Source organism: Saccopteryx bilineata, chromosome 9, assembly GCF_036850765.1.
Source record: "Saccopteryx bilineata isolate mSacBil1 chromosome 9, mSacBil1_pri_phased_curated, whole genome shotgun sequence".
Classification (NCBI taxonomy): domain Eukaryota; kingdom Metazoa; phylum Chordata; class Mammalia; order Chiroptera; family Emballonuridae; genus Saccopteryx; species Saccopteryx bilineata.
In genome coordinates this window covers 30,313,376-30,525,276 of record NC_089498.1, presented here as the reverse complement: position 1 = coordinate 30,525,276, position 211,901 = coordinate 30,313,376, and the positions used below count along the sequence as shown (strand labels likewise).

General features: G+C 44.1%; 4 protein-coding genes, 1 long non-coding RNA gene and 1 pseudogene across 6 annotated transcripts; 4 read left to right on the top strand and 2 right to left on the bottom strand.

The window, feature by feature from the left end:
* The first annotated feature begins 4,707 nt into the window (after positions 1 to 4,707).
* LOC136313593 (polycystin-1-like protein 2) lies at positions 4,708 to 120,689 on the top strand. Its single transcript, XM_066244119.1, is given in 59 exon segments — positions 4,708 to 4,822; positions 4,825 to 4,990; positions 7,317 to 7,492; positions 7,601 to 7,765; positions 10,448 to 10,606; positions 10,609 to 10,632; positions 12,918 to 13,028; positions 17,179 to 17,229; positions 17,232 to 17,325; positions 30,160 to 30,338; positions 30,341 to 30,388; positions 31,731 to 31,902; positions 31,904 to 32,133; positions 34,488 to 34,563; positions 37,396 to 37,447; positions 39,985 to 40,008; positions 40,010 to 40,106; positions 42,002 to 42,070; positions 42,073 to 42,181; positions 44,109 to 44,229; positions 44,910 to 45,054; positions 46,255 to 46,431; positions 48,997 to 49,026; positions 49,029 to 49,141; positions 49,891 to 50,085; positions 52,045 to 52,176; positions 53,082 to 53,264; positions 53,563 to 53,711; positions 54,102 to 54,224; positions 54,810 to 55,029; positions 55,698 to 55,829; positions 60,035 to 60,197; positions 60,200 to 60,256; positions 60,824 to 61,017; positions 66,046 to 66,276; positions 68,400 to 68,501; positions 78,083 to 78,272; positions 80,356 to 80,482; positions 82,697 to 82,896; positions 83,602 to 83,819; positions 84,429 to 84,572; positions 84,671 to 84,728; positions 85,327 to 85,420; positions 97,710 to 97,895; positions 98,424 to 98,442; positions 100,784 to 100,886; positions 104,007 to 104,144; positions 105,539 to 105,724; positions 106,641 to 106,962; positions 107,648 to 107,781; positions 109,201 to 109,328; positions 112,083 to 112,221; positions 112,224 to 112,236; positions 116,357 to 116,567; positions 117,955 to 118,062; positions 118,588 to 118,719; positions 120,531 to 120,574; positions 120,576 to 120,616; positions 120,619 to 120,689. Coding segments are annotated over 59 exon segments (7,590 nt in total).
* A 743-nt stretch (positions 120,690 to 121,432) lies between these two features.
* Positions 121,433 to 129,349, bottom strand: LOC136313387 (uncharacterized). The gene is made up of 2 exons (XR_010727136.1): positions 129,228 to 129,349; positions 121,433 to 124,039 (listed from the first exon to the last, which is right to left on the bottom strand). It is a non-coding gene; the product is annotated as an uncharacterized lncRNA (long non-coding RNA).
* A 92-nt stretch (positions 129,350 to 129,441) lies between these two features.
* GCSH (glycine cleavage system protein H) lies at positions 129,442 to 146,786 on the top strand. Its single transcript, XM_066243017.1, has 5 exons — positions 129,442 to 129,712; positions 133,522 to 133,601; positions 134,773 to 134,836; positions 144,106 to 144,237; positions 146,648 to 146,786. Exons 1-5 carry the CDS (start codon positions 129,565 to 129,567, stop codon positions 146,743 to 146,745), a joined length of 522 nt encoding a protein of 173 aa, XP_066099114.1. The 5' UTR covers positions 129,442 to 129,564; the 3' UTR covers positions 146,746 to 146,786.
* Positions 146,787 to 153,054: 6,268 nt separating this feature from the next.
* Positions 153,055 to 175,088, top strand: C9H16orf46 (chromosome 9 C16orf46 homolog). Of its 2 annotated transcripts, none has more exons than XM_066243663.1 (5): positions 153,055 to 153,243; positions 162,340 to 162,433; positions 164,754 to 164,823; positions 166,545 to 166,802; positions 173,866 to 175,088. In XM_066243663.1, the coding sequence occupies exons 4-5, from the start codon at positions 166,593 to 166,595 to the stop codon at positions 174,835 to 174,837; spliced, it is 1,182 nt and encodes a 393-aa protein (XP_066099760.1). In that variant the 5' UTR covers positions 153,055 to 153,243; positions 162,340 to 162,433; positions 164,754 to 164,823; positions 166,545 to 166,592; the 3' UTR covers positions 174,838 to 175,088. The 2 variants fall into 2 exon arrangements, with proteins under 2 accessions (XP_066099760.1, XP_066099759.1); XM_066243662.1 differs by lacking the exon at positions 153,055 to 153,243 and adding an exon at positions 153,349 to 153,476.
* LOC136313372 (protein FAM177A1-like) lies at positions 153,384 to 155,802 on the top strand (annotated as a pseudogene).
* A 13,766-nt stretch (positions 175,089 to 188,854) lies between the features above and the next one.
* ATMIN (ATM interactor) lies at positions 188,855 to 207,153 on the bottom strand. Its single transcript, XM_066242968.1, has 4 exons — positions 206,792 to 207,153; positions 194,491 to 194,616; positions 193,528 to 193,727; positions 188,855 to 192,581 (listed from the first exon to the last, which is right to left on the bottom strand). The coding sequence occupies exons 1-4, from the start codon at positions 207,116 to 207,118 to the stop codon at positions 190,769 to 190,771; spliced, it is 2,466 nt and encodes an 821-aa protein (XP_066099065.1). The 5' UTR covers positions 207,119 to 207,153; the 3' UTR covers positions 188,855 to 190,768.
* Positions 207,154 to 211,901: the final 4,748 nt, after the last annotated feature.

Here is a 211,901-nt window from a genome sequence, read left to right as displayed (position 1 = left end):
GGCCTTCCACATAGTTTTCTAATGGAAGTCATTAAAAGCTTGGCCCCCACAGATAAGAGACTGGTCCTGTTCAGCCTGTGAGTCAGCAATGACATTGAAGCATGCCCTGGGCTCTGTCTGTCAGGACTATTCCAGAGGGCTTGGAAGGGCTCCTGGGGAAATGAAGGGGGGCAAGAGTCAACCCCAAGAACCTGGGCAATGGGGCCAGGCTGGCAAACTGAGTCCTACTATGTACCAGCCATGGGATAGGCAGATTTTATTTTAAGTGAGAGGAGGGGAGACAGACTCCTGCATGTGTCCTGACTGGGATCCACCTGGCAACCCCTGTCTGGGGCCGATGCTAGAATCAATCAAGCCACTGGTTGTGAAAGAGGAGGAGGGGGAGAAAGGGGAGAGGGAGGAGGAGAGAAGCAGATGGTCATTTCTCATGTGTGCCTTGACTGGAGATCGAACTCGGGACATCCGCATGCTGGGCTGACTCTATCCACTGAACCACCTGACCAGGACCGGGATAGACAGAATTTGAGACATTATTTCTTTCCTTCAAGAAACTCACAAAATAAAAACCCAAATGACCATCAGTTGATGAATGGATAAATGAAATGTAATTTAGCCATGGAATGGAATATTATGCAGCCATTGAAAGGAATGAAGCAGTGATAGGTGCTCCGACACATGTGAACCTTGCAAATATGGTGCCAAGTGAAAGAAACTAGACACATAATTGTATGATTCCATTTATGTGAAATATCCAGAACAGGTATAGCCATAGAGATGAGAGCTGTGATTGCCAGGGGCTGAGGGGAGAGCGGAGTAGGGAGCAAAACAAACAAAAAAAAAAGACTTATGTTGAGAGCAAGGTAATGACTTAAGATAGACTATTAGACACCTGTATTCTATGAAGTCTGTGGTCACCCTGCCATGAGAAACTGTTTACCTGACACCTTTTTTGAAGGTTCCAGGGTCCCACTACATTGTAAAGCTCCTTTCTGTGACCTTGAGCTATAAACCTACGTCGACCTTCCATCCAGAGCTGTTCTTGTTTTAATAGCATAAACTATGGCTTGGTGTCTCCTCTATCCCAACCCAAATGACCTATGTAGGTATTTTCCTAAAGAAAGGTATCCAGAAGAACTCTGGTACTAGTACTTAGAACAATTTTTCCCACCACTAAGATAACAGTAATTTTGGCAACTTAGTTTTGACAGCTACCTTGAACAACAAACATTGTTCAGGAAGGCAAACAAAGGTGGGGAATTATTAGTTCTGGGAAACTCTTCATTAAATTATTACTTTATAAACCTTCATTGAGTGCCCAAAGAAAAGGAAAAGAAATTCAGATGAGAGAAGCGTATCATATGAGACAAGTTGTACAAAGTTCACAAAAGAAGTGAGATTTGAGCTGAATCTCAAAGGTAATTAGGGAAGGACTAGGGAGAACGCAGTTCCTGGCCGAGGGGACAACGCAGGAGCACACGGAGGTGTGAGGACAGGTCACCGCCATTAATTAAGATAGGAAGAGGTGTGACTTTGAGCTTGTGGGAGGGAGGGGGATGATAGGCCCATGAGATAAAAAAAATAGTAACTTATTATTTTTGAACAGGTAACACATTTACATGGCACAAAATAGAGAAGTTCTGACCCTGGCTGGCTGTCTCAGCGGATAGAGCATCAGCCCAGCATGTGGTCATCCTGGGTTCGATTCCCAGTCAGGGCACACAGGAGAAGCAACCATCTGCTTCTCCCCCATCCCTCTCCCTCTCCTCTCCCTCTTCCTCTCCAGCAGCCAGTGGCTTGATTGGTTCGAGCATAGGCCCTGGGTGTTGAGGATAGCTAGGTTGATTTAATCATTAGCCCTAGATGGCGGTTGCCGGCTGGATCCCAGTCAGGGCACATGCAGGAGTCTATCTCTCTAGCTCCCCTCCTCTGAAAAAGAAGAAGAAGAAGAAAAAGAAGAAGAAGAGGAGGAGGAGGAGGAAGAAGAGGGAGGAGGAGGAGGAGGGAGGAGGAAGAGGAGGAGGAAGGAGAGAAAGGAGAAGAAGAAGAAGAAGAAAAGGAGGAGTTTTTAAAAGTTGCCAAGGAAATTAAAGTTTGTTGCCTTCTCAGTCTCCCACTCACATAGTTCCCCCACCCAGGCAATCATTATTGCCAGTCTCTGTATGTCCTTTATGAGATCTATTATACATATGCAAATAAACATTCACACGTCTTTATGTAAATATCATTAGAATATCAATAATGTCTCACACTTTGTCTTTTTTCTTTCTTTCTTTTCCTTTCCTTTCCTTTCCTTTTTTCTTTCTTTCTTTCTTTTTTTTTTTTTTTTTTTTTTTTTAGAGAGGGAGGGCGAGAGCGAGAGAGCAAGAGAGAGAGTGAGAGAGAGAGAGAGAGAGGAACATCGAGCTGCTCCTGTATGTGCCCTGAGCCCTGACCAGGGAATGGAACCGCCAATCTCTGCATTCCAGACAATGTTCCAACCAAATGAGCTATCTGACCAGGGCTTAATTTTTATTGATTTTCAGAGAGACAGAGAGAAGAAGGAGAGAGGGGAGAGGGAAGGGAAGCATCATTTGATGTTCCACTCAGTAGTGCATTCTTTGGTTGTTTCCTGTGTGTGCCCTGACCAGGGATCTAACCACAACCTTGTTTCAGGACAACACTCTTATTCTACTGAGATAATCTGCCAGGGTTACTTTGCTTTTTTATATTAGCAGAAATCTTAGAGATCCTTCCATATTTGTATACAAAGAATTTGTTCCGTTTTTAGTGGGTTTATAGGATGTACCACATTTTGTTAGCCGATTTCCTATCAATAGACATTGATAGGTTGGATGAGGGGACAACACAGATGCACACAGAAGTATGTTGTTATGTTGTTCCCAATTTTTTTTCTTAAAAAATCCAGCAGTTAATATGACATGTCACACATGTATGAATTTATCTGTAGGGGAAATTTCAACAAGGAGAATTGCTACATTACAGAGCTTGTGCTTTTCAAATTTCTTTTTCAGAGTTCAGTTATTTATTTATTTATTTTAAGAGGGAGGGAGAGAGAGAGAGACAGGAAGGGAGAAAGAGGGAGGAGAGAGATGAGAAGCATCAACTCATAGTTGCGTCACTTTAGTTGTTCGTTGATTGCTTTCTCATATGTGTTTTGACCAGGGGACTTCAGCCAAGCCAGTGACCTCTTGCTCAAGCCAGTGACCTCTGTGTTCAAGCCAGCAAGGCTGGGATCATGTTGATGATTCCAGTCAAACTGGTGACCCCGCGCTCAAGCGGGGTTTTGAGCCAGGGACCTCAGCGCTCCAGGTCAACACTCTATCCACTGTGCTACCACTGGTCAGGTCAAAGTTCAGCTTGTTACTGAACATGTTACAAAAGAGGTTTAGTTATAAAGACCAAAGCCTGTGTCATCATCGGACTCCTCAGAATCTTTTTTCTTTGCTTCCACTCTCTTCTCCTCAGCTGGGGCAGCAGTGGTGGAGGGGGCAGGACCTCCTGCTGGTGCAGCACCAGCTGCTGGGGGCAGGTCAGCCAGCCCCTGCACTGTAGATGAGCCTCCTGATATTGACCCTGGGCCAGAGCCTTTGCAAAGAAGCTGGGCCATAAAGGTTCAACATTTACACCAGCTGCTTTAATGAGAGCATTGATCTTATCCTCTGTGACTATCACCCATCAGTGTGTAGGGTGAGGTCTGAGGAGATGTAGGCAAGCTCTGAGACAGCGGCCATGGTATGGGTGAGCGCCGGGTGAGCTTGTCACCCAATGAAGTGAGGGCCTCACCCCAACGCACCCTTAGCATCCTAGGAAGGACCCAGCACCTTCCTAGAAGCTGGGGAGAGGGACTGAAATTTTGATAGATATTGTCACACTGCCCATAATAAAGGCTGTACCAATTTATTCTTCCATCGGCAATGGGTAAGAGAGCCTGGCTGCCCATATTTTGGGGGATGTGTTTGGAATATTGTCAGGGCCGGAGTCTTTATATATATAAACAGAGAAGTTTAAACTTGACCTACAGACCATGGACACCCACAGGACTGTTTAGACACTGGATGAGGATGGGCAGGTTTGAAGTTTTTAAAGCTTATTTTCATGATAACATCAAGTATATGTTGTAGGAAATTTTTGTTCTCTAACAGGCAAGAGTGGTAATGTGATGAATCACAAATAAGCTCCATTAGGCTTTAAGTCATGCCAGAGACAATGCAATTACCTTTAGGCACAGTAGCCATTCAAGACAATAAGATTGGGTATGAATGTAACCTGTTTTTTTTTACAATCCCATAACTCTAACTTTCCTGCCATTTTTCTTTTATCACATTCTTCCCACAGGCTGATGACTTCTAATGAAGCATTTGGCCTTCAAGGGTCACAGTATAAAACCAACAGCGAGGAATTTTTATCGCAAGCTAACAGCTGACCGAATGACAAGAAGACAGGTGATATAGCAGCTTTATCGTCCTCTAGAAAACCATTGTGTAAATTAAATATATTTGGAGCTGGCATTAAACAAAGCCAGGGGAAGCGAAACCGCAGACACATTCACCCTCAGTCTTTGTTTCTCAAACAAGAGGTAGTCGCTATTATTTGATACAAAGAGAGAAGGAAAGATGGATGGCAGCTGGTTGTGAAGGCAACTGCGTATGAAGGACTGAGAGACGGCCCCCCACCCAGGCTCTCCGGGGGTGGTTCGGTGGTTGGAGGATGAGTGCAGCAGGCTTGGTACTCCTGGGGCTTGCTCTGAGGTTCATGGACACTACTGCTAAGTCAGAGGAGGGCAGCTTTTGCCCTGAGAGCCAAGTGACTTTCAGAGACTCTTGCCTTTTGGCTACTCTTTCTATGGTGCCCAGAACTGGTGTGAGAGGCTAGGAGGCCATTTGGTCTTTATTCATGATGAAGGCACCCAGTAGTTTCTACAGAGGCACATCTCTCACGACAGGGAATGGTGGATTGGACTCACAGGGAACTCGGCTCAAAATGGAGTGCTGTGATCACTATGTTTTACAGGAACTTGTTGCTGCAACTTTAGCATTACTCCCTACCCAAAGCTTCATAGAACAAATGAATATGTCCAGTTCTCATAGTAAGGAAACCCTCTTCTTTGGTTGTTTTGTAGATCAAATAAAATAATTCATGCACAGGCCTGACCTGTGGTGGTGCAGTGGATAAAGCGTCAACCTGGAAACGCTGAGGTTGCCGGTTCAAAACCCTGGGCTTGCCTGGTCAAGGCACATATGGGAGTTGATGCTTCCTGCACCTCCCCCCCCCCCATAGTGAATAAATAAAATCTTCAAAAAAAAAATAATTCATGCACAGTATTTAGCACAGAATCTGACACATAGCTGACACTCTAACTTGCATTTCTTTGCAGATGCCTAATAATAATATTATCTAGGAATAATATTATTCATAGATATGCTTTGGTTCTTTCTAGAGTAGTGTCCAGCTCTATCCTGAGTGCTTTATGTTTGTTATCATGGTGAATCCTCACAATAACTGATAATATAATTGTTATTGCTGACTATTTTACAGGTGATAATTGCTGTCTCAGGAATAATTGCTAAGCTATTTTCAAAGCACTTGTATTTCTCTTCCACACCCCATCCAGGCCGCCTTGCTATGACACAGAAGCAGGCCTAATGCTTAGCATGACTCAGTTCACATTGGATAGTCTCATTTTAATGATCCTTTACTTTGGGAGGGGAGGACACCTTCTCCCAACCCCAGCACAACCATGAGTCCTTCTCCATGTACCTATAGGACCTTGTCCACACTTCTGTGAGAATCCTTTTTTCTTTTTTTGTATTTTTCTGAAGTGAGAAGCAGGGAGGCAGAGAGACTCCTGCATGTGCCCGACCGGGATCCACCCAGCATGCCCACCAGGGGGCGATGCTCTGCCCATCTCGGCTGTTGCTCTATTGCAACTGGAGCCATTCTAGTGCCTGAGATGGAGGCCAGGAAGCCATCGTCAGTGCCTGGGCCATCTTTGCTCCAATGGAGCCTTGGCTGTGGAGGGGAAGAGAGAGACAGAGAGGAAGGAGGGGGGGAAGGGTGGGGAAGCAGATGGGCGCTTCTCCTGTGTGCCCTGGTTGGGAATCAAATCCAGGACTTCCACATGCAGGCTGACGCTCTACCACTGAGCCAATCAGCCAGGCCAGAGCCGTAAGAACCCTTTTAAATGACTTTAGTTATTTAGGTGTCTTCTCCCTAGACAATGAGCTTGTCAAGGAAAGGAACCATAATCCGGCCAATTTTCCCTCCCAGTGCCCGCACGTATCAAAGAATGGACAAATAAACTTTTGTATGTAATCCTTACACCTGCCCATCAGGTAGGCATTGCTACTCTTATTTTATGGGTGAGGAAAATGAAGTCCAGAGAGAGGAACTGCCTTGCTCAAGAAGACACATCCAGGGAAGGGCACTGAGGTCTGGAGCCAGTGTCCCGCCATCTCATACTGCACTGTGGAAGCTGTTGGGTTTTAGAAATGAGAAACTTGGTCTGGGCTAAGTAACCAGAGAAATATGCCTGAGAGGGTGGAAAGACTTTAATCAAGGAGGCAGATGGGCAAGCTCATTTTTGGGAAAGTCATGGCCAATGGATGCAAATCCTGCAATCTGTCTTCAGGCAATATCTTTTGAATGGTTTCTTGCTTTATAGATGCAGCAATTTGTGGCTTTCTGTATATTGAATGTCCATCTATATGCACTTAAAGGGGGTGGGTCTATTTAAAATCTCTAGGAGATACTGCATGGCTTTATAGAAAATGAAATGGATCTGAGAAGGCTGATATGTTACAGCCTTCAATACAGAATGTTGTCTAAGGGGCAAGGAACAGGGCGCTGGGTGCAACGTGATGGCATTTGTGAAAATAGATCTCAGGCACACACGGATGCCAACACATGGATAAAATTCAGCCCAGAACAACTTGCAGGAAACATAACAATAGTAGGAGTAATCCAAGGTTGGGAAAGGGAAGATGCAGTCACTGAAAACCCATTTCACTCTTTAAAATTATCCTGTTTGTATGAATTTCTTTTCTTTAAAAAATTAATAAGTACATTTTTGAGTCTTCACAGTAAATATTTTGTATCTAGTGTTTTCTAGATCTCTAGTGCCCTCAGAATGCCCCCCCCCCACACACACACACCACTTCTTGCAGTAACATCATTAGGTTCAAGGATCTGAAGAATCCAGAAGTAAAGAAAACTGCTTCCATTTTACTCAGCAGTGCCCAAGTATATCTGACAAAGGTGCCCTTCCTATGTGAAATACTTTTTAAGATCCTGAGGCAGACTTCTGTGCTCTTTTTTAGATTACGGTTAAGTAGAGCTGAAAGCATCCATTTATTTAGTCAAACCACCTTGTACAAGCTCTCCAACTTGGGATCCCAGCGTGCAGGTCGACTCCTTATGTTTGAGTGTTGGAAGATAACTGCTAGGAAATGGCGGCCCTTTGCCGACATGGGGAGGAGGGGCCTTCAGCTTGTCGGTGCTGAGTGAGCCCCCCCACACACACACACACAAAGAACTGAGCTGGGGCCAGCCTTGTACATTAAAAGGATCAGAGGAAGTCCTGGTGGCTGTGTTCCCATGGCAGGGCCGGCGATCTGGCTGGATACCTCCCACGTGAACTACAGCCACTGGCACGGAGGGCAGGCCTCGCCCGCTCCCCACACCTGCGGCTACATTGGGAGAGGCCCGTGGGCCGGGTGGGCTGCCTCAGAGAACTGCACACGGTCGGCCGCCTTCATCTGCGAGTTTGGTGAGCGGGCCTCTGTTGTGGCGTCTACTTCCTTCGCCTTGTCTCTTTCTGTCTCTCCGTCTCTGTTTCTCAGTCTCTCTGCTTCTATCTCTGTTTCTCTCTAAATGTCCACCTGTGTCTAAGCGATGCTCTGCGTCTGTCTCTCTGTCTCTCTCTGTCTCTAAGTGCCCACCGGTCCCTGTCCTTGTGATGCTCAATCTTTCCATCTCACTCATCCCTCTAGCTCACATCCTCGCTCCCCCTGTTCACTTACCTGCCTCATGGTCTTGCTTGTCTCTCTGTGTCTTTCTTCCTCATACACCTGCGTCTAGGGGGAAATGGTCACTCAGCCTTGACTCCTGCTTCTTGGCCAGCCTTGGTCTGAGCCCCCTCCCCCACTCCCACATCCCACCTGCTCCCAACTGCTCTTCCCTTGTGCCCTTCCTCACTGCCGCCCATGCCTGCCCCCGCTGAGGCCTCGGGGACTGTGTATGAGACCCTGCAGGAGTGGGCTGTGGCCACACACTAGGCCCTGTCTACCAGCTGCGGGCTGACAGTGAGGCCTGGTCTTGGAGCTGAGTGTCCTCCTGGTCCCCTGACCCATAAACCAGGATTGCTAGAAGCTTCTGGGCTTCCTGAGTCCAGCCCCTTCCCTGGCTCTAAGCTCCTGGCTCCCAGGCATCGTCCTGGGTTTGGACACTCACAGGAACCCCTGCTCTATTCCTCCCCTCTCCCAGCTTTAAATAGGTACACACAGGCTTAACTCCCCCCGTGTGACTAGTTCTGAAAATGTGGATGCTCCTGGGAAGCCCTCCTTGGTCTGTGCATTGTGCAACCTCCCTCTCTTTTTATCACAGCTCCCTTAAGTCCCTGCTCCCTTTGCCAACTTCAAGCATATCTCTCAGACTCTACCAGTCCCCAGGGTCTTGGCGCCCTGGCATGAGGTCACACTAGGAAGAACTAACGAGCATCAGACAGAAGCTCCAGCGCTGAGCTAGGCACTCCATGTTCATTTATTCATCATAATAGAAGTCCCTGCCCCATTCTATTTTAGGCCCATTATAAAGCTAAGAAAAGTGAGGCTCACAAAGGGTAAGTTCCACCTGACCGGTGGTGGCGCAGTGGATAAAGCATCGACCTGGAATGCTGAGTTTCCCAGTTTGAAACACCAGGCTTGCCTGGTCAAGGCACATATGGGAGTTGATGCTTCCTGCTCCTCCCCCTGCCCCTCTCTCTTCTCTCTAAAATGAATAAATATAATTTAAAAAAAGAAAGAAAGGGTAAGTTCCTTGTCCAAGACCATCCAGCTGGGAAATGACAGAGATGAGCCCTGAACCAGGCTTGCCTATGTGAGAGAGAGAGACTGGAAGATGCTACAATGTTTGCTTTGAGAACGAAGAAAGGGGCCACAATCCAAGGGATGCAGGAGGCCTTGTCCTAGAAGCTGGACAAGGCAGGAAACCGGTTCTCCCCCAGCAACTCCAGAAGGAACCAGCTCTTCCACATCTTGAGATTTGCCAAGTAAGGCCTATTTTTGGACTTCTGACCTTAATAACTATAATATGATAAATTGGTGTTGTTTTAAGCCACTGAATTTGTGGTAATTTGTCATAGCAGTCATACAAATTAACACAGATATTGGTCTCAACCCCGTTCCCTGGCATTCCTACCAGACAGACAGGCCTGAGTTTGAATTCAGCATTTCCCATATGCTGGCTGTTCACACCTGAGCCAGGTCATTCTTTTTCAACAAATATTTACTGAGCGTGGACAGTTGCCAGGAGCAGAGCTGGTGTAGGATGTTGGCACAGTGACCTCACTGAGCCCCACATTGCTAACGGGGAGAAAAATAGCTCAGCTCATAGGGTTAGTAAGAAGATTCCCTGAGGCCCTGGCTGGCTGGCTCAGTGGTAGAATGTTGGCCCAGCATGTAGATGTCCCTTGTTCAATTCCCATTCAGGGCACACAGGAGAAGCAACCATCTGCTTCTCTATGCCTCCCCCTCCCCTTCTCTCTCTCTCTCTCTCTCTCTCTTCCTCTCTTGCAGCCATGGATTGATTGGTTCCAGAGAGTTGGCCTTGGGTGCTCAGATGGCTCTGTGGCCTTCATCTCAGGCACTAAAAAAGATGGCTCAGTTGCTGAGCAACAGCACAACGGCCCCAGATGGGCAGAGCATCACACCCTAGTGGGCTTGCTGGGTGGATCCTGGTCTGGAAGCATGCAAGAGTCCATCTCTCTGCCTCCCTTCCTCTCGCTAAAATACAAATAAATAAAATAAAAAGACTCCTTGAAATAACTCATTCGTTCGGCAAATGCTTGTTTAGCATCTATCATGTACCAGGTATTGTTTCAGATAAGGCTCAAGGACGGTACTTGAAACAGGCAGAATAATAATTGCCGCACGGATAGCCCATATTCTGAATGTACTAACTCATTTCATCTTCACAATGACTCTAGGGAATATGCTATAGACTCTCCCCTATACAAAGGAGGCACAGAGCAGATAAGTACTTTGCAGATCCCAGGACTGGATTTGCCCCTGAGCAGTCTTGCTCCCGAGCCATACTCACCCTGCTGAGCCAGCTTCTGCTGTGTCCTTGTAACTCACAGTCCTGACCCCTGAGACTCTTCCACTTCCCACCAACCAGGCTCTCACCCATCCAAGACCTTAGGCCTCCTAAATGTCACCTTACCTTTGTACAGGTGTCGGCCAGAGTCTAGCCTGTGAGGGCCTCAGTGCCACCATGCACTGTGGCTCGGATGAGGTCGTCCAGATCCAGGATGCCTTCTACAGGCGCCAGACTCCCCACTATTGCACCCCGGATGCTGGGCGACCCTTGGGCCTGGAGGAGGAATGCAGCTGGTCAGCATCAAGGATAAAGTGGCAGGTAGGACCCAAGGGCTCCATAGCTCTGGCTGTGGGCTCAGGGCAGTACCCAGTGTTCTGTGCCCAGCACAGGGTTCTGAAAGGCTTGGACAATCCTAATATATGTCCTTTGGCTCCAATCTCTGCCCACAGCACTGAGTTGGGAAGTCAAGGAGCTATATAGCTCACCCCTTCACTGGACCCCTGTGGGTCGGGTGGGCATTTTGCTCCCCACCCAACTTGGGTGCAAGAAACATCACTTTCTTTTTATTTTAATTTAATTTAAAAAATTTAAAAAATACTCAAAATATATAGACAAGAATAAAAAAAAAATTTCGGCAAACTCATAGACCCACTACCCAACTTTGTCAAATCTTTTTTTTTTTTTTTTTTTTTTTTTGTATTTTTCTGAAGCTGGAAACGAGGAGAGACAGACAGACTCCCGCATGCGCCTGACCGGGATCCACCCGGCACGCCCACTAGGGGGCATGCTCTGCCCACCAGGGGGCATGCTCTGCCCCTCCGGGACTTCGCTCTGCCACGACCAGAGCCACTCTAGCGCCTGGGGCAGAGGCCAAGGAGCCATCCCCAGTGCCCGGGCCATCTTTGCTCCAATGGAGCCTTGGCTGCGGGAGGGGAAGAGAGAGACAGAGAGGAAGGAGTGGGGGGATGGAGAAGCAAATGGGCGCTTCTCCTATGTGCCCTGGCCGGGAATCGAACCCGGGTCCCCCCGCACGCCAGGCCGACGCTCTACCGCTGAGCCAACCAGCCAGGGCCCAACTTTGTCAAATCTTAATATTATCCCATGTTTGCTTAAGATTCCCTCATTAGAGCAGAATAGAGACAGAGGAGCGATCAAAGGATCCAGAAGGAAAGCGGACAGAGGGAAAGGGGATGAGAGGCTGATAGGATGGGATGAGAGCAGAAAAGCAAATCCTGGAGGGAAGGAGGAAGGGCGCTGTGGGGAGGGGTTCGGGGGAGGGAATGTTCTGGAGAAAATGGGGGAGGGGAGAATGTATTTGGGGGGACACTAGAATCTATGTAAACACAATAAATTAATAAAAAAAAAAAGATTTCCTCATTAATGAAACAAATACAACATTGGATATACACCTGACGCTCCTGGGAAGCCCTCCCTGGTCTGCTCCCATCATGAATTCAGTGTTTATTAATAAAGTGTGGTTTTTTATTGCTGCCTTCTATGTATGCAACCCTAAGTGTTATATCGTATTGCTTTGCAGGTTTCTAATGTTTATTAAAATGGTATCATATTGTCTGTCATTCTGCAATGTGCTTTTTTCTCTTTTCCTTCATTTTATTTTACCTTATTTTATTTTCTTGCTGGTTTATGGATTTCATCTATTGTATGACAATGTGTCTTTTCCTCTGGGGAGAGCTGTACAGGTTGAGTCCTAACCCTTGCCCTTGTGAATAATGCTGAACAAATGTTCCTGGAGGCTCCTCTGGTTCAAGTGGGAGTTTCCTGAGGACCTGTTTTTCTAAATGAGATGAAATCTGCCTCTAAGCTGCATTTGCTGCAAGGCAATGACTTGCTTTCAGGGAATATGGGGGCTCTCTGAATCCTCCTCAGGAGTGCAAAGCCCTCAGAAACCTCTATCATCTAGGACACGGGGGAGCCCTCTCTTCTCTGCTGCAGTGACACTGCTGGGCCTGCAGAGCCCTGAGAAAGCAGGTGGTCTGCTGTAAGCCAAGAAGGAAACCAGGGCATGCACCTGCCTGTCCCTTATCCTGGGGTTCCCTGTATGTGTTCATTCAGCGGCATAAGCAGGAGAGCGAGCTATCGGTATCAGGATGACCCTGAAGTTCTGGCCGAGGCTCTCCACAGTCCTTCCTCCTCTGGGCACCTGGTGCCCTGGTAACCACACGTTTCTTAATCTTGTCCTCTCTTTGCTAGTTCTCAGGCTGTAGGTTTCAACTTTAGCCCCTTTGACTAGATGCTGCTGGCCCAGTGGTTCTCAAAGTGTTAACATCACCTGGGAGCTTGTGAGAAAAGCAGATTCTCAAGCTGCCCTCCACATCTCCTGAATCACAGGCTCTCCAGGGAATTCTGGTGCGATCTAAAGTTTGAGAACCACTGGGCTGGACCTGAACTACTTGAAGATAAGACTCCTACTTCTTTCTCCCCCAGTACCTACCACACTGCCTAGTCTTCAGTAGATACCAACTGATGCTGTTGGGCGGATGCTGGGTGCATGAATGAACGTGAGGTCATTCATCTCTGTCTGAACCTATCCCTTTATGTCCTCTCCACCATTCCTGCTTCTGCTGGGATGCACTGCTTCTCAGGACAATGCCAGGGGCTGCAGGAATGCCAGGTGGCAGCAAATGGGACCTTCTTTGGAGACCTGTGCCCTACCCGGGGCAGCTACCTGTGGGTGCAATACCAGTGTCGGGAAGGTGAGTCCCCAGCTTGCCTGGGCATGGGAATTCTCTTCTTATTTCTGTGCCAGGAACAGCCTCCCTTGCAGCAGAGGGAGCAGCCACCCATAGGGCTGATCCGTGTACTAAGAGAGACTTCCTAACTCAAAATGTTGTCTGCTGGCCTGGCTTAGCGCAGGGATAAAGTATGTATATTTGAAGGGTCCTGTTGTAGAAATGAGCTGTCAAGCCAGAAGTTTTTTAAAAAAGATTTTTTTTTAGCCCCAGGACCCTTCAATTTAAATTTCATGGGGGGGGGCTAATAAACATAACAGAGAAATCGAAGGTTATTTGATTGAGAGGAGTTAAAAGGTCTCTCCCACATAACCTACCATTCAAACACTGCCCTCCCATAGGCTGCCTTTTTAGTACACACAGAGGCTTTTTAAAAATACAAATCTTGAAAGCCATAAAAATAACCTGCATTATCACAATCTACAAAAGTTTTAGCCCTGGCTGCTTGGCTCAGTGGAAAGAGCATTGGCCTGGCATATGGATGTCCCGGGCTTGATTCCCGGTCAGGGCACACAAGAAAAGCGACCATCTGTTTCTCTCCTCATCCCTCTCCCCCTCCAGCAGCCAGTGGCTTGATAGGTTGAAGTGTGGCCCCAGGTGCTGAGGATAGCTTGGTTGATTTGAGCATTGGCCCCAGTCGGGGTGCACATGGGAGTCTGTCTCACTATTTCCCTTCTTCTCAGTTAAAAAATAATGTTTTATAAATCAGGAAGGAAGATAGTTCTACAATCCTATTCCCCTAACCAAACCATTTCTTTCCTGCTTTTTTTTTTTAATTTTTATTTATTTATTTATTTTTTACAGAGACAGAGAGTGAGTCAGAGAGAGGGATAGACAGGGACAAACAGGAACGGAGAGAGATGAGAAGCATCAATCATTAGTTTTTCATTGCGCTTTGCAACACCTTAGTTGTTCATTGATTGCTCTCTCACATGTGCCTTGACCGCGGGCCTTCAGCAGACCGAGTAACCCCTTGCTGGAGCCAGCGACCCTGGGTTCAAGCTGGTGGGTTTTTTCCTCAAACCAGATGAGCCCGCACTCAAGCTGGTGACCTAGGGGTCCCGAACCCGGGTCCTCTGCATCGCAGTCCAATGCTCTATCCACTGCGCCACCGCCTGGTCAGGCTCTTTCCTGCTTTTAAAATAAATTCTTTCCTGCTTTTGAAAATGTTTTCATAGACATGGCTGTGTATGAATTCATATATGTATATTTTTATAAAAATATAATCATATAAACTATATTAGTCTACAACTCACTTTTTTCAATTAATAATATATCCTGTACATCTCTATAACTGCATAGTATCCCATCATAAGATTATGTCAAAATTTAACTAGTTCTGCTATTGATAAACATTCAGGTTGCTTCTGATCTTTTTTTTTTTTTATTGTTTTTTTTTTTTTTTTTTTTTTTTTGCATTTTTCTGAAGCTGGAAACAGGGAGAGACAGTCAGACAGACTCCCGCATGTGCCTGACCGGGATCCACCCGGCACGCCCACCAGGGGGCGACGCTCTGCCCATCCTGGGTGTCGCCATGTTGCGACCAGAGCCACTCTAGCGCCTGGGGCAGAGGCCAAGGAGCCATCCCCAGTGCCCGGGCCAGAGGAAGGCGCGGCGGAGGGGTGGAGAAGCAAATGGGCGCTTCTCCTGTGTGCCCTGGCCGGGAATCAAACCCAGGTCCTCCGCACGCTAGGCTGACGCTCTACCGCTGAGCCAACCCGCCAGGGCTGCTTCTGATCTTTGTTTGTTACGTATCACTCTCTTGTACTTTTTTTTTTTTGCACAAGAGAAAGAGAGAGAGAGAGAGAGAGAGAGATAGGAAGGGAAAGAGATGAGAAGCATTGACTTGTAGTTGTGTCACTTTAGTTGCTCATCATTTCTTATACATGCATTGATGGGGGGCTCCAGCTGAACCAGTGACCACTGACTCAAGCTGGCGACCTGGGGGTCATGTTGATGATGATCCTATGCTCAAGCTGGCGAGCCTGCACTCAAGATGGATGAGCTTGTGCTCAAGCAGGCAACCCTGGGGTTTTGAACCTGGGACCTCAGCATCCCAAGCTCTATCCACTGCACCACCACCAGTCAGGCTCTTGTACATTCCTGTCCACAGACCTTGACATGTGCCCAGGATTTTTTTTGAAGGAGAGATCCCTAGTAGAGGAAATACTGGGTCACAGAGTATGTGCATTTTAAATGTTAATAGCTGTTGCCCAATTGCCCTCCAAAATCACTGTATTGATTTAAATTGCTATTAACAGTGTATGAGAGCACCAGTTTCCCCTACAGCTGTGAGACCACATTATGCCATTTTCCAACACATTAATCGGTCAGAATGGCAACTTGTATTGAGGGCGTGTGTAATGGTGCAAGGAGCTCTGAAGGGAAAGGATGAGTCTGGGAATGCTGGGGTCCCCAGGCGCCATCCAGGGGAGTAGGGTCTGTAGGTATTGAAGGGAGAACCGCACAGAGGAATGGATGCAGGAAAGAGAGGGTGTCATGGAAGACAAGTTTTACCAGAGACATTAGTTTGCTGGACCTGCTTGGGTGGAATACGAGTGAGCGAGGTGTCTCAATTCTCTTTTCTGGGAAGAGGAGGCCATGTGTTTTTGGCAGCGCTTTCTCTTTGGTGGTTTGGCTAATGGACCGAGAGTGCCCTTTGGAGACCTGCCAGTCCCGGTGTTGTTGTCATTGGACAGACGCAGAGCTTAGGGCAGGGGGTGAGCTGGGTCTGGCAACCACACGGTCTAGATTTTCTACCCCAACTTTGTTTCAAATATCTCGCACCCTTGGAAACCAGTGTGTTCTGATCACATGCAGGTTCTGATTTGCAGAGGGAGGGACTTTCTCCAGAAGTCCCCACCCATAACTGTGCCCAGAAGGGCCTAGCTGCATGTGACTTCCATCAGTGGCTATGAATCAGGACCTTGATGAAAGTCCTTTTAATGGCATTCAGCTTCTTTGGCCTTTTCCCATTTGTACTCAGAAATGAAAGATTATGCTGCACAAATTAGTCCAGAGCTGTGTGAAGACCCAGCAAATTCTACCCTTCACCTCATCCTCCATGCCAGCTTTTGAAGCTCAAGGTTTTATAAAATTTAATGTGCACTAAATGGCTTACAATAAATCATCAGCCACTTTAGCCAAGTAGATTTTCTTAAAGGTGCTTTGCCTTTTGTCTTTGTAAATGTTACAAAATACATTTGGACAATCAATAGAATGCTGGTTAAATAAATTATGGTACATTGTGCGGCTATTAAAAAGAACTGGGTGGCTCTAACTGAATTTATATAGAACATTCTTCAAGATATACTAAGTGAAAAAAAAACACACAACAGGAGGTGTCAAATAATGAATACAGTATGCACCATTTGTATAAATAGAAAAGTACGTACGTGCTTGGGAATGTGTGGATATCTCTGGAAGGTGACCCGGGATATGATAACGGTGGTTGGCTCTGGAGAGCAGAGCTGGGGGGCTGAGGTATGGCAGTGGAGGTGGGGGGGTTGTCTATTTCAAATTCTGTATCTTCGTTATGTATTACTTATGAATCAAAAATAAAATTCAAAAGATCTTTAAAAAGTAAAACTAAAATATTTAAAACTTTTAAATCCCCACCTAAAGATGCAGGACAAGTGGATAGAAGAGAGTCTGTTTTAAACTGCATTTTTTTGTGTGTGTGTGTGACAGAGACAGAGAGAGACAGAGAGAGGGACACATAGGGACAGACAGACAGGAAGGGAGAGAGATGAGAAGCATCAATTCTTCGTTGTGCCACCTTAGTTGTTCACTGATTGCTTTCTCATATGTGCCTTGACCAGGGGTCTACAGCAGAGCAAGTGACCCCTTGCTCAAGCCAGTGACCTTGGGCTTCAAACCAGCGATCTTTGGGCTCAAGCCAGCGACCATGAGGTCATGTCTATGATTCTATGCTCAAACTAGTGAATCTGTGCTCAAGACTGATGAGCCTGCACTCAAGCTAGCCACCTCAGGGTTTCAAACCTGGGTCCTCCACATCCTAGTTCGATGCTCTGTCCACTGCGCCACCGCCTGGTCAGGCTTAAACTGCATTTTAAACTGTAGCATATATGGCATTTTGTGTTTCCATCTGCAGGCCTACAGCTGACGGTGTCCAATGAGAGTTTCATCTTTGACAATGTCACCATCTCCTGACGTGGCTCCTCTCTCCCTACGTTGGAAACCTGTCCTGTATAATTAGTATGGGGGGTGGCCACACTTTTGATCCCTACTATCCCCCCAAGTAAGAGAAATCTCTGAGCCTTGAGTCAGGATGTATCCATTGATTTTTAAATTTTTTAAATTTATTACTCATTAATTTTAGAAAGAGAGGAAGGGAGAGTAGGTGGGGGGAAACATTGATTTGTTATTCCACTTATTCATTGATTGATTCTTCCATGTGCCCTGACCAGGGATCGGACTTGCAACCTTCGATTACCAGAAAGATACTCTAAACAACTGAGTTACCTAGCCAGGGCTGTTTCAGTCCATTTTTGCTGCGTAACAAAACATCCCAAAACTTACAATAATAATTATTATTCATCATGGCTCTTTAAATCAGCTAGGTAGATTTTCTTATCTGGACGCTCAGCTGGGTCAGGATGGCCTAGAAAAGCCTTACTACATGTCCCACGGTCAGCTGAACGTCAGTCAGCTAGGGGCACGTATTGCTCATCACCCAACATGCTAGCCTGGGCTTGCTTGAAGAGTTTCTAGCAGTGAGTGAAAGCAAGGCCCAATGTGCATGCCTACTTCAAATCTCTACTTCTGTCACATTTTTAATGACCCATTGGCCAAAGCAAGTTTTGTGGCCAAGCCCAGATTTGACAGGTGGAGAAACAGACTACACTTGTTGATGGAAGAAATGGCAGAGCCACAGGACAAAGGGACATCCATATGGGAATGGGAGAAATTGGTGCTTACCAGTTTCTCATTATGGGACCTGCATGAACAGCCACGAAGAGCTGGGCCCTTCCAGCTTGGCTCTGTATAGACTCTCCTGGGGCACTGTCGGAGGAGTTGGTGATGGGGTAAAGAAGATGCTCACCTGGGTATAAAAATAATAGTAGCAATATTAGTAACAGTCCAGTCAAGCAGCTTTCACACATAATCTCACTAGACCTGTGCTGTCTAACGTAACAACCACTGGCTGCATGAGCTACTGAGCACTTGAAATGTGGTTGTGCTCAATTTAAGATACACTATAAAATGTAAAATACAGGTGGGATTTTGAGACTTAGCACCCCCCTCCTCAAAAGAATGTAAAATAGTTCACTAGTAATTTTTATGTTGATTACACGTTAAAATGATAGTACTTGGGATATACTGGGTTCAAGAAAATAAATTACTAAAATTAATTTCACCCATTTCTAACTTTTTTTTTTAGCAGTAATGAGAAACTTGAACTTGACACGTGTGTCTCATACTCATTTGCACTGGATGGTGCTGAGCTAGATAATTATCCTCTTGTTTTCACAAAGGTCCAGTGGTATTGCCCAAGCCATGCAGTTAGCCAGTGGTCTTCCTGTGATGCAAGCAGGACTGTCTGGCCTTGAACAGAGCTCAGGCTCTGTGGCCCCTGGTGGGTCATGCAGCGCACAGCACCGGGGCCCAGGGCACTGCCCTGACACAGTAACCTCCACCTCCTGATAATAGCTAAACCCAATTCATAACATTTTAAAGTCCTCCCTGGGCCTGAGTAAGCTCCACTCTGCCCTGCTGGATGCCCCAGCTGGAAGGGTGCCCCAGACTGCTTTAGACAATCCAGGTCCTCTTTGGATTCTGGGGTTCCTTACAGGGACCCCCCAGTTCAATATGGAGCCCCTGAAGAATCCTGGAGGCCTGAAAGCCTGTCTTCTAACCCCAAAGTACTTCCAGTTCTATCCTGTGGGAGCTGGAGTTACCAGCCCGGTGGGTGTCGGCATTCCCGGAAGCACTGGGTAGGGTGAGGCCAAGAGGGGCCAGTCCTGTCCGCAGCCCAGATCTGCTCCAGTGAGCGTAGTCTCAAACTCAGCAGTGCTCCCAGGTCTTAGGCATCGTGCCAAACGCAATGGTGTCCAGAGACTGGGGTTCTAATCCCAGGCATAGCGAACATATTAGACGTGGAAATGATCCCTGCTCTTGGGTTTCTGTTTCCTTCACTGTCACATTTATTTTGATGGCTGCCTTGATTGGAGTAAAATGAGAAATTACATGTGAAGATGCTTCAGGAAATAAACCGTTATGCAAAGTAATGCAAATACCCATGGCATTGTTCTATAGGTTTCTTTCTATTTGCTACCATTTCATCAGTAAAACAACAAATACTAAGTTACACAATCCTTAACCTCCAAATTTTATAGAATTTGGCATAAGTCAAAATTCACTGGCCTGACCAGGTGGTGGCGCAGTGGATAGAGCATCAGACTGGGATGCAGAAGGACCCAGGTTCGAGATCCCAAGGTCGCCAGCTTGAGTGCGGGCTCATCTGGTTTGAGCAAAAAGCTCGCCAGCTTGGACCTAAGGTTGCTGGCTTGAGCAAGAGGTTACTCAGTCTGCTGAAGGCCTGCGGTCAGGGCACATATGAGAAAGCAATCAATGAACAACTAAGGTGTTGCAATGAGAAACTGATGATTGATGCTTCTCATCTCTCTCTGTTCCTGTCTGTCTGTCCCTGTCTGTCCCTCTCTCTGACTCCCTCTCTGTCCCTGTAAAAAAAAAAAAAAAGTTCACCGTCTGTAACCCTGCTTACACTTTCAGCTACACAAGGACTTTCTGGTAATAAACAAACAGTAATTAAAAACAGGAGCAAATGGAACAAAATGCAAGTATTTGTCAACTCTGAATGGTGCATCTAAGGGTGTTTGTCATATTATTCTCTGGAAATCTCTGTGTGATTAATTTTATTTTCAAGTGCTAAGACAAATAACAATAAGAAAAGCCTAACATTTGCAGTCCCTCGGGGCATTAGCTCTAAGTGAAGGTTACTGGCATATTTTTTTTCTTTCAAAAGAAAGAGATGGTGATATCCCCCACCATCACCCCATCTGAATAATCCAATTTCCTTCCCTTTAAAGATTTGTTAGACTTTGAAACCACCCACCCACCTTCTTCTATCATTTTAATTAACATTGGGAAATATATTTCTAATGCTTTCTAATCAGTATTAGCAGTGTATGGCCAGGAGCTGCCATCATGGTCATTCACATTCAGGTTCTCATTGAATTTGGGCAGACAGTAAAGAAATGGGAGAGTCAGAGGATGGTGGGCCATTCTGTTTATTGGTGTCTCACCAAGTCAGGCAAGCCACCAGAAAAGCCAAGGGAAAAGCAGAAAATCTGCTTTTCTCATGGAGGGCAAGGGATCAGGGAGGAGAGAAAAAGAGATCCTCCTGCACCTCTCAGTAGTGGGGGCAGAATCTCCCTTCCAGTAAGCATTAGCATAACAATGGCCCTTCCCAAGCAGGAAGGTAAGTAGCCCTTTCACCCAAGGAGCGGCCATTTTAAACAATAAAAATGAGCAAAACCAGAAAATACAGATTTTACAAATTTATTTGCCCAAGAAGCAACCTCAGCACACAACTTACACTATGGAAAATTGCACGAGTTTTAAGTATATAGAAGTCACATATGTTGTGTGAATGTGTTGGGCAGATAAAATGTATTATGCTCACTTTGTTAAAGTGGTGCTGCCCACGTGGAGGCCGTTGCCCAGGTGATATTAATGTGTGTCTCTCTGGGCAGGCAGAATCCTTGTAGCCTGGGGCTTGGTTTTGGGATTAAGCCTTTCCCACCCTTTTTGATGTGGGGGCGGTACAATCCAATCATGCCTCAGAGAAGTGACTTTGTATTAGAGACTACCCTATTTTGTATATTGGATTAAAGGTTGTGAAGCTACACTATAAAATAGGGGCAGAACGGGAGCTTGTGCTCTTGGTTCCTGGGATGATTAGCATGAGAGAGCAGAGGGAGCAGAGCAGAGAGCAGAAAGAGGCCATGTGGCCAGGAGAAGCAGCCAAGATGGCGGAGTGCTGAGTGAGATGCCAGTTTGTGCAGAGTTTGTATCTGGGTTAAGGAAGGAGATGGGGAACTGAGGAGAATAAGGCTGGTGAGCTAGAAACCTTTGATTCTAGGAAACTCAGATAAATCAGTGGCTTTGTGAGCACTGAATGTGAATGGGTTTTGGAGCCCAGTGTGTGTTTTTACTTGCCCGCCGGGTGCAAGCTAGAATTAAAAATGATGGCCCACCAACTTTTGGCTCCGTTGTTTCTTTACCGACTGTCCAAATCCAGTGCAAACCTGCATGGGCTGGGCTGCTCTGATGGTGGCCCTGGCCGTGCCTCCTGGCTTTGCAGAATGTCACTGAGCTTCTCTCATATGTGTTTGTGCAGACTTCTACTTCTGATTAACTCCTTATTAGGCTAAGGCCTAACTCGGATGCTCTATCTCCATTGTAGATAAATAACAGGAACTGGTGGGGAGACTCCAACCTCCAATAGGAATGGCATAATAAAAGTCAAATGATTATTACTTTAGAAGCCCCTTCTCGCCTTGCACGCCTTGCACTCCTATGTCTTATGTACGTTTACATAGCAGGCTGTTCTGTTTCTCTATTGTGGAAAACTTCCTACATTTCTGAAATTGTATCATGTACCTTACAGAACAATTAGCATTAAGGTGAAATGTGTCTAAATCTAGCTTTAGGTAACTCAGCACCATCTATTGACAGAGCCAGGGATTGCTGTTATTCTTCAGTGTATTCAGTCACCTCCACACATACCAGTTCTGGAGGAGGACTTCTTTGGAAATCAATGATTCACAAGCCAATGTAAGCTTTAGAGTAACTTTGATGTACACAGGGTGTCGGGAAGCACAGAAGAGAGAACTCCGTGGATGATGGTCAGAAAAGACTGCAGAACTGAAGTCCTTGCTAGGGTACCAGAAATAGGAGGCAGGAGCAAAGGATATAGAGAAAGGAAAGTCATGGATGTGGAGGAGCATGGTACCCCCAAGTAACTGAGCACCTCACTATATTAGGAGTTCAGGGATATGTGGGAGAAATGAAAGGTAGTGCTGAAAAACTCAAAAGGGGTCTAGTGATGAACAGTCTTGCCAACTGCCAGTTTAAAGAGATTGTTTTTAAGAGAACGCAGGACCTGGCTGGTTGACTCAGCAGTAGAGTGCGGGCCCAGCGTGTAGAAGTCTGGGTTCAATTCCTGGTCAGGGCACACAGGAGAAGCAACCAGCTGCTTCTCCACCTTTCTCCTTCCTCCTCCTCCTCCTCCTCCTCCTCCTCCTCCTCCTCCTCCTCCTTCTTCTTCTTTTCTCTCTCTCTCTCTCTCTCTCTCTCTCTCTCTCTCTCTCTCTCTCTCTCTCTCCTTCTCCTGTAGCCATGGCCCTGGGTGCTGAGGATGGATCCATGGCCTTGTCTCAGGTGCTAGAATAGCTCAGTTGCTGAGCAATGGAGCAGCAGCCCCAGATGAACAGAATATCAGCCCCTTCAGAAAGGGGTTGCTGGGTGGATCCTGGTTGGGGTGCATGCGGGAATCTGTCTCTCTGCCTCCCTGCCTCTCACTTGATAAAAAAGAGAATGAGAGAATGCATTATTTATTTTTTTATTTTTTATTTTATTTTATTTTTTAGGTGAGAGGAGGAGAGATAGTGAGGCAGACACCCTCATACACCCTGACTGGGATCCACCTGGCAGCCACATCTTAGGCCAATGCTCAAGTACTGAGCTATTTTTAATGCCTGAGGCTGATGCACTCAGACCAACAAGCTGTCCTCAGTGCCTGGGGTAACACTCAAACCAACTGAGCCACTGGTTGCAGGAGGGGAAGAGGCAGAGAAGGGGGAAAAGGAGGTGGAGAGAAGCAGATGGTTACTTCTCCTGTGTGCCCTGACCAGGGATCCAACCTGGGATGTCCATATGCCAGGCCGACACTCTATCCCCTGAGCCACTGGCCAGGGCCAAGAGTATGCAGTTTAAGTACCAGGAAACAGTCTCTGATTTGTGGTGCAGGAAATTCTCTGGAGGGTACAAAAATGGGGCAGGGGGAGAAGTTGGACTGAGATGCAGTAGCAGCAACACAGGCCCACCAACACTGAGCAGTATTGGATGCATGATATGTCCCTGGGGAAGGGGTGTCACTTTGGGAGCTATGGCTCCCTTTGGCTAAAGAGAATTCCTGAAGATAGTTCATCTGTGAGCCCTCAGCTGCTATCACACCAGGATGCTGGGAAAGGGGTGCAGGCCTTGGTCTTGAAGGATGAAATCTGGGTGACACACCACCACATCTGCACGAAAGGATATACAAGAATCTTTAGGCCACGGAATTACATAATCTGTGATTATTAGTATTGCCAGTGTTAATTAATACTCACTGGGTAATTTTAAGGAATAAATGGTGCTACAAAAAGTAACTGGTACAGAGATAAGTCCAAAAATTGGGTAATTATTACTATTATATTAATATTACATAAAAGTACATACTACTTTTATTTTAATAGGTTAAGTGCATAAATGTCATCCTATTATACAAAAAGCTACAACATTTGAATCTATTAGATGCCAGATACTTATTCAACCATGGTCTCATTTAAACCTTGCAACCCAGCCAGGAATAGCTCTTACCTCATTTTATGGACAAGGGCACTGAGGCTCAGGGAGGTTGAGTCATTAAGTTATGCACGTAACCCTAGGAGTCCTAGGAGGCCTCATTTCCCGTTTCCTACACTTTCCATTCCATCACACTGTCTGATTTGGTCAGATGGCTTTGTCCACCAAGCTGGCTGGTGATTCGTGAACTGCATAAAAAATGACACAGACAATGGTGTTCTTAACAACTGGACATTATAAGCAAAGACCAAAAATGTTAACTTTCTTCTCTTTCTTTTTAAGTTGCATCCTATTAACATCAAATATCAAAGCAGTGTATACAAATCAGTGAGTGACAAAGTCTTGAACAATTTTTTATTTAAGCATAATACACATACAGGGAAGTGCACAAAATTATACAGGTCAATTAATTTTTACACAGTGAACACACCAATGTAGACAGCACAGAGATCAAGAAACAAAACATGACCAGTCTTTCAGAAATCCCCCTAAGTTCCCTAATGATTCTAATATCATTGAATAGTGTGACCTTTATTTAAAACTTACATAAATGGAATCTTATTAAAAAATATATTTTTTTAATTTATTGATTGTAGACAGAGAGGAAGGGAGGGAGAGAAAGAGAGAAGCATTCATTTGTTCCACTTAGTTGTGCATTCATTGAATGCTTCCCATGTGTGCCCTGACCAGGGATGGAACCCTCAACCTCGTTGTTGCAGGACAATGCTCCAACTGACTGAACTAACCGGCCAAACTAAAGTATATTCTCTTTTGTTTGACTTCAGTTCAATAGCGCATTTTTGAGATTTACCTATACTGTTGTATATAATTGTGATTTTTTTTTCTTATTTCTGTATAACACCTCATTGTGTGACTATACCTCAATTTACCTATCCATTCTAGCATTGATAGGCATTTTGAGTGTTTTCCCATTTGAGGAGTTATAAGTTGTGCAGCCATGATCACTGTAAGTAAACGTCTTTTGGTGCACATACGTACACATTTTTGTTGGGTTTATACGTAAGAGTAGAATTACACAAATGCGTAGGATCACAGCACAGGTTTTTAAGTAGCTGCCTCCTTCTCTTTGTGTTCTGAGCATATCTTCCCTTTGCTGGCAGCAGTTTCTAAAACCCCTTTGCAGTCTTCTCCCTTGGGTCAGATCCCTGGGAGAGAAATCATAAAAGATCCATTTCTCTGCTTTTTAGTTCTGGACAATTTCAGTTAGCACTGGAATTTAAAGGACATAACAAAGTGCTTTTTCCAGACAGATCACTGAAAAACAGGCTGGAGTTTGCTATTCAAAACCATCCACAACATATTCATAAAGAGTTAGCATTTTCTTGTTCTAAAATCTATATTAACTGATATTAACAATGACCACTCCAGCATTCTTCTGACTCATGTTGGCTGGTAGATCTTTCTTCAATTCTTTTACTTTTAATTTCTTTATATCATTATATTTAAAGTGGATTTATAGACAGTACATAGTTGAGTCTTAATTTTTTAATATTCCATATGGCACAATAATTGGTATATTTTGAGCATTTACAATTAATGTAATATACGTAGATTTAGATCTTTTACTTTGGTATTTGTTTTGTTTGTTCCCCGTTTATCCCCTGCTCCGAGTTCCTCTTGACTTTTTTTTAATTTTTATTATTTATTTATTTATCTATTTTATAGAGACAGAGAGAGAGTCAGAGAGAGGGATAGATAGGGACAGACAGACAGGAATGGAGAGAGATGAGAAGCCTCAATTATTAGTTTTTCGTTGCAACACCTTAGTTGTTCATTGATTGCTTTCTCATATGTGCCTTGACCGTGGGTCTTCAGCAGACTGAGTAACCCCTTGCTCGAGCCAGAAACCTTGGGTCCAAGCTGGTGAGCTTTGCTCAAACCAGATGAGCCGGAGCTCAAGCTGGCGACCTCGGGGTCTCGAACCTGGGTCCTTCGCAACCTAGTTTGACGCTCTATCCACTGCGCTACCTCCTGGTTAGGCTTGACTTCTTTTTAATTACTGAATATTTTTAGTATTCCATTTTATCTACTGGCTTTTTGTTGTTGTCATTGTTATATCTCTTTGTATTGCTTCTTTAGTAGTTGCTTTGGGGATTTCAATATACATGTCTAACCTTTCATATTCTACTTAGAGTTACTATTATACCACTTCAAGTAAAATGTTGACACCTTACCAGCAATATAGGTCCTACCTTTGCCTGCCTACCTTTATATCATAATTGTCACATATAGGACATTTACATACATCAAAACTCGTTTCAACAGCCCTGGCCGGTTGGCTCAGCAGTAGAGCGTCAGCCTAGCGTGCGGAGGACCCGGGTTCGATTCCCGGCCAGGGCACACAGGAGAAGCGCCCATTTGCTTCTCCACCCCTCCACCGCGCTTTCCTCTCTGTCTCTCTCTTCCCCTCCCGCAGCCAAGGCTCCATTGGAACAAAGATGGCCCGGGCGCTGGGGATGGCTCTGTGGCCTTTGCCTCAGGCGCTAGAGTGGCTCTGGTCGCAACATGGTGACGCCCAGGATGGGCAGAGCATCACCCCCTGGTGGGCAGAGCATCGCCCCATGGTGGGCGTGCCGGGTGGATCCCAGTTGGGCACATGCGGGAGTCTGTCTGTCTCTCCCTGTTTCCAGCTTCAGAAAAATGAAAAAAAACAACAAAAAAAAACTCCTTTCAACAATCATGCATATTTTAAAGAACTTAAGAGTAGAAATAGTCTATATAATAACCAAGATATTTACCATTCCTTGTGCTCCCCTTTATTCCTGAAGTGCCAAGTTTCCCTGTTATCATTTCCCTTCAACTGGCAAAACTTCCTTCAGCATTTCTTTTAGAGTCAGTTTTCTGGCAACAAATTCTCCTAGAGAATTTCCTTTATTCCTGAGAGTGTCATTAGTTTGCTTTAATTTCTGAAAGATAGTTTTGCTGGGTATAGACTTATATGTTAATAAGTATTTTCTTTCCACATTTTAAAGGTGTTATTCACTCTCTACTGTTCTCCATGGTTTCTGAGGAGAAATCTATAGTCATTCACATCACCATTTTCTCAATATGTAATGTGTAATTTTTTTATCAGGATGATTTCAAGATTTTTTTTTATCTTTGATTTTCAGCACTTTGATTATTTGTGTGTGCATATGCCTTTCTTTAAGTTTCTTCCCTTTTGAGGGTTCACAGAGCTTCTTGAATCTCTGTGTTTTGCCACATTTGGGAAGTTTCAATTATTTTTTCAAATATATATTTCTACACCAATGTCTTTCTTCTTGTTGGTGCTCTAATGACACAAATATTTTCCATTATGGTATTATTACAGATTTTTGATGCTCTGCTCATTTTTAAAAATTTAATACTTTTTCTATCTGTTCTTCAGACTGGATCATTTCTCTTGCTTTATCTTCAAGTTCACGAACTTCTCCCTCTGTCATCTCTATTCTGCTATTGTACTCATCAAGTGAATTTTTAAATTTCAGATATTGTGTTTTTCACTTCTAAAATTTCCATTTGGTTATTTTTTATAGTTTGTTTCTCTGCTGAGAATGTCTATCTTTTCATTCATTTGAACAGCATGGTCATTATAGAGTATGCTTAGAATAGCTGATTAAAAGCCTTTGTCTGATAATTCCTACATCTGAGTCATCTCAGAATTGATATCTATTAATTGTGTTTTCTCTTGAAATCTGATTTCATTTTCCTGATTCATTGTATATCAAGTACTTTCTGGGAAGTATGCTAAACATTTGAATAGTAGGCTTTGAGATTCTGGGTACTTTTAAAATTCTCTGGAAAATATTTATTTTGTTTTGTTTTAGTAGGCAACAAACCTGGTTAGGTTCAGATCACACATTCTGAGTTACCTTCTGAATGATGGTTCTCATGTTAGTTCAGTGTTCAAAGTTGTTTGGGTCTGTCTCACTCATATACCATTCAGGGTGCTGGTTTATGCTCTTGTTTAGTTCACAAAGCCTTTGCTATGTTTCTTTGAGTCTGTCCTCATGTGTAGTTTGTGGGTAAGCTCATGATTTATGCTGGGTCATACACAGAATTAAGGAATCCTCATCTCTGAATCTCTCCTTTTCAGAATTTCCCTCATAGTCTCCAGCTCCCACAGGTCCCTTTTCATGGTTCTTCTGGATAGATGATTTTTTTTTATTGGGTATTTAGATGTCTTCATCACCACGTAGTCAGTGTAGAGAAAAGCTTGATGCAGGGCCAGGAGATAAAAAAGAGAAAGAACATAAAACAAAAACAGGCCTGAACAGGTGGTGGCACAGTGGATAAAGCGTTGGACTGGATACGGAGGACCCAGGTTTGAAATCCCAAGGTTGCCAGCTTGAGCATGGGCTCATCTGGTTTGAGCAAGGCTCACCAGCTTGAGCCCAAGGTCATTGGCTTGAGCAAGAGGTCACTCTCTCTGCTGTTGCTCCCCCCCCCCCGTCAGTGCACATATGAGAGAGCAGTTGATGAACAACTAAGGTGCCACAACAAAGAATTGATGCTTCTCATCTCTCTCCCTTTCTGTCTGTCTTTCCCTATCTGTCCCTCTCTCTCTCTTCTGTCTCTGTCACACACACACAAAAAAACCAAAACCAAAACCAACAAACAAAAAAACCCCATGGTATTTCCTCTGTACACTCAAGCTCACTGACTAGATTCCTTTTCCTGGTTCTCTGGCTAAAGAGGAAGTTTTTCTTGGGGTTTTTTGTTTGTTTGTTTGTTTTTTTACACAGGGACAGAGAGAGAGTCAGAGAGAGGGACAGACAGACAAGAACGGAGAGAGATGAGAAGCATCAATCATCAGTTTTTTGTTGCGACACCTTAGTTGTTCATTGATTGCTTTCTCATATGTGCCTTGACCGTGGGCCTTCAGCAGACCCAGTAACCCCTTGCTCGAGCCAGTGACCTTGGGTCCAAGTTGGTGAGCTTTTTTTGCTCAAGCCAGATGAGCCCATGCTCAAGCTGGCAACCTTGGGGTCTTGAACCTTGGTCCTCCACATCGCAGTCTGACGCTCTATCCACTGCGCCACCGCCTGGTCAGGCTTTCTTGGGGTTTTTGTTTTATTCACTCACTGTGCAGTTCCATGACTCAGGCTACTCTGGGGACAAAGGCAGAGATAAAAAAAGATTTTATTTTTTTAAAAAGACAGCAGGAAACCCCCATCTTTATGGGTGATTCTTAAAGTTTTGACTTTTCTCCCCAATCTGCCTGCTGTCATTTTTTGTTTGTTTGTTTTTAACTTTACAGTCCTCGGGTAGTTAGTTTCTTTTTCAATTCTGTCCAGGTTTTTAGTTGTAATCAATGGAAGAAACAGGCTATAGTGGGTTTATTCCATCTTGGCTGGCACCAAGAATAAGGATACTGTTTTCTTTTTTAAATTTTTATTTATTGATTTAAAGAGAAAGGAAGGGAGAGAAACTGATTTGTTGTTTTACTTATTTATGCATTAGCTGGTTAATTCTTGTATGTGCCTTGACCAGGGATTGAACACACAATCTTGGCATATTGGGACGATGCTCTAACCAACTGAGCTAACTGGCCAGGGCCAGGGTACTGTTTTCTAAGCTATTTTACAAATATGTTCATGTGTCAATTATTTCTCAAACACTAATAACATGCTAGGCTCTGTGCTAGGTGCCAAGCATATAACAGAGAACTTAGAAGACACTGTGTTGACAGCCTAGGAGGGAAGAATAACAGTGAAGAGGCAAGGACACAAAAAATGAGTGTCACCTAGGAGAAGCTGCAAAACCACGGCTGTAAAGGAAACCTAAGGAAGGCTTGCTTCCCTGAGGAAGTTCTGTTTAAGCTGAGAACCAGAGGTGGAGCATGATTGTGAGCAAAGAGATAGGCAAGAGCCTTCCCAGCAAAGATCAGTGCATTCACAGACCTTGAGCTGAGCAAGGGGTGGCGTGCTCTAGGAACTGAAAAAAAGGTCTCAGTGAACATATAGTTGAAGAAGAGGAGAATAACAGGAGACGGGGAGGAGAGGTTATGTGCATCTTTGCAGATGACATTACAGGGATTTTTAATTAGACTCCTTGGGAAAATGAGAAGCAAAATAAACCCGTAATTCTGGTATTTTTGGAATCTGTTCCCGTTTCACAGATGGGGAAAATAAGGTTCAGAACGGTAGACTGGGGCATAGTATTTTACAGATAAAGCAAGAAGACCCAGAGAAGGAATTTGTGTGAGCCAGTGGGAATAAATGGTAGAAAATGGACTTGCAGCCAAATATCATCAGCTCCCTGGTTGGTCAGTGCTATTTCTTCCATTCTCACCTGCTCCAGGATGTCTCACTGTCACCTTTGTGAAGACCAAGAGCTTGGTTGTGTAGCATCTTTTTCTTCATCCGTTTATCTTTGCAGAGCAAAAAAGGTGTGAGGGCGGTGACTGCACTTGTGCATCCATGTGTGAGTGCATGTGTTGGCATGTTCCCAATGCTGGTAATGTTTCTCTTTCTGGCAGCTTGTCTAGTAACGTGATCCACCAGTTCACAACCCTTGGGGAATTCACTGTGTTTGCCGAGTGCACAACTAGTGAGTGGCATGTCATGGCTCAGAAGCAAGTGATAATTGGAGAAAAGATGGAGAGGCTCAGTGTGATTGGGTGCTCTGGCTTGTCCAAGTCAGGAGCCAGCCCTCTCTGCGGGTTGTCTTTGGAGACCCTATGTGGATTCAGGTGGAGCTTGATGGAGGTGAGTCTGCAGAAATGGTCAAGGTCAAGGCAACCTGATCTCTCTGAAATTTATTCATCCAACTCCCAGGTTTTAAAAGTACTAAGAGCAATCATTTATCAAGTTAACATTTTAACTATTCATTTATTTAGCACCTCATGTGTGCCAGGAACTGATCTAAGTGTTTTATATACACTAGTCCAGCCAGTATGTATTATTATTATCTCCATTTACAGATAAAGGAATGGAGGAAAGGTTCAGAGCCAGAGGTTCAAAGGTATAGGCTACTAAGCTAGTGAGAGCCCCCAGCCTTCTTTGCACACTCACAGTCCCATCTCAAGAACTGCACTTATAAGACACTCCTTATTGGGGGGATTCAAATAGGACTGGGCGTGTAACCAGTGGGGCCTGAGCCCGTCTCAGTGCATCCAGCGTTGACCAGCTTGGCATAATTATGTTGTCCCAAGTCAGGGCTGATATTCAGCTGCACATACTGCTACAGCCATATCAGTTGTTATGGCTGGTGTTCCTTCTCATTGGTCACAGTTTCTTTTCTGATTGGTCATAGAGACCGTTCTAATTGGTCATCATGTCCATTTTGATTACTCAAAATGTCCATTCTGACTGGCCATAGCAACATTTCTCATTGGTCACAGTGTCCATTCTGATTGGTCACAGCATCCATTCTGATTGGTCACAGTGTCCATTCTGATTTACCAGAACATCCATTCTAATTGGTTGGTACCCATGAAGTTTCAGCTGTTAAATATTTTAAATACAATCCCTTCCCCCAATTAAGACCCATTGTTGTCTTTGTCATCATCGTCATCATCATCACTCAAACAAGAAATACACTAGCTTAATTTCTATTGGAATTATTAGAAATAGAATGCTAATATTGGAAAGAATCCTAATTTGTTGGTGTGTATCATATTTTAAGATTCAACCACAATATTTATCATTCAGTTAGGACAACTAGAGACCTGTAAGGGCGCACCCTCATGATGTCAACAGGTTGAATTCTGTTGAGCAGAGTCTCAGGCAGTCAGCGGTGGAAGCTCCTGCTTGAAACAAGACTTGAGGCTAATTCTCATGCATGAACACCAGCCATACCCTTAAGAGATGTTCCCTTTTTATCCTTCCTCCCCACAAAAATATCTCTGTCAACTTATGACCCAATACTCAGAGATAGTTACTGTTAATATTTGGAGGCAGGGTATACTCTTGCTTATGTCTTTATAGTTATATCCATATTCATGTCTATATGCAGAATTTCACTTCAGGGCTTGAGTCTGAACTAGCTCTGTAAAATCAACTACATGGTTGTTACCAAACATGCTTAAATGTTTCTTACCCCACCTAGAAACAGAGGTGACTTACACTGTGTTGTCAGATAACACAACCCTGGCTGAGTCCATCACACAGAAGGGCCTGTTCCCCTGCAATCTGACCCTGGACAGAGCAGCCCAGCAATGGATGGGACCAGGGATGCACCACCTGGAGATCTGAGCCACCAGCAACACCCCCCTGTGTACCCTCCATAAATGTCACAGTCCACTTCATGGAGCCTCTGTCAGGGCTGCGGGCCTCCTGGGCTTCTCACCACTTGGAGCTTAGGCAGGACCTACTGGTCAACATCTCAGTGGCTCACGGCATCCTGGAAGAGCTGACCTTTGAGGTAGCAGGACTCACTACATCCTTCTTCCATGAGGAAGAGAGCCTTGGGTGGCCATCTGGGATTTATCATGTGGCAGTTCCTCTTGAAGGTACTTGGGGCTACCTTTCCAAACTTCCTCCTCTTCCCTTCCCAATTTAGAGACCAGGGTCCTTCCAGCCCGTTTTTAGTGTGTCCTAGACATAAACATGGTTAAGAGCATCTGACCTAAGTCACAAGATAAGGCAGAGACAGATATTATCTGCCCTCAACGGAGCTTATTGTCACAGGGGTTCTCCATTTTGGCGCTTCTGGCATTTTGTAGTGGATCACTCTTTGTTGTTGAAGCTCTCCTGAGCATTATAAGATATTTAGTAGCATGTCTGGCTTCCGGCCCTTAGATGCTAGTAATATCCATTTCTTAAGTCATGACAACCAAAAATGTCTCCAGACAGTGCCAACTGTCCCCTGGGGAGCAATCACCCTCATTGAAAACTACTGGAGGAGAGCAGGGATACTCGATTTCCTCCAGCATTTCTAGACAAGAGTGTGTTTGGGAAGCTGTAGCCCCTACCCTTGGGGGAAAGGTAAAAGCTGAAGAGTGGGAAGAGAAGAGAGAGGGACAAGATAGGAAGTGTCATGATTCTGCTGGAATAGAGATAGGACCGTGGACTGGCTGGGGGACAGACTGGCTGGCGCCAGCCAGGGCAGGAGACCACAGCATACATTTGCATTTAATCTGATGCGAACAGTCCTTGCGGCCAGTGTGGAGAGGTCAGCAAGCAGGGCTGTGATGAGGCTCTGGAGTCTCCAGCCCACCTAGGACCCAGCCCACACAATCCCCTGCCCTGGATCTCCGAGGTGGGTAAGAAAGAGGGTAATATTCCGTAGGTGTGGGGTTACCATGTCCTCAGCAAGGGATTTGGCGCAAGAGATAGCAGAAAGGACAATAGACTCAAGAAGAAAAACAATGGAACTTTGCCCGATACCAAAGGTCCAATTTGGAACAGGAAGAAGCCAGAATGAAATGAAATGACGATGGAAAAATATACATAATACAGAGGCTCTAATGCAGATACAGGTTAATTTTTGTCTTCTATAAAAGTGAATCAATAGGGGGTAACAGATAAAACTTTCAGCATACCCCATGACGTTATGGCTTACTCTTAGGCGATAAGCAGTCTCCTCCCCACAAGGGAAACAAATTTGGATGACTCCAGCAATGGAGGGGGTGAGGAGGAAGGCAAGGGAACCAGGTGGGACAGCAAGGCTCTCACTTGGTGGTGCTGGCCCCAGGCTGGCTGGCCTTGCTCTCAGAGCCCAGCAGACGTTTGCAACTGCCGCTGTAGGAGCTTCTCTGGGTTCTCAAGGCCCCCTGCTGGGTCCCTCTGCTACAGGGCTGGGGTGATGCCTCTCCTTCAGCTGGCCACATCCTCCCAGCTGCTGCTGCTTCTGGACCACCCACAGGGTCATTCTCTCTGTTCTCTGCATGCTCACTACCCTCTTCAGCACCCTCTCTCCCCAAGGGAAACATGTGGTCCATGGGAAATTCTGACCTATTCCTTGGCCTCCTGCCAGCCAATGTGTTACTTCCCAAAGGCAGGAATGCAGCCCTGAACACCCCCCTCCGCTCTCTCTAGCTCCACTCATCATAGATCAATCCTGCAGGAGCACGAGTAACGGACCTACCTGTCTGTGGTGGCTCCCAACATCAGGGGACACAGGTTCAGCTTTCCACAGGGTCCTCCGATAACCTTCTCTCTGGGCATGAGAAAAGAAGCTAGCATCTTCTCCATGAGGAAGGAGGAGTGGGGCATACAGGTATTAGTGCTCTCTCCAAATAAATCTTTAACCAGAAGAAAACAGCAGAAGTTTATTAACATATGCATCATGCATATGCATAGGAGCACTCAGAGATGAGTAACTCAGAGGGGTGGTTTGAACTTGGACTTATATTGCATCTTAACAAAAGAAACCAAATAAATCTTTAAAATCCTCTCTCCCCTCTCCACCCTCTCAATCCTTTCTAAAACTGTCATGTCTTCCCCTCTGCTAGAACTTTCTCTCTCATCTACCTAATGAGCACCACTCTTCCTTTGAACTTCTGCTCTAGCCCCCACCCTATCCAAGAAACCATTTCTCTGTCTGCTGAGGTTAAAGGGACCACCCACACCATGCCCACAATACCCCCATGCCGATTCCTACAGTGGTGGTTTGGCACAGTCCTGCATATTTATTAAACCATAAAGCCCTGAGTAAAAAGAACCATGTTTCATTCATTTCTGTGTCCCTAGTACCTTTGCACCATGCCTGAAATATATGACAGGGGTTCATTAAATGCTCAGAGGATGTAGGTTTTGGATGCTGCCAGCTGGGGACTGGAGAAGCCCAAGCAGGGAGAGTTGTCTCAGCATGAGTTAATCAGTGTATTATAACTCCCATAATTTTTCACCTTTTGCATTGCAGGCACCTTTCTGGTCACTGTGCTGGTGAGGAATGTCTTCTCAAACTTGAGTTTGGAAATCGGAAGCATCACTGTTTCAGGCAAGGGCTTTCTGCAAGGGGGTATAAAACCTGTGCCCAGGGCTCTAGGGTCTTGTACTTGCTTGGTATCTAGAGAGTAGCTCTTCAAAACGGGCTTTTGAATACTTATCCTGCTCTACAGACATGAAGAGTTCTCTGGTTACTCTAAAGAGGCAATGAGGTATGCAGTAAAACATTCAACCATTAATACAGAATTCCAAAACATCTGAGTTTGTATTAGTTATGATGCTTTAGGCTGCAAGTAGCAGAGAGCCCAACCAAAGTGGCTCCAAGTTCAAGGCTTTCTTGCAGGGTTGGTTCAGTAGCTCAGCATCAGCAGCGGGGACCCGGGATCAGTTTGTTGTTCTGCTCTACCATCCTCAGGAGTTTGCTCCATCCTTAGGCTTGCGCTTCTCATGTAATCATGACAGCTGCTATAGTTCCAGACATCATAATGTCAACCTAGCAGCAGCAGAAGCCCATCTCCTCCTCGGCCCTTCTTTTTATTAGTGAAAAATCTTTCCCGCTAGCCCCCAGCAATCTTCTCCTCAGATACCATTGGCCAGGGTGGGGTCACGTGCCCCAGCTGTGAGCGATGCTGGGAAGCAAGTATTTGTGGTTTCCGGCTCTGTGGGAGAAGGTGGATTCTGGCAACCATGAGGCAGGGATGGGTAATGTCTATGGGGTAGGCAGCCCACAGTAGCTGTCACAGAGCTTAAAGATCACCTTGAATGTGTTTGCCTGGACTCTCTGAGTAGCAAGGGTCAGAAAGGCAGTTCAAACTAGCTACGTTAAAAGGAAATTTTTATGAACTCAGAAAGTGAAAAGTCCAGGGTTTAGGCACAGCTGGATCCAGCCACTCAGTGTCTTCAGAAATCTGCCTCTATGTCTTGCTGCTATGTTGCCTCTTTCAGATTCCCTCTTCCCAAGCAGCACCAGGATGGCCTCAGGCTTTAGTCCTTAATCCCAAAGGACAAAGAGCACTGCTTGGCTGATGATAGTTCCAGCAGAAATCCTGAGACTGCCTTTCACTGGTCCAAGCTCAATTCCTATTCCCTTGTGGACCTGCAGATGAGGCCCAGGAGGTAGTGGTCCTCAGTTTGGGCAGACAAGGATCACATGGCTTCACCCAAACCAAGGACTGAGTGGCAGAGGGTTGGTTCCCCAAAGAAAATGTCACCTGTAGATGCTATTACCAAAAGAAGGGGGTATGGATGCCTGGACAGGGGAAAAGCCATCAGTTATCCATTCTACTGTCCACAGCCCTCCTTTTCCACATATGGAACTTGAGGCACAGAGAGGTTAATCAATTTTGCAACAGTCACTCAGCTAATTCATGGCAAAATCAGAGATAACAGCTATTTTTCTTGATCTCTTCATTCAAGTTTATTGGACCATCTTTCTATTTAAGGTTAAGAAAGTCCTCTGTGTCTGCCATCTTAATTTGCTTTGCATTATTTTACAGATCTTTTAAGCTATAGTTGTGTGAATGAGATTTGATTGGGAAGGAATTTTTCAAAGATCAGCAGTACCTAGATCTTAAAATATCCAAGTCACTAGAGTCAAGTGAATCACATTGAATGACTCTCAGTTCCTAACTTAATCATCACACTTTAATTAGGCATTAATTATATTCACATTTCAGTATCTTTAGAGCAAATTAATTGAGTGTACCTTTTGCATTTTTTAAACCTAACATACTAACATTCTTTCTTTTCTTTCTTCCTTTTCCAAGTGAGAGGAGGGGAGATAGACAGACTCCCACATGTGCCCTGTCCCAGATCTACTCGGCAACCCCTGTGTGGAGCAGATGCTCTGCCCATTTAGGGCCATGCTTGCAACCAAGCCATTTTCACACCTGAGAGAGAGGCTCTATGGAGCCATCCTTAGCACCCGGGGCCAATGCATTCCAATCAATCAAGCCATGGATGCAGAAGGGGAAGAGAGAGAGGGAGAAGAGGGAAGGGGAGAGGTGGAGAAGCAGATGGTCACTTCTCCTGTGTGCCCTGACTGGGAATCAAACCCAGGACATCCACACACCAGGCTGCTGCTCTATGACTGAACCAACTGGCCAGGATCTTAACACACCAACATTGTTTACAGATATATAGATCACAAAGCAAACATATAGCTAGCACAGCATTCAGGCCTCCCAGAGCCTTGAGAAATAGCGAATTGCTTTCAGCCTTCTTATGGAGAGGAAGCTAAGACTCAGAAAGAATACGTAACCTGCCCAGGTTCACACAGCCAGTGAGAGGCCAATGAAAGGATCTGGAAACACCCCGTGAGGTGCTGGGGCTGGCTCCTACTAGCTTGCCAGAGCTGGCTATGCCCATCTCTTCTCACTTACATTCCGTAAAGTCAGCTTGGTAGCTTTTGTGGAAGTACAGGGATGGGTAGAATAGGTTTACAGTTGTTCGTATGGAAAAAGTCATGCAGGTTATGATTATTACAACAGTTTCATTAACTCTGTTTTACATACTCATAACTGTAAACCTACTTTTGCCCACCCCTTACACCAAGGAAATTAGCAAACACTACGAGTCAGGGCTTCCCACCCCAACCTCCTCAAGTGGCACATGGCTGTATGTTTGACTCTAATCTTGTGCTTCATTTGTATCAGTAGCTGCATGCCTCTTTCTTTGCCACCAAAGAGGTGTCTTTAGCGCAGTGGAGAACATACTGGTTTTGCCTGTGACCATTTCCCTGTGACCTGAATGTTTGCTATGTTCCTCAAACTGTTTTTGGAAGGTGGGCAGATCCCCTGGGGCTCTTCAACATACCTCTGGCTCTATTCTTTGGCAACTTTATAAACACCACCGAAGTTTGACACCCACTCCCACTGTCTTCACGCTCCTTCCAGTCTCCAAGAACCATCTGGAACAAATGCTGAGGAAAAGAATGTGAATATTTTTAAAAAACAGTGAACCTCGCAAAAAGAAGATGTCCAAGCATTCTGTTTTGCTTTCTGGTTCTGGTTTTTCAGTGCTCCAGGAATCACTGGTATTTCTTCTGCTTGAGGAGAGACCCAGATGGACTGAAATTAAACCAAGCATGCTTTCCATTTATGTTATAAATCAACAGTAAGATGTCTAGAATATGTATATATCTTTTAGCTATCTCAGTAATTAAATAGCATACTTGTAAAAAAAAAATCAGCTGGTAAGAGAAAGCAATCACAAGGAAAATTTAAAAAATATTTCTAAACCTGACCAGGTGGTGGCACAGTGGATAGAGTGTCGGACTGAGATGTGGAAGGACCCAGGTTCGAGACCCCAGCTCTCCAGCTTGAGCGTGGGCTCATCTGGTTTGTGCAAAGCTCATCAGCTTGGACCCTAGGTCGCTGGCTCGAGCAAGGGGTTACTTGGTCTGCAGTAGCCCCACAGTCAAGACACATATGAGAAAGCAATCAATGAACAACTAAGGTGTCGCAACAAAAAACTGATGATTGGTGCTTCTCATCTCTCTGAGTTCCTGTCTATCTGTCCCTATCTATCCCTCTCTCTGACTCTCTCTCTGTCTCGGGGGGGGGGGGAATATATATATATATATAATATTTCTAAGTGATAATGACAATACAACCTACCCAAATCTGTGGGATGCAGCTAAGGCAGTGCTCAGAGGGAAATTTACTTCTCTTAATACTTATTTCAGAAAATAGGCCCAGGTTCTTTAGTTTTCATAGCAAGACTAAGTCTTCGATTCCTTGCTGTTGGCATTGCTTATGCATGCATTTATTCAATAACAAAGACTTTGTCCATCTACAATGTTCAAGGCTTGGTACTAGGGGCTGGGGATACAATGGGAGTAAAAAGATATATGGGTAATCCCTGCCTTCATGAACCTTACTGGGTGAGACTAACAAACAAATCAGCGTATAATTAGGAATTCTGATATGTCTAACTAGAAGTGATAGGGTATAATGACAGCAACTAACAGAGGATGGCCTAGCAAATGTGGTCAGACAAGGGCTCTTAAGAGGTGACATTTCATTGGGGACCTGAAGATAAGACAGGCTGCTGGAAAGTAGAACAGGAGCTTTCTGGGTGCAGAGATTAGGAGGCTCTGAGGCTAGTGTGGAGGAGAGGGGAGATGTAAGAGATTACAGAGAAATGGACAGAAGTCAGATAACATAGGGTCTAGGTTGCTAAGGCAAGAGGGTTTGGGTTTTATGATCAGGCCGTGGGCGACCACCTGCAGTTGAATTCTGCTGTAGCCTCGTGTTGTTCCAGGTCAAGCCCTCTGGGCATGGGCTGTTAAACAGGTATTACTGGAACTGGCTCCAGGAACACACTGTATGCTGATTGATCCCTCTTCCTAGAATCCACACCTCTCCATTTTCCCAGCTCACCACTCTTCCTCCTTCATAATTGCTCTCCTAGCCTCCGGGGAACTTGCTCTGATGCCAGCTGTCTGCTCTGTAGAAGTAACAGCTTGGCACCCTCCTCTGTGCCAGACACAAGGGGAAGCGCATCACTAGTTTTTCTCATTTGATCCACAGCAATCCCAGGAGTCAAGAGGCTAGCAAACCCTTGGAGGACCAGGAGCTCTGAGATGCTTAGATACTGGCCAGAGGTCCCAGAGCCAATGGTCCAGTCTGACATCTGGCTGGCCCCAAGACCCACATTCTTTTTTTTTTTTTTTTTTTTTTTTGTATTTTTCTGAAGCTGGAAACAGGGAGAGACAGTCAGACAGACTCCCGCATGCGCCCGACCGGGATCCACCCGGCACGCCCACCAGGGGCAATGCTCTGCCCATGAGGGGGTGATGTTCTGCCCCTCCGGGGCGTCGCTCTGCCGCGACCAGAGCCACTCTAGCGCCTGCGGCAGAGGCCAAGGAGCCATCCCCAGCGCCCGGGCCATCTTTGCTCCAATGGAGCCTTGGCTGCGGGAGGGGAAGAGAGAGACAGAGAGGAAGGAGGGGGGGTGTGGAGAAGCAAATGGGCACTTCTCCTATGTGCCCTGGCCGGGAATCGAACCCGGGTCCCCCGCACGCCAGGCCAACGCTCTACCGCTGAGCCAACCGGCCAGGGCCAAGACCCACATTCTTAACGTACTGCCCCCTCTCTCCTAATTCTCAGTCTCCTGGGCCCCCTCTCTGTAGCAGTTAGCACTGTTTTAATTGTTGGTTTTCTTGTCTGTCCTCCCTACTAAATATAAGGACAGAGGCCAGGTCTCTATTACTGTTTTTCTAGGCATCTAGCATGGGCTTGGCCTGGAGCAGGCTTTGATAATGCAGTTGAACACATGGTGGAGGACCCTTAGCGCTGAGTTAACGTTCCAACTAAAATTGCTTACCCAGTGATCCGTCCAAACGGGAACCAGGCAGATCAGACATGGTCTGTCTCCATCCCACACCTCGGCCCAGATTGCTTTGAGGTGAAGGATGGGGTGCCGATTGTGGAGAGGTATTTTATAAACCAGCTGCTTTTTTTCTGCAGAGAGATAAAGGAGATGTGGAGGTAGGTATACGTGGAACCTGGTTGGTACGTGGATCCCTTCACGACAGTGACTCTGGGCTGGCCGGATAGTGACAAGGACTTACGCTTCCAGTGGTCATGTGGTAGGTGGCCTTAGAGCTCCGGAACTGTTCGCTCTTACCACAAAGTGACGCATAGGGATAGTGGTTCCCTTTGCTATTCCTGACCTTCATACCGGCATACTCATGCCTGACATTTTGTGCCCTTCGTTTACACCAGAGATTGCAAATTCTGATGGATATGGGCAGTGGCCATGGCAACCACAGTGGGGGTGGCCTGGAGGCAGGCAACAAGGCGATGTATCATCTGTAGAGAACTTAGAAACTATAACTACCCTGAAAGTTGTCTGCTTTTGTAGTATCACTGCGAGCAATGTCGGTGATAAACACACTCCTTCCCCCTTCAGAGGATGCCCTCTTTCCCCTCCGTGCCCTTGTTATGCACTGGGAAGAGCCTAGAAGGAGAAAGGGATAAGGCATTTTCTGACAAATCAAAATTGTAGCAATGGTGCTCATTGTTAAGAAATGGTCGTCCTCCTTTTCATAAGGGAATAAATAGCCTGGCTATATAGAAAGAAAATGAATGTCATTCATACTGTGTGCATTGCTTCTCCTATCCCCTTATTTTATTGAACAATATATCCTGTATATTTTTTTGTATTTTTCTGAAGCTGGAAACGGGGAGAGACAGTCAGACAGACTCCCGCATGTGCCCGACCGGGATCCACCCGGCACGCCCACCAGGGGCGATGCTCTGCCCACCAGGGGGTGATGCTCTGCCCCTCCGGGGCGTTGCTCTGCCGCGACCAGAGCCACACTAGTACCTGGGACAGAGGCCAAGGAGCCATTTCCAGCGCCCGGGCCATCTTTGCTCCAATGGAGCCTTGGCTGTGGGAGGGGAAGAGAGAGACAGAGAGGAAGGGGGGGGTGAAGAAGCAAATGGGTGCCTCTCCTATGTGCCCTGGCCGGGAATCAAACCCGGGTCCCCCGCACGCCAGGCCGATGCTCTACCACTGAGCCAACTGGCCAGGGCCTATCCTGTATATTTTAATGTCATGGTATCTTTTCCTCCATCTTCATATTCATAGTAACTACACAATACACTGTCAAGTGGATGCATGGTCACTTATTTACCCTTGCCCTCTTTTTTGGATATTTTGGTCATTTCAAATTATTTTGCTTTATGTTCTGTGATGAACATCTTTATAGTTCAATCTTTATTTGCAGCTGTGGTTACTTTCATAAATAAATTTCTAGAAATGGAATAACTGGGTCAAAGTCACATAAAATTTAAAGGCTTCTGATATCAATTGCTAAGGGGTCAGAACATTCTTCGGAATATTAGTTATTGCTATCTGAATTAATAAAGGATACAAATACAGAGTTTAGGTGACTGAGCTTATGACCTGACCCCTGGACATGTCCTGGGACTGACTATTATACTGGGGGCAGTGGATAAATCTCAATCAGCAGAGTTGGACGGCAAAGGGTATAGAGACTTAATGAGCTGGTTTCATAAAGCAGATGACATCGCAGCCTCCCAGATGGAGAGACAGCTCTCCGGGTACCCAATGCACCCTGCAGGAACATGCACCTGTGGACAATCACTTGAATGTGGAGTGAGAATGACACCAGTGACAAGAAGCAGCCCTGACATTCTCCCGGGCAGGCACTTCTCCTGTGGTATTGTCTGCCTGCTCACTGGTGCAAGGCACTGGTGCAAAACAAGCCGACACATCCTGCAGCTTTGCTCAGGGTCTGGGTGAAACGCGGGTCATTCTCCCATAGGTCCTTCTGCAGTACCATTCCTGCAACCTGCAAGAGAAATTGGTGGGGGTTTTTTTTTAATCAAAATCTCTATTTGAAGCCGATTTTCTTACCCATAGCCCTTTTCTTTTAAAAACCCCAAGCCAGAAGGTAGTCACATGTATAAAGTTCAGAGTTCCTAGATGGGTCGTATTGGCCTGTCTCTTTCTCAGGCCCTTGCTGGGCTCAGTGGAATGACTGTGTTGAGAGGCATCTGCTCCTCACAGACCAGAGGGGGCTGGTGGTTCTGCCGTCACCCTGTGCCTGGCCATCTGGAGAGGCTAGGAGCTGGAGAACCAGGAGGAACAGTGCCTCTATGTGTCTGCTCTCCCAGAACTCAGGCCTCGAGTCGGGTAGGACCGACAGAAAAACTTCTGCAATGTTGCCATTCATTCATCATTCACGCTACATTTACTGAGAACCAGCTCAGTCTGGCACTGACTTAGAGGTAGGGCTTACAGTGGGGGATCAAAACCAGACCTACTCCAGTTCTCATAGGAGTTATTGCCTAGTGGTCAGCAGTGATTCGCAAATCAAAGCAGAGAGCACACTCCTATGACGACTTCCCCACTCAGGGTCAGGGAAGGCTTCCCTCGGCAGAGATGTAAAGAGGGAAGAGAAATTAAGTTGGCCAGGGGAAAAGGGATGGGAAGGAAACAGAGTGGCAAAGGAGGAAGCACAGAATCACCTGGAAGTGACAGGGGTTGGTGTCGCTGGAGCCTGTCAGAAAAGAGAGGGGCCAGAAGAAATTGAATACAGAGCCTTGCAGGTCATGCCAAAGACATGATTTTGGTCTTTATCCTAAAAGTTCAGGAAAGCCATCCAAGAGTGTGAGCAGGCTTGGGGTATGAGGTTTAAGCATCTTGGTAGCAGGGTGGAGCACAGGCTGGAGGTTAAGAAAGGACTCAGGGAGATTGCGTAGGCTCCCGCAGGAATCAAGGTGAGAGCTCAAGGTAGTTTGGTCTCTCAGTCAGGTCCATGCAGGAAGCCAATGGCTCACTCAGACTAAGAATTGATGAGAGCTGGATAAAGGGTCTATCTGCGGATGTGGGCAAAGATAGGGAACAACCCAGGGTTGACAATGTAGAACCATGGGAAAGCCATCATCCCTCTTAGGAATGCAGAGGTAAGGGGGTGGGGGATGGCATTAATAGAAAGCTCTAGGATCTGCAGCTTGGGAGAGGTACCCCTCCAACAGGAGCCATGGTCTTGGCTAGAGGAACACAGCCTCTGCCAAATGCAGCCCGTTAGGAAAGGAGCAGAGGAAGCTGGAAATAAATACCTCAGCCCACTCCTCTCACCCCTAATCCCCAGCCAATGCGTCACATTGGCTCGGCCCAATCACAGGCCAGAGGGTACAGGAGATTGGGTGATGCAGTCTGTAGAAATCAGTCCCTAGTGCACAGAGCCACGAAGCACTGATGGAGAGTGGGCTACAGGGTAAATGGAGAACGTCTGGCACATCTGTGCTAGGGTAAACATGAATGAAGGCAGGAGTAGGGAGATTCAAGAGCTGTTATCAAGTTAAAACCCAAAGGAGCTGAGAATGGGTCAAACGTAAAGCAAGTAAGTGCCAAAGAGATCTCCCATGGATTGGTTCAAGGGAGGGGGTATTACAGAGAAGGCACAGGATTCAGATCAAGACATGTTGTTGCATGTTCCACCCCCCTACTTAGGACTGTGGCACTGAAACAAATCATATAAGCTGCCTGAGCCTGGTTTGCTTGTCTGTGATATGAGGATTCTAATATGTCACTCATAGACTTGTGGTAAGCATTGGCTTAGCTAATAACTATGGGAATCATGTATAAACTGTGGTCATGCATGCTATAAAATCACCGCATTTATTATAGTTAAGAACTAGGAAGAATCACAGAAATTGCCTGCTCTACTCCCCTCACAACATCACTGAGGCTCAAGAGAGTTTAAATGACTCATGCAAGTGGCCATTCATAAGTGGCAGGGGGCCATTCATAAGTGGCAGGTACAGAATTTGAGCCCATGGTCTGTCTCAGCCTTATGCACTTTCCATATCATTACCCTGTGCAATGAATGAAATGGGAATTTAGTCAGGCACGAATCACTCCATCTTTGTGGCCAAAGCTATTTTCCAGTCTTGACTGGGGTGGGGTTGCTTTTTTTTTTTTCAACCTTTCACTTGAAAAAGGCCCTGTCTCACCTTCTCAAAGGATTTAAGAAGAACTGGACAAAAGGCCAGGCAGGTAGGTGGCCACAGCACCTGAGTGAGCTTCCTCGCTCTGTTCTCCATCTCCCTTTCAGCTGTGAGAAGAACTGTGGGCCAGTGAACTCCAGTGCAGATATTACACTCAGGGTCACCATGGGGGACGACTCCCCAGAGGCCATGTTCAGTTGGTATTTAGATGATACCCCACTAGAGAAGGTGAGGACACTGGCAACCCTCAAAAATGAAAAAGTCTTCCCACTTTGGCTTCTCATGTGCCTAGGACTGGGCTGGGGGTGGGTCAGCTCCACACAGAGCCTGTGGAGAGGGAGTCAGGGGGTGGGAGTACATCCCCCAGAGGTAAACCAGGGCATTGGGCAGAGAAAGAATGAATGTCTGAGAGCAAGAACAATGGAGAAATGCCACAGCAGATGCTGTTGGTGCCCCAGCCCAGCCTGCTGTGAAGAGGCCCCTGGCCCAAAACTATGAGGTCTAACAATCCGGCCCCTCTGCCTCTGAGTGAGGTATTTTCTGTGGTGCAGCTTATGTGCTCCAGGGCTCCCCCTGGGATCAGGCTGAGGCTGGACACCTCCTGAGACCATTTCTTTGCCTAGTTTCATTTTCCACCCTATTCTGCTTCCCTCCCTCCCCTACTGGCTTTCCCTAAGAGCCCTCCCTCAATAAATGACCTGCACATGATTCCTCATCTCAGGCTCTGCTGTTAGGAAACCTGACCTAGGATAGTACCTTAACCAGGCTGGAGACAGGATATGTGGACTGTTTCTGCCACTCTTCCATCACAGACAAACTGAAAGGCCCCCAGGGGTCAGAAACCACTGCCCTGCTGAGGCCCAGGGGCTTGAGCATATACTGGGGCTCTGGGATGTGCTCTCTTTCAGACCTGGTCCCTCCCAGCAGCCTGCAGGCTCCGAGGATTTTGGCCAAGTTCTTTAATCCTTCTTCAGAGCAACACTTCAACACTGCTGCTGAACAGCTCCCCCCTGCAGACCTGGGGCCAGGCCACCTTCCGAATCAGAGTCACAGGTGTGAAGGCCTCAGTTCAGCCTCATGTCATGGATTCGGTGTGTTGCAATAAATGAGTCAAGACAAACCTAGAAGCCCCAAAATATGGAACATCAGTGTAGGGTGGGGGCCACACACAGGCTCTGGTGTGAATCCCACCAGTACTGCTTTCTAGCTAGGAGACTTTAAGCAAGGGAATTAACCTCTCTGTTCCTCGGTTTCCACATGTACACTGTGAGTACTAAAAACACCTACCTACCTGCCTCAAACAGTATTATGCAGGGCTGGGGGGGGGGGGGTGTGAGCCAATAAAAGTAGTGCAAGCAGATCACTCAGGGGCCGTGCAGCCTGAATGTCCTGCCTCGATGATTCTGCACTTTTGACTCAAAACAGGCCCAGAGCGCAGGGAAATGTAGATTCTCAAAAAGATAAATAATGAGGGTGAGAATTCTTTTTCAGATGCATTCCTTTGACCTAGTATTTCTCAAAGTGGCTCATAAACCAGCCACACTGGGATAACCTAGGGTACTAATTTCAAATGCACACTCCTGGGATTGCCCCAAACCTTCTGAATTAAGTCTAGGCCAAGGAATGAGTTGTAATCGATTAAGAGTCTCTTTCTGCCCAGCTCTTCCAGGTACATACTGTCTTTGAAAACCCAGGTGATTATACCGGATGGTGTGGGAGGTTGGTGCAGGTCACCTGGGGTGGGGGAGGGCTATTCGCAGTGCTGTGGGGGCCTGGAAGGAGCACCGTTTCAGGTAGGATCAGTCTGTTTCCAGATCCTGGCTGTGGCCCCACCTGGCTCAGTGAGTTTGAGCAAGTCATTTTTCCCAATATACTTCCTCCTCACCAAAGTTCTGAGAGGAAGCTATTCCCATTGGCCCCACTTTATACATGAAGAACTGATGCTAAAAAGCTTAGGTCTAAGGTCAAATGGCCGGTAAATGGCAGAACTGGGATTCAAGGTCAAGTTTGTCTGAATCTGTTCTTCCATTTCTGCCCAATTCTCAAGGTGAGATTCGGGAGGCCCTGCATCAGGGTAGTGAGGCCTGCAGATTTCTGGGCCCACCCCGGAATCTCCAGAGAGGTCTGCGGCTCAGGGTCCAGAGAAAGGCCTGGGAATCTGCATGCTCAGCAAGTTCCCCATGTGATCCCAAAGCCTGGTGAAATCTGTGTGACCCACACAGCCCCTCAGCACCCTCTGTCTTCACTCCCCAGCAGTGACTGGGCAGGCCTATGGGGAGGACACCTATGTGATCACCTCTCTGCCTCTCCTGGAGGTGCCCACCTGCACCGCTGCCCCAGAGGAGGGCACCGTCCTAACAAGCTTTGCCATCTTCTGCAATGCCTCTGCTGCTCTGGACCCCCTGGAGTACTGCTTCTGTCTGGAATCAGGTACCGGCCCAGGGCTAGGCGCTCCCTGTAGGTCCAGGGCTCCTCCTTTCCCAGAACAGGGCCTGTCTCTCTCTGGAAGCTGCAGAGAATCTGTTCCATGTTGGAGAAAGGTTTGCAAGATGAAGATTTCCCTAAATGTTAACCCCCCACCCACAGGCACACTGACCCAGCCACATATCTCAGAGAGATCACAGCAGGTCCCATCAGCATCTCCTCCACAACAAGTGAAGCCTCAATGACCTCTGTCCTGGTGAGAGGGAGGTGGAGAAAGAGAAATGGACGAGTACACACAGAAGCATGACCGTGTGGGGCCACTACTAGGACGCCATCCTTCAGCACCCACTCAAAGTAGCCACGACCCCTTGGAGGTCTGGAGCTATTCAGGACCGAGATGGGTCTGGTTCACAGAATTGTCAACAATTTTGTTGATCTTATAGCAGAGAATAGGCAATATCACAGCTCGCGCTGAACTGAAAGGAGACATTTTTGCAAAGGTTTACAGGGATGAAACATGCAGACCCCATCCTCATTGCACAACACCTTGCACAGCGTCCTGTCACCACATCCCACACCCCACCCAGGACAGCAGTACAGCATCAGCAGGAGAGGTGGGGTGAGCAGCCCACACTGCACCTGTTCTCCCAATTTGGGGATGCCTGAACCATGGAGGGCTCGTGTGCGTCCTTGTCTCCTTCCAATAGGTTTGGTATTTTGTGATCCTCACATGAGCTCTGAAAATGTTCTCGCTAGACTGAAACTTTCCTCCAAACCTAGGCACTAGGAGTGTTGCTGGGTGCTCTCCAGTACTCAGCATTGAACACTATAAAGACATAACTTGAATGCCTTGACTAGGAAAATGTGGACATAAGTTATCCTGAGGCCCACGAGAGTGTGGTTTTCATGGGGTGTCCCATCAAATAGCTGTGGAACGCAGGGCTGTGAAGCGGGCGGTGACTGGTTCTCAGTCTGCAGGGAAACAATTCAAGGAAGTAGATTTCATTCCAAACCTCTGTGCCTCTAACTGGAGAGGCTAAGCTAACTGCTCCAATTCTGACTGGTTATTCCTCTGTAGTACCTCCCTGCCTCACACAGGTGAGCAAGGGGACAGGGAAGTGCGACCATATTAAAATGAGTTGTCAATTCAGTAACTTCATGAGTATCTGTACAATTGAATAGTGATCCCAATGACAGGTGGGTCCCCTTTAAGAATACAAAGGTTATTCATTTATTCATTCATTCATTCATTCATTCATTCATTTTTATACTCAATACGTGTTGAATGTCAGGCTCTGTTTTAGGTGCTAGATATATAGCGTTGTACAAACTAGAAGAAGCTCCTGACCTCAATGCGTTTACAGTTAGTGGTGGAAACAGCCGGTGAACACTGACGTCTGACAGGGGGTGCTGTTTTAGGGAGAGCAGCCAGGGAAGGCCTTGTACAGGAAGTGACATTTGAGTGAGCTTGGATGTGTTTTGAGCTAATTATTAAGACCTCTTTCTCCTCCTCCTCTTCTTTTTATAGTCTTGTTTACAATGGTTTTTGTTTTTTAATTTTTATTTATTGAATTTAGTGAGAGAGGAAGGGAGGGAAAGAGAGAGACAGGACCATTGATCTTTTCTTGTACGTTCCTGTCTGGGGAATCAAACCCACAACCTCCCCACTTTGGGACAATGTTTTAACCAACTGAACTATTGGGCCAGGGCTACAATCCTTTTTTGTAAAATTAATTTGTAAAAGAATTTTATAAAAGAGAGAGAGAAAGAAAGAGAGAGCGAGAAAGAGAGAAAAATCAATTTGTTGTTCCATCCATTTATCCATGCATTCATTAGTTGATTCTTATATGTGCCCTGACTGGAGATTGAACCCACAACATTGGCATATCAGGTGGTTTACAATCTTGAATTTAAAAAACTAAACTTGCAGCCCTGGCTGGTTGGCTCAGTGGTAAAGTGTCAGCCTAGTGTGCAGGAGTCCCGGGTTCGATTCCCGGCCAGGGCACACAGGAGAAGCGCCCATCTGCTTCTCCACCCCTCCCCCTCTCCTTCCTCTCTGTCTCTCTCTTCCCCTCCTGCAGCCAGGGCTCCACTGGAGCAAGGATGGCCCAGGCGCTGGGGATGGCTCTGTGGCCTCTGCCTCAGGCGCTAGAATGGCTCTGGTTGCAACAGAGCAACACTCCAGATGGGCAGAGCATCGCCCCCTGGTGGGCATGCCGGGTGGATCCCGGTCAGGCGCATGTGAGAGTCTGTCTGACTGCCTCCCTGTTTCCAACTTCAGAAAAATAAAAAAATAAAAAAAACTAAACTTGCAAATGGATTTTTTTCCTGAAAATGTTCCTGGGTTTCAGTAAAGTTAATCCAAGGTCACAGAGCATGTAATGATCTAGAGAGAACAGTGAATTAGTATAAATGGCTGTCTTCTCCCAGAAAGTACGGAGTCCCTGAGTACCTGCCAAGCCCTCATGAGCTATGGACTTTGTGTCCTTGTCATCAGGCACTAATTTGGTGGGTTATAGACTCCCTGGGGCCTGGAGATGCTCCTCTAATTGTCTAATTTCCATTTGCCAGGTTCCTGTCTACATTGTGGCCCTGAGCCTGCCCTCCATCAGTTTATCTGCCACTTGGAGAAGAAAACAATGACTTTGTGCTGACACTGGTCATTTCTGTTTCCAACCAGGCAGGGGACAGATGGCAGACCCACGCAACAGTTAAAGTGCGCAGTGGCCATTGTTTCATTACTGAGAAAGCTTGACCTGTCAGAACCTCACTAAGAGGATGGCAGGCTATTGAAGGTCAGCCCTCGACACAAGGGTTTGTAAAAAGAGAAAGTAAATGAATAGATAAATAAATAAGGGTGGCTGGGTTGAAAGGAGCCGAGGGCATGTGAGTCACTAATTCATCCATTCCTTCAACAAATAGTTACAGAGCACCAACTATGTGCCAAGGCCTCGGGGATACAGCTGTGCACAAAACAGACATGGTCTCTACCTTTGAAGGTCTTATGATTAGTGGCCAAAATAAGGGTAGGATCCTGGCAGCTTGGAGTGGGGGCCGGAGGTGGTTGGAGCACAAGGACCCATGGATGAGGTAGGTCAATATGTTCAGAGTCCAGAGGAAGGACCCATGATCAGCTAACAGGGCTACCAGGCAGAGACTGGATAAAATCCCAAGTAAATGGCAAGAGTCAGAAGCCAGTGGACTGGGAAGGGACTGAGTACCCCGAGAAAGGCAGTGAAGGATGAAGCAATGACTCGTCCAAGGCTTGCTTCTGTTGGCTGTCAGCTGCAGTCCAGCTGCCCTCAAACCTCAGGAAGTGCCTGAGGCCCCACGCCACGTGCAAAGGCTTCCAGGCCTGCTCTGCCTTCCCAGGAGGAGAGCTGTGATATCAGGCTCTTGTTCCTGAACAAGAACCAGCGAATCAAGGGCTTCCATGCATAAAGCATGTTTCTGGTTTCCCATTAGGTGGGACTTGGAGACAGCTGTGTTGAGAATGTGGCATTTCGGACTGCAGTGTCAGAAAACATTCCCGACGCTCTATAAGGCAAGCAGGGCCCAGAGCGGCTCTTCCAGCTGGCCAGGTCCGTGTCCTCCATGCTAGACCAGGAGTGCCAGGGGCTGGGATCCAGGTAGCCACAGAGAATGGATGCCAGACAGAAGGTACTAAAGATGGGCCCTTTATGTCTTCTGCTGGGGCCTCCGGAATTAGTATGTAGTCATTTGGGGTGGGAAGTGGGGTTCAGGGACCCATGGAGAAGTCTTTGGTGTTAGCATCATCTCCCTGTTCTGGTTCTTTCAGTAAGTGACATAGAAAAAAGGCTGTCTGCTCAGGCTCATGGAGTCACAGGCTTCTAGGGTGGAGTATTAATGATGATGAAACAGAGGCCAGAGGAGGAAAGTGACCTGGCCTCGGTCGATTGGTTAATGCTTTGGAGTTGAACTTAGATGTTATTCCAGCTCTGTCACTTAACAAATATATATTCACAGGCTGGTGACCAAACTAAGCCTCAGTTTCCCAACCTGGAAAATGGGGATAACAGTTATTTTCCTAATAAGGTTATGGTGAGAGTTAAATAAGAATTACATTCACTGTAACTATAGGTCAAACCATACAAAATTGTCCACATTCAACCAATTTTAGTCCACAAAATGGCAATTTCATGTGTTATAACCTCGAGTTATAAATAACTATTGCAGAACGTATGGTGACTTCCACCCCAGTGCATGGTACATGAATGTGACATGCACTCCCAGGCATGCTGTACCACACACAGAACTGCACATACACGCTGGGCATGGGGAAGAGAAGAGAGGCTTCTCTGGTTCCTGGAAGGGTTTTCATGCAAGTTCTTGGCATGGTGCAGGACACGGGATAAGTAATTTTAATACAAAGAAGTGGTGATTGTCAAGGTACTTAAGTACAGAGAAGTAACTAACATTTATTGAGCACCTACTATGTGCCCTTAGGCCCTGACTTAGGGCTTCAAGGATGTATAATCCCATTAAAACTCGATAAGGTAAATGGAGAGATTCTCATCTATGTTACAGAAGAGGAGACAAGAAAGAGAATTTTAGTAGCTTGCCAAGGTCCACGTTTCAAGTAGGTGGTGAAGACAGCGTTCAAACCCAGGCTGGCTCTTCCCCCATCCACCTCCAGCCCTCCCAGACCTCTCACCAGCCCTCTGTTTCACACCAGAGCAGCCATATACATACACCTTTCCACCTAGTTCTGGGTGACATTCACTCTGAGTATTACCTGTGGCAAACTTCCCTTTGGATGTCCTGTGGTCCCTGAGCACACAGTTAATGCAGGACCACAGTGGCTCAGCCTGAAGTGACCAGAATCCAAAGGGGGCAGCTGTGTGTGGAAGGAGTGGTAGCTTTTGAAGAATGAGGCAGCCAACCCATAGTGACCTGGCGGGGAGGGCACTGGGCCCATAGCTTCTAGCTCTCTCTCTTCCTGCTCCCATCTCCTACTGAGTGAATCCACTGGCCAGAGGACCAGGCGTCAGTGACATCTCTATGTGGACAGCCTCCAAGAAGGTGATGAGGATGGTGGGAAGATCTGCAGAAGCAAACATGAGATCAGCCATTATCTGAGTTTCCCTTCCAGAACATTCTGACAAGAGTCCCCATGACTGGTCTAGTCTTTCCTCTATCCAAGCCACAGCCTGTATATACCTCGAGCTAATGGCAGACACACAAAAATCTGTAGCTGCCATGCAAGACTGCCGGTTAGACTGAGCAAGCTGTGACTTGCAGGCTGTGAGAAGGACTGTTCATTTGTATCTGTGCTATTCCAAATGTTTGCCACTTGTCATGTCTAGCTACTTACAGCTAAATTAAAATGAAATAAAGTCAAAACTTCCATTCTCCAGTTGCACCAGCCATATTTCAAGGTCTTAACTATCACATCTGATGACTGGCTACTTTATTGAATAGCACAGGGAAGAGGATGTTTCTGGGTAAGCTTGGGGATTCGAACAGGCGACCTCAGCATTCCAGTTTGACACTCTATCCACTGCGCCACCACAGGTCAGGCTCAAATCTTTCTAAAATGCTTTCATCAAGGCACTGGAACCATATTTTCTCTCCCTACCTTCCTCCCTCTGTGCCAAGGTGAGAGAGTGTGTGCTGGGGTCGCTGTCTGCAATCACCACCACCCTAGGGGACATGCAGAGGGTGCAGGGGCTGGCCAAGGTGCTGAGAGAGGTGACCGATCACAGTGAGGAGCTCACACTCTTGGCCCAGGTGAGCAGTTCTCGCCCGCTGAGGCAGGCCATGGGACATATACCTCCATGGGGACTGACAACTCATGCTAGCACAGGTCAAAGGTTCCTCAGTCACAGGTATGCCACAACTTCTACTATCTTTTCCCAAAAGTCCAACAGGTGATGCTAAGGGAGGGAAGGTGCCCTCCCAGAACTCTGTGTCTCCTAGGTATGATGGCCTGGGAGCTTACATACCACACCCGGCCCACACATTGAATTTAAATCATTGAGTGGATTCCGGTCGGGGCACTAGCGGGAACCTCTCTGCCTCCCGTCTCCCACTTAATAAAAAAAAAAATTGGGTGGTCCAGATGCTGCTGCTGACCACCCATGTCTCCCACTTCAGTGCACACCAGGCTGATATCCCACTGCCAGCTCTGCTCTTCTTTCATTTCTGACACCCCCACCCCTGCCTACTTGACCTGCCCACATGTGGTGGCTTGGACATATCAGGGGATACATGCAGTGCTCAATGACAAATCAGCTGGGGTAAAGATACCCAGCTCCCCAACCCTCTTGGTGGATAACTCCCATCCATCCATCCATCCATCCATCCACCCATCCATCCATTCGTCTGTCCATCCGTCCATCTGGTCAGTTAATGTTTACTGAATGCCTAGTATGTTCTGGGCATTGTGCAAAGAAGGCACTCTGGGAAGGATTCCGAGATGGACTAGGCTGTTCCACTACAGGAAGTTAGCATATTGCAGGGAGAGAATGCCTGGCCTCATGGTGATACAGGCAGCTGGTGTGATGAGCCTGGTCCAGATTTCCCTAGTTTGTGTACTCATCCTGTTCATCTAGCCCTTACCCCTGAATGGTACGGAGGTGGTCCACGCCAGGCACGGCTCATGCTGGTTTTCCTTCTCCTCTGGGTGAGCCCAGCGGGAAGCGAGCTGGGCTCTGCAGCAGGCCAGTGAGGCCCTGTTGGCAGTGAGTGCCAAGGACCATCCTGAGGACCGGAGGCGCCAGGCAACCACCAGGGACCTGTTTCAGGCTGTGGGCAGCGTGCTAGAAGCTTCCCTGAGGGACAGACTAGAAGAGCCTCCAGAGGCCAACGGCAGTCAGGTAGGTGTCCTAGCCCAGTGGTCCCCAACCCCCAGGCCGTGGACCGGTACCGGTCCATGGGCCATTTGGTACTGGTCCGTAGAGAAAGAATGAATAACTTACATTATTTCTGTTTTATTTATATTTAAGTCTGAACGATGTTTTATTTTTTAAAAATGACCAGATTCCCTCTGTTACATCCGTCTAAGACTCGCTCTTGACACTTGTCTCAGTCACATGATACATTTATCCGTCCCACCCTGAAGGCCGGTCTGTGAAAATATTTTCTGACATTAAACCGGTCCGTGGCCCAAAAAAGGTTGGGGACCACCGTCCTAGCCCATACGCAGACCTCACACTTACCGCAGCCCAGCTCACACCAGCACTTCTAGTGGCTCTTCCTCCATATCCTGCAGATGAGGAAACAGGCATGGAGAGTCAAGTCTTTTCTAGGGACCTGAAAGAAAGGTCCCAGAGGGTTAACTTCTGGGGGGCAGTGTGGTGTAGCAGGCTGAGAGCAGGCTCTGGAAGGAGGCCCACTGAGTTCAAATCCAACCTCTATCGCCTACCTGCACCTGCCTCACAGAATTAGTTGGTAGAAGATAAAAAGGGTTCACATAAGTCCAGTGTTAGAAGCCTTATCAGTGCTTACTCTTTGTTCCTTCAATTAATGGTGTCCTGTCATGGTCTCTGCCTCACTTCTACGCCCCCTCTCAGTCTCTGCTGAAGGTCCCAACTAGCCTGGTGACAGTACCCAGAAGAGGTATATATGGAGACAGGTCTCTCTCCTTTCTCTCTCATCTCTCTTCTCTCCCTTCTCCCTCTCTCCTTTCTACACACCCCTGCTTTCTTTTCCAGGTGGCCACTGGCCCAGCTGCTCAGAGCAGTGGAGCGTGTACAGGCTGCCCTCCTGCTGGGGAGACTGCCCAGGGGCCATCCAGCCACACTGGCCACCCCCTCCATCTCCATGTACACAAACAGGTAACGAGTTGCACCGCAGGTCCTCAAGAAAGCTTGTCCCCTGACCTGCCTCATTCCATACCCACCTCCCAAGACCCTGTGACGAGCAGAGCCCAGAAGCCTGCAGGTGGGAGACGTGACAGGACCTAGAGGGGAGAAGGCTCCTCACTGAGTGAAGGTCCCTGCAGTGGGTTGCCCTCTTGGATCCCAGAGGCAGTTTCCCAAAGCAGCATCCTGATCAGAGCGAGGTTCTGAACCAAGTCCCCAACCTACTCAGATGGGACAAGGTCCAAAGCTGTAAAGATGGGGCTGGGAGCCCATGACATCAGAAGTCAAGTAGGTAGGAGAGATAAACCTAAAGATATGTCCACATCAAAGCTCATTTATTCATTCAACAAAATATGTATTGACCATCAGTATGTTCCAGACACTGTTCTAGGTACTGGGGGTACAGAAATAAGCAAAGCTGGCCAAAGCCCTGTCCTCATGGGGCCTCCAGCCCAGGGGAGGTATATCAGCTGCCTTTTATGCTGCTGCTACCAACACAAACATGCAGAACCATGCAAGGGTATCAAAACAGAACAGTCTGTTCTGATGGTGACGCAGACCTCCCTGTAGTGCAAGAGACTGCAGATCTTCCTCTCGCACACTTTCCTCTCTCCTCGGCACCGCTCCTCTCACCTGTGGCCACAATTCAGCTCCGGGACGGGCCAGCTCCTCCGCGCACGCTGCTGCTGCCAGCTCCGCGGCTTTCACCCTGCCTGCTGCCTCCTCCATGGGCCCCATAAAGGACGGTCAGGAGTCTGTGGACATAAGGGTAACAACAGTAATAACCTGCTTGGGAGTGGCCCTTTACAGCTTGCAAATCACTTTCGCAACATTTGTTCAGTTATGTTGACTGATGACAGCCCTGTCAATTACACAGTATTCTGATGCCCATTTTATAGATGAGGCTCAATTGATTGTCCAAGGCCACAGGCGGAGTGGGAGAGTTGGGATTCAGACCCAGGCCTCCTGACTCCCAAATCCAACCTCCTTCCACTGTGTTCTGGAGTTTCTCCAGTAGCCTTGGTACTGTTAGTCATTGGAGATGAAGCTCTTCCAACGTCATTCCATAGCTAGGAAATGGCAAACCCAGGGCTCTTCTGCCTCCCCCAATTATCTGCCTCTTTGCTCCTTGAGCCCCAATGAAAGCAAACAAACTTCTTTCTCTTAGAGACTTGTTAGCTTTGCCGAGAGAAAAGCTCAGACTGTTTTACAGACTAGTAACTGCTCAGCTGTAGTGAGTCTGACTGGGTTCTCTAGGTCCAGCTTTCTGAGGCTACAGCCCTGAAGGGTGCACACATGCCAGGAAAACCAGCTAAAGGTAAAACCCTGCCCCCACTTACCTGTCAGGGCAAGGGCCACTTGTCCATCCTATCTTAGGAACTCTCATTCACACAGGAACCTTCCAGCCTTCAGGGGTCTGGGTCAACACTCCTTGTTCTTGGTTAGAGATGATGAGTTTTCAAAAAGAGCCCTTTCCCAGCCCACAGCCACTATGATGTCAGCAGAACTGTTGGTGGCCTCTCTCTGACCAGCCCTAGTGGAGAGCTCATACTCATAAAAAATCTGGAGAACATCAAGGTAGACGCTGAGGGTGCTGTCAGAAGCCAGGTGGCGCTTCTGTCTTCTATTTGGTTGCGAATAAAGGTTGGCTATGAAAAAATATATTAAGGAGGAGAATCATTAAAGATGGACAATCCTTACGCTGTCTTAAATATTGCATTTTAACTCAAACTATAAATGTACACCATTATCAATCTCTGGGTGTAAAACTAAAAAGTTTCTTTAAATGCATTGATAGAAATTTTAATCATCTACATTACATAAGTCACCCCCATTATATAGCCTCTAAAAGGTCCAGTTAGATTTTCTTTACAGTTAATGAAAAATGTAAGCACACCATGCTGCAATATGAGTTCAGATTCTTTTGAGATTTTCATAACATTTTTCTAGTGTTCTATAGTTTTCTCATCAATGACTAATTCAATAACAATTGTTAGCAACTCATCTTTATTGTCTTCTCAAAGCACTCATTCAACTTAGGTTTTTACTTTATTGATTTTAGAGAGAGAGGAGGGAAGAGAGAAACAGAAACATCGATGTACCCTGATTAGAGATCGAACCAGCAACTTTGCTTGCATATCAGGACATTGCTCTAACCAACCAAGCTATTTGGCCAGGGCTCAACTTTAGTTTTTGTGGGGTTTTTTTTTGTAGTTGTTATGTTTTTTACAGAGAAAGAGAGAGAGTCAGAGAAAGGGATAGATAGGGACAGACAGACAGGAACAGAGAGAGATGAGAATCATCAATCATCAGTTTTTCGTTGCGACACCTTAGTTGTTCATTGATTGCTTTCTCATATGTGCCTTGACCGTGGGCCTTCAGCAGACCGAGTAACCCCTTGCTCAAGCCAGTGACCTTGGGTCCAAGCTGGTGAGCTTTGCTCAAACCAGATGAGCCTGTGCTCAAGCTGGCGACCTTGGGGTCTCCAACCTGGGTCCTCCGCATTCCAGTCCAATGCTCTATCCACTGTGCCACAGCCTGGCCAGGCTCAACTTCAGTTTTTAAGCAAATCATTCTTTTCACACTCCTTTGTCACTATTTGAAATATATCATTAAAACTGTCCTTTAGAGTCACAAGTACAATGGACAATAAGCAGGTTTGTGCATAAGCAGATCAGTCACAGCTCCTTATTGGTGAGCACAGGACTTGATTGGCAGGAGAGAGCTGCCAGGATTACGAGTGGGATGTCCCAGGTTGGGTTCTCCAAAAGCAGGGGCTGAGGAAGAATTTGTAGTGCATAGGAAAGAAAGTAGGATTGGGCAGAAGTCAGACTACAATCCAGACCTTTCACAGCCTCGGTCAGTCCAGAGGGGACCTCTGCAGCAAGTATTAGACATCAGGGTTGTATTAGTTGTTTTTTCTTTTCTGTCTCTTATGGTATTTTGATATCTTAAAGGTCTTGTTGGTGGGAGAGACTGGCCCTCCCAGAACCTGCCAGTTCTAGAGATGGCAAAGGGCTCTGCCCAGGCATGCCATTCATATGCAAACCAACCAATCTTGAGTCTATACCCGCGCACTTCCCTGATTCCCTTTATCTAATGCTTATATACTTGACCAAAATCACCCCAGGGCCACAGACCAGGAAACTGGAGAATACCTCTATGTTTAGCCCAGTGCCACAATTATTCAAACTGGTCAATCCTAAACTGTTTACTCTAACCTGCCTTTCCTTTCCTTTGGAGTCCCCGATAAAGGCCATGGCCTAGGCTTCCTACCTCCCTGCCTGCTGCTTCTTCCTGACCCGGTGCTTCCCCTGTGGCCCTGTGTGGCATGGCAGGTCCCCTCCTCTCAGGAAATATAAGTGATTAAGTTCTTTAAATGGCACTGACCTCTCCATGTCATCACTCAGTCACCTCCATAAATTAAAATCATATGAGTACAAATGTGACAAGAGTGTCCTGCACCAGGCCAACATGTCTCGACCTTATTCCCCCCTCCTTGCCAGTTACTGAATGCAGGTGGCCCTCTAGTGAGGTGAGTCTCTGCCACCAGGACTGACCAGAAGGGGCTGGGAGCTGAAGCCTGTCTGCCTGGGACTAGGCAGCAGGTCCTTCCTGGAGGGAGAGCTGGGTGCTACATTTCTGCATGTACCATACAGCAGTGGTCCCAAACCCCTGGGCTGTGGACCGGTACCGGTCCATGGGCCATTTGGTACCGGTCCTCAGAGAAAGAATAAATAACTTACATTATTTCCATTTTATTTATATTTAAGTCTGAATGATGTTTTATTTTTTAAAAATGACGAGATTCCCTCTGTTACATCTGTCTAAGACTCACTCTTGACGTTTGTCTCGTAAGTTCGACAATTACATTTAAAAATACCAGTTTTTATGCCGGTCACATAATTTTATTTTGTACATTTATCCGTCCCACCCTAAAGGCCAGTCCGTGAAAATATTTTCTGACATTAAACCGGTCCATGGCCCAAAAAAGGCTGGGGACCACTACCATACAGGGCCACCAGGAGTAAATAAACAGTGCACATAGGGCACCAATCAGTCATTTTTGAAAGGAATGGAGAGTATCAGTTAATCTGCAGAGCTGATTAAATGGAGAATGGTTATGAGAACTTCTAATGTAAGAGAAATAGCAGAGGAATAGCAGCACCTAACAGTTGAGTGTTATTGTGTATCTGGTACTTGGTTAAACATTTTATATGCAATATCATTTTTTAAAAGACTTTATTTATTGATTTTTTTGAGAGAGGAGTGAGGCACGTGCGCACACACACACGGTGGTGGTAGGGGGAGCGGGAAGCATCAACTCATAGTATGATAGTTTGCTTCTCATATGTGCCTTGACTAGGCAAGCCCAGGGTTTTGAACTGGTGACTTCAGCATGCTAGGTTGATGTTTTATCCACTGCGCCACCACAGGTCAGGCTGCAATATCATTTTTAATACTCTCAATGAATCTAGAGTCTACGTGTTCTATTGATGACAAGAAACCGAGGCTCAGAGTGGTTTGTTAATTGGCTGGAGCACCCAGAGCTAATATAGGGCAGAGCCGAGGACCTGAGATCTCTCTGCCTCTATGGCCTTATATGTACTTGATCAACACTTCCATCAATACCACCACTAGTTCACAGGGCAACTTTGTGCAAATTAGAAAAAGTCTCCACTCTTTCTGTGAAGACGCAGTCCTGAGCTGGAGTGTACAGCATGATGATCCTGGTAAACTAAATAAAGACCCCCAAGATGTCCATGTTCTCATCATCCCTGAGCCTGTCAATATGTCACCTAACATAGCAAAAGGGTCTCTGCAGATGTGACTTAAGTTAAGGATCTTGAGATATAGAGATGATCCTGGATATCTGGGTGGGCCAATGTCACCACAAGGTCCTTGTAAAAGGGAGGTTGAGGTAGAATTGATTTCTTTTTTTTTTTTTTTTTTTTTTTTGCATTTTTCTGAAGCTGGAAACAGGGAGAGACAGTCAGACAGACTCCCGCATGCGCCCGACCGGGATCCACCCGGCACGCCCACCAGGGGCGACGCTCTGTCCACCAGGGGGCGATGCTCTGCCCATCCTGGGCGTCGCCATGTTGCGACCCTCCTGGGTGTCGCCATGTTGCGACCAGAGCCACTCTAGCGCCTGGGGCAGAGGCCACAGAGCCATCCCCAGCGCCCGGGCCATCTTTGCTCCAATGGAGCCTTGGCTGCGGGAGGGGAAGAGAGAGACAGAGAGGAAGGCGCGGCGGAGGGGTGGAGAAGCAAATGGGCGCTTCTCCTATGTGCCCTGGCCGGGAATCGAACCCGGGTCCTCCGCACGCTAGGCCGATGCTCTACCGCTGAGCCAACCGGCCAGGGCTAGAATTGATTTCAGAAGCGAAAAAGACAATTTGATTACAGAAGCATAATGGTGGGATGGTAGGGGGGAGGAGCTATGAGCCCAGGGATGTAGGCGGCCTCCAGAAACGGGAAAAGGCAAAGAAGTAGATTCTCCCCAAGAGCCTCTAGAAGGAACCAGCCCTGCCAACTTTAACCCTGTGAAACTGATTTTGGACTTTCGGCCTCCAGAGCTGTAAGATAACAGATATGTGTTGTTTTAAGCTAACAAGAGTATGATTATTTGTTATAGCAACTCTAGGAAACTAATAGAATGAGCAAAGCACACAGTGGACTCCAGTGCAGGTGCTCACCCTGCCCAGCCCAGTACAGCAGCCCTGGTGCTCACTGGCATTGCCATCCTGGCACACCCTTGATATGATTGCTTCTGATGACAGATCCTGCTGCCTCGGCCTTCAGAAGGACACAGTGAGCCAACCGTGGTGAATCTGGCCAGTCCTGAAGCTCGGTGGGTGAACCTGACTTCAAAGGGGGCAGCTTTGGGGAGCCAGCTGCACTGGAGACCTGACATCCCTCTCACACTCAGCCTGGGCTACAGCTACCCCCCAACAAGACTAGCTACGATGCCAAAGCTCACCCTCCACCAGTGGCTGCTCCAGGTAGTCACATCATCAGGCCGGCTTCTCAAGCTGTTCCTGGGAGTGTGACCAGCTCAAAACTTAATAATCAGAAGCCTTATGGAGAAAGAAAAAAAAAAAGAAAACCAGTTGCTACATTAAGTGCTTATTTTTGTTGGTGATATTATTATTACTACTCCTACTATTATCACTCAGCAATACAAGTGAGCACTTACTATATACCCTGCAGAAGCTGACAAACACTCACCAAACTGACCTCATTGCAGCCCTCACAACAACCCTCAGGGAGGGGAACTATTGAAATCTCCATTTTCCAGATAAAACAGGGAGGTTAAGTAAGTGGTCCAAAGTCACACATCCAAGAAGGGACAGAGTCAGAATTTGAGCCCCCGTCTGTTTGCCTTGGCAGCTGTGCTCTGCACACTGACCTGGGAGTGCCTCTTCTATGCTCCTGGTCTCGGGAGGAGAGGGTACTCTAGGACACTGGGGAGACCATGAGGGACAGCCAAGTGACCTTGTCTCCGTCTTCAATGATGTCAGCCCAGCTTCCACATGCTTCAAGCTGACCATGAGCCCCCTTTCCTGCAGATGGGGTGTCCACATGGATCCTGAGCCCAGAGCACCTGCACTTTGGAGAAGGTGTCTACTATCTGACTGTGATCCCGGAGTCTGCCCTGGAGCCAACCCCTGGCAGAGACCTCACAGTTGGCATCACCACCTTCCTTTCCCATTGTGTGTTCTGGGATGAAGTCCAGGGCACTTGGGACAACTCTGGGTGCCAGGTAAGGAGAGGGAAGGGGAGAAGGCAGAGCAGCTTGGCTGGCTGTGACCCGCTCCTTTAGGGTCCTGTTTTAGCGCCTCTGCTGCACCATCTTCAGACCCTCCATGGGGCCTTTGAATGTGTGCCTGGACGCACCCTCCCAACTCTTACCCTGTGAAGTTAACTCCTCCTTCAGATCCCACCTGAAGTGTCCCTTCCTCCAGAAACTTCTCAACACTCTGGTTAGGTCAGATTTCCTACTGTGAACTATCAGAGCACATAGGCCTGTCTCCTCCATAGACTAAGCAGAGTGGTAGTTCTACATCCACTTAGGAGGTCACTAAAAGATGTCTGTTCCCTCAGTGCACTGGGAGCCACTAAGACAGGAATAATGTGTTTTGCTCACCATTAGGAACAAATAACCACAGACCAAATGGACAAATGACTGGGAAGCCCTGCTGACTCTGGGTTGTGAGAAAGGCCAGAGTATCATTTCCAGGTGAATGAACTCATAGCTGAATCCTTTATTCTATGCCATCTGCTGTGTTATCTCATCAAATCTTCACAATAACCCTCTCAGATACGTAGTATTCACATTTTACAGGTGGCAAAACAAAGGCTCAGGATGCTCAACTGACTTGCCCCAAATCCCTCACATAGTAGGTGGAAGGGCTAGGACTGAAACTCAGGTTGCCTGTCTCCAGAGAATAAGCCTTAGAGGTGTGAGGGACTGTTTCTCCAGAGCTGAGCCCACTCTCACTGAGCCCCTGGGCCCACCTGACTCTAGTAATTGCAATCAAATCTCTGCCTCAGGTGAGCTTAGCTCTGCCCCCAAGGAGGCAAAGCCCGTGACAGTGTCCTGGTAGCAGACCTTGGCTTTGAGGCCATCAGAAGCCATCTCTGTGGTATCAGTGCCCCCTTTCCATGCCATTATATATGCTGTTCTCTCCCCGAATGCCCTTCTTACCTACAGCACCTGGAAAACTCCTATACACCCTTCAATCTCCCACTCCGATGCCACCTTCCTTAGGGAGATTCCGGATGTCTGGAGTCTTCCTCTGTTGGATTTCCACAGTACTTCATACCCTCCCCATGAAGAGCAACCTCCATATCCACAGAGTTGAAATTTATCACACATCTGTCTCCACCTACAAGACCAGAAATACCTTCTCTAATTTATTCTACAAGCCTGGCTAACTAGTGGGGATATAATTAATGATGAGAAAAACCAGTGAGCCCTCAGTCTAGCAGAGGGCACACACAAGAAGCAAATGGCACACATGTATCAAATGACGACAGTCACAAGTAGTGTAAGAAGCCAGGCTGCAACAGAGTCACAGAAGGGGACTCAGAGCCGAGCTCCTTCCAGGTTAGCTTCTGCTGCAGCTGCAGCTTCCAGGTCAGCTCCTGCCCTGGCTCCCACCTGCCACACACGGGAGATCCCCAAAACACCAGGAAGAGACGAGGGTGCACTGAGATGGCCGAGGCACAGCAGGTTCCCCACGCGTGCAGCACAGGCCTTTGTCTCTTGGGAACAAGACCCCAGGTGTGTTGTGACTTTTTAGAGTCTCCCCCAGAAGCTGTCTGATCCCCATGTGGCTGGCACAGAGGGCCCACTGCAGGCTGTCCTGAGATGTCCGAGGCTCAGAAAGGGAGATGGGGTGGGGTAGGAGCTGGTAGCATGGCTCTGCCATCAGACAGGCTTGGGTCCCATCCTACTTCAGTTCTAGCACGGTGACCTGGAACGAGTCACCCCACCTCTTTAAGCTTTCCCATCTGAAAATGAGCATTAAGGATACTTATGTTTGGGGTGGGACCTAGATGAGATTACAGATATAAAGTACTTAGTGTGGTGCCTGGCACACAGTGAGTGCTCCATAGATGAAAGCAATGGCTGTGTTAGCCAATCTGAGCACAGAGAAGACAAAATTGTACATAAAACGGAGAGCAAGGAAACAGTGGACATGGGATTCAGCATGGTGGTTGGGTTGGGTGTGGCACGGGAACGGGTCGGGGAAGGATCACGTCGCTAAATGTAAGTTATTGGAAAGCTCTGAGCTTTTGGGTGTTCATGGATTCTCAGGTGCTTATTATATTATTAAAAGTATATACCTGTTAATACATACATATATGAATGTGGGACATGCAAGGTCATATGTGGAAGTGTGTCATACAGCAAAAAGTTAAATTCATCTAATATTATGTACTTGATACTCATATAGATATACAGATACAGATACATATAGAGAGTATTGAGGAACATAAATTAGTAAATGGGATCATCAAGTTTGCATGGAAAACTATCAGTGAGTTCTCTAAATCAGTGGTCCCCAACCCCCAGGCCGAGGACCATTACTGGTCCGTGGGCCATTTGGCACCAGTCCGGAGAGAAAGAATAAATAACTTACATTATTTCCGTTTTATTTATATTTAAGTCTGAACGATGTTTTATTTTTTAAAAATGACCAGATTCCCTCCGTTACATCCGTCTAAGACTCACTCTTGACGCTTGTCTCGGTCACATGATACATTTATCCGTCCCACCCTAAAGACCGATCTGTGAAAATATTTTCTGACATTAAACTGGTCTGTGGCCCAAAAAAGGTTGGGACCACTGCTCTAAATAGTAAAGAAGGTTCCAAATCTAAGCTCTACTGAACTTGTCAGAAGGTAAGGACAGAATTATTGCAAGGGGTCTGAGAACCGTATTCTCACATATCTTTTCTCAAAGGGCACTAAAGGTGCAACTACTGTTGTGAGGAGATGAACAGATTAATTTCCAAAGTCCAAAGAGGCCCTTGCGGAAAAGGTTGAGAAAACCACTGCAGCACCACCCCTAAGGCTTTATGAAAACGCAGGAGGGCCCTGGCCGGTTGGCTCAGTGGTAGAGCGTCGGCCTGGCGTACGGAAGTCCTGGGTTTGATTCCCGGCCAGGGCACACAGGAGAAGCGCCCATTTGCTTCTCCACCCCTCCCCTTCTCCTTCCTCTCTGGCTCTCTCATCCCCTCCCGCAGCCAAGGCTCCATTGGAGCAAAGTTGGCCCGGGTGCTGAGGATGGCTCTGTGGCCTCCGCCTCAGGCACTAGAATGGCTCTGGTTGCAACAGAGCGAGGCCCCAGATGGGCGGAGCATCGCCCCCTGGTGGGCATGTGTGTGGGGGGGAATCCCGGTTGGGCACATGCAGGATTCCGTCTGACTGCCTCCCTGTTTCCAACTTCAGAAAAAAAAAATACAAAAGAAAGAAAGAAAGAAGAAAGAAAGAAGGAAGGAAGGAAGGAAGGAAGGAAGGAAGGAAGGAAGGAAGGAAGGAAGGAAGAAAACGCAGGAGGGCAAAGATCTTAGACATAAGTTAGATCTGGCCCCGGGCTCTCAGCACTGAGATGGTCTTGTCACTGGCACCTGCTTGGGTTTTTTCCCTGAAAGCAGCCCCACCCCTTCTGGGAGCGCCAAGTGTTCCCTTAAGCCCCACAGCTGCATGCCAGATGCTGACCAGGATTGGGAAACAGTGAGAAAACAACACAGCCAACACGGGACTAAGACCCATGTGAAATCCATCAATAAACAGCTGGTGCCATGCTCGTGTGCAGGTGTCAGCCTTTGCTGGGTGGCTCATTTAAGGGAAAGGAGGCATGTTTGGGATACACAGGTTCTTCCTCACCAGGCGTTGAGCAGAAAACTTTCTGCTCCCTCCCACCTTACCGCCTTGTGTTCAACACTGGAACGAAAAGGTGGTGTTGGGTTGTAGGGTTGAATTTAAAAAGTTCACCCACCAAATGGTCTTGCGGGGAGATTTCAAGCTGGCCGAGGGTTTTAAGGAAAGCCTGCCTCTGAGCGTGGGGTATAAATTAAGGGTGCTGCTGGGGTCCCTGCCCTCGTCCATTCCTGTTTCCCTGCCCCCGACCTCATTGTCCCATACCACATGGGACTGTGTGCCCAAGCTCCATCCATATGCCCCACCCCTTAGAGACACATCTGGCCACTCTGTGTCCAGAGTGGACACACCAGTGGCCAGTCCACTTTGGACTGGTGATCCTGAGGAACAGGTCTGTGCAGGCCCTGGAAGCAGGGAATTCTGAGGCTCTCAGTCCCCAAACCATGGTTAAGGAGTGGGAGGCTATGGTAAGGCAAGTGAGGCACCTAGAATGCAAAACTGAAGGAGGGGCTCACTCTCAGGGTCGCCCACGGCCTTGCCCTAGTCCTGGCTAGGTGGTATGTGCTTTGGTGAGAGCGTCTCCTCAGCCCCAACTCCTCATCCTGTGTAGAGGGGCACAGCAGGAGGACAGCTAGAGTGGGATCCTTCCAAAGATCAGCCGAAGACAAGGGCTCCTGGTGCCTAGATCTACCAAGGAATCAAGTTTCAGGAATACTTTCCTGGTGCTGAGACACCAACTTAGAATTAAATATTTGTCCTTCCTTTTTCTTGCATGGTTCCCCCAGTCTCAATCTTATTTTGCTCTTCGGTGTAAGATGACCAACTGTCATCTTACTTACACTTGCCCAGGCATGAGGAGATTCCCAGGACTCAAGACTTCCAGTTTGAAAAGCAGGGAAGTCCCTGACAAACTGAGATGAATTGGTCACCGTGGATGTCCTCTCAGCACCTAGCTCGGTGCCTGGCCGAGAATCAGCATTCAACAAATATCAGTACAATGAATGAGCATCAGATGGAAGAATGGCTGGCATGAGGCACACCAAAGTGTGATAATGGTTGATTGTGGAGGGTGTGGGACAGAAGGGAGTTTTGCTTTAGCTGCAATACTTATCTAAAAAAGGCAAAGCAGACTGACAAGACGGACCCATTGAGAATGGGTCCATTGAGAATGGGTCCATTGAGAATGTCCATTGAAAATGATGGATGCAAAGATGATTTTTAAAGATAATATTCTCCTCATTTTAAAATTAAATGATAAAAAACTGAAATGGAATCCTGAAGCTGGTCTCCCACAAGCTCCCCAACCCCTCCCCAGGACAGGTCCACTCTTCATTTTCCTTGGGCTCGAGCAACTCGGGAATGTGCTCGCATTCCCACTGGGGCCCCTTTGTGGTTGCAGGTGGGGCCGCGGACCACCCCCTCCCACACACACTGCCTCTGCAACCACCTCACTTTCTTTGGAAGCACATTCTTGGTGATGCCCAATGCCACTGATGTCCGCCAGACCGGGGAGCTCTTTGCCACCTTTGAGGACAACCCTGTGCTCGTGACCACCGTGGGCTGTCTCTGCGTGGCCTACATGCTGGTGGTGATCTGGGCAAGGAGAAAGGAAGCTCAGGGTCAGACCAAGGTGAGATTGCATGGTCCTGGGGAGTGGGAGGGAGGAGCAGGTGTGAACCCTTGCAGGGACCCTGGTGGATGGAGGCCAGATGGGGAGCCACGAGGCTGGTTGCAATCTAGACCTTGATCCGTGGAATCATCTCAGATAAGCTGACTTGAGTGTCTTTATCTGTAAAAATGTCCTTTTTCATCAGATTATAATGAGGATTATGATACTGATCATTTATGGAGGATTTACTAGGCATTACCCCATTTAATACTCACAACAGCCCTAAGTAGAAGCTACTGTGTTGAGGGTCCCCAAGACCACCCTCAAGTTTCAATGATTTTCTAGGAGGACTCAGAGAATTCCGAAAAGCTTTTATATGCATGATTATGATTTATTACAGTGAAAGGATCCAGATTAAAATCAGCAAAGGGAAGGGTCCGCGAGAGATCAGGCGAGAGCTTCCAGTTGTCCTCTCCCAGTGGAGTCCTATGGACAGACTTAAGTCTCCTAGCAATGACAGGTGATAGTACATGCAAAGTAATGCCATCAAGGAAAGCTCACCTGAGTGTGGGTGTCTAGGGTTTAACTGGGGTCAGCCACTTAGGTGCGGAGTGCCCACAACACTGATTTCCATTACTCAGTCTCTAGCAAACCATCCCCACTCCCGCCCAGGGGTCACACTGATACAGCATGGCCTGAAGCCCTCACTGTAAACCACATTGTTAGTATAAACTATCCCATCGCCCCAAGTATTCAAAGACACTTTTACAATGTTGGGGCTTCTGAGGACTTACAGGTTATCTTCCAGGATCTGTCCAAGAGCCAGTCCTTTCTTTGAAAGGTGCAGGTTTTGGACAACCCAAGCTTGCTAAGTTCACCCTTTACTGCATAATACCTCTGTCATCTTACAGAGGAGGCAACCAAGGAGTAGAGAGTGCAACTAACTGATCAAAAGCCATCCTCCCAGGAGCCAGAATTCAAACCCTGAACAGCCTTACAACAAGATAGGCCTGAGGAGAGAAACAAGATCATACAATGAATTATGCAGCAAATGGCAACAACAAAGTTCTGATTGGTTTTCCAATCAAATTGTTTTCCAATTTGTTTGCTCCATGTCTGACACATAATGAGCCTTCAATACATATGTATGTGTCTGAGGGAGCACTAAATGAATGCAAGTATGCAGTCGCAAAGCTCTGAAACAGTCTCCATTCTCTGCCCTCCCCACATACAGCAACACCTCTTAGATGTTAAAATGATATGAAACTTAAGATAAATAGTTGCAGCATTTATACTGCTATCTATGATCCATCCAAGAAATTAAATATTAATTATTTTAAGTGCCTCTGTTGTAGGTAGATTCCCACAAAGCAGACTCTGAAATGGAGTTGATCATGCAGGGTGTTTATCAAGGAGTGCTGAGGACAGCCCTTGGGAAGAGAGGGAAGGAGACAGGATGAGCAGAGGGAGAAGTGGAGCTGGAACGCGGCCTGCTGACAGCCCGGATGACCCCATAGAGAACTCCGGAGCTCTCCACAATTGGGGTGAGATGCCCAAGTCTTGATCACACCCAGGCACCACATCAATCTGCCACTGGACTGCCAATCTCTCCAGGAGAGTGCTTGACATCAAAAGACATGGCTCTTGCGTCCCTGACAACAGCACCTCAGCAGCTGGGGCAACAAGCCCTCCACTGATGAGAGATATGGGCAGTGCATCACAGAACCCACTGCAGCCTCTGACCAACTCCAGCTTTTTAAAATAGTTTTAATTTTTTGCTTAACCACCTTAACATTCATTCCTTTTAAATTCCCTTCCAGGCACAATATGGTTATCAATGCTATGAGAAATTATATATAAACAGAGTTTGTATCATTCACCAGATCAAACATCAAACATTCTCAGCTGAAAACCAAGTTCATTTCCAATTTGACTATTTTGGGTCATATTTAATAACACATGCATAATTGTACTTTTATTTTTAAAGTTGTTTGTTTTTACTTGTTCTTGCCTGATGGAATGAATAAACAGCAGCCATAATTTTGCTTTCCCCATTTCTTGTCACGAATGCCAGCAAACTCTTGGCTGTTGTGCAGTGATAAACCCACTGAGCAGAGCCCTCCTAACTCAATGCTTCTGTCCAGGTGAAGGTCACAGTGCTGGAGGACAACAATCCCCTTGCCCAGTACCACTACCTGGTGACAGCCTACATTGGACACTGGCAAGTGGCAGCTACTTCCTCAAAGGTACCTGACCATGTGAAATCCCTCAGGCAATCAGCATGTCCCACTCAGCGAAGTGCCTGCCAGTCCATTGTTGGGTTCCTTTAGCACAGTGGCTTTGGGGCTGTAGGTTGCTTTTTTAATGTCTTGCTTTTTATTTTTTATAGAAAAGAGTCCTTCTGTCAAACAAAATATCACACTATCACCCTAAGCCCCAAAATTTAAAAAGAAAAAGGAGTAGTGGGTTAAAGGAAAGTTGGGATCTAGCATGAAGCTACCAGGAGCCTCTCTTATCCTATCAGAGTAACTCAGACAGTTGGTTACCTGCATGCAAATTTGCTTGCATATGAAGAACAATAGTCAATAAACTGATCAGTGACTAAAAGGAAAACAGAATTTATAAGAGAGAGGGGAGGAAGGAAAGAGAAAAAAGGCCACCAAGTGAAAACAATGAGTCTTAAATTACATTTTTTTTTTTTTGGTAAGCTGATTAGCTGGCATCTGTTCTTGGACAGGCTGATTAAAGATTATAGAAAAACGATTCTCCTTATTTATGGGTTCTCTGAGACCTTTGAACATTAAGCTGCGGGGCATACAACAGGCTGTCTCTGCAGTGTCTTGGCCTCTTCAGTTAAGTCCGCCCTGTACCATACCCCTCATCAGAATACATTATCCCTTGCAACAGCTCCAAGGTTCCTTAGCCGACAGTAAAGGCTCCAAGGAACACAGACTGAGAACAGTGGCATTTTCTATACTGTCCTGGAAAAAGCTCCATTGTTTTTTTAAAAACAACATTAGACTTCATTAAAGTAGGGCATTTATTTGTTTACTTTTTATTTTTTAGTCTTATTGTTTTATTTACCTGTATATTTGTTTTATTTTTATTTTAAAAATTGTTTCTTTTTTATTTATTGCTATGTCTTAGATCTTCAACCAGCTGTCTAAAACAGAATGCTCAGTAACTATTTGTTAAATAAACATAGAAATCAATTTCATCCAGTTAATAAAACAGCCATCTCACTTCTGTTTGACACTGAAGAGTCAACCTGAATAGGAAGTAAAACCTGTGATGCACTGTCCATTTGTCCTCGTGGAGAACTGCAGTCACATTTCAATCTGATATTGTTTTAGTTTTATTTCCCCTAGTATAGTGGTCTTTAATTAGGGGCGATGTTGCCCTGGGCAGACTGGTAGCAATGGTGAAAGCATTTTTGGTTGTCACAACTTGGAAGATTTTACTGGCATCTAGTGGGTAGAAGCCAGGGATGCTGCTAAACATCCTGCAATATCCAAAACAGCCCCCAGATCAAGAAATGATCTGGCCTAGAATGTCAATAGTGGAGACATCCTGTTATAGAAGCAGACTCTGCAACAAGGAGTTCAAGTAGTTGATTTGAGAGGGGATCCTAGGATGCCCCAATACTGGAGTGGGAAGCAGACAGGGAAGGGAAGGAACCAATAAAGAATGCATTATTAACCTGTTACCCTTCTGGGAAACTGGAGCCTAATCCCACTTGGAGACTTTAGAAAACAGTAAGAAATGTGGGCTTCCACTACAGTCTTCCTGCAGAAGACTCTGGGAAGACCAGGCAGCTGCAAGAGAAGGTGGAGCAGCTGAAAAGTGGAGGCAAATCTTATGGAGCTTGGGGCTTTTATGGAGCTGCTGTCAGCTCTAAGCAGGAAGAAGCTGATCTTTATACACAAGTTGGCCCCTTCCACCTTACCCAGGTACAGAAAACACAGACACAAACAGCAAAAAGAGCAGTAGCTGCAGACAAGTAGCCCATTGTGGGTTGAAAACAACAGCTGACATCAACCCAAGAAGATCTAGAACCAACACACTGGTAGCTGGTGGCAGACAGCACCAACCCTAGACTCAGTAGCTACACAAGCAGCATGCCCAAAGGAGGAGTCTATACACAGACAAAATGGGTAGATAAAGAAACGTGACCCAAATGAATCAATAAGAGAAATCCCCAGAAAAAGAACTAAATGAAATGGAAGTAACCAAACTACCAGAAGCAGAGTTTAAAATAATGATTTTTAGGATGCTCAAGAATCTTAGAGCAACAGTAGATGGACATAATGAGCATATAAATAAAGAGATAGGAAGCATAAAAAAGGACATTAAAATCATAAAAAAGAACCAGTCAGAAATGACAAATACAATATGAGAAATGAAGACTGCACTAGAAGGAATGAACAGCAGGCTAGAGGAAATAGAGGATCGAATCAGTGATTTAGAAGACAAGATAAACATAAGCACAGATAAGTAGAGCAGCAAAACAAAAATAGGCTCCAAAAGACTGAGGAAACTCTAAGAAAGTTCTGTGACAACATGAAGAGAAACAACATTTGCATCATAGGGGTTCCTGAAGGAGAAGAGAATGAAAAAGGGCTAGAGAAGCTATTTGAAGAAATCATAGCTGAAAAGTTCACTAAATTGATGAAGAAAAAAGTCACACAAGTTCAAGAAGCACAGAGAGTCCCATTAAAGAGGAACCCAAGGAGGCCTACACCAAGACACATCATAATTAAAATGCCAAAATTAAGAGACAAAGAAAGAATACTAAAAGCTGCAAGAGAAAAGTAGTTAATTACCTACAGGAGAGCCCCCATAAGGATGACATCCGACTTCTCAATAAAAACACTTGAAGCCAGAAGGGATTGGCAAGAAATACTCAAAGTGATGCAAAACAAGAACCTACAATCAAGATTTCTTTATCTAGCATTTAAAATTAAAGGAGAAGTGATACAAAACAAGAACCTACAATCAAGACTTCTTTATCTATCATTTAAAATTGAAGGAGAAATAAAAAGTTTCCCAGACAGCCTGACCAGGCAGTGGCGCAGTGGATAGAGCATCAGACTGGGATGCCGAGGATCCAGGTTCGAGACGCTGAGGTCTCCAGCTTGAGCGCGGGCTCATCTAGTTTGAGCAAAAAGTTCACCAGCTTGAACCCAAGGTCCTGGCTCGAGCAAGGAGTTACTTGGTCTGCTGTAGCCCCATGGTCAAGGCACATATGAGAAAGCAATCAATGAACAACTAAGGTGTCGCAATTAAAAACTGATGATTGGGAGAAGACAAGACAGTGCTGGAGTAGGCGGACGTACCAACATCATCTCCCTCCCAGAACCAAAGTGGATTACAAACTAATTTTAAGAACTATCATCTGGAAAACCCAACGTTGGACTAAACTAAGAGGACTCTTCAACCAAGGAACACTGAAGAAGCCACACCGAGACTGCTTAGTGTATCCAAGGTTCTCTTTACCAAGCCACAGTCGCAGAGCTCCAGGGAAAAGCAACCTGGTCTCATCTCTCCAGGCAGAGGAGAACAGAAGCTCCATATCCACACATGCTGCAGATGGCTTTTCCAGTCTACCTGAATCATTACCAGCTAAAAGCAGCGGTCATTGGGACTTGGACGTGAGCAGCAAAGTATAGAATGGTGACATTTTCAGTGCCATGCGGACTTTTCCTGGACTCCTGCTCCCTGTGACAGCTCCTAACAGACTGAACTGGGGTTGGGTTGCATTTCTCAGGGATTTGGCATGGTGTTGGGGCCAACTTGGACTTGGTGAACATGTTAAGGACACTACTCTTTTATGGATTCTTGCTGTTTTGGCCAAGAGTTTGCTTAAAGGCTTTAATCACTGTAAAAAAAAAAAAAATAGAAGACTAGATAAAGAAGATGTGGCACATATACACCATGGTATACTATTCAGCCATAAAAAATGATGACATCTGATCCCTTACAACAAAATGGTGGGATCTTGATAACATTATACAGAGTGAAACAAGTAAATCAGAAAATACAAGAACTGCAGGATTCCATACATTGGTGGGACATAAAAACAAGACTAAGAGACATGGACAAGAGTGTGGTGGTTACGGGGGGTGGGGGGAGGGAAGGAGGGAGAGGAGGAGGGGGAGGGGCACAAAGAAAACTAGATAGAAAGTGACGGAGGACAATCTCTCTTTGGGTGATGGGTATGCAACAGAATTGAATGACAAGATAACCTGGACATGTTTCCTTTGAATGTATGTACCCTGATTTGTTGATGTCACCCCATTAAAATAAAATTTTATTTATAAAAAAAATTTTAAAAAACTAATAAAAAACTAATGATTGATGCTTCTTATCTCTCTCCATTCCTGTCTGTCTATCCCTCTCTCTGACTCTCTCTGTAAAAAAAAAAAAAAAAAAAAAAAAAAAAAAAAAAAAAAAAAGTTTCCCAGACAAAAAAAGGCTCAAGGAATTCATTATAACAAAACCAATACTAAAGAAATGTTAAGGGGCCTGCTGTAAAAAGAACAAAGGAAAGAAAAAGGAATAGAGAAAAAGAGGAATGTAGATTTAAAGAATAAAATGGCAATGAATAAGTACATGTCAATAATAACCTTAAATGTAAATAGATTCAATGCTCCAATCAAAAAGACATATGGTATTTGCATGGATAAGAAAACAGGGCCTGTACATATGCTACAAGAGACCTACCTAAGAAAAAAAGATACACATAGACTGAAAGTGAAGGGATGAAAAAATATATTTCATGAAAATGGAAGTGAAAAAAAAGCTGGGGTAGCAATACTTATATCTGACAAAATAACCTTTAAAACAAAGACCATAGTAAGGGATAAGGAAGATCACTACATAATGATAAAGGGAGCAATCCAACAGGAGGATATAACCACTGTAAATATTTATGTGCCTAATATAGGAGCACCTAATTATATAAAGCAGATTTTGATGGACATAAAAGGTGAGATTAACAGCAATACTATAATAGCAGGGGACTTTAATACCCCACGAACATCAATGGATAGATTCTCTAGACAGAAAATTAACAAAGAAACAGCAGAATTAAGGGACACACTAGATCAACTAGATTTAATTGACATCTTCAGAACCTTTCACCCCAAAGCAGCAAAATATACATTCTTTTCAAGTGCTCATGGTACATTCTCTAGGATAGACCACATGTTAGGACACAAAACAAGTCGTAATAAATTTAAGAAGATTGAAATCATATCAAGCATCTTCTCTGATCACAATGGCATAAAACTAGATATCAACTACAATAGAAAAACTGAAAAACATTCAAACACTTGGAGGCTAAATAGCACATTATTAAATAATGAGTGGGTTAACAATGATATCAAGGAAGAAATAAAACATTTCCCTGAAACAAATGAAAATGAACATACAACTCAAAATTTATGGGACACAGCAAAAGCAGTCCTGAGAGGGAAGTTCATAGCATTACAGGCATACCTTAGGAAGCAAGGAAAAGCTCAAATAAATAACTCAACCCTGCATCTAAAAGAACTAATAAAGTCCAGAGGAAGTAGAAGGAAGAAAATAATAAAGATCAGAGTGAAAATAAATGACATAGAGGCTAAAAAAAAATTGCAAAAGATCAATGAAACAAACATCTGGTTCTTTTGAAAAGGTAAACAAGATTGAGGAACCTTTAACCAGACTCATCAAGAAAAAAGAGAACTCAAATAAATAAAATTAGAAATGAAAGTGGAGAAGTAACAACTGACACTGCAGCAATACAAAGGATTGTAAGAAAAATACTATGAAGATCTATATTCCAAAAAATTGGACAACCTAGGTGAAGTGGATAAATTCCTAGAAACATACAATCTTCCAAAACTCAATTTGGAAGAATCAGAAAACCTAAGCAGACTGATTACAACAAATGAAATTGAAACAGTTATCAAAAAATTCCCAGCAAATAAAAGTCCTGGACCAAATGGCTTCACAGGCGAATTTTACCAAACATTCAAAGAAGAACTAATACCTATCCTTCTCAAGCTATTTCAAAAAATTCAAGAGGAAGGAAGACTTTCAAGCTCCTTTTATGAGGCATTATCCTCATTCTAAAACCAGATAAAGACACTACAAAGAAAGAAAACTATAGGCCAATATCCCTGATGAATTAGATGCTAAAATTCTCAACAAACTATTAGTAAACCAGATCCAGCAATACATTTAAAAAATCATACAACATTATCAAATGGGATTTATTCCGGGGAGGCAAGGCTGGTACAATATTTGCAAATCAATCAATGTGATTCATCACATAAACAAAAGGAAGGATAAAAATCACATAATTCTATCAATAGATGCAGAAAAAGCATTTGATAAAATCTAGCACCCATTTATGATCAAAACTCTCAGGAAAGTGGGAATACAAGAAACATACCTCAACATAATAAGGCCATCTATGACAAACCAACAGCCAACATCATATTCAATGGGCAAAAGTTAAAAGCATACCTCTTAAGATCAGGAACAAGGCAGGGGTGCCCCCTTTTACCACTCTTATTCAACATAGTTCTGGAAGTCCTAGCCACAGCAATCAGACAACAAGAAGAAATAAAAGGCATCCAAACTGAAAAAGAAGAAGTAAAACTAACTATCATTATTTGCTGATGACAAGATATTGTACATAGAAAACCCTAAAGTCTCAGTCAAAAAATTACTAGACCTGATAAATGAATTCAACAAGCTGGCAGGATATAGTCAACATTCAGAAATCAGTGGCATTTTTATATACCAACAATAAACTGTCTGAAAGAGAAATTAAGGAAACAATCTCCTTCACTATTGCAACCAAAAAAAATAAAGTACCTAGGAGTAAATTTAGCCAAAGAGGTAAAAGACTTGTACTCAGAACAGTGTAAAAAATTGGTAAAAGAAATCAAGGAAGATACAAACAAGTGGAAGCATATATCGTGTTCATGGACAGAAAGAATAAACATCATTAAAATGTCTATATTACTCAAAGTAATCTATAAATTCAACGCAATTCCTATCAAAATATCAATGGTATACTTAAAGATATAGAACAAATATTTCAAAAATTTATATGGAATCAAAAAAGAACACGAATAGCCTCAGCAATCTTGAAAATGAAGAATAAAGTGGGAGGTATCACACTTCCTGATATCAAGTTATACTACAAGGCCATTGTAATCAAAACAGCATGGTACTGGCATAAGAACAGGCATACAGATCAATGGAACAGAATAGAGAACCCAGAAATAAACCCATGCCTTTATGGTCAATTGATATTTGACAAAGGAGGTAAGAGCATACAAAGGAGTAAAGACAGTCTCTTTAATAAATGGTGTTGGGAAAATTAGACATGTCCATGCAAAAAAATAAAACTAGACCACTAACTTACACCATTTACAAAAATAAACTCAAAATGGATAAAAGACTTAAATGTAAGTTGTGAAACCATAAACATCTTAGAAGAAAACATAGGCAGTAAACTCTCCAATATCTCTCGTAGCAATATTTATGCCGATATATCTCCATGGACAAGTGAAATAAAGGACAAAATAAACAAATGAGATATCAAACTAAAAAGCGTTTGTACAGCAAAAGACACCATTAACAAAGTAAAAAGACAACCCACACAATGGGAGAACATATTTGCCAATATGTCTGATAAGGAGTTAATAACCAAAATTAACAAGAAATTCTAAAATTTAACACCAGGAAGGTAAACAATCCAGTTAAAAAATGGGCAAAAGAACTGAATAGACACTTCTCCAAAGAGGACATACAGATGGCCAATAGGCATATCAAAAGATGTTCAACATCACTAACCATCAGAGAAATGCAAATTAAAACCACAATGAGATACCACCTCACACCTGTTAGAATGGCACTCATTAACAAATCAACACACAATAAGTGCTGGCAAGGGTGTGGAGAAAAGGGAACCCTCCTGCACTGCTGGTGGGAATGCAGACTTGTGCAGCTAATATGGAAAAAGAGTATGGTGTTTCCTCAAAAAATTAAAAATGGAACTGCCTTTTGACCCAGGTATCCCACTATTAGAAATATATTCTAGGAATACCAAATCACTGATTCAAAAGAAGATATGCACTTCCATGTTTATTGCAGCATTGTTTACAATAGCCAAGATCTATAAACAGCCTAAGTGTCCATCAGTGGACAAGTGGATTACAAAGCAGTGGTACATATACACAATGGAATACTATGCAGCCATGAAAAAGAATGAAATCTTACCTTTTGTGACAACATGGATGGACCTGGAAACTATTGTGCTAAGTGATATAAGCCAGGCAGAGAAAGACAAATATCATATGATCTCACTTATATGTGGAATCTAATGAACAAAGTGAACTGAGAAAGGAAATAGAGGCAGAGGCGGGGTCACAGGTACCAGAGGGACAGCTGTCAGAGGGAAGGGGGATGAGGTGATGGGATTAGAGAAGGTGAAGGGATTAGCGAAATTATATATACATAACACAAAGATACAGATAACAGGATAGCAAATCCAAGACGGGAGGGGGGAGGGAGTTAGGGGAAGGGGGCAAAGGGGTATAAGAAGGGACACAAGGGCCTGACCAGGCGGTGGCGCAGTGGATAGAGCATCGGACTGGGATGCGGAAGACCCAGGTTCGAGACCCCGAGGTCACCAGCTTGAGCGCGGGCTCATCTGGTTTGAGCAAAACTCACCAGCTTGGACCCAAGGTTGCTGGCTCCAGCAAAGGGTTACTCGGTCTGCTGAAGGCCCACAGTCAAGGCACATATGAGAAAGCAATCAATGAACAACTAAGGTGTCACAACGAAAAACCGATGATTGATGCTTCTCATCTCTCCATTCCTGTCTGTCTGTTCCTATCTATCCCTCTCTCTGACTCTCTTTGTCTCTGAAGAAAAAAAAAGGGGGGGACATAAGGGTGGGGGGTGAGGGTGTTATATTCAGTGGGACACTTGAATCCATGTTAACACAATAAATTAAAATAAAATTAAAAAAGACAAAAAAAAAAAAAAAGAAATGTGAGCTTCAACATCATCCCAGCAGAGGGCTGAAGGAGCTGGGGTATTTATCCACCAATCCTCTCAGTCATTGATAGAGGATGACTTGCAGGGGCCATTCATTCTCTGGCACTTTCTGGCCTGCTACTCTAATAGCCAAAGAAATGACCAGGGAAAGAGACTCAGCTTGCGGCTAGCAGTTGGATGAGAGTGCAGGGAGCACCGCAGTGGTGAGGCTGAGGGATGGCGGCAGAACATCTGAGGCATCTACTGCAGCTGTTTTCAGCACACAAAATCAGTTATGCCCATCAGCATCACCTTGATTGCTTCAGAAAAACATGGATTCCTGAGCCTTATCCCCAATATTCTTACTTGGTAGGTGTGGAGCAAGGTGTGGGAATATGTATTTTCAACAGAGTGGGCCCTCGTTCACTCGTGTCTCAGGGCCAGGCCCTCTGGGAGACACTGGGAATATAATTGTTAGGGGGGAAACCAGTTCCTGCTCTACAAGTCATACAAATAAATATATGGAAAGTTAGAAAAGGCCACCAGGGAGCATTTTATGAGTAAAACTAGTCTTGAAGACATGAATGCAGATAGTGTCACCCCAAATCTTTTTACAACTGAAAAATAACCAGGCATGTCCAACATGGGAGGAAAGGAGAGGGTGAAAAGGCCATGCTTTGTTGATTTTCCTTGTTTGTTTGTTTTTCGACACTTCCAATGAAACACAGCCAGTAGGGGGTTAGGTACCATGTGGAGTTGGTCACTCCTGGCCTCTGGATTTCAGGTGATTATCACCCTATATGGCCTGGATGGAGAGAGTGAGCCCCACCACCTGTCAGACCCTGACATCCCAGTTTTTGAACGAGGAGGAGTGGATGTCTTCTTACTCTCCACCCTGTTCCCCCTGGGGGAAGTGAAGAGCGTGTGGCTGTGGCACGACAACTCAGGGGACCGGCCATCCTGGTGAGTCAGCGGTGAGCAAACTGCAAGAACCTACTAAACCCTAGGCCAGGGCTGGACAATGTGCATCTGCTGTCTTGCTGACCCTCACAAGCCTCTGCAAGACACATGGAATAGATCCCTATGTCACAGATAAGGAAACTGAGGGTCTGAAAGAACCACCCGTTCATACAGACGGGTGAATCACAAAAGGACCACACAGTGAATGAGTATCTACAAGAGAAACTAGAAGTTGCAGCCCTGGGGTTCAGTGCAAGCCCCACCGCTGGCACTTTTGCAGCATCACTCTATCGTTTAATGGCTTGTTTCCCCATCTGTAAAATGGGATATATGACAATCATGAAGACAAACCCTGCCCAATAAGAGGAGACTAAGTGAGATGTTGAGCTGAGTCTGTGGTAGAGGAAGCTGCTATTGCTGAACACTAAGGTAAGGTCATCTTCATAATGACCCTCAGGGACAAGTACTGTTATTATCCTCATCTTACAGGTGGGAAAATCTAAGCTCAGGAAAGGTAAGTGACTTGCTCAAAGTCACAGAGCTGGCAAGCTCAGAGTCAAGACTTCTCTGCATTCTGTCTGAGGTTATAGCTAGTGACCCAGATGGGTGGTTTCCAGCCTGACCACCTATCAGCACAGGCAGCTTTAGAAAAACACAGCATTTATACTGCTGTCTTTGATTTACCTAAAGAATTAAGCATTAATACTTTAAGTGCCTCAGCTGTAGGTTGATTCTCAGGAAGCAGACTGAGATGGAGTTGAGCATGCAGGTTGTTTATCGAGGAGTACAGAGGTCAGCCTCTGGGAAGGGAAGAAAGGAAACAGGGTGAGCAGAGGGAGAAGAGTTTTGATGCAGCCCAATAACAGCCCAGTTGACCCTCCAGAGAGCTTTGCAGCTGTCCCGAGTTGGGGTGAGACGCCCAGGTCTTGATCATGCCCAGGCACTGTACCTTATCAGTCACTGGATGTCACAGACTCCTCAGGAGGGTGTGTGACTTCAACAGATGTAGCTCCAGCATGCCTGACAGGGCTGTCCTCCCAGAAATGAGAAAATGTATGTTAAGAGCTTCTTATTATATTCCCCTTTATATAGTAAATGCTCAATATCAGAGTGGCTACTAATACCATTACTATTCTTATTGGCTGTAAGGCAAAGTTGGCTGTGGCTGGAACTGACATTCCAGCAGAGGTGAGATCATTTCATTTCTTCCCTGGACTTCAAAGACTGAACTCAGGCTACGTCCAAGATAGATGGCATGCTCTTCTATGGGTGAAAAGAAGCCTGCGGGAGGATCAAATTTTGCATACTTAAGTCTGCATCTCCCTGAACACACACCTTTAGACAACTTGGCTTTCCTCACTTGTATCTGGATGCTGGCCCTGGGTTTGCTGCCCTTTGTCGGGGTTAATGGTTTCAGAATGCACTCTCTTAAGCAGTGTATCTGTGAAAGCATGGCAGCTTTCAAAATCTGGCTCTCTAGCCTGGCTGAGCTCCCCACATGAGGCCAAGTTCACCCGCTGATTTGGAATTTTTTTTTTTTTTTTAGAGGAATCCACTTTTTTTTTTTTTTTTTTTGGTATTTATTTTTCTGAAGCTGGAAACGGGGAGAGACAGTCAGACAGACTCCTGCATGCGCCCACCAGGGGGCGACGCTCCGCCCCTCCGGGGCGTCGCCCTGCCGCGACCAGAGCCACTCTAGCGCTTGGGGCAGAGGCCAAGGAGCCAACCCCAGCACCCGGGCCATCTCTGCTCCAATGGAGCCTTGGCTGCGTAAGGGGAAGAGAGAGACAGAGAGGAAGGGGGGGTGGTGGAGAAACAAATGGGCGCCTCTCCTATGTGCCCCGGCCGAGAATCGAACCCGGGTCCCCCACACGCCAGGCCGACGCTCTACCGCTGAGCCAACCGGCCACGGCCTGGAAATTTTGATCAAAGCATTAAGAACAATGAAAAAAAAATACAAAGTCCTTCTTTACAGGATCTCTTGTTCCTGGGCACAGGTTTGCAAAGGTGTTAACCTTTGTGGTGTCCAAAGTCTTGTCCCCTGACCTTGTCCTCACAAGTATGGGTCCTTTCTCCAGGTATGTGAGCCGGTGCCAGTGCATGACTTGGCCATGGACCGGAAGTGATATTTCCTCTGTAACTCATGGCTGTCCATTGATGTTGGAGACTGTGTCCTTGACAAAGTATTTCCAGTGGCCACAGAGCAGGACAGGAAACAATTCAGGTACCTTTTTCTCTTTATAAGCAAATGCTCTTCACTTTGTTCTTTCATTTCTAGGAAAGTTGCATCATAATGCAGTCGCAGCCAAATAAAAGCACATTTCAGCAATCAGAACTGGGTAGCTTTGAGTGTGTGATATTAATGACCAATCAGTTTCTCTTGTTGAGACTGAAAGGCCTTAGAGGCACATGGACCCTCCAAGACAGAATTATCTTCAAAGTGGTAAAAAATGGTTGAAACTTATGCATATTTCCTTGTGCATGTCACAGAATAATATTTTTCTATGAGTGAACAGACTGATTTGAATGGTGAGCCAGTGTCTGGTCACTTGTGGCTTCTTCTTCATGTTATTTTACACTAGCTGGATCTTTCAGCATTTGTCTCGCTTTGCTTTTCTTCCTTCCTTCCACATCTGTCTCCAAACACATAAAAGCAGATACAAATGTACACACACATAGATGGTTGTTTATTTTCTCTTTTAAAATGATGTTACTCAAAATATGCTTTTTTCTTTAATGATATAACACAATATAACACAAACATCCTTCCAGAAGAGTATGTTTAGGTCAAACTTTTTCTTATGGGCTGCATAGTATTCCATAGAATGAGTCTCACAACTTGTTCAACCATTCTCTTATCAAGGAATAAGTGTTAATTTCCATGTTTCTAATATTTAAAAAATCAAGAGATTTCTCAAAAGAAAAGGCAGGCATGGAAATGCTGAACCAGCATTCCTGCATCACACCAATATGCTGAGCTGAGTACCAGCCTTCCTCTTACAGAAACTATAAGTTCTCCAGTTGACCACAGTCCTCACCATTCCCTATTACATCAATTGCAACCCACTTCACTCACTCACTTACTTGACTTAGCTACATCTACCCGGACCCCTTTAAGCATTTGAATTTGTGACCTCCGCTTTAAATGGCTTTTGAGTTAGGTTAAAAAAAAATAAATCTTTTTCTAGTACATTTACTAAATGGTTAATTTTTCTCCCAGCTGCTACTGTGAGCAGCTGCTCAGCCTCCAAAGAGAAAAATGTCTGAATTAGAGAGACTTGTACCCCAGGAGATGTATAACGAAGGAATGAGATGGACCACAAAGTCCCACGTGCTTGCTATTGACTTGCTAATGACATTGGCTATCCCTCACCTCTCCAGGCCTCAGCTTCCACATCTCAAAAATGAGTTGTTCAATGTGCCTACCCCAAAAGAGACCTGTGTAGGTCCCATGAAACGATGTAGGTAATATAATATGCTTGCACAGTGAATGGCTCAGGGTAAGTGCCAGTTGCAGGAGCAGGTACTGTCCTCCAATTGTATGAAAACGTGTGATGCTTGATGACTAGACAAGGCAGGACCATGTCATTCCTCCACGAATCCTGGGTGCCCCTGGCAGAGCACCTGGCACGCAGCACCAGGATTACCAAATATTTGTTGAATGAGTAGAACAATTATGTGGAAAATCACTGTTGTTGGTAACTGACCTCTCTCTTTCTGCACCTTTACTCTTGAGTCCAGGCCACCCACACACCCAAGAGTGACAACCCAAGTATTGTACAACCTTGGAGGGTGCTGGCATTGACCAATAAGGACAGAGCCAGCTAGGAGTATCAGCTCTGCACAGTCTCAGGAGAATCTCTTGAAGAGCGCCTGTGGTTGAACTAACAGTGTAGTCATAGAGAAATGATACAGATTAAGGAGAAATGTGGTACCATTTTCAGAAACCCTATCAATTTTATTCTCTTAAACTGAGTCTGAACCCAGAGGCTGGAATTTTTACCCACTATCTTTTAATTCTCTAATTATAACAAATACAATAATGTTATATTATAATAAAATTATAACAAAAATAATAATTGCTAACTGACAATCACTCATATGCCAGCCACTCTGCCAAATGCTTTACAAAAATTAACACTTTTAATCCTTTCAACAATCTGGTGAGGCAGGTTCTGTTATTACCCCTGTTTTACTGATGAACAGGTGCAAAGAGTAAAGTGACTTGCCTGAGGTCACACAGCTAGTAAGAGGGCAGTCTAGGATTCCAACCCACTCAGTCCAGAGTCCCCACAGCTAACTAACTCTGCATGATGCTGCCACAATGCTGTATTTCTTTTACAATAGAAAAATAGAGGATAAACCTTAGTAACAAATCTCACCCTCTCCCATTTCTATCTCCTTAAATGCCTGTCACTCTCTCCCTGCCTGTCCATAGCCACCTGTTTTTCATGAAGACCTCCATGGGCTTCCAGGATGGACACATTTGGTATTCCATCTTCAGCTGCTCAGCTTAGAGCAACTTCACCTGCGTCCAGAGGGTGTCCTGCTGCTTCTCCCTACTCCTTTGCACCATGCTGACCAGTATCATGTTCTGGGGTGTCCCCAAGGACCCAGCTGAGCAAAAACTGGACTTGGGTAATTTTCGTTGTCATGGCAATCAAGGCTAGTGGCTGTGGACATGAGCTGTCACTGCCCCAGAAATGCCACACAATCCCAGTGTTCCCAATACCACCCTCAGTTTCAGTAATTCACTAGAAGGACTCACAGAAGTCAGAAACACTATTATACTTACACTTACCACAGAGATAAAACTACAGATTAAAACCAGGAAAGGGAAGAGGCACATGGGCAGCATCCTAGAGAGCCCAACCATGGAGCTTCTAGTGTCTCCTCCCCGTGGAGTCGTGGACAGTGCTCACGCCTCCTGATAATGATGTGTGACAATACACACAGAGTACTGCCATGCAGGATGCTCACCCAAGCCTGGTGTCCAGAGTTTTTACCAGGGCTTACTCTGTAGACGTGGACAACCCACTGCATGGCTGACCTTAGCCTCTAGCCCTTCCAGAGGCTGAGGTAATACCAGGATGCCAAAGTCCCTGCTATAAATCACACTGTCAGCATAGACTATACAGTGTGGCCCAAGACCCCCAGTAAACAAAGGTGTACCTATAAGGCAGGACATCAAAGGTCACCCAGAGGTCATCCTAGAGGTCACCTCTCAGGAGCCACTCAAGGACCAGACCTCTCTATGGACAAGGTTAATCCTTACTGCACAGCCACTTCCTGGTAGGGGTAGAGGAGACAGTCCCATTGACCCTTTCCCTCCCTCTGCCCTAAGTAAAATTGAATTCATTTGGCAAGAAGTGATGATAGGGTTGGAAAGCTCTCTCCTCATGTTCCCCATCAACCTCCTGATCGTTCAGATCTTTTGAAACACCTGTCCTTGGGTCACTAAGGAGCACAGCACTGGGAAATGGGACACAAGGTCTCCCAGCTCAGTCCCCTCACCACAGCCCATGGAGGATGGCCTTCTGACATCCGAAGTGGTGACCAAGGCATGTCCTCAACCTTGGTGGTGTGGAAAGTGCTCCAGCCTGGGCAGAAGTGGGGGGTGGGGAATAAGGCTTGGGGCCTGACAACCCTATGTTGTCTGACAGCAACAGTCATTAAGATTCATCAACTGCATACATACACATGTGAATATACACATGGACACCTACACATGTATGCATATACACATACTATATGTGCACATGTGTACACACATATAAATGTATACACGCATGCACATATATGTTCACATACATATATATACATGCATCACACACACTTTTGGGGTACCCACTAAGTACAAAATATTATACTTCATTATAGATCACAGACTGAAAGCCTATAGAAGGGACTCCTTCTGCACTCATACACTCAATAAGCACTGATTGAGCACCTACTATGTACTACTACACATTGAGGAATACAGCCTGGAATGTACCAGTTTAAATCCTAGAAGAGGGATTTTATAGGTGACAAATGGAAGCCATGTCTCAGTGGGCAGAACTGGGATGCAAACCCAGATTATCTAGCCCCAGGGCAAATGCTTTTGACCACTTCACTGCCCCCATCACTTGTAGCTTACATCCCCTTATCCTGCCTGGTCTGACTTACAGGGTATGTGGAGACTTGTCAGCTCCCCGTTTAAAACTCTGAAGGTGCCATCTGCAGCCTCAGGCTGGGACTCGGCAAACTTGGACATCAACCAATTGCTGACCTTGCTGGAAGACTTCATCTGTCTGCAGAACATGGCAAAGCAGGTGATCTGGGAAGAAGCCAAACACAGAGAAGACCCGTTAGCACTCACTCTTGGGTCAGTACAAGTGAAAGGTAAGTCTTGACATTTCTGTGCTGACAGGGGGCATGTTGGAGCCAGGTGAAGACCATGGTGAGGGCCATGTCTATATCACTTAAGGGTAAGTCCTACCAGAATCTCCCTCGTTGGTTTTCACTCTAGCAACTTGCCACTGCCTCCCTCTCAGTACCATAAGCACCCTGCTCCTCTCACAATGCCAAGCTGCCTTCCCAGTAAAGGCCTTCACACACGCTGGCCCTTTATTTATTTATTTATTTATTTATTTATTTATTTATTTATTTTTCACGCTGGCCCTTTAATCTAAAATGTTCCTTCTCCTCTCACCTTGCTAACTCCTACTAAGCCTCTAGCTGGGTTTAAGCATCCCTTCCTCAAGGGAACAGCCCAAGCCCCCAGTCCACAACAGGGTCTCTAGCTATATGCTCTTTAGCCTTAAAGATTCTCTTTCTTTGTTTTTACACTGCTTGTTGCCAAATCATAAACTGTGTGAAGAGTTGTCTAAAGACTGTCCTGTCCTTCCTGGAACATGCACTCTGTGAGGTGGGCACCATTTGACCATCTTTCCTCCACAGATTCCCCAGTGGCTGGCCCCATTAAACACATGGCAAGCAAGTAACAAACATGCATGGGATGACCTCAGCATAGAAGGTCAATATGGAATGCACAGAGCAAAAGGCATGTGTTTCTTCTGTATTTAGTTAAGGAGAGCACTGGCCAGCCAGATAACTTGGGCCACTCGGAAGAACCATGTCTGGGTACAGGCTTTGCCATGAATGGGCAGTGTAACCTTGGGCAAGTTTCCTCCGTTCTCTGTGCCTCATTCTCTTTTTCTGTAAAGTGTTTGGAGGATGCAAAGTCAAACCAGATCCATTTCCAAGTGTGTGGAGCAGGACACAAGATGATGGACAGGGCAGTAAAAGACATTAAAGAACACTGAATCCCAGAGTGAAAAAGTTATTCCTTCTCCATTCTCTTCAGATCCTTCTAATTAAGTCAAGGAAAAGGTCTTGGTTTGGTATAACTGTGTCATTAACACTCTTTAACACAGGGGTCGGGAACCTATGGCTCGTGAGCCAGATGTGGCTCTTTTGATGGCTGCATCTGGCTCGCAGACAAATCTTTAATAATAATAACGTTAAAAATATAAAACATTCTCATGTATTACAATGCATTCATTTCCTACCGCTCATGTTCATGGTTGCGGGTGGCTGGAGCCAATCACAGCTGTTCTTTGGGACAACACCAAATTTTTATTGGATAATATGTAATGTACATGGGTCATTGTATGGCTCTCACGGAATTACATTTTAAAATATGTGGTGTTCATGGCTCTCTCAGCCAAAAAGTTTCTCGACCCCTGACCTAGCTCCTAGGCTTGTCGTAAGGATTGAATTAGATCATAAGACACATGTAACACCTAGACCATAGCCTGACACAAAGCAGGCACTCAGTAATTGGTGTTATGATTGGGAGTGATGGCATCTTTCAGAAACATTGCCAGAATGCTTGCAACACGAAGGCTGTTGATGCTGGAACCTTTAACTGAAGCTTCAATGAGGGAAGTCCAGGTCAGGGGGGTTTGGGAGGAGGCTTGAGTCAGAGGGAAGAGGAGCTGATGTTGCTTTAGGCCTTTACCAACATCTAGTTTGAGCCAGCCATAGTCTTCTCCACATTTATTTCTCACAGGATAAGGATCATGGGGCAAGATGCTTCAGGGGCTTGCGTGCCCCAGGAGAATGTGCCCTGGGTGCCAGCCTCCCAGCTCAGGGTCCAGGGACACAGGCCTGGTTTCACCTAGTGAGGTCAAGTTTACCTTAGAATGCACAAGAAATAGTGGAAATGTTCTAATTTCTTCTTTTCTTGCAATAAATATATATTATCTCTTTAAAGCAAAAATGAAAAAAAAGGTTTTATTTTTAAAAACATTTTACTTGAGGGGAGACAAGATGGCGCTGGAGTAGGCGGACGCACCAGCATCTACCTCCCAGAACCAATGTGGATTACAAACTAATTTTATGAACTATCAGCTGGAAAAACCAACTTTGGACTAAACTAAAAGGACTCTTCAACCCAGGAACGCTGAAGAAGCCACCCAGAGACTGGCAGGAAAAGCGGAAACGCGGAGAGGGCTGCCCAGCTTCTCGGAGCGAAGGGCAGCAGGGAGAGACTCGCGTGGCGGGAAGTGAGTTTAGCAGAGGGGAAAGGGTCCTGAGCCCCAGGAACAAAGCCCCAGCCTGCCGCCCCAGAGCCCAGAAGAAGCGTAAGGACAGTATTTAGCTGGAAACAAGTCAGGATACTGTTTGTGAGAGAGTCTGATTTCTCAGACCCAGGATCCTTCTTAAAGGGACCACGCAGAACATCTCTCTCACAAACACTCACCCGGGGCTCCTGGGGACGGAGGGAGAGGGGAGAGAACCACAGTAACAGGAAGAGAGTGCAATCTAGGAGGCATAGGGAGAAACATTTTGAGAGATAGCCACCCTAACCCCTGGGACCAGGCACTCCCCAAAGCTGAAGTGAATATTTCCCCCGGAAACAGCAATACCAGCAAAGGGAAGCAGGAGAGCAGCCAAACAAGCTCCCCCACGGCATTCAGAGCAGAGTCGCATAGAAGGAGGGAGCTTTCGGGTCTACGGTAGTGAGTCTTAGGGTCCGAGCTGCAACGCCCCCACCCACACGGCTGAGGGCGCACCGGAGAGCGGGCGGCAGCGGGAGACAAAAGTGCGGTTCTGCTGGCAGGGGCGGAAGCCGGCTGGCCACCAGTGGGCTCAGGTGTGAGCTCAATCTTGCCCGGCTAGGGAGAAGGGGGCGTGCAAAAGCGGCCAAGCTCAGCTGCCGGCCGCCTGTAATCCAGCCTCCGGGAGAAGGGCGGGAAACCCAGAAAGGGTAGAAACCAGCCCCGGGGCAAGGGCAGAGGAGCACATCCCTGCCCCACCCGTGCAACCCAGGCTTGCGGTCTGACTTGGTAGCCGGCTCCTCCCGCGAGGGTGGAGCCAAAAGCCCAGAAGAGGCGGAGTTGCGCTACGAAGCTGAGCTTGGGCACGCAGCCCTGCCTGGCGGTAGAGCCAAGGCTAGCAGCTGTTCCTTGAGTGGGATCATCCTGCAAAGGCAGGGCGAAAGCTCGGAAACAGGCGGAGACCCGCAGCTGAGCAAAGGTGCTCGCTAGTGCCCTCAGGACCAAGCATAACGTCACACACGGGGGCGGGGCAAAGGCCAAAGCCACCAACCCTTGTGCACCCGAGCACGTGATCACAGCCACTCTCGTGAAGAGAAAATGCGGAGGCAGAGAAATACAACACAAATAAACCAAGAGAAATCCCCAGAAAAGGACCTAAGTGAATCAGATATAACCAAATTACCAGATGCAGAGTTTAAAATAACGATTGTTAGGATGCTCAAAGATATTAGAACCACCATAGATGGCCATTACGAAAACCTAAATAAAGAGATAACAAATATAAAAAAGGACATTGAAATAATAAAAAAGAATCAGACAGAAATGACAAATACAATATCTGAAATAAAGAATACAATGGAAGGAATTAAAAGCAGGATGGATGAAGCAGAGAATCGAATCAGTGAGTTAGAGGACACAATAAATAAAGGCACGGAAGCAGAGCAGAAAAAAGAAAAGAGACTCAAAAAGTCTGAGGAAACTCTAAGAGAGCTCTGTGACAACATGAAGAGAAATAACATCCGCATCATAGGGGTTCCTGAAGAAGAAGAGAAAGAACAAGGATAGAGACTTTGTTCAAACATATTATAACGGAAAACTTCCCCCAATTAAGGCAGGAAAACATTTCACATGTTCAGGAAGCACAGAGAACTCCATTAAGGAGAAACCCAAAGAAACCAACACCAAGACACATCATAATTAAATTACCAAAGCTAAATGATAAAGAGAAAATATTAAAAGCTGCTAGAGAAAAAAAGACTATCACCTACAAAGGAGCCCCCATAAGGATGACTTCTGACTTCTCAACAGAAACACTTGAGGCCAGAAGGGAATGGCAAGAAATATTCAAAGTAATGCAGAAGAAGAACCTACAACCAAGACTACTTTATCCAGCAAGGCTATCATTTAAAATTGAAGGAGAAATAAAAAGCTTTACAGACAAAAAAAAAACCTCAAGGATTTCACTGCAACCAAACCAAGGCTGCAAGAAATGCTAAGGGACCTGTGGTAAACAGATCAAAGGAAAAAAAAGAATATAGCAAAAGAGAAAAACAGTTTTAAAGAAAAAAAAATGGCAATAAACAATTACATATCAGTAATAACCTTAAATGTAAATGGATTAAATGATCTGATCAAGAGACATAGGGTAGCTGCATGGATAAGAAAACAGGACCCATACATATGCTGTCTACAAGCGACACACCTTAAATCAAAAGATGTACACAGACTGAAGATAAAAGGATGGAAAAAAATATTTCACGCAAATGGAAATGAAAAAAAAGCTGGGGTAGCAAACTTATATCAGACAAAATGGACTTTAGAACAAAGACCATAGTTAGAGATAAAGAAGGTCACTACATAATGATAAAGGGAGCAATCCAAAAGGAAGATATAACCATTATAAATATCTACGCACCTAATATAGGAGCACCTAAATATATAAAGCAGACTTTGATAGACTTAAAGGGCGAGATCAACAGCAATACTATAATAGTAGGAGATTTCAATACCCCATTAACATCATTAGATAGATCCTCAAGAAAGAAAATTAACAAAGAAACAGCAGACTTAAAGGACATATTAGATGAACTTGATTTAATAGATATCTTCAGAACCTTTCACCCTAAAACAGCAGAATATACATTCTTTTCAAGCGCTCATGGTACATTCTCTAGAATAGACCACATGTTAGGGCACAAAAGCGGGTTCAACAAATTTAAGAAGATTGAAATCATATCGAGCACTTTCTCTGATCACAATGGCATTAAACTAGAAATCAACCACAATAGAAAAATTGAAAAACATTCAAACACTTGGAAACTAAATAGCATGTTATTAAACAATGAATGGGTTAACATTGAGATCAAAGAAGATATTAAAAAATTCCTAGAAACAAACGATAATGAGCATACATCAACTCAAAATTTATGGGACACAGCAAAAGCAGTCCTGAGAGGGAAGTTTATAGCATTACAGGCATACCTCAAGAAGCTAGAAAAAGCTCAAATAAACAACCTAACCCTGCATCTAAAAGAACTAGAAAAAGAACAACAAGTAAAGCCCAGAGCTAGTAGAAGGAAGGAAATAATAAAGATCAGAGCAAAAATAAATGACATAGAGGCTAAAGAAACAATACAGAGGATCAATGAAACCAGGAGCTGGTTCTTTGAAAAGGTAAACAAGATCGATGAACCTTTAACAAGACTCACCAAGAAAAAAAGAGAGAGGACTCAAATAAATAAAATTAGAAACGAGAGTGGAGAAATAACAACTGACACAACAGAAATACAAAATATTGTAAGAAAATACTATGAAGAACTGTACGCCAAAAAACTAGACAACCTAGATGAAATGGACAAATTCCTTGAATCATATAATCTTCCAAAAGTCAATCTGGAGGAATCAGAAAACCTAAACAGACCAATTACAACAAATGAGATTGAAACAGCTATCAAAAAACTCCCAAAAAAGAAAAGTCCTGGGCCTGATGGCTTTACAAGTGAATTCTAGTAATATTCAAAGAAGAACTAACTCCTATCCTTCTGAAGCTATTTCAAAAAATTCAAGAGGAAGGAAGACTTCCAAACTCCTTTTATGAGGCGAGCATAATTCTGATTCCAAAACCAGGCAAAGACAACACAAAAAAAAGAAAATTATAGGCCAATATCCCTGATGAACTTAGATGCAAAAATCCTCAATAAAATATTAGCAAACTGGATCCAGCAATATATGGAAAAAATCATACACCATGATCAAGTAGGATTTATTCTTGGGAGGCAAGGCTGGTACAATATTCGCAAATCAATCAATGTGATTCATCACATAAACAAAAGAAAGGAGAAAAACCACATGATAATTTCAATAGATGCAGAAAAAACATTTCATAAAGTCCAGCACCCATTCATGATCAAAACTCTCAGCAAAGTGGGAATACAGGGAACATACCTAAACATGATAAAGGCCATCTATGACAAACCAACAGCCAACATCATACTCAATGGGCAAAAATTAAAAGCAATCCCCTTAAGATCAGGAACAAGGCAGGGGTGCCCCCTTTCACCACTCTTATTCAACATAGTTCTGGAAGTCCTCGCCACAGCAATCAGACAAGAAAAAGAAATAAAAGGCATCCAAATTGGAAAAGAAGAAGTAAAACTATCATTGTTTGCAGATGACATGATATTGTATATAGAAAACCCTAAAGTCTCAGTCAAAAAACTACTAGACTTGATAAAAGAATTTGGCAAGGTGGCAGGATATAAAATCAATACTCAGAAATCAGAGGCATTTTTATACACTAATAATGAACTGTCAGAAAGAGAAATCAGGGAATCAATCCCCTTTACCATTGCAACCAAAAAAATAAAGTACCTAGGAATAAATCTAACCAAGGAGATTAAAGACTTGTACTCGGAAAATTATAAAACATTGATAAAAGAAATCAGGGAAGATACGAATAAGTGGAGGCATATACCGTGCTCATGGTTAGGAAGAATAAACATCATTAAAATGTCTATATTACCCAAAGCAATTTATAAATTCAATGCAATACCAATGAAAATACCAATGACTTACTTCAAAGATATAGAACACATATTCCAAAAATTTATATGGAACCAAAAAAGAACACGAATAGCCTCAGCAATCCTGAAAAGGAAGAAAAAAGCGGGAGGTATCACACTTCCAGATATCAAGTTATATTATAAGGCCATTGTACTCAAAACAGCATGGTACTGGCATAAGAACAGGCACATAGATCAATGGAACAGAACAGAGAACTCAGAAATAAACCCACAGCTCTACGGACAACTGATATTTGACAAAGGAGGTAAGACAATACAATGGAGTAAAGACAGCCTCTTCAACAAATGGTGTTGGGAAAACTGGACAGCTACCTGCAAAAAAATGAAACTAGACCACCAACTTACACCACTGACAAAAATAAACTCAAAATGGATAAAAGACTTGAATGTAAGCCGTGAAACCATAAGCATCTTAGAAGAAAACATAGGCAGTAAGCTCTCTGACATCTCTCGCAGCAACATATTTGCTGATTTGTCTCCACAGGCAAGTGAAATAAAAGACAGGATAAACAAATGGGACTTTATCAAACTAAAAAGCTTCTGCACAGCTAAAGACAATAAGAACAGAATAAAAAGACAAACTACACAATGGGAGAATATATTTGACATAGCGTCTGATAAGGGGCTAATAACTAAAATTTATAAAGAACTTGTAAAACTTAATACCAGGAAGACAAACAATCCAATCCAAAAATGGGCAAAAGAAATGAATAGACACTTCTCCAAAGAGGACACACAGATGGCCAATAGGCATATGAAAAAATGTTCAACATCACTAATGATTAGAGAAATGCAAATTAAAACCACAATGAGATATCACCTCACACCAGTCAGAATGGCGCTCATCAATAAAACAACACAGAATAAGTGCTGGCGAGGATGTGGAGAAAAGGGAACCCTCATGCACTGCTGGTGGGAATGCAGACTGGTGCAGCCACTGTGGAAAACAGTATGGAGATTCCTCAAGAAATTAAAAATCGAACTGCCTTTTGGCCCAGCTATACCACTGTTAGGAATATACCCCAAGAACACCATAGCACTGTTTGAAAAGAAGAAATGCACCCCCATGTTTATGGCAGCATTGTTCACAATAGCAAAGATTTGGAAACAGCCCAAGTGTCCATCAGAGGACGAGTGGCTTAAAAAGCTTTGGTATATATATACTATGGAATACTACTCAGCCATAAGAAATGATGACATAGGATCTTTTACAACAACATAGATGGGCCTTGATAACATTATACTGAGTGAAAGAAGTAAATCAGAAAAAAACTAAGAACTATATGTTTCCATACATAGGTGGGACATAAAGATGAGACTCAGAGACATGAACAACAGTGTTGGGGTTACAGGGTGGGGGGAGGAGAGGGAGGGTGTTGGGGGAGGGGAGGGGCACAAAGATCATGGCTTTTCAGCATTTGCCATATTCCCCCCTTAATCTACAGACAGCAAATATTTACGTATGGTAAATATTTATATTTACCACTATAAAGACTGCTGTCTTAGGGACAAATGCTGATAAACTATTTCAGCAGTTCCTCCTTCTTCAAAGACTTATAAGTAAACATAGAGCTCCATGTTTCATAGGACATACTCAAGCTCACTCCATGCTCCCTGGAGCTTTAGCACAAGGGAATGCCCCCCTCCCTTTTTTTTTTTTTTTTTAGTATTTTTTCTTTTATTTATTTATTTTTTGTATATTTCTGAGGATGGGGATGGGGAGGCAGTCAGACAGACTCCTGCATGCGCCTGACTGGGATCCACCTGGCATGCCTACCGGGGGGAATGCTCTGCCCATCTGGGATGTTGCTCTGTTACAACCGGAGCCATTCTAGCAACTGGGGCGGGGGCCATGGGGCCATCCTTAGTGCCCAGGGTGGATTTGCTCCGGTGGAGCCTTGGCTGCGGGCGGGAGGAGGGGGGCCGGGAGGAAGGAGAGGGGAGGGAGTGGAGAAGTAGATGGGCGCTTCTCCTGTGTGCTCTGGCCGGGAATCGAACCCAGGAATCCTGCACACCAGGCCAATGACTCCGACGGGTCTACCATATCATGCTTTTTACTTAAAAAAAAAAATAAATTTACATTTCTTTTGAATGCTGATGAACAGGAGACACCAAATCTTTTTCGCCTGCAAACTACTACCTTCTTTATTAGATCTAGCTAATAACACTGTTCTGTCTTTTTTCCAAATAGCTCCAAATATATGGAAAAGATTTATATAGGCGGATGGGGATCCTCAAACCCCTCAGCGAGATCTTCTGAGAATGGCTCTTAAGATACCTAGAGGCAGAAAAAGCCCAATAGAGATCAGGGGGAACTACCAGCTTTTAGGATACACCCTTAAAGGCTCCAACACCCCAAAGGGGTCTCATAGGATGCCATCTGGGTCCTGCTTCAATAGTGGAAAGGAAGGTCATTGAGCTAAAGCCTGCCAGGCTTACACGCCTCTGCTGTGAGGAAACAGGGACACTGGAAGGTGGGCTTCCCCCTCGCTCCTCTAAGGGAGGGTTCAGTCTCTTCCAGCCCTGCTCCAGCCACCTATGACCTAACTTTGCCCAGAAAGCTGGGGTTTGCCACTGAAGGCTGAAGGTGCCCAGGGCCGTCGGCCCCATCTACGACACTGTGGACGAGCCTAGGGTATTTCTTCCAAGAAGCAAGTAAACTGATCTCATTTGCACAAGGGCCACTTAACTATGTCTTGCCTGAATAGTCAGGTTTTTTATTCTTCCCTCAAAGATCTCTGTTGTGGGTGTTGATAGTCCTATTTTCTGCTGCTTTGCTTAATATATAGTGTTTCCTTTATCCCTCCTACCTCAATGCCCCACTCATATTTCAGGCTGGGACCTACTCTTAATTTAGAGCTCTCTTTCCTCCTTTTGCCAACTTGTATTATGAATTTACCTTTGCCACCCAGCTTAGTGTATCCCAAGGTTCTCTTTACCAGGCCACAGTCACAGAGCTCCAGGGAAAAGCAACCTGGTCTCAACTCTCCAGGCAGAGGAGAACAGGAGCTCCATATCCACGCATGCTGCAAATGGCTTTTTCCAGTCTACCTGAATCATTACCAGCTAGAAGCAGCGGTCATTGGGACTTGGACATGAGCTGCAAAGTATAGAATGGTGACAATTCCAGTGCCATGCGGACTTTTCCTGTGGGGAACTTTCCTGGACTCCTGCTCCCTGTGACAGCTCCTAACAGACTGAACTGTGGTTGGGTTGCATTTTTCAGGGATTTGGCATGGTGATGGCGTCAACTCGGACTTGGGGAACATGTTAAGGACACTACTCATTTATGGATTCTTGCTGTATTCGCCAAGAGTTTGCTTAAAGGCTCTTAATCACTGTAAAAAAAAAATAGAGGACTGGATGAAGAAGATGGGGCACATATACACCATGGTATATTATTCAGCTAGGAGAAATGGTGACATTGGATCACTTATAGCGGAATGGTGGAGTCTTGGTAGCATTGTGCGAGGTGAAATAAGCAAATCCGAAAAAAACAGGAACTGCAGGATTCCATACATTGGTGGGACATAAAAGCGAGACTAAGAGGCATGAACAGGAGTGTGGTGGCTATGGGGGGTGGGGGGAGGGAAGGAGGGAGAGAGGGAGGGGGAGGGGTACAGAGAGAACTGGATGGAGAGTGGCGGAGGACAATCTCTCTTCGGGTGATGGGTATGCAACATAACTAAATGACAAGATAACCTGGAAATGTTTTCTTTGAATGTATGTACCCTGATTTATTGATGTCACCCCATTAAAATAAAAATTTATTTATTAAAAAAAATAAAATAAAATAAGCCTAGATCCTAAAAAAAACAAAAAACAAAACATTTTATTTGATTTTAGAGGTGGAGAGAGAGAGAGATCGATTTGTTGTTTCACCTATCCATACTTTCATTGGTTGATTTTTGTATGTGCCCTGACTGGGGATCAAACCCCACAACCTTGGCATATCAGGACCATGCTCTAACCTGGGTGCTGAGTGGGTACCTGTCCCCGAGCATGGGATCTGTGGGGAAAGGGTATCCCAAGCTCTCTGGAAGGATGCTCACCTAGATCTCCGGTAGAAACAATTAAGGATTTCTGCACACATTCTATGATGAGGGCTTTGAACACGAAGGCATTTATAGCCCTTTGTACAGCATTTTGCCATTCATAACAATTTGTAAGTGGGATGTTTCCTAGCTGTGATACAGACCTTGGACAAGTCCTTCAACCTCTCTCAGCCACAGTTTCCTCATCTGTAAAATGGGAATGATAATGCCTGTCTCCTAATTCAAACTTAAAACAAAATACATTTTTTAAGGTAACCAGTGGGATTTGTGGTGGGGAGAAAATTTTTACTCTATCCTTCAAGGTTCTTCTGGCTGATCTAATAATCAAACTGACATGAGAAAGATTAGCAGGAGGAACACAAATTAAGGTTTAATAACATGTACATCTCCTGTTTACATGGGAGAAACCCAGCAAAACTGAGTAACTCACCAAAACGGCAGAAGCCATCACCCTAAATACCACCTTCAGCCTAAGACAGTGGTAGTCAACCTGGTCCCTACCGCCCACTAGTGAGCATTCCAGCTTTCATGGTGGGCGGTAGAGGAGCAACCTAAGTATAAATAAAAAGATAGATTGAACTATAATAAGTTGTTTTATAAGGATTTATTCTGCCAAACTTAGCGAAAATCTGACATAAAGTACTTGGTAAGTAATTATTATTATATGCTTTAACTTGCTGTAACTCTGCTTTATAAAATTTATAAAGTAAAGTTACTTCCCTACTTTATAAATCACCATTACTGTGGAACCGGTGGGCAGTTAGAAAATTTTACTACTAACAGAGATACAGAAGTGGGCGGTAGGTATAAAAAGGTTGACTACCCCTGATCTAAGACAAAAGAAAATGTTGGGGGTGGGAGTCAGCTGTGTGGGGTTACCAGGAAAAGCACAGTAGACAAGAGTAATACTGTTATGATTTAGGTCCTGCCTTCTCCATGGATAACTTTCTAGAGACTTAGATATCTTCCTCTTCCTGGTACAGTGAGGAAAATACCCTTATAAATGGAGATTTTTTTTTTCTTACAAATGTAAACATCCTTTTACAAAGGGTAATTTCTACTTGATTTTCAGAGCTTCTCCCTCATTTGCTTTCTTAAAAATAACCACTCTAAAATAATCAATATACCCAAAGAAGTATTATTTTGGGGTTGGCAAACTCTGTTGCCCTTTATTTGAATACAGACAGGTTACTAATGATATTAGGAATTATTCTTAATTTTTCTCAGTGTGACAATAGCCCTGTAGTTCAGTAAGGAAATGACCATTTTTGAGAAATATTCCGAAGTAATGAGGGGTGATTTTATATTCAGTGTGGAGTTTACTTTTAAATAGCTCAGGAAAACAAAGAGTGGAGATAGATGAAATAAGTGTGACAAAGTGATAATGGTTGTTAAAACTAGTTGATGGGGATTCCTTGTGCGTGCTGGCTTTGTATGGAAGAATTTTCATAATAAAAACTTCTAAAACATTATATAGTACCAGCCTTCTGACTTGCCATGAGTAAGTAGTAACAGAGCAAACCTGTGTAAAGCACTTCACATGGGGACTGGCTCCTAGTAAGCACTGAATAAATGTAACTTCAATAGTAAATATATGGTGTTAACCTAAAAGTAAAAGGCCACAGTGAGAGGTAACATGCCTTTATTTGAGATCCAGAAGAATAGCTTGGTACTCAGGAAACACTGATTCAAGCAGAAACCCAAATAATGTTCCCATTAGGAGGTATTAGAATGCAATGTATTTGTAAGAAAAGGAAAGGGAATTAATTACATAAATAAAAGGAATTTCAATGGGTGTTAATAAGCTAAGAAAGGCATGTCTATAGATGCAGATAAGCTAACATAGTAATGTTAATTACATATAAAGAATGTTTTTAATTTTCATGCCAACAGTCATAATGTCTGCTTGCTTGTTAGCTTTACAAACAGTTGTTTGGAATACAATGTTGCTTTAGGCACAGTCCAAAGGTTATTTTGCCCTATTTAACATTCCGGAGGGTTGAGGAGTAGGATGTGCAAGGTAGGTCCTCTGGGAGGGCAGCTCTGACTCAATTTTGAAGTGGCTTGGTTTATATTACTTTTTACAATATGTATACTGAATAGAATACAGAATAGCTATATGAAGTAGGTATAAGATAGAGGAGAAAATTGAGGGTCTGAGAGGTCAAGAAGCTTGGCCAAGGTCACTCAACTGATGGGGTAGAGTGGGATCTGAACTTGAGCCTAGTAGGTAGTGTCACCCTGACTATATCTACTTTCCATTTCAGCTCCCCAAGAGCAAGCAAGCCTGCTTGTGGCCTGCCCTGGTGGTGTGTCCTGGTGGGCTGGCTCCTGGTGGCAGCCACCAGTGGTGTGGCAGCCTTCTTCACCATGCTACATGGCCTACACTATGGGCAGACCAGCTCCCTCAAATGGCTCATCTCCATGGCCGTCTCCTTTGTGGATAGTGTTTTGTCATCCAGCCTCTGAAGGTCAGGATCCCTGTGTGCCTTTCTCCCTTCTGCCCTTACTTTCTCTCCTGCCAGCTGCCCGGCCCTTACTTCAGCTGTTCCTTCATGTATGGCCAGCAGTCACAGCCATCACAGCCAGGCACGTGCAGGTGCCCATTAGATTCGGTCAGATCGTAAAGAAACAGCAGAGCCAAAAACTGGTGGGCCATACCATTTTTCTAGCCTCACAACCGGCTGGCGAGTAAACACAAACACACAGAGGGCTCCAAATCCCACTCACATGTTCTCCGGTTCCACAACCAGGAGAATCTTTTCTGGGTTTTCCTAGAATCAAAGGCCCCCATCAGCTCAGTCACCTCTAGTTCCCATTCTGCACACCTTCTCCATTCCATCTCTGCACAAACTGGCTTCTCCTTCAGCACCCTGCCATCTTGGCTGTCTTCTCTGAAAAAATATGGCTTCCTTCCTCCCTTCCTTCTTCTTCTTCTTAAAACTTTTTGGTGTGAAAACCCCTCCTCCAGCACACATTAGCATAACAAAGGCCCTTCCTGTTAGAATCCATGGGAGTCTGAAAAGACCAGAGTAACAGGCTTTATGAACGGAGGAAAGGAACCCTGCCGGGCACTTCTCCAGGGAGAAGGGCACCGGTTACAGAGTAGGGGAGAATTTTATAGGGTTTGGGAGAGCCTGAGGGGGTACTGAGTCAAAAGTTCTGGTATGTTCCCTTTTACGGTTTTAGGATTTCAGCTTTCTGGAATGCTCCTTCTTGGGGCAGGTTGATCAGCTTTCTGGAACTTTTCTGCCTCAGGGGCGATTATCCAGTAAGTAAGGGTGAGGTCAGGCAGCCAGGTGGGACAACAAAAGGGCAGTTGGAGCCTGACCAGGTGGTGGCGCAGTGGATAGAGCGTCGGACTGGGATGCCGAGGACCCAGGTTCGAGACCCCGAGGTCGCCAGCTTGAGCATGGGCTCATGTGGTTTGAGCAAAAGCTCATCAGCTTGGACCCAAGGTCGCTGGCTCAAGCAAGGGATTACTCGGTCTGCTGAAGGCCCCCGGTCAAGGCACATGAGAAGGCAATCAATGAGCAACTAAGGTGTCGCAATGCGCAACGAAAAACTAATGATTGATGCTTCTCATCTCTCTGTTCCTGTCTGTCTGTCCCTGTCTATCCCTCTCTCTGTCTCTGTAAAAAAAAAAAAAAAAAAAGGCAGTTGGAGTTTCTGGTATATTTATGTATCTATTCATGTATCTTTCTTCCCAAGCAGAAAGGTATTAGCAGCCTCACTTGGGAAGCACGATTCATATGGGCAGCAGCCATTTTTAACAATAAAAGTGAGCAAAATCAAATAACACAAATTTTACAAACTTATTTGCCCAACACTTCATCTATTCATTCAATAAACCCGCATGGAACATCACCTCTGTGCAGTTCCCAGGGCAGGAACAATAATGAAGATAACCACCATGATGACCCACGCTCTTGGACACTCACTCTGTGCCAGGCTTAAGTGTTTTCTGAGATGCTGGTATTTCATCATCACAGTTGTGCTCAGTAAGGCCCCTGCCTCCATTTTATAGATGAGAAAACCTGAAGTTAAAAGTTAAGGCTGGTCATAAACATCTTGCCCTACACTACACGTGTAAATAGGAATAATACCAAATTTCTTCAATCCTAAAATGCTTTTGATTGTAAGACAGGCCAGCAATTTATAGAAACTTGACCTTCAGATAAAAACTCCAAGTCATTAAATGTGTACAATTGGAAAATACACTCCTATTTCTGAAATGTAAAGTTACTGTCAGAGTAGAAGAAATACTTAGCTCTAGCCTGGAGTTCAGGGTTACAGCTTCTCCCAGAAAAAAATCAGGTGGTAGAAATACCAGGTATGTGGGTAGGGGGAAGCTGAGAAAGAAGGGGATATTTTCCGTGAATCTTTATGCCTATGAAACTGACCAAATTCCCTACCCCCATTCTACCCTTTGGTCCTCTGTCCTGTCCTGAACAGCTTTTATCAGAAGATTTCAACAATTCCTGACACCTCCCACAACCTCGTCTGAGAATTTTAAGAACAGAGTCCTGGGCCTTTTTGTTCCCAACCAAATCACAGATTCCTACTATACTTGTGTATTGTAGGTATTATGGGGGAATAAGAGACTTTCCTCTACCCTCAAGCTTTTTACAGCTGGTCTAATAGCTAGATCTACATGAGATAGATTAACAAGAGAAACAACCAAATTTCACATACATATGCATGGAATCTGATATCCATGAAAGAGTCAGAGAATCCATATACATGAGAGGTTCAAAGTCAGAAAGGGAAAATGAGGTATATGTGACATTCTGAGCTAAGGATCACCTTGGGGCTTCAGAGAGGAGGTTGGTCATTGCAGAATGATAAGAGCAAGTATTCAGTAATTAGAAGTTTACCTGGCCCTACAGGTAGGTCATAAAAAGTTATTTCCGGTAATAACTCTCATTGTGGGTAAGGCCCCTTATTTAAGCAAGAGGTAAAAATTTCTTATGAGCTTGAAGCGTCTTGATTGCCTCAGCTCAAAATAATTCACGTGCCAAAGAGATGTACTGGAGAAGCCTGTTCTGAACCCTTACAGCAGAGATAGTGTAAGGGAGCTAATCACTTAATACAGAAGAAAGGAAGGGAGGAAGGAAGAGTAACTTCCTGCACTGAAGGTACAAGCCAGGTGCATGCCAGCCCTGGCCTCACCCTTAGCAAACATGTCCCCTCTCTGCAGAGGATGGGCTCATTCCCACCAGACTTCCCCAGAGTGTGCCTTCTGGGCCCAGGACACAGATGTGGCCCTGATCCTGCCCTCTCTCAGAGTTGATAGAGGGTTTCCAACTTGGGCTTGGGGTTCACAGTGGGTATCTTCCAGGTGCTGGGATTTGCCACCTTCTTTGCACTGGTCATAAACAGCGTGGAGGATGAAGAAGAGCCTATGGTCCCTGTCCTGGGACATCTGTCGAGCCCACATAATAGTGCTCAGGTGGAAGAAGGGGTCTGGAACCTGATAAAAATATGAGGAAGCCCTAGGGAGCCCAGACCACTGGGGTGGGTGGTCCTGGCCTCAGACCTTTGTCCCCCATCAGCCCTTCAACCTGACCAGTAAACCACCCTCAAACCATCCATAAACAAATGACTCCTTCATTGTCTCTTGAGCAATCTTACTCCTTTTTCACCTGGGCCTTTCTCTCTGACACCTAAACATGACTCCTTGGCTATAAGAGGCATCTTAGGGGCCATGCTCTGCGTAGGCTGTCATTCTTTGTGTAATCCCAAACAGCTTTCTTCTCCAAGGCTCAGGTTCCTGGTCTTTAGAATGAAAATCAAAAAAAGAACAAGCTTGGGGTGGGCTACAAAGTGTTGCTATAACTTAAGAGTTCTAGGACAAGGGTCTGCAAACTATAGCCAGAGGCTCGAATCTAGCCCACCACCTATTTCTGTGACCAGTTTTACTAGAACATAGTCAAGATGAGCCCTGCTGGAAGCCCACTGACCAGTTCTTCTCCCCAACCTGACCTCTCACTTCCCAACCAAAACTCCTGAGGGTGCTGACAATAAGAGAATTACAAAAACAAACAAGCAAACAGAGCAGAGTCAACACTCTAATAAATAGCCTACCAGAGATCTTGACCTTCAGGGAAAATGAAACAGGAACTAACAATAGCCATGTATCTACATCATGCAGTGTAATTATTACCGCACATGGACCTGCATTCTTCTGCTCTAAGTTGGGGTTTTGGCTTTGCAGATCCAGAGGGCCATTAAAATCTTCTTCCTGCCTGACCAGGTGGTGGCGCAGTGGATAGAGCGTCGGACTGGGATGCGGAAGGACCCAGGTTCGAGACCCCAAGGTCACCAGCTTGAGCGCAGGCTCATCTGGCTTGAGCAAAGAGCTCACCAGCTTGGACCCAAGGTCGCTGGCTCCAGCAGGGGGTTACTCGATCTGCTGAAGGCCCGCGGTCAAGGCACATGTGAGAAAGCAATCAATGAACAACTAAGAAGTCGCAACGCGCAACGAGAAACTGATGATTGATGCTTCTCATTTCTCTCCGTTCCTGTCTGTCTGTCCCTGTCTATCTCTGCCTCTGTAAAAAAAAAAAATCTTCTTCCTAAAACAAGAGTAATTTTTTTCCAAGGAGAAGTCAGCCTTCAGATTAATTAAGTATTCATTAAGTCATTCCTTTGGCAGTTATTCAGGGAGAACTTGCTGTGTGCCAGGCAGAGCGATGGTCTGGGAACATAGTTTACATGAAATCTACTTGTAATGTATAGTTCATTGATTTTAGTAATTTATAGAGTTGTGCAAACATATCCTTCTTGGCCATTTGAAGTCAATCTCTGCTCCCACAGGCACTGACTGGATGGAACAGGTTGCTGCCCTTGGAATGCACAGCCCATTTGGGGAGACACATTACATAATTAAATGCACAAGTGGACATTTAAGTGTGAATTGTGATGAGAACTGGGTGTGGGAGACTAAGAGAGTGCAGTCTTTCCACCTCGGTGGCACCTAAGCTGGCTCCTGGAGGATGGGGGCAGGGAGAGATTGGTCACTGGAAATGGGCAAAGGCCCTGAGGGGGAGCTTGTCATTTTATAATAGTAATTGACAGTGTGGCCAAAGCACAAAGAATTGGGGGTGGGGGGAAATGGCTCAAGATGAAGGTAGAGAGGTGAGTGGGGAGCAGGTCGTGCAGGGCCTTGTGGGATCTGGGTCAATGTTAGGGTTTCGAAGTGTTTTAAATAGGAGAGTGGCGTGGTCTATTTGTAATTTTAGAAAGATTACTGTGGCTGCTCTTGGAGATCAGAGATATTAGGTCAAAAGTAGAATTGGGGAGCCCAGTAGGAAGAATACCGCAATGGTCCAGACAAGAGATGGCATGTGCTGGTAGTGGCGGTGAACAGATGGGCATGGGTCCGAAGGTAATTGGGATAATACACCACTACCAGAATGGCTCACGTGAAAAAAGTGATAACACCAAATACTGACAAGGATACGGAGAAACTGGAGCTTTCATACATTGCTGGTGGGAATGTAAAATGGTGCAGCCAGTCTGGAAAACAGTTTGGTGGTTCCTTCCAAATCTAAAAACATACTTACCATATGCCCCAGCAATTGCGCCTTTGGGCCTTTACACCAGACAAATGAAGACTTACTTTCACTCAGGAATTTGTACACAAATGTTAAAAGCAGTTCATTTGAAATAGACAAAAGATATTTGGCCACTCCTAAGACTCTACCTAAGAGAAATAAAAATATATGCCCACATAAAGACCCGTATTTGAACATTCATAGCAGCATTATTCATATTACCTCAAACTATAATAGAAACGATATAAATATCCATCAATGGTTGAACAGAAAAACAAAAGGTAGCAAATCCATACAATGGAATACTACTCAACAATAAGAAGTAACTAACTACTATTATACACAACAACATGGATGAACTCCAAAACATGCTAATTGAAAGATGCCAGATACAAGAAACTATGCACACATGACTCCATTTCCATGCAATATCTGAAAAACTTTAGAGACAGAAATTAATGGTGCTGAGGGTGGAAATGGAGTTAAAGTGGAGAGACTTCAGCGGGACATGAGGGAACATTTTGGACTGATAAAAATGTTCTAAAACTGCTTTTTTTAAAATTTACTATAAATTTACTAAAATCATTGAGTTGTAGAACTTCCAATGGGTGAATTTATGAAAATTATAACTCAATGACGTGGTCTGAAAAAGAAGATACTGGAATTAGACATGACAGGACTTTGGAATATTAATTACTCACATTCTTCCATCTTCAAAGTTTTGGAAGTGTTGGGATCCACCTTAGAGCCCAGGAAGCAAGAAAGACAGATCCAGGAGTCAGTCACCGTTTAGGGAGGGGAAGGCATTTGTTTTCAGTACAGGGAGAATTCTCCATATGAAGAAGAAGGGATGGAATTCTGGGCACTGGAATAGCATGGGCACGGAGGGCAGTGTTGGGAAATGGCTCCCACAGAGGAGGAACTGTGAGTCCTGGTTGTACTGGGTTGCAAATGCCTGGTTCCACTGCCCATGGGGAAACTCTCCTTGTGTCCTTGCTTTCACAGACTCCTCTGCCTTCTTCCGAGTACAAAGAAACAGCAGAAAGGATGTCTTACCAGCCACCGCAGGGCGCCAACGTTGAGAAGATGGAAACACCCACCTCAAGGAACAGAAAGCATTTGCCCTAATCGGAGAAATCTTGGGTAGGCAGCCAAGATTATCCATGACCGATCTTCCTACTTGCTGCTTCTCAACACAGACCCCACACAACTTCTTGGACATTTTTCTTAGATATCAACTCATTCCAGCTTCTCTCCTACACTTAAAATCCTTCAATGGCTCTTCATGGGATCAAGTCTAAGCTCTATCCACACCAGGTCACCTCTCTTGGCCCCTTGTGCCGTGAGCTCCAGTGACATAAGATTCTACAGCTCTTGGGACACCGTGCCCACTCCTGACCCCAGGTCTCTGCCGAGGCTGTTCCAACTAGTCTACTGGAACGTGCTTACCGCACTTCCCCACCTTTTCTTCTGGCTAACTCCTCTTACTCTTATATCCTCAGCCCAAAGGTTTCAGACAGGTTTCCCCTGGCTCTCTGGCTAAGAGCTTTCAATCTTCAGTGTGTCTTAGTCTGGGTTGCCCACAAGCAGATTTAGGTACATGTGTTGGTTTCAGAGGTGGTCCTGGGAAGCACTGGTAGGGAAGGGGACAGTGCGGAGGGAGAGAAGTCTTCTTGCAGTCTTCAACAAGACAGGTAAGCTCCATGAGGACAAGGAACACTTCTGTCATCTTCATTACTCTATCCTCAGCCTTACAACATGGCAGATGCCCTAATTTTTATTTATTTATTTATTTATTTATTTATTTATTTATTTATTTACAGGGACAGAGAGAGAGTCAGAGAGAGGAATAGACAGGGACAGATAGGCAGGAACGGAGAGAGATGAGAAGCATCAACCATCAGTTTTTCATTGCGACACTTTAGTTGTTCATTGATTGCTTTCTCACATGTGCCTTGACCGCGGGCCTTCAGCAGACCGAGTAACCCCTTGCTGGAGCCAGTGAATTTGGGTCCAAGCTGGTGAACTTTATTTTTGCTCAAGACAGATGAGCCTGCACTCAAGCTGGCGACCTTGGGGTCTCGAACCTGGGTCTTCCGCATCCCAGTCCGATGCTCTATCCACTGCGCCACCACCTGGTCAGGCTAATTTTTAAAATTCTATTTAAGAAACATATCATGAATAGTGCAGGCACTGTTTTAAGTGCTCTATAATATTAATTTCTTGACTACCTTATCACGACCCTGTGTAACAGAATTACTATCCTCATTTCATAGATGAGAAGAATGAGGCATGGAAGGGTTAAATTACTTGGAAAGGGCATCAGGATCGAGAGTGACGGAGCCAGGAATTGAACCAAGGCAGGAGGTTCATGGTCTGTGGACCCTACTTCTTTCTGCTGTCTCTATAAAAGTTAGTTTCATTGTCACCAGAGGGGCAAGTAATTGGTCCAATCCCATGCGCCATTTTATTTCCTGCCCTAGGCTTGGTGGGAATTGGGGACTCTGCCTGACTAGGGGCTGTGCTTCTTTTCCCAGCATACCTGGGCTTCCTGTGGATGTTGCTGCTGGTGGCCTATGGGCAGAAGGACCCCAATGCCTACCACTTCAACAGACACCTTGAGCATAGCTTCACTCAAGGCTTTTCAGCTGTCTTGAGCTTCCAAGAGTTCTTCATGTAGGCCAACATCACTCTTGTGAGAAACCTGTACAGTCATTACCCAGGTACCGTCCCCTTGTCCCATGGTGTGTGTCAGCCACATGGTGCACCCTTCTTTCTAGGAACAGGTGTGGGGCTCTGTCAACGCCAGCCTTATAGAAAACCAATAACCACAGGACCATATGCTTTAAAGGAGAAACACTCAGAAACTGTATATACAGGACAGGGGCCCTACACCTCCCTTGATGCACAGTGGAGAGCTTCCTAAAGGAGAAATAATGGAGCATGAATTGGCTAGGCAGAAACAGTATACCAGACAGAAGGACAAGCCTGAAACACCATGGCATGTTCTTGGAACTACAAAGTGTTGAGTGTGGCTACAGCATGGAGTAGGAGTTGAGTACCAGTGAGAAGAGAGAAACCGGGGGCCAGATTACGAAAGGTCTTAAAGTTCATAATTTATGCCCAAGGAAATTAGGAGCCATTGGTGGTTTCTACATGAAGGAGTAATATAATCAAACTTATGGTATAATTAAACTTCCAGAAGGGTCATTCTGGAAACATTTAAGTTGGAATAGAAGGTGGGGAAGTTAGTATGCTAGGGAGAAATAATGGAGCTGATGCAGGGGTGAGGAGCACGGGACATGGAGAGACAGGGATGGATGCAGACAACAATGAAGAGGTAGAAATTGAAGGCCTTCCTGACCATTAGGATGAGGGCATTGAGGAAAAGGGTACTGATGGTCTCTAGGTTGATGACTGGGTGGTGCAGGTACCATTCCCTAAGAGAAGTTATGCAGGAAGTAGACAAGGTCCAGGGTGGGGAGACGGTGATGAATGTAGCCTGTGTTTGGCCGTGAACTTCTCTTGGCTGTCTCTACAAGGGGTGCACTGAATTATGTTAGCATCCAGGCCAGGGAGCTTGAAATGTATTAAGATGATTTTGCTTGCTAGGTTGACCCATCTATTTTTGATCTTCAGGCTTCATCACTGATGGAAACTCCAAACTAGTTGGCAGTGCCCAGATTCGCCAAGTGAGAGTCCAGGAAAGCTCTTGCTCTCTTGCCCCACAATTGCAGACGTCTCTTGATGGGTGCCATGCACCATATTCCCTGGATGTTGAAGATCTGTCAGACTATGGGGAAGGCTGGAATGCCTCTAACCTGAACACCAGCAATGGCTTTTCCCAGGCTTGGCAGTACCAGAGCCAGAGCCGAGGGAATCCCATCTGGGGCAAACTCACTGTGTACCGGGGAGGAGGTTATGTGGTCCCCTTGGGGACAGATTGCCAAAGTGCAGCAAGGTAAGGCTGATTTGATTCACATGCAGCAGAGGAAAGTCATTTGCTTGAGTCCAGATCTGATTGGCTTGTGCAGGCTTCAAAACAAGGCTGGGCCAAGCTCATTCATGTCATTGTGGGGGACTCAGAATCATTCATGTCATATTTTAAGGACTCTGGAAAGTGCAATTTCAGAGTTGGAACGGAAGTGCCCTTTCAGCATTCTCAGTCTCATGGTCTCAGTCTGGTGGTCTCTGCTAGAGCCAGTGCAGGGATAGGGAGCTGATACTGACACAAAATAAAAAATACATTTTTTATTTATATAAATTAAATAAAAAGTATAATAATCTCCTAAAGGACTCATGAAAGCACAGATCCCCAGGCCCTACTCCCATCGCTTCTAATTTGGGAGGTCAGAGTAGGCCTGAAAATCTGCATTTCTAACAAGTTTCCAAATGATGCCAATGCTGCCAGTCAGAGACCCCACATTGAGAACCTCTCCTCTAACAGGCAGCAGAGCATTGGTGGTATGGGAACCTATTGCATCATGGTATGGGAAATGGTGACCACTCTCAGAAACAGCCTGAGACCCAGGCTACAGAACAAAGGCAGGGGAGAAGTTTCAACAGGAAGCCCTGGCCTCCTCCCCGGGGCTGAGGCAGGGAGCCACTTAGGATAGAAACGCTCCTAAATGCCCTTCTTCCCACAGAATTCTCCAGTATCTCTTTGACAACACCTGGCTGGACAGCCTGACCAGAGCTGTGTTTATGGAGTTCACTGTCTACAACACCAACATCAACCTGTTCTGCATCATCACTCTGACCCTGGAGACCAGCGCCCTGGGTAGGCACTTGCCTGTGAACCCATTTGCAGTGTTCCAGAAGATAAACCCTCCTCCCCTCCCTCTGGGCAATGGCCCAGCTGCCCCAGTGCCAGAGCTGCACGGCAAATAGCAGTTTGAGAAATGTAGGGGTGGGTCTTGGTTCTCCCTGGGCACCCAAAGGCAAGGCTTCAAGGTTGATCCAGCCTTATTTCTAGCTGCCCTCACCCCTCCTCTCTGCCCTTGTCTCCCAAGTTACCCTAAGAGAACCCAGATGGGGTCTGAAAACAGCTCATATCCCTGAGCTTCCCACTCTACCAGTGGTGGGGGGCTGGCAGTGAGGGCCTGGGGATAGGGTGATCTGGTAGCAGATGCCTTCACCTGACACAATATTTACACTGTACCTCAATCCTCAGTGCAAAGTACATTTTACATCATAATCCAACACACACAAATATACACAACTGAGACAAAAGCTTCAAAAATATTTCCCTTAACCTCGTGATACACTGATGTTTTGCCTTCTTTTCTGCATTCTATTCTAGTTCTTTCTCCCCATTCTCCCACCTTTCATCCTCTTTTATTTATTTTCATTTTAATTTAATTTTATTTTTTTTAGGTGAGAGGAGGGGAGATAGTGAGGCAGACTCTCACATGCTCCCCAACCAGGATCCAGCTGGCAATTCCATCTTGGGCCTATGCTTGAGTACCAAGCTATTTTTAGTGCCTGAGGCTGAATTGCTTGGACAAACAAGCTATCCTCAGCGCCCGGGGTAGCGCTGGAACCAATCAAGCCCCTGGCAGTGGGAAGGGAAGTGAGGAGGCAGGAGAAGCAGATGGTCCCTTCTTCTGTGTGCCCTGACTGGGAATTGAACCCAGGACCTGGGCTGTTTGCATTTCTCCATTCTATTGTTCTTGTGGCTTTGTTTTTGTAGGCAGTAGCCTGATTAGTGAAACTAATTTTTAAAAAATCATTAATAAAAAAATCATTTTAATATAAAACAGAAAAAATACACAAATGGTTAAAAGATGATTCCAAAGAAGGTTGAAGTTTAGGCATATTGGTCAATAGATGAATGAATCCTCAGTGAACTGTCTTTACAGGAAAGGGCTTTAAATGAGCCGGCTTGAAGTAAACTGACGTTGAGTGGGCGGTGTGCTCTGGCTGGAGGTAACTGAGGACACAAAGGGCAAGCCCCAAGTGCAGAGGGCAAGGAAGGGTCTTCCACTGCAGCCATCTCCGTCCCTTCTCATCTGTCCATTATCTTTGACATCCACTCATTGTCCCCAGTCTGTTCCTTGGGTTCTGAGGTTCAGGAGGACCTTTATCTTCTCTTTTGTCCCCCACCATGAGCTGAGTCATCCCACAGATGACTTTGGGTTAGGGATGGTGGCTCTGATTGGAGCGGGTGGTGGTGAAAGAAAGGCATTCTGCTTCCCAGGAACCTTCTTTGCGCACACGGACCCGAAGAGCCTGCACCTGTATCCCTTCACCGATGGCTGACACCCCTTTGTGGTGGTGGCAGAGGTCACCTACTTCCTGTTTCTCCTCTACTATATGATCTTGCAGGTGAGAGGTGGACTGGTAGCCCCGGCGGCAGGGAATGGAGTTGGTGGTGTGCCTATTCTCTCTCCTGGGGGGGGAGTCTTAAGGACGAGGAGGAAAAGGTTCCGCTTACCTGTTTGTCATGGTAACCTTTGGGGGCCTTTCTGCTAGTCCTAAGGGGTGACCCAGTTGGGAGACCAACTTTGGCACCTCAGAGGAACTAAGAACTCAGAAGAGTAGTCCCTCTTGGGTGGGGAAGGAAGAGGAGCAAGGCTCCCATTTCTGCTGAACTAAGCCATTCCAAAAATGCTGGAGTTGGAGGTTCTCCATAGCTGGGGTCCCCTGAACTTAGATTGTGGGGGTTCTTAGCACTTTTGTTCTTACCATGGTCCTTGAGAATTAGGAAACAACCCCTTGCTACCTCTACCACCAAGCTGCACAATGAGGGTGCAGATAGGTAACAATGGTGGTCTGAGGATGCTGGGAACACATCCAAAGCATATTAGATGTTCTTTTTCAAAAATGGAAACCAGATACCTAAAAGGGGCATCTTAGCACCCCCTCCCCAATTCCCTGCTCCAACAACCACAGCAACCACTTTAAAATAAGATAATCTGACTGCTTACTATGAGCCAGGCATTATGCTAAGACCCTGAAGTGGATTTTCTTTAACAATACCATTAGAAAGGTCCTATTGGATCCGTTTCAGAGTAGGAAGCTAAAGTCCAGAAATATAAAGTAATTTATCTAAGTTCAGAACTGAATCCCAAGAGCCTGACTTCAGATCTTGATACTCAACCCTTATGCCTCACCATCAGCCTCCTAAACTGGCAACCCACATGGTCTCTGAGCAACCAATTCAAATCCAACATCTAGCAGTTATCAAATAGCAACTAAGTCCTAGCATTTCTCCAAGAATACCAAAGGAGGCCCCTTCGCCACCCCTCTGAGCTTCATTCCTCTCCTCTCAATTGCCTTCACATTCTGCCTGTGGCTGTTTCAGAAAGCCTTTTTCTCAAATCCTTAAATCTTTCTTAAAACACTGTTTGAGCAGTTTAAAAATTTCTCCCTTACTCTATCCCTTTCGAATGGAGGCAAATGTAGCCTCTTACCAAGCCAACACTAGTCCTTCCTCCCTAAGAGTAGGTAGGGGAGGGAAATGGAACAGACAATAGAAGATTCTCTAGAGTGGAAGGGAAAAGAAGGAATGGGAGGGGGAGGCTGAGAATATGCACAGGATTAGTCTGTTTGACTTCCGAGGCCTGTTGGGGAAACTGCATTAGAAACAAAGTTGCCTGCCAATCCAAAAACCTCTTCACAAAGGCAGAAAAAACTAAGTACTTAAAATTGTTTGTTTTCAACTGTTGTAAAGATATGTAGCATAAAATTGACCATTTTAGCGATTTTTAAGTGTCTAGATCAGTGGCACTAGGTACATTCCCATCCTTGTGCAACCATCACCATTCTCCATCTCCAGAACTCTTCTCCTCTTGCTGATTTAACAATAACTCCCACCTTCCCCCTAAGAAAACAACTTATTATTATTTTTTTTTACTGAAAATCATTAAACTGGAATGTGATATGCAGCCCAGACAATCTGCTAAAGAGAGAGAGAGAGAGAGGCGGACTGGTGGTGGCGCAGTGAAGAGAGGCTCACCTAAGACACTGAGGTTCCAGGGTCAAAACCCTGAGGTCACCGGCTTGAGAACAGGCACATCGGCTTGAGCGTGTGGTCACCAGCTTGAGCGTGGGATCACCAACATGATCCCGTGGTCATTGCTTGAGCCCAATGGTCACTGGCTTGAAGCCCGAGATTGCTGGCTTGAGCAAGGGGTCACTGGCTCATCTGGAGCCCACCGGTCAAGGCACGTATTCTCGAGAAGCAATCAATGAACTAAAGTGCCACAACTACTAGCTTCTCATTTCTTTCCCTTCTTCCTCTCTGTCTCTCTTTCCTCACTAAGAGAGAGAGAAAGAGAAACAGACAGAGAAATCTCACCCTTGTATATCACTAAGCAGATATATCCATTACATACATACACATTCTTAAAATAAAGGCTAATTAATCATTAAGATAAGGACTTACAGCACCATTTTTAGCCCATCCTAAATTCATCTGATAATTGGGGTGGCCACTTGAGTTTGTTAACTGCCTTTACGAAAAGGAAAAATCAACTTCACCTATGATTGCAATAGGAGGTAGTTTGGCAAATTAGAGCCTGGTGCTTGACTGTTAGGCTCCTGATCTCTCAAGGAAGTCTGGAGACAGGGGTACTATCTTCCTTGATGATAACATTTCAAAGAGATGGCTTCCAGGTCCTTGAGATAAACATTCCTGAGTCATAAAACTGGAAAGAGCTTGTCTAGCTTTTAAAAAGATTTACACACCCCTCAAAGGGGCAGAGAAAGAATTAAGTGACAAATTTTCTTTAGTATCAATATATACTCTATGGTGGGGAAGATGTCTCCCCTTCTCCCCCTTTCTTCTCATCACAGAAAATTAAATGTTTGTCTTATTAGATACTATATTTACTCTTAAATATCCCTCCAAATTCTGCAGCTCGGATAAATGACAGGGGCAGCCAGGGTCTGTGCATAAAGTTGAGGAGAGGCCCCTAGCATTTGGGCCAGGGCTTTGATAAACAAACCTACAAGGATCCAGAACCTCCTCCCAGAGGGTCATTCTGTGTGGTGCAGGGAGCCACTTTGGGGGTGAATGTGGGGGATAGGCACAGTTCTGGCCACAGTCTTTGGTTGAAACTCCGGATCCTTTCCCAGGGCAAGCTTATGAGGAAGGAAAAGTGGTGCTATTTCCACAGCAAGTGGAACCTTCTGGAGCTAGCCATAATCCTGGCCAGCTGGAGTGCCCTGGCAGTGTTTGTGAAGAGGTCCATCTTGGCAGAGCGAGACATCCAGCGAAACACAGGGAAGAGTAAGTGGCTCTACCTCAGCCCCGGGTCCCAACGACTGTCCCCACTTCCTCTAGCTCTATGTGGCCCAGGGTGTCAAAAAAGGCTTTTAACATCTTGTTGACCCTCAGAGGATAAAAGATCACTCTAAAAAATAATTTAGCTATCAATTTAGATTCAGGTTGATGGTCTGAAGCATATGCAATTAGACAGAACTCTAAGACAAAATAAAACAAGATTTGGAAATCTTGCCAAAACACAGGACCAAGTGACAGTTGAGATCCCTCATACCTTTTGGGCAGGGTTTTTGCAAGTATCAGTGCCATCAACCTGCATCTGCTACCATTTACCAAGTGTCCACTCTGTTCTAGGCAGGATGCCCTAACCGATCAGATCCTCATGAAAACTGATGGAGGTAAATGTTATCATTATGTCATTTTACAAATAAAGAACTTAAGGCTCAGAAAGTTAATGTGACTTCCTCAAGGCCACACAGTTAAAAAGTGGCAAAGAAGTAATTTAAACCTAGCTTGTGTGTTTCCAGGATCCCAATTTTTACTTTGAACCATTGTGTTTCTTGACTCACTGATTTTATAGATATAGCTAACATTTATTGAGTTATTGCTGGATACCATATACAGACAGAAAGACAGTGCTTTAAAAGCATTATCTCAGCTACTTCAACCTTCCTGAAACTTCTGAGATATTATCATCATCCCTTTTTCACAGATGAAAAAATTGAGGCTCAGAGAGGTTAAGTTTTCTGTGCAAAGTCATACAACAAGGAAATGCAGGGCCTAGAATTTGAACTCTGCACTCCTAACCTCCATTCTAGATTATCTCATTCATTCAGCAAACCCGAACTGAGCTCTACTTTGAGCCATACCCATGCTGTCACACCAAATATATGACAAAATCTCCATCCACGCTAAAGGCCCCCTTTGATAAAAATGTCTCTGTATCAGTTGAGTTCTTTGAGCTCAAAACTTATCAGAAGTACTTTTATTTTTAAGCTGATTATAAACCTTATGCAGAACAGTTATTTTAAAAACTTAAAGATGGTTTAGTTCTTGAAGGGGTCTGCAAAAGATGACACAGGAGCCAAATCCAAACCACCACCTATTTCTGTAAATAAAGTTTTCTTGGAACACTAACTCACTCATTTCTTTTTCTTTCTTTCTCTCTTTCTTTCTTTTTTACAGGGACAGAGAGAGTCAGAGAGAGGGATAGACAGACAGGAACGGAGAGAGGTGAGAAGCATCAATCATCAGTTTTTCGTTGTGACACCTTAATTGTTCATTGATTGCTTTCTCGTATGTGCCTTGACCATGGGCCTTCAGCAAACCGAGTAACCCCTTGCTCGAGCCAGCGACCTTGGGTCCAAGCTGGTGAGCTTTTTGCTCAAGCCAGATGTGCCCGTGCTCAAGCTGGCGACCTTGGAGTCTCGAACCTGGGTCCTCGGCATCCCAGTCCGATGTTCTATCCACTGCACCACCGCCTGGTCAGGCCCCACTCACTCATTTCTTTATGAATTATCTATGGCTGCCTTCCTGCTAAAACTGGGTCGAGTCGTTGGGATAGAATCTGGCCTGCAGAGTCCAAATATGTGCCATCTGGCCCTTTACAGAAAAACTCTTGTCTATTCTTGCTTAGAGAACAAAGCCTGGGTTCTAGGAAAGAACAATGGTGAGTTTGTTTAAGTCAAACATGATTGAGATCACTGACAGTCAGTGTGATTGTTGAATTCATCACTGTCCCCACACTAGCCATGCTTTATGATTCCTTACAATGATCTAAACAGGGTTGATTCTGACATTCACACAGATTAGCCTCTTACTTAGACAGATTATAAAACAATTTTATAGCAAGAGAGTACTCTTCTCATATTCAGTCAGAAAACAAAAGAAATCTGCCATTTTTGATAGAAACCTTAGTATAGTTAACTTTGGTATTACATGAAACCCTCAGTTGAATTTGATTAATAACCAAAGTCTGTGTTTATTTCAGAAACTTGTATATTTTGTTTTCTTCTTGAATAGATAAACCATTTTAAAGCTAGATCTTGAGTTTTTATTTATTGATTGATTTTTTAGAGAGAGAGGAGTGAGAGACAGAGAGAGAGAGAAGGGGGAGGAGCAGGAAGCATCAACTCCCATATGTGCCTTGACCAGGCAAGCCCAAGGTTTCGAACCGACGACCTCAGTGTTCCAGGTCGACGTTTTATCCCACTGCACCACCACAGGTCAGGCTAGATCTTGAATTTTTAAAGTATTTGTTAAGATCAAATGATTTGCTTTATAGTCTCCCTTTAGTCCACTGGTTCTCAGGCTGGGCTCCTCAACAGAATCACTCAGGGAGCTGATCAAACCACGATGTCCAGGCCTACTAAATCAGGATGTCTGGGGACAAAGCCCAGCACCAGTATTTTTAATGTTTCCCTGGTTAGTCTAAAACAGAGATCCCCAAACTTTTTACACAAGGGGCCAGTTCACTGTCCCTCAGTTGGAGGGCTGGACTATAAAAAAACTATGAACAAATCCCTATGCACACTGCACATACCTTATTTTAAAGTAAAAAAACAAAACAGGAACAAATACAATATTTAAAAAAAAAGAACAAGTAAATTTAAATCAACAAACTGACCAGTATTTCAATGGGAACTATGCTCCTTTCACTGACCACCAATGAAAGAGGTGCCCCTTCCAGAAGTGCGGTGGGGGGCCGGATAAATGGCCTCAGGGGGCTGCATGTGGCCCGCAGGCTGTAGCTTGGGGACCCCTGGTCTAAAATGTATCCAAAGTTGAGCACTGTGCTTTTGTTACAGGTAATTGCCATCATAAAGGAGGCTTACATGGTTATTATTTCCACATATATGAACAATTAAATGACATGAGAGAAGTTTGAGTATTTAAAAAGAGGCAGGAAAAAGATGCTGCAGAAGCTGATGGAGGATGTCATTAGATATAGATCTATGCCTTTTTTTTTTTTTAGCTTAGATTAGGCATCTTGTGCTCATTTTGAAATTCCTGGAGTGTGAAATGAGACAGTTTTCTCTGATTTAGATAAGCTAGATTTTTTTTTTTTTTTTTTTTTTACAGGGACAGAGAGAGAGTCAGAGAGAGGGATAGATGGAAACAGACAGACGGGAATGAAGAGAGATGAGAATCATCAGTTTTTCCTTGCAACACCTTAGTTGTTCATTGATTGCTTTCTCATATGTGCCTTGACCATGGGGCTACAGCAGACCGAGTAGCCCCTTGCTCAAGCCAGCAACCTTGGGTCCAAGCTGGTGAGCTTTTTTGCTCAAGCCAGATGAGCCCGCACTCAAGCTGGTGACCTTGGGGTCTCGAACCTGGGTTCTCCGCATCCCGGTCCGATGCTCTATCCACTGCGCCATTGCCTGGTCATTTTTAATGACACACCAATACTGAGACTGAATTTAAAGTGCAAAGTTATGGGAGGGGAATGAAGGACAGGGTGGGATGGGGGGAAGAACCTAGACTTTGGAATCAAATATACTTGGATTCCAACTGTCATTCTTCCACCAACAGTTATGTCACTAGCTGTGTGATCTTGTGCCACATCCCTGTCTTCATGTGTAGAATGGAGTCAGCAGAGTTCTTCACCTACTGGTTTTTGAAGTCAAATGACACACTGCAATTAAAGTTCATTAGGCCCTCACTTATCACAGCAACTGGATGGTACTTCCATCCTTCCTTCAAACATAAAGGTGGTAGGGACACTCACTCAGACAGGAGAAAGTTGCATCTAGTGACACCAAACCAGGAGGGGAGGCTCATAGAATACCCTCATCTTCACTCTCTTGACCCTGGGAGGATTCCTCTTTTGTCATTTCTCCATAGCTCTGCAGCCATTACCCAAGACTCCTACCTAGGCAATGACCCCACAAATTAACTGCTGAGGCCCCATGACCACCAACACCATCATCACCATCACTATCATCACCATCTCACCACCACCACCTAGAGGGATTGGGACAACTCTGTTTCCCAGACCTGTTGCAGAAAGTGGTGGCCTCTGAGATAAGTGTAATCCTGCATCTTGGTCTGAACTGAGTCCAAGTGCACTCTGGCTGAGCTGCTCACAGTCTCTGAGACCCAGTCTTCATTCTTGGTCCTAAAGGGGGATCAGTTTCAGTGAAACAGCAGCAGCTGACGCTGCCCTTGGCTACATCATTGCCTTCCTGGTACTGCTGTCCACAGTGAAACTTTGGCATCTGTGCAGGTTGAAACCCAAAATGAACATGATCTCATCAGCCTTGCGCCGTGCCTGGGGGGACATTTCGGGCTTTGTCATCATCATCCTCATCATGCTCCTGGCTTTCTCCATTGCGGTGAGTGGCTCCTTTGGGAAACCTCAGAGCTGGTCCCCTTGGAAAAAAGCTCTCAGTGTTTGGAGATTGGTGATTAGGGTTAGGGAAAACCTGGGAAACTGAAGTAGATGGTGGATCTTCTGAGTCTAGGGCCATTTAACAGGGAGCTCATGAACCAGTCACTCCCAATGTAAACCTCAGTGGGTAACAGTGGGGACGTGCAGTCTCAAGACTAAAAGGGCCAACTCTCTCTAGTGAAGGATTCCTTTCTGTATCCAGACCCTGACTGGGTATGCCAGTTCTCCTGGCATTCCCAATTGCTCAGACACACATAGAGTATTCCTTCTGTGTTGGGGGAATGCAGAGATAAACTGGGCAGTCCCTGTCCTTGACCATTTCATTCAGCCCTTTAACACTGACAGCATTTAAAAAATCACATCTCTTTAGTGACTGAAAAAAACAACATACTATTAACTTTTTTATATCAAGTAATGTGAGAAACAATGACCCTCTGATATCCATCTAAATATACCCCCATCCTCTCCAAATCCATGACTCTCATCATAACTCTGCCTCCCATTCCTGACTCCCTTTATCCAATCTTGACCCATTCCTCACCCTAAGCCCTTTCCAAATTCTCACCCTGACCCTATGCAGTCTCTCTTCCACCATCCCTGATCTCCATACTGTCCAATAGTCTATCTTATCCTAGTCTCCACTCTTCTCTGAACCTCTCCCTATTCCTGAACCTTTCCCAGACTAACACCTCATCCCTGACCCCCCCCCATCACTGATGTCAATCCTTCTTCCTCTCTCACCCTCAGAAATAGCGTGAGTGCATGGATGGAGTGATGGGAAGTATATGCTGAAAAGCTGGAGTCTGCTTTTGTTAAAAGTACCCAAATCCTTAATTCATATCGATTTATTCAGCCCTCCAATGTCCCCGGGACTTGAAGTCACTGTCTCAGAGCAATGGAGTGCTGGGTTTCCCTCTGACACAAAGCCCTGTGGAAATGTTTAGGGTGGGGAATATGGTGGTGAGGGAAAAATACAGTGGGGAAAGGTCCTGTCCATGCAGAAGCAGCCTATTGTCCATCCACCCAACTCCCCAGAGGAAAAAGGATGGGGCCTCAGAGAGCCCAGTTTCATCACGGAGTCTCAGAGCAGCCATCTGAGTGAATGCCGCAGTAGCCTAGCAGGTGGTGCGTTAGCCCCAGAAGTGCACGTGCATCCCATACAAAACTGGGTGTGTACTCACAGCAACTTGCACGCCTCTGTAGATACCAATAGCTTGGCCAGGCCAGGCTAGAGATACTGTATGGCCAGACCACTGACTCAACTGTCAAACAACAGGCTTTGGGGGTTGCTACATTTCTTTCCCTGTTCATGAGGACTTTTTCCATAACAGTCAAACTTAATATCAATATTTGGTTGGAAACTTCGTTCCTACAAAACCCTCTTTGATGCAGCAGAAACAATGATCAGCCTTCAACTAGGAATCTTCAACTACGAGGAGGTAAGGGGGTAGGGCAGGGGACATGGACATTACCATCTACACCAAGCCTTTACAAAAATTAGAAAAAACATTCTCCTCAAATGCTACCCCAGTGGATATCACCCCTTGGGTCCATGGCCTGGCAAGTGCAGGGTAACTATGGACAAATAAAAAGGGTCCCTCTTCCTCCAGGCAGACAGCCCCTCACTACGGCCCACAGCTTACCCTGGGACCCCAGCGTATGGAGTAACATTAGGTATGGGCTATTCAAAAGAGGGCTGTGCTAGGGGGTCCCCAGAAAGGAATGCTCCTCGCCCAGCCAGCAGTGGTGCCCCTACTCGGAAAGGGCAGGAGAGAGGAGTAGGGGTGCTGCCCTCTTCCTCTCCTGGAAGTTCCTAAGAGCACTGCACATACTGTCAGAAGGACCGTCCTGGCTCACGTTTCTGTCTCACTCTGAGGACCAACTTTCTCTGAGCGTGCCTAGTGGAGGAGGTGGCCAGTAGGACACAGGACCCCCAGGGATGACTCTGGATTTCTTCCTAACAGGTCCTGGACCACAGCCCAGTGCTCGGCTCCTTCCTAATCGAGTCTTGCATTGCTTTCATGACATTTGTTGTGCTGAATCTATTTATCTCTGTCATCCTGGTGGCCTTCAATGAAGAGCAAAAATACTACCAGGTGAATCCCTTTGCCCTATTTTTCAACAGTCATTAACCTTGAAATAGGAAAAGGCTGGCCGAGCAGCATTAGTCATTATGAGAACTTGAAAAAAGACCACTGTAGCTCAAAGCATTTTGTGGGAGGGGAAACTGAGGACCAGAAGGAGGAAATTACTTCACCAAGATCATAAGCAAATAAAGGGTATACAGAATTTGGCCTCTTGATTCCCATTGTGGGACTCTGTTCATTACATCAGTGATTCTTTTTTTTTTTTTTTTGGTATTTTTCCGAAGCTGGAAACGGGGAGAGACAGTCAGACTCCCGCATGTGCCCGACCGGGATCCACCCGGCACGCCCACCAGGGGCGACGCTCTGCCCACCAGGGGGCGATGCCCTGCCCCTCCGGGGCGTTGCTCTGCCGCGACCAGAGCCACTCTAGCGCCTGGGGCAGAGGCCAAGGAGCCATCCCCAGCGCCCGGGCCATCCCCGCTCCAACCGAGCCTCGGCTGCGGGAGAGGAAGAGAGAGACAGAGAGGAAGGAGGGGGGGGGCTAGAGAAGCAAATGGGCGCCTCTCCCATGCGTCCTGGCCGGGAATCGAACCCGGGTTCCCCGCACGCCAGGCCGACGCTCCACCGCTGAGCCAACCGGCCAGGGCCTACACCACTGATTCTTAGCTCAGACTGTACTTTAGAGTCACTTAGGGGATTTGGCAACTACTAAACTGCTGCACCTGAGACCAATAAAAATAGAATTCCTGGGTGAATGATACAAGCACAGGTATTTCTGAAATCTCCCTGTTGACTTGAATATAAAGCCAAGGTTGAGAACCCATTAAAAATCATCAAAGAGGCCAACCTGTGGTGGCACAGTGGATAAGGCATTGACCTGAAATGCCAAGGTCGCCAGTTCAAAGCCCTGGGCTTGCCCAGTCAAGGCACATATGAGAAGTAACTATGAGTTGATGCTTCCTGCTCCTCCCTGCCCACCCCCACCACTCCATCTTTCTCTCTCTGATATCAATAAATGAAATCTTAAAAAAAATAATCAGACTACAACTTAGGTAATACAAACTTTAATACTTCATGAAGTAATCAGCCGCCACTCAAAGAACTGCGAATGGTGTAGAAGGCAGGAAGCTTTTGTAGGTTAAAATAAAATAAAAAACGAGGAGAAAAATAGAAAATATCCGATTGGCTAGAGCCACATAGTCAACCTTGTTTGGGTGAGAAGGAAAAAGAAGAAATACAGATAGAGCCCAGAGTTGCCTTGATGTTTGGGGACTGGCTGACTGCATGTACTGAAGTCAAGGGGAGCATTTACAGGGACTCAAAAGATATCTCAGTTTTGGTGTATTGACATGGCACTCTAGGCAGGAGTGGCTCCACTTTGGGCCTAGAAATTTATTTCAACAAGTCATATGGTGACTTTGGTTTAAATTTTAAGAAACTGCCAAACTATTTTGCAAAGCAACTGCACCATTTCACATTCCCAGCACGAACGCATGAGAGGCTTCTTACATAAATGCCTAACTACCACTGGGGAGGAATTCTATCATTTCCATCAGAGGGGAAGAAGGAAGCCCTCTAGGGATAAAGGGGGAGCATACACCCTTGGGCTTCCCTGAAGGAGGTGAATCCCAACACAAAAGCACTCTAGAAAGCAAACTGACTTTGGCAGGGACCAAGTTACACAATAAAACCATGGTTTCTCCTTAAAAAGAAAAGCCTCCACAGAAGATGTATCTATCTATCTATCTATCTATACACACACACACACACACACACACACACACACACACACACACACACACGGTTCTTTCCCTCTGCAGCTGTCGGAGGAAGGAGAGACTGTTGATTTGCTGATGAAAATACTGTTTCCTAGGCATTAAATATAAAAGGCAGGAGGAGCCTGGAAGCTGAGTGTGAAGCCTGCATTGCTGTCAGAGGCCCAGCCCCCTCAACCTGCCCCAGCTGTGCCCCAGGTCTGAACTGTTCATCAACACAAGGTCATCTGTAGAGTTGGTAGAAATCTACAGCTCTGGGCCTACTTACCAGTGATTCTGTAACCTCTCCAATTTAATGTTTTGTGTCCAGATAAGTTACAAAGCCTGGCCAGTAAAAACTAATAAAAATATGTATATACAATTGCCACTACTGTGATAGTCTGTTCAAGTGTATTTCTTTCTAGAAATAAAAGAGTCTGGAGTTTGAGTGAAAAAAAAAGTCTCGCATGACCGGGCAGTGGCGCAGTGGATAGAGCGTCGGACTGGGATGCGGAAGACCCAGGTTCGAGACCCCAAGGTCTCCAGCTTGAGCAAGGGCTCATTTGGTTTGAGCAAAAGCTCACCAGCTTGAGCCCAAGGTCGCTGGCTCGAGCAAGGGGTTACTCGGTCTGCTGAAGGCCCGCGGTCAAGGCACATATGAGAAAGCAATCAATGAACAATTAAGGTGTTGCAATGCGCAACGAAAAACTAATGATTGATGCTTCTCATCTCTGTTCCTGTTTGTCCCTGTCTATCCCTCTCTCTGACTCTCTGTCTCTGTAAAAAGAAAGAAGAAAAAAAAGAAAAAAAAAATCTCTTCTGACTAATTATTATTTCATCTTGGTCAGTCAGGAGTTGCCTTTGAATGATTGTATATAGTTCAGGGTTTCTCAAACTGTCTCTGAGAGATACTAATGGAGATCATAATAGTTTGCTAGAGCAGCCAGCACAAAGTATCACAAACTGGGTAGCTTAAAACAACAGAAATTTATTGTGTCACAGTTCTGGAGGACAGAAGCTCAAAATTGAAGTGTCAACAGGGCCACGCTCCCTCAGAAGGCTTTACAGAGGAGTCTTCTCTTCTAGCTTCTGCTTTTCCAGCAAACCTTAGCATTCCTTGGTTTGTAGACGCATCATTCTAATCACTGTCTCTGCCGTCACATGGCCTTCACTGTATATCCCTCTCTGTCTCTCTTTTCCTCTTCTTATAGGACACTAGTCATTAGATTAAGGGGTTCATCCTACTCCACTATGACTTCATCTTAATTAATGATATCTGCAACAATTCCTATTTCCAAACGTGGTCACATTCTGAGGCACTGGGGGTTAAGACGTCAATGTATCTCTCTATAGAGGACACAATTCAACCCTCAACAGGTGTCATGGCCCCAAAGATATTTCTGGATCAAATAAATGTGGAAAACACTGGACTATAAAGGCCTATACAAGTTCTTTAGCATGGGAATGTTCAAGTTTTTAACCTGCTAAACGTACACTCTCCTGGGATGAGATGAGCAACAAAGTATGTAATGATTCCCAAACTTCTTTAACCAAGGCATCCAGTACTGCGGCACCACAATCAGGGCTAGTGTTCCTTGGATGACACTTTGAGAACTACTGATGTATACCAGTCATTCCCAACCGTGGCAGCATGACAGAATCCCTAGACTTCACCCCAACATATCAGTCTCTGGGCTAGGTCCCAGTAAAGCCACCCATATGATTCCAACATGCAGCCAGACTTGATAACCTTGCTCTAAATTCTGAGAACTGCAGCTCTAAATAAAAGGCTTCCAGATGTCTGTGTGGGTAAGTGCATATTTCCCCTCCCCCATAAAGGGGAGCATTTCACACATCCTCTTCAGTTCAGCCTGTCTTGTTCCTCCTCTCACACCCATTGTAGCACGTACTCTAGGCCAGTGGTCCCCAACCTTTTTTGGGCCACGGACCGGTTTAATGTCAGAAAATATTTTCACAGACCGGCCTTTAGGGTGGGACGGATAAATGTACCACGTGACCGAGACAAGCGTCAAGAGTGAGTCTTAGACGATGTAACAGAGGGAATCTGGTCATTTTTAAAAAATAAAACATCGTTCAGACTTAAATATAAATAAAACGAAAATAATTTAAGTTATTTATTCTTTCTCTGCGAACCGGTACCAAATGGCCCACGGACAGGTACCAGTCTGCGGCCCGGGGGTTGGGGACCACTGCTCTAGGCTGCCTGACCCAAATCCCTTCTATGATTTCCTCCTAGCTTTCAGATTCAAGACTTTTGTTCAGGTAGTCATCTACCCTTCCCCTATGTGACTCCTGGGAAGGTGACCATGTAAGTACCTCAAGGTAAAATCTGATTTGTCGTAGGAACGGTAATTTATTTCCCTGGACAATGGGCAGTTTAGTGTGCACATAAGCCAGTATGGTCAGTGAAAAATGAGGTCTCACCCTGGTTGAGCAGCTCAGTTGGTTAAGAGCTTTGTCCTGATATGCCAAGGTTGTGGGTTTGATCCAAGGTCAGGGTAAATACTGGGTTGGGGAATAAGTTCGTAGCGTTTTAATATTTTCTTTTATTTTACAACGATTGGTTTGCTGTTTGGCAAAGGGTAAGTATTCATTCGATAAAACTCTTTCTGCTCTACAAAACTATGTTAATTGTATTTTTGAGTTATTTAATTTTTTATTAGTTTTGAGGCTTAGAAATGGAATACCCAGGAGGCAAAAATCAACATTTTCAACACCTGCTCTTCTTTGCTTTTCATCGAGGTCAAAAAGCTGCCCAAGCAGCCCGGGACATTTGCGACGTGTATGGAGAAGGTGTCATAGGCGAGTCTACAGCACGGAAATAGTTTGCAAAGTTCAAAAATGGCGACTTTGACGTCGATGACACGTCCCGCAGCGGAAGGCCTTCTGAATTCGATGAAGAACGTCTCAAATCACTTTTGAAGGAGAACGGTCGCCAAACCAGTCATGAATTGGCGGAAAAAATGAACTGCGATCATAAAACGATTCTCAATCACCTTCATTCAATGGGATTTACCGAAAAATTGGGAGCCTGGGTGCCTCACGAGCTCAACGAAAAAAACAAAGAAATTCGCCTTCAAATTGCTTCTCAGCATCTCGCCCGCCATCGAGCAACATGCGGTCATAAATAGCGCTTTTTGCACCGAATCGTCACGGGAGATGAGAAATGGTGCTTATACATCAATATGAAGCAAAGAAAGGAGTGGGTGGCTCCAGGAGATACGCCAAAGCCGAGAGTCAAGCCAGACCTTCATCCAAAGAAGATCATGATATGTGTTTGGTGGGACTGGGAGGGCATGGTGCACTGGGAAATGCTCGAAAAGAATGCCACGGTCAACAAGGAGCTCTACATTGCCCAGCTACACCGCGTGAATGAGGCTATTCGACTGAAAAGACCTGATCGACATGGTCAAACCATACCCCTTCACGACAACGCCAGGCCCCATGTTGCACAAGTCGTCAAAGCCGCACTCCAAGAGCTCGAATGGGAGGTCCTTCAGCATCCGCAGAATTCTCCAGACCTTGCACGGACCGATTACCATCTTTTCTGCTCCCTGTCAAACCATATGAAGGGCGTTACCTTCGATAACAAAGAGGTCCTTAAAAACTGGCTCAACAACTTCTTTGACACCAGACCAGGCGATTTTGGGCGGAACGGCATCAACAAATTGGTCGAGAGGTGGGAAGAGGTTGTAAACAGCAACGGCAAATATATAATTGATTAACTTATTGATATAATTATTGTTTTTTGTTTAAATAAAAGTCTTCGGTAAAAACCCTACGAACTTATTCCCCAATACAAGAATCAACCAATGAATGCATAAACAAGAGGAACCACACAAATCAATGTTTCTCTCTCTCTCTCCCTCCTTCCTCTTTCTGTAAAAGCAATTTAAGAATTAAAAAAAAAAAAGTTCTCGGCCCTGGCCGGTTGGCTCAGCGGTAGAGCGTCGGCCTAGCGTGCAGAGGACCCGGGTTCGATTCCCGGCCAGGGCACACAGGAGAAGCGCCCATTTGTTTCTCCACCCCTCTGCCGCACCTTCCTCTCTGTCTCTCTCTTCCCCTCCCGCAGCCAAGGCTCCATTGGAGCAAATATGGCCCGGGCGCTGGGGATGGCTCTGTGGCCTCCGCCCCAGGCGCTAGAGTGGCTCTGGTCGCAACATGGCGACGCCCAGGATGGGCAGAGCATCGCCCCCTGGTGGGCAGAGCGTCGCCCCATGGTGGGCGTGCCGGGTGGATCCCGGTCGGGCGCATGCGGGAGTCTGTCTGACTGTCTCTCCCTGTTTCCAGCTTCAGAAATATAAAAAAAAAAAAAAAAAAAAAAAAAAAAAGTTCTCTAGGCTACTTCCAAGGAAAGGTCTGCTTGCTAATAAAGAGACACATAGAAATGGGCTCTTATACTGCTGGACACTGTCTGGTCTGAGTAAGACTCCTGAAACTGCAGCTATTTTGAGACCACAGGGAACAATTTGAAGATGGCAGAGCAAAAAAAGACAACTATCCATGCTTAATGAGGTTTAAACAGCTGACTTAATCAAGCCTGGAGTTGACTACTGCCAGCCTTTTATCTGGATGAGAGCTTAAATGTCTTTTTTTTATGAATCAGTATGTTGGTCAAATAAGTTTATATGATATATATGTTTGCTTGCTTATAGTTTGTATTGGGTGTGGGGGACAGGCTGTAAGCAGGCAGGTTATAGTCTAAAAGGCTTAGTTTTAAGACTAAGCTTTTCCCCACACCCTTGACTGTTGCATGATGTGGGGTGGTGTGCACTCTTATGAGGAATCCCATTATGCCTCAGAAAAGTGACTTTGTATCACAGACTTTCTTGTTTGTATACTGGATTAAAGGTTTTGATTTCTATACTATAAAATGGGGCAGACCGGGAGTTTGCTCTCTCGGTTCCTGAGATTAGCATTAAAGAGAAGAGCAGAGAAAGGCCACATGGAGGAGAAGCAGCCAAGATGGAGGAGTGCTGAGGGAGAAGCCAGTTTGTGCAGAGAGAAGGAGATGGGGAACAGAGGTGAATAAGGCTGGTGAACTACAAACTTTATTTATTTATTTATTTTGTATTTTTCTGAAGCTGCAAACTGGGAGGCAGTCAGACAGACTCCCGCATGCGCCAGACCGGGATCCACTTGGCATGCCCACCAGGGGGCGATGCTCTGCCCATCCAGGGTGTCGCTCTGTTGCGACCAGAGCCACTCTAGCACCTGAGGCAGAGGCCACAGAGCCATCCCCAGTGCCTGGGCCATCTTTGCTCCAATGGAGCCTTGGCTGTGGGAGGGGAAGAGAGAGGAAGGAGAGGGGGAGGGGTGGAGAAGCAGATGGGCGCTTCTCCTGTGTGTCCTGGCCGGGAATGGAACCCGGGACTTCTGCATGCCAGGCTGATGCTCTACCACTAAGCCAACTGGCCAGGGCCCTACAAACTTTTGATCCTAGGAAAACTCAGATAAGTCAGTGGCTTTGGGAGCCCTGAACGGAAAGAGAAGTGTTTTCCCACTGTGTGTACTTCTTGCCCACTGAGTGCAAGCTAGGATTAAAGCTAATGGTCCACCAGTTCTTTTTGTGTGTTTTTTTTTATTTTTTTTTATTCATTTTTAGAGAGGAGAGAGAGAGAGACAGAGAGAGAGAAGGGGGGAGGAGCTGGAAGCATCAACTCCCATATGTGCCTTGACCAGGCAAGCCCAGGGTTTTGAACCGGCGACCTCAGCATTTCCAGGTTGACACTTTATCCACTGCGCCACCACAGGTCAGGCTTGTGTGTTTTTTTTTACAGAGACAGAGTCAGAGAGAGGGGTAGACAGGGACAGACAAACAGGAACGGAGAGATGAGAAGCATCAATCATTAGTTTTTCATTGCGCATTGCAACACCTTAATTGTTCATTGATTGCTTTCTCATATGTGCCTTGACCCCAGGCTTTCAGCAGACTGAATAACCCCTTGCTCGAGCCAGCGACCTTGGGCTCAAGCTGGTGAGTTTTTGCTCAAACCAGATGAGCCCATGCTCAAGCTGGCGACCTTGGGGGTCTCGAACCTGGGTCTTCCGCATCCCAGTCCGACATTCTATCCACTGCACCACTGCCCAGTCAGGCCCCACCAGTTCTTGGCTCTGTTGTTTCATTACTGTCTGTCTGAATCAAACCTGAACCTGCATGGGCCAGGCGACTGTGATGGTTGCTGTGGCTACTGGCCATACAGTATCCCAACCCATTTTCCTGACAATCAAAACCCAGAATCCTTTATATAAAGAGTCATATAACACATAATATACATAAAACCCAGGCAATTTCATTGGCTTCTATCTGCCCCAAAGACCACAACCATTCTTTATTGTGTCTGGTATGAACATGAGCTATATATGCAAAGATCTCATCAAATATACCACAGCAAAGTGTACCCATGTCTTCTGATAAACTGATACAAAAACCCACCCAGATACACAAGTCTGTTTTAAACAGAAAATCTGGAGTTGTAAATTATTAATTTCTTTTTCTCATCTTTTCCATCTATTCTCTACTTCTCTATTGACTATAAATACTAAACTGGCAACTCTTTCAATCATATTATGTACTGAGGAAAGACTGTTCCATGATGTGACCCCTGACACCCTTAATTAGATCCAGGCCACGATGGAGACTGCTTCCCTTAAATTTCCTCACAGCCAACTCCCCCATGTGCCCCAAGGCTTGCTGGTTCCTGGAACAGGTTGCTGACCTGCCCCAGGGAAGCATTTAAGGCATTTCCCTGTATCTGTGGTGGCTATGCCCGAGTATACCTGTCTGTCCTGCTCTGTTCTATATAATTCTTTATTGCCTGCCATGCCCATTTCACTTCTGGGCAAGTTAAACTGAGTCTCCAGCTCCTCATCTATGAAACGAACTTAATACCTATCAAAAAGGGGTTTGGAGAGGATTAAAAAGATGTTTGCACAGTCCTAGACACATAGCAAGGGTTCAAAAAATGACTATTATTTGCTCAGATGAAAATGGAGCATGACAGTGCTCACAAGGCATTGAACAGGTATGCCGACAATCCCAATTTTATAAATGAGGCAGACATATGGGCCTTCCAAACACACATTTCAAGGTGCTTCAAGTATTTTTCACTCCAGTGTTTCCTTGCTGATTCATGCCCACTCCATACACCCTGTCTTTCTCTTTCTGTCTGCCTGGATGGGGACATGTCCTCTGCTTTTCTCAGAAGATCTTGGTGACTAGTTTGGCTGCTTAAGCAAGAAACAGACTTTCAACTCTCTGCCATTCCCTTATCTTTTGAGATGGAGAAACATAAAAAGAGTTGGTAGAGATGGGAAGAGGCAGAGGGATACAGAGAGGGAAGGAGGAAGAGGGAGACAGACAGGAAAACAGAGGCAGAGGAAGAAGGAAGAGAGAAAGTGGGAGGGAAAAGAATGGGTAAAGAGAAAAAAACAGGGAGGGGGGAAGAAAGAGAGGAAGAAGAAGAGTAAGTCAAAATGAGAGATGTAGAGAAAGGGAAAGAAGGAGAGGGAGGGAAAGTGAGAGAATAAAGGAGAGTGGGAGGCAGAGGGAGAGAGGAAGAGGGAAAGGGAAGGTGAGAGGGAAAGAGTGGAAGAGGAAATTAGGAGAGGGACAGAAAGATGAATGAGATAGGAAGAGAGAAAGGGAGAATAAGGAAAAGAACTGGGGGGAAAGGTAATGAAATGGAAAGAGGAGAGGGAGAGAGAGATAGGGAGAGAAAAAAGGAGATGGCTAGGGATGAAGAGAGAGGGAGAGATAGAAACAAAGAGACAGTGGAGGGAGGCAAAAATGAAGAGGGAAGGGGTACAGGGAGAGACAAAGAGGGGGAGAGGGAGCAAGGGAGAAAGCATGGGAGAGAAAGAGGGAGAGATGGGGAAGAAGGGAGAAAGAAAGAGGAGAGGAAGAATGAGGAAAAGGGAGTAAAAAGGGAGAAAAGAGGGAGAAAGGAAGAGGAAGAGGGAGGGTAAGAAAGGGAGAGAAAGAAGAGTGTAAAGATTGGAGAGTAAGGAAAGAGAAAGTAGGAGGGGGAAAAGGAGAAGAATAGCAGGGAAGAGAGAGATCAAGTGAGAGGAGACTGAGAGGAAGAGGAAATGAAAGAGGCAAAGGAAGATAGGGAGAGGGAAGAGAAAAAAATAGGGAGGGAAAGAGAGAGGGATAGAGAAAGGAAGAGAGGAAAAGGCAGTAGGAAACGGAAAGGGAGGAAGAGGGAGAAGGAATGGGAGAGGAATAAAGAAAGAAAGGGAAAGGGAGATTTAGAGAGGAAGAAAAGAGGGAAAGAGGGTAAGGAATAAGAGACGCTTGAGAGAAGGAAAGAAAGTGACAGGAAGAGAGACGAGAGGTAGAGGAATGAGGAGGAAGAAGAGGGAATGGAAGAGAAAGAGAAAGAGAAAGGAAGAGAGGAGAGAGAGGAGCGAGAAGGAGGGGGAAAGAAAGACTGGAAGAGGGAGAGGACAGTGGAAGAGGAGCGAAACAATCAGAGAAAGGGAGAGACAAGGGAGGGAGGAAGAAAGGAGAGGGGAGAGAAAGAGACGAAAGAGGAAGAAAGAGGGGTGAGGTAGAGGAGCGTGAGACAGAGGGAGAGGGACAAAAGTAAAGAAAGAAGAGAGAGTAGGAGAAAGAAGGAGGCAGAGGGAGGCAGACGGAGAGTGAAGGAGCACACTGCATTTCCCGGGACCCCTGGGCCCAAAGGTAAGGGAAAAAGCCGGCTCTGGAAAGCCAACCCAGCCTGCAGCCCTTCTCACCGTCGAAGCAGGCAGCTGAACCAGGAGTTGCTAACGCAGGACTGGAACTTGCCTGGAAGCTACGCCCGTAGGCAAAGACTCACCCATCCCGAGAACGCCCCGCCCCACCGGCAAGCAGCCTAGGCCAGTTCCGGCCCGCGGCCCTAGTCCCCGCCCCGCTTCTACCGCCCCTTCCGGGATTTAGGACCTTCCGCGCGTTGTCCCTTACCTATCAGGCCCCACCCCTCCCCGGGGCCCCGCCCCCGCTTTCCAGCCTGCAGCGGTCTACGGTCGTCCCCTGCCCCGTCCCCGTCTGGCCAACCGGCCCAAGTTGTGCCGCGACCCGACTCCTGCGAACATGGCGCTCCGAGCAGCGCGGAGCTTGCGGGCCGTGGCCTGCAGCCTGCGCACCGCGTCGGCGTCCGCCGCACCCAGCCAGCCGCGTCCCTGGGGCCTGAGGGCGGGGCCCGTCCGGACGCTTTGCACCTGTCCCAATCTGCTCTCGGGTGAGCGCGGGTGGGCACGTGGGGCGAGCGGGCGGCCTTGGAGTGGGGGAGGGGCTTCTTGATTCTTACCTGGGTTGCCGTCTGCGGATCGCCCGAGGGAAGCCAGGCACTCTCTGCGGTTGCTGGGATCTCTTAATTTGTGTGGCCTCTGCTCCCCTCCATAAGTGGCGGGGATGACACCGCAGCCTTTGTCCTGCGGGTTAGTGGGGAGGCGCGGAGCCAGCGCGGTCGCTACTGGGGAATCCAGCAAATGTCGCTAAGCTTCTTCGTGACCTTAGGTTATTTCGCATTTGTGGGCATCGTGGACTCTAACATGGAGATAGGATTTTGACGGACCATCACTGAGAAGTAAAACCAAGAGCACTTACTGAAATTAAAGTACTGAATCTGGATTTTTACTAGCTAATGCGAGCAAAACTTTGAGTCAGTTTCTCTCATCAGAAAATGGGCATTGTAGGGCCAGGGACCGTGACCGTCATCGTTCAGTTTCTCATTGGATTTGGGCAGACGGTAAAAATGGTGGGCCATTCTGTTCAATATAGTAAGGGCAGAGGAGCAAACAGGCAAGCAAGACCAATTCACTCTCACTTTGGGCTCCCAAAGCCCTGACGCATTCTCAGGACTCTCCTGGACTCATAGGCCCCCACAAGCTAAACGGCATTCCCCAGCCAAACAAGTTGGGCCCAAATCAGGGCTCCCCAAGCCCCTCAGTGTGTTCTCTCTCTCTCTCTCTCTCTCTCTCTAGCAAAACAGACTAGGGGAAGAAAACCCTTCTCCAGCAAACAACAGCAAATACACAATAGGCACTGGCCCAATACAACAAAAAAAAGAGTTGTTGGGAGGGTGAAATGACACAATGATAATGTAACTGTTGTTCATATAGCCTGACATAGTACTTGTTAAAGGTTACTTATCAAATTTTAGTTCACAGAATCAAACAGCAAAAAAAGGAAAATACAGACTTCTAATAAATTACTCAAACCACCTAATTTTCTCAGGCCAAAAGCTGTTTTTCAAAACTAAGAAAGTAATTAGTTACCTAATCTGTTGACTTTTTTTTTTGTTGGGCCAAGGGTTAATGTACTAATTGTCTTTAGCCTAAATAGCATGGCCTAAAAAAAAAGACAAGTGGAATTGAAGTCAAGTGAACGTAGGTGCATTTATCTTAGTAATGTTGCTGCCTCTTCTAAACTTTTGGACAATCGTCTCAGAGAAGTCATATATTTATAGTTCTTCAGCCCTTCCAAATGTCTATTAGATTTAAACTGCCAGTTCTAGAGTTGTAAAAGAATGCTAGGGAGAAATGAGAGTTGTAGCCAAATAAATATACAGTCGATAATTTGCTCAGAATCCCCTTTACTTAAACTTTTTTTTTTTTTTTTTTATTTATTCATTTTTATTAGAGAGAGAGGGGAGAGAGAGAGAGAGAGAGAGAACAGGGGGAGGAGCTGGAAGCATCAACTCCCATATGTGCCTTGACCAGGCAAGCCCAGGGTTTCGAACCGGCGACCTCAGCATTTCCAGGTCGACGCTTCATCCACTGTGCCACCACAGGTCAGGCCCCTTTACTTAAACTTTTAAAAATTACTTCAGTCCAACTTTTAAGTGCTTAATCTGTGCCAAACACTGTGTTTAGAACTGGGAATACAGTTGAGATAAACTGCTCTGGCTTGCTTTGTACCTACAGTTTACTTCTTAGGGAAATTGACAAACAGGCTATGTCTGTAGCTTGTTAAATGTTGTGAGGGTATCTGAGGGTCAGGGTGGGAGGAGAGGAGTGCAGAGTGCTTTGGGAGTATACGTAGATGGAAGGCTAGACAAGGCTTCTGGCAGAAAAGAGCTAAGCTGAACTACGAAATGGTAAAGACCTGGACAGTGTTGCACCAAGTACAAACTTAAACCTTTTTATGGAAAGATCAGATTGATCTGAAGCATTCAGTTATTTGAGGTGGCATGAAGCAAAGCAAATTCATAACAGATTTTGCAACTTCTTCCACCACTGAAGAGTATAAAATTAAAGTTTTTTAATGATTAGGAATAAAGAAGGTAATAAGCTGTACCCTATTTACATTCTGTTGCATATCAGCTGTGTAATCAAAGCAGTTTAATGCTGTTTTAAGAATGCACCAGCAAGGCTTACTAAAAACAGTATTGGAATTAATGAATCATTTTCCAATTAACTTATGAAGCATTATTTTTGGAAAAATAACTTCATTTTGGAAAGTAATATATATTTAAGATAGCATGTGCTTTTTAAAAAATAACTTATTCCTTAAGTACTTTTAACATTAAATCCTAAATAATTTTTTTCACATTTCTTTAACTTTGGTCAGACTTTCTTCCAGTAATCCCTGAATAGTTTGACCATATCTTTGAAGAAAGAAGCTCATAAAGCCAAGGGCACTAACCTGTCTAATGGATGTACAGCAGAGCTTGACTTGCCACCAGTTAATGGCTTAGCTCTGAGGGGACTGGAGAGTTTTGATCTTGCACTATGCCTCTTTAAATGATGATAGTCTATTTCTTCCAGGGCAGGCCTGAATTCCATTAAAATGGAATTTTAATAACTTATTCACATTATAATTGTCCCACATCAATTTCATTTCTGTAAAATTCCACTTTATAACCAAGTTGCAGTGAAGCTCCCTTAGGTCAGCTCTAAAGAGGCATTATTATTTTGGGGGTTAAATAATTTATGAGCATGCTGTGCTTATCCCAGAACCTCATCACTCCAAGTCTGTCATCAGAGGGACACACTTTCTGCAAGGCAGACCAATTTAGTAGATTAGTATACATTTGAAATGTGCTCAGTTTTTTTTTGTGTGATTTAAACTAAGTAAAATTAGAACAGATAAATCTCCAGAAGATGTACAGAGTGTTAACATCAAGCTATCTTTGTCTAAATCAGGGGTCCCCAAACTACGGCCCGTGGGCCACATGCGGCCCCGAGGCCATTTATCCAGCCCCCGCCGCACTTCCGGAAGGGGTACCTCTTTCATTGGTGGTCAGTGAGAGAGGCAAAGCATGGCATCGCTCACATACAGTACTACTTCCAGTGACGTGGGATGCACGCCTCACGGCTCCGGAAGCACGTCACATCACTTGTTACATCTGGCAGTGACAAATATGGAACTGGACATTGACCATCTCATTAGCCAAAAGCAGGCCCGTAGTTCCCATTGAAATACTGGTCAGTTTATTGATTTAAATTTACTTGTTCTTTACTTTAAATATTGTATTTGTTCCTGTTTTGTTTTTTTACTTTAAAATAAGATATGTGCAGTGTGCATAGGGATTTGTTCATAGTTTTTTTTCTAGTCTGGCCCTCCAATGGTCTGAGGGACAGTGAACTGGCCCCCTGTGTAAAAAGTTTGGGACCCCTGTGGTATCATTAGACTCTAAATGATACCACTGTTGAGATGTGCCATATTTTCAGATGGTCTCTTTTTTCCTGGGCAGTGTACTATTGAAAGCAATGTCAGGCCTGACCTGTAGTGGTGCAGTAGACAGTGGATAAAGCATTGACCTGGAATGCTGAGGTCACCAGATCAAAACCCTTTGGCTTGCCCAGTCAAGGCACATGAGAAAGCAACTACTATGAGTTGATGCTTCCTGCTCCTCCCTCCCCTTCTCTCTTAAATCAATAAATAAAATCTTTTAAAATACAAAATCAAAACTTAAATAAAAAAGAAAGGCAGTGTAAGTCAAACATAAATACTGGAAAGTTTTGCCTTTGACAGCATTGATATAAAGTACTTTTTAAAGAAGTGATGCTATTGCTTTTCTGAAATACTGGTCTTCTATTTTAGTGCGTAAATTCACAGAGAAACATGAATGGATAACAACAGAAAATGGTATTGGAACAGTGGGAATCAGCGATTTTGCACAGGTATTGGATTGTATCGAAATAGTTAAAACAGTCTGCTCTCACCCAAACTGCATTGTTTCTGCCTTTTAAAATATGTTTATTCTGCCCTTAGTACTTTGGGCCCCTTACAGGCCCTTAGAAAACCATCAATTATAGATTAAATAAGTAACACATAAACTAGTTAGGGCAGTAGGTAGTGTTTTAAGGGATACTGAAAGGTTAACATTTAATATTAAAAGTAGGAAACAAACCTTATTCAAGAAAGAAATGTGTTTTTTCCATTTGGGGGAAGTTAAGGAAAGAAGCAGGAAAAAAGAGAGTTAAAGAGCAGAGTTTTGTGGATACCTTCCTGGGGACATGAAGAGGGAAAAACCTAGATTGGCACAGATTACATAGAAGGAGACCTTTTATTAGCCTATTTCTCTATTTCCCACTGATCGCATATTTGAATTATTGTGTAAAAGAAAACGAGAAGCCATATAGCCAGGTCAGTGATTTTCAACTGGATGTGTGTGTGTGTGTTGGGGGGGCAATAAGGGGAAAGGGAATGTTAACTGATGAAAATATATATTCTTTAGAAATGTTGGAATATCAGGTATTGAGCGTCACTAACAATTACATATTCATTAGCATATTGTACCTTCTTAAGCCCAATATAGGGTGCTTTGTAAAATACTGTGTGTTACCTCACCTCCTGGAGTTTGTGTCATTACCTGCATGGAAAATAACATACAAAACATTCCATGATGGATAACCTGAGTGGTATAGGGGATGATACCCCACTCACCTGATAGGTCATTTCTTATTGGAGTCAGGGTCTTCAAGGAGTGCAAGGCATGAGGACCGATTTGCAGAATCGATGGGTAGGATTTCAGCAAGTGTAAGAGGAGAAAAGGCCTGTGTAAAACTACAGAGGTAAAAGAGCACAAAGTGTGTTCTCAGAGGAGATAGTGGGGGACATATGGTTTGTAACTGTTGAAATCCAGCTAGTGTCCTGTTTTCTTGCAGGTCCTAAGCTAAGAATAGTTTTGTTTTAAAGGTTTGTTAAGAAAAAAACCCCAAAATGTGGCCCATCAAGTGTAAAGTATGCCCTACTATCTGAAATTATAGATGATTTGGTATTTGGCTTATTCCTATTTAGTAGGAAGTTTAATTTGATTTCCTAGAAGGTTTTTTGTTTTCTGTTTTTTAGGAAGCTTTGGGAGATGTTGTTTACTGTAGTCTGCCTGAAGTTGGGACAAAATTAAACAAACAAGGTGAGTGCTCTTCTGATCTTGGTATGTCACAATTCATGCCATGATTTTCTTTACATGACCTTTACCTTGAATAATAACTTCTGTGCACCCAGGATTAACTAGAGTGCTTTGTACTCAAGTAACAGAAAATTTAAAAGTAGACTAAGCAATAGGGATTTATATCCTTTACAACCTGTCTGGACATAAGTGAATGAATACAGGATTGGCTGAGTGGCTCAGTGAAGGTCATCAAAGACACTACCTCTTTTGGGTTTTTTTCTGCCTCAGTGTGTCATAAAATGGCAGCAATGTCTTAGAGCACCACATTCTGAGAGACAGTCCCAAAAGCAAGATGAAGATAGGCTTTCTTTTTTGTTCTCTTATGTCTCATTAACTGGATCTGGGTTATATTTACCACCCCTAGCTGTAAGGGATGATGGTGAAGAGAATAATGAGCATTTTTAGATATTATAATGGAAGATAGGAGGAAGTAGAGGGAAATCACTCTTAGTACCTTTGCTCCCCACTCTATACACTCATATTTTTAAAGATTGTTTATTGATTTTAGAGAGAGAGGAAAGAAGTGAGAGAGATTGATTTGTTTTTCCACTCATTTATGCATTCACAGGTTGATTTCTGTATGTGCCCTAACTAAGAACTGAACCTGCAACTTGGGATATTAGGATGACACTAACCAATGAGCTATTTGGCCAGGGCTCACACACTCCTATTGATGCTGTGTAATATAGCTGAGGTCTATTAAATTTAAAAAGTAAAATCTGCTTTTCTTTGAAGGCAGTAAAGAATATAGGCTTAAAGGAGTCAAAAACCTGGTTTTTAAGCCTGGCTCCCCAACGTAATCAGCTGTGTTATTTTGGGGAAAATGGTAAATCTAGGTTTCATCTATAAGTTAGGATGACAATAATAATAGTACCTACTTCATCGAGTTGTAAGGATTAAGTGAAATATAGCATAATATCTGGCATAAGATTAATGCTTGCTGTTAGCTAGTAGTACCACATATATATATATATATTTTTGTATTTTTCTGAAGCTGGAAATGGGGAGAGACAGCCAGACAGACTCCCGCATGTGCGGGAGGGGAAGAGAGAGACAGAGAGGAAAGAGGGGGGGTGTGGAGAAGCAAATGGTCACTTCTCCTATGTGCCCTGGCCGGGAATCAAACCCGGGTCCCCCGCACGCCAGGCCGACGCTCTACCGCTGAGCCAACCGGCCAGGGCAGTACCACATATTTTATTCATGCATTCCTTAACATATAGAAGACAACTCTACAGAACTTAATTATTTTCTAAGTATCTTTGACAGTATTGGCCATGTCCTTTTCTGTTTAAACTTTCCCCATCATTTATCTTGTTTAAACCTTTTCTGCTTCCTGTCTCTCAGTATCCTGATTGGTCATATCCCTATTTGTGAAGGTCTTCTTAGAAACTTTTTTGTGTGTGTGACAGAAACAGAGAGGGACAGATAGAGACAGACAGGAAGGGAAAGAGATGAGAAACATCAATTTTTCATTGTAGCTCCCTAGTCTCCTTAGTTGTTCGTTGATTGTTTTCTCATATGTGCCTTGACTGGGGAGCTACAGCAGAGCAAGACCCCTTGCTCAAGCCAGCGACCTTGGGCTCAAGTCAGTGACCTTGGGCTTCAAGCCAGCAACCTTTGGGCTCAAGCCAGTGACCATGGGGTCATGTCTATGATCCCATGCTCAAGCTAGTGAGCCTTTGCTCAATCCAGTGACCTTGGGGTTTTGAACCTGGTCCTCTGCGTCCCAGTCCGATGCTCTATCCACTGTGTCACCACCTGGACAGGCTAGAAACTATTTCTGATGTCATTATAAAACCCTTGTGATTAATAACCTTTTTTTCTATACATCAAAGCTCAGTTCTTGTTTTATTTACTGTATACCCACTCTGCTACTCTCAAGCAGTATCATACATTTCTGAGCATCTTTTTACAGTAAGTATGCAGCATGAACCTACTGTGTTAAAAAATTCTATTAATATAAGTATGTTGAGTAATATACCTAAACTAGTAAATGCCTTTTCAAAACTTTCTGCTCAAAGTTTTTTAAGTTGATATATGTAGTAAAAATGCATAGCTTTTATGTATACAATCCAGTGAGTTTTGACAAACATAATGTAAAACTTCCCAATTAAGACCCTTCTCAGTAGACAACTTCTTATGATTGCTGTCTTCATAGATTAGTTTTTCCCACTCCTCAACTTCATTTAAAAGGAATCACATCATATATATTCTGTCTGGCTTCTTTTGTCCAGTGTCATGATTCTGAGATTCATTCATGTTGAGTGATCAGTTAATTTTTTTAATTGCTGAATAGTGTCCCATTTTTTTATATTGAGAACAGGGGAAGCAGAGAGACAGACTCCTGCATGCGCCCCAACTGGGATCCACCTGGCAAGCTCCCTATGAGGTGATGCTCTGCTTATCTGGGACCGTTGCTCTGTTGCTCAGCAACTGAGCTATATTTTAGTACCTGAGGTGAGGCCATGGAACCATCCTCAGCACCCAGGTGGGGCCAGTTTGCTCCAACTGAGCCATGGCTATGGGAGGGCAAGAGAGAGGGAGAAGGGGAGGGGTGGAGAAGCAGATGGTTGCTTCTCTGTGTGCCCTGATTGGGAATTGAACCCAGGACATCCACATGCTGGGCCAATGTTCTACTGCTGAGCCAACAGGCCAGGGCCTAGATTTAATTGTTGATAGGTATGTTCTTATTGCCATTTTACTGTTTATATTTTTTATCATTTTTCTTCTTTTTTCTCCTCCTTCTTCTAAAAGACCCTTTAACATTTCATGTAATGCTGGTTTGGTAGTGATGATTAGCTTTTTCTTGTCTGGGAAGCTCTTTATATGTCCTTCAGTTGTAGCTTTGCTGGGTAGAGTTATCTTGGTTGAGGTTCCTTCCTTTACTTCCTTCTCTTCCTCCCTCTCTCTCTCTTTCCTTTCTTCCTCCCTCCTTCTTTTCTTCCTTCTTCCCTCCCTCTCTTCCTTTTTTTTTTTTTTGTCCTTGCTTTTTATCACTTTGAATATTTCTTGCCATTCCCTCTGGCTTGCAAAGTTTCTGTTGAGAAATCAGCTGACAATGTTATAGGAGCTCCATTGTAGGTAACTAAAAGCTTTTCTCTTGCTGCTTTTAAGATTCTGTCTTTAACCTTTTGCATTTTAATTATGATGTGGCTTGGTGTGGGCCTCTTTGGGTTCATCTGGTTTGGGACTCTCTGCACTACCTGGACTTACATGTCTATTTCTATTTCCTTCACCAAGTTAGGGAAGTTTTCAGTCATTATTTTTTTTCAAACAGGTTTTGTGGGTATTTTTGTTAATTAATTGATTGATTTTAGAGGGAAAGAGGAAGAGAGAGAAAGAAACATTGATTTGTTGTTCCACTTACTTGTGCATTCATTGGCTGCTTCTTGTATGTGCCCTGATGGGGGATCAAACCTGCAACTTTGGCATATCAGGATGGTGCTCTAACCAACAGAGCTAGCTACCTGGCCAGGGTAGGTTTTCTTTTTTTTTTTTTTTAAGATTTTATTTATTGATTTTAGAGAGGATAGAGAGAAATGTTGGGGTGGGGGATGGGAAGCATCACCTCATAGTACAGTAGTTGCTTCTCATACGTGCCTTGACCGGGCAAGCCCAGGGTTTCGAAGCAGTGACCTCAGCATTCCAGCCAACGCTGTATTTACTGCACTACCACAGGTCAAGCTAAAAATTTTTATTTATTGATTTTAGAGAGAGGAGAGAGAGAAGGGCAGGAGGAGCAGGAAACATGAACTCATAGTAGTTGCTTCTCATATGTGCGTTGACCAGGCAAGCCCGGGGTTTCGAACTGGCGACCTCAGCATTCCAGATCGACGCTTTATCCACCTCGCCACCACAGGTCAGGCTGTTTTCAATTTCTTGCTCTCTCTCTCCTTCTTCCGGCACCTCCATGATGCAAATGTTGGTATGCTTGAAATTGTCCCAGAGGCTCCTTACACTGTCCTTTTTTTTTTATTCCTTTTTCTTTTTGTTGTTCTGATTGGGTGTTTACTTCCTTATATTCTAAGTCATTGATTTGATTATCAGCTTCATCTAGTCTACTGTTGATTTCCTATAAATTATTCATTTCAGTTAGTGTATATTTCGTTTCTGACTGGTTCTTTTTTATGGGTCTGTGTCCTTTTCTTTGCTTATTATTTCTTTGTTGAAGTTCTCACTAAGTCTCTTGAACATCCTTATAACCATTGTTTTGAACTGTCTCTATTTGTTTGCTTGACTCCATTTTGTTTGGTTCTTTTTCTGGAGATTCCTCCTGTTCTTTCATTTGGGATGTTTCTTTGTCTCTATTTTTTGGTTGCTTCCCTGTGTTTGTTTCTGTGTACAGCTGCTATGTCTCCCAGACTTGGTAGAGTAGCCTTGTGTGACAGATGTCTTGTAGGGCTCAGTGGCACAACCTTCCCAGTTACCCAAACTGGGTGCTCCTACTGCAGTCCTGTGTGGGCTGTGTGCCCTGTCCTGTTGAAGTTGAGCCCTGAATGCTCTCAGCATTACTGGGAGGAACTGACCTCAGGCTGATTGGCTGCAAGGACCAGCTGCGACTACAGTGGAGGAGATGCTGTGCAGCAGTGAACCCTATGGAGTAGGACTTGCTTCAGTGGGGCATAGATACTCAGTGAGTCCACCCGTTGACTGTGTCACTCATGGAAGTGGCAGGAGTATAATCTGGCATGGTCTGACGCTATCCATTGGGTACACTAGCTTTGGAGCCTCCCAGGAGGTACAAGATCAGCCACCACCTGTGCCTTGCCTGGGGCCACCTGGCACGAGCTACAGAGAAAATGTGCAGATGACTGCTACTTGTGCTGGGCTTGGAGGTGTCCAGGAAAGACTAAGCTGTGAACCAAGGCTGGCTGCCACTAATGCCAGGTTTGTGGCCACTGAGCAAGAGGTACAGGGTATGCAGAGGCCCGATGCTGCTTGCTTGAGAGATTTTAGGAAAGTGAAGCATGAAGCAGGAGAGGCTGTTTGTAAAGCCACTGGAAACAGATTGGGTGGGACAAGGTCTCAGGGAATCACCTGGGCACGGCAAACAGTGTGAGCCAGATTGATGGAGACTCAAATATAGTGCCCATCTGCTGGCTCTGGAGGAAAGGCTCAGAAAGGGAACAATGGCCTCTGCCAGCACTTTTTTTTTTTAAGATTTTATTTATTGATTTTAGAGAGAGGAGAGGGAGAGGGAAAGAGGTGTGGAGGAGCAGGAAGCCTCAATTCATTGTTGTTTCCCATATGTGCCTTAACTTGGCAAGCCTAGGGTTTAGAACCAGCGACTTAAGTGTTTCTGGGTCGTCGCTTTATCCCCTGCATCACCACAGGTCAGACTCTGCCAGAACTTTTACCTGACAGAAAGCTGCCCCCCATCTCTTGCTCTGATGCCAGACAATTCAGTTCCTCCCTATATGTCCCTAGTTCCTTTTGAAATGCTGCCGCAGCATGGGAGCTCAGAGGGAGTAAGTTCAACTAAGTCCCTGTGCAGGCTCTATTTTATAAGGAGCTGTCTGGGACTCCCACAGCTCTCTCACTCAGCCGCAATCAATCTCCATTGGTTTTTACAGCTAGAAGTTATGGGGACTTCTCTTCCTAGCACTGAAACCCTGGGTTGAGGTAACTTGGTAGGGGGCTGGGACCCTGTAAAGCCAGTAGCCATGGCCACCATCACAGCTGCCTGGCTCATGCTGGTTCACATTGGATTTGGACAGTCAGTAAAGAAACAACGAAGCCAAAAACTGGTGGGCCATCATCTTTAATCCTAGCTTGCACCTGGCGGGCAAGTAAAAACATGCACTGGGCTCCAAAACCCACTCATTCAGTGCTCACAAAGCTACTGACTTATCCAAGTTCTCCTAGAATCAAAGGTTTCTAGCTCACCAGACTTAACTCACCTCTGTTCCCCATCTCCTTCCTTCTCCCTGCACAAACTCTGCACATACTGGCTTCTCACTCAGCACTCCACCATCTTGGCTACTTCTCCTGGTCTCCTCCACGTGGCCTATCTCTGCTCTCCTCTCTAATGCTAATCTCAGGAACCAAGAGAGAGTAAGCTCCTGGTCTGCCCCACTTTACAGTATAGTAACCAAAACCTTTAATCCAATATACAAACAAGGAAGTCTCTGATACAAAGTCACTTATCTGAGGCATAATGGGATTCCTCATGAGAGTGTACCACCCTACATCAAAAGGGTAGGAAAAACCAAGCCCAAGGCTACAAGGATCCTACCTGCCCACAGCTCGCCCCCAACACACATTAATATAATCATACCCATCCCAAGAAGAAGGGCAACTAATATCACCTGGGTGACGGGCTTCCACGTGGGCAGTGCCATCTTTAACAAAGTGAGCATAAAATATTTTATCTGCCCAATAGACTCCTTGCTCCTCAGAGGGAACCTCCCAGTGGAAATATCCCTCCTGGTTTTAAGCCACCACATGTGGGTGTGGGACTAGCCCATTTCACCTTTCCGCCCCTCCTAGCAGTCTGGAAATGGCTTCTTTAAATAGCGATAGGACTTCCATTCTGCCTGATTTCAGACAGTTCTGAATAATGGTTGTTCTGTGTTTACCTACACTGCCATCTTGAGCAGAAGTTGGTTTTGTTATGTTTTTTGAGGAATTTTTCCATTTCATGTTCAAATTCAGCATAAAGAGTCCTATTTTTATCTTCATATGGTTTGTACTTAAGGATTCTTTTTCATTTCTTCATATTGTGGTAATTTGTGTTTTCTTTCTCTTTTTTTAATCAGATGGGCTAGCTATTTATCAAGTTCATTGTTTTGAAATATCCAGATTTTTACTGTTAATTTTTCATTTCATTAGTTTTGTTCATAACTATTTTTTCCTTCAACTTACTTAGATTTACTTTGCTCTTATTTTTCTAGCTTCTCAAGGTAGAATCTTGAGGCTTTATTATACTAAGTAATTTTTTACTTTTTTTTTTTTGCTCATACTATGAAAACTTATTCTGGTTCCCTTGTGATGGGTGGCACCTAAAATCTTAAGTTTCATTCTTTTAGTGTTGGCCAGGACACTTGGAATCAGCCTTGTACATGCATAGTTGAAGGATTATTTAGAAACCTGGGCAGAGTTTATACACAGAATTTGGGGCTTTTCCTTTCAGCCTCTCTTCTTAGGATTTTCTACTTCACATTCAAGTAGCTATTGGGCCTAAAACTCATGTCTTCTGGTCCTTCAAAGCCACTAAGACTGATTTTCTTTCAGAATTTTGGCTGCCCTACACAACTAAAATTGTTGCCTCTCCTCTGGCTAAAAGTCATTTAAAAAGTCATCAGTGTTGTCCTTCCTTCTTTGAAATGTTGCCTCCTCTTCATAAACTAAATTCTGTTCATTTCCTACTGGTTTGGTACCCAGGTCATTGATTGTTATTTTCTTATTTTCATTTCATTTTATTTTACTTTTTTTTGCTAGAGAGACAGAGACAGACAGGAAGGGAGAAAAATGAGAAGCATCAACTCGTGGTTGTAACACTAGTTGTTCATTGATTGCCTCTCTTATGTGCGTTGATCAGAAGGCTTGAGCCAAGCCAGTTACTGCTTGCTCAAGCCGGCAACCTTTGGGCTCTAGCCAGAGACCATGGGATCATGTGAGTGATCCCATGTTCAAGCTGGCAGACTTGGGGTTTCAAACCTGGGACCTCAGCATTCTATCAATAGGTCGATGCACTTAACCACTGCATTACCACCGGTCAGGATCATTGTTATTTTTAGACAAAAACTAAAGATATTTATCTCCTTTTAAACACTATTCCAGTTATATCCCAAATATTTGGTATATTATAGTCTCATCATTTACTTCAGATCACTTGATATTATCCTGTAAGAAATTAAGGCTCTGTTAATTTTTTAGCCTTATTTAAAAAAAAAAAACTTTTTCCCACTGATTTGAGTGAGAGAGAGAGAGAGAGAGAGAGGAGGTGGAAAAAGAGAGGGGAGCAGTGAAGGGAGGGGATAGGAAAGAAAGCAAGCATCAACTAATTGTTTCATTTAATTGTGCACTCATTGGTTGCTTCTCATATGTGTCCCAACAGGGAATTAAACCCATGACTTCGGCATACTGGGATGACATTCTATCCATCCACTAAGCACTCAGCCAGGGTCAGCCTTGGCTTTTAAGTTATTTATTTATGAGAATTTATCTTATTGATTTTACGGGGGTAGGGGGAGAGAGAAGTATTGACTTATAGTTGCTTCACTTTTGTTCTTCATAGCTCGTTTGTTGCTTGTCATATGTGCCCAAGGTTTTGAACTGGTGACCTAAGCATTCCAGGTTGATACTCTGTCCATTGAGCCACCACAGGCCAGGCACTCTGTTCTTTAGATTGGTTAATTTCAGATTATCTTTCTTCCTGTTCACTGACCCTTTCTTCTACAGTATCTAATCTGCTGCTAATGCCATCTAGTGAATGTTTTATTTTAGATATACTTTCCAATTCTAAAATGTCCAGTTTCTTTGTAAATATCCCCCCATGTGTTCACTTATTATGATGATCTCTTTTCTTAAAAAAAGAAGTTTTCAATATATTTATAATAGCTACTTTAAGATTCTGAGTCTATGGGCCACATGGGGACCTTACCATGGCTCTTTTATAGGATTTTAACCCTCATTTTCCAGCCACATTGGCAGCCCCATATGCCATCCTCTGACCCTTCAAACAAATAACACTGCTTTTCTACTTGTGTTCTAGTTACACTAGGCTCTTTGGATAGGGTAGTATAGTGTTATTAGAGTACAAATTGTATAAATGAAGATCTCAGTTTGAGTGTGTTTTTTCAAGCATTGACTCCCCTTTTGGTCACTATAGAGACTTTATATAAGAGAGAGAGAGAGAGAGAGTGTGTGTATGTGTGTTTTGTTTGGGGTTTATCATTGTTATTTGTAGGAAGGCTGGTCTGAGATATTTTACTGTTACTGGAATCTTCAAAAAAAATTTTCTGACCCATAGTAAATTGAAGTTTGAGTTTCACTGAACTCAAGCACATCTGGTATTCAGATACATCACTGTTTGTTCATTCTGTCTAGAGGAGATAGGTCCATTTTATTGAGGATATTTATACCCTTCTCATAGGTGACACAATTTTTAATTAAAGCTATTTAGCATTTTATCATGATTGTATTAGAGGTGACCACTTTTCCATATTTTATATTTTTAGGTTATTAACTTTTGACATTTAATATTTTCTTTCATTTTCTCAATTTAGATGAGTTTGGTGCTTTGGAAAGTGTGAAAGCTGCTAGTGAACTCTATTCTCCTCTATCAGGAGAAGTAACTGAAATTAATGAAGCTCTTGCAGAAAATCCAGGACTTGTCAACAAATCTTGTTATGAAGATGGTAAGTTGTTAAACATTTTGTAAAGATTTTTGCTACAGTTAACATTTAATCTAGAGTTTAAAGCAAGATTTAGCTGATTATGACTTCATCTTTTTGTACTTCTTGGTACTAAATAGAGAGGTTCTCCTTTTAAAAAGGAAAACAGATTAGCTAAATATATAAGGTTATGTTTAAGATCTTTGTTTATATTAATTTTCAATTTCCTTACATACTTATCTTTACAGTAACCCACTGAGGTAGGCTAGTAGCAATTATCTCCATTTTGTAGATGAAATGAGGCCCCAGGTGATTTATCTGTTATGTAGCCAGTAAATGGAAAAATTAAGATTAAGTTGTTCTCTGTTGCCTGTCACCTAGCCCTTTCTAACTCTCTACTTTCTAATGTCCTTCACATCAGCAGTTAACAGTATTGGTGTTCTTCTTATTAATGAAAGATATACCTGGGTTTTGTATACTTGGATCCCTATGTAAAGTCTATAGTGTCATTTGTTGATGCTTATTACAACCTAAGAATTCTCAATCTATTATGGTGGCATCTATTCGAGTTGTAATCTTTTTAATTGTGATATGCAAGGCTATTAATTTAATCCCTAAGGCTAAAGTTTAAAGCTCCTTGAACAAATAATAAGTTATTTAGGTAAAGAAAACAGCATTAATTTTGAGACACTAAAGAATTTACTTTAAAACAAATGTCGGTGAGGATGTGGAGAAAAGGGAATTCTGGTGCACTGTTGGTGGGAATGCAGACTGGTGCAGCCACCTTGGGAAAGTTATGGAGGTCCCTCAAAAAATTAAAAATGGAACCTGACCAGGTGGTGACACAGTTGGTCAAGTGTTGACCTGAGATGCTGAGGACCCAGGTTGAAACTCTGAGGTCGCTGGTTTGAGTGTGGACTTACCTGCTTAAGCATGGGATCATAGACATGACCCTATGGTCACTGGCTTGAGCAAGGGGTTACTGCTCAGCTTGAGACCCCCTTCCCCTCCCAAGGCACATATGAGAAGCAATCAGTGAACTAAAGTGCCACAACTAAGAGTTGATGCTTCTCATCCCTTCCTCTCTCACTTAAAAAATATATATTTTAAAAATACTAATTAAAAAGAATATATGCATCCCTTTGTTTATTATGCATTATTTGCAGTAGTCAAGATATGGAAGCAACCCAAGTGTCCACCAATAGATGAGTGGATTAAAAAGTTGTGATAGACATAAGGCAATGGAATATTACTTGGCCATAAAAAAGAATGAAATTTTGAGACAGCATAGATGGACCCAGTGAGTATTATGTTAAGTGAAATGTCTTAGAGAAAGACAAATACCATATGATTTTACTTACATGTGGAATCTCAAGAACAAAATAAATGAACAAACCAAAGAGAAACTAACTCGTAAATAACAGAACAGAGTGATGGTTGTCAGAGAGGAGGTTTTTGGGGGACTAGGTGGGAAAGTGAAGGAAGTAAGTACTAATTGGGAGTTATAGAATAGTAATGGGTAAGTTAAGTACAACTTAGGGAATATAGTCAGTAATATTGTAATAACTGTGTATGGTGCCAGGTGGGTACTTGGAATATCAGGGGGAATCACTGTATAAAGTATATGATTATTTAAACACTACTCTGTATACGTTTTTTAACTTATTTGCATAATCAAACAACTTTCTTTGACTTGTCATTTGCTTTTCTGATGTTCTTGTTTAATTAAAAAAAAAATTGGCCCTGGCCAGTTGGCTCAGTGGTAGAGCATCGGCCTGGCGTGCAGGAGTCCCAGGTTCGATTCCCGACCAGGGCACACAGGAGAAGCACCCATCTGCTTCTCCACCCCTCCCCCTCTCCTTCCTCTCTGTCTCTCTCTCCCCCTCCCACAGCCGAGGCTCCATTGGAGCAAAGTTGGCCCGGGTGCTGAGGATGGCTCCATGGCCTCTGCCTTGGGCGCTGGAATGGCTCTGGTCACAACAGAGCAACCCCCCAGATAGGCAGAGCATTGCCCCCTGGTGGGCATGCCGGGTGGATCCCGGTCGGGCACATGTGGGAGTCTGTCTGACTGCCTCCCCGTTTCCAACTTCAGAAAAATACAAAAAAAAAAGATTAAAAGCTTTTTTTAAATCACTTCATATTCATTTTGAAATATCCCCTAATATTTGTGAGCAGTATGTAATTGAAAATAAAATTTAAAATAAGAGTATTTATTTTACCTTTTTAAATATTTTTACTTACTGATTTTAGAGAGGGAGACAGAAACCTCTGTTTCTGTATGTGCCCTGACTGGGGATTGAATTGGCTATAGGGATGATGCTCTAACCAACTGAACTACCCAGACAAGGCATATTTTACATTTTTAATGAATTAGACTTTTACTCTTTAAAAAGGTAATTTGAAATTAAGATACTTTTTTTTTTTTTGGTTGCAGGTTGGCTGATCAAGATGACACTGAGTAACCCTTCGGAACTAGATGAACTGATGAGTGAAGAAGCATATAGGAAATACATAAAATCTATTGAGGAGTGAAGATGGAACCCCCCTAAATAAAGTAGTATGAAACAACTTAATCTAGCATAGTTGTCTTAAATTAGTGGTGGACAGAAGATTTAAAATAGCAATTTTTAGTAATTACAAGGGAAAAAGAAACTAGCAATGCTATTGGAAGAAATTAACCACTTAACTAACCTTCTAATGATTGCAGATAAACACAACATGCATCTTTTTCACAATACCCTATGATTTTTTAGACTAGATTACAGTTATGATCTTCAGAATTCCTGAAATCATCTGTGGTAAAATCTAGTGAAATTATATATTTCAAGGATAACATTGTTATCTTAAGCCTTATATATATAATACTGTAACTTGCTTATGTCAGTCACTGGATTTAGGTTAAAATACTTAATGATCTTTCCATTGGACATAACTGGCAGTGGAAAAAAGTTTGTTATGGTGTCAGATGATGAAAAATACTATATTAATTTAGCAATATACTGAGTTTGCTGGTGCTATTTTAAAATAGTGAAGCAGCAGCCTTGCAGGAAAACAAGAAAGGTTAATAATAAAACATCCAACTTCATTAATCATGTTTTTTGTTTTACTGTTAATATTTCATTTAGTGACTGATAGTATTTGTGAAGATGCTAATTTTAACTTAATGAAAAGTTTTTTGGGGATTTTCTTTCTTTCTTTCTTTTTTTTAAGGAAATTGAAGCCATAACAATGAAAGGTTCCAAGAAAATGTGGTGTTTTTTTTTTCTTTTTCCCATTGATTTGAGAGAGGAAGAAGAAGCATTAACTCATTGTTCCACTTAGTTGTGCACCCACTGATTGCTTCTCATACATGCTGTGTCCGGGGCTCTGGCTCTCCAGGGCCACACCCTGTCCACTGCACCACCAGCCAGGGCATAAATGTGGTTTTTCCTAAGCAAAAATTTAATTGCCTGATAGTATTAAATACATTTTTGGTCATCTTTAATATCACTAAAAGGAAATGACGGTTTTTCTATCGTGCTAAATTAGAAAAAAGAAGAGCAAAAAAAAGGCAAGGTAAAAGTTTGATCAGTAGAGCACATGGATGGCATCCTTAAGAAAGTTAAACTACATTCAGGTTTCCACTTAAGTAATGGGAATAGGAGTGAAACTTATAAGCTCAGATACTACACTGACTTAGTGAATGTACTTTGTAGTTTAAACATTTAGAATGCCAAATGGTATTTTAATTAAGCCCACTGTAGTACAGTATACTGATATTCTGAGGGGCGATATTATATACACACATGCACACACAGCCAAGAACAGGCAAACTCCATCATTTCCTTGCTCCTAGAGGAAAAGGAAAGTAATCAGATTACCACCTTCTGATGGTAAATAAACAGCAAATATGAGAACCTACAGGAAGTAGGTAGATAAATAACATAAATCCTTCCTGCTCCTCAGCAGAAAGACACCATTCTTTCCAAGACTGTGCCAATGGCCGTATTACTGCTGAGCTGTATCTCCACCCTTATCAAGAAGGTGTCTATAATACCGTGGATGACTGTCTCCCTATTTGTAATTATTATTCAGGTTAATTAACTATCTGCTTTGGAAATAAAGAGATGACAATTATGTAGATTTACTCTTTTGTTTAGAAGGTGCTCTCATATATAATATATTACCATCTTTGATGTTCACAACAATATTCAGAACTGGATAGGACATCAGTAGCTACCACTACTTCACAGATGTGGTGATGGAGAGGATAAGAGTGTGCAAAAGCGCCTGACCAGGCGGTGGCGCAGTGGATAGAGCGTTGGACTGGGATGCGGAAGACCTAGGTTCGAGACCCCGAGGTTGCCAGCTTGAGCGTGGGCTCATCTGGTTTGAGCAAAAATTCACCAGCTTGGACCCAAGGTCGCTGGCTCCAGCAAGGTGTTACTCGGTCTGCTGAAGGCCTGCGGTCAAGGCACGTATGAGAAAGCAATCAATGAACAACTAAGGTGTCGCAATGCGCAAGGAAAACTAATGATTGGTGCTTCTCATCTCTCCGTTCCTGTCTGTCTATCCCTGTCTATCCCTCACTCTGACTCTCTCTCTGTAAAAAAATAAAATAAAAATTAATTTTAAAAAAAGTGTGCAAAAGCTGGGCAGTCATGGTTAGGATTTTCACAGTTCCTGGTATACTCTTCATCAGTTTCTTAGCAAATGTTACTATAAAAATATATAAATGGGAACTGGAGGGGGAAAAGATTTATGTCAGGGGTCCCCAAACTGCAGCCCCCTGAGGCCATTTATCCGCCCCCCCCCCCCCCGCCGCACTTCCAGAAGGGGCACCTCTTTCACTGGTGGTCAGTGAGAGGAGCACATTGACCATCTCATTAGCCAGAAGCAGGCCCATAGTTCCCATTGAAATACTGGTCAGTTTGTTGGTTTAAATTTACTTGTTCTTTATTTTAAATATTGTATTTGTTCCTGTTTTTTGTTTTTTTTTTTACTTTAAAATAAGATATGTGCAGTGTGCATAGGGATCTGTTCATAGTTTTTTATATAGTCCAGCCCTCCAACGGTCTGAGGGACAGTGAACTGGCCCCCTGTGTAAAAAGTTTGGGGACCCCTGATTTATGTTCTAAAAGTGGAACACAGAAATAGCCTTTATAAAATGAAGTACATCAGTGATTGTATTCTGAAATAGGTAGGCAGTTTTTCTATCATTCTTTCCCAAAGACACAGACACTTTTTCAAAGAGCAGAACATTATGGCAATTTGCTCTTTCAGTATTTACAATACAGAGCCAATTCAACCCTCATTTCTATTATAGGTCTGCCAAAATAGGTGTTGAGTGGGGACTAAATCAATTCAATTTCTCAGATCTCATTTCCTTTTGAACTGCTTTCACCTTAATAGAGTAATAAAAGTTCTGGATAATTTTTTCTAGTAATTAAAACAAAAAATGGAACAGGTTATTCTAGAAGTTAAAAAAGAATTTCTTTACCTCAAAAAATTTTTGTATTATCTCCCAGGTAGACAGTTGACAGTATTTTTAATGAAAAACCACTAGAGGGCTCTCTTCATGGGCATGCTAGTGTGAGAACGCTGGTATTTCAGATCAACTCAGCAAATTAGAATCTGAATTTCCCCTATTTTTCTGGGACTGCTAAAATGAACCTCTTACTTCACTTTAAAAAAAAATCATGCTAACTGTAACTGTACTTTCATTACTGCTCTACAATCTAATATTTCAGACCCAATCACACATTTGCCTTCTTCAGAGAGACCTTCATTTTACATCAAGATTAAAATCTCCCCTGCAACATGGCTTTACTACTGACCACCTACCCTCCTCAGCATTTTTTTTTTCCTTTTAAATAGACTATTTTTTAGAGCAGATCAAAACTGAACACAGCCTGACCAGGTGGTGGCGCAGTGGATAGAGCGTCGGACTGGGATGCGGAAGGACCCAGGTTCGAGACCCGAGGTCGCCAGCTTGAGCGCGGGCTCATCTGGCTTGAGCATAGAGCTCACCAGCTTGGACCCAAGGCCCCTGGCTCCAGCAGGGGGTTACTCGGTCTGCTGAAGGCCCGCGGTCAAGGCACATGTGAGAAAGCAATCAATGAACAACTAAGAAGTCGCAACGAGAAACTGATGATTGATGCTTCTCATCTCTCTCCATTCCTGTCTGTCTGTTCCTGTCTATCTCTGCCTCTGTATAAAAAATAAAAATAAAAAACAAACAAACTAAAAAAAAAACTGAACACAGAGTAAGCTTCCATATACCTCCTAAATCCATCTTTCTTGGTTTTGGAAACATTCCTTTGTCAACTCTTGAGACATGGTACTAGAACTGCTGATATCTTGATCAGTCTATATTGGCTTTTTATAAACATAACTAGCTAAACACACTTGTCCCTTAATGTTTCTACTCAATCATGCTATCGGGCTTTTACTTGCTAGACTTTGGTAGTGATTGCTAGCCCATTTAACACATGAATGCCTAATTAACATGAAGGAAAATAGTTACCAGATCTTCCAACTTCCTCATGTACTTAGGAGAATATACTTTCAGTCAAGAAGTTTAATAATCATTTAGTAAGTCTTAGTTAAGACTTTTTGTATTCTTCCCAGAAACAGAGAGTAGCTTTAATGACAGGATAACAAATCCTGCTAGTTAGATGGTTTCAAATTTTCTGTTTTCAACAAAACTGAAGGAGGGCCAAAGTAAACTGTCAGCTGATAGATCATTAGTTTTTTTGTTTTTGACCACTGATTTCTGGTGTGGAAAGGGGTTTTTTAAAAAGTTAAGAGACTGCTATAACAAAACCCCTTTCATGTGCATCTTTATATGAATAAGGTATTTCAGTTTACATCTATGAAAAAATTAGACATATTCCTGTTGTTTGCCAGCGGAGCAGCAATAAAGGTAATTCTCAATCCGGAAAGAAGTTTTAACTATTTTAGCATTATGATGTTAAGACAGTTTTAAAATTTTCATATATATATATATATATATATATACACACACATATATATTTTTATATACAATATATATTTTTGTGGCATAGAGAAATGATAGAGTACTTAATAAAAGTCTCTAACCATATATATACTGCTCTCAAAAATTAGGGGACATTTCAAAATGAGTATGAAGTGATAAAATATTCCCTAATTTTTGTGAGCAGTGTAGATATCTTGCAATACTTTTTTTTTCCTAAGTGAGTAGCAGGGAGGCAGAGAGACAGACTTCCACATGTCCCCTGGACAAGATCCACCTGGTAACCCCTTATGGAACAATGCCCTGCCCATCTGAGGCTATTGCTCCATTGCTTGGCAACCAAGCTATTTTAGGGCCTGATGCAGGCCAAGGCTCATCCTCAGCGCTGGGGGCCAACTTGCTCCAACTGAGCCATGGCTGCGGGATTGGAAGAGAGAGAAGAAAGAGGGGGAGGGATGGAGAAGGATATGGTCACTTCTCCTGTGTGTCCTGGTGTGGGAGACTGCAAGCTGACAAAAGTCCTTTTAAAAGGGCAATATAATATTTTAAAATGCCAGCATTCATGATATTCTGGATGTTACATCCTTGGCTACTATTTAAATTTAGTATTAAAATGTGTTTTAACACAAAAAAATCAATGGGTTATGTAGTGTTGGGTATGATTCTTTTCAGAAGCATGCAAGCATACCATTCTTTCCAGGTTGGAAAAGCCAAATTATCCAAATGTGTATATTTTAGGTAAAGAAATTATACCGAAAAAACTAAGTCATTCTAGAGAAGTACTTTGTTCCATCATCTTAGAATAATGTAACATTCTAAGACATTATATAAAATAGTCTTGGCACGAAATTTCAAGGCTTTCTGATTATGTTCTGTAAAAAAAAAAAGGCAGTAACAGCTATCTTTCTAAATACCTTTTATCAGTTATATGAAGGACTACCATGCCAATATTTTTTTACAGCAGAAATGTTCACACTTCTAAAACCAGAAAGAAGGGCTTTGGAATCAGACCGAACTTGGGTCGGGGCTCTGCCACCTAATGCGTGGGCACTGGTTCCGACCTCTGGCTGTACCTCGGGGTGCTCAACAGCACCAGTACCAAAGGTGGGAGGGAACAAGGGGGTGTTCAAAGAGTACCTCAGTTGATTTAAGGACTTGTAGCTACTTTTCATTTGCTAAAAAAAAAAAAAAGGCCAATGCCCACTTCACAAAGTTGTACTGCTACACAAGTTCAGTCAAGTGCTAGCTGGTACTGCCAGTGGATTCAAACCAGGACTGTCCAGTCCTGTAAGCAGGCGCCGAAAGTTCAAGCCCAATGCATCCTACTAAGTTTTTGTTCTGCATCATCCTAGCACAGTCGTTTTCGTGGGGGAGGGCGATTTGGGGTAAACTGGCAACGTTGGGAACATTTTTGGTTGGCGTCTTGTGGATGGGGGCCAGGAATCTGCTAACCGTCCTGCAACACGCACGGCGGCCCTACCTCAGAAACATTCGGCCCTAGAGCAAGAGTGGCCGATAAAAGGCCCCGCGTCTCCGAGGGGAAGCCGGTCCAAAGGGCCCTCCATTTCAAACTCCAGGGTCCGGCGGGCATCCAGGTCCTCAGCCACTTCCCTGACCGGCGCTTAAGGTTACACGGTCCCTCGCAAGGCCGCCTCAGGCGCTCGTACAGGGCTGGAGTATCCGCGCGCACTGTGGAAGGTGCGCGGCCGCGCAGAGCCTGCTGGGAGCACGCGCTCGCTTCGGTCAGCTAGCGTGGCCGCCGCGCTCAGTCTTGTTACGCGAGGCAAGACTACGTCTCTTCCGCTGTGAACCCGCCCACCGCCCCGCCTCCCGTGCGTCGTAACCCTGGGCAACTGTCGCTGCCGCCCGCCGCCGGCGAAAACTAAGTTACTGAGGGCTTTTTACCCCCGCTGGCCCCATGTAAGCGTGTGAGTGGAGGCAGCCGCTTCCCCGGCGCCGCAGCAGAGCCCCACACTACCCCACGGGCGGCGGAGCGAGAGCCCTGCTCAATACGAGAGGAAGCTGCGCTTTGAGGCGGGGACGTAAAGGGAGAGGTAGTGCGAACCAGCTCTGGATTAAGGGCGTGGGCGGGGGGGGGGGGGCGTAGAGGCACAGAGTGGGGGGTCAGTGGGAGGGGCCTTTGAAAGGGCGGAGCCCTGTGAGGGTGGAGACACTGGAGGCAGGGGTGGAGCTTGGTAAGGTAAAGGACGATGTTTTGCTGGAGCTCTTGAAAAACGGGAAGTCGTCTTTTGTGGTTGAGTGGGAACTGCTGGAGGAAGGAGGGGAGGTAGGTGAGAAAGAAGGAAGGATCACGGAAGACGGTGAGGAGCCTGCAGGGAAGGGAAGGATTATTAAAGGAAAAGAGAGTCAGGTTGAGTATGGGTGTTTGATGACTTGTATGTTCACATAAACTGTAAGCTGTGTGAGAGCTGGGAAGATGGGCGTTGCTTTACACTTTTATAGCCAGGGTTAGGTAGCTAATAGGCACTGAGTGAGTGAATGAATGTGAATGAAAAAAGTGGAAGAGCTGGGAGACTGTAATTGGAATAGAAATGGTCTGATTGGAGGAGGGATAGTTGAAGGAACTACGCTCCCTCGTAGGAATCATTCTATGAACAGTCAAAACTGTTGTGCTCTGTGGGCACATAATAAGCATAAGGCACAAATAATTAACATGGGACTATAACATTTGAAAACATGAACAATTTGCTTACGTTGGGTGGCGAATGTGCTTAACGCAAAGAGGTTCAACTCCCTGCAGAATTGTGTTCCAAACTGTGTTAGATTGAAGTCTCAATGTCTTTTTCATTTAGATACTATATTACCAATGATCAGCATGCCCAGGCCAATCTTCAAGACCTATTTAACCAGTTTATGTGTATGAAGCTTAGCTCTGTATTTAGAAACTTAACTTCCACCATGACTGTTTCAATTTTTTTTTTTTTTAAGATTTTTATTTATTCAGTTAGGTGCTCCTCACGGCCGTGGTTAACCGGGTCTAGGGTACCGAGCCCCACCCCTCGGGCAGAGCTGCCCTTCCGTCCCCGGTACTGTCTCCCCCATCTCGTCCCGGCGCGGCCCGGGGAGGGCGCTGCGGCGCCAGCAGCTCTGTAGCGGTGACAACGATGGACCAGGAGCCTGTGAGCCGTGCAGAAGATGAAGCAGTCGCAGCGCCGGGAGCTGCGGCCGCCGTGGTGTTCAGGGACTCCGAGAGGCAGATGAGTAACGAAAAAGGCTTTGAAAATGTAGAACTGGGAGTCATTGGAAAAAAGAAGAAAGTCCCAAGGAGAGTCATCCACTTTGTCAGTGGTGAAACAGTGGAAGAATACAGCACAGACGAAGATAAAGTTGATGGCCCGGAAAAGAAAGATATTTTGCCTACAGTTGATCCGACAAAACTTACCTGGGGACCTTACTTATGGTTTTTACATGCTTCGGGCAGCCACATCAACCCTCTCAGTGTGTGACTTTCTTGGAGAAAAGATTGTATCTGTTTTGGGCATCAGCACCCCAAAGTACCAGTATGCCATTGATGAGTATTACCGGATGAAGAAAGAGGAGGAAGAGGCGGAGGAAGAAAACAGGATGTCTGAGGAAGCAGAAAGACAATACCAACAGAATAAGCTACGGCTGATTCCATTGTTCAGACAGATCAACCAGAAACAATGGTATCCAGTTCATTTGTGAATCTCAATTTTGAAATGGAGGGAGACTGTGAAGTAATTACAGAAAGCAAACAAAATCCAGTCTCTGTCCCACCATAAAATGCAGTGACTCAGACTTCAAATTCTAAGGTGGTTTTTATACCAGGAATATTCTCAATTCAGTAGGACTTAATACAATTAATTTATATTTTAAATTATTATCTGGACAGGGGAAAATGTTTCTTTGTTCTTAGGCTCTATTTAGCAAAAGTCAGATCAGAAATTTGGATATTTGTACTGTGTTTTTACTGTGCGTCGAACTTGTGCTTTAGTTTTAAAATGATCTTTATTAAAAAGTTGAGGACGCCCTGGCCGGTTGGCTCAGTGGTAGAGCGTCGGCCTGGCATGCAGAAGTCCCGGGTTCGATTCCCGGCCAGGGCACATAGGAGAAGCGCCCATCTGTTTCTCCACCCCTCCCCCTCTACTTCCTCTCTGTCTCTCTCTTCCCTTCCGCAGCTGAGGCTCCATTGGAGCAAAGATGACCCGGGCGCTAGAGTGGCTCTGGTCTCAACAGAGTGACACCCCGGAGGGGCAGAGCATTGCCCCTTGGTGGGCAGAGCGTCGCCCCTGGTGGGCATGCCGGATGGATCCCGGTCGGGCGCATGCGGGAGTCTGTCTGACTGTCTCTCCCTGTTTCTAGCTTCAGAAAAATATTCAATACAAAAAAAAAAAAAGTTGAGGACATTTTAGAATCCTAACTGCCCATTAAGAAGAGTTAAGTTTTCATGCTTGTCTGTTATTTGTAAGAAAAAAATATATGTAAGTTGCTGATTAAGGCTAATTAAATCTGATATTCCTAATCTCAGAGGAAAGTGAAGATTTTTTTTTGTCCTATTTTCATGTTGTGTCTTATGATTAATTTCATACTAAGGATGGTTCATTCACTGAGTGTGTAATAAAAAGAGCAAGATTAAAAAAATATTTTTATTTATTGATTTTAGAGAGAGGAGAGATAAGAAAGGGGGGGAGGAGTGGGAAGCATCAACTCATAGCAGTTGCTTCTTACATGTGCCTTGAAAAGGCAAGCCCAGGGTTTCGAACTGACAACCTCAGCATCCCAGGTCAACACTTTATCCACCGCGCCACCACTGGCTAGGCCCACCATGACTATTTTTATTCATTGATTCCTTCAACACATGATAAGGACCACAGGAAACATCCATTCAGAATTTCAAGTGAGACTGCCAGAAACCCGTATTTTCCTGGCTGAAATTCTGACATGGATTCAAGATTTCTTTAAACCTGAAACTTATAAGAAGACAGGGTAAGTGTGGGGACATGGAGCCAGAGAAGTGGTAAGGAGTTTTGAGAGAGTACAGTTTGCTTTTACTTAAACATTGTGGACATTTTGCCTCTCCTGGCCCATCAACATTAGCCCCACTGTTAATTGATTAGGAATGTGGTAACCAAGTGTAGGAATCTAGAGTGAGACATTTACAGTTTGACTTTGTAGACAGTTAATGGCAAATATGTAGCAAATGTGCTACCAGCTTCCTTGTTCTCTGACAGACATCATTAATCAATTACAGAACTCTTTCCTGTAGTGGACAAGTTTTAAGATCGTTCTGAACTCAACACCCTAGGTAGCCACTACTTGTTTGGAACTGACAATTTGGAACATATTCTTCATCCCTAATGTAGATAATAAATGTAAAAAAAAATAATAAACATCAATGTGAATGTAAATTTCCTTAACTCTTGGAAGGTTCCTTTTTGTTTTCAATGGGATTACCTAAATAAATGGATCAGGAATCTTATAGATGAAATTTAGAAATATAGGTCAGATAATTGTATAGTGAGGTTAATTAGTAAACACCCAAGTACCAGGGATATCCACAGGATATTGTTCTTCATCCTTTCCTCAAAAGCATTTCTGAGTGACTTGGGTCAAATTAAAGAAGGTATATCCATTGAATTATTAGAGTCTTAAAATGGGAAGAAATGGTTCAGAAATATCTAAGCAGGTTAGGATGATGGTCCAAAACCAAGACAAAGAAATTTTAGAAGAATTTTATAAACTTGGATATCTACATCTAGCTAAAAAGAAGAAAAAAGAAAAAAATTAAAAGGAAATCAATAGCTCCTGACTGATAGTGGTGCAGTGGATAGAGCAGGGGTTGGGAACCTATGGCTTGTGAGCCAGATGTGGCTCTTTTGATGGCTGCATCTGGCTCGCAGACAAATCTTTAATAAAAAAATAATGTTAAAAATATAAAACATTGTCATGTATTACAATCCATTCATTTCCTACTGCTTATGTTCATGGTTGCGGGAGCCAATCACAGCTGTCCTCTGGGACAACACCAAATTTTTATTGGATAATGTGTAAGGTACACAGGTTGTTGTATGGCTCTCATGGAATTACATTTTAAAATATGTGGCGTTCAGCCTGACCAGGCAGCGGCGCAGTGGATAGAGCGTTGGACTGGGATGCGGAGGACCCAGGTTCGAGACCCCGAGGTCGCCAGCTGGTGCACAGGCTCATCTGGTTTGAGCAAAGCTCACCAGCTTGGACCCAAGGTCACTGGCTCAAGCAAGGAGTTACTCAGTCTGCTGAAGGCCCATGGTCAAGGCACATGAGAAAGCAATCAATGAACAACTAAGGTGTAGCTACGAAAAACTGATGATTGATGCTTCTCATCTCTCTTCGTTCCTGTCTGTCTGACCCTATCTATCCCTCTCTCTGACTCTCTCTGTCTCTGTAAAATAAATAAATAAATAAATAAATAAATAAATAAATAAATAAATAAATAAAAGAAAACAAAAAAATATGAGGCGTTCATGGCTCTCTCAGCCAAAAAGTTTCCCGACCCCTGGGAGAGAGCATCAACCTGGGATGCTGAGGTCCCAGGTTAAAAATCACAAGGTTGCTGGTTTGAGCGTGAGCTCATCTGGCTCACCAGCTTGAGTGTGGGATTATCAAAATGATCCCAAGATTACAGGGTTGAGCCCAAAGGTTGCTGGCATGAAGCCCAAAGTTGCTGACTTTACCCCAAGTTCGCTGGCTGGAGCAAGGGGTCACTGACTGGGTTTGAGCCCCCTGGTCAAGGCATTTATGAGAAGCAAGCAATGAATAACTAATGTGACACAACTATGAGTTGATGCTTCTCATCTCCCTCCTTTTCTGCCTCTCTCTCTCTCTGTAAAATAAATAAAATAAATAAATAAATGGAAATCAACAGCATGGGTATAGAGTCAAGACAAGGATTATTAACAATTTATGTGAAAAAATCTAGAAGTTGTAGTTGGCCTCAGTTCAGTGTTAATCAAGATTAGCATATAGCATTTATAAAATATAGCAATCTTTGTTGAATTATTAATAATTGGCATAGATTTCAAATCAAAGGAAGTCAGATTTCAAAATAGATACTTCTAGCCCGACTGAATTTAGGTATTACCCCAATTTCCAGGTGCTACATTTTAAAGACATTGACAAGCAACTGCACATTCTTAAGATGAGGGAATTTGAGATTCTTGTCTGAAGAAATGATAGTTGCCTTCAGATATTTTCAGAATTATCATGTGTTGCTTTTGGGAGGAATCCCAGGAACTGAGAAGCAAAATTTGTAGGCTTGCAGATGTCTTGATTTGAGAACATTCCAATGTTAAAGATGCCGCTGGAATGGAAAAAAAAGTAGCTTATAAAATAATGAGCTCTCAGTTATTAAAATTATTTAAGCATGTCAAAGAACAGTTGCTAACCCCAGGTCATGAAGATTTTCTATGTGTTCTTTTTCAAGTTATATAGTTTTATGATTTTTATTTAGGTCTATGATCCATTTTGAATTATTTTTTTTGCACATGATTGGCCAGTGGTTGCTACACTATATTTGAAAAGACTATCCTTTGTGCATTTAATTACTTTTGCATTTGTCAAAAATCAAATGGCATGTTTATATGGGTATATTTCTGGACTCCCTATTCTGGCCCATTGATCCATGTGTCTTTCCCTCACCAATATCATACTGATTTCTATAGCCTTATGGTGATTTTTAAAATTGGATAGTGTGATTCCTCCACTTTATAGTTTGTTTTCACAATTGTTATAACTATTATAGTTCCTTTGCGTTTTCTACTAAATTTTAAAGCCAGCTTGTCAATATTGGTAAGAAATCCTGTGCTAGATTCATATCTTGCTACTCAGCAGTTATACCTCCAACTACTTTAAGATTGTATCTTTAGACCCTTATATTTATATATATTAGAATCCAAAAAAATTGGAAAAGGTTTTAAGAAAAGAATTATCATGTTATATGCCTTCCCATTCCCAGAGGCCTAGACTCTTTCAAGGGCCATAAATGTCCACATTTTAGGTAGTGACATTCTTAGTACATAAGGACCATCTGCTTTGTATGCAACATCGGATAGCATACTAGTGTGGTACCAAGACATTACTACTGGTCACCAAAATTTGGCTTTCCGTTTCCTTCTGGTGATTCAGGAGGAAGTATTTTTCCACTTCTCCTTGAAGTTAGGTAGTCCTGTGACTTGTTCCAGTAATGACATGGAGACTGAAGTCATATGTTACTTTTAGGCAGAAGCATCTAAGAGTCAGCATCTAAGATGTCACTCATTTTTGCTGTCACATTGGCTCTGGTTTTCCATTATGGTGTCTCCATTAGTTCAATTCCAGAGTGAGGATAATGTGGAGCAGAGTCTACAACATTGTACAATGGACATGTAGTATGTATTAGGAATAAATTTTTGTTATCACTGGGGGAAAAATTAGGTTTGCTTGTTATTGCAGCTTAACCTTGCGTATCTAGACTAGTATGGGTAGGTCTAGCTAACAGGCAGTGACTGTGCCAAACTGAAGCATACCCTGGTAAAAGCTCCCAGGGCAACTTTTTCCAAAAAGACTCTGGCAGGTTAAGCCTTATCTGGGACAAACAAACTAAAAACAACAAAAATATCCCAAAAGTCAGTTTTATGGAAATTTAAAAAAACAATTCCTAACTTCACTTTCATTAAAATGATAAAAAAATAATAATAACCACAGTATAACCTTCTTGATCAAAGAAATACAAAAAGTCCCTTTCTGTACTAATTTGTCCTTCTGTCTGTCTCTTGTGTTTTTTGCTATCCTTAATTTCTCATTGGCTACTAGCCTTTTGAGAATTTCTTCATGTTCTTCATCAGGTGGTCTCTACTTCATATATGTAATCTTTCCTTTGGGCAACATGAGTTATTTATTTGCAAATAGCAGATAGATATGGTCATTGTTCTCCTTTTACATTGATTTCAGCCCCTCAAACCCCATTTTAACTTTAATCAACACATCCATGAGAGTAGCAACAGAAAATGTATCTTTTTCCTGGACTCTGTTGTATTATAATATTAGTGTACTTTTACAATTGGCCCTTTGTAGTGGAATAAAGTCTTATAGTTCATTTCAGGAGCAGGACACTTTGTATCCTAAATTACAGATTGGTTTGGGTGTTAAAGCTACATTTTAAAATATAATTAGAAACTTTTATTAGTCAAATTTAAAAAAGAAAATACAGGTACAACCAATTTTAATACATTTTAATCTACTATGTCCAGAATATTGTAATTTCAACATGTAGTTAATGAAAACTACATTGACATTGCCAGATTATAATTTGGTAGTTTCTGTACTTCTTGTTTCATTATCAAGTTGCATGATCATAATACAGTGTCAGAGATCCCAAAGGTAAATGTCTATTTTTTCTGCATTTCCAACTCATTCTTTTGCAGTTCAGTAAATTCAATGAGAAGGCCTTGAGTATTGTGACTTAAACTGTTAAGCAATCTTAAACTCAAATAATTGGACAATTATTTATGGAGTTTCTCTAAATTACCTTCATAAACTCTATTGTCTGATTTTTATACCTTTGTTGTACATCTGTTGTTTTTCAATAAGTCCTTGTTCTTTACTCCAACATAAAATTACACAAATTGTGATATCTATTCTTTGATACATTTATTTCAGTTTTCTGAAGGTCAGAATTCATCCTGTGCTCACCTCCACCATTATCCCATATTTCATTTCTTGAACAACTCTGATAATGTAATGGCTTAAATTTTTTTTTATTATTATGGGAAACTTAACACTTACATAAAAGTAGAGAGAAAAGTACAGTTAACATCCATGTAGCATATGGCCACTTTTATTTAATCATATTCTCTAACCACAACCACCACGTGCCCCACACCTCCCACACTCCTTGCAGGATTAATTTGAAGTCAATTAAAAACAGTTTATCAGCCCTGGTCGATTGGCTCGGTGTTAGAGTGTCGGCCTGGCGTGTGGAGGTCCCGGGTTCGATTCCCCGCCAGGGCACACAGGAGAAGCACCCATCTGCTCCTCCACCCCTCCCCCTCTCCTTCCTCTCTGTCTCTCTTCCCCTCCTGAAGCCAAGGCTCCATTGGAGCAAAGTTGGCCCAGGCGCTGAGGATGGCTCCATGGCCTCTGCCTCAGGTGCTAGAATGGCCCTGGTTGCAATAGAGCAACACCCCAGATGGGCAGAGCATCGCCCACTGGTGGGCATGCTGGGTGGGTCCTGGTCGGGTGCATGCGGGAGTCTGTCTGACTGCCTCCCCGTTTCCAACTTCAGAAAAAAAAATACAAAAAAAATAGTTTATATTTAATTGGTAAAATAAAATAAACTATGCTATAATTTTTTTTCTGAGCATTTTCTTTCAATTTTTGTCTCTATAAATACTACTAGAAAAGGTATTTTCTGGATCATAGTAAATTTCCTTAGGCTCTGTTTCTTAGACTCTCATTCAACTCCTTTCTTAATTTTCAAATATCTTAAGTTCCTTGATCAGTTTTTTGGGGGGTTTATTCTTCTTTATCCAAACATGTACTTTGGGGGCTTGGGCCTCAGTCAACATTTTTTTCTTTGTACATTTTGGTTTGAGTCACTTTAATAGCATATGTCAGAGTTGAATACCTTCTGGCGTACATATGTGTAGCTTCCTGCTTTATACTCCAAAACCAATTTTCTAGTTGCATCTGCAAATGCATTGTCCCATGGTAGCATTTTCACTGTGATCTTTCTGTGTGTTTTTTTATGTGATTTCCTTGGAAAACATTAATAAGGACTTTGGCGTATGCTTCACACCAGAGATTCTTAAATGGAATCAGATTGTAAAACTCATTGGGAGTCAAGAAGTGGAACAGCATGAGCTCTTGATTTACTTCCAGTTTGTAAAGCAAACATCATTTTACTATCAGAAAATATGAGTATTATATCATTGCAGATTTCTGCATTCCAACGTAAAAGTAAACCTGCATAGAATTTGTAAGAAGTAGCATATCTACTCTCTCAGCTGACCTTTGATTGCTTTTTACACATCGCTATTTGTCTCTCTGACGAGAGCTAGAAGAATAGACAGTACGACTTGAAGGCACATTTATAGGAGGAAAACTTAAAATTAAGACTATGCTTTCCACTAACTGAATTTTTTTCCAATTAGGAAAAGACCACCAACCTTCTGTTCTAGTTGTGGTGCAGCTTGATCCAGCTTGCTTGAAGAACACCAGGGTTCTGGACGAGCACCTAGCAATCTGGTATGTAGGAATCTGACCATTTGACTCAGAATACTAGGTTTACTGACTCAAAGATGATTCTTAGTTTTCAGTCATAAGGAGTCAATATAGTTCCCATGATTTCTCATTAAGTGAGTCAAGTACTTATAAAAATGTAGTATTTTGCCTGACCAGGCGGTGGCTCAGTAGATAGAGCATCGGACTGGGATGCGGAGGACCCAGGTTCAAGACACCGAGGTTGCCAGCTTGAGCGCAGGCTCATCTGGCTTGAGCAAAAAGCTCACCAGCTTGGACCCGAGGTCGCTGGCTCGAGCAAGGGGTTACTCTGTCTGCTGAAACCTCTTGGTCAAGGCACATATGAGAAAGCAATCAATGAACAACTAAGGTGCCACAACGAAAAACTGATGATTGATGCTTCTTATCTCTCTCTGTTCCTGACTGTCCCTCTCTATCCCTCTCTCTGACTCTCTCTGTCCCTGTAAAAAAAAAAAAATAGTATTTATGACTATTATATAAGTATTTATAACAGTGCTTGGCATATAGTAAGAGCTATGTAATAGTAAGTTTTATTATTAACTTGATATTGTTACCTGGATTTCTTTTGGCTCTTCGTAATATACAATGACCAGAACCTCTCCTGGTGCCCTCACTAGGTCCCATTCTACTGACTCCAAAATAGACTTAACCATTATTGCATCCTGGGCTTCTGCTGTTCTTCTCTCTAGATATATAGAGATAGAAATAGTCTCCCCCTCAGATTTCACATATTCTCATGGCATGTGAGGAATAGTTGAAGGCGCTAGAGATGTTTAACCTGAAAGAGAGAAGAGTACATGGAACCTTTTTACAGAGCTGTTGGAGGTTGAGTCTTCAACCTTTTGTAGTGACAAACTGCTTTGTAACTCTGATAATAGGCCTTTCCCTGAAAAAAATCATTAAACATCTTCAGAGGCATCATAGACTTTCTTAACCTCATGCAAGGATGGGAAGGCTTCCCAGCACAGAGCCTTGCTCTGGGGGGTAAAATTAGGACCAGGGAGTGGAGGATGTTGATAGAACAGGAAAAACAGTAGTTCTCCAACTTTGCTGGATCTTAGAATCATCTCAGATGATTTAAAAAATCGCGATGGCCTGACCAGGCAGTGGCACAGTGGCGTCAGACTGGGATGCGGAGGACCCAGGTTCAAGACCCCAAGGTTGCCAGCTTGAGCATGGGCTCGTCTGGTTTGAGCAAAGCTCACCAGCTTGGACCCAAGGTCGCTGGCTCAAGCAAGGGGTTACTCGGTCTGCTGAAGGCCCAAGGTCAAGGCACATATGAGAAAGCAATTAATGAACAACTAAGGTGTCGCAACAAAAAACTGATGATTGATGCTTCTCATCTCTCTCCGTTCCTGTCTGTCTGCCCCTCACTCTGACTCTGTCTCTGTAAAGAAAAAAACAATCATGATGGCCAGGCTATGCACAGAACAATTATAATCAGCATTTCTGTGGGCGAGGTCTGGACATTTTTATTTCTTATAAAGTTCCCCAGATGATTCCAAGGGACAGCCAAGTTTGAGAACCAGAAAATTAGAGCAGTAAATTACTCCGCCACTTAAGCAGGCACTCTGAGTAGTGATTGTCTTGTCAGTGGAGACACTTTAAGCAAAAAAAAAATTTTTTTTTTTAAAGAGAGAGACAGGAAGAGAGAAAAATCAGAAGCATCAACTTGTAGTTGTGTCACTTTAGTTGTTCATTGATGCATCTCATAACGTACATTGACTGGGGGCTCTAGGTGAGCCAGTAACCCCTTGCTCAAGCCAGCGACCTTAGTTAGGATCATGTCGATCCCACACTAAAGTCGGCAAACCTAAGCTCAGGACTGTGAGCCTGTGCTCTTGCCAGCAACGTCAGGGACCTCAGCGTTCCAGATTGACACTCTATCCGCTGTGCCACCACTGGTTAGGCACAAAATATTTTTCTTATTGATGCGAACATTCTAGCACTACTTACTCTTTCCTAAACAATATCTGTTTCTTTGCTACAATAACCTCAAGTTTTAAATTTATTTTATTATTTAATAAATGGCTTTGCTTTTGATTCTCTGCTTTTTCTTTTTGAACTGTACGCTTGTTAAGTCTGTGGGGCTCTGTGGTATAAACATTTTTGTAATTCTGAAGAGAACTGGGCAGAGTGTACTTACAGGTACTTCTTTGGCCTGGGCAGTGACTGAAGTGAAATTTCACAGTATGAGAGGATTAGGCTGGTTTGCACCATCTGTCAGGTCCTTAATCATGCTGTTTGTAAATGAAATAGCACTTCTAGTTCTTAGTCACTTGTAAGAAAAGTTTTTTCCTTTCAGATCTCACTCATCTGCTCTAATGTCATATTGGAAAAGATTAAGCTAGCCAGTGATACTTGATCTTCCATAGGTAAGTGGAACTTCATTACCATCAAATGCCACGTAAGGCCTAAGTGAAAAAGCTGAAGTGGTAATTGAACAGATATTGTTACAAGAAGTTACTTGTCTGTACTTGAACAGAAAATAAAACAATGTGGGTTTCTGGCAGGGATCATGTTGGGTGACAGAAAGCAAGGTGCGTGGTCTCCAGTGGATCCTGTGTCATTACCAGTAAGGACTTCCTTAAGAAGGCCCTGGCTGTTCGTTAGCACTCAGCTGGATCCTTGGTGGTTACTGCTTAGGCATTCGAGTTCATCTTTGCAGCTTGTGGGGTCCCCAGGAGGAACATCTGTCTGTGGGAAAGTATTAAAATCATGCCCTTTTTATATATGAGCAAACAGACCCAGAAAAGTAACTTATATAAGTCTCACACAGCTAGTAAAAGGATCGGAACCCTGGCTGTTTGGCATCGAGTCTGTGCTCATAATCAGGATTATAAATTTCCTAACCCTTTGACTGGATTATAAATGCCAAGTCTCATTTTTCAACTTGGAAAAGCATCAATTAAGGATCAATAATATCACCACCACCACCACTATCACCATCACCTACTGTATTAATTTCCTAGGGCTGCTGTAACAAGATTCTTTATTATCTCACATTTCTAGAGGCTCGACATATAAAAATCAAGGTGTTGGCCGGGTTGATTTCTTCTGAAGTCTGCGAGGGAAGGATCTGCTCCACGCTTCTTTCCTTCACTTGCAGATGGCCATCTTCTTTCTCCCTGTGTCTCTTCACATCATGTTCCTTCTGTGCATATCTGTGTCCAGATTTCCCCTTTCAGAGGGCACCAGTCATATGTGGTGAATTAGGGTGAACTCATCGACTGAGCTTAGATCACATGCTCTGCCAGTTTTCTTAAAAGCCTGAGGATCGGCCCTGGCCGGTTGGCTCAGCGGTAGAGCATCGGCCTGGCGTGCGGGGGACCCGGGTTCGATTCCCGGCCAGGGCACATAGGAGAAGCGCCCATTTGCTTCTCTACCCCCACCCCCTCCTTCCTCTCTGTCTCTCTCTTCCCCTCCCGCAGCCAAGGCTCCATTGGAGCAAAGATGGCCCGGGCGCTGGGGATGGCTCCTTGGCCTCTGCTCCAGGCGCTAGAGTGGCTCTGGTCGCAGCAAAGCGACCCCCGGGAGGGGCAGAGCATCGCCCCCTGGTGGGCAGAGCATCGCCCTTGGTGGGCGTGCCGGGTGGATCCCGGTCGGGCGCATGCGGGAGTCTGTCTGACTGTCTCTCCCCATTTCCAGCTTCAAAAAAAAAAAAAAAAGCTTGAGGATCCCCAAGCTGATCTCCAGAGTTGTTGGGAAGGGGAAGAGGAGGAGGCTGGGGTGCATAAGCCACACATTCACTAGTTCTCTTGTTACTAGCACAGTATCAGTTGGGCATTTTTGGAGTGAGGGTAGGGGGATGCTTCAACCTGCATTGCTTACTTCAGTCTGTACTTCATCATGAGGGGTGGAGCCTATGTTAACATCTTCCTCTCCTCTTTTCTTCACTCCCAACTTTGGTCTATAAGTCCATTAGTCTTTTATTAGAATTAAACTTATTTTTTATACTGTCAAAAGTTGACAGTGGGTGGTTTTATAATATTTCTTCTGAGTCTGTTCCTGAATGTGTTGAAGATGTTTCACCCAAGTTATGCTTTTTTTAAAAGAAAAATTAAAAACTGAGTCCAATCCACATTTCAAACTACAGGAAGAAGATGTTAAAAAATTTTAAGCGACCATTAGAGTGATCACCATAATGGATCTCTGTCAGAAAAACGAGACTGAGTTAGAAAATAGTGGAAATAATGAAATTCAAAGCACAGAAGAAACTGAGTTAACCTATCCTTGTCCAGATGGAAGAAGGGAAAGGGATCATGTTTGTTGTCTTCTCAATATCAGTGACATTCTTCTTGAACAAGATAGAAAAGCCAACGAGTTTGTTATCGGAACTGGATGGGAAGAAGCAGTGAGTATCTTCTTGAGTTAGATCCCTTCTACATCTGTGTTTTGATGAAAACCTTTTTTTTTTTTTCAAAAATAGTTACTGTTACTAAAGAATGTGTAAACAATGAAATATAGAAACCTTTGGAGCAGAGGTAAAATATTAATGGTGAGGATAGCAGTACTTTTTTGATTAATTTTTTAAATTAATTTATTGTGTTTACATAGATTCTAGTGTCTGCCCGAATACATCCTCCCCTCCCCCGTGTTCCCTAGTACATCCCTCTCTATCCTCCTCCCCATAATGCCCTTCCCTCCAGGATTTGCTTTTCTGCTCTCATCCCATCCTATCAGCCTATCATCCCCTTTCCCTCTGTCCGCTTACCTTCTGGATTCTTTGATCCCTCCTCTGTCTCTATTCCACTCCTCAGTTCATATTTTTCGTTGGATTCCTTAGATGAGTGAGGTCATATGATATTTTTCTTTCTCTGCCTGGCTTTATTTCACTTAACATAATAGTTTCCAGGTCCATCCATGTAGTCCCAAAAAATAATATTTCCTTATTTTTTATGACTGCATAGTATTCCACTGTGTATATGTACCATAGCTTTTTAATCCACTCGTCCACTGATGGACACTTGGGCTGTTTCCAGATCTTGGCAATTGTAAACAATGCTGCCATATACATGGGGGTGCATTTCTCCTTTTGACTTGTTGATGTGATTGATGTTCTTGGGATATATTCCCAAAAGTGTGATGGCTGGGTCAAAAGGCTGTTCAATTTTTATTTTTTTTAGAAATCTCCATACTGTTTTCCACAGTGGCTGCACCAGTCTGCATTCCCACCAGCAGTGCAGAAGGGTTCCCTTTTTTCCACAACCTCGCCAGCACTTATTCTGTGTTGTTTTGTTGATGAGCGCCATTCTGACTGGTGTGAGGTGATATCTCATTGTGGTTTTAATTTGCATTTCTCTAACGATTACTGATGTTGAGCGTTTTTTCATATGCCTGTTGGCCATCTGTATGTCCTCTTTGGAGAAGTGTCTATTCATTTCTTTTGCCCATTTTTTTTTTTCCGAAGCTGGAAACAGGGAGGCAGTCAGACTTCCGCATGCGCCCGACCTGGATCCACCCGGCATGCCCACCAGGGGGTGATGCTTTGCCCCTCCGGGGTGTCGCTCCGTTGCTCCGTTGCGTCCAGAGCCATTCTAGCGCCTGAGGCAGAGGCCACAGAGCCATCCCCATTTTTTGATTGGACTGTTTATCTTCCTGGTGTTGAGTTTTACAAGTTCTTTATAAATTTTGGTTATTAACCCCTTATCAGATGCATTGTCAAATATGTTCTCCCACTGTGTGGTTTACTTTTTATTTTGTTTATATCGTCTTTAGCTGTGCAAAAGCTTTTTAGTTTGATATAGTCCCATTTGTTTATTCTGTCCTTTATTTCCTTTGCATGTGGAGATGCGTCAGCAAATATATTGCTGCAAGTGATGTCAAAGAGCTTATTGCCTATGTTTTCCTCTAGGATGCTTATGGTTTCATGACTTACATTTAAGTCTTTTATCCATTTTGAGTTTATTTTTGTGAATGGTATAAGTTAGTAGTCTAGTTTCATTTTTTTTCAGGTAGCTGTCCAATTTTCCCAACACCATTTGTTAAAGAGGCTATCTTTATTCCATTGTATGCTCTTACCTCCTTTGTCAAATATCAATTGTCCATAAAGGTGTGGGTTTATTTCTGGGCTCTCCATTCTGTTCCATTGATCTAATATGCCTGTTCTGATGCCAGTACCAGGCTGTTTTGAGTACAATGGCCTTGTAGTATAACTTGATGTCTAGAAGTGTGATACTACCCACTTTATTCTTCTTTTTCAAGATTGCTGAGGCTATTCGTGGTTTTTTTTTGGTTCCATATGAATTTTTGGAATATTTGTTCTATATCTTTGAAGTATGTCCTTGGTATTTTAATAGGAATTGCATTGAATTTACAAATTGCTTTGGGTAATATGGACAGTTTAATGATGTTTATTCTTCCTAGCCATGAACACGGTATATGCTACCACTTATTTGTATCTTCCTTGATTTCTTTTATCAATGTTTTATAATTTTCTGAGTACAAGTCTTTAACCTCCTTGGTTAAATTTACTCCTAGGCATTTTGTTGTTGTTGCAATAATGAAGGGGATTGTTTTCTTAATTTCTCTTTCATATAGTTCATTGTTGGTGTATAAAAATGCCTCTGATTTCTGAGTATTAATTTTATATTCTGACACCTTGCTGAATTCCTTTATCAGGTCCAGTAGTTTTTTTACTGCAACTTTAGGGTTTTCTATGTACAGTATCATATCATCAGCAAATAATGATAGTTTTACTTCTTCTTTTCCAATTTGGATGCCTTTTATTTCTTCTTCTTGTCTGATTGCTGTGGCTAAGACTTCCAGAACTATATTGAATAAGGGTGGTGAAAGGGGGCACCCCTGCCTTGTTCCTGATCTTAAGGTGATTGCTTTTAATTTTTGCCCATCGAGTATGATGTTGGCTGTGGGCCTGTCATAGATGGCCTTTATCATGTTGAGGTATGTGCCCTGTATTCCCACTTTGCTGAGAGTTTTGATCATAAATTGGTGCTGGATTTTATCGAATGCTTGTTCTGCATCTGTTGATATTATCATGTGGTTTTTCTCCTTCCTTTTGTTTATGTGATGAATCACATTGATTGATTAGCAAATATTATACCAGCCTTGCCTCCCCAGAATAAATCCCACTTGATCATGATGTATGATTTTTTTCATGTATTGCTGGATGCGGTTTGCTAATATTTTGTTGAGGGTTTTAGCATCTAAATTCATCAGGAATATTGGCCTATAGTTTTCTTTCTTTGTGTTGTCTTTGCCTGGCTTTGGAATCAGAATTATGCTCGCCTCTTAAAAGGAGCTTGGGAGTTTTCCTTCCTCTTGAATGTTTTGAAATAGCTTGAGAAGGATAAGAGTTAGTTCTTCTTTGAACCTTTGGTAGAATTCGCCTGTGAAGCCATCTGGCCCAGGGCTTTTGTTTGTTGGGAGTTTTTTGATAACTGTTTCAATCTCATTTGTTGTAATCAGTCTATTTAGGTTTTCTGATTCTTACAGATTGATTTTTAAAAGATTATATTTTTTAAGGAATTTTTCCATTTCACCTAGGTTGTCTAATTTTTTGGCATACAGTTTTTCATAGTATTTTCTTACAATATTTTGTATTTCTGCTGTGTCCATTGTTACTTCTCCATCCTCATTTCTAATTTTATTTATTTGAGTCCTTTCTCTTTTCTTCTTGGTGAGTCTGGCTAAGGGTTCATTGATCTTGTTTACTTTTTCAAAGAACCAGCTCTTGGTTTCATTGATCCTCTGTATTGATTTTTTAGTCTCTATGTCATTTATTTCCACTCTCATCTTTATTATTTCCTTCTACTTCCTCTAAGCTTTACTTGCTGTTCTTTTTCTAGTTCTTTTAGTTGCAGGATTAAGTTGTTTATTTGAGCTTTTTCTAGCTTCTTAAGGTATGCCTGTAATGCTATGAACTTCCCTCTCAGGACTGCTTTTGCTATGTCCCACAGATTTTGAGTTGTAGTGTGCTCATTTTCCTTTGTTTCAAGGAAATTTTTTATTTCTTCCTTGATCTCATTGTTGACCCTTTTGTTGTTTAATAACATGCTGTTCAGTTTCCAAGTGTTTGAGTGTTTTTCAGTTTTTCTATTGTAGTTGATTTCTAGTTTCATGCCAGTGTGGTCAAAGAAGGTGCTTGATATGGTTTCAGTCTTCTTAAATTTGTTGAGACTCATTTTATGCCCTAATATGTGGTCTATCCTAGAGAATGTACCAGATGCACTTGAAAATAGTGTATATTCTGCTGCTTTAGGGTGAAAGGTTCTGAAGATATCTATTAAATCCAGTTGATCTAGTGTGTCCCTTAATTCTGCTGTTTCTTTGTTAATTTTCTTTCTTGAGGACCTATCCATTGGTGTTAGTGGGGTATTGAAATCCCCTACTATTATAGTATTGCTGTTAATCTCTCCCTTTATTTCCAACAAAATCTGCTTTATATATTTAGGTGCTCCTATATTAGGTGAATAGATATTTATAATGGTTATCTCTTTCTGCTGGATTGCTCCCTTTATCATTATGTACTGACCTTCTTTATCCTTTACTATATAGTCTTTGTTTTAAAGTCTATTTTATCAGATATAAGTATTGCTACCCCAGCTTTTTTTTTTCGTTTCCATTTGCATGAAATATTTGTTTTCTATCCTTTTACTTTCTGTCTATGTGTATCTTTTGTTTTGAGGTGGGTCTGCTGTAGACAGCATGTGTACGGGTCCTGTTTTCTTATCCATTCAGCTACCCTATGTATTTTGATTGGAGCATTTAATCCACTTACATTTAAAGTTATTATTGATATGTAGTTGTTTATTGCCATTTTTTTCTTTCTTTTTTGGTATTTTTCTGAAGCTGGAAACGGGGAGAGACAGTCAGACTCCCGCATGTGCCCGACCGGGATCCACCCGGCACGCCCACCAGGGGCGACGCTCTGCCCACCAGGGGGCAATGCTCTGCCCCTCCGGGGCATCGCTCTGCTGCAACCAGAGCCACTGTAGCGCCTGGGGCAGAGGCCAAGGAGCCATCCCCAGCGCCCGGGCCATCTCTGCTCCAATGGAGCCTTGGCTGCGGGAGGGGAAGAGAGAGACAGAGAGGAAGGAGGGGGGGGGGGAGAAGCAAATGGGCGCTTCTCCTATGTGCCCTGGCTGGGAATCGAACCCGGGTCCCCCACACGCCAGGCCGACGCTCTACCGCTGAGCCAACTGGCCAGGGCCGGCAACCCTGTTTTCAAGCTGGTGAGCCCACGCTCAAGTTGGCAACTTCAGGGTTGAACCTGGGACCTCAGTGTCCCAGGTCCCTATTCTTTGAAATATACATCTAAGGCAGGGGTCCCCAAACTGTTTACACAGGGGGCCAGTTCACTGTCCCTCAGACTGTTGGAGGGCTGTACTATAAAAAAAACGATAACAAATCCCTATGCACACTGCACATCTCTTATTTTAAAGTAAAAAAACAAAACGGGAACAAATATAATATTTAAAATAAAGAAAAGTAAATTTAAATCAACCAACTGACCAGTATTTCAATGGGAACTATGCTCCTCTCACTACCACCAATGAAAGAGGTGCCCCTTCCAGAAGTGCAGTGGGGGCCAGATAAATGGCCTCAGGGGGCCGCATGCGGCCCGCGGACCATAGTTTGGGGACCCCTGATCTAAGGACTGTTGACATTGACTTGCTTCTGTTCATTCTCGCTTCCTCCATCCCCTCCATGTAGCAGTTTCCCTGGATATGGTAAATAGAGCCTGGAAGTACAAGAAAGCCTTACAGAGGGGACACAGATGAATAGAGGGAGAGACAGAAACATCAGTTTGTTCCTATATGTGCCCTGACTGGAGATCAAGCCCACAACCTCTGCATATTGGAATGATGCTCTAACCAACTGAGCCACCTGGCCAAGGCACAAACAGTTTTGAATTTATTTTTATTTAATAGTTCCAAATTTATTTTAATGTATTGATACACCTGAAAAAATATTTAGTCAGTACATCAAGGTAGCCATTTACAGATACTATTGCTTAGTATTTTATGAATCCTATTGCTAGTATTTTTTTTCTTTTCTTTTTTTTTTTTGTGTGTGTGTGTGTATTTTTCTAAAGTTGGAAACGGGAAGGCAGTCAGACAGACTCCTGCATGCCCCCGACCGGGATCCACCTGGCATGCCCACCGGGGGTGATGCTCTGTCCATCTGGGGCATTGCTCTGTCACAACCAGAGCCATTCTAGCGCCTGAGGCAGAGGCCATGGAGCAATCCTTGGTGCCCAGGCCAACTTTGCTCCAATGGAGTCTCGGCTACGGGAGGGGAAGAGAGAGATAGAGAGGAAGGAGAAGGGGAGGGGTGGAGAAGCAGATGGTCGCTTCTCCTGTGTGCCCTGGCCGGGAATCGAACCTAGGACTCCTGCACGCCAGGCCGATGCTCTACCACTGAGCCAACCAGCCAGGGCCTATTGCTAGTATTTCTGATTTTAAAATACTGTTGCTTAATATGAGGCTAAAGTAGGTATTAAAAGTTAAAAAAAACAAAAACAAAGATGAGTCCATTTAAAAGATATACCAGGCCCTGGCTGGTTGGCTCTGTGGTAGAGCGTCGGCCTGGCATGTGGAAGTCCTGGGTTCAATTCCCGACCAGGGCACACAGGAGAAGCGCTCATCTGCTTCTCCACCCCTCCCCCTCTCCTTCCTCTCTGTCTCTCTCTTCCTCTCCCGCAGCCAAGGCTCCATTGGAGCAAAAGATGGCCCGGGCGCTGGGGATGGCTCCTTGGCCTCTGCCCCAGATGCTAGAGTGGCTCTGGTCACGACAGAGCGACGCCTGGGATGGGCAGAGCATCCCCCCTGGTGGGCGTGCCAGGTGGATCCCGGTCGGGCGCATGCGGGAGTCTGTCTGACTGCTTCCCCGTTACCAGCTTCAGAAAAATACAAAAAAATAAAAAGTAAAAAATAAAATAAAAGATATACCAGGCCCTGGCTGGTTGGCTCAGTGGTAGAGAGTCAGCCCGGCTTGTGGAAGTCCCAGGTTCGATTCCTGGCCAGGGCACACAGGAGAAGCACCCATCTGCTTCTCCACCCTTTCCTTTCTCCTTTCTCTCTATCTCTCTCTTCCCCCCCACCCCACCCCCCATAAGCCAAGGCTCCATTGGAGCAAAGTTGGCCCTGGGTGCTGAGGATGGCTCCATGGTTTCCGCCTGAGGCACTAGAATGGCTCAAGTTGCAATGGAGCAATGCCCCAAGTGGGCAGAGCATCGCCCCCTGGTGGACATGCCAGGTAGATCCTGGTCAGGCACATGCGGGAGTCTGTCTCCCTGCCTCCCTGCTTCTCACTTTAGAAAACTACCAAAAAAAAAAAAAAAAAAAAAAAAGAGATCAGTTCAAATAGGATGGCCCAAATGGGCATGTGGGCACAATTGGGGTGGCTAGAGTTTAGGCAGCTCGGCAGAGAGTAACATGCTGCTTTATTTGCAGGTTCAAGGCTGGGGAAGGACTTCTGCAACTGCCTGCATCTGGCCCAGGAAGAAGCTTAAAAAGGTGAAGGTGGGAGAAAGTACCAGCAACTGCATATTTTGTGTCAGTCTCTCCCAAGGGATCTGTGAGTCCAAGCCTCAGTCTGAGGCTGTGAAGTTGGTGTCAGGGGCTCTGGCTGAGGCAGACCCAGAGAAAGACCAAGGCAGCCCCTCTCAGACTCAGAGCCCTGCCAAAGGCCACACCACTGCCTCCAGGGGGATTAGCAAGACCTGCTTTCCCTCCTACAGTCGGGTTGAAAAGAAAAGTCTGCAAATAAAGGAATTTATTTGGTGCATGGAAGAGTGGGGCATCCCCAAGACTGTTAGGGGCAAGGACCCCAGCAGAGGTACTGACCGAGGCACCTCCACCTCACACTCATTGACTTCCAAGGCCCTTTTAGTTCTGCCTCCCCTGAAGGCTTCAGCTCCAGATGGCTTGGATATTCTGAGCAAGAAGAGTAAGGACTGTCTCTTGCGGCCAGAAGAGAAGGTGCTGAGCGTGAAAAAGGATGAGAGTGTGCCTTGCGCATATGGATTAAAAACAGTTGATAGGAAAGATGGCAAGACACCTATTGAGCTGTCCAAGCACCTTCAGCTCAACTGCACGCAGCCTGTTCCTCCCCCAGGGGTAAGGACATCCCTACTGGCCAATCCAGAGTGGGGCTCCCGGCACTGGTGCCCTCCCAGTTCCAATAGTGTTCGCCATCTCACCACCATGCAGCTTTTGCGGAAACAGGGAGGACAAAGCTGCAAAGCCAGATTCAAAGCCAGGGAGCTGAGACCTCGCATGAACACCCAAAAGCGCGCTCTCAAGGAGGCCAAGCAGGAAAACAGGCCCCAGACATTGGAGACCAAAGTGCTCCCAAGACCTCTCTTGCCATCCCTCACAGTGAGCAAAGTTGTTATTCCTGTCTCCACTCACAGAATCCTCTGAACTGCCACAATATAATTCCCCTGGGAATAAGCACCTTTTCGAACTCATTTGTCCTCTCTCTCTCTCTCTCCTGCCCCCACCTCATTCTCTTTTCTTCTTTTCCCTCATCTCCCCTCGCCTTCTTTATTCCCATCCTTTCCTCTCCCTCCTTCTCTTCCTCTCTTTGTCCTTTTTTTTTGTAGTAGAACCAGAGGAATTAAACTTACTGTATGGGTTTTGATTTATTCTCAAAACACCCATATTTATATGTTACCTGCTTCTGTTGCCTAGTTCTTTACAAATTGCAAACTGGTAAGTCCCATCTCAGCCTCTGCCTGCTTTGCATCTTCTCTCCCACTGGAAGCCCAGTGGGTCATGGGGAATCTGCAGAGGGCCTCTCTTGGTGATATGTCTGTGTCACCCTTGAGCCCACTGGAAAGGGCTCTTTGCCCTACCCCAGTGCCTTAAGCTAAGTGTACTGGGCTTGTTTGGACCAAATGATCTTTTAAGTCAGATATCTGTTGCCTTATTTTCTCTTGCAACAAAGATCTGAAACATTACTTTCATAGAAAACTCCAGTCTGTGTCTAAATGAATATCCTTGCGTTCAAGGTTACATATCCTTATATTATATCCATGGGTATGCTGTATCCATTGTATCCTATGTGTTCAAAGTGACACAAACTCATGGGTGTACATTATTGTGTTCTATGTGTCCAAAGTGACATATTCTTTATATTGTAGCCTCATGCTAGTCTCTGTGTCTAAGAAGTTTTAGCCATAGTTCCACAAAATCCATCTTGGGAAGCAGGTTAATAATAGTTCTTTTTAAAAAAAAGTCACTGTGATTATTATCATCTCACAGGCTTTCTCCAGCCATACTTTGCATCTAATATTTGGGAACTCTACAAGCTCAGACAGACATGTAAACAATGGGGCTGTTACCACCCCCACCCCTCCTGGTCCTTCTCTGCAGTCTTTTTATTCTGATGCATATTTTCTGAAGTTGTATATAAATTAAACAGTTTGTAGATGAGTTACATTTTAAATGCCAAGTGACAATGCTATGTAGATAAATGCTCTGAAGAAAAATTTTAATATGAATAAGCATTTAGCTGCTCTGCAATTACAGTTTGAATTGGCTTAAAGATAGGTTGTACTTGAACTGTGGACTTTCCCTCCTCTGATGATGACTGTATTTGTAAGCATCTGCTTTTCATAAATGCTCTTCAGTTTAGAAATTGTTTTCTTTTGTTGGTTTTACAAAACACCAGAAACGCAGGAATAATTATAGTACAGCAGTCATTAAAGGTGTATTTTGCCTACTTAGGTTGGACACTTTTTATAGTTTAGAAGCAGTTTTAATCTTCTCCCATCCTTTTTTCCCTAAGTGAAGGAACCATCTGGATTCCATCCTCAAGAAAAGTATGTGAGCCTGACCAGGAGGTGGCGCAGTGGATAGAGCGTCGGACTGTGATGCGGAGGATGCAGGTTCGAGACCCCGAGGTCGCCAGCTTGAGCGTAGGCTTATCTGGTTTGAGCAAAGCTCACCAGCTTAGATCCAAGGTCGCTGGCTCGAGCAAGGGGTCACTTGGTCTGCTGTAGCCTCTGGTCAAGGCACATGTGAGAAAGCAATCAGTGAACAACTAAGGTGTCGCAACAAAAAACTGATGATTGATGCTTCTCATCTCTCTCCGTTCCTGTCTGTCTGTCCCTATCTATCCCTTTCTCTGACTCTCTCTGTCTCTGTAAAAAAAAAAAAAAGGAAAAGCATGTGATTTCCTACTGTTTCTGGACAGTGGGGGTGTTAGCCCTGGTACAGTTTGAGGACACTCCAGCAATGTCAGCCTGCCTACCAAAGTCAGTGGTTTCTCAAGCCCCCTTTTACAAGCAGCAGAATAATAAGCTAAATATGTAAAACAGTCAAAAGTATTTGATCGGGAGGTAAGGGTATGGACCAGCATGAGTGAGGGATAGAGCCCCACCTACTCAGCCCAGATATATTTACTTTTGAGGTCTTGAGGCAGTTTGCAAACAGTGATACAGCCCTGGCTGGGTAGCTCAATTGGTTAGAGCATCGTTCCAATATGATGAGGTTGTGGGTTCAGTCCCTGCTTGTTGCACATGCAAGAATAAGTCAATGAGTGCATAAATAAGTGGAACAACAAATCGATGTTTCTCTCTCTCTCCCTAAAAATCAATTAAAAATAAAGGTGATAAGTTATAACCAAATATTTATTAGGAAAAACTTTTGTTGAGATGGGGTTGTAAATTCTGCAGATTTTTGGGGTAAATATATAGTAATTAATAATTTAGAATTAAGAGGATGACCAGTCTGAACAAACTAATGCGTCAGTTTACTAGAGATTCATAGTGTCCTTCTTTTTGAGTCATTGAGTAATTTTGTCAACAAAATTTGAGTAGAACATTCCTCTGTGAATATAGAAGAATGTTCTGTTGGCATCCCTTAGTTAGGTAATTATTCAAGTACCCAGTGAAGTCCCCTTGGGATCCTAATGGCATCAGCCCAGGTTTAGCTTGTTTCTCTGTGGCTAAAATCACTCTGGGCCTTGTCCCAATTTCCACTCAGATTAAATTGGGATGCCCAAACTGGTCTTTGATGTCCATGCCTAGATAAATGCTAAATGTTTACTAGAATGCAGTCCCCATCAGGGTGATAGGTCACTAAGAAAAGTTGCAGGGGAAATCTCGCTGTTTTGAGGAGTCAAGCATATTCTAACACAGGGTGCCAACAGCTTTCTTCCTACATTAAGGTGATGATCTCAGTTGGGTTTTTGTTCCTCTAGTCCTTTCCAAACCAAGCATGGAGAGCTCAGTGTTTAATCCTTCATTCTATTATTTTTGGATGTCTCATGAGTATAACTTTCCAAACTCCCATTTTTCTTGAAAACTTAAAAATCACAAAGAGGAATTGTGGTAGCACTCGACACAGGGCCTGAGTTTACCTACTGGGTGAGGCTGGGCTGAGGCCTGGGGTGCTGCTGAGGGTCTAGGTGAGGCAGGGGAGGGCAGGGGGGCAGGAGACCTTGGACGGACAAAGGTCAACCTGACGGAGAGATGACGGGTGGCCTATTTCAAGGGCAAGGGAGAGACTTTAAATCTATTCTGATTCTAGACCTGGCTACATATATTTGGACAAGTGCATAGGACTTTGGCTACTCGGACTTTCCCTAATTTTTAGCTTTATTCTTTTTGATTCTGAACCTTGCCTCTTATTATGAAACTTACCTGTATTTCAAAGGTCATGCTAGAAAATGATTTGAACCCAGAATCAAATTTGCTTTCAATCTCTCCCCTAAATGTAGAAGCCTCGGGACCTTAAGAACCCACAGAAGCCCCAGCCCTGTGGGTGCCCCCAGCTGGCCAAGCAGGCCAAGCCACACACCTGGATGCCTCACACCTGGGGCTTTTCAGGGTGTCTGGGCTTGGGTCCACTTGACACTCTAGTTTAGGGGCTCCTGAGAAGCAGGGTGGGGAAGAAAGAAACAGAGGCTCTTGTGGCTGTGACAGAGGGCAGACCAGGGCAGTGCCAGTACCACAGAGAATGCTTTTCTGCTGTCCACTAGGATTACTGGGAGCCACGAGAGACTCAATGCCAGGCTCTTGCTGCCCAGGCTAACCTCTGCCCTTGCGTTCTACTAGCCAGGCACACAATACAATAATTCCACTTGTTTTCAAGGCACTGTTCTAAGAGTTCAAACCTCTTTTTAGGTATAATCTCTCTGTGGGTTTTTTTTTTTGTTGTTGTTGTTTTGTTTTTTCAGAGAGAGAGACAGAGAGAGGGACAGATAGGGTCAGACAGACAGGAAGGGAGAGATGAGAAGCATCAAGTCTTTGTTGCAGCTCCTGAATTTTTCAAAGATTGCTTTCTCATATGTGCCTTGACCGGGGAGCTACAGCAGAGTGAGTAACCCCTTGCTCAAGCCAGTGACCTTGGGGTCATGTCTATGATCCCACGCTCTAGCCAGTGACCCCACACTCAAGCTGGTGAGCCCATGCTCAAGCCAGATGAGCCGGCATTCAAGCCGGCGACCTTGGGGTTTTGAACCTGGGTCTTCTGCGTCCCAGTCTGATACTCTATTCACTGTGCCGCCACCTGGTCAGGCTCACTCTCGCTCTCTCTCTTTTTAAAGATTTTATTTATTGATTTGAGAGAGAGGAGTGAGAGAGAGAGGGGTGGAAAGCATCAACTCACGGTTGCTTCTTGCATGTGCCTTGACTGGGCAAGTCTGGGGCCCCAAGCAAGCGACCTCAGTGCTCCAGGTTGACGCCTCATCCACTGCACCACCACAGGTCAGGCGGGCATTATCTCTTTTTATCCTGAGCGTATGCATGTGCATCAGGGATCATTTTCTTCTGTAACCCAAGGAGAATCCAATCAACAGAGAGGTTGAGTTGGGTTAGACCAGGGTAGGGTCTGTAGCCTGGGCGTCTGATGGCTCCAACATGTCTTCCAGGTGGGGGACAGTTGGACCACTGGGTGAAAAATACTACATAAGGCAGGAAGGAAGGCCCTGGCCAGATAGGTTGGTTGGTTAAAGCATTGTCCTGAAGTGCAGAGGTTGTTGGTTCAACCCCTGGTCAGGGCACATATAGGAACAGATGTTCCTGTCTCTTTCCTGTTCTCTCTCTTCCTCTCTCTAAAATCAATAAAATAAACATTAATAAAAGAAAAGGCAGGAAGGAGGGCTGGAGAATGTCATCCCTTCCTGTAAGATGGGAACAGTTTGACACAGGATATGGCAAGGAGGATGAGGTAATAATGTGTGTAAAACGCTGACAGAGATTTATGGTTTTCCTGAATGTATTGATCAGATCAAATATAAATAGTGGGAGCATTTATTTCCTCTTGATGAGTAACTGACTTCAAAATTGTATAGAAATCCTGTGAGCATGGTGAGTTGTTATTTAGAGCTTGATGGATCTTTACTTTTTAATAGTTCTCAAAACTCAGCTTTGTAACTTGTTGACTAAAGCTCTCTGCTTGGGACTCTATTAATCAACCATCTTCATTCCCTCGTTCTTTTTCTCATCCTGTTTTGCCTGAATTTTCATAGCACCAATCTGAACACCATCACCCTATAGACTAGAGTAAGCATCACCATGCTTCTCGTACTGACTTTGTGTTATCTGCTGAGGTGTTCTGCTGTCCGCCAGGCTCACTGGGAGCCATAAGAGAATGAGCACAGGAAAAATTCACTTTTCAAGTTCAACCTCCCGGATCAAAGCTACCCTATATCTTCTTGTGTTAGGATAATTCCAGTGTCCAGTGCAATAAGTAAAAATAGAACCACCTTCCACATGATGATGTGGCTGGAAGTCATCAGTCCGCAACTCGGAAGAGGGTCCTCACCTGAACCTGACCACACTGGCACCCTGATCTCAGACTTCAGCCTCCAAACTGTGAGAAATAAATTTCTGTCATTTTTGTCACCTATGTACTTTGTCATAGCAGCCTAAATGGACTAAATAGTACCTTTAAAGGTTTTATTTATTGATTTTACAGAGAGAGGAGAGAGAGAGATGGAGGGAATGAGAAGTATCAACTAATAGTTGCTTCACTTTAGTTGTTCACTGATTGCTTGTCATATGTGCCTTTACTGGGCAAGCCCAGGGTTTTGAACCGGTGACCTCAGTATTCTAGGTCGACACTATCCACTGCACCACCACAGGCCAAGAAAATACCTTTAGTGACTATGTAAGTCTGTCCTTCTGGAGGCTGAGGGGAGGGGAGATATTAAGCTTTTTCCTTTTTAAAAAAATTTAAAAATAGAACTATTTTCCTTTTTTCCTAGGAGCTGAGAATGAAGCATTTGGAGACTTGCTTAAAAAAATTTTTTTTGTAATTTAAGAAAAATTTTTTGAGAGAAAGGTATCAACTTGTTCCATCCACTTAGTTGTGCCATTGACTGCCTCTCATATACGTCCTCACTGGGGCTTGAACCTGTGACCTTGAGGGTTGAGTCGACACCCTCAGGATTGAACTAGCCATCTCAGTGTTTTGGGATGATGCTCAATCCACTGAGCTACTGGCCAGGGCTTCTTTTTTTACTAATACCCCAGCTTTGCCACTAGGCATTGCAGCCTTTGCCCTATGAAATGAGAGGATTAATACCTAAGGTCCTTTCTATTTTAGCATAGTTAACTTGCCTGCAAACATTAGAGACTCAAAATGGCGAATAGTTCTATCACAGATTTGTGATCATATTAGTTCTGGATCCTGATCTTTGTAGTGTGAAATTAAAAAAAAAAATCTAAGTGAATTTCAATTTGTACATTTTAAAAGTTGCCGATAGTAAAAAACCTAGAGATTAAAATAAAACATTTTACATAAGGCTATGAGGACTCAACCTTTAAAAATACACACACTTCTTAAAGAAACAACAGCCCAGCTTCATATTACATTTACCACAAAGCCTGAAGTTTCACCTCACCAACTGGTCTACCCCTACAGTAGGAATTTTCAACCTTTGAACTGTTGGCATTTGGGTCTAGTTAATTTGTTGTAACGGGCTGTTTTGTGCATGGTAGGACATTTGGCAATATCCCTGGTCTATATCCACTAGATGCCGATAGTAACCCCAGTTATAACAATCAAGAATGTCTCCAGATGTTCCCAAGTGCCACGTGGGAAAATTCAGCCCAGCTGAGAACCACTGCTTTAGGGAATGAGTAGTTCTAGAAACCAAGGCAGAAGCCTTGGCACAGAGGTGAAGGAAATGTGGGAGCTCTGCTTGCTTCATCCTGGAAAGCACAGGGTCTGGATCTAAAGTCCTATGGTGCTCTCAGTTCTGACCTGGTCCTTCAGGGTCTTCTGGTGCCACCCGCCTAGGTCCCCTCCAGAAGGAAGGAACAAGCCTGCTTGTCTCTGAGACAGTCTCTTTCATGGTAACAGTACAGCACAGTTAGCCAGCAGCAGGAAGAGCTGTTGGCATTCACTTCTCCCTCTTACAGGAGAATGTGCATTATTGTATTGGTGAGGTGTTCAAGAAAATTCTAAGATTTAATGTCATTGTTCAGAAATCTCTACTGTTTAAGCAATACGCTCTTCAAATTCTCTGCTTGTAATATATATCGGTGTAGATACGAAGAGGCAGCCAACACTATCCTGTGACATTCCTTAGTAACCGCTGGCAAATTGATTCTTCACAAATACATATGAAAATGACTTTGTCTCGCATCTAGTTCAAATACAGACCTATCTTCCCTGTGCTCTACTTAAAATGAAACAATTCATCTGCTTATTAAAACTTAAAAACAGCAAACTTGAAAACATATACTATAGTCTTATTTTCAGCACTACAGGAGGGTTACGATGATTAAGCATCTAAAGGTGAAAGAATTGTTAGCAATTTCATTTATTTTAATTTGCATGTTGTGCTGAAGGTAAATAAGGTATTTATTTCTTTGAATAAAACATTTAATTTGGAATAAATACCACTGGTCCTGACACTCTTCACTTGTGAAGGCTTAGTTTCTGTGGCTATTCACCCAAATCCTCTTGATTGATTTTTCTTTTTTTTTTCTTTTTCTTTTTTAAAGTGTACATTTTTTTATTTACTTATATATATATATATATATATATATATATATATTTTTTTTTTTTTTTTTTTTTTCCATTTTTCTGAAGCTGGAAACAGGGAGAGACAGTCAGATAGACTCCTGCATGTGCCCGACCAGGATCCACCCGGCACGCCCACCAGGGGCGACGCTCTGCCCACCAGGGGGCGATGCTCTGCCCATCCTGGGTGTCGCCATGTTGCGACCAGAGCCACTCTAGCGCCTGAGGCAGAGGCCACAGAGCCATCCCCAGCGCCCGGGCCATCTTTGCTCCAGTGGAGCCTTGGCTGCGGGAGGGGAAGAGACAGGGAAAGCGCGGCGGAGGGGTGGAGAAGCAAATGGGCGCTTCTCCTGTGTGCCCTGGCCGGGAATCAAACCCGGGTCCTCCGCACGCTAGGCCGACGCTCTACCGCTGAGCCAACCGGCCAGGGCTTGATTGATTTTTCTAATGTCATTTCAAGAAAATGGAATGTCAGACACTTACCATCATGGACAGCTCTTTAGAGAAACTTAAATCTGAAGATTTACTACTTAGGCATATATCTTGTTAGAGAATAGTTATTTAAGTGGTTTAAAAATAAACCATATCTTACCAAAAAAGGTGAAAGGGGAAAAAAATTGATACCACCTTACAATTCATTAACAGTACTAGAATCTTAAATACAGGTAAACAAAAATTATTTCCATGAACTGAAATAAGACAAAATAGAGTAATTCATTCCTAAAACATAGTTTTCCAAAGCTTAGATGGTTTCTTAAAAGGATAATATAGAATCTTAAGTCTTGAAGGCTCTTTTTTTAAATAGATTGATTTGAGAGAGAGAGAGAGAGAGAGAGATGAGGACATATATTTGTTGTTCCACATAGTTGTGCATGCATGGGTCGCTTCCCATAAGTGCCCAGAATGGCTATCGAACCTGCAACTTTTGAAGGCTCACTTTTTAAATAGGGAAAAGTTACTGAGGAGCATTTTAAGGTTAAATATCCTTTTGTGATAAGTTAATTCAGAGGCATAGACTTCTGCCAAATTTTTATTGCAGTGCCTACATTTTCTGAGGTTACTAAATTTTTTTTAAATTTAATTATTTTTTCTGAAGTTAGAAGTGGGGAGGCAGTCAGAGAGACTCCCCACATGCACCCAACCTGGATCCACCTGACGTGCTCACCAGGGGGTGATGCTCTGCCCATCTGGGGCATTGCTCCATTGCGGCCGGAGCCATTCTAGCACCTGAGGCAGAGGCCTGGAGCTGTCCTCAGCGCCCAGGCCAACTTTGCTCCAATGGCTGCTGGAGGGGAAGAAAGAGATAGAGAGGAAGGAGAGGGGGAGGAGTGGAGAAGCAGATGGGCACTTCTCCTGTGTGCCCTGACCGGGAATTGAATCCAGGACTTCCACATGCCGGGCCAACGCTCTACTGCTGAGCCAACCAGCCAGGGCCCTGAGGTCACTCACTAAATTTTTTTGTTAGAGCACAGGAAAAAGATGATAAAGTAGGAGAGGAATTGTTTCAAATTCAGCTTGAAGGCCTGACCAGGCAGTGGCGCAGTGGATAGAGCGTTGGACTGGGATGCAGAGAACCCAGGTTTGAGACCCCAAGGTCGCCAGCTTGAGCACGGGCTCATCTGGTTTGAGCAAAAGCCCACCAGCTTGAACCTAAGGTCGCTGGCTCCAGCAAGGGGCTACTCGGTCTCCTGAAGGCCCATGGTCAAGGCACATATGAGAAAACAATCAATGAACAATTAAGGTCTTACAACGCGCAATGAAAAACTAATGATTGATGCTTCTCATCTCTCTTCATTCCTGTCTGTCTGTCCCTGTCTATCCCTCTCTCTGACTCACTGTCTCTGTAAAAAAAAAAAAAAAATCAGCCCTAAGCAGCAATATGTTTGAGATGCAATCATAAAACCAAGTGCCTAGGATATGGAAAAAGCAGTGGATCACCAGAAAGCAAAGTAAAGGGCTGTAGGCAGAAGCAATAAGAAGATGCCAGACTTGGAACAAGGTCTTATTGACACGTGCCATGCTACCAAACTCACTCCTTTAGGGAAAAAGGTTTGTTCACGTTGAGATAACATAAGTACTTTTGAGAATGACAAAAGTTGCCACGGAGATACATTTTTTCAATTCTTTTGTCATTTTCTGAGCTAATTTTACTGATAAACTAAAAAAGAGTATCACTTGTTTTCATTTTGTTGTTTAGTTTTCTAGCCTTATGTCTTGAAATAGTAACTTGCATGAGAGTAAAGTTCTACATTAGCTAACCTTGACTATTTTTGAATTTGTGGATTTAGAATAAAATTACAAATGTGCTTATTATTAGTAAGGCAATATAAAATTTGAAGTTTTTTCTTAAGTTTGTTGAAAGAAGTGAGTGAATATTGGTACTCTTCCAGTTCAAATATTATAGACAATGCTTTTATTCATTCACATAATTTGGGCACTTGCTCCTTTCAAACATGCATATTTTTAAAAGCAAAAATAAAAACAAACAGAAAACGCAACTACAATAAAAAAAACAAAAAGTCAAAAAGGTAAAATAAGTAAAAGTGGAAAAAACCCAAAAAACATGCATATGTAAAACAATTTTATCTATTGATTTGAGAGAAGAAGGGGGAGGGAGAAAGGGAAAGAGAGAAAAGCATCAACTCGTTGTTCCCCTTAGCTGTTCCACCATTTGTTGCTTCTCATATGTACTTTACTGGGGATGGAACCCATGAAATCAGCACACCAGGATGATGCTCTTATCTACTGAGCCACCCAGCCAAGGCCAACACATCCATATTTTTAAAAACCTCTTTTATCTTGGATATTTTAATTTTCTTTTTTCTGAATATCTTTGAGATTTTTTGTTCTTTTTTGTGTGTGACAGAAACAGAGAGAGGGATAGATAGGGACAGAAAGGAAGGGAGAGAGATGAGAAGCATCAGTTTCTCGTTGTGGCACCTTAGTTGTTCATTGATAGCTTTCTCATATGTGCCTTGACTGGATGGAGGGGGAGGGGCTACAGCAGACTGAGTGACCCCTTGCTCAAGCCAGAGACCTTGGGCTCAAGCAGGTGAGCCTTGCTCAAACCAGATGAGCCTGCGCTCAAGCTGGCGACCTTGGAGCTTCGAACCTGGGTCCTCCATGTCTCAGTCCGATGCTCTATCCACTGCACCACCACCTGGTCAGGCAGCACATCCATATTTTTATTTTTTATTTTTTTTTAATTTTTTAATTTTTATTTAATTTATTCATTTTTAGAGAGGAGAGAGAGAGGGAGAGAGAGAAGGGGGGAGGAGCTGGAAGCATCAACTCCCATATGTGCCTTGACCAGGCAAGCCCAAGGTTTCAAACCGGCGACCTCAGTATTTCCAGGTCGACGCTTTATCCACTGTGCCACCACAGGTCAGGCACATCCATATTTTTATTTTTATTTATTTATTTTTTTTAATTTTTTTTTGCATTTTTCTGAAGCTGGAAACAGGGAGAGACAGTCAGACAGACTCCCGCATGCGCCCGACCGGGATCCACCCGGCATGCCCACCAGGGGTGATGCTCTGCCCACCAGGGGGCGATGCTCTGCCCATCCTGGGGGTCGCCATGTTGCGACCAGAGCCACTCTAGCGCCTGAGGCAGAGGCCACAGAGCCATCCTCAGCGCCCGGGCCATCTTTGCTCCAATGGAGCCTTGGCTGCGGGAGGGGAAGAGAGAGACAGAGAGGAAGGCGCGGCGGAGGGGTGGAGAAGCAAATGGGCGCTTCTCCTGTGTGCCCTGGCCGGGAATCGAACCCGGGTCCTCTGCACGCTAGGCCGACGCTCTACCGCTGAGCCAACCGGCCAGGGCCCACATCCATATTTTTAAATGTAGAACCTACAACTTGAGAATCCTCTCCACTTGCTCTTTCACCTGCCTCTCTTGATACGTAAACATCTATCAGTATATCTAATAAATACCATTCACAAGACTGAGAAAATCCTTCAGTAGGAAACACTGCAAAACAACAGTATTTAGCAGACTATCTTTTTTTTTTTTTTTGTATTTTTCCAAAGTTAGAAGCGGGGACGCAGAGATAGACTCCTGAATGCACCTGACTGGGATCCACCCGGCATGCCCACTAGGGGGCGATGCTCTGCCCACATCTGGGCTGTTGCTCCATTGCAATCAGAGCCATTCTAGCGCCTGTGGCAGAGGCCATGGAGCCATCCTCAGTGCCCAAGTCAGCTTTTGCTCCAATAGAGTCTTGGCTGCAGGAGAAGAGAGAGAAAGAGAAGCGAGGGGGGAGGGGTGGAGAAGCAGATAGGCACTTCTCCTGTGTACCCTGGCTGGGAATCGAACCCGGGACTTCCACACGCCTGGCTGACGCTCTTCTGCTGAGCCAACTGGCCAGGGCCCAGACTATCTTCTTGACCATAAGGACATTATATTAGCCAACATCTTTTTTACTTTATTTTTTAAGTGAGAGGAAGGGAGAAATAGACTCCTGCATGCACCCCAACCGAGATTTACCCAGCAACCCCGTCTGGAGATGGCTCTAATTAACAGAGCTATCCTCAGCGCCTGAGGCCAACTCTTGAACCAATCCAGCCACTGGCAGAAGAGAGAGAGAAGGGAGGAGAAGAAGGGGAAGAAAAGCAGATGGTCACTTCTCATGTGTGCCCTGACCGGGGATGGAACCTGGAAGTCCACATGCCAGGCCAATGCTCTATCTACACTGAGACAACCAACCAGGGCTACACTAGCCAACATCTTGCCGAGGAAGCTAGATTAAAATTCATGTCATTCAACAAAAATTGACATGTCCTCTCAGTGTCAAATCTAATCAGTGGTACTTTAACACACTTCAGATGAGAACACAAGTGTTGTGAAATACAGGAAAAATAAAATTGTATACTTGAGACTTTAAAGGCTTCATTCCTGAATCCCCTCCAATTGCACGAGCCTTCTGAAGACAAGTTTGAAAAGCATGATTTAAATATACTAGTAAATACTCTTTGGAGTATTAGATGGCAGGTTTTGATGAGCAGTTTTGTACTAGAATTAAGATAGACATTCTAAAATTAAGTCCATACAGGGTTACATGTAAATATCAACCTGTCATTTGCCACTATAAATAAAACAATACAACTTTATAACTAGAATGACTGATACATTTTCTTTATCAAAAGTAGCTTCAGCCTGACCAGGCAGTGGCGCAGTGGATAGAGCATCGGACTGGGATGCAGAAGGACCCAGGTTCGAGACCCTGAGGTCGCCAGCTTGAGTGCGGGGCTCATTTGGTTTGAGCAAAGCTCACCAGCTTGGACCCAAGGTCGCTGGCTCGAGCAAGGGGTTACTCAGTCTGCTGAAGGCCTGCGGTCAAGGCACATATGAGAAAGCAATCAATGAACAACTAAAGTGTCCCAACGAAAAAGTGATCATTGATGCTTCTCATCTCTCTTCGTTCCTGTCTGTCTGTCCCTATCTATCCCTCTCTCTGACTCTCTTAAAAAAAAAAAAAAAAAAAAGTAGCTTTAGCCTTGGCTGGATGGCTTGGTTGGAGTACTACTGTCCAGATAGGCAGAGTTTGGCAGTTCATTCCCCGGTCAGGCGCATACAGGAACAGATCAGTGTTTCTGTCTCTCTCACTAAAATCAATCGATTTTTAAAAACCGATTGATTTTTGTTGTTGACCTGACTGGGATCAAACCCACAATCTTGGTGTATTGGGACAATGGTCTAACCCAGTGTTTTTTCTTTCTTTTTTTTTTTTTTTTTAAAGATTTTATTTATTGATTTTAGAGAGAGGAGAAAGAAACGTGGTGGGGGAGGCGTGGGAAGCATAAACTGGTAGTAGTTGCTTCTCTTATGTGCCTTGAATGGGGAAGCCTGGGATTTCGAACCAGTGACCTTAGCGTTCCAGGTTTATGTTTACCCATTGCGCCACCATAGGTCAGGCCATCAATTTTTTAAAAAGTAGCTTCAAACCTTAAATGGCATCTTTCAGGTAAGTCTATAAAAATTTTCTACCTTTATTTTTCCTTTATGTCAAGGGAGCCAGAAGCAGTATTTGGTTTTCCTGCAAATTAGTGACTGAGCAAAGAACTACTCATATTCTAACCCACTTTTGTTCTTAAGCCAGAACCACATTATTTACAAAAAGTCACCCCAATATATATAAAATGGCCACATTTGGAAAATGCATGAGCTGTACTAATTTTGTTTGAATAAATTTTCTAAAAACTTAAATCCTAAGATGTATAGTTTTCATCACAATAAAAACTTTACATCAAAATAGAATATTTGGTAATGGAGTATCTTTTCATTTTGTATTAGGAAAACTGTTAACATGTTTTTATAACCAAAGGTAAAACAATAATGAAAATAACTAGCACAATCATTTCATCATGTGACTTTCAGAAGACAATGAGTTTGTGAACAAATTAAGGCAACAACGTAAGTCACAGTAAGAGTAGGTTGAAGAATTCACACAAAAAGGGAGAATTCTTACTTCTCTTTAATCACCGAATTTCAGTTTTTACAAATAATCTTAGGACAATTCAGGGAACTAAGGTTTGAGGGAAAGCAGTTCTTACTTGTACATGAAGAACTATCACATGCTCCATTTTCTGTAAATAACTTTACTGGCTGGATTTACAAACACTGTCACAGAGACAAAAAAAAATATTTTTTAAGTCATTAGATCACTGCATTTATATTTACAAAGAGCCATAAACATGCATTTCTCCTTTACTAGGAGGATTTAAATAGATGTTTGGACATTAAGGCAGTGATAATTCTAAAACACAATGAAATCCTAAGTTAAGGCTTTATGTTTGTTTTGGAATCCATGTTCAAAGGAAACTGTGACCAAAGCAAACTTTTATCTACCAGGTCAAGTTCCTATGTCTAGGATATCCATTATGAATACTAATTCTATGAAACAGGAATCAGCAACACAATTTAAAGAATCAATAGTCCCCTCCTTAGGTTTTACTTTGAGGATTTAGCCTTCAGCGGCACAAGTGTGTGCCACAGAACAGAGCATTGGGGGGGGGGGGTGGTAAGGGGTGGGTCAAATTAGAAAACCTATAGGCTATACTGATTTTTACTTGCTTGAAAGTTGGCCAACAATCAAGTATTCAGGATCTCTGAAATTCAGAAAACCCCCAAAGCATCCTTGTTCATGTTCCCATCACAAAACATAGATGTTCTTGATTATTGAAGCATCGGTTCACCTCAGTTTTCTTTGAACACTGGTTGGTACTTCCATTTCTAAACAAAGCAACAAAATGCAGAAGCTGGATCTATTCTAATTACTATCCTCAAGGCACAGAGAATATCCTTGCTAGACCAATGTCTTTCATTAGTCAAGGAAAAGATGAGAGGTGGATAAAAAGAAGAATCACTTTAAAATAATTGTTGATTGCACTCTTCCCTTTCAAGCTAATGAAATGTACCGCAATTTAGAAGAGGAATGTCCTATTCCTGTTCCAGTTTTTTGTTTTTTAAACATTTAGAGTGACAAAACTCAGCTCCAGCCTGTGTAATTTGACAAACAGCTCTGGACGGCCTACTGTAGGGAACGGGAGGGGATGTTTGTAGGGCACATCCCAGAATGAGCTAAAAAGGCATGACTTCACAACCCACTGGAATGACTGTTATTAGACTGGAAGGATCACTATTTACACTAAGTGCTGGTTGTTACTACTTCAAGCAGTACTTTTGTAATACACATCTTCTGGGGAAATATTGTACTCTTACATTGGTATCAATAATAGTTCATGTAGAGAAGGAATGACAATAACTACATGAACACTGCCTAAAAAGCTAAAGGCAGATGTAATTTTCTTTTGTGTCTGCAAGTCAGAAAAGAGATGTCAAAGCAGAGGAAGCTGCAAGGAGCCTAGTCTCAATCCATTTCAGCGTTGGCATTTAAATCTGATGGCGTGGCATCAAATTTCTTTAGGTATTACTATCGGGAAACAGGAATTTCTAACAAGCACTGTCAAAAATATTCTAGGTTCAATTTAAGTAATTCACATTTCAACTAAAATATTTTGGAGATTTGAAACGTCTGCATCCTACCTGTTAAGCTTAGCTTCAGCTAAATCACCAGATGGGTTTTAAAGGTGTGAAATTCCTTTTTTTTTTTTTTTAAGATGGGAAAACTAGATGTGAAAGGGCAAATGTAGGCAACACAATACAATCCTTTTTAGATCAACATCTTCACTTTATAATACACTCACATTTATACACAAATTTCATGTTTACAAGTACAAAAGGCAAAGAACCTCAAAGAATCAAAGCAACTGCATGTAATTACATTCCACAAAGTTAATACTGTTGTCTCCACTCTTCATTTTTGCAATCCCGAAGGAAATTGTAAATGCCATCTCACAGGTGGACTCCCCTTTTAGAAGTTGGAGACTGTGCGTGGTTCTGCACATGTCTGGGTTTCTACAGAGCTGAACTGAGATTCCATTGTGTTCCAGGCCAAATCGGCAAGAAGAAAGTCATCCATTGCTGTTTGTGTTTCATTGCTGGTGAAGAACAAGCTCCCCAGGGTTTCAAAGCCAGAACGCATGGTCTGCGTTTCTGTGCTGTTCAGCTGAACCTTGCTTTCTAGAGCAGACAGGCTTTTAGCAGAGGAGATTCCTTCAGTTTGGGTCTCTGTGTCAGATGAATCAGTACTCATGGAAAAACTGGAGTGTTTCAGAATACTTCCCAGAGGCAGATGAGGACTACTGTCTAAAAAGAAGTTTAAGTCTGTCTGTGTCTGCGTGTCAAACATTTCAAGGCCTAAGAAATTAGAATTTCCCCTGCAGCTGTAGGGCTGGGGAGAAGTGTCTGCAAGAAAGAAGTCAGTTTGGGTCTCAATGTCCAGTGACTCTAAGACTGGTTCAGTGGTCATGGTGTTAAGCTCACTGTCTTCCGTTTGAGTCTGGATATTTGAGGCTGAAAAGAACTCCTCAATATCAAAATCAATTGCAGGATTCTGGGCTGAGCCAGATGGGAGCTGGGTGTCAGATCCAGTATTCGTGTCAGACAGAAGACTACGATTGTCCAGAGTCGGACCAGGCAGATTACTTGACAAGATGTTTTCTAAGTCACTTAATAAATCCATAGTTTGGGTCTGATTATCTGTCATGTTCTGGGAAGGAAGCATACTGTTCTGTGCACTGAAGTTTATAATTGGTGCAGATTTCTCAATATCTTGATTTAAAGTTTTAGGGTGGTTCTGAGGTAACAAGCCATGAGCTACAGTCTCTCCTACTAAGCTGCTGCTTATAATACTGTCTGTAGAAACACCATAGGATGAATGGATACTCTCAAAAATGCTGCCGCACATAGCAGCTTGGTCCATTTGTACTCGGTCATCTGCTGGACTATCTATTCCACTTGTTTGAGTTTCTCTGGAAATCCCACCTGACTGGAAACAGACATCTAGAAATGCCTCAGTCTGAGCAGCTATAGATGAAGTCACTTTAGAGCTGGGCACAAACGTCTGAGTATGAACACTGATGGGAAGAGAAACTTGAGAACCAAACGTCAAATCAGTCTGAGAACAAGAAGACACAGAGGAATCAGGGCTCACCCACGGGGCAGAAGGTATAAAGTGTTGTGTGGCGTAAGACAGATCTGTCTGTACATTGATTGAAGAAATGCTGTTCTTTTGACATGTGTTCCCTAGTTCTTGTAAAGGATTAGACAAACTTTTACTCAAGTTCACTTGAACACCTGTACTAATTGGCTCAACAGCAACAGGATTTACAATTTTTGAAATAGGGAGGCTCTCCTTAAGAGAGCAGGCCTCTGAATCAAGGCCAAGGATCAGGGTTCCTATGGATAAGGGCAGTAAGTGCACAGCACCCGGGGCAGAGCCCTGATGATTGACGCCTAACGCCACAGGCTGGGCCGAGGAGTCAGCTGTAGGCACAAAGACAGGCATAGGAGAAAACTGCATAATGGGTAGTTTAACCAGTGCCACTCTGGGCTTTGGTAAAAGCAACTTCTGAGGATATCTTGGAGCTGTTGTAAGAGTCTGCTTTCTGGCATTAGAGTGGCAAGAGTCTTCAAAAGAAGTGACTAGCTTTATTTCTGAAGTTTCTAATTCTTGAGTGTCTGGTCTTGGGGCTGGTTGGCTGCTCAGCGATTCAATGGTCTTACTGGACAACTTCTGGTTGTGCAGGCAGTTTTCCATTTTCCTTTTCTTACCAGGTGGATCCCTGAAAACAATGACAGGTAAAAAGAGGTCATATTCAACCCAGTGAGAGAAATCCCTTCTTTTGCAGCTCTTTGAGACCTGGGCCTGCTCTATGGCAGGCAGAAGTTCAGAAACATCCAGACAGAGAAGAAGGAAGCATACCTTTCTGGGGGAGGAGGAGTTACAGCTCTAAGGACTAGAACTCAACTTAGATCTCTAAGCATAAGGAAACTAACATTATCTAATGCAAGTTTTATCGCTTTTAAAGTAGAAAGCTGGCCCTGGCCGGTTGGCTCAGCGGTAGAGCATCGGCCTGGCGTGCGGGGGACCCGGGTTCGATTCCCGGCCAGGGCACATAGGAGAAGCGTCCAGTTGCTTCTCCACCCCACCCCTCCTTCCTCTCTGTCTCTCTCTTCCCCTCCCGCAGCCAAGGCTCCATTGGAGCAAAGATGGCCCGGGCGCTGGGGATGGCTCCTTGGCCTCTGCCCCAGGCGCTAGAGTGGCTCTGGTCTCAGCAGAGCGACGCCCCGGAGGGGCAGAGCATCGCCCCCTGGTGGGCAGAGCTTGGCCCCTGGTGGGTGTGCTGGGTGGATCCCGGGTGCATGCGGGAGTCTGTCTGACTGTCTCTCCCCGTTTCCAGCTTCAGAAAAATACAAAAATAAATAAATAAATAAATAAAAAATAAATAAAGTAGAAAGCTAGTAATACCCCATATATAAATTTGACCTTTAAAATGAAGTACAGTTTCACAATAAGGGACCCGCAAAGGGAGTTGGCAGAAAGAATAAGGAAGGACTGGGTCAAGCAGACATGGATCCTTTGTTAGTACTGCTGCCATTTCTTAAAGTCCCTTCTTCCATGTAACAACTTTTCTCCATTACTCCTCCTTTCTTACACTAAAGGCTTTCCAGGTCATGTGAGACCCTTCCTACAGCTATGGACTTTGGGCCATAGTTCTCCCCCTTTACCTGTGTTCTGCAGGGATCTCATGGCCAGTTCGGTAGATGTGGGACTGTAATGCAGTTCTGCTGGCATAGGGACAGCCACACGTGCACTGGAAGGTCTTGCCACAATCCTCTGCGTGTCTTTTTAAGTCCCATTCAGTGCCATATGAATTGCTGCACTTACTACATTTATGCTTCTTTTCCGCATGCATTTTCATAAAGTGCTAGGAAGAACACAAAGGGACCAGAATGAAAAACTGCAACTGCTCAAAATATTTCAAAGACCATCAACATACTCAAATTAACAGTGATTTTACATGATATAACATAGCAGTCCAAATCAAAAGAATGTAAAAGCAGGCAAATTGCAGTTTATCAAATGCCTCTTGTCCCTATCACTTTTGCTTTGTGGAAAGTGTGGAGACAGTTTTGGAAACAATTCTTGGTACCCAGTATTTAGGTTCTAATCTATACATAAGTGCTGCAGAACAAAGTCTTCGGCAATACTTCCCACAGGACCCCCTCCAGCAAGCCCTCGGGGAAGTATTTCATCTGTCAGTTTCTTCCAGTTCTGGATCACCTCTTTCCCAGTAGCTGGGCCCCTCCCTCCTTTTAAGATAGCTGCTTCTGAAGTAACTCTTTCACTGCATCCTGCAGTTTCTTACTCCTTTGGGGAAACATTTTCTTTCTGCCTCGTCTGACCTTGGAGGCGCACAGAATCACACAAAAGATATGAAGTACCCATTATCTCCTTCTTTGCATTGGTTGTTTTCTCTCTCTGAATCTACTTCTGGACACCTTTCCTTCCAGAACAAGCCCGTTTCCTTTGCTTGCATTACACCTTACTCATCTTTCCCAACTGGAAGACTCTTGTGCGGTACTTTCTGCTCAATTCTCTAGATGTTTGGTAAGTAATCAGATTGCACACTAGGTTTATACCATTTGCATTTCATCCTCAGAGAAATATACTTAAGATAAGTAAAATACCTGTTTTACGAGAGAAAATTGAGAAAATGGCCTTTCAGGGCCTCTAGGGCATCCTTCGATTGGACAACAGTAGAATTTTGGTACAGTTTTCAAATCTTTTCTTATTGTTGGATTTACTATGCCATCCTGAAAAAGAAAAATTGCTTTAAATAATTATTTTCAAAAAAGAATCCAATACAGCAGGCTGGACATGAAAACAAGGAATGATTAAAAATGGGAACAAGGGATCTTTTTTGGGAAATGAAAATATCCTAAAATTGAATTGTGGTGATGATGGTTACACAATACTAAAATAACTGAATTATTCACTTAAAGTGGGTAAATTTTATGGTGTGTAAACTATCACTTCAAACTACATTGTTTAAAATCCTATCTGTTCCTTTAAACTATATTTATCCTAAACCTACAATCGCTGCCTTTTGTGGATGAAAAAGGGGCTCTATAACAAATCTAACTGGGCGATCTGCCCATCAGTTCCTAACTGAGCAGATCATGGTGAGTAGTCAGGCCTCAGGTCTATAACATCCCTAGAAACAGTTTATCTTTGCTTTATGTAAACCCTGCCCATTGTTTTTGTACATTTAGGTTAACACGCCTTTGAAGGGCCTCTTTTTCATCCCTCAAATGTGTAATCACCCTCAAGAGAGCACCTAATCTTGTTAACTATCCTGCAATTCAGCCATAAAAAGACTTTCCTGACTTGCTTTTTCTCACTTTCATGTAATCTCCCTTCTTAATTCCAAATGTATAAAAGAAAATGCAAAGTTATTCTTTTTTATTTGGTGAGAGACAGTTGATAATGAAAAGCACCAACTAGTAGTTGCATCACTTCAGTTGTTCACTGACTGCTTCTAATATGTGCCTTGACCAGGGGGCTTCAAGCCCAGCCAGTGACCCATTTGCTCAAGCCAGTGACCATGGGGTCATGCCTGTGATCCCACACTCAAGCCAATGACCCCCATGCTCAAGCTGGTGAGCCTGAGTTCAAGCCAGTGACTTCGGGGTCTCAAACCTGGAACCTCAGCGTCCCAGGTTGATGTTCTTTCTCCTGTACTACCACCGGTCAGTTTGCATCCTGATCATTCTGGGAAGCATTTTTCTTAGTTGAGATTTCGCTTCCAGGCTTGTCTTTTGTTTGGTGCATATAAACTCTTAAAAACCTCATAAAAACCTCATAAAATTTTTCTACAGGTTCTTAACATCTTAAAGCCACTTCTTTATTTGCAAGTGGTATATTGACAGTTTATCAGGCTCAAGATTTCTGTATCATCCTTAAGTCTTCCCTTGCTTTTTATACTACTGTTGGGCAGATAAAATGTATTATGCTCACTTTGTTAAAGAGGCCGTTGCCCAGGTGATATTAATGTGTGTTGAGAATTGTAGCATGAGGCTTGGTTTTGGGATTAAGCCTTTCCCACCCTTTTTGGTGTAAGGTGGTACAATCCAATCATGCCTCAGAGAAGTGACTTTGTATTAGAGACTTCCCTATTTTGTATATTGGATTAGAGGTTGTGAAGCTACACTATAAAATAGGGGTAGAACGGGAACTTGCCGCTTGGTTCCTGAGGTTAGCATGAGAGAGCAGAGAGAATAGAGCCAGCAGCGGGAGGAGGCCACGTGGAGGAGGCCAGGAAAAGCAGCCAAGATGGTGGAGTGCTGAGTGAGATGCCAGTTTGTACAGAGTTTGTATCTGGGATAAGGAAGGAGATGGGGAACTGAGGAGAATAAGTCTGGTGAGCTAGAAACTTTGATTCTAGGAAACTCGGATAAATCAGTAGCTTTGTGAGCACTGAATGTGACTGGGTTTTGGAGCCCAGTGTGTATTTTTACTTGCCCGCCGGGTGCAAGGTGGGATTAAAGGCTATGGCCCACCAGTTTTTGGCTCCATGGTTTCTTTACCGACTGTCCGAATCCAATGCGAACCTGCAAGGGCTGGGCTGCTCCGATAGTGGCCCTGGCCCTGGCTCCTGGCTTTACAACTACCCCCAGTGTCTTAGTGTGAACTCTTGAAAAAAACTACTTTGACTATGATGTCACCTTCCTGATAAATAGCATCATGACTTTCTCTATCATATTGCCCCTAAAGTAGCTAAAGCTAGTTGACCCAACTTTTATGTAGCATGCTACGTTTAAAATTAATAATTATTATAATGACCAGTACTAACATAGCTTTTACTACTGTGTCAGGCTCTGTTCTAAGCACTTTATATATATTAACTTGTAATTTTAATAATCCTTTATTATTATTATTATTTTAGTAATCCTTTATTATTTGATTGACTTTTTGGCTAGGAGTTTTCAAATACTTGGTAAATTAATTTAGCTTGAAGTACTCTATCTTGTTGCCTTTGATGACATACTTTGTTGACAGACCTCAGGTGTAAGACCCCTGATGACCTCTAGCATAATTCATGTCTAATTGCCTTCCAGGTGGCCCTAAAGGAAGGTGGGACAGCGGGCCTCTCTACAGGTCACTGGAAACAACAGGACATGTGCTGAGGCCTCAGCTGCTATTGCAGCACCTAGATGTTCTGGTCCTCTAATGTTCTGATGAGAAAGGATTCATTACTTTTGGAACCTGCCCATCTCCTTTCCCATCAGTGAGTATCCAAAGAAAGCAGAAATTAATAACTGCCTGGATAAGACTTCTCTCTAGTGGAACATGTTGATCTTATTGAAGTATGTGTCCATTAATTTAGAGGGGGAGAAGAAGCCATTTTTGTTTTACTTTTAAACAACATAATTTATCTTTCAACGATGTCATATTCAGTCAGTTTTCCTCCACCTCTTTCACACTGGTCCATCTTTTATAATCCTATGGTGCTGCACTGTCTAGATATTCATATTCATTTGGGTTATTTAAATGATCTCCTAAATAATTTTTCTTCCTATTCAAATGTTATAGCAAATTTGACATTCCAAAAAATTATTTGTATATATCATCTAATTAATGCTCTTTTAAAAAAAGGTATGTAAAATAAAATCCCTCACTATGCCTCCAATTTACCATTATAAACATATCCCTTTCTGTTCCCTTTTCATATACTATCCGACTCAGCCTAACATTCTTCATACTTCCAATTCCACCTTTTTTTGAGAGAGAGAGAGAGAGAAAAGAGAGAGAGAGAGAGAGAGACAGGAAAGGAGAGATGAGAAGCATCAACTCATAGTTGCGGCACCTTAGCTGTTCACTGATTGCTTTATTATATGTGCCTTGACCGGGGTTGGGGGTGGGCTCCAGCCAAGCCAGCTACCTTGGGGTCATGTCTATGATCCCATGCTCAAGCCAGTGACTCTGCATTCAAGCCAGATGAGCCTGTGCTCAAGCTGGCAACCTTGAGGTTTTGAACCTGGGTCCCCAGCATCTCAGGCCGATACTCTATCCACTGTGCCACCGCCTGGCCAGGCCAACTCCACCTTCTATATCCATTTTTGGATGACTGTCCTTCATTGAAGGTCTAGTTTGTCCCACATCCTTCTGTCTCCCTTCAAGCAGAAAGCAACAGTGGAAAGAGCACTGTGGCTGTAAGCCATTTCTACCACTGATTTGCGGTGTGGCCATAGATAGGGTCTTTAATCTCTCAGAGCCAGTTTACTCATTTCTAAAACAGAATAGAGTAGCCTGACCAGGTGGTGGTGCAGTGGATAGAACGTCGGACTGGGATGCGGAAGGACCCAGGTTTGAGACCCCGAGGTTGCCAGCTTGAGGGCGGGCTCATCTGGCTTGAGCAAAAACAAGCTCACCAGCTTGGACCCAAGGTCGCTGGCTCCAGCAAGGGGTTACTCGGTCTGCTGAAGGCCCGCGGTCAAGGCACATATGAGAAAGCAATCAATGAATAACTAAGAAGTCGCAACGCACAACAAAAAACTAATGATTGATGCTTCTCATCTCTCTCCGTTCCTGTTTGTCTGTCCCTGTCTATCTCTGCCTCTGTAAAAAAAAACAAAAACAAAAAACATGCTTACTAAAACAGAATACAGTAGTTGACTCTCAGGATTATCTTGTATTGGATTAGCACAGAGCCTAACCCAGATCACATTTGCAATAAACAGCACTCCCTTGTTCTGTTCACCAAACAGATCTAAAGATCTAGTCCTTCAATGAATTCCAAGATGGTATCTAATTTAAGCTATATTAAAAAAAATTTCTTTTTAATTGAGTTTTTAGAGAGAGTGGATGAGGGTGGGAAAGAGGGAGAAACACCTATTTGTTGTTCCCCTTATACATACATTCACTGGTTCATTCTTATATGTGCCCTAACTGGGGATCAAACCCATAACCTTGGTGTATCAGGATGATGCTCTAACCAACTCAGCTACCTGGCCGGGACTAACTTATATACCATCATTTTCTTCTAGTTTCAGTCTCCCCAATCAACTACATTTCTTGGGAGCAGAAACTATTTTATACACCTCTTGATATTGCCTTCACCCTTAAAGAAGAGAGCAACTACATGCTAAATGCAGAGCCTTTTAGAAAGGCAGTCCAGTGTAGGCAGTGGTCTCAACCCTGGTGGCCTGTGAAGAGTCAATCACTTGAGGCACTTAAAAAGAAAACACCTGTGCCTGGACCCACCCTTGGTTATTCTGATATAATTAGATTTGGATGGGGTTTGGAGATCTCTATTTTTTTTTTTTTTTTTTTGTGAGAGGCAGGGAGGCAGAGAGACAGACTCCTGCATGTGCTCAGACTGGGATCTATTGGCAAGCCCTCTAACTGGGAGATGCTCTGCCCATCTTGGGCCGCTGTTCCACAACTGAGCTATTTTAGTGCCTGAAGGGAGGCCATGGAGCAATTCTCAGTGCCTGGGGCCAACTTTGCTTGAACCATTTGAGTGATGGCTATGGGAGGGAAAGAGAGAGTGAGAGAGATAGAGAGGTTGAGGTGGAGAAACAGATGGTCACTTCTCCTGTGTGCCCTGACTGGGAATCGAACCCGGGACTTCCACATACCATGCCAATGCTTTACTGCTGAGCCAACCCTGCTGGTCAGGCCCAGAGTATTTTCAATGCCCTAAAAATCCTGTGCTCTGCTTATTCATAACATCCTTCTCCTTAAACCCTGGTAACCATTAACCTTTATACTGTCTCCATAGTTTTGCATTTTCTAAAATGTGTCAATTAGTTGGAATCATACAGTATGTAGTTTTTCCAGATTCTTTTCTTTTCTTTTTTGTGTGTGACAGAGACAGAGAGACAGAGAGAGGGACAGATAGGAATAGACAGACAGGAAGGGAGAGAGATGAGAAGCATCAATTCTTTGCTGTGGCACCTTAGTTGTTCATTGATTGCTTTCTCATATGTGCCTTGATGGGAGGGGGCTATAGCAGATCGAATGACCACTTGCTCAAGCCAGTGACCTTGGGCTTCAAGCCAGCGACCTTTGGACTCAAGCCAGTGACCATGGGGTCATGTCTATGATCCCACACTCAAGCCAGCGACCCTGTGCTCAAGCTGGTGAGCCCACACTCAAGCCGGCAACCTTGGGGTTTCAAACCTGGGTCCTCTGTGTCCCAATCTGATGCTCTATCCCAGGAGTCGGGAACCTTTTTGGCTGAGAGAGCCATGAATGCCACATATTTTAAAATGTAATTTCGTGAGAGCCAAACAACGACCCGTGTACGTTAAGCATTATCCAATAAAAATCTGGTATTGTCCTGGAGGACAGCTGTGATTGGCTCCAGCCACCCACAACCATGAACATGAGCGGTAGGAAATGAATAGATTGTAATACATGAGAATGTTTTATATTTTTAATGTTTTTTTTTTTAATTAAAAATTTGTCTGCGAGCCAGATGCAGCCATCAAAAGAGTCACATCTGGCTCGTGAGTCATAGGTTCCCGACCCCCACTCTATTCACTGTGCCACTGCCTGGTTGGGCTAGATTGTTTTTTCTCACTTGGCAATTTGCACATAAATTTCCTCCATGTCTTTTCATGGCCTAATAGCTTACTTCTCTTTAGCACTGAATAATATTCCATTTTCTAGGTGTACCACAGTTTATTCATTCACCTACTGAAGGACATCTTGGTTGCTTCCAAGTTTGTTTGTTTTTTGGTGGCAGAGACAGAGAGAGTCAGAGAAAGGGACAGACAGACAGGAATGGAGAGAGATGAGAAACATCAATTCTTCGTTGCGGTTCCTTAGCTGTTCATTGATTGATTTCTCATATGTGCCTTGACCAGATGTGGGGGGGCTACAGCAGACTGAGTGACCCCTTGCTCAAGCCAGTGACCTTGGGCTCAAGCTGGTGAGCCTTGCTCAAACCTGATGAACCCGCGCTCAAGCTGGTGACCTCAGGATCTCGAACCCGGGTCCTCCATGTCCCAATCCGATGCTCTATCCACTGTGCCACCGCCTGGTCAGGCTGCTTCCAAGTTTTGAGAAGTTATTCACTCCTCTTTTTTATTTTTATTTTTTTTATTTTCCTTTGTATTTTCTTTTCTTTTCTTTTTTTCTTTTTTTCTTTTTCCGAAGCTGGAAACGGGGAGGCAGTCAGACAGACTCCCGCATGCGCCCGACCGGGATCCACTCGGCATGCCCACCAGGGGGCGATGTTCTGCCCCTCTGGGGCGTCGCTCTGTTGTATCCAGAGCCATTCTAGCGCCTGAGGCAGAGGCCACAGAGCCATCCCCAGCGCCCGGGCCATCTTTGCTCCAATGGAGCCTTGGCTGCAGGAGGTGAAGAGAGAGAGAGGAAGAATAAGGGGAGGGGTGGAGAAGCAGATGAGTGCTTCTTCTGTGTGCCCTGGCCGGGAATCGAACCTGGGACTCCCGCACGCCAGGCCGATGCTCTACCACTGAGCCAACTGGCCAGGGCCTTTCACTCCTCTTTTTTAAATGTCTTCTATCACCTCCTCATCTTTCCTTTTCCCCTGTTACTATCATTATTCAAGTTCTCCTAACTGTAAGAACCATAACCTCCTAACTAATTTCTAAAATGTCAATCTTTTTCATGTAAAGGTGTTAGATTCATCTTTCTAAAGTATAGCTCTGATCATGTCATTACCTCACTCAAACATTTTCAACAGTATCCCAATACTATCCAAGCCCAAATTTCTTTAGCCTGGAACATTCAAGTCGCTTGCCGTATAGCTTCAAAGTGCCATGCTCTTCTGTCATTTCTCTATTATAGCTAATGAAACTACCATATTTTTCGCTCTATAAGATGCACCTGACTATAAGACACACCTAGGATTTTAAGGAGGAAAATAAGAAAAAAAATATTCTGACCCAAATGGTGTGTTAAAATATTTAATAAAATACCGTATTTTTTGCTCCATAAGACACACAGGCATTTTCACCTCCACTTTTGGGGGGGAAAAAGTGCGTCTTACGGAGCGAAAAATACAGTACTTAAAATTCTCCAAACCATTTCAAGGAAAGGAATATATTTGTATTTTATGTTGCATTTGGGAATGTTTTAAACAGAGTAAATGTTCAATAAAAAATTGTGGTGTTACACTGAATATGCTCAAGTGGCCATCAAAACCAGAACTGTATCACACATCAGGATGAGACATTAAAGACAGCCATTAAACATCAACAATCTCCTTGCTGTTATTATAGGCGTGGCAATAACCTGACACTGCTGACTTCCCAGTTCTCAGAGGGCCAATTCTTCAGCTTCTGACATCACTGTCTCTCCACCCCACTTCTGGGCCTTCTTCCCATTCTTGTCCTGAGACAGTAAGAGCAAAGGCTGGCCAAGATGAGAACAGAGGAGATAAGAAATGGTGATGGCACAATAAGACATGAAGTGAGAGAGCAATGTTTTTGTTCTGAAGTTCTATAAACATTTAAGAAAATTCACCAGACCCTTTGTGCCTTATCTTTTGTGTACATAACTGAAAAAAAAAGTACACAGAAAATTATAAATACATAAAATACTTCATGTTTTGTGTATTTTTTGGGGGTGCTTGTTTATGAAACATTTTAAAATAAAACTAAACATTTTTTTTTTCCTGAAGTGAGAAGCGGGAAGCAGAGAGACAGACTCCCTCATGTGCCTGACCGGGATCCACCCTGCAAGCCCACTAGGGGACAATGCTCTGCGCATCTGGGGCCATTGCTCCATTGCAACCAGAGCCATTTTAGTGCCTGAGGCAACGCCATGTTGCCATCCTCACCGCCCGGGCGAACTTGTTCCAATGGAGCCATGGCTGCGGGAGGGGAAAAGACAGCTAGAGAAAAGGAAGAGGGGGAAGGGTGGAGAAGCAGATGGTCACTTCTCCTGTGTGCCCTGACCGGAAATCAAATCCAGGACATCCACAAGCCGGGCCGATGATCTACCACTGAGCCAACAGGCTAGGGCCTTTAAAATAAAAATAAAAATTTCATAAAATGTTTATGAAACATTTTAAGTAAAATAATTTTAAAAGGAACCCATGAGAGTAAACAAAGAAATAAACAAGATGGAATAAAGTAAACATACCGAAGAGAAATGCAAGAGGAAGGACACAAATGAAGATGATAGGGTGAAAGGAAAGACTGTAATAATCACGGCAAAAATCAGAAGAAAAGGCATCATAGCTACTCTAGCACCTCACTGCCTTCACAGAAAGCATCTAAGAAGGAAACCAGTTTGCTTTGTTGTTCTTATTGTAAATTTAAAATTAGAAGTCTTTGTACAATATGGTTTACAAGAGCAACTTGGAATTATTCCTTTCCTTGGCTTTTAAAAAACTTCCTGGAAAATACATGATTAAAAGCAAACCCCTGGGCTGAACACAATACAAAACCCCTTAAGCATGTTTTAAAATATAAATGTTGCTGGATAAGAGGTTCTTTAAGGGCTCTCTCTCCTGTGCTTTTCACTGCTTTCAAACACAATTAATAAAAGAATGGCTAATATGTTGAGAGGAATACAGGGGAGGGGGGATGCAATTGGGGCAACACTAGAATCTATGTAAACACAATAAATAAAAAAAATAAATTTAGTTATTTAAGAAAAAAAAAGAATTGCTATCAAGAAATGCCCGTTTACTCCTACTCTCCCTTTCCCTGAATCACCGGCTTTCACTTCTCCATGGATTACCCCTATAGGCAAGGCCAAGCTAGGGTATTTTGATTTCCTTATAGGATACGGAATATAGACATATATCTTAAGAACCCACATGAAACCAAAAGGCAGCTTGTACCCTTTACCTCACAATCCCACTCTTATTCATCATCCTTCACAAGGGTTTGTTAATAATTTCTGTTAAGGAATATCTGGTTAGGGGCAGGGTATCCTGTGAGGAAAGATTAGAATAGAATAAGCACCATACAGAAAATAATGTGGAAGGGAATGAAAATGATCTCAATTAGAAAAATATAAAAACTAGGAAAAAAACTAGAATTATGCAAATAGCTGTAACCAAGAGAACAAAAAGGAAAATTTCCACCGAATATTATGCAAATGAGCCAACCACATCAACTTGGACTAGCTTCAGAGCAGAAAGTAGGTGTACACAAGTGACTATTAGTGGATCTCTGGTCTAAAGATAGACCCCTTTCAAAACCATAGGGAACTCCCAGTCAGTCCTTGCCCCCAGGCTTCCTCCTTTCAATACTTAGAGAACATCAAAAGTAATATTTGAATTCAAGAGCCTCTATTCAAGATCCAGCCTGGCCTGTGGTGGCACAGTGGATAAAGCATCGACCTGGAACACTGAGGTCGCCAGTTTGAAGCCCTGGGCTTGCCTGACCTAAGCATATACGACAAGTAATCGAACTAAAGTGAAGCAGCTATGAGTTGATACTTCTTACTCCGCAACCCCTCTCTGTAAAAACAAAACAAAACAAAAACAAAACAAAAAAAAGCCTCTATTCAGGATCCAGACTGAGAATACAGATTTGCCACACTGGGTCACTACCACTCTGGATATAGCTCTTTTGTCAGATAGGTCACATTCATTAAAGAAAATAAACACCCTCCCTTTCTATCAAGACAGCAGATTCTAGGCTGCTGTGTACCATGGTTAGAAAGGCAGAATAAGTCAGTAAAGTGAGCTTGTTTGACAAGAAAAAACCAACGATGGGTCTTGGTGAGGTTTCTTTAATTCCTGCTGAAATAGGTCTCCCTAGTGACTTAGGAAGGAAACTCAGAAAAGTCCGTTTTTCTCATTGTTCAAGATTTTTAGTTCAGAAAGGGATCTTGAATATACTATGCTATCTTCAGACAAGAGAAATCTAAAAAATGAATCTGACTAGAACTGGAAGAATGCCTACATAGGTTCTAAGCATACTGATACTACGAAATACTAAAGGCTAAGTAAAGATCTGACTGTCAAAGTTTGTATTCTCCTCAAACATATTCCTCCTTCTTAGGCCTATTATATCTTCTGTATTGGTATCTTCAGAATTTAAATTTACATATTTAAAAAAAGAATTAGAAGTAAATCTATTGTATACATACTACCATAGTCCTGAAAAATAAGTGCTATCTTTTTTTTCCCTTGAGAGACAAAGAGAGAGAGAGAGAGAGAGAGAGAGAGAGGGGAAGGGAGAGAGATGAGAAGCATCAACTCGTAGTTGCATCACTTGTAGTTGTTCATTGACTGCATCTCATACGTGCCTTGACGGGGGGCTCAAGCTGAGCGGTGACCCCTTGCTCAAACTAGCGACCTTGGGCTTCAAGCCAGTGACGTCTGGGCTCAGGCAAACGACCATAGGATCATGTTGATGATCTCATGATCAAGCCCATAATGCTATGCTCAAGCTGGTGAGCCTGCACTCAAGCTGGGGACCTCGGGGTTTCGAATCTGGGACCTCAGCATCCCACGTTGATGCTCTACCCACTGCACCATCAACAGCAAGTAAGTGCTATCTTTATGCTTAACAGATGCTTCATAAAGTTTTGAGAGATGCAGAGCTCCGGACAGTAATTCAAGAAAAAATACCGTAACTGTTAAGAAATGCTTCCTAGAAGTGATGTTCAGGCCAACACAAGGAAGGTCCGCATTAGACTGACAACTTCACTTGCGCTCAGAGATGTCATGTCCACCTTAGCTGTCTATTAGGGGATGACACTGAGGTGGTGATGGCTATTGTACGTGAGCTAAAGAGAACCAGGGGGTTAGGCTTTAGAATTTCTACAAATATATATTCATCCACTCAAGTTAAAAAACAGCAAATAAAAGGATTTAATTAAAATTTAGAATGAAAGAGAAGCACATTCCCAGAGTTACTTCACTTGTGTCCTGGAGACAATCCAAAACTATTGAGGAAAACTGCAGCATATCACCACGTACATTTCCTGTTTGGGTTCCTAATCTTCATATGAGAATGCTGCTGCATCTCTGTTCAGTTGGTGCTTTTTAAAAGGATATTACCCTTCATGGGCAATACATGTGCCCTATTAAGACTTCTATTGTTAAATGCTTATTAGAAACTTGATTTCTAAGGAAGTTTCCAAAGAGGATTTACCTGCGGATAGACAGGTCATGCAATATACTAGGTAATTTAAACTTTGCCCTTAATCAACTCAGACTGCCAAAAGCTACTTATGCACAAAACTGCTTTCAGTGACTTGGGGTTCTGAATTACATCACTGTTGGCAAAGAAAAACTCTAAATAGTGGAAGGAAACTTTCTATTGTAATGACTGAGAAATTATGATTTAATAGGTCTGAGTGGGACTGAACAGCTGGATTTCTAATAAGCTTTCTCCACAGCTGTGCATTAAAAGCTGAAAATCACCACCCACTTTTCCATAAGGTGGAAGGGATGTTATACCGCGTTCCCTCTGTCAGCAGATCCACAGGGAAAATTTCCCCGAGGTCTCTCATTCCTGAGCTGATTTTATCGACACTGAAACTTGTAACCGCGCAGCCACATCTGCAGCTGGCTCCCTTTGAACTACAGCTCCGCACCTAAAGGCCCGAAGGAGGTGTTGTGGGCGTGGCAGGAAGAACAGGCTTCAGGACTAGTGACCGGGTTTAAATCCCAACACTACTCAGGTTTCGTAATCGGCTTCTCATCCATAGAATGAGGACAAGACGCGAAGTTACCGCGAAGTAAGAGGCTGGCAATCCCGGCTGGGGGGAGCCTGACAGCCGAGTGGCATGACACAGTGTTTTCCTCGTATTACGCGTTCCCGCTTCCTAGCTCCCACCTTCCCCGGCGGGACGCCCTCCTCGGTCTGTCCCTTTTATGTACTTGAAAGCCACCTCTGATGCCGGCTGGCGGAGGCTGGACTCGCACAGCGCTTTCTGGAGCCCGGGCCGCGCCGCCCTGGCAACCGGACCCGCGCCCACGCCCCCGAGCCAGGCGCTTTGTGGCGCCAGGCCTGGGGAGGCGCCGTCCGGCGGCGGGCTCACCTGCAGGCGGTGGCTCTTGACCAGGTGCATGTTGAGCGCGGGGCTGTTGGGCAGGATCTTGCCGCACCCGCGCACAGTGCACAGGATGTTGGTCCGCACGGCCCGGGACAACTCGCTCACCGACGGCTGGATCAGCTCCCCGACCGGCGGCGCCGAACCCGCGGGCTGCTGCCTCGCCGCCGCGGGCCGAGGCCGGCTGCCCCTCAGCCGTCCAGGTGGCCCGCACAGGCCCGAGGCGGCGGCGGCTCCCCTCGCGGCCGCCACTGCGGCCGGGGCGCCCGAGGCCAGAGCCGCGGGTCCCACCGCCGCCGCCTCAGAGGCCGCCATGGTTCCCGCACAGCAGCCGGGACGAATGCGCAGGCCCCGCCTCCCTCCATGGCCACTTCCGGTAGGGGCCGGGCCACCCAGCTCATTAGCATCCGGCCGCACCGCCCCCTGTCGGCGATGAAGTGCACGTCTGCGGAGAGCTGCTGCCGGATGAGGCGGATGGGTTTCAAAACTTCATTGGGATTCCTACGAACAGGTGTAAAGTATTGGATCTGCTGATCCATTTTTTTTTGCCCCCCTAGAAACCTGGCCTCGGGAAATAATTGGATAGAGAAAAAGTAATGCGTTCAGAAATTTCCCAAAGATTAGAAAAAAACCTAAATGTTCAACAGCAGGACAGGCAACAGTAAGGTGAATTCCAGCTACGTTTATTTAGGGTTTACCATGTTGCCAGACATTAGGAAATGCACTTTTCTTTTAGTGTCTCATTTTGTCCTCAAAACTGCCATAGCAGGTCTGTACTAGTTAACTTTCCTCCCATTTTGCAGAGAAGTAACTAACTAGTCGTAGGTCATATTATACAAACGAAAGGATTGCTACAATTGACAGTTAATCAATTTAGGGAGGCTGGATTTACTTGTCTGTATTTTAACTGATGAAATTATATTACTATTTGGGAGACTGTGTAGCTCAGGGCAGGGTTCTAATACCTAAGTACCTAGAGGGACTGGGTAGGTCAGGTACAGGAGCCCATCAGGCGTAGGAAACAGGGAGAAGTGAGGTCTGTAGTGAATTGAGAGATACACCCTTTGTTTAAAGGAAGGGAGAGAGATGAGAGGCCTCAATTCTTCAGTGCGGCACCTTAGTTGTTCATTGATTGCTTTCTCATATGTGCGTGACCAGGGGGCTCCAGCAGAGCGAGTGACCCCTTGTTCAAGCCAGTGAACCCACGCTCAAGCTGGTGAGCCTCTGCTCAAGAGCAGATTAGCCTGCGTTCAAAGCCGAGGACCTCAGGGTTTTGAACCTTGGTCCTCTGCGTCCCAGTCCAATGCTTTATCCACTGTGCCACCACCTGGACAGGCTGCTACTCATCTTTGATATCACTAGGTTTGTTTTTCAAGATTTTTATGTGAAAACAGCCAACTTTTTAATATTAACCTCTGTATTAGTTTTCTATTGCTGCACTAACAGATTACCACAAACTACTGGTTTAAAACAACACAGATTTGTTATTGTTGAGGAATTTAAAAAGAGCCTGGAGGCTTTGGCTAACAATACATGATAAACTCTTAAAGAAAGAAAAGTTAAAATTCCTTATGGTAAAAAGTACATGCTTGAGAATGATCAGTCTTGCATTCTTAGCCCTAGGATTGGTCTAGGATGATTATCAGTCGGATGTCAGGCAGTCAGGATGATAGATGCCAGGTGGTTCAGAAATGGGAGCCACATCTGGTGTGTCCTGTGGTCTGGACAATGAAATGTCAGGTGGATGTTTATGTGAGTCCTTCAGGAGGTAATCAGGTAATCTGGGTACTTGAGTCCTTCAGGGGATAGTCAGAGGATTATCTGGAAGTCCATTTGTAAATCCAGGCATTGACACAGGACTGTAAAGTTCAAAAAAGTTTAAGTTCCCAGGCTAGTTGTAATAGGAATGTAATCTTTCATGCCTCAACCTTCATGTTAATAAATTAACAGCTTGGTGGCCCTGGCCGGTTGGCTCAGCGGTAGAGCGTCGGCCTGGCGTGCGGGGGACCCAGGTTTGATTCCCGGCCAGGGCACATAGGAGAAGCGCCCATTTGCTTCTCCACCCCCCCCCCCCTCCTTCCTCTCTGTCTCTCTCTTCCCCTCCCGCAGCCGAGGCTCCATTGGAGCAAAGATGGCCCGGGCGCTGGGGATGGCTCCTTGGCCTCTGCCCCAGGCGCTAGAGTGGCTCTGGTCGTGGCAGAGCGACCCCCCGGAGGGGCAGAGCATCACCCCCTGGTGGGCAGAGCCTCGACCCTGGTGGGCGTGCCGGGTGGATCCCGGTCGGGCGCATGCGGGAGTATGTCTGTCTCTCCCTGTTTCCAGCTTCAGAAAAATACAAAAAAAAAAAAAATAACAGCTTGGTTAAAATGACTCCATTTTATATTCTACACTCTTTTTTCATTATCTTCCAGTTATAGAGATCAGAAGTCTAAAATGAGTCTGCTAGGCTAAGAGCAAGGTGTCGGCAGGGCCGCGTTTCTTCTGCAGGCTCTACAGAGAAATCTTTTTACTTGCCTTTTCCAGCTTTTCAAAGTCAGTAATGGTGAGATGAGTTGTCATATCTTCAGTAGTCATACCTCTTTTTTTTTTTAATTTTTATTTTATTTATTTATTTTTAGAAAGGAGAGGGAGAGAGAGAGAGAGAGGAGAGAGAGAGAGAAGGGGGGAGGAGCTGGAAGCATCAACTCCCATATGTGCCTTGACCAGGCAAGCCCAGGGTTTCGAACCTGAGACCTCAGCTTTTCCAGGTCGATGCTTTATCCACTGCACCACCACAGGTCAGGCTCTTTCTGTTCTCTATTCTTCCACTTTTGAGTACCCTAATGATTACATTGGGTCCATTCAGGACTTCTTCCCATTTGCAAAGTCCCTTTGCTTGTAAGGTAAGATATTTACAGATTCCAGGGATTAGTATGAGGGCGTCTTTGAGCAGGGGGTTCTGCCCACCACAGGAGCTAGTTCTGATTTAAAAAGTACTGTGGGCCAAAAAACCCTACATCTATGTGTGGGATAGGATCTGTGGGCTATTGTTCTTTTCTGCATGGTGTTTAAGGGTGCAGGCTCTGGGGTCTTACTGCTTGTGGTTAATGTGGGCTCAGCCACTTAGTAGCCTAAGCTTTGGTTTTCACTTATGTAGAATAAGACTAGTAATGCTACCTGCCTTATATAGGATTGTTATGAAAAGAAGATAATGCATATAAAATATTAGCCCATATAATATATGCCTGCCATATAATAAGTACTCAATAAGTGTTAGCTATTATTAATTTTTGGAGACCCCACTTAATGTAAAATTAGGTTGATTCCTAATTTGAAAAAAATCCTACTGCATTATTCTTAAATACTGTATTCCCCCATGTATAAGGCGCACCTTAATTTTGGGGCCTGAAATTTGAAAAAAGTGTATTATATAAAGTTATTGAATTCTAGTTTTATTCATCATAATTCATACAACTCCTCATCACTGTCAAAACTCCCATCCATTGGCTTGTTCTCATCTGTGATGACAAAATCACTGTCTTCATATATAGCCTCGTCCTCAGTTCTATATATGGCATTTGAAATGCCACACTTCTACCACCACTATATAAGACACACCCAGTTTTTAGACCCCAAATTTTTCAAAATGTGTGTCTTATACATGGGGAAATATGGTAATTCCTTTACCTAATTTTTTCTTTTTTAGTGAGAGAGAGATAAGACAGGCAGACAGGAAGGGAGAGAGATAAGCATCAATTCTTCATTATAGCATCTTAGTTGTTTGTTTTCTCATATATGCCTCGACAAGGGGCTCTAGCCAAGCCAGTGACCCCTTGCTCAAGCCAGTGACCTTGGGCTCCAAGCCAGTGAACTTTGGGCTCAAGCCAGCAATCATGGGGTCGTTTATTATCCCACACTCAAGCCAGCAACCCCCTGCTCAAGCCAGATGAGCCCATGCTCAAGCTCTGGCAACCTCGGGTCTTCAGCATCCGAGGTTGATGCTCTATCCACTGTGCTACCGCCTAGTCAGGCAGTAGTTCCTTTACCTAAGTTTTATTAGGCAGTAAATTCCTTTGACTATAGAGGTCTTTGCGTGTATATTTACTGCTCCATCTGTTCCCAAGCCTGCACTTGAATATAGTATGTGTCTATGGACCAGCAAGCACAAAGAGTTCCATTTAGTCTCATTTCCTTAAGCAGGTGCCTGTGTCGGCGAGGGACTCAGGGTGCAGCCTCAAGTGACTCCACTATAGGCTGGATAGTATGATTAGCATCTAATCATTTGGGTTCCAGTTGCACATCCTTGCCAAGTACCAGGGAGGGCTATGAGCCATGAGAAGCCAACCCAGGAACATGCAGCACCTCTGTACAGACCTATTGAAGGCATGTAGGCACCGAGCAGAAGTGCCTGCCCTGTGCACAGATGCTCTAAACCAGTGGTCCCCAACCCCCGGGCCGCGGACTGGTACTGGTCCACAGAGAAAGAATAACTTACATTATTTCCGTTTTATTTATATTTAAGTCTGAACGATGTTTTATTTTTAAAAAATGACCAGATTCCCTCTGTTACATTCATCTAAGACTCACTCTTGATGCTTGTCTCGGTCACGTGATACATTTATCCGACCCACCCTAAAGGCTGGTCAGTGAAAATATTTTCTGACATTAAACCGGTCCGTGGCCCAAAAAAGGTTGGGGACCACTGCTCTAAACCACAACTATGCTCGATAAGGAAATTAGCATTATTAAGCCCCTGCAGACTCAGTGCTTCACTCTGAGAGAACTGAAGTATCTATGCCATTGCTAATTAAATCTAAAAACATATTTTTCATGTAGATACCTACAGTTTATAGAAAATACCATTGTATTATAACACATACTTCAATCCTTTTTTCTGATTATATTTATATATCTGAAAATTAAATCTCTTTTTGATCTTCATCAAAAGTAACTTATGTACCAGTTTGTTTTTTGGGTTTTTTTTTACAGGGATAGAGAGAGAGTCAGAGAGAGGGATAGATAGGGACAGACAGGAATGGAGAGAGATGAGAAGCATCAATCATCAGTTTTTTGTTGCAACACCTTAGTTGTTCACCGATAGCTTTCTCATATGTGCCTT

What these genes read in the sequence shown, in the direction of transcription:
- GCSH (XM_066243017.1), top strand. Translation starts at nt 129,565, where the DNA reads ATGGCGCTCCGAGCAGCGCGGAGCTTGCGGGCCGTGGCCTGCAGCCTG. An exon ending in CTGTCCCAATCTGCTCTCGG is followed by an intron (nt 129,713 to 133,521) that starts GTGAGCGCGGGT and finishes CTTCTATTTTAG; the next exon opens with TGCGTAAATTCACAGAGAAA. An exon ending in GACAAAATTAAACAAACAAG is followed by an intron (nt 134,837 to 144,105) that starts GTGAGTGCTCTT and finishes TTCTCAATTTAG; the next exon opens with ATGAGTTTGGTGCTTTGGAA.
- C9H16orf46 (XM_066243663.1), top strand. Translation starts at nt 166,593, where the DNA reads ATGGATCTCTGTCAGAAAAACGAGACTGAGTTAGAAAATAGTGGAAAT. An exon ending in GAACTGGATGGGAAGAAGCA is followed by an intron (nt 166,803 to 173,865) that starts GTGAGTATCTTC and finishes CTTTATTTGCAG; the next exon opens with GTTCAAGGCTGGGGAAGGAC.
- ATMIN (XM_066242968.1), bottom strand. Translation starts at nt 207,118, where the DNA reads ATGGCGGCCTCTGAGGCGGCGGCGGTGGGACCCGCGGCTCTGGCCTCG. An exon ending in TCAAGAGCCACCGCCTGCAG is followed by an intron (nt 194,617 to 206,791) that starts GTGAGCCCGCCG and finishes TTTCTTTTTCAG; the next exon opens with GATGGCATAGTAAATCCAAC. An exon ending in AATTTTCTCTCGTAAAACAG is followed by an intron (nt 193,728 to 194,490) that starts GTATTTTACTTA and finishes TGTTCTTCCTAG; the next exon opens with CACTTTATGAAAATGCATGC.